The sequence below is a fragment of the Rhinolophus sinicus genome, chromosome 14, assembly GCF_057876585.1.
Source record: "Rhinolophus sinicus isolate RSI-liver-muscle chromosome 14, RSI-T2T, whole genome shotgun sequence".
NCBI classification, from domain to species: domain Eukaryota; kingdom Metazoa; phylum Chordata; class Mammalia; order Chiroptera; family Rhinolophidae; genus Rhinolophus; species Rhinolophus sinicus.
Genome location: NC_142514.1, coordinates 87,613,255 through 87,901,612, shown reverse-complemented (window position 1 = coordinate 87,901,612; position 288,358 = coordinate 87,613,255). Strand labels below are relative to the sequence as shown.

The 288,358-nt window shown below is 42.0% G+C and overlaps 2 protein-coding genes, 1 long non-coding RNA gene and 1 pseudogene across 3 annotated transcripts; 1 reads left to right on the top strand and 3 right to left on the bottom strand.

Moving 5' to 3' along the window:
- Positions 1-78,921: 78,921 nt before the first annotated feature.
- On the top strand, positions 78,922-227,427 carry BMP6 (bone morphogenetic protein 6). The gene is made up of 7 exons (XM_019745410.3): positions 78,922-80,427; positions 198,292-198,484; positions 210,244-210,392; positions 211,059-211,256; positions 224,619-224,695; positions 225,669-225,779; positions 225,876-227,427. Exons 1-7 carry the CDS (start codon positions 79,797-79,799, stop codon positions 226,023-226,025), a joined length of 1,509 nt encoding a protein of 502 aa, XP_019600969.2. The 5' UTR covers positions 78,922-79,796; the 3' UTR covers positions 226,026-227,427.
- Positions 127,872-128,437, bottom strand: LOC109454621 (EP300-interacting inhibitor of differentiation 1-like; annotated as a pseudogene).
- TXNDC5 (thioredoxin domain containing 5) lies at positions 227,229-253,813 on the bottom strand. Its single transcript, XM_074335258.2, has 10 exons — positions 253,481-253,813; positions 249,639-249,788; positions 245,019-245,124; positions 240,922-241,018; positions 238,347-238,462; positions 235,592-235,678; positions 234,826-234,969; positions 231,848-231,930; positions 230,219-230,348; positions 227,229-228,959 (listed from the first exon to the last, which is right to left on the bottom strand). The coding sequence occupies exons 1-10, from the start codon at positions 253,738-253,740 to the stop codon at positions 228,837-228,839; spliced, it is 1,296 nt and encodes a 431-aa protein (XP_074191359.2). The 5' UTR covers positions 253,741-253,813; the 3' UTR covers positions 227,229-228,836.
- A 4,988-nt stretch (positions 253,814-258,801) lies between these two features.
- LOC148755755 (uncharacterized) lies at positions 258,802-287,162 on the bottom strand. The gene is made up of 3 exons (XR_016018684.1): positions 285,426-287,162; positions 269,352-276,532; positions 258,802-261,756 (listed from the first exon to the last, which is right to left on the bottom strand). It is a non-coding gene; the product is annotated as an uncharacterized LOC148755755 (long non-coding RNA).
- Between the last annotated feature and the right edge of the window lie 1,196 nt (positions 287,163-288,358).

The following is a 288,358-nucleotide window of genomic DNA, read 5'->3' as shown; positions in this document are numbered from 1 at the left end:
ATTCGTAATTGCCATATATATCCATCCATCCACTTATCCATCCATCCATCCAGTGAACCAATTTTTAGAAGATATCTAAAGTGTTCTAGGCAGAGAGTTAGGTGGTGTCTTATTCTTGTCTTATTCTTGCTAGAGCTGAGCCTGGCACAGAGAAAGTAATCAGTATTTGTTAAGTGCATGAGTAGAAGATAAATTCCTTGCTTTCATGGAACTTATAGTTTAGAGGATACACAAAAAGTAGACAATTTAGTTGTAGAGATATATTGTGTGATGGGGCTTACCTAACTCTGATTTGGAGTTTAAGAAAGGTTTTGATAGTGGGAGAATGTACAGAAGTCAAAGAGAGCATGATCTTTTTAAGAAACTGAGAAAAAATGTATGATGACTGACACATGGTGGGGGTGGGGGAGTGAAGAGAGGCAAAAGGAGAGGGAGAGAGAGATTGTGTGTGTGTCTCTGTGTGTGTGTGTGTGTGTGAATATGAAGGGCAATTTGAAGACATGAAGCTAGAGACATAAATACAAACACTTGAGATCATTCTTTAATATTTGAACCTGTGTATGCCAAAATGATGAATGTGGAAGGACTACTGTATGTACTGTTGTATTTTGGGAGAAAAGGGTCTGTCAGTGGGATGTCTTTTAATTTTTAAGTTATGTGGCTGATATGACATACGTACAGTGCATACCAGAGGAAAAAGGGCCTTCAGATGCAAACATCACTCTTGTTTTGTTAGATCCTGTCCTGGTAAACTCTTGGTTTTGGGGTCAATAGAGTCTGAAACTCAAGTTTTGTATTGTCCGTAGCATGTGCTAACACTTACGGGATGCTCCCTGTAGGCCTTGCTTTTGCACATTATCCTCATGCAGCTGTGCTTTCTGGATGAGACCCACAGAGAGCTGATTTATGCCAAATGCTCGCTCCTGACTCTCGGAGTCTCGCCTTACGTCTTGCTTGCCAAGGGAACAGGCAGAGACAGCTTTCACTTCCATGGGCTTCTTTTTCTGCATCTCTAAAATTAACCTAAAAAACTCATTAAAAAAATCCAAAATAAAATAAATGAAAACTGGCACATAGTAAGTGTTAAAAATTGATTGAATGAATATATATAAATTAAAATAATCTACGATCCTATATCTTGGGGAAAAATCATTGTTATCATTTTGAGGAGTAATCAGAAGCAGGTTGATTTTTATGTCCCATGGCCCCTAGTGGCTGACCGGTTCTGGCCCTGGCCCTGGCCCTAGATGAACACTCAGACAGGATCCACGGATTTTCTGTTCATCTTCACTGGTACTGAGCTAGACTTGCTGTGTTTCGGACTTGGCAGATGTTTAAAGCTGAACATTTCTCTAGAGGGTTCTCTTATGGGTTCTTAGGAGAGCCCCCATGAACTTGAATCTCTCATCTTTTTTTCCCTTTTATTTATTTATGTATTTATTTATTTTATTGGGGAATATTGGGGAACAGTGTGTTTCTCTGAGGTGCATCAGATCCAAGTTGTTGTCCTTCAATCTAGTTGTGGAGGGCACAGTTCAGCTCCAAGTCCAGTCGCCATTTTCGATCTTTAGTTGGAGGGGGTGCAGCCCACCATCCCATGCGGGAATTGAACTGGCAACCTTGTTGTTGACAGCCCACGCTCTAACCAGCTGAGCCATCCAGCCGCCCCTCTGGAAGCTCAGTGGCAGCTCACTGTCTTCAATGTAGTTGTAAAGGGTGCAGCTCACTGGCCCACATGGGAATGGAACTGGCAACCCCATTGCTAAGAGCTTGCGCTCAAACCAACTGAACCATCTGGCCGCCCTCATTTTCCTTTTCTTCGCATAGGTGAATACATCTCCATAATAGCTGGTCCCCTGTGACCCTTTCACAGTCCGTTGGCATCGGTATGTATCCCTCTGGATTCTTTCTATTAAGGGTCACCTTGCCCTCTACGGGAACCCTTTTAAAGGGAGACCTAAGATGACCCCTCCTTGGTTTTATCTCATGACCCATCCTTTGCCCATCACACATCATTACCATGACTTATTCAGGTTGCACAGGCCAAACCCAGTGAAGCAGCCCCTTCTTGCCTAAAACTAACCAATCCCTGCCCTCTTTAGACTTATTAGGCATGAGTCAGACACCAGTCCTCTGGGTCTCTGGGTACTCCAAACTACAGGAGACACACATTTTATTTTCTAAGTGGTCCCACAAAAGCCCTTTTTCCTAGGCTTGAGGTGAGGAAAAAACACTTCCACCCTACCCCAATGGGGGAGGGGTGGACACATAGCACACTGAGTACTCCCTACATACATCCCTTTTCGTCAACACCCACTCCTCCCTTCTATCCCTGTGGTTTAGGGACCCAGGAGTCATGAATCAATTTTGAAAAATTTGTGTTGCTGTCTTTGGATTAGGATTTGTGTTGTTTTCATGCTTCATGCTAAACTTGCATGAAGAACAGGATGAGAAATTTAACATCCTGTTACAATTTCTCTGAACCTTGGTCCCTCATCTGTAAAATGGGGTATATACAGATATGTAGATATCAGCCATATGGCTGCTGTGAGGACTAAAGGGGATATCTAAATAAAGTCCTAACTGAATCTGGCATGGAGTAGACGCTCAGCCAGTGCTTCTTCTTTTCCACTTGAGCCCATGCTCTTGAAGGTGTATTTGAAGTTGGTGGTCATAACTTGCCTGGCAAAGTTATTTTTTATGTCAGCTTTTGGAGGAGGAATAAGATCCCCTGATTATAAAACCCTGACAGTCCCAGAGGTCAGTTTCTCCGCTAGAGCAACACATAGCTCAGTCCACACAAGGAAGCAAAGGGCAATTCCTCTAAGTATGGGCCTCTCAGTACTCCACCCAGAGGAACTAGCATTGATGCTACCTACAGACGACTCTGGAGGGTCACAGAGCCCTGAGGACCATGGAGTTTATCTGAAGGGTGAATGAGAGTCATTGCACAACAAATCTCTCCCTTCTGGGGCTTCTTTGTCCCTCTGCAGCCTGGTCCCTACATTGCATCCCTTGGTGTGAAGGAAAAAGGGGAAGGGGGAAGGATTGTTTCCTGAAGGGAAGGGAAGTGATGCTGAGTGAGGCTGAGAAACTGGCTCTTCGTCTCCCATTGAACTTCATCTTGTAAAACTGAGTCTCAGAAACAGCCAAGATTTCACCTGGTGGAGGGAGGAAAAATATCTTGGAGGAGCTGGAGAATCACCAGTTTCCATTTTTGAGTCTTTTGGATGTAGTACCAGGGTCCCTTGACTGGGCCAGAGTGGCGGGTTAGGCAACACTGCCCTCTAGAGGTCCTCTTGATCATATTCCCCCAGCCACAGAATTTTGGGGTATCATCTTAGGCATCACAATATATTACACTTATAACAGACGGTCAACTACATCCCTTGATGTGTAATGATTTGGGCGTTCAAAGGAAATAAATTGAACCTTATTCACAGATAAGCTTCAGGCATATACTGACCTGTACTTTCATAATGACCTGAAAGGCCAAGTTCAAATTCAGAATTCTTAGACTTCTTGTGCTTCCACTTCTGAACATCACAGTGCGGGAGAGCTAGCGTGTGGCCTGTCTTCTGCCTGTCTTCTGTTTGCACATGCGGCTCCACCTGTCCCTACAAGAAGATTCAAAGGCTCGTATGTGGACACCCTGGACCCCACTTCCAAGCTATGTATACAGCAACCCCCACGGCAACAGTTGGCCCATGGCCACTCCCAGGTGTAGGCTGCATGTACCGGACGTGCAGCCTGCCCTTGGGACAACAGACCCCAGAGAAGAGGGTGTGCTGACTCTAGACGTGATCTTGGGGCCATTTGGGTGGGATTCCAGGATCCCGAGTACCTGAAACTTGGAAGACCGTGGTCTCTGAGTGAGCATGTTCTCCTGGTCCTATGGACTCCTCACCCTATGAGACTGAGCATATCTAAGATGCCATAGCAGAGCCCTCTAAAACATGGGGCTCAGGACAGGGATCCTCTTACTTGAGTCGTGCTTGACTGGGGAGTCCTTAAAGGAAGCCATATGTCTAGAAGGACATCTTGGCCACTGAAGAAAAAAAAATCAACAATGAGTGAGAAAGAAGGCTAGAAGAGTTGGCAGATTGAGTAGCACTATTCAGTTGACCAAGGTACAGTGGTTCCAAGTATGGGGTGAAGCTATGCTTGATCAGTTCTCAATCGAGTGGCTGCCCCTCCAGCAGCCCTCATCCCACCCTCTTATACATGCTGGGAAGAAGAGGGCATTCACATGAAGAAACCACCATATCCAACTTAGGAGCTCAACAACTCTGATATGGGAAGTGCCTCTGAAAGAGTTGGCTACGAGGATAAGGAATCATTTCCCACAGGTCCGAGGAGGAGATTCTCAGAGGTTGGAGATGTGGAAGACTTGCGGGCAGTAGGTGGTGAGGGGTTTCCAAGATTAGTGGTAGTTGGAGCAGGAGAGGCAACATGAAGAAAGCAGACAAAAAACAGTCAGTGGGGGGATGGAGAGGCAGTGGACCCTGAAACAGAGGTTCTTGCCCTGATTATAGGTAAATTCTCTTGGAACCACCAGACAGAAAAGCCTAGTGAACAATCTGGTTACATGTATAAGTCCTATGGGGATTTTGGAAACTATTGCAGAAGGGGATACTGGGAAAAGACAGGTCTTGTGAGTCAAGGCAATGAGAATCAATCAAGTGAGGAATCAGAGCGCCTAGATATGGCATTAATGGAACATGATTAATTTGAACGCATAAGTCTGTAGGGCCTGGGCTATCTGGTTCCAGGCGCTTTTTGGAAAAATGAAAAAAAAACCCAAAACCCCAGCAATCTAAAGAATTAACTTGTTTCATAAACAGGAGTCTGTGCATTGTATACTTGTAGTATGTTCTTAATTAAAGTCTATTAAATAATTGTGTGCACAAAAAAAAAACACAACTTCCTACATCCTAGAGGTACACCCATCTTCAGCACGAGGCAACTGAAATAGACTTTGCCATCTCATCCTCAGTTATAATCCTTTTCCAGTTCCTAATTCTCAGGAAGACAGATGTTTCCAATTTAGCCTTGAAAAGTACACAGTAATAAAATAATCTCCAAATTAGCATGTTGGTAGAACCCAGTGTTTACCATACATTTTGAAAAGAAGGCTCTGCCTTTGCATGTTTGAATTTCCATCAGGAAGATGGGGTTGCCAAGCAGGCATTATCATGTTATCTTTTGAACTTTTATGTTCAGATTCTGATTTAGACATAACATTCTTTCTTTGAAGTGCTCTGCAGAAGCTGACCAAGTATTTATGTGTTCCTCAAACATACAGTTCCTTCTTCTTTTCTTCTTTTTTTGTTTTGGTGGTCAAAAAGTCTGCCTTTCTGATGAGACCTCATTACATCTTATTTTAATGTTTGGGAAGCTTTGTCAAAGACACTAGAGACCTGTTCAACCAGAGAAGCCTATCGGGGAGTGAAAGATTCCAGGAGAGACCCATGATATATTTAAGTCAGAGAAAATTCAGATGAGCAGTGCAGAATGACAGAAACAGCACAGGGATAAGAACGTGGCTGACCATTTAGTGTGTTCCACTGAGGTCCACAGAAGGAGAATGTGACTTCTAAAACCTGGGATCTGGTGAAGGCCAACCACCCCAGCTTCTCAGGAGCAAGATGTCAGTCCAATTTTCATTCAAGTAATGGTAACTTTGATCTAGGATTCACTTCTGCCTCAATCTTTATCCAGATTCCAGGTCTGTGCTTGTTCAGACGGAGGGCATTGTGATGGCTGCCATTTCTTTGGCACTTCTCCTATGGAGAGATAGAAACGACTTCTCATCTCTTTGAATCTGGTCTGGCCTATGACTGTTCCAACTACCAAGTATGGTAAAGGGGTGCTATGGCAGTTCCAGGCCTAGGCTTTGAGAGGATTGCAGCTTCCAGTCTGGTCTTTTAGAGTTGCCAGATAGGAAGACCAACTGCTCTGCTGGAAAGACCACATGGAAGGGCCCTGGACTCCATGGAGAGGGAGAGGGGTCCAGCTGAGCCCAGTCTTTTAAACGTTTCTATTGAAACACCAGACATGTGAGTGAAGCCTTCTCAGACCCTCCAGACTGAGACCAGCCACCAGCTAAACAACATTCAGTGACCCCAGTCAGCATCACAAGGGGCAGAAGAATCGCCCAACTGAATCTGCCCAAATTCCTGACCCGCAAAATTGTAGTTTTAAATCATTAGATTTTGGATAGTTGATTTATGCAGCAACAAATAACTGGAATAGGCATAACTGCCTCTCAGAAAACAGGCAGAGAATTCAGAAATTGTCATGGTGCACTTTGGTGGAGTCTGTTTAGAGGGATTGCATTGTCAGAAAATAAACCAGAAAGAGGGTTTCCTCTAAACATTTCCCCCCTCTCCAGAGGCCCAAATTCAACTAGTACCCAGGTTACGTGTTATCACGTCTGTCTTAGACCCCCTGCAAATAGACTTTCAATGGACAGACTCTCTCAGTCCATCAAACTACACATCTGAATCTTGTGATCACGCAGCTTGGATTCAAGCCAGAACTTGCTGTCAAAACAGTATCTCACTTGTACCCGAGGTCAGCATCTCTGATCTTTCAAATGCTCCTGGATTAAATGACTCCTTCCCCATTACTATGCTGACAAAAGAGTGATGGGTGAGGTTGGTCTCCCACCAAATATAACCCTAATCTACATCACAATCGTCTTTAAAAAGGGAATTTTCACCATGAGAATTCTCACAAATACAGCGATAGTTGGGGGAAGAAAAGAACACAGTGGAATGCTGCTTTGTAGATAAGAATAAAAAAATATATTTTAAGTTATAAAATTTACTAGCTGCTCAAGACTCAGTATATATCAAACAGACAATAAAATAAACAAAGTCAGCATTATTTACTCAGCATGAATAACTCTTGGCTCTAGAACTACGGATGTGTCATGGAGTTTAAGCTGCTTTTTGCTGAATTGTGTTTGTCAGGTGGTCCTCTGAATATAATGGCTTATTATGAAACCGCATGAAAAAATCTGAAGGGCTGGCATTATTTCTGAGGCAATATCTCTTACTACAGAAAATGGCGTTAAATTGATTAATATAATGAACTCTATTTACAGACTTTAACAACTTTTATTCCACTGATAGGAAACATAGTGTGAAACTGGATTTCCTCTCACTTTTTTTTAAGTGCATGTTTTGAGACTTTTTCTGTGCTGAATGGTGACATTTTGACTTGAAAGATTTCTGGATAGAAAGCAAAAAGCTCAACCAGTGTAATTTCCCTAGAAAAGATCTCAAATCACATTTGTTATGCTCCTTCATTCAGTAGGAATGTCCTGGATGTGTACTGAATTGACATTTTTGGTTTCTGTTAGGGAAGTGTGTGCCTTTCAGTAGACTCATGAGTTCTCCATGAGGATTTTATATTTTGGGTTTTAATTCTTATGACATTATAAGAAAATTAACATTAGCATATTCTGACTCATCTGAATGGCTGTACTATAACCAAGTACTGCCACATACTTTCAGTGCCTCTGTTTGTTTGAATTTAATTTATAAACTCATTTTTAATTTATAGTTGCATAAGAACTATACCCAGCACTTCAGTCCTAGCTTTATTTTTGCATGTATATTTCCTTATTAAGTTCATTTCTTTGTGTAGGCGCTGATCTAAAAACTACACATGTATTATTGCCTTTGCTCTCCACAGCAACTCAATGAAGAAGGTAGACGTATTATCACCGTATTGTATATGAGGAGTGAGTACAGAGAGGTAAAGCTTCAGTCCCAGAAAACTCAACTCAGAATTTCTTAGATGGTAACAGAGATTTGTCAGCTTACAACATTGAAAAGTCCAGAGGTAGCGTGAGCTTCAGGTATAGTCTGGCCGGTGCTTTGTAGGTACTTTGGCTCATCCCCTGCTGCATGTCAGCTGTATTTTCTGGTTGGCTTCAGTCAGGATCACAAGATGGCTGGTTTTATCTGCTCGAACCACGTTTCTTCATTTACATCTAAGGAGAAAGAGTCACTCCCACGCTGCTACTGGTTTTGCTTTGATTGGGTTGCGTCAAACCAGTCTCAGTGGCCAGGAGTATGTTTCACACTGGTGAGTTAGGCTTGAGGTAATCACCATGTCAGTGGGCTTGGGATTACCGTGATTGGCTCCATAGACCCACCAAAGTCTGCCCATGGAGTTGAGGGAGACTTATTCCCACTCAAAGGACGTGGCTGCCATGCAGTGGATCTGCTGAAATGGAGTGGAGGGTAGAAGTAATCACAATTTTCACCCTATTTAGTAAGTTGCTCAAGGTGATGTAGTTAACAAGTGGTAGCTAAGATTCTGACCCAGCAAACTGACTCCAGAGACAGTTGTCTTAACCCATATAATACAAATCTAAATATCTTTATAATGAAAATTATTTGAGTGAACACCAAGTCTATTCAATACTCAATTTTAAGAAAGACTATGTGAGAGACTATTTTAAAAGGAGAAAAAGAAAAGATAAATAATTCTGTATCAGTTATCAATGCTGTGTAAGAAATCACCCCCAAACGTAGTGGCTCTCATTTTGTAGTTTGTAGGGATCAGGATTTCAGGAAGGGCTTGGCTGGGTGGTTCTGGCTCCAGTCTTTCATGTGGTTGTGGTCAGACAGTGGCTGGAGCTGGGACAGTTGGGGCTGGCCATACATTTCTTGCTTCATGTAGTCTCAGAGACTTGTCATGTGGCCTCTCTCCATAGGCCACTTAGCGCTTCCTTCAAGGTAACTCAGACCTCTAGAACCAAATGTCCCAAAAGAACCAGGGGGAAGCTTTGTCACCTTTTTCCATCTGGTCTCTGAAGTCACACAGCATCCCTTTTACCAGTTATGAGCCTATCCAAATTTAAGGGTTGGAAACAGACTTCCCATCAATGTGGGAGGGTTGTTAGTCAATTGCAAGTAAATGGTGTGGGTTGTGAGGTATTGTGGCCATCTTTGGAAAATATAATCTGCCACAATTTCTATACTTCTGTTTTTGATGGGTTCTTGAGATTTTAAAACAGAATTAACACGTAATGAGTAGCCTACAGAGTTGCTTAGAGACACCCATAGCTGTTGCTTTCAAATTTCAAATGAACTTCTTTAAAACATGGTTTCAGAGGAAAGTGGTGATTCCTTCCCCACCACAGCTGTGTTATGCAGGAGTTTATTCTGCGTACCATTTTTTCAATGGCAAGAACTTTGTTTCTCATGTTTGTGAGTTAGAAGAGGATAAAATTGGGAGGTTGGGAATAGAAAAGAGAGATCAAGAAGAGTGGTTTTTCCACTAAAATTTCGGCTAAAGGAAGGAAGATGAGGAAAAGCTAATCTGGGACTTGGACCGTATTCTCCTATCTGTGGAAGGGAAGAAGCTGAGACATTAATCAGAGTTGCTGAGAGCACCTACTTTGCCTTGAAGTGATGCTGGATAAGTCAGGCTGTGTACCCTGGGCGGGGGGAAAGGGTGGGGAGAAACACCTACTCACCCACGTGGCGGAAGAGCAGGGCTCCACAAAGCTCCCCAAACATCCAAGTTGCTCCATGTCTCTACAATCACAGCAAGAATGAAAAATTCCATGTCATAACACTAGTTACAAAAAAAAAAAAAAAAAAAAAAATGTTATGCTCATTATCTATAAAAAAGAAAAGCAAGCATTTCAGTAAAATCAGAAGAAGGAAGATTGGGAAGGTTTTCTGACTATTAGGGCATGATAAATAAAACTTAATAATAGAAAACCATTACTGCAGATTTAATATGCATAAAATATCATTGGCAAATTAAAAATAGAATTACTGATCGTATGACGCTATCCCATTTCTAGGTATTTATCCAAAAGAATTAAAATCAGGATCTGGAGGAGATTACTTGCACTCCGATGTTCATTGCAGAATTTTTCACAATAGCCAAGGTTGTGGCCAACCTCAATGTCCATCGAGGCATGAATGGGTAAACAAAATGTGATGTACACATACAATGGAATATTATTCATCCTTAAAAAGGAAGGAAATTCTGACAAATGCATGTGCTACAACGTGTATGAACCTTAAGGATGTGATGCTAAGTGAAATACTTGTAAGCCAGTCACAAAAGGACAAATATCATATGATCTCACTTACATGAGGTACCTAGAGCAGTCAAATCCATAGAGGCAGAAAGTAGAATGGTGGTCTCTAGGGGCGAGGGGAGGGGGAATGGGGAGTTGCTGTTCATTGGGTAGAGTTTCAGGTTTGCAAAATGAAAGACTTCTAGAAATACGCTGTACACCATTATGTCTATAGTTAACAATACTGTACTGTACACTTAAAAATTGTTAAGAGAGTAGATCTCATGTATGTACTTTTTGCTACTATAAAAATATTATTGGTGGGGCCGGCCCGGTGGCTCAGGCGGTTAGAGCTCCATGCTCCTAACTCCGAAGGCTGCCGGTTGGATTCCCACATGGGCCAGTGGGATCTCAACCACAAGGTTGCCAGTTCAATTCCTTGAGTCCCACAAGGGATGCTGGGCAGCACCCCCTGCAAGTAAGATTGAACACGGCACTTTGAGCTCAGCTGCCACTGAGCTCCCGAATGGCTCAGTTGGTTGGAGCGCATCCTCTCAACCACTAGGTTGCCGGTTTGACTCCCGCAAGGGATGGTGGGCTGTGCCCCCTGCAACTAGCAACGGCAACTGGACCTGGAGCTGAGCTGCGCCCTCCACAACTAAGACTGAAAGGACAACAACTTGAAGCTGAATGGCACCCTCCACAACTAAGATTGAAAGAACAACAACTTGACTTGGAAAAAAAAGGTCTGGAAGTACACACTGTTCCCCAATAAAGTCCTGTTCCCCTTCCCCAATTAAAAAAAAAAATCTTAAAAAAATATTATTGTTAATTTATTTCATAGTTTGTCTTTATGCTTACATTTTTATGTATATAAAATGTTACCAAAGAGACATGGAATTTGTATGTTTACTTACAATTTCTCCCTTCCCTCCTTATTTTTGCCTTAGCATTTCTCCAAATTAAACTTCACCCTGAAGCTCTTAGAAATCTAGCTCTTATGGCTGGGGGTGGGGCACTATACTGATGCTAGATTCTTAGGGAAACTGTATGTGATTATCATTTTTTAAAATCAAAATTTCATTAATTAGTGCCTCTGAGTCTATAATGTGAGCAATTTTCTAAAAGTGCTTTACTGTAGGAAACATGCAACGAAGTGGGAGCTCTTAATTAATTGCTTTCCTGTTGGTTACCCCTTTATTGCTTGTATTTTCAACCAATTTTCAGAAATAATTTTTGCACTTCAAAATGAGTACACAAGGTCAGGAAAGTGACTAAAAAATATAAGCTTGCAAGAGTAGACTATCCAAACCATGTTAATTATTTCTGGTCTTAAAAAAATATTTTCAATTAAAGTGATTTATTCATTTTTTACTGTTTCATGCTTTAAAAGAAATCAACCTTCCACTTCTCCGCAATAGAACAAAAACATGCTTTGGGAATAGAAGGTACTATTTTGACAGTTTCTGAGTAAGCCAGTGACCAGGAGCTTTCTGAACCAGGAGGTTATGGCTCCAGTTTTAAAGGTTTCCCCCTTCTTTTGAAAAGGATTTTATCTATAGTTATGTTTCATATTTGAAAATATATAGCTGTTCAAACTATTCTCTAGGTTAAGAATTATTAAGAAGAAGCCACTGAGGATGGCTAAAATGAGTCTCAGAGTTCTATAAAAATCTTAATAGGTTACCACCTTCCGACCCTCAGGGGCAATCCAGTCCTATCTCTTTCCTTTTTCAGATGAAGAAGGGGGGCACATACTCTGGTGTCCTACCTGACAGTGTGATAGAAGGCTGGAAATCTGGCCTGGAAACTGGAAAACTGGGGACACGAGCTTGCAGTACCTGTGACCTTGGCCTCAGTGTTACTCTGCTCAGGCTGCCGTAACAAAGTACTATAGACTGAATAGTTTAAACAACAGAAACTTATTTCCATAATTCTGGAGGCTGGAAGTCCAACGTGCCAGCTAATTTGGTTCCTGATGAGAAATCTCTTCCTGATTTACAGAAGGCTGCCTTCTTGGTATGTCCCCATGTGGGAGAGAGAGAGAGAGAGAGAGAGAGAGAGAGAGAGAGAGGGAGGGAGGGAGGGAGGGAGGGAGGGAGGGAGGGAGGGAGGGAGGGAGGGAGGGAAGGAGAGAGCTGTTCATCATGAGCGTCCCACCCTCATGACCTCGTTTAACCCTAATTACCTCCCAAAGGCCCTATCTCCAATTACCTTCTCCTTAACATTGCAGGTTAGGGCTTCAACATATGAATTTTGGGGAGACACAATTCAGTCCATATCAGCCTCCCTTAGTTACCTTCTTTTTGAAATAGATTCTGAGCTCTGATTTTCTGCGACATGTTCAGGAAGAGAATTACTTCTCAGTATCTTGGTTTTAATATCTGAAAAGTGATTCTTTCCAGCAACTTCTCAGAAATGCCAAAGTTTATTTAGATAATAATTGCATGTTCTAAAATACCAAATCTACTCTGACGCCTTAATTGTAAAAGTTAATTTGAGGTATATTTTAATGATTGTGACCATTTTTTGAGAAATTATTATATAAGCACATTTTCATTAGGATTAAAAATTCCTTTTAACTTGTAGGGTCCACTTGGTGTAGTAGAATGAGTTCTATTCTAGATGTCTCAAACCTTGGGTTCTAGCTCTGGCTCTGAAACTTGCAAATCTAAACTATCAATTTTCCCACCTTTAAAACATCCCCTCCCTCCAAAATATTTGGGAAAGACAGATGGATGTCTCCCATTTGCTCCAAAGGTGTTCATATGACTTCTCAGAGCTTTGTTCCTGCCATTTTTTTTTTAACTTTTATTGGGGGATATTGGGGAACATTGTGTTTTCCCATGACCCATCAGCTGCAAGTCAAGTCGTTGTTTTTCAATCTAGTTGTGGAGGGCGCAGCTCACTGGCCACGTGGCAATCTAACCGGCGACATTGGTGTTATGAGCACTGAGCTCTAACCAATTGAGCCACCCGGCCACCCCTGTTCCTGCCTTTTTGAATTTAGACTTCATTTACTTCACTTTTGGTCTCAGTCTGGAATCCGTTGACTTAATTGTGCCTGAGTGTTGGTGTGTGTTCTGTGTATGCATGGGCGTACACATTTGGTATAAGGAGATTGATTGAGCAGGAGCTTTATTCTCAAGTGATAATCATCCAACACCAACCAGCTTAGAAACAGAGGAATGTGTTGACTCATATATCAAACAGTAGGAAGAACAGGGATGACCAGAACTAGCGCTCTCTTTCACTTCTTTTTTTCTTTTTCTTTGTTTTGCAAGCCATCATTCTTTAAAACTCTTTTTCTCCATAGGGCTAGAATTATTGCTGCTGGTAACACTGGGCATATACCTTCCTGACATTTCACTCTGACAGGAAAGGGTTTCTTCCAGCTTCAGCTGAACAAAACTGGGTGAGAGTTCTGATTGGCCTGGCATGCATCCTGGGCCAGCTGGAAGAGCCTAGCTGGGGGACCAAGAGCTTCCCTTGGACTCACGTGGCATGGAGGTGACACTGAGCAGCTCACATGTGGACCACATGTTAGAGTAAAGCAATTTCCCCAAAGAAGAAAGGGGGGCAAAGACATCAGTACGGGAATTGTGAGCTGGGCAGCCACCTAATTTCTCAATCTGTTTTTACTACCATGAAACGGGCCTCACACCCCTCTTTGTAGCTCTGTGGCGCTTCTCTTTATAGCTTACTACACGTAGTTATATGGGTGAATCAGATTTTGCTGAAGGACTGGGGAAAAACCTAAGGGAATGACAACATATGGTGAAAAGAATTGCAAACCATATGCTGACATTGGCAATGGTCTAAGGAGCAGCATGCAAGGTGGTAATTCATGTCTCACAGGGAACAGTGTTCTGATAAACCCAGTTCCTGCCCTCAGGCCTTCATCTCTCTGTGCCATGTCCCTACTTCCTCTAAGCTCCACCTTGACTCTGCACCTGCCATTTGGGAAACCCTATCGCAGGGATTGTTATGCCCAGGAGACATCATTCTCCTCCTAGCAGTGCTTTCCCAAAGTCTTAGCAAGTCAGTCTAGAAAGATCAGCCCAGGGGGGACAGATGTGGTGGCTTTTGTCACTTTAGGTCCCCCTGAATTGTTCAGGCAATGGACTTTGGTACCACTGTATCAAAATATCTTGGGTGAGACTCTTCCATGAGACCATCCTGACAGACTTACCATGGTTGTTCTTTATGCCCTGCCACCAGTGTGAGTTTTAGAGATGCATAATTATTTTCCTGATTGTCTAGCAAAAAGAGATTAATACTGTCCTCATAATTCCATAACTGCAAGGCCTACATACTCACAATGAAGTTCTGTTCACCTTGGATTTCAAATTGTTTCCCTATGGGTCTGTTGGGGATAATAAACGGGCCCATTACTCAGCTGTACCGAGTGTCTGCTCCCTTGGCTACTACAAACAACTTGCCAACACTTGGAGTTTCCTGCTCAGAGGGGCTTGATTAGCTTCTTTGATAAGGATCATGCTTCCTAATCTCTGTCTGGGGAAGAGAGGTTGTTTTTTTTTCTCACTCCATTATGCCAGTTATTTTATTTTGGATATCTACAGCAAGCGTGAAAATTTCTTTGAAGTTTATGGTTTACCTTAAAATTAATGTAAATTTTGTATTCTACTCATTACATTTCTGTTTATTATATAAGCAATGTGTTAAAGCACTTTCTATTGAGAAAAATATATTTTCTGAAAAGATGTGTCATATTCATCCTGTTATCCTGTTATTTTCTAGCTTTGAGTAATTCTTGGCAATGAGTTTGAGAGGCCCAGTAATACGGAATCACAGTATAGCCTTACTGCCCCCCTCTCCTCCAACCTCCAATCTTCTACAGCAACTTTGAGGATCCAAAGCCTTTGTGAAACTGAATTTTAGGGAATCTAACCTCACCCAGATCTTAAAGGGTGATGAATGGAAAAGGACTTTCCAGACAAGCTTAGGACAGTCAGAATGCCCTTTGGCATATGCGACACTAATACCTTCTTTCAACAACTTCCTGACTTGGGACTTCACCTTCATATACTCACTGGCCTCTTAGGAATCACTGATTCAGACACTTCTCAGCTGCATGTAGCACCACCAACTCCTGGTCAACCCTTAAAGTCAGGAGGTGGAGATCTTGGGTTGGGTGTGTATGTGAGTCAGGATATTCATACTCCTCTGGACTGGTAGATGTGTTTTCCTGCCCAGTATCCATTCACTCTACTCTGATAACCACACCCCAATAGCTCTGTGGGAACCACCCCGTAATCCATTTTCATTCCACCTATTTCCGGTGGTTTTGGCTTCTTCAAGGTGCAGAACATATGACTCAGCTATGGCCAATGAGGGTGTCTCTGTTCCCTGGCCAGGAACCCAGTATGACTCAATGAAGGAGAAGAAAATGAAATCCTATTGGGCTTAAAGCCTGAAAGATATACAGTCTAGATCTTCTGTAGACATCTTGTGATCAGGAAGGGAGAGACTGTCTGAAAATAAGGCCAAAACACAGGATAGGCTTTGGCTAGTAGCCCATGTGATGAAGAAAAACTGGGTCCTGGTGACATTGTATGGCATTTAACAAAGTTATGCTTGAAGCCAATAATACCCCTGAACTTTTCAGTTATCTTAGCTAATAAATTACTTTTTTTTTTTTTTTTTTTTTTTTTTGGCTTAAGCTTCTTTGGGTTGGATTTTTGATCTTTTGAAACTGAATGAATTCTAACTGTATGCTCCATGTAAGCAGGGATCTTGCTGGCCTAATTTACCACTGTGTTCATAGAACTGAGAAAAATGGTTGGCACATAATAGGTACTCAAGAAATATTTGTTGACTAAATGAGTGATAGCTAAATTAGCACCAGGAGTAAAAATTAGCAAGCAGCAGATCCTGGAATAGGAAATTGGCTGAATCAATGTTGAGTGGAAGCCACAAGAAATCCTCTGTCCCTGGTTGTAAAGTTGGCAATACTTATTAAATGGTAGTGAAAATGTTGGTCTAATTTTCACCTGGTATGTGTTGGAACTCACACAGTAGACTACCAAGGGTAACACTAGGTGACTTGGTAGGAAGAATTCCAGGTGTTGGGGTGTGCTTTTTGTGGCCTTCCGTGAGGGCTTACAAGAAAAATGCAAGTTTAGGCCAAATTCAATTTGTCATTACTTAATTTTGAAGACAACCCACAGTCCTAAATTCATGTCACAAAGAAGTGAGTTGGTAGAGTGTAGCTTGTAAGTAAGGCATTACCTCATAAGACCATCTCAAATGTGACTACGAAGGATAATGGACAAGAAGATCTTCCAAGAGGGAGAAACCTTGAGCCGTGGAAGGAAATGGACAAGGAAGCGCCTCCCACAGCCATCCACATTAGCTAAGCAAGGATCCAAGTCCAATGCCAGGAAGTAAGCTTTGTTGTTTTTGTCCAGCAGGACATGATATGTGCTTTGGATTGGTGAGCACTCTGTTATTTCCAATTCTTGCCTTCCCCAAATGGTGGGTTTATGGTACATATCTTGTTCTCTTCCCACCATTGTATACTGAGTATCAGGGGTTATTAAAATTATCATTTAGTTATATACTATCATATTATGAGGCATGACATTTTTCCTTGACTGACCAGATTGCCTATCATCCAGAGATCCTAGGCTTGGTGGTGGGTTAGATTTGGATTATTTTATTTTGGAAAAGGGCAAAATACCTTTGGAGAAGATATTTTAAGTAGGTGAAGCAACTTGAAGGGTGTGGGAATAAGGATGTGTGTGTGTGTGTGTGTGTGTGTGTGTGTGTGTGTACGTATGTACGCAGGTACACAGCCAAAAGGGGTAGACTGTAATTTACCAGTGGGATATGAGATATTTCTAAAAATCAAAAACCTTTAAGCAATGATGACCCAAAATACGATGGATTCAGAAGTCAATGAGCATGGACTCTGAATGCCCTCTTCTGAAGGAGCTGAGAAAAGCCAGGACAGCTGATGCTCGCTGTTGATGAGGCGAGTCCAATCCTTGCTATATTTGAATTCCAAATCTAATCTGTGCTAGTATAGGCTGGAAACCAAGTCAGGAGGTGTCATATCAGAATGCAAGGAGATAATCTGGGGGTGGGGCGAGGGGGTCCTACCCTTCCAGTTAATGTGACAATCAAAACTCTCAAAAACTTCACTTGGTTGAGGAGCACTAAAGGAATAAGGACTTACTTTCAGGAGAATATCTAGGAGTTACATGGCAAATCTATGCTGACCTTCATGAAGAATCCTGAAGATTCTTCAGCAGGTAAACAAACAACAGGTAAATAATACCCTCATTCTCCACTAGAAGTAGCTCATTCTACATAATGTGATTTGGATTCTTATTGGTCAAACTCTTGATCCAGACCCAGAATAGCTTCATAAACTTCACCTAAGGGACAAGAGGTGCCTAAATCTTACTTCAAGGTTTGGCTTTGGCTCTAGAGTTTATCCTAAGCTACTCTGCTTCTAGCATTTGGAAATAGATACCTGGGTTGAAAATTGGTCTTTTCCCAGGACTAGGTCTGATGTAGTTTGTGCTGGGGTCTGTGCACCCTCTTTGCCTGGGCCAATTTCAGGGGGTGGGGCACTATTATCCATAATTTACTATTTGATTCTCTGTAGGCACCCTAATATGCGGCTGCTGTTGACCAGATAGGCTGTGTTACATGGAGGAAAAAAAGATTTGGGCTTTGTTAGGATAAAATAAATTTCCAAATTAATGAAAACCTAAGGAATCAAATGCTTCTTACATGTGATTATCAAAGTGAAGCATTGTTTTAGAAAGTTGTTGACACAGGTCTTGGAACTGTGAGTTCATAGACATAGTGCTGTCATGGTGGAAGAAAATTCTAGTTTAGGTTATTTTTAGAGAAAATTGTGGTTTTTTTGTTTCTCCTAACATAGAAAGGACCATGTTTTCAATGTCTTTTTGGCTATATCATGTTAATGAGGATAGTACAAATATGTGGCCCTAACTGTGGTTAGATCACTCCTCATACAAGAGGGCAGGCAGTCCTCACATGCATAGTTCCTTTCTAAAAGATTTAACACTTATTTATTGTTTATGTAATAGGTCTAACATACTGTTCAGTGCTGAAGGAATAAAAAAAAGTATGTTACATAAGATACATTTATTCCTTTTCCACCAGGAGATCCACTGAGTGAAAAGGGGCAGTTATCAGAACACCTTCTGTGGCTGTTGGCCAGATCACAGCGGCTTTATCTCCAAGCCATAATACCACACCTTCCACGTTCATTCGTATTGTCTACCTGTGGTCCTTTGAGGGGATGGGGTGGAATACTTTCTCCAATTTGTGATCTTGAAAATGATTAACCATTTTCAACTCAGAGTTCCTAGTAACTTCAATCCTACTTCAAATCAGCAAGCGTTTCTTTCATGGTATTGCAGCTATAGGAGATACAAGGCCTACTTTGTGAGTTTCTACCCTTCCAGGGTCACAGGCTACACCGGTGATTCTTGGTGCTGGCAACCTATCAGAATAATCTGGCAAATTAAAAAAATATGTAGATGCCTAGGCCCCATTCTGGGACTAGGACCCAGACATCATTTATTTTATTTTTTATATAAACAGTTCTTTAGATGGTTCTGGTAGGCGTCTAGGGCACTGATCTAGACCGAGCAAAACAATAACAACATCTTGATAAATATAACAAGTAAGATGTAAAGAAAGGTGGGAAGAGATTAATATCAAATGGGAATATTAAAGAGCTCTTTTTGGAGAATGCAAGTTTGGAGCTGGGCCAGATTACTTAAAGTTTTGAATTTTTATGTCTGCCTTTCATAATTCCTCCCCCCACCCCATTTTCCTGTTCTTTTAATAGGTGATTAGCTGTCCCTCTCAAAGCCGTGGGTATATGTCTACAGCAGCCCATTTCTAATGTAATATTTCTAAGCATCTGGGGCTAAGAAATTTAATTTCTAAGTTTGTTGGAATTGAATGAAAATTAAGAATAAATAGGTTACACTTTCCACTAAAAGAACTAGGACTCCTTGGAGAAATGGCTGACTCTAGGTCTGGAGCAGGAAATGTATACAGTAAACCTAGGTCATCTTATTATGCCAGAAAGCAGGGAAGCTATCAAGGACTAATGGGGTTCATGTCATAAGGACACAAATCCATCTTGAGGATGCTCCCATAGGCCAAAGAGGGAGCAATTTAAGTATCAGGAAAGATAACAGCTGCAATGGATTAAAACACATGAAATATATAAATAGCCAAGGGTTCATAACGATACTAACACCCCAAAACAATAAAAGCAGGAAAACCCCCAACCCTAGTCATGAGTTAGAATTACTAGGGAGCTTTGAAAAGTCAAAATTAAAAGGAAGCATCAAGTACTTGTCCTCCCTTTCTTGTATTTATACTTTCAGGGTAAACAAAGAGTTGTTGGGAAAAAGTTCTCTTTTCGCAGATTTCCAGTTAATCAATGAAGAAGAAATTTTAAAAAATCACATTTTGCAACCCCCAGAGAGTCCAGGCAATGGTCATCAATGGATCTATCTAGCAATCATCTATCTATCTTTCTTTCTTTCTTTCTTTCTTTCTTTCTTTCTTTCTTTCTTTCTTTCTTTCTTTCTTTCTTTCTTTCTTTCTTTCTATCTATCATCTATCATCTCTATCTCAGCTACCTTTTGCTGCATGACAAACCACCATCATGGGGGTCTCCTGGGGTCACTCAGGTGGCTACATTCTATGGGAGCTCGGCCAGGGCTGGAATGTCCGAGGTGGCCCAACTCACACCTGGGGCCTTGGTGCTGGCTGTCACCAGGGAGCCTTTGTTCTCCTCCAGGTGGCCTCTCATCATTCATATATGTCCCAAGCTTCCTCACATGGTGGTTGCTTCCATAAAGGTGGAGACATACCTGTCAAAGTTGGCAGGTCTTTTAAGGACTAAACTGGCAAAAGACACAGCATCACATCTGCCAGTCTGTTGGTTGAAGCAAATCACAAAGTCAGTCCAGATTCAAAGGGAGAAGAAATAGACTCCAGCTCTAATGGGAGGCATGGTCATCCTTGGGAACAATGTACCACTATGTGTCCCTGGCCACAACAATTCATCCTTTCTACATGCAAAATACACCTCACTTTCCCCTCAATATTTCCAATTTGGCATCAGCTTAAAGTCTGGATCTTGTTTTCTTAATCAGGTCCTGAGGTATGTGGCTTCTATTTATCTGAGACCTATGAGCAAAGAAGACAAGTTATCTCCCTGCTACTCACCCAACATCCAATGGAGAGACCGCATGCAGTAGGCAATCCCGGTCAAAAGAGGGACAAATGGAAAGCACGTAGCCATCCCTCTTCCACAGCAGTTCTGAGTCCAGATGCGTGTCACCAGTTCCCACAATTCTGGGGCCAAAGGTGGGAGCAATTTTTGGTAGTGATCTCTGGCAACCATATATCACAGATACTAAAGTATTAGGTGAAGAGTTTGTAGAGAACTTCGTGCTGGAGAGATGAGGCTGACATTGTGTGAATCTAATGACCAGTTTTGGCAGTACTCAAAGGGGAGCAGCCAGAATCATGAGCCTCGTGATGCAGTATGATAAGAAGCACATAACATCACTTAGCAAATATTCCTGTCCAAAAATTGATCCATCTAGACCTGACAACTAGTGTACTGGAAACACGAGAACTAGAGGAACAAGTTAAATGGCACAAGGAAGCAATGAGCCAGATCCAGAATGTATGACATTCTGAAGGATAAATGACCTCATTTCCTCAGCAACTCAATGGCATAAAAAATAAACACAGAAGGGCTATTAAAGAATCAAAGGGAATTAAGAAGCAAAGCAATCAAATGCAATGTGTGGATCTTATTTGCATCTTGATTCAAACAAAACTGCAAAATCACACCTTTGAGACAATCAGCAAAATGTAATTATAGTTGACATATTAGATGATATTAAGGAAATATTTAAGTTAATTTTTTTAGGTGTGATAATGGCATGGTGGTTATATAAAAAAATGGAAAGTTCCTTTCAGTTGGAGATGCATTCTAAGCTGCTTATGGGTAAAATGTAATGTTTGGGGTTCACTTTAAAATATTCTGGACAAAATAAATGGGGCAGGGTGGGGGTGTAGAGGGGGAAACAAATGAAAAAAATTGGTAATGTTGGTAATTAAAGGTGGGGAATGAGTAAATGGAGGTTCTTTCCACTTCAGTGCATGTTTGAACATTTGCATAATAAAAGTTAACAAATAATTTCGAATGAAGGAACTTGATTAGGGACTTTCCTAAATAAATAAATGAAGTGCCAGCCCTTGGGGGCAGCAGCGTCTTTGGTAGTCGCAGCAGTGACTCAACAGCCTGACTTTGGCTCACTTTCTAATTCTCAGCTGGATGAGGGTAGGAGGAGACTGTGGTTAAGGCAAATGGACAAGCTGTGAGTTTATTTGATAGCTAGGCTCCACTCCTGACTCCTGGAACTTTTTATTGAAAATCAAATAATCATTTGGCTTACATTGGACAAATCAATCAACCAATCCATCATTTATGGGGCTCCCTTACTTTTAAAAAGTTAATATTTATTGTTTTAAAGTAACACATGTACATAGTTTTAAGAAGTCAAATAGTTGTACTCAATTTACAACAAAAAAGTGCAAGCAGCTCTTTGCTCCCCTCTTCCCTACTTGGATTTCCTCTTGCCAGAGCTGCAACTTCCAACACTTTTAGTTCTTTCTCCTGTTATTTATTTCCATATGTCAGAATAATCTGTTTATCCCTTTTCTCTCTTTCATTTTCCAATTTTAGATATAACCCTCTGACCTCCTACTGAAGAAAGTGAGGATTTAGCTCTTACATCAGCCTCCACACAAACAAACTTGCCTCTTTTCCTATTTTTCCAGTAGCTTCATTTTTTTTGGTTAAATCAATATTCAGTGTTTACACTTTGAGAACCAGGTAAATATTGTTCAAGCCCAGCCAAGTAGTGAACTCAGATTCTATTTTCTGTCTTGTGAAATGTTTTAGTTTCTCAGATGTTAATAATTGTCTCATCTGGTCATTTATTCATTTGCTTAGTTCCCTAGGTACCTATGGCTCCAACCCCCTACTGGAGTTGTGAAAGTCCAGCAGGTTCTAAATACACTCAAGCACATTGGGAGCTTGATTCCATTTTTTTTTCTTCTTTCTTTCTTGGAGGCGTCCTTCATGGATATCTCTCCTGCTCCTGAATGAACTGTCACTTTGCAGGCCCATTTCACAGATGTCATCTGAAGATTCCTTTCCCCTCTTTCCTTTGCTGGATCCCTTGCTTCCGAGATCCCAGGTCTCTTTCCAGGTTTGATCCCATATTTTGGTGGAGCACACCTTTCTGTAATTTCTTGAGGAAGAACATGTAGTGAGGGAATAATAAATATGTAACGATTCCATACAGGAGAAAAATGAAGAGCCAGGTGTATCTTATCACAGGTTGGTTTACCTGTGAAGCAGATTCCGAGAAGCAGATTAATGTGCCAGAGGCTTATTAGGGACACTCTTGGGATCAGTACTCTAGAAGGGAAAGAATCAGGATTGGACAGAGGGAGAAGCTGAGCTGCGATGCCGTCTCAGTGAGGCCTTAGCTGCTGCTGCTAGTTGTTCTGAGCCTTCAGAGTGGTTCCCAGTTGGGGTGAGGATGCCAGGCCTTTATATACCCATAATCAGGAGATGGATTTTGGCCGCTCTGGGAAGTGGGCCTGGGCACGAGTGAGGCACCCCTCTTCAGCCAAGTTAATCCCTGTGGGGCTGAGGGGGGACCTAGGCAGCACATCACAGCGTCCACCACAGTCCACCCCTGTGCCACTTGAATCCACTTCCTGGTATAGAGGCTGGAAGCAGTTCCTCCAGGATTCCAATGGGCTTCTTTTCCAGGGAAACTGAGAAGAGGGAGGGTAGTGGGATAAACTATAGCTCTTGCCATTGAAGTTGGTCTGATGTTCATCACCATTCTCCTCCACTATCTACTCTACATTCCTTTCACTCTCAGCTCGCACCTTTGCTGGTCTCAGTGACTTAGTTGGAGCCATGACCCAAACCCTCATCCTTCCAGTCACCATGCCTTCTGTAGGCCATGGCTGCTGCATTTGTCCCTTTACTGTTGAATAAGGCAAGGGAGGGCCAAGATGCCATAGTAGATCACCCAAAGGCCAAATATATTACTGTATTTTGCCATATAATGAACTTTTTTGCCCGGATTTGTGAGGAAAAATATAATGATGTGCATTGTACATGGGTAGTACTAATTCCATATCTATATAAATGTTTTTAATACTTTTATTTATGCTTATGAGTTAAAAGTGTAACAATAAAATAAATAAATGCTAAAATTCCTTTATAATACAAAAAACAAGTACCTAAACATAAACAAATAAAAATTTGAATTAAAAAATTAAAATGCCTAAAGACTCCACCAAGAAACGATTAGAGCTGATAGATGAATTTAGTAAAGTAGCAGGATACAAAATTAATTTTCAGAAATCAATTGCATTTGTATATACCAATAATAAAACATTAGAAGGAGAAATTAAAAAAGCAATCCCATTTACAATTGCTCCAAAGACTATAAAATACCTGGGAATAAATTTAACCAAAGAAGTAAAAGATCTGTACTCAGAAAATTATAAGACACTGAAGAAAGAAATGAAAGAAGATACAAATAGATGGAAACACATGCCATGTTCATGGATAGGAAGAATTAATATAGTTAAAATGTCCATACTGCCTAAAGCAATATACATATTTAACGCAATTCCTATCAAACTACCAACGATGTTTTTCACAGAAATGGAACATATAATCCTAAAATTTATATGGGACCATAAAAGACCCCAGATTGCCTCAGCAATCTTGAGAAATAAGAACAAAGTGGGAGGTATAACAATACCTGACATCAAATTATACTACAAGGCTACAGTAATCAAAACAGCATGGTACTGGCATAAAAACAGACACATAGATCAATGGAAGAGAATAGAGAGTCCAGAAATAAATCCATGCCTATACGGCCATTTAATCTATGACAATGGAAGCAAGAATGTACGGTGGGGTAAAGACAATCTATTCAATAAATGGTGCTGGGAAACCTGAACAGACACATGTAAAAAAAAAATGAAGCTGGACCACCTCCTTACACCATATACAAAAATAAATTCAAAATGGCTTAAAGACTTAAATGTAAGATCTGAAACCATAAAATTCCTAGAAGAAAATATAGGAAGAAACTTCACAGACATTACCAGGAGTAAGATTTTTACTGATATATCCCCTTGTGCAAGGGAAGTAAGAGAAAAAATAAACATGTGGGATTACATCAAACTAAAAAGATTTTTCACAGCAAAGGAAACCATCAATAAAACAAAAAGGGATCCTACTGAATGGGAAAAGATATTTGCCAATGATATATCTGATAAGGGGTTAATATCACAAATTTATAAAAAACTCACTTAACTCAACTCCAAAAAAATGAACAACCCAATTAAAAAATGGGCAGAGGACATGAAGAGACATTTTTCTAAAAATGACATACAGATGGCAAACAGACATATGAAGAAATGCTCAACCTCACTAACCATCAGAGAAATGCAAATAAAAACCACAATGAGATACCACCTCACCCGTCAAAATGGCTATCATCAATAAATCAACAAACAACAAGTGCTGGCGCAGATGTGGAGAAAAGGGAACGCTTGTGCACTGTTGGTGGGATTGCAGATTGGTGCAGCCACTATGGAAAACAGTATGGAGGTATCTCAAAAACCTGAAAATGGAACTACCTTATGATCCACCAATTCCATTGCTTGGTATCTATCCGGAGAAATCCAAAACTCCAATTCAAAAATCTTTATGCACTCCTATGTTTATTGCAGCACTATACACAATAGCCAAGACATGGAAACAACCGAAATGCCCATCGGTAGATGACTGGATTAAGAAACTGTGGTACATTTATACAATGGAGTATTACGCAGCCATAAAGAAGAAAGAAATCTTACCATTTGCAACAACATGGATGGACCTAGAGAACATTATGTTAAGTGAAATAAGTCAGACAGAGAAAGACAAATACCATATGATCTCACTTATATGTGGAATCTAAAGAAAAGAATAAGTGAATGAACTAATCAGAAACAGTTTTGGAGACATAGAGGAAAAACAGGGTTGCTAGATGGGCGGGGGGGTGGGGATAAGGGGGAAGGTGAGGGAATTAGAAAACAGTCGGTAACTACAAGATGGCCACGGGGTTTTGAAAATTAATTTGGGGAACGTAATCAATAATGTCGTAAAGCTTTTGTAGGGTATCCGATGGACACGTCTCCCATTTGGGAGACCACCTCAGGGATGATGTAGATGCCTGATCACTGCACTGTACACCTGAAGCTGAACAATAATGAATGCCAACTATAATTTTATATATATATATATGTGTATATGTATATATATGTATGTATATACTTACAAGAAGTGGAGTACAGCATTAGGAATAGAGACAGTGGTAATGTAATGGCTCTGTGCGATGTCAGAGGGATAGTGGATGGGGGGAGAGGGGTTCACACAGTGTGAGGGACATAAATGATAAACGTCTAAGTATTACTTTGTCTTGTGCAACTGAAACTAATAAAAAAAATAAAAAATAAAAAACAAAACAAAAACAAAACAAAACAAAATGAAAAGAAGCTTAAACTAGAAAAAAATAATTAAAATGGAAGACTTTTTTCCCTGAAAGTTTGGACCAAAAACGTGGCTGCGCATTATACACGGCAAAACACAGTACTTCCTGATCCTCCTGTAGAACAGCAGCTGAACCTCCTCTTGACAGTTAGGTTCGATTTCTTCTGCCAAGATGGTGACTCCTCTTTGTGCTTGCTGGTCTTTTGGCAGAAGAAGTCTGAAGTGCCCAATTCGCAGTCATAGCTTGAAGTTTAATGGGACTCCTGCTGTGTCTCCTGGCAGAAGGGTTCCCTCTTTGAGATTCTCTAAACTTGCAGAGCCCAGAGGTGCAGAAATATGAAGAACCGATTCCCCAAGCGGGTTCCTGGAAGTGACGGTAAGCAGGGCCACTCCTGCTTCTGCCGTTTGATTCCTGGGTCATGTATTCTTCCAAATAAGAATACAGTGCCATAGGAAGGTCATTTATTTAAAGTACACACTGCCTCCTAGAGGATGCCTCTCATCCTCATTAGATATTACATCCCAGCTGGCACTTCGCTTTTGCTTTCCATCATTCACTCCGACCCGCAGCCTCTGGGTTGGGCAGTTTGTAATATGGCCAGTGGCTCCACAGCCATGTACTCAGGCTCACGTCTCCTTTGCTATTCAGTGGACCTCCTTTTCTGATATGATGCGATGTGGACTCCTGCACTGCACTGTGAGCTCCTGGAGAGTGGTGCTGGCTGAGGGCTTATGAGCAGAAAAGGCAATTTCATATTCATAATGTGTGTGTATTCTTGTCAAAATGAATCACTGTCCCTTCTTGGATTGAAGGGATCCAAGAAGGGATCACTACCAAGTGGCTGGTTGGTTTTCTCGAGGGACAGTGACACACTAGGCCCTCAGCATCTGTCTCTGCTGCTGTCAGTTTTGACATTCAGTAGTGGCAGTAGTTAGAGCTCCCTTGATACGTGTGTGGATGAAAAAGGGGCCACATGCTAAACCTGACAAGCTCAGGTGAGGCCAGTGTGGCAGGCCTTGCAAATTCAGAGACAGAAATTAACCACATACAGTGGTCTGAACATAAAAATTCCCAACTAAAAGCGGGTCATGGTCGGTAGTCACATCCTAGGCCTGTAGCTTCCTTGACAAAGGTCAATCTTTACCGTAAGTGAGACTGTCTATTGTGTTTTTGCATCTAAGATAATGTACCCTTGGAATGTCAGAGTAATCTCTTTCCAGACCCCTCAGGGCACAATCCACTGCACCAGAGCACCAGACTACAGAACCCCTCATTGTTATCTTGTTCCCCGAATACCATCTCTATGAGCTATAAAATGTTAATTAGCCTGTGCCCATCAATGTCCAAGAAGTATGTGTCTCCATTTTACTTTTTATCCAATCCCAGAGATTCCCCTGCTTTGCTTTCTCCCATGCCCTTAATCTACTACCACCAATGGATTTCATGTAACCTTCCTTATATCTCCTCCTTTTTATTCTAATATATAAAATAAGCTGCGAAAACTGCCATTTTCTGGAGCATTTTCTTAATCCCTTTGGATTTTGCTTCCCGGCAATTGTCAACTTGGCTCAAATAAACTCATTACACTTCAGTAGAGGTTTGGATGTTTCTTACGTTGACATGTGGAGGCCTATACTTTTGCACACATGCTTAGCCTCCATCCTTGCAACTTTTGATTCTCTGTTCATGTGCCTGTTTTCATGAGCACTATTTGGCTGGTGATAGAGTCTGGCTGATGTCTACGGCTGGACCATTTCTATATGGTTGTTCAGTGCCTCTACCATGGGAGATGCTCTCTGGTGGCACTAACACGTGATGCAAATATCCTCGCTTCTGCTCACTCTCGTATATCTATCCACATGCCTTGTCCCCAGGCCTCCTTGTCTCTGAGCTTTCAATCTTTCTCCATCTACTCATGAGTCCATGTATATTCTAACCTCCAGTCACTTCTCTTTCCACATAAAGTGGATGACCTGGTGCACCACTGGAGGCTCTGCCATTGGGAGGTTTCTCCTTACTACCCTCTTTCAAGGCCACCCTGAGTGGCAGCTGAGTACAGCTGCCACCCACTTTTGGTTGAACCCACAAACGGAGCTGACCCATCCATGATCAAACTCAGGCGTTTTTTACTCCTGTCAGTTGGTCATAAGGAACCCCCTACATAGCCATAGATATGAGTGGAGGGAGAGGGGCTGGCACAGTACCCTCAGTTACCTTCTTATGCAGCTTGCTTGGGCCTTCCTGTCCTGCTCTTTCTCAGTCTTTGGTGAAACACTTCCATTTTGTGATAGGTTATTGCTGGACCTGCCTGACCTTATAACTTGGTATATCTGACAGAACCAGCTTATGACAAGCAGTGGTGTCTGTGATCAAGTGGTCTGTCTTTATTAGGGCCGTGTAGTATATCAGGAGCTTTTTAATTTATTTTTTTCATTTTTGGAAAGGTATTACAGTCTGTTGCAGATACCATGGCCTTGGTCTAGAATGGGGTTGGCAAACTACGGTCTGTGAGAAAAATCTAGCTCACTGCCTGTTTTTGAGCTAAGAATTGTGTTTACATTTTTCATTTTTTATTTCACCCATTTTTAAATGGGTGAAAAATAATATTTTGTGACGTGAAAATCGTATAAAATTCAATTTCAGTGTTCATAAATAAAGGTTTATTGAAACATAGTCATGCTTATTCATTTATGTGTTATCTATGGCTGTTTTTGTGCTGAATGGCCAAGCTGAGTAGTTCCAACAGAGAGTATCTGGCCCGTTAATCCTAAAATATTTACTATCTGACACTTCATAGAAAAAGTTTGCTGACCCAACCCTGCTCTAGAACCCTAAGATCTGTGTTATAATGTATGCCATAAACTCTACATGGCATCTTTTTCTACCTCTAATACCTCTCATGTCCTAGGGACTGTTAGGTTGTACGGCCAAGGGGCAGGGCCTCTTGTTCTGCAGCCTGAACCCACTGCAGCATCCTTTCCTGCTCTGGAACTCCCTCACAATGGGCAGCTCTTCAGATCACAGCATATAGGCCAGAACAGTATTCCCAGCTGTGGAACATGCTGCTTCTAGAACCTAAAAAGGCCTACAAAACTTTGTAATTCCTCCTTCATGGTGAGAGGTACAAGATGCAAGGTGCCAGGTGCAATAATTTCTCCTTCATTTTGGAGCAGGTGTCCTGGCGTGCTCTAGACCATGGGATATTTAATAGGTTTTGCCAATGTAAAATAGGCTCCTAATCTTTGTAGGGTTATTGCCACCCTCTGGAGTGCATGTATCTTATCAGGGCCTGCAATATACTGGCGACTTCTTGCTTATCTAGCTCAGTGAAGATGATGTCATTGATACAGTGGGCCAGTGTGATGTTCTGCAGGATGTCCAGCTGGTCCTGGTCTTCTCAGACTGTATTGTGACAGAGGGTGGGAGAATCACATAGCCTTGAGCCAAGGCCTATGTGTAATATGGTTGTCTCTTTCCAGTGAATGTCTGTTTCTAAGCTTGGTTGTTTTTTGGTAGGAATAGAAGAGAATGCATTTGCCAGATCAATGGCTACATACCATGTGCTTGAAGCCATGCTAATCTGCACGAGGAAAGACACCACATCAGGCACAATGGGTGTAATTGGGCTCCTCCTCAGTCCGGTCTGCCACCATCCACAGTCATCCTCCAGCATCTGGATACATCCTCCAGCATCTGGATACATCCTCCAGCATCTGGATACATCCTCCAGCATCTGGATGCAGATATGATGAGGCTCTCCACCCTTTCACCCTTTGGGTCTTTCAGGCTGGCAATAATCTCAGCCATTCTCCGTGAGATATAATATAGGCTTGGCTGGGGAGGGACAGTTTCAGAAGCTTCTACTTAGTCTTTCCTACTGGAAGAGGTCTTACCCCACAGGCAAAGAAATCAACGGAAGAGACTACCAAGTACATCTATGGCAATTATACATTTAGAGACTGGGGAAATGACCACTGGGTGGGTCTATGGAACCACCGGATCCACAGCGAGCTATATGTGTCCACTCTAATAAAGGCATAATGCCACTTTGGGTCATTGGGCATCAATGTCAGCTTGGACAATGTAACAAAGAGTCTTGAAACGTTTGACGTTTGAGCATTTCCCTTTCTTTAGTGTCCAGCTACCTAAGTTAATGCCTGTAGGTCAGGGAAGACTGGGAGACTCATTACCATGTACATTTTCTGAGGTATTTCAGGGTTGTTTTTCCTGGGGCCCAGGATCTCCTTTAATCAGTGGGTTCTGAGTCTAAAAACTGCCTTTGGTCTAGAAACAAAGAAAGTGATGATGACTACTGGGGCAACCACCTCAGCCTCTAGCTCACCCATCCTTGATTTGCTTTGATTATACAGATTAAGTTGTGCCCGTGTGGCAGCCCATCTATTTTGCCTTGAGGGGCACTGTGTTCTATTAATTCTTTCCCAACTCCCTATGGGTCAGACCCCCTGGCTGCCCCTTTGACCCAGACACTCACTGTGATAATTGTCTCCACCTGGCTTCTGACTGCAATATGCCACCTATATTGGCACCTGGCCTCTATAATTTGGTGCGATTTCCTATCCCCTTTCTTGTCAGTGAGCCCAGTTCTGTGGCAGTATGTCCTGCAGAACCACCACTGAACCTCTGAGTGCCACTGGAGCCCCTCTCACCAGCACCTTCCTTAGTGCCTTGGGAAACAAGGCACCCTCGGGCTTCCCCTGTTATATTGTCTGCTCCAGCATGCCCGATTCTCTGAGCTTTTCATTTTCTTCATCCACCATCTGCCATGGCAGTTCTGGCATTTATACCTCACTTACTGAGAACCATTGTTTTTTCCACACTTCCAGGATGTGTTTGCACCATCTCCTGAGGCCTTGCCAAGGTGTTAGATCCTGTATTCCAGGAAGATGCTCCCAAACCAACAAACCCTCACCCAACCCTCCCTACGGCTCCCTTGATAAAGCACCCTGAGGACCAATGCTGTGACTTAACCCTGGTTGTTGGCCTGGTGGAAAGAAGCTGGGGGTGGGACAGGTTGAGCAGGGAAGGGGAGGAAAGCATCCTGTGCAAGAAGCCTTTGCATTGTTTTCAAGCAAGGAGGACTTCTAGCCCTTAAAGAGAAGGGCAGGTCACTTCTGCAGGCTCAGAGGGTTTAGGGAAATCTGGGAATTCAAGACTTCTGGATGCATCAACCTAGATGTCCTCATTTCATGGGTCAGGGTCTTGTTGTTTCTCAAAAAGGATCCTGACCTTGGTAGAGATGACCTACCTTGGTTGGCTTAAACTTCTTTTGAGCTGAACTAGTTTCAGGACTTAAATCTTACTTTTAGATTTAAACTCTTGAGCTTGTTCTCAGCCTCCTCTGCCCTCTCACTGCAGGAGATGAGGATCTCTGCATGCTACCGAGGAGGCCCTCTGGCTTTCACGCTTAACTGTTTTTAACAGCTTTAGTCTGATACGATTCACAAACCATAGAATCCACCTATTTAAAGTGTACAATTTAAATTTTTTTCAGTATATTCATTGAGTTGTGCAACGATCACTACATTCTAATTTAGCAATATTTTTTCTCCTATAAAGGAAATCCCCTATTAGCAGTCACTCCCAATTTTCCTCTTTCTCTAGCCCCTGGCAACCACCAAGCTACTTTCTACCCTGTAAATTTGCCTATTCTGGACATTTTACATACATCGAATCATACAATATGTGGTCCTTTGTAACTGGCTTCTTTAATTTAGCATGATTCTTTCAAGGTTCATCCATGTTGTAGCATGAATCAATACTTCATTTATTTTTATTGCCAAGTGACATTCCATTGTACAGCTGTACTAGATTTTTGTTTATCGCTTCATCAGTTGATGGACATTTGTTTCCACTTTTTGGCTATAAGTAAATAATGCTGCTATGAACATTTATGTACACGTGTTTGTGAGGACATATGTTCATTTCTCTTTGGTAAATACCAACGAGTGGAATTGCTGAATCAGATGGTCACTCCATGTTTAGAATTTTAAAGAACTGCCAAAATGCTTTCCAAAGCAACTGCCCTATTTTACATTCCCACCAGCAAGCATGAGGGCTCCAATCTCTCCATATCTTTGCCAACACTTGTTACTGTCTTTTTAATTATGGCCATCCTCATAAGTGTGAAGTGGTATCTCATTGTGGTTTTGATTTATATTTTCCTGCTAACTATCAATGTTGAACATATTTTTATGTGCTTATTTGCCATGTATATATCCACTTTGGAGAAATTTAATCCTTTGCCTACTTTTAAATTTGGGCTATTTGTCTTTTTATTGTTGAGTTGTAAAAGTTCTTTATGTATTCTAGATACGAGTCCCTTAACACATACATGATCAGTAAATATTTTTTCCCATTCCGTGTGCTGTCTTTTCATTTTATTGATGGTATCACTTGTATCATAAAAGTTTTTAATTTTAATGTAGCAAATTTATGTTTTTTCTCTTTTCACTCGTACTTTTGGTGTCATACCTAAGAAACTACTGCTTAAGTCAAGTTTACAAAGATATATTTTTGTTTTCTTTTACGAATTTTATAGTTTTAGGTCTGTGATTCATTTTGAATTAATTTTTATGTATTATGAGGGGTAGGAGTTCAACTTCATTCTTTTGCATGTAGATTTCCAGTTGTCCCAGCACCAATTGTTGGAAAAAAACACATTCTTTTCCTATTTAATTACCTTGTTCACACTTAGCTTTTAATTGCTGATTGTAATCATTCTCAACTTTTCATTTTTTCCCTCCAGGGCTCACTTAAGCTTGGCAATAACCATCCAATTCTGTTGTCCTTATATGGTGTACCATCGAAGTTCACCTCTGGTGAAAGTTTTAACAGTTCAGCTTCTACCTGCTCATTCCACATAATGGTTACACAGGTGTCCCTCATATAAGAACATGAGCATGTCCCTGCACTGTCTGATGTCATTCATGGTATTCTTGCCCATTGCTTACTAGCTCCATCCACATGGCCTTTTTCTTCAATCTCCTGCCTCAGGGCCTTAACATGTGCTGTTTTCTCTGTCTAGATGTTCTCACTCTTTTCCTGTCACACCTATTCAAACATTCTTTTCCTATTTTAGTCTCAGCTCAGATGTTGCCTCTCCAGGGGGACCCACCCTAACTGCCCCAACCTAGATTAGATCTTTTTAGCTATTTTCTCATGGAATACTGCTCTTTGTCTTCATATTTTTACACAGGACACTTTTTCATATTTATTTGAGTGTGCACTTGTCAGTCTTCTCCACTGAACTCTAAGCCCCTGAGGACAGGAACCATAGTTTGTTTTGTTTTGTTTTTACCGTATCTGTTTGCTTCATTCCCAGCACTTAGCACAATGCCTGGCACAGAGTAGGTGCTCAGTACACTTTTTTTTTTTTAATGAACGAATGAATGTGCCAACAGCAGAAAACAGAGAAAGAAAATACCAGTGCAGCATCGTGAAACGTGGCACTGGACGAGATGGGCACTTTTTATGCTACCCCTGGCAGCTTTTCTCAGTATTTCGACCATTGTCATTTGGGGCCAGGTCATCCTTCATTGTGGGGCTGTCCTGAGCATTTAGGATGTTTAGCAGCATCTCTAGCCTCTATCCACTCGATGCCAGAAGCATGTCACACCCTCCCAACCCCAGTTGTAACAATCAACAATGTCTCCAGACATTGCCAAATTTTGAGGGCAGAGTTGCCCCTGGTTGAGCACCACTGTTTTAAGGAACCTGAGGTTGGGGAACAGGGGTGGGTGTTCACTTTTATCACCATATGCTTTTGTAATGTGTAAAATTTTCACAGAAAGCAGTATTGCTTCTATTAAAAATGAGGGGAAAACGTTGGGGGTGATGACCACATCAAATGCTATGGAGATAAAGATGGTCATTGGGAAAGCATTTAGAAGTGGCTTCCAGACGCTATTGGTGATTTGTGGGCACGTTCAGTGGTGTGGCAAGAAGATGAAGCCAGGTGATGGAGGGGTACAAAGGGCCCAGGGAGAGAGTGGTGGAGGCCCAGCATTTGGCAATAAAAGGATTGAGGAAAATAGAAATAGATTAGGGGCTGTGGTGGTAAAAGCTTCTCAAATGCTATCATTTTTCCTAATTTTAAAATCCTAAAAAATGACTTTTCTCAATTTAAGATATTTTTGAAAACACATGAAGTTTGGTGACAATTCCAGAATACTTTGACTTTGCAAATCCTAGTAGAGAGTCCTATTAATTTGCTATGGCGGCTGTTCTTTCTGGAACAAAATATCAAACTAGGTGGCTTAAACAACAGAAACGTATTGTCTCTGGAGCTAGAAGTCCAAGATCAAGGTGTTGGCAGGACTCGTTCTTTCTGAGGGTTGTGAATATAACTGCAGAACCAGCTCCAAGTGGTCCTACCCTGTTTAACAAGATACTGAGTTGCTCTTCAAAGACAACGAACCAAAACCACAAGTCATGATGCAGCTGAAGCATGAGCAGAGGAGAGAACGTTGACCTTCAGCTGCACCCGGACTAAAGTCTTATCCCTCCCGCCACCGCCCCCCACCCCGCACCCTCCCACATCCCCCACCACCAGGGAACCAAAAGAAAAGGATCTTGAACACCAGAACCCTTTCAGAAGCAAAGGGTCTGTTTTCCAAGAAGATCCGGTGCTGACGCTTCTTATCATGAATGGCCAAGCTCCAAGGTCCCCCACGAGTGCTTCCAGACACCTATTTCCCCAAAACCCATAAAACTCCCCACCTCGAACCCTGGATCTGGGAGTTGGGGTTTTTCCAGTGCAAGCTGCCCATTCTCCATTGTGTAGTGCCATATAATAAATGCCACTTTGCTCAGATACATGAGGGAGAAAGATCTGTCCCAGGCCTCTCTCCTTGGCTGGCAGATGCCCATCTTCTCCCTGTGCATATCTGTGTCTTAATCTCTTTTTATAAGGACACCTGCCAATTATAATAGGGTCCGCCCTGATGACCTCATTTTAACTCAATGACCTCTTTTAGTTAAATACAGCCCCATCCTGAGGTACTAGGGGTTAGGACTTAAAACAAATGACTTTTTGGAGCGGGGGGCAGAGGGACACAATTCGGGCCATAACACTAGTGACCATCTCAGATGGGTTGGAGGGCCAGGGTTGCCTACAACCAATTTTCTCCATCTGCACTACAAAAGCAGTCAGGTGGCCACTGCTGACCACTGTCCTCAGTACTCCCCCTCCCTCCTTAATCCTTTATGTCATCCCCTTAGTGACACAGACATTATACTCCTGGGTCCTAAACGTGAATTGACCGCTCCTCATTTATCCTGGGTGTACCCAACGTATTTGAATCATCTCAAGGCCACTCCTCTTTCTTTCCTTGCTCATTGGTCACTTGAACTTAGAGAGGTTAGGGAAACTGAGGGTTCAAAGCCACAGTGTATATAATAGTGTTTGGGGCTTGGGACATAGACAGGGAACCTCCCTAAAGTGTCCCCACCTTCACAGTCCTTTGGGTGAACTAAGGCATGCCTAGGAATAGCTGTGCTCCTAGAGAGACATCCTGTTTACTCTGAGGCATTTCTGAGAGAGTGTGTCAGCTCATGTTCTGTGGCAATTTGCTAATGACACGGTATCGCTATTAAATATGTATATAGAAAGGTAAAAATAGGTTGAATATTTTCTAAATAGCTCTGGCTCAAAGTGAAATGGTGCAAGAGTTGTTGGTTCTTTTTAAGGCAAAATAAAGCTGCTCTTCATCCTTCCCAAACCCCCTTATACTTCATCCCAGGACAAACAAGAAATCCCCCAACTGAAGAAAATGAAAACGCTGTTCTTGACTGGATCGCTTCAGAAATATGCTGGGATCTGAGAGTTCCAACTTTTCCGGGACTTATTCTTACAGAGTCTAACCCTTGTGGTTTTTTGGTAGGAGGTAATTTCTATGCTGGTTATGATTTGAAGGAGCTGGCCCACAGCTCAACCTTGTTTAAATTGGAACAAGATGTCACCAGTGGTCTTGCTCTCATAGTAGGCACTTGAAAATAGATTCTTGTCAGACAGACGGGCCCAGACCATTCTGTGGGACGCTTGTTCATTTCCATGACTAGAATGACACCACCACTCTGTCATTGCACTTCAAGTGCCTTGTGCCGTGTAGGAAGTGTGAGTTGTTACGGGTTTTTTTTTTTTCAAGCAATGAAGGCAATGGCAAAAGAAGTTTTCATAAAAACAAGTGACAAATTTCACTCAAGTTACTGACACATAAAAGGAAAAAATTAGTTTGTGCTTTGAGCTAACCAGAAACAAATGGGACTGGTTCTCCAAAGGAAAAGTTGGAGTTTAGTTATGATACATCCCCTCCCAGACATCTAGGAAATTATACATACTGTACCCTCTGTTTATAAGAATATGAATAACATGATTGTGTGCACAGGGTCAATTGCAGTTCAGATGAGAATTTACTGCTGTTAAGTAGCAACTGCATACAGGCAGAAAGAGCTGCTGTTAACCCCTTATTCACGCGATCCAAATGCCTGTCTTTCCAGAAACCCTTAGATTGATAGCTCCTTGAAGCCAGGAACTATATCTTTGGTATCTTTAGATATCTCCCCACACCCAGTGTGGGACATGGTGTTGGCACACAGTAGGTATTCAAGCGAATGACTGAATCCCGTTTGATCAAGGAGAAGCAGTATCTGTTTTTTTTTTTATGGTGAGAAATGGGTGTGGTTTTATTTTAGCTGCATTGTTCTGAGTCCCCCGGGTGCTGAGCACCTGAGCACTACAAGAACCATGAACTCGCTCTAAGACCAGTCACTTCCTTCCACTTCTCTCAATTGGTTAGTGCTATTTGCAAGGGTGCACAGTATCTCTACAACAGCAGCTGCTGTAGCCAGGCCCCGTGGCTCCATTCCATTCACCTTCCCACCCACCCACCCACCCAAGAATGGGCACTGTGGTCAGTTTGGAGAGGAGGAAAGTGTGGCCCAGGACGGTTAAGCAGTTGGCCTGAGGTCATGCACTGAATGACATGACTAGGATTCACACTTGGACTAGGCAGAGTTCAAAGGCCACGCCCCATGCTGCCCTTCGTGAGCTTCCCAAAGGGCTCATGCTTTGTTTCTAAAGCCCAGCCATCTGAAGTACCATAGAGTCCCAGAGCCTAGGAATAGAAATCAGGCCAGCCTGAGGGGTGTTGGGGATTTCCGGAAAATCCCAGCCTATGATCCACTCCCTTACTTCACTGGAGGCTTCTATTTTGAACATGATTATCTAGGGCAGGCTTCAGCAGTGGAACCACTAAGAACACCAGCCTTAGGAAAAGACGTGGGTGGAAGAAAGAAGCTAAAGGGGAGGGGATGTCCAAGAGGGCTAGAGCAGCCCCAGGATGTGGAAGACAGGAATGGGGGAGGGAGGGGATGGTGTTCTACACCTCAGCTCTCGCTGCCAGGCCTCCGTGGGAGGAGGGCGGGGTCCCTCAAGGGAAGACTGTTTATAAGCACCTCAGGCCTTTTACAGCACCAGCTGATGGCGCCACTTCCTTCTCTTCCAGGTTAATGCCTGTCTGAGTCACTGTGCCATTCCAGCCACCTGCAGCCCCCAAAGTGGGGCTGGGAGGGAGTCAGACAAATCCAGCTGTGATTTGGACCCTCTGAGGGCAGATTACTTAACAGCCTTGTATCCTCCTTGGGGGTAAAAATACCGGCCTTATACAACTCCTGTGAGGATCAAAATGAGTCCAAACATGAGGTATTTAGAAGAATTGCCTGTTACCTAAGCAATATTCATTGACTGTTAGGTCCTGTTCTAAACTCACCCATCCTCAGTCCCCCAGTCAGGGGGGTGCTCCACATTGTGACCCTTTCGGGTCAGCTGGAGGTGGGGTACATTTGTGTTCAGACTTGAGCCCTTCTTCTCCTGTGTTGCTAAGTATGACCCTGGTTTGAGGAGGGGTACTGATAAGTGAATGAAAGCATGGATGTCACCTGGTCTGTTCCATGTTTACTGAAGACCAGTGATGTGCCAGACACCGTGCTTGGGGTAGAAAAATGAACAGCACGCGGCCCCTGACCTCAGGGACTTGCCATTCTATCTGAAGAGGTAGACACACTGAATAAGTTAAGCATTGTGCGCTAATTGCTATGACAATAGTATGTGTAGAGTGCTGAGAAAGCATACAGACTCTCAGACCCTTCTGGGCATGATCTGGGAGCTGAATATAGTTTCCTGAAGAAAATGTTGCCTTAGTTGAGTCTCAAAAAATGAGTAGAAGTGAGCCAGTGCAGTGACCTAGCACTTGTCAATTTGATTAAGTTGGAACTACATTCCCCAGAATTCCCTTACCTATATGGTTCTGGACTAATGATTGACCGCAAAAGACATTTATATGAGGCCTGGAAGGTAGAAGAGAAGCAGCAGCCATGCTTATGTCCAGAATGGCAATGCATGGCCAGCTGTAGTTCACACTTATGGTTGCAGATCTGTTGCCTTACCTTGTTAGGATGGGACAGCAACTGGGCCTGCAGGGACTTCTGTTCCCACCGGACTCCTCCTTCAACTTCTCTGACTGCTGGGCCAGGTGTGTGTTTAGCTCTGTGATGAAAGATGCCAGCTTTCTCTCCAGTATCACTGAAGTTAGAGGTGTGAGGGACCAACCCAGGCTCCCTCATCCTTCTGGGCTCCCAGCTTATCCATGTGCGTTCTCATTTGCCCTTGCTCTCCCCACTTCACGTCCATCTTTCCTTCCCGACTGCCTGCCCTGACTTCAGGCTCAGCACCAGATGCAGAAACAACAGTCATGCATAGACCGTTTAACCAGCTCCCACTGCTGTGTAGGACCAAATCCCTGTAACAACCCGCTTGTTCCATATCACTGCCACGGTTCTACTTCTCTGGTCAGAACTTGACAGGCAGATCAGTTAAAGATGTCAGGGAAAAAATCGTCCATGCAGGAGAAAAAGAATGAGCATAGTCATGAAATGGTGGGGTATATGCAGAGAACCACAGGCAGCTTCGTATTTCCAGAAATGAAAAGAGATACAGGGAGAAGAAAGGAAGAAAGGAAGGAAATGGCTAGACCATGGAGGGAATTAATGCCGTGCTAGAAGTTTGGTCAGTACAAGAAACAGCTGACTGAAGGAAGCTTCGAAATGCGTAATAAAGCTGCTGTGGGCAGTCTACATAATCTATTATGTTATTTGTTCTTTGAATAATGTTCCACGTGACAAATCTTTAGATTATACTACTTGCTTTAAGAAATGTTGTCTTCTATTATCAGATAATGAGAATTAAGTAATGTTTTCCACTGGGATAGGTTAAGTTATGGCGTCTAATAAATAAAGTACAGATTTTAGTGGCTTAACACCACAAAGGATTATTTATTATTTTTCCCACAAAGGATTTTTCTGATCATGTCATTCTGGTCAGATGGTTTTCCTTGGTGGCTCTTTATCAAGCAGTGTCTTGGGGCTCCAGGGTCCTTTCATCTTGTACATTGCAATCTTAAGTGTGTGGTCCACGAGACTGCCAAGAGAAGGGAAGAGATTATGGACGATCCTGCTGGTGGGGGCAAGGTGAGTCTTTGGCTGAGTCTGAGAGTGGCTTATATAACTTCCGACAGCTCTTCTAGTGTAGTACCTGGTCACGCTTCCCTGACTGCTCGGGGACTGGGAAATGTGGGCCAGGAGAAGGAGAATCAGAGGGGATCTGGTAAATGCATAGCATTGTATCTGCCGCCCTTATCAGCTTGGGAGCTTTTATTTATGGCTCCGTCCCAGTAACAGAGTAACTGTGTTAGCACATGGTTGGGATTTACAGGCCTCCTTTTCCATTACACAGTTTAGATTTCTCTTTTTTGTTCCCATACTTTTATATATTCTAAGATAAAAAAATTAAGTCCAACTTTCACATCACAGCTGAATGCTGTTATTCTAACATTTAAAATGACTCCTCTATTTCCACCCAGACAGGGCAACCCTTGCTTGATAAACAGCCTTTATATGGAAATAAGCATAGCAGAAGGGACTCTCTCTAGAACACTTTTCCTTTGTTCATTGGGTGCCAGGGTCTGAGTTAGAGAATATCAGCTAATACAAATGTAGAGTGATTGTTTTTTATGGTTACAGAAATGCAGAGAAGAAAACGAGTTACTGGAGGCCAAGAACATAATCACTCTTCCCGTTTCTGTTCATCTGGGGTCCCCACAGTCATAACTAATTTCTGGGGAAGCAGCATAAGCAAGATACCACTGGTGTTGTGATTGTATTTCCCCACAGACACAATGTTACCAACAATGATTAGGTGTGTCTGAAAGAGAACCACCCGTCCTACACACTTTTCAGGCATATGATAGATTAAGTAGGTGAAATCGAACCATTTATTACATTGGTTACTGCAATTACTATATTATAAATTCCAGGCAAAGGACTTAAACTTTTGAAAAGAGACCCATTCTTTCCAATTTTCAAGTGGTTCCAATTGTAAAATTTTCATGTCATAATGTCTTAAAGGTCAAAATAAAGTTTTGAAAACTGTAAGATACTGCACAAAAGGTGATAATGTTTTAATTTCCTCTTAGAGAACCTCAGATTGAACCTTGGCCAGGCAATGGTACCCAGATATTTGGTCACACCAGTCTAGATGTTGCTGTGAAGGTATTTTTTAGATGAGATGAACATTTAAACCAGTAGATGTTGAATAAAGCAGATTACTCTCCTAATGTGGAGGGGCCTCATCCAATCAATTGAAGGCCTTAAGAGAAAAAGACTGATTCACTGAGGAGGAAGAAATTCTGTCTTGAAATTTGAGCTGCAATGTTAACTCTTCCCTGAGTCTCCAGCCTGCTGACCTGCCCTACAAATGTCAGAATTGCATGAGCCAATTCCTTATTTCTCTCTCTCTCTCTTTCTCTCTCTGTATATGTAGGTATACACATATCCTATCGGTTCTGTTCTTTAGAGAAACTTAACTAATACAAACGCATTTTCTGAGCAAAGGAAAACAGACAATTTTTCCTAATTTTCATCTAAATTGTTTAGACTCTACACACCTACAAAATGTTCTTTGAGAGATACCAACCCAGCTGATTAGGGAATCTGATATTTCTTATTGGCTTATCTTTGGCTGTCTTCAGGCTTCTCCTGTTTTCTATAAATCTTTTATGATGTGTCCCATTTCTGCATTCTGGGCTTGAGGGCAGAGCAGCCAAAACACTCTTAGGTAGGAGAACCCATAATCCAGCAATAAATCCAGGACTCTTCACTCTTCAGTCTCTGGAAAGGATTGTTCATACTTTCTGCAAACTCTTATTTCAACTATGATAAGGAGTTAAATTCATGTTAAGTACACATTAGATACATTCCCAGAAACAAAGGAAATTGGCACTAACTACTATTAAATAGCATGTAGGACACAAGCCAATGGAAGAAATGAAAATTTAAAATATGACTGAGACTGTCTCTGACCTGCCCCTCTCCGCCCAGGCTTGGCTGGAGTTCTGACACTCTGTGATGTTCCATGTTTGGAAAATGGTTGGGTATTTGAACAAGAAGGGTCACAAAAAGAATAAAATGTCAGCTTTATGAAGGTGATTTGTATTGTGGGAGATCTTGCCTCCTAAATAATGCACATAGAAGGACCTCAGTCCTGTAGAGAAGTAACAATGCTGCTCTTGTAGTCATCCTTAGGGCACGTCAGAAAGCTTTCATGTCTGTTGAAGGAATTAAAATGAAACAAAGTAAGAAGCCGTGAAGAATTACACACAGCAGAGGTTAATTTACGGATATCTAATCCAGGATACGTTTTAGGAAGCATCTCATTCTTTTCCTTAGAAGACAGTGAATTTGAAAAGATTCAAAAGGAAGGAAGGGGAAAGGAGGGGCCAGTTAGGAGTTCAAATCATTCTAATCCTTCTCATGTACTCTCTTTTTCTTTCCTTCTTTGGAAGCTGAGGAGGTGGTATGGATCTCCGAGATTAAAATGACCCATCATAAACCTCATAATGTCAGAAATTTGAATCTTATTTATCATTCACATTGAAAACTAAAGTGATAGCATTTGCAGCTGTAGCGAGAACTGATATTTGAGGAGTTAAAAGTAAAAGCAGATAGCAATACAGGTATGGATTTAAAGCTAAGACTTCTATTTCAGAAGGCACAGATGAGAACAACTGCGGGAGCAGAAATGAAATTTGCACGCACAGAGGAAACATGGTTAGTTAAAAATACCCAGTATTACTGAACTAGGAGTAAAGAGCTATCTGGTTTCATGCAGCCCTACCGTGTGGGACCTTGGTGGAATGACAGTCTACTTTCTGCTTTTCTAGTGACAATAACAACTATTTTAATTTACATACTTGTAAGGTGATGGTCTTTACCCCTGAACATTTAGTACAGTGCCTGGGACACAGCAGGCTCTCTCTATATGGCTAAGAAATCAATTTCCTCAAGAGATATTCTAAAATTAACATATCAATACTGTGCCATAATATTCCGTAGGATTGTCCAAATTAAATCCTGGAGAACTTGTTCTCAATTTTGGGTTTTCGTTTCTGATTGTGTGTCCTCAGGTAAGTCAATAGTCGTTCCAGGCCTCAGTTTCCTCATCTGTAGGTTCAACTAGATGGTCCTTAAATTCTCTCTGGCATTAAAATCCTATGATTCTATGAAACTAGCTTCACATAAACCTTATTTTATAATTCTATCCAGTTCAACCATAAATATTCAAATATTTATTAAGTACAGTCATCCCTCAGTATCCATGCAGGATTGGTTCCAGGACCCCTCGTTGATACCCAAATCCGCGCATGCGCAAGTCCCTTATTTAAAATGGTGTAGCATTTGCATATAACTTACACATATCCTCCGGTATACTTTAAATTTCTCTAGACAACTTTTAATACCTAATACAATGTAAGTGATATGTAAATAGTTGTATTGTTTAGGGAATAATTACAAGAAGGAAAAGTGTGTATGTGTTCAGTATAGACACAACCTTCGTAGGCCTCACTATACAGTACACGTCAGCAACAACGTAACTTTTTAAAAAACACCATTTTCCATCTCCGGTTGGTTGAATCTCTGGATGTGGACAGGGAGGCTGACTGTACCAGTATGAGCAAGACACTACCTTAGCTACATGAGGTATGTGACTATGAAGGCCTGCCCTTGACAGCAGAGCAAACTCAGACAGGGTAGAAGGTGTGGCGTGAAGTAAGTACCAGAAAGTTCCAGAACCCCTTGAGGGAAGCCTTGTACCCTTCATATTGGGATGGTGATGTGCTTAGAAGTGGGGGAGGAGCTGTGTGCTGAAAGAAGAGAAGTAGAGTGGAGGCCCAAAGGGAAGTGACTTCACATATCGCCAGAGATGGAGGAGAGCTTCGTGGAGGAGCAAAACTCAGCACGTGTTCGGGAAAGAGCAAGTATTCCTCTTGAGCAGGATTAAAGGTGTGTACAGACGAACAAGGAAGGTGAGATGGTAAATGTTGGCAATTTGCAGAGGGCCTTGAATGCAGAACCCAGAGACTTAATTGACTCTAAATATTTCTGTGGAAGGACACGAGAGGATGTCATGTGACAGATGAATCAAAACAGAGAGCAGAGGTGGGGGCATATTCATTTAGTAAGTAAGATCTTGGGGATAGATGGCAATAGGATATCTTGCTTACTCTTGCCCAGGTTCAGCAAGGAGAGCTTGTTGCAAAAATGGCCTATGGTGAAGGAATGTGGTTGTGGTGCTAAGATTTAGTGCTTCTGAAGGTGCTTGCTAGTTTTGTTAGAGTCTCCCCTGGAAGTAGCTTTCTAAGCCTGCTACTGACACCCTCCATGGTGGGGAATTTAGCTTTCCTCCTGGTTCATCTCCCATCGCCAGTTTTTTTGGCTGTTCAGCGGTGGCTGGGTACATGTCTGGATGAGGTGGCTTTGAAGGGCACGCCTATCGGTGATCCCTTTCTTCTCTACAAGGATAAACCACATATAAGGATACACCACATATAAGGCCATGCTGAAAATGGGAGAACCAGGAGTCCCTCTGGCTTTAATTGTTGACTTAGTTACTTTTCAATTTTTTGGCTAGCATAGATGGCAAAACAAATGAGGTTGAAATGTTTATTCTTAGTTATTCATCATAATCATAATAATTAAATGATCATTGTTGTACCAGGAGGATCATGTTTCAAGGCATTTCATCTCGTTTTCTTTACTTCTTTTTAACCTGCCTATTCTGTTTGTTCAAGCAACTCCCAGCATCTTGTATGCCTCTTTGAAGTGGCAGCCCCAGAAATTTCACACAAAAAGGGTGTAGGACAACAATCCTGGATAAAGGGGCTGGGGGACTTGCTTCGTGTCTCACGGGGTATTTATTATATTTGGGAGTGGCCCTGCTAGGAAACTGAGGGAGGTGATGGAAGGCTGCAGTCGGCCAGCTCACTCCGGCAGGCCTCCCTCCCTCTCAAGTTCATCTGCTAACTCACCCCCTCCTGTTTTCTAATTTTGTTTCAGGCTATTGAGCCACTGAATGACCTTTTCTCGTTTTGCTGCTTTCTTCCTGGGGATTTTTGTTCTCTTGCCTGTCTTTAGCGAAATCTCTGTGTATGTGTTTGAGTTTTTACCAGGTTTCTCTTGGAATTTATTTCATACCTTTTTTTCCTATTGTATTTTCATTTACACGATCTGGCCTTTTTGCAGATTAAACAATGGATCATTCGTTCTTGAGTTTTAGATGGCTGGCTATCTTGACACACATGTAAGAACAGATGTTTTCATGCAAGTATAACTGTCAAAGTTAATTCAACTTTGTTTGCAACCACTATTTTAATGAAATTTGGATTTTTTCAGCTCTCACTCTTTCCTGCTTGTGGCATTTTACTTATTTAGAAATATAATATTCACTACAGAGTAGAATTATATGTTATTCCCTTGTGGTTGATATCTTAGCCTCTGAAGCTGACTTTCTAAGTTTTCAGCATGTTCGAATGTGATGCTTCCACAGTGGGCAGGAAAACTCAGTTCGTGGTAGTTATATTCTTCCAAACAGTTGCCCTAGAAGTGATGTACCCAAGGTTTTCAGTAAGGTTATCTTGCTTTATCTGGTGAACAACTAAAACTCACACATACACACACACTGCAATGCAAACCTTATGCTCAACAAAGAAAAAAGTACAGTGCACGAAAGGAAGGAAAACAAAGAAAAAAGGCAGAGCAAAAACCTTCTCAAAGTAGTACATTTGTTTAAAGTTGCTAAATTATGCATTTTGGACCCTAAAAATGTTTGTGAAAAGTGGTCTGAAATTATTAGAGTGTAATAATCCTTTCCAGCCCAAAACATGTTTTGAGATTTTGTGATGTGGCGCATGACTCTGAGCTAGCCCAAGAAGGAAGTGCATTTGGGAGCCCTGACGATAGGCTGCGAGACAACCGTGTGACCGAGAACTGGTTTGTCCCTGCATGTTTAAAGAGTGGGGATGGTGGAAGCAAGTGGGTGACAGAGCTAACAAGAAGGGAACATTGGTCTGAGAGAGAACATGCCATTTCATCCTTCCCAGGTTCTGTATGTGACCGTGGGCAGTGTCGGTTGCTGGAGCTGAGGCCGTCAGGGACCAATGAGTTGGGCAGGCTGCTAGGTGTTCTGCATGGATGTCAATGTCACTCAGCAAGCTAGCAGCTCAGGATAGAGAGCAGAACCACAAACCAGAGAAAGACTGACTCTTCTCATTGCCCTCTATAACCAAATGTCAATCCATCATCCATTCGACACTCATTCAAAATTCAATGTGCTTTAAGTACCAATCATATGCTAGACACTGCTACTGGAGTTCCAAAAAATACACCAGACAGGATTCCAGAGCACAGGAGCTTGTGCCTGAATGTAGCAGGTGTCTCAAGCAGAGCTTGCAAACTCCCAGGGTTCTGGGGGACAAGCTGGCCATGTAAGTGATGAAGCCAGTAGGCAGAATAAATAGGGAATGTTTGGCAACTGTGATAACTACAGGATTCATAGCTCACCTGATGGAGGCAACCATGATTCTGTGTTAGCAAACCTTCTGATCTTTTTTAAAGTGAAAAATATAGACTTGTGGGAGTGACATTTCCCAACCCTAAATTTTAGCAAGCAATTAAAAAATTAAAAACATAGTGTGGGCCAATGATTTGTGGCCTCTGATCTAAATACTTAGAGCTGCAGGCAGCCTTGGGTTCCTGTTCTGGTTTTCCCCCTCATTTGCTGGTGATTTTAGACAAATCACCTAACTTCTCTGGACCCCAGTGAGCTCATCTATAAAATGGAGCAGAATGCTGTAGAGGATGAGACCTGGAGTTTTTCCCAGTTCTACGATCCCATGATTTCAATGTCTAAATAGACTTCTAATGAATTTTCATCTGCAAAGAAGGGTGGGAAGCATGGGGACCATGTGTTTTATGCTCCTTCTTCTGAAATGTGTAGTGTCAACAAAGCACTGCCACTCTGGGGGAATTCATTTTGGTGACCAATATTGTTTAACTGAACTCAAAGAAGGAGCCAGATTTAGAAGCTACCATAGTCAACTTTTGTTTCTCTTGTTCTCTCCTTGTGGTCAACAAGGGATGTAGGATGGTATAATGGAGTTGTTCAGACAGACACATTCTGGAATCTCAGATCTGTTACTTATCTCCCCCAAGTCCCGGATGTCACCAGCTGTAGAGCTAGAAAAGCGAATGAATGCCCTCCCATAAGAACTTGTATGCTTTCCTGTGCCGAGATGAAGCATATCATCCACTGTATGTATGTCTATTTGTTTTCTGTTTTGCCTTGAGTGCTAGAAAGTTTACCAGAAAGTAAAATACCTGGACCAAATTAGCTTAATTCTCTAAAGAATTGCTTAAATTAATTATAATTTAATGTCATGTCAGATTTTCAAAAATATGTGCTGTCTTCAGAATTGCAATTAAAGCTTTTTTCAAAATGGTTGCTCAGTATTTCTTTTTTTAAATTCTTTTTTATTTCTTATTTTTTTTTAGTTTTAACCATTTTCGTGTTCCAACTTGTCTTTTTTTAAATTAAAGTTTATTGGGGTGGCAATTGTTAGTAAGGTTACATAAATTTCAGGTGTACAATTCCGTATTATATCCTCTATAAATCACATTGTGTGTTCACCACCCAGAGTCAGTTCTCTTTCCATTACCATATATTTGATCCCCTTTACCCTCATCTCCCCCCCTTACCCTCTGGTAACCACTAAACTATCGTCTGTGTCTATGAGTTTTTGTTTCTCATTTGCTTGTGTTGTTCTTTTGCTGTTTTTGGTTTATATACCACATATCAGTGAAATCATATGGTTCTCTACTTTTTCTGTCTGACTTATTTCACTTAGCATTATAATCTCAAGATCCATCCATGTTGTCATAAATGGTCCTATTTCGTCTTTTCTTACTGCTGAATAGTATTCCATTGAGTATATATACCACAACTTCTTTATCCATTCATCTATTGAACGACACTTTGGTTGTTTCCGTGTCTTCGCCACCGTAAATAAAGCTGCAGTGAACATTGGAGCACACTTGTCTTTATGAACAAATGTTTTCAGATATTTTGGGTAGATACCCAGGAGAGGGATTGCTGGGTCATATGGTAATTCTATTCGTAATTTTTTTGAGGGAGTATTTCTTATATGGCAGATAAACTAAAACTTCCTGTGAATAGACTGGAGGGTTTACTGTTGGTTGTTATTCGGCTCCCTACTGAGCTTTTGCTTTGCTGAGTAAGGTATGTATGAAGGTGAAGGGCACCAGGCTGAATTGCTTGGATCAGATGAAGAGGATTTTTAGAGCCTGCGGGTGAGGAGTAGGGGAATGGGAGAGAGGGTGGGAAAGAAAAGCTAGCCGAAGAGGGACTGGAGAAGAGGCCTTGGGACAGACAAGGACAGAGATAGCTAACACCAAATTAGATGAGGTTCTGCCAAGTTCTGTGAGACATGAGCCTTTCCTTCATCTCCTCGCAACACATTCAGGAATATCAACACCACTTGCCACTGATTTTTTATTTCTTTTTTTTTTTCCCCAACGATTTTTGCTTTTTGTTTTTTTGATGTGATGAAATGATGAGCCAATTTCAAGTTGTGCAGGGTAAGATAGGCCACCTAAATGGTTCAGCCACCCATTGGTTACACTGATAAAAGTTTCCCCAAAATATTTTCTCTCCAAATATTATTGTCAGGAAACAGCATGTATTGCCAAATAAAAGGATATGTTTCCTTCTGCCTAACGAGAATTACGTGATTCATTGAATGTTTTATTTATTTGTTTAGCTTTGGCTAAACAAGGTTAAAGTGAGATTTAGTGCTTAATTGTATATCACCAATTCCTAACACATTTCTTTCTCTATAATTTCTGATCTCTCCTTCCAATGTTTATTTTAACTGTATATCTTATATGTTTTAAAGACATCTCAAATTTGTGTGTTTTGAGACACTCCAAATCATTTGTGGAAGCCAAGGAGGGTCTAAACCAGTGTTGTTCAATAGAACTTTCTGCAACAATGGAAAAGTTCTGTATCTGTGCTGAACACCAGTCGTAGCCTCTAGCCACACGCGGCTCTTGAACAATGCAATGTGGCTAGTGCAGCTGAGGAACTGAATTTTTAATTTGATTTAATTTTTAATTAACTTAAACTTAAGTTTAAACGCCACCTATGGCTAGTAGTTGCCATATTAGACAGTGTGGGCCTAACCATTTCTATATAAACAAATGCTTCTGAACTTCTGAAAAGGGGTCCTTTTCAAGTTTAAATGTTCTTTTTTTACAATATCAATTTACTTAGACATTGTTTTGTATAATAAAGGATGCTTATTGCATTGCATTTGTATAATACGGAATTATAAGGAAGTTTGAACCCCATTTATTCATTAAAAATAACAAGATTCACCGAGTACTTTGCGTTTACTGGAGCTTTGGTACTTCCATTATCAGTTATATCCAAACTTTTACTAAATGACTGAAAATGTGACTTCCTAAACATCAGCACTAGCTGATAACTATTATTTTAAAGAGGAAGTTTGTGGAAAACAACTTAAAAAAATAAATTTCAGTTCTACTTTTAGACGTGGGTAATTACTTACCCAAGTGTTCCCTTTATAGCTATTTGTTTAAATGTTCCTACATATTTTATGCGCTTTCCTGTATCTATGTTAATTTTCACAACAAAAATACCAAAAAAAAAAAAAAATGAAGGTTAGACTTTTTCATGTTTAAAAACTTAATATGATGAAACTAAAAGTGTACATTTCCAAGACTGATTAAGCAAAAATCATGGAGAATCTAGAAGTAAACCCAAGAACAAGTGGGGATTTAGTATACAATAAATGTGGCATTTCAAGTCAGTGGAGAGGAACTATGAATTGCTTCACACATGGTGATGAATTTATTCTTATCTATGTTGGATAACACTACATATTTGAATTTACATTTACTGGTATCAAACTATTGCCATTTGAATTTACATTTTTTAAAAAACCCAAGGGGTTTTTTAAAAATAAATGGTGTTGGGTATACTGTTTAGCTATTCAAGATCAAATTATATCATTAAATTTATATTTACATTCCAAATATTTAAGTTAAGAGCAAAACTTGATACCACATTTCCCCAAGAAGTTTCTATTATGTTCAGTTTTAATTAAAGCTGAAAAAAGTAAAAATTTCAAAAGATAGTAAAGCTGGAGTGTGGCATGAAATAAAAGTGACTAAAGAAGTTAAATTTAAAAAGTCACTTTTGGAAAGAAGTTTGTTAGTCCTAAGACATTTTCCATCTTTATCTGCAAATTTTAATTTTTCTTACTTAATTTTAATCTCAGTAGGTTGAGATAGTTTCCTTAATAGTCACCCCAAAATTAATTCCAGATAGATTAGTGTTTACACAGAAGAAAGTGAAGTAAAAGATAATAGAAAACATTGGTGAAATTTTTTTGATAATCTTTTAAGGGGGAAGGGCTTTCTAATCATAATACTAAACACAGGAACTAAAAAGGAAAATAATCAGGAATTTGATTATAAACTTAAGAAAATCTCTTTGTAGCAGAAAACTTCATAAGCAAAGAAAAAACACAAATAAACTTATTTAGAACATAATGACAATTGACAGTCTTATTTCCATAAAATATAAAGAGCTCTTTCAGATTACTAATAGAAAAATGGGCAGTGTCCAAACAGGCCATTCACAGAAAGAAATACAAATGGCCAATGAATATAAGGTACTCAAAATCAATTATTAAGGAGCTTCAGAAAAGAACGTATGTTAAGAAAGTTCATTATTTTTAAGGAAGTTGAATACTTTCAATTGGCCTGCAGAATTATATTAATGTATACTATCTCTTCCTTAATTTTAAACTCATTATGTGTACCTTTTACAGAATATTTGGCAAATGTTTTCTTTGAAAACAATCTCTTCACCAGTTAGGATGGCTTTTTTAAAAAAGACAATATTAAGTGCTGGTGAGGATGCAGAGTAACTGGAATTCTCATTCATTGCTGGTGGGCATGTAAATGGTACAGCCACTTTGGAAAAAAATTTGGCAGTTTCTTATAAAACATATACTTACCATATAATCCAGCGCTCCTACTCCTAGGTATTAAGCCAAGAGAATTGGAAACTTTCCTTTACATAAAAACTTGTACATAAATGCCAAAAACTGGAAACAACCCAAATAGCCTTCAACTGGTTAATGGATAAACAAACCGTGGCACATCCAAATACTGGAATACTATTCAGAATGAAATAAAAGGGAACAAATTACTGGTTCACATAAGAACATGGATGAATCTCAAACGCCTTATGTTAAGTGAAAAAAGCCAGACTCAAAAGACTACATTTTGTATGATTCCATTTATATGACATTCTGGAAAATGCAAAATTATGGTACCAGACCAGTGCTTGCCAGGCGCTGAATGTACAGGGTGGGGTTGACTACAAAGAGACAGCTCGAGGAAAGCTTTGGGGGTGAGGGAACTGTTCTGTATTTTCACGATGGTGGTCTGACTCATTAAAGTGTACTCTAAAAACAGTGAATTTGACTGTATGTAAATTGAAAAAGTGAATAAAAAGCTAATGTGTTTCTAAATTAAATATTGGATTGAAAACAAACTATATGATTGTTTTGACTTAGACTTGGTTATTTGTCTCTTGTTTTGGAAATAAACTTCTTTTAGATTGATATCTAACGTACATATAAAAGTGCACAGATTATAAATGTCACAACTTTCATATGCTGAGCTAATCACCACCCAGATCAAGAGATAGAACATCACCAGAGGCCCCTTTTCTATCCCCTTCTTCCTTCCCAGAAGGAACCAATATTCTGACTTTTAACACCACAGATTAGTTTTGCCTGTTTTTGAATTTCATATAAATAAAATCATACAGTATTGAATATTGCACTCCTCTTAAGAGGCATAGTTATATTTTAAGCTAGTTTTCTATACAATTATGTATAGATAAGCCAAGTAACAATGAAAAGATTGGACTGGTAATCACTATGATTTCTTCTAGGTCTCAACTTGGGAGTCGGTGAATCAACAAAATTATAAAATATTTTTTTGTTTGAAATGCATTTTTGGCTAACCAAACTAACCATCTTTTTTTTTTTTTCCCCCAAGCTAATCTAAAGGCAATGATTTGGGAAATCATACTGTACTGTTTCTTTATGATCTCCAGAATTATATTTTTCTCCAGTATTATTTTCCCTGGTATGGGTAGACATCAGTCTTAAAATTGGCCTGATATACTGATCCTGTCATATGATACATCCTCGGTACTTGACCAAATGATGATCTATGAATTTTTCCTGCTTTGTTCTTTTGAGATCATGCTTGACTTTTGCTCAACTATATTTAAAGCTGTGGAGAGAAGCGACTTCTTGAAAAATATTGTTCTGAAGTCTGCTCTAAACTTAAATATTTGGGAAAGTAAATCCATATGGCAGGTCTGGTCCCAGCTTGATTCCTGCATGATTGGGTCCAAGATCCTTTATGAATTTGTGTGAATGCGTGTGCGTGTGTGTGTGTGTGTGTGTGTGTCCTTTGTTGTGGAAGTCAATTATGCTGGTTTTTGTTTTTGTTATTCTTTCCAGTGAGAGAAGCTGGAGTATCAGTTCTGAGTTTCTGGGTTGGGGCAGGTTTTATTTTCTTAGCAGTAACCAAGCCACAAAAGGGAAAACCAGAACAATCTCTGACAATTAAAAAAATGTCTTGAAAAATGACATCAATAACAAATACTAACTTTTTAAGAGTTCAATGCATTCTCCAACTAACCCAAAGCCTAAATTAAATAGTATAGCCTTAGATCCTTTTCACCAAGCCTGACGGACCAACTGCTCTCCCCATTGTTGGAGTCAACCACAACCACACAGCTCAAGTGAAGGGTGTCCCCCGGCTGGGTGTGACCAGCAAGGCCACCAAACTATGGATACCTTGGCTATAGTAACTAAAAATGCTCCAAAAACTGGCCTTTGTGAATAGGGCTCAGCCGCAGACTCTTCAATTACATCCCCTCCTTTCCTCTCTCTGCCTCTTCTTAGAATTCTAACCTTGGGTTTCTTGTCTCATGGTGAGAGTTTTAACGCAAATAAAATGAGTTTGAGAACATGACACAATTCACTCATGTAATTATAAACGACTTCCATAGGACTAAATAAAAGTTGGCACTAAGGGACTATAATTAAAATCAAAAAATGTTAGAAGTCTAATTTTTTTTCATTCTGCAAATGAGTTACTTGGCTCAAGAAGGTACACGATCGGCCTAAGTTCCATTGGTAATTAGTGGCAGAGGAGGGCTAGTATCTTGGAAACCTCTGACTTTTCAATCAAGCACTCTTTTTCTGTTTTTCTTTTTTTCTCCCAGAATATACTAAGGTAGGGTGAGACTATTGCAGTGGAAGCATGTACATTGGAGTAGTGTCTCAGGAATTTTAGTTAAGATATTTAGTTAAAGGGATTTATTAGACCATGTAAATGGATAGTCTGAGAGAGGGTGGACTTTAGGAATGGCTTGATTTGGCAGCTTAATGATGTCTTCTAAGACAAGGCTTCTTTTCCAGCTTTCTATTCCGTGGTGTCATCTTTTTGTGTTACAATATGGCTATTCAACACCTCCCTGGTCTGTATGCTTCTGTATCAGGATCCAAGAAGTGAGTGAGGGGTTTATTCTAGAAGCTCCCAGGAGACGGCATGAAACTCTCCTCACATGTCATTGGCCTTAATGGCTGATGGGTCCTTTTCTGAACCTGCAACTGTGGTTAGGGGTCAGGTTCTGCCAATTACGTCTCAGTCATATATATTGTTCTGAAATCACATTCTCCTAAAGCATGTGCTGGCACTGGCACTGAGGAAATGTGGATAACACAGTGAAAATCAAGGTAGTTGCTAAGAAAGGGAAAATATGTGTAAGGAGGTAACTCCAGTGTCTACTATAGTTACAAATATCAGAAATCAACCTGAGCTAGCTTAAATAAAGGGCGGGGATTAATTACACGGATACAGGTATGTCTCATGGAACTCAAGGACAGGGAAGCAAAAGGGAAGTCAAGAACCTGAGAGCCATCAGACACCAATATGGTCACGTCCTCTGCTTTCTCCACCCCACCCCACCCCCACCTCATCACAGGGTTTTGTTGTTTCTCTATAGACCATCAGGCCTCGGGCTTCAGTGCAGGTGGCAGGAGGTGACTATCTCTCAACTCCTGGATATTCACATTGCTCCACCTTCAGCACATAGACACAGACTGACTGCAGTCTCTGTGTGGAAATCCTCATTCCTGGGAGAATCTGCTCATGGCAAGGTAAGCTCAGACATCTGCCCAGACAAGGCTGCTGCGACCTACCTGTGTGGCGTGGGATGAGATCGCGTATCTGGTGGGCAGCAGTTCTTAGGGAAGCCGAGCAAAAGGAGCATCTTGGAAGGAAGGCCCCAGGAGAAGGATAATGTTTGTTTTCCAAAGAGCTCCTGGTCCTGGGGAAGAGTAGATGGTGAAACGCCTATGTGAGGGAGATATCCTTTGCCAGGGAGTCACTTCTACTCCTCCAGAATTCTCAGGTCTAGAGTGCGGAAGAAGAGGTGTTGGGAGGGAAAGAAGCAGATACCATGGGTAAGAAAGGAAAATTCTGGCTTCTAAATAGTCTCAGAAATTTGAGAAAATTCTACTTTGCAGCCATAAAAACCGGAAGGAGATATATTGGTAAATCACAGGTAACCTTTTCTGGTGTTTGAAACTAAAAATTGGCCATGTTAATGAGAGCTGGTCCACAACGATCTCTTTCAAGCCCGAATCTCCATACTAATGACCTACCAGAGCTGGGTCCCCAAGATAGTATGTTCCCAAGGTTCTCAGACTTAGGTGTCTTGCTCTCTGTTTACTTTTGGCAGCCCCACCCTTTCCTCTGGGAGGTGAGTCACCTGTGAGGGTGGCAATGTCTGAAGTGTGAGAGCAAAGTCAGACATGACTCTGTTGGGGGCTTAAAATTGTCAGTTGTAGTGAGGGGTCATTTTGAACTTACCTTTGAGGAAGACATCTATCAGAGAGCTTTTGTCTGTTTTACTGTTTTACAACTTCCTCCTAAACCTAGTACAGGCAGGAGGGAAAGGGAAGTAAATAGAGCAGTTGGTGCCTTTTATGTTATCTCATTTAATACAGATTTGAGAAGTGAGAAATTTCAAGAGGGTTTCACCCCAAGTGATTCCAAACTTCCCACAGGAAAGAGATCATTTTGAGGGACCTTGGGCTAGTAATGAGTACATAGGGGAAGGGAGCAGAAGTTGAAGGGTTAAGAACATGAATAAACTCCAAGGTAGCTCTCATTAAGGAAGCAATGCTAAAACCCACAGGAGTCTGACAGCAGAGGAGGGAAAAATGGGAGACCTGAAAGAAAAGGAAAGAGGATAAGATAAGTGACTGCCATTGTTAAACCTAAACTGAATTTTTTGGTTTGGATACTTATTAACAATAACAAGAGCTGGGCAGTAACTTTTTTTCTTTTCTTTTTTTACAGCATCCTGGACTTTCTAAAGCTCCTTTTTCACAGTCATGATATCATTTCATCCCCCAAAGCCACATTCCAAAGTAGGCATTCTACCCATTTTGTGGATGAATAAGGTGAGGCTCGGTAAGGTAAGCACCTCGCTGAAAGTCTCCTACCTGGTAAGTTTTGGAGCTGGGATACAGATTCAGATCTTCTAATGAATTATGCTGTCTTCATACTTTCTCACTCTATCACAATTAGGAAAGCACTTCAGCCTTTATTATCTCACTTGATTTTCACAATGATGTAGTCACACAGATCGATTCATTTCTGTTACGCAGATGAAGAGATTCAGGTTAAATGACAATAATATTTAACATGTACTAGTTCCTTACATGGGTCAGGCTCTGCATTAAGTTCCCTGCACTATTATCTCTTTGATTCTTACTACAGTCCCAGGCTTCTCCATTGTAAAGCTCGAGAAACCGAGGCTTGGAGAGGCTGGGATGTTTGCCCAAAGCTGCACAGCTGTGAAGTGTTGCAGCCTAAGTTCCCGCACAGGCGGTCTAACCCCGGAGCCTGCATTCTTCGGCAGTCCGCCAAGTGACGTCCGCACAGGATCACTGCTGGGCCTCTAATCCAGGCTGACCAGTCTTCCTACCGCAGCCGGTACAGCTCTGCTTATCTTGTCAGCCAAGCCCTAACTCCAGCTCATTAAATTTACTTATTTAACAAACATCTATCCGGTCCCTATCAAATGCTAGGCACTCTGCTAAGTGATAAGGAAGAAAACGTGCACAAAATGTGTTTGTGCGTTCAAAGAGCTCACATACTAATGGGGAGATGAGACAGCAATATTCCCAGTAAGTGCTGTGACAGGAGTGTCCTGCGTGCCTGGACCACCTGCACACTGAGCATCCATGTGTTTCCGTGCGGCTGAGTTGTTACAGTCAGGGCCTGCCCAGCCTGTGGGCACAGTGGGCTCAGTGCCGAGGACCCACACTACCTTCGGGGGTCCATGAAGATATTTTAATTTCTTATAAAGTCAGAAGGAAGAAATTAACTTTCAGGTCTAAGAATTTGTCTTAATATATAATACTGATATATTTGTCTTATACTGATACAGTATATATACATGCAATATATGATACATATAATAATTGTATATTTTATATGTAATAGAGGAATGGGCCAGGATGGCAAAAATGCCTAGGGCCCATAAGAGTCATAGTTTGTCCCTGATTATGCTATTTTACTGGAAGGCAAATCCTTGCCTGGGTCTTCGACCTAATTCCACCATGTGCTATGTGACATGTGACATTGTGCTCCTTCCGTCCACCTTCCATTCATTACAGCATTCCATTCATTACCTATTGAGGGCCTGCTATTTTTATGTGTCCACATCATTTTCACAGCTGCATTGGGCTATTCTGCAAGGACTGACTTGTGTGAGGTGGCGGGCAGGAGGACCTTGCCTAGGCATTATAATCCTACCCTCTTCATTCTTGAAAATATGTTTTACAGTCTTAAAAAAGTTTTCCCCTTGAGGGAACTTTGCCCCCACTTCTTGTTGTCGATGCAGGAGGTCTTGTGGCTGTGAACCTGGGTAGGCTTCAGCTAGCTGGCGGTAGGCGAGGAAGAGAAAGCAAGGCACAGGAAACAGGTTTCTAAGTTGTGGACCTACCTGGGTAATGGAACCCGCAAGGGGTTGGTCGTGGAGGTTCCTGCAGAAATCCATTGAGAAGGTAGGGCTTAGAAGGGCATGGCAACAGAACCGCTCTCTAGCTTCAGGAACTCTGAAGGCTCTTTCACATCAAGCAAACTCAGACACAAAAATGCCTGTGCAAGGATAGCTGCAGCTAATGCTCTAACATCCTGACAAGCAGTCACTACTCTGGGCTCTTCAATTTGCCCCTTGTCTTTGCATTTTCCTTTGCGTTTGGAGAAGCCCAAGGACTGAGGCCACTTGGGTTCACTGGCCTGTTGGGGCCATTGGATCTGTCTTGCCCGAGCACCTCCCCCTTGGTTGGAAACAGGTGAGTTGGGATTGGCCAAAACTGACATGACTAATGGCAAAGGGTACCAGGGTTTGGGTCCACCTTCCATGACCACGAATAGAAGAATCATTGTCTGTCCTTGCTAGAAAACTAACATATGCCACATTTATTCTTTATATGTGTTGCTGGGGATATTCCTAGCAATAATTAATAATTAAGGCAATAATTCATTTTGGGGTCTCCAGGAGTTTTGTTTTGTTGTTACCCATTAGCTCGTGTGACAAATACAAACTGAAGTCTATGAAGTCGTCCACTACTTACTCACTCCCACACCTTAATGGCTCCCTGCTCATCTCAAAAGAAAGACTGAAATGTTTGTCAGGGGCAAGTGGTTCCTGTGTGGTCTTGGTTCTGCTCAGTCACCATCCTCACCCCCGTATGCCCACCCCTTCTGGGGCTCTGCTGGCTGTTTAGGGGTACCACAGGCTCCCCTGCACTGAGCGTTTGCATTAGGAAACAACAGTCCCCCAACTGGATGGCTCTCTGCTTACTCTTCACTCCCAGGGAACTGTCTCACCCTTTAGGTTTCTGCTCACCCTTTGGGTCTGTTGTCTACTTAGAGATGCCTCTCTTGACTTCCCGGATCAGGTTTAGCTCTCTTGACACTGTGCTCTGTCAAATGTGATGTTCTTATCGCAATTGTTTTGCCAAACTTATTTTGTGATTCTTTGACTCATGTCAGTTTTTCGTTCTCGATTCCCTCTCACGAGGGCTGATACTGCTCACTATTGTATCTTGATGCCTAGAGTATGATAGGTGTTTGATAAGTACATGTTGAATAAATGACAAAAATGAAAAAAAGGAAGAATAAGGCAAAACAGTCTTGCTGAGAGATTAGAAAACAAAACAAAGCATTACTTAACACACAAGTCATTTCTTTGAAGTAAAATTGGCTTATCACTATGATACCTAAATTATTCATGTCACACACAGTTGGGATTTTTTTAGAGTCCCATAATTAAGCCTCACATACAAAATGATAGATGGCTATTATGTATTTTTTCCTTCTCTGTATTTTTCTTAATGGAAGCAAATGGAACTTTCCAAATATCACTGTATGATTGGAAAAAGTGAAGCAGTCTGTAGTGCCATTTTGGGGAGAGGAGGGAGAAGAAGGGGAAAAGATTCTGAAAAGGGTTTATGTTTTCTAATCAAAGTCAGATGTAGTAGAACTGATTTTATGTTGCTTAAGTAATATGCCTTGTTTTCTCCACCAGTGGTCTTGTCTAGCATAGAATGTTCAGAGAAATTCCCTTGAAGATAAGTGTGTCCTTTTAATTCTGAATATTTTATACCTTAGCCGTCTGCTCTCTCGAGCTTTCAGCATGGTAGAAACAACACTTTGGGCAGACCTGAGGCAACTTTGAATAAGAACCTGCTTGAGAAAGATTTCCCTTACAAGCTAAATGTTACATTTCCACTCAACAGAAAGGTACTGCTGTGTGGCCATAAAAAGCTGGCCCAAACCCTGTAACCTTTGCAGCTAGCCATGTTATTTTTGGTTCATGCCAACATGGATCACAGCTGTGACTCAACAGAGCCACTGAAGCAAGAATTCAAAGAGTTTAAAGAACAGCAAACTCAGAAATGACTTTTTTTTTCTTATGGTGTCATTACGCAACATTTCTTGTAGTTTACCTTTTCAAATTTACCAACTCCATACAGATGAGCTCAGTTGTTTGGCAAATGAAATCCTGAGTTGCGTCAGCACACTTCCCCAAATCCCACTGCAGGCTAAGGATGATGAAGCTTTCCTTTCTGGGGTGTTTGTTTTACGTAAGTAGTGACTTACTTTTTAGAGGTAAAAAAAAAAAAAAAAAATCTCTGTTGATATATTTCTCCTTCAAATAAACCAAAAATAGGATTGGGGTTTGGTTTAAGCATTAATAGTTCCCTGTTTGAAGATGACGGAAAGCCCATATCAGTTGGTTCTGTTTTTTGTTTTTGCTTTTTACTTAATCTATATGAATTAAATGAAACTGTGAGCTTAGAGGTCACCAACTAGAAAACAGGCATGAATTCCAGTAGATAAGATATGAGTATATTTATCAACATCCTTTAAACTTTGGGTTTTATTAATTATCACTTAAACTTGAAGAACAGTCCAGTTCTCCCATTTGAAGCTGCATAGGAAAGGGGGATCTAGAAGAAATGATGAAACTTATCCCTTAAGTATTATTTTTTAAGCTTTGTGGGTGACTTGAGAATTCTAAGAACTAAAGGGTCAAGGTGTTATTTTTTGTAATTATTTGCTAGATTAGATCATTAATCAAATGTTTCATAGAACCGAGGGAAAAGGCAACAACACATCCAGTTGATTTTTTTCTTTGGGAAAATAAATCTAGATTTCGTTGTATAGTTGGGCTCATTGCTTAGGCTTGCCACTTAGAAAATGTTGTTCATAGAAAATGCTTCCACTGAGACCAGACTCAGCTCTTCATTTGGCTACTTAAATGTAAGCTGAAAATGTGGAAACACAATTTTAGAGCTTTCCTTCCAATAGCAAGGTGTTAGCCTAAAAGAAATTATATTACTATGATACCCTTTAGATGTGGTAGGGAGCCACCTCTATAATCCCCTTGGGTGCTGTCTTCAATCATTGATGGAGCAGGGAAAGCAGGAGATGCTTTACCAAGTGAGCGTCTCATCTGAGACTAGTCCGGGACTGGTTCAGTACATGGCAGCAGCGATTCCTCTTTAATTTAAACTGATGGAGCTTCTGCTTTCTTTGGCCTGGTTCGCTTGTTTTTAACAGGTTCTTACATATACTTGAAAGCTAGGAACATTAAAGTGATCTAGAAAATAGTTCTTATTTTTAACAGAGATTAATAGAATTTTTTGAACGAGGAGATTTAACAGAGGCTAATAGAATTTTTGAACTAGGAGAGACTGCAAAAATCATGTAGGTTTCCCATTTTATTTACAGATGTCGAAAGTAGCACAGAGAGGTTAAGGGGCTAACGTTACACGCTAATATGTGGCAAAACTATGATTCACAGCCAGGTCCAGTGTGACCTAGAACCACACCACCTGCTGTAGAGAACAAACTTGGCCAAAGAACACACTGCTCCCAAGAACTTGGATTCATAAATCTTAAAACAAATTATTTAGATCACAAACGTCATGAGAGAAAACATTGAGAATATTAATACAAATGGAAGTTGTGACTTTTTAAAGACAAATAAAGCGTCTCCTGTACCCTTATGCGTATAATGATTTTTAGATTATTTTTTAAGTTGTTGAAATTCAGTTTGGCAAAGCGATTAACTTTGAAAGACAAGTTAGTAAACTAAAGTTTTATATACTGACTTTCTGTAAACAAATGAACACTGAAATGTTATCTATAGAAATGAAGATTCATTTGTTCCTGGCACACATTAGGAGTTCAACAAATATTTGCTGAATGATTGAAGAAGAATTGCAGTGCAGTGGAGGTTAGCGTACGACTATAGACACACTAGTAAGGTGTATAAAACAGTGTTGAGCAAAACAAGCCAGAAACAAATCAGCATACTGTATGATTTCATTTATATGAAGTCAAAAACAGGCAAAGCTACTTCAACTGTTAGAAGCCAAGATTGTGGTTATCCTAGGTTCGGGTAGTTGGTGGAAGGGGTGTGAAGGGCTGATTGTGTTGTTTCTTGATCTGGGTGCTGGTTATAACAAGGGCTCAGTTTGTAAAAACTCAGCAAATTGTGTATTACAACATATGCACTTTTCTGAATATATATTATACTTGAATAAAAACTTTAAAAAATATGTATAACATTTTATCTTATGAATAGAACAAGTTAATAAATGCTAAGTGCTCGGAAGAAATCCCAACAGCATGAGTTAAAACATAACAAAACAAAACAAAAAAGCAAACAGAAGTTGGAATGAGGGTTTTATTTTTCATAATGCTGTAAAATTTGCAACTCTTACACTGTCACAGGATAAATAGAACGTTGACTTTGGTTTCGAAATTTATGCAGCTGCCTCCATAGAGTTTTGACAGTTTTATCACATATTTGGCAGTTACAAACACATGTTTTAGACAGCAGGATGATACATGCAGATGTTGGTAGGGCTTATATATCCATGGTCTTGTGAAATTGAAAAAAATTTCAGCAAAAAGAAACCATTATGCTGGTCTATTGAATTTCTTTGTCAGCTTTATGAAAGCACTTTTAGCACAATTGACTAAATATATAGTGTTGAAGGATAATCTTTTTAAATTAGTTTTGAAAAGTCACATCTAAATAAATACCCATTTTAGAAAGAATATGTTAGACATATTAATTCCAAGTGCCCCCTCTTTGGTTGAAGCAAGGCTATCCTGTGAGGCACTTAAGGGAAAAGACGCAGGGATCATGGGTAAAAGGATGTGCATGACTTTTTCACATGTAACTATCTTGTGGTTGTTATTTGTTGAACTAAAAGTTCATTTACTTAGGATTTTTACCAGTTTGATGTATAAGCTCTTCTCCAAGAGAGGATGATGTGTATTTCTGTAGCCATCTTTTAGAATTTAAGAAGTGTACGATTTCAAGACTCCCGCAAGGACACAGGCCCTCCTGCTTCTCCCAAACGCCATGTACTTTGAAGCTGGTATCCTGTTACTTTAGGTATAAGAAAGGCATTCTTTTGTTTAAGATCTTTGTTCATTCAACTTCACATGGCCATGTTTCTTGCTTTTACCAACTAAGTTAAACTGTAGGTGAATGAATGCACATCGTAACATGTTGGTCTCAAAAAACTAATGCAATTAATACATCATTTTTGTGTGTGTGTGTGTGAATAAAGACTTTCCATGATTTTTCCTTAACAGAATGTGTGGTTTGTAGTTCTAGGTGAATTGAAAAAATAGATGAAACTAGAACCAGGTGACAGCTACATAGTTTTGCAATACTTAAGCAATTAATGGGGCTATTTTTTTGGTAAGGGAAACTTAATAAGGAAATAAGCCTTCTCTAAAGAATGAAACATAGCAGCAGCATCATATTAATGTTTATTTGGCACTTTACAGTTTACAAAGCACTTTTCCTATTGTTTCCCTTATTCAATCCTCACAACAATTCTACTAGTACTAGTTAGGAATGACTCTTACTCTTGTTTTACAAATGAGAAAACTGTGACTCAGAGATCAGAGCCAGGGCTGTATCCCTGTGTCCTTAGCTGGGTTATAGACTTTCCATGACACCATCCCATCTTGTGACCAGAAATGGAGGGATTTTTAAAAAAATTTTTGTTTGCAGATGATATGATATAATATAATTGATATACTGAGGGAATTATTACTTTCAAATTGGACAAAGCTATTCCAAAATAATAATTCATTTTATTCAACAGATATTTGTTGAGTGTCTCCTGAGAGCCAAAACAATGCTGGGTTCTGGGAGGAAAATACACATGGGCCTTATTTTCTTGGAGGTGATAGTGTGTGTCAACAAGACACACATGAAATATTCATGCATAAATAGATAAGTAGTTTAAAAATATGATAAATATTACAAAGAAAATCTAGAGAGTGCTATGAGAGATTATTACAAGAGAAATAAATCTAGACTGGGTAGGCTTCTTTGAGGAAGTGACATTTAAGTATTAAATAAGGATTGAGCTAGGTGAAGAGTTGGGGTTGGGAAGAAAAGGGACAGAGAGAACAAAATGTGCCAAGACCCTGAGGACTTGGAAATAAAAGGAGTCCAGGTGTGACGGGAGGGCAGTAAGCATTGAAGAGAGGGGCATGATACTGATGCTGGAGAGGTTGGCAGGACTTTTGGAAGCCATTGGAAAATTTGAGCAGGGATACAGTTTACATTTAAGATCATCATTACTGATGCAAGGAGAATAGATTGGAGGGAAGGTAGGACAGAGCCAGGGGAGGACAGTTTTATAAAAACTGAGAGATGAAAGTAGTTTAAGAACAAGGTACAGGTCAAGTTGATTGCTGCGAGAAGTTTCTAAAGTAGCTCTTGGACTTGATAACATGGAAGCCAATAGTGACCCATCATGGAAGCAAGCTTGGGGTGGGTTGAAGTGAGACTGCACTTCATAGGAACCTAGCTATCAAGGGAAGAGGAACGATGAAGAAGGGGCTGGAGGGGGTGTGTGTTGGGCGAAGATTGAAGGGAAGGTCTTGAAAGTGGAACATACTAAAGCATTTAATGGGCACAATAAGGAAAGTCATCTATCATCGGGGGGAAAATTGATGGTGATGATGGTGTGTGTGCGAGAGAGAAAATGTCAGACAGACACACACTGTTGGCTAATCAAATGAGCAAAGTCCTTGGGAAGTCACAAGGCCATGTGACTAGAGTGCATAGGAGTATATTGTACTATTTTACACTGTTCCTGGGAGAGGAAGAGATACGTCCTTTGTTGTGACGAGAAGGGAAGGAAGAGTTTGGTTTATAGATTTGGTGTGGGAAGATGAAGACATTTCATTCTTATAGATTCTCCTGCCCCCTTTATGAGGCATGAAGCAAGGTCATAGTGAAGGACAAAGGAAAGTTAGAATTGGAGCAGATTGAGGAGGTATGAACTTGGCATTGAGTGGAAATGGAAAGGAAGCTACCTGGGCAGTATCCTTGGGAAACTGGTATGATCTTGAAACCAGTCCATACTGGGGTGTTGTTTTTTTTTTTTTTCCCAGCAGTGTTTGGGGCTCATTTAGGTTTGGGAGAATATTGGAAGAGTTATTGGTTGATTCAGATTATTAACAATTTATAGTTAGGTATACTTTCAAAGATGCTTATGACTTCTATCAAAATACTAGGTGTGAATATAATGGTGTAAGAGCAATTGACTGAATTCACAGGTCTTCAGTGGCACTGGCATAGTACTCTTGGCTTGCGTATTTCTTCTGTTGGGAGTATAAACAGAGATTTAGGCAAATAATTGAAATTTAGAAGTTGGAAATTTAGTTTCTGGCTCCTAAATTCTACTGGAGTATTACATACTTCATAAGGCTGGTAAATAAAGTTTAGTAAGTCCCATCATTAGTTTGCATCTCTAAAAGTATGCTTCTCTAGAACTCTAGGTTATCTCAGCATACACAATTTCAGTAAGCCCTCAAAGTGACTCTCTTGTCCCTTCTCTGAATTAAGGCTAAACCACTAGCAAGCCCTGTTACCCCCACACACCATCCTTTCTTGGCCCTGCATCCTTTCTCCCGATTTTATTTTCTCTCTATTATTTTTTTTCATGGTGGACCTTCTTCTCTTTCTGCTCTCTCCGCTTCTTCCCTTTCCATGAACTCTTCAGCCGTCAATACACCAGCTTCCAACCCTCTGCTATTCACCTCCCAAGATCTCAAATAACATGCTGGTGGTTATGTTCAGTGGCAACTCTTTAAATACCATCTTCCTTGACCTCTCCTGTAGCATTTTCACTGTAGAATCTCCTCCTTAGTGAGTTCTATGGCACTATTCTCTCCTAGTTTTCCTGAGTCCTCTTGTCACTCTGTACTTAACCCCCTCACACTGGTGGCTCCAACTTCCAAATCCAAGTCTCCAGCCAGGCTGGTACTGAGGGACATTCCTGTGCATCCAACTAGGCGGCTCCTTGTGGATGGCCTGTAAAGGCCTCACACTCAGTATGTCCAAAGTGGAACTCATCATCTTCTGCTGAACTCTCTGTCTTTGCAAATATCATTGCTATGTGTCAGGGTCCTCCGGTCAGAAACCAATGGACCATTGTAAATGTCTCCTTCTCCCTCCTTCTGATTAATCTGATTAATCGCAAAAACCAGTCTGACCTGTATCTAAATACCTTTTGCCTCTGTTTACTTCACATATCACAGTTGCCATCACTCTAATTCAAGCCCTTTTGCCCCCTCTTCCTGAGGAATGGCAACACCCTTCTTTCCTTTCCTCCTGTTTCTAGATGCATCTGCACATCTAGAATCTCCCTACCACACTGCCAGCAGAGCCATCTTTCTAATATTCAAATTGAGTCTTGTCACTCTTTTGCAAAAAATTCTTCAATGTCTGTGTATTACGTATAATATATCATTTTACTCTTTAGAGGGGCACACTGGTCTCTTCATAATTGGGTCTCTTTTTGTTTCTTTACCCTCAGCCTTTGACTCAGGTCTCAGAGCCCTTGCAAATCAAGCATATGGATCTACTTATCAGTAACTGTGATCTTTTGTGCCTCTTGGCCTCTTGTTCTCTTTTTCTAGAATATCCTTCAATGATTCTTTTCCACATAAAGTGAGGCATTTACTATTTTCCTGGCTCAGAAATTGGGGGCCCAAAATGGAGGGCAGAGAAGCTGTGAGTACCAGCAACTGCCCACATGTAGGGCCAGACACTCCATCGGTGACTATTAAAAGAGTCCGCAGAAACTTCCCTACCACCCTCAGCCATGACGACTATCCCACATTCCCAGAAGAGGGGAATCAGTGGAGTCAGGAGTCCGGGCCTGGTGGGGAAATGCATGGCTTTGTCATATCCTCACCATGGAGGCGGGTGTCTGTTTCCCACCAAGCCAAGCAAACATGTGGAGTAGCAAGAGAATCACTTATAGAGATGAGTGAAACACAAGAAAGGAAGGATGGTGTCTCACCTCTTGGCTTGATGCTCGTGAAACTGGAAACCTGTTTCCACTCTGATGCTGCTATAGGAGCAGAGGAAAGTATGGTGAAGGGATTTGAGGGGGAGCTTGGCATGTGTCCCCTGGAGTTTAGGAGCATACATATCCATAGAAACAAGTGCCTCCTCTGCCTGCAATTTCTAAAGTGAGAGGCTTCCTAACCCTTGCCAGCAGGGTAAATAAAGGCCATAGTTTAATATGCTTTGGTTGAAGAAGATGGATGTTGGTGGGCTTCATTGTAGTTCTCTCTGGCCTTCAGGGGACATGGGAAGGATTTTAGTGGCTTACATGGCTCAGTATAAAAGAGCACAAAAGTTAGGCGAGAGGCAGAAAGGAGGCCTCTAGGCCAGCAAGGGAATGCCCAACCTGAGGAGATGGTTGAGGGCACAGACCACTGTTGGAGCCAAAGACACTCCTGGTACCTGTTTCTGAAGGGATTCTCAGTGATGGAGAAGGCAAGGGTGAACCTGAACACAACCCCCAAAACCATACATCCTGGGTAAAGAGAAGCCACCATATCCACAGAGGGCACTGGCCTCCGATGAACTAGAGTGGATCCAAGATGCTCCCATCACCACCACCAGTAGAGAATCAGTTGCTTAGGATAACCTCTGTTTTCTTGCTTGTTTCTACAAGCCCTCATCTGTGGAGGAGTTAGCCCAAGGAGACAGAGTGGGAAGAGGTGTCTCAGAACCAGACCACACCTTTCTATCCAATTCAAGGTGCTGGCATAAGGGACCTTCAAGGGAGAAGAATAGCTTTAAATTGTGTACACACACACACACACACACACACACACACACACACACACACAGTTTTAGTAGTCAGGGAAATATATTTGGAAATAAAAACAGTACTTCCAGTGCTTCAGTGTTCCTATAGGTCAGCTTATCCCAGGTTTTCTTAAATACTGAACATGTTTACATCATAAAATTGACAACACTAGCAGGGGCACATGAGATACTTTGCAAACTTGGACTAATGTATTGTCTCATTGATGAATTAATCCCTTTAAGAAAACCATTCCAAATATATTCATATCCATTTAAACATTAGAGATATTCAAGGAAAAAGAACACAATATCAAAAAAGTTGAAATTTTAAAGAAGATAGCTAAAATAAATCAATGGTCATCGAATTAAGATGTACATCAAGGTAGTAAAAATTAAGAAACGTTCATATCCATCAGTAAGCAGACTGAAGCCACGCATGAAGCAATCACAACCAACAATTCCCAGCATTCTCCGCTTGGGCACACCATTTTTTAAAGGCAGATTATCAACAATAAAGAAACACAACTTTGTAATGCAGTCACAGAGTTTTCTTGTAGTTTATTATACTTGAAATGAATTCTAGGGAAAATTAAGAGAGCATATGCTTATTTTATTTTGGCATACTGTGAAGAAAATACTAAGGAGCTGTAGTGTTCTGTGGAATACCCTGTGTGAAATGTTACTCGTCTAAGGTTTAGAGCACTGGTTATTCAAGCTGTGGACCAAACAATTGGTTAGGGGTGGTGCTTCAAAATCTTAGACATTTTAGTGATGTCATTGGAGTGTTAAACTGCATGGTCTTTTAAATTGAAAGTAAGTGACAAAGTTATGAATCTTCCCCAGCTGTGTTAAGGAATGGGGAATGGGAATATGAGAGAGTACAGTGAAACATGTTAGATTAGAGAAAAATACAAAATGTTTTATATTTTGACCCCACTGAAGTGAGACTTCTTAGTAAACTGGTTATTTAACACCATCCATCCTAACCATAGTTCTCTAGGTAACTTGATTTCTTACTGTTCAAGGTTTCTTTTTCTGGCTTTCTTCTCTATCTTTGATTTCTATTGCTGTGGAACAAATCACCCCCAAATTTAGCAGCTGTAAACAACAAACATTTATTATTTTATGGTTTCCATGGGTCAGGAATCTGGGGATAGGTTACCTGAGCATCTCAGACTTACGGCCTCTCGTAAGTTTGTAATCAAACTGTCAGCTTGAGCTGTAGTTTTATCTGAAGGCTCAGGTGAAGGAGGACCCCTTCCAGGCTCACTCATGTAGTTGTGGGCAGGATTCAAATGCTTCTGGGCTGTTGGGCTGAGGGCCTCAGTTCCATGCTGACAGTTGTCCAGAAGCCTCCCTCTGTTCCTTGGCAGGTGGGCTTCTCCACAGGGCAGCTCACAACAAGGCAGCTGGTTTCCTTCATAACAAGTGAGTGAGTGAGTGTCCGAGAGGGAAGCAACATTCTTGTCATAACTAATCTCAGAAGGGACATCCTCTCACTTCTGCCATTTTCTAATCATTAGAAGTTAAGTGCAGTCACACTCAAGGGGAGGAGATTAGACAAGTTCATGAATAGCACGAGGTGAGGATCATTGGTGGCCATCGTAGTGGCTTCCTACCAAATCATCTCTCCGCACAGCCCACCCTACTCTCTATGATCTGCCCTGTACAGCTCCCATTTGCATCTGATGACCTGTCTGCCTACTCTTTAAGAAAGTAGTTGACAAATTGTCTTTTATCTTCTTGCAGCTAAGTCTCACACCTTCATCTCCAGCCATTTCTTCTTCTTTCCTCTTGTTTTCAATGATGAATTGCCTTCCTGCCATCCCTAATCACAACTGAAAATGTCTCTAGGCTCCTTGTCCTCCTAGAGCTGTCATCTCATTATCTGTTCCCTTGTACAAAGACTTTTGAACAAGGTGTTTTAATAGTTTCTCCACATCCCAATCCCAATTAATGAATCATGCTTCTGCCCCTATCACTTCACTGAAATGATTTTTGTCAAAGTCACCAATGATTTCTATGTTGCTTCATCCTGGGAGCATTTCTCTGTCCTGGACTACATTCAGCACAGTTGACCATTCCCTCCTTCTTTCTTGATCTCCACGACACCACACATTCATAATGACGTATATTTTCCAATCAGTCTGGTCACAACTTTTCAGTCTCCTTTGTTACTTCTCTTCTATCCACACTTTAAATGTTGGTGTTTCCCAGAGCTCAGTTCTGTGTCTTCCTTCTCTTCCTCTTTCCATAACTGACCTCATCCATTTCCGGCATTTTAAATATCACTTATATGTAGATGAACCCAAGGTTAATTTATTCAGCTAATGCTTTCTCTGAACTGTAAGAACGGTTTCTCTGTTTTCTTGGTAACTCCATTTGGAATTCTCAGAGGGACCTCAAATTTAACATTTATAATTGAACTTCTGTTTTCCAACTCTCCTGTCCCTAACTTATTTCTCTCCAGACTTCTCCACCGTAATAAATGGAGACACTAGCCACTTGCTGCAAGTATAAATCCTTGATTCCTCTTCTTCCTCAGTGCCCCATTTTAATCTATTACCAAGTCCTGTAATTTCGCTATCTCCAAATATATGTCCAATCCATCCACTTCTCCACTGTCTCTACCCTACTCTGAGCCACTGTCTTCTGTCACCTGGCTTACTATAATTGTCCCCTACAGGCCTTCCTGCTCTTACGCGCTGCAAAGCAGCCAATTAAGTAGTTTAAAATACTGTATCAGACTGTCTCCCTTGGTTAAAATGTTTTGATGCTGTCCTTGGAAAGATCTAAATTTCTCAGGATCCTATATGACATGTCTCTTGCTTATCTTTTAAAACTCAGATCATTGAATTCACCCTGTACTTACTATGGGTCGGCTGCATTGGCTTTCGTCATTTCCTAAGCACACTGAGTTGTTTATTTCCATGCCTTCGTGCATGCTGTTCCTTCAGCCTAAAATGCTTGTCTTTACTTTTCCTCCATTGTTGTTTTGTGCATTTGTCAAAACTCGTAATTATAGATTTATTCCTTTATTTATTGCCTACCTTGTTAGACTCTAAGCTCCATAGGGACAAACAAAGACCATGTCTGCTTCGTTCACTTGTATACCCAACACCAAGCACTTTGTAAGTACTTAGTAAATATTTGAGCAAATGAAAAATCTCACAGTCATGCTCCAAATCTCACCTCAAAGACTGCCTCCTAACAACGTTCCCAGCCCCTGGAGTCTTTCCAGATTCCTTCAGGCTGCCCCTGGGATTTCTTCCCCTATATATAAATTTGACATACTGTCACTGTAGCATTTGCCATGATGTATTGAAAGTTCTTTGCATGTCCATCTCCACATAGACTGAAAGCTCCTTGAGGGTGGGAACCTTGTCTTTTCATCACTAAAACCCAGTGCCCTCTCTACAGTGCCTGCTCTCCACCCTGTGCTTGACACATGTTTGCCAAATGCTGTGCTGAGGGTCCTTGACAACAACCTACTCTTGCTCATGGGTGAGAAGAAGGAAGCTCTTTTCCGGGCTCAGGGACAAAAGCCAGGCTCTCAGCCGCTCTGCCAGCTGACCCCCCTGGAACCTGCAGTATTGACGGTCTGAGCTTCTCCGGAAGTGCCCCTCGGAGGCCTTGAGATTTTGCTGAGTGAAACATACTTAGAGTAGAAAAGCAAAGAACATAGCAGTCTTTTTTAAAAACATCACCTTTATTGAAATATAATTGCTATGCAAAAAGCTGCACAGACTTAATGTATACAATTCAATGAGTTCAGCCATGCATTCACCCATGGAACCATCACCACAATCAAGGAAATAGACATAGCCATCACCTCCCAAAGTGTCCTTATGTTCCCCCTCCTTTTTTTGTAAGAACTTAACATGAGCTGTCCCCTTTCAACACGATTTAACTGCACAATGTAGTATTGTTGACCATAGGCTCTTCATTGCACAGATCTCCAGACCTTGTGTAACTAGAACACAGCAATCTTGAAAAGAATGTTTCTTGAGTTCCTCCACCGAAAGGTAAGAGAACATGACATAGAGCAAAGGTAATTATGATAAAATGCTTAACACAAAACACACACTTTCCTAAAATTGGAAGTGATCATAGCATCATTTTATTAATTTAATACAAGTAGCATTTTTATTTCCCTTTAGCTCATTTCTAATGACAGGGACAGGTCCCTTTCTTTCGTTAGCAAAGTGACAGGAGCCCCGTTCTACTGATGTCATCTGGAAGAGCTTTCTTTTACTGATTCTGGGGAGTCTGAATTTGAAACAGGTGTATGTGTGCATTCGAAAGAATCTGTTCCAGATGCCAGAAGATTCAGTTCTGGTGAAAGAAGTGAAGGAAAGTTATGAGAACAAGTGTCCTATTCACATGCTAGGAAAATAAATGTTTTACTAATCCTTGAATAATATTTTACTCTGAGGTGTATTGGCAAATTTCAGTTTTATTTCTTTATGAAAGTCTCATTTTTAGGAATGTGATTTATATACATTTAAGTAGTTGAGGTGACTGTTAAATTAGTTTCTGTTATCCCATGCTAACATGTATGTAGGAAGAGAATAATATAGTTTTAATGCTCTGACATTTTGGTTATGTTTAGTGAATAATTTAATATTTATTATCACTGGCTCCAATTTAGTTTAACTATTACAAATGCACATAATTTTCTATGCTTTGTGGTCTCTTCACGGTAGAGAAAGTATGTGATCAGAAAGGCATTCTATGTGTTCTCTTTCCCCATCTAAGTCCTTAAGCAATAAAATTCTATCGTTAAACAAATGTTTATTTAGTACCTTCCTATGTGCCAGGCACTGTGCCATGTGCTGGGGTGTAGTGGGGCTTATAGTCTAGATTTTTGGCTAGGTGAAATGAGGGATAGTAGATTCTCACCTGCACAAATCAGACTGCATATCTGGAGAGTGACTTACAAGAGAGCTACTTGTTGCCTGTTCTGCCCACTTTCCCAGTTCACTTGTTCCTAGAGTAAATTCACTAGTCTCCATATGGAATTTGGGAAACAATGCCATATAAAACCCCAAGTAGCAGTTTATACTAATTTCTGAAATATACCATATGAATGTTATTGGAGTAGATTTGGCTTCCCCAGGTAAAAGGAGAGATCAGTGTATCTTTGATCTTAGCCAAAAGTCCCAGAAGCGATCGCATGTACTCATCAGCAGGGAGGAGTGACCACACTTGTTGCAGTCATTAGAGAAAGCCGTCTGGAACTAACAATTTACATTAGATAATCAACATGTGGGTGTTTCAAGTGGGCTCCAAGAAAGCCTCCTCTTCCCCAAAGGCTTCTGCTGTTCCACCAAGGGACATCTGGTGGCCTGGACTGGGGAAGACCCTTCCGTCCTGTCAGATAGCACCAGCAGGGATGAAGGGCACCCCTCATCACCAGATGAACCAAAATAACACCACAACGTCTCCAAAAATTAAGTTGCCATTGGAACCATGGGCCACAAAAGTAGACCAGGACCTGCATGCTAAAACTAAGCAGGGTGACCACCTGATAAAATAAAAGATTTAAATAGGCCCCAGAGACTCCTCATATAATAGATATAATGCCCAGGATACAAGAAAGAAGAAAAAAAAATCACGTGTCACACCAAACTTGAATGAGAAAAGACAGTCAACTGAGATGTAATACCAAGATCAATCAGGTATTGAATTTTCCCACATTATCCAAATCGTCAAGGATTTACAAAGCAGCTGTCGTAAATATGCTTCAACAATCAATTACAAATTCTCTGGAAACAAATGAAGAAGTAGAAAATCTCAGAAAATAAACACAAGTTATGGAAAAAAGTAAAAGAATCAAATGGAAGTTTTAGAACAGAAAGAATACAATTACATAAATAAAAATCTTTCTGGATGGGCTCTCGCAGAGTAGAAATGACAAATGATAGATTCTGTGAACTTCAGGATACCTCAATAGAATTCATCCAATCTGAAAAACAGAGAGAAAATAGACTGAAAAAAAAAAAATCAGAACCATCAGCTATTATAAATCTAACTGTAATAAAAGTATTACTTCCTACAGTAGGGGAGGTAGCCAAGCTTTAATTATTATATTCTAAGATTGAAGCTATAGGAGTATTTAAAAAAAATAAACCTTTTATTTTAGCATAATTTAAAATCTACGGAAAAGTTGCAAAGATAGTACAGAAAGTTCCTGTATATCCTATACCCAGTGTCTCCAATTGTTAACATCATACATTATTATGGTACATTTGTCACAACTAATGAACCAATATTGATGCATTTACTAAACTCCATGCTTTATTCAGATTCCATTAGCTTTTGCCTAATGTCCTTTTTTTCTGCTCCAATATTCCATCCAGGATACCATATTTACAGAAGTCCTTTTAAAATTAAGTCTTAATGGCCAAACTTCATATCTTGGAAGAGATTTTATGTTCAGAGATGGAGCTATTATATTATTACATAGGGAATCTTGTTGGAAGGCTATCAGGGGACTTGTCTTGGAGCTGTTCTTGGGTAGCAAGTACTCTGCTGATTTTGAGCAGCTTTTATAGTACGGATGCTGGTGGAGATTATGGGTTGGCTAACACCCCTCAGGCTACCCCTTCTCAGTGTTTTAATCCATAATCACTAGGACATGTTTTCCTCAATCCACAGCAAATCCACACTGCTACACCAGGCCTTGTGCAACCTGGAAACCATGCTTTATTGGCCCTGTACAGGGAGAGAAGTTGTTGGCATGACTTGTTTTTATGTGCAATTAGTACATTCTCTTGGCATAGGGTCTGCCTTCGAAATGTGTCCAGAATCTAACCACTTTTCTCTTTCTGCTGCTTCCGTCTGAGCCTATCAGTCATCGTCATCTCTAACCTGAACATTAACAAGAGTTTCTTAACTGGTTTCCCTGCTTCTGCCCTGGCAGCTCTATAGTCTGTTCTCAACACAGTGGCCTGAGAGATTCTTTTAAAATTTAAGTCAGCCCACGTCGCTCTGCTCAACACCATCCAATGATCCTCCCATCTCATGCTTTTTGTTGTTGGTAATGGCAGTCCTTTACTTGTTTTTAAATCAAATTTTTATTGCACTGTAACGTACATGCACAAAAGTGTATGAATCATATGTGGACCGCTCACTGACCACTCCTGTATAACCACCCTCCAGGTAATAAAATAGGAACTGTTGGGAAACCCCCTTGGTTACATCCAATTGTGACTCCTACTCTTCTTTACACAAGTAACCACTAACCTGACTTCTAGATTCGTCTGGTTTTGCATTTTATATCAATGGAGTGACAGATTGTGTTCTTTCGTGTCTGGTGCCTTTTCCACATTATGTTTGTGAGTTTTATCCATGCTGTTGTGCCATGTTATGCTTTTTAAAAGCTGAAGTCCTTAGGACACCCAGGGCCTTATGCCACGTAGGCTCCCAATTCCCACTCTCTGTGGCATTCTGATATAATTTCCTGCTATTAGCCTCTCTCATGTCCTCCGCTGTAGTCTCACTGGCCTGCTTGCTCTTCCTCTAACTCACCAGGCATGGCCCTGCCTCAGTGCCTTTGCACTAACTGTTTTCCACTGCCTAGAAATCTCATTCCCCAGATATCCTCATGACCAGTTCTCTTTAGTCTGTCAGGTATGCGCTCAAGTGTTGCCTTCCTTGTGAGCCTTACCAGACCAGCCCCACACTCCCTATCCCCTTTTCCTCATTTGATTTTTCTCCACAGCACTTATCACCACACTATGTACATATTACTTTCCTGTTGTTGCAAAACACAATACCATGCTTTTAGTGGCTTAAACAACACAAACATGATCTCACAGTTATGTGGGTTGGAAGTCCAGTAGGCTTGGCTGTTTTCTCTGCTTTGGTTCTCCCCCAGGCTGAAATCAAGCTGTCAGCTGTCTGGGGAGTCTCTTATCTGGAGTTTTTGAGTGCGAATCTGCTTCCAGGCTCATTCAGGTTGTTGACAGAATTCAGAGTTAAGACTGAGGTCACTGTTTTCTTTTTGGCTGTTGGCTGAGGTTTGCTGTCAGCTTCTAGCGACCACCTGCATTGCCTGGCTTGTGGCCCCTTCACCTTCAAAGCCAGCAAAGGCAGGTTGAGTCCTTCACAGGCCGCCACATCTCATCTGCCTTCCTCTTCTGCTTTTAAGGACCCATGTGATTACACTGGGCCCACTCGGATAATCCAAGATAATCTTCCTATTTTAAGGTCACCTGTTTAGCAAACAACTCCATCAGCAAAAGTCCTTTTTGCAATGTAATGTAACATATTCACAGGTGTAACACGGGGCAGAGGGCAAAAATCATGGGGAACAATATTCTGTCTACCACAATATATTTTGTTACTTATTTTGTTTATTGTCAGTCTTCTCCTTCTAGAATCTATGAGAGCTGGAATCTGTGACTTTCTGGTATCCCAAAACCTAGAACACTGCCTGGCACATAGTAGGCATTCAAATATTTGTTGAATGAATGAATGAATGCATACTGGGCAATGAGTATCAACATCTGACTTCCCTTTGATAAACATCCCAGACTTCCTCTTCCTCTTTAAAAGGTGGTCTTGACTTTTATTTTAACCCGATTTTATCCATTCGGTGGAGTTTCCCCCACCCTCACTGGTTACAGCTCTGTTAGTTAAGGGATTGGCAGCATGGTAACGTTATATGGCACCTCCTAGTGGGTACACAAGAGACACATCCAGGACATGGGATACAGAGGGGGGCCCCAGATTGGAGCAACACTCAGAGGCTAGCACAGGCTATGAAGCTTCAGGCACTGCCCAGTGCAGCTAAGCATCCAGTGAGTTCTTGGAATAAAACTTTTCAGGGATAGTAGAGCTAGTCATGGAAATGGGTTAAGCATTGTTTTGCTTAGTAAAAATAATAATAATAATGATAATAATAATAAGATTTAGTCTGCACATGTCAATTATCCCATGAAAATTTTAGAAACTAATCATCTGGATGTTTCTAAAGACTCCATTGCTTAATATTCTGTAGACAGCTCAGTCCTAGGATGATAAAGATCTGAGTTTGTGCAAAAAGTTTGAAGCACACACAAGTAACAGATTTGCCATTTGGGTTACAGTGTGGAAAAAAATCTCTGGAAACAGATTTATGTATTAGTTTTTCACTTTGCCACCAGATGTCCTTCATGAGTAGGAAAATATGATGGCTTGAATGATATTTTGAAGTGTGAATGCCCAGCATTTTTGAACAGTTGACAGTGAAAGGAAAGTGTGAGTGAATGTAAATGTTACCACAGGCTTTTGGATGAGACACATATTTTGAAGGCTGCCTTACAGGTGTAGCTTTCAGAAGCAATATTTGTTTAACTCTCAGATTTTCATTTCTCATACTCTACAAACATTTACTTAACATATTTCCTTTTCACTCGACTCCAAATTGATATTTTAAAAATTTTAGTAAATTATATTTAGAAATTAATATTAAGAAATACTCAACCCCTTACATTAATATTAAAGATAAAAATGCAGTAATTTTAAGTGGAGTTTCCCAAGGATTCAAGATGACCAGACCTTAGGCTTTTCAACACAAGAGCAGCATAGCTTATTAACAGTTATATGTTAAATTAATTCTAAAAGCAGTTGCCTACATCTTCAAGAAAGTCAATTGAAATGGGCCAAGGTATGTTTTTAGTATAAAATCAAAGACTGCAATTGCAGTTTATTGCTAATAGTGTAATTCAAAGGAAAGTATAGAGCATAGAATATTTAACATACCAATTAATAAACAGCATCTTTAAAAAATAGAAATTACTTGGTCATGTGTGTTATAAATGTATAATAGAAATCCTCATGATACAAAAGGAATAAGGATAACTGCTGCTGCAATGAACTTGTTGTGCGAATTACCCTGTGCACCAATGAACGCTTGAGTACGGGATTCTCACCCCATCCTAGTATCACCAAAGGCATGGGACAAACCTGTGCTTTATGCTGAGGGTTTCTCACTCCTTCATTCAGAAGGCAGGAGTGGGACAGGCAACCTATTTCCAGAAAACTGAGGGCCATCTGTGTGAAATGTCAGCCAAGCAACCAGATGTTTGATATGGATTGGCTCCCACATCCGGCTTCTTGACCGAATTCCTCCTCTTTCTACCCAGATGTTTTGGAGACACGTACAGAGAACTTTATGAAGCTTGTCCAGTGACCAGAGGAAGGGGCGGCAATATTTTGGTGTCCTGCAGGGGGCGAAGTTACCTCTGATTTTTCTCCAGTCTGTTCACACGTTCCAGCAAACTCCAAAGCCAGACCTACTCCTGTCCCTTTCTGCCATCCCTCCTGAATCACATCTGGACTTTGCCCAGCTCCCTGTCCTAAGACTTCTGGAGAGTGTGTGTGTGTGTGTGTGTGGGGGGGCAATGGGGTTGGGTCAGAGAAGCAGGGAGTGGGTGAGGTAGAGGGTAGGGGTTCCTCATCTACTTGGAGTTCCTATTGGCTTGGAAAAACAGTGGTTCCAATTTTCAGGTTATTAACATTTTAGAACGGTTTGCCCCTACTGGAACCAAAGGCTTTTCTGAGTGTTTTCTGATAGTCATGTGTACATGCTAGGACTGGTGGGGCTATGAGAAGAGCACATCCTCTTTTGTGGCCCTCTCTTGAATGTTACTGTCCTATGGTCATCGTTATAACTCACTTCACATATTTTTTCCCCTGGCTCTTAAGAGAGTTGTGTGCTCTTGTTTTCATCATCTGGAGGTAACTTCAGTGTCCCCCTTTTCTAGCACTACACAATAGAAACAGAGAGGCCATCTTGGTGGAGATGGGGAGCCGAAGGCAGACCTGAATCAGGGTTGCTGCTCAGGTGTTTAATTGATAATTAATCACTAAGTATCATTTTGTACCCATGTCATACAAGTCCATCTACCTCTTACCAAGTATCTAAGAAAAGAGAAAGATGGGGTGTGGTGTACGTGTGTGTGTGTGTGTGTGTGTGTGTGTGTGTGTCCACTGGATATGCATTTATAAGAGGTACATATATAATACAATAGATGGGTCCCAACCTGCTTTTGTGTTTTAAATGGCATAGCCCGACCTAGGTACCCTTGTCTAAGCTCAAGGTTTTTACAGTTTCCTAGTGCTTTTCCCACTGCTCTTAATAGGTTGCAACTGCTTTTACTCCGCTTGTGTCTCACTAGAAGTCTTAAGAAGATGTTATTGGTTTGAGAAAGGAGCACCTTGGCAGGAAGCTTACATGTACTTGCTGAGATTTCAGATCTTCTAATCAGTGTTCTTGGCTGCTGTGATTTTATGCACTGCAAAAACTTTATGCTTGTAACGAGTCCCATACAGAGAAAGATGTGATGGAGGCTCTTGAATTCTAAGGATCCTGGCATCCTAGACCAAATAGTGACGTCTTTTCATTTCAGGTGAATAGAATCCCTGCAGAGGGTGAAAGACTGGCCTCCAGTTTTGCTGAAATTATCTTGCTTGAGATCAATGGCTTTGGGACATTTATAGAATCAAAAACTGTCCTATGTGACCACTGTGTCTGGGCCAAGATGGAACTAGTAAGAAAGAGTGATTCAGTAGATGATGGGATGCTGGGAACCCCCTCACCCAATCAAAACATATTCTTTGAAATAAGATGAAAATGCATATAAGCTTTGGATCAGCAGAAACCCCATGATCTTATCAGTCCACAAATCCCATTCTCTGGCTCTCAAATGACCTGGACTATATGAACTAAGGCTGTCAGGTTCAGGAAACTACAGTTTTGTTTTCTAATCCACACACTTTACCCAGGGAAAAGGTCCTAAAATTTTAAGTGATTTTGCCCAGGATCCATAGATTACTGGGCATTCTTGGATGGTGTAAGCCAAATATATTTGCATCCTGAAAGGCAGACGGTGGCGGTGGTGGTGTTTGGTAAAGGGGGCAGTGCCTTGGAGAAGTGTTCCTGCCATGAAAGTGGAAGATACATTTTACCTGCTTCATCTTGTCTAATGCTCACAACAATCTGTTTCAGGGCCCTGTCTGCTATCCTGAATGGGAACATGCTAAGCCCCTACCCTAACTGGAATTAGCTTTACTGCTTGCCTCAAGTTTCATTTATCTTGCATCATGTATCTTGCATCTATTGTTTCAATACATTATATATACAATGATAACAAACAAACTGGAGAAGCATTGAAACATTTCCAAGAAGGTAGGGGATGGCTTTTCTATTATATTACCTGATTACACCCTCTTTCTTTAGGGCACAAACTTAAGAAGCAAACCAAAGCCCAAATGAAGAGATGCGTGAAAATATTTGGCCCCCACACTCAGGACGACGGGTCTGACTTATATTTGGCCCCCTCTGCGGGCCAAATGTGAGCAGCTTCTGGGAGGGTGTGTCCCAACTTGCAGCAGCTGCCTTTGAAAGCCACGTGTCCGCTAAATGCCTATATTACATCAATAAGAGAAACGAAGGAAGGAATGGGAAAATTATCACTTTTCTGTTCTTCCTCAATCCAGGCAGCCTTGATTTAACTGGATTTTGCTTTCATCTAGTTAAAGCGTCAGTCGAAGAGTTTCATGTGTTCGGTTGACATTGGGTTGTTGATTAGATCATTCTTACAAGTGATGACTTCTTTGCCTTTGCTACCTCGCAGCAACTTGGGTGCCTCCAAGAATTCTCTGTGTACTTGAAACCGACGCGCCGCCCAGGCGACGCCTCCAGGGAGAGGGAGGGTGAAAGAAGGGGGCGGGCCTATTTAAATATAGGAGAGACCGGCCTCTCCATTGGCTGCCGGCCTGTCCGTTACCCGGGAGGGCGGGAAGTCCCAGGGGCTGGAGTGCGGTACCTGAGCGAGAGGCGCACCAGAAAGCCCACGTTGGCTGCTGCGGGTAGCGCAGCGCTGGGAGGCGGGAGACTGCGAATTCTGGCGCCGACGCCGCTGCCACTGCTCCGCGCACCGGTCCCTTTCTTTCTCATCCCTTCTGCGAGCGGGGTTCGCAGGGCAGCCGAAAGAGCACTGAACGTAAAGGAAGATCCTTGCCGCCTCCGCTTGGGGAGTCGAGCAGCGCGCGGCGATTTTGAGGGGGAGCGACGGTGCCCGAGGGCCGAGGGGCGCGGAGTTCGTGAGCGAAGGGAATTAAGCTTCGCGGAGAAGACTGGCATCTCGGGACTTCTTGTCGCCACAGCCTGAACCCTACCGCGGGGTAAACTTCCCAGCGCCGGTGCGAGCCTCGGAGAGGCGTGCGTAGGGATGCTGCCTGGCGTCCCCCGCAGCTGGTGAGCGGCCCGGCTCTTCAGCCGCCCCGGGTCCCACTCAGCCACCTGGGAGGGCGCGGGGCAGCGCACGTGCGTGAGCAGCAAGGCCGCAGAGCGACCGTGCGGTGACCTGACCAGGAGCGAGGGCGCAAGCTGCAGCGCAGCCCAGACTCCGGCGCACCTGGCCTGGACCTTGCGCTTCTAGAGATCTGCGCGGGAGTGTGGGGCTCTCCGTCCTCTCCTCCAAGTCGTTTTCCGGCTGATCGGCCCCTTCTCCTCCCCTGCAGCCTGGGCAGTTGGGGGCGCCCCAGTGGACCATGAGAGATAAGGACTGAGGTCCAGGAAGGGGAAGCGAGCCCCCCGAGAGGTGGCGGGGGCTGTTCACGCCAAGGGCCACAGCGGCCGCGCTCCGGCCTCGCTCCGCTGCTCCACGCCTCGCGGGGTCCACGGGGCCAGCCCGGACGGGCGGGGATGCCGGGGCTGGGGCGGAGGGCGCAGTGGCTGTGCTGGTGGTGGGGGCTGCTGTGTAGCTGCTGCGGGCCCCCGCCGCTGCGTCCGCCCCTGCCGGCCGCCGCCGCCGCTGGCGGGGGGGCGCTACTGGGGGACGGCGGGAGCCCGGGCCACGCGGAGCAGCCGCCGCCGTCCTCCTCCTCCGGCTTCCTCTACCGCCGGCTCAAGACGCACGAGAAGCGGGAGATGCAGAAGGAGATCCTCTCCGTGCTGGGGCTCCCGCACCGGCCCCGGCCCTTGCACGGCCTCCAACAGCCGCAGCCCCCTGCGCTCCCGCACCAGCAACCTCGCGGGGAGCCTCCTCCCGGGCGGCTGAAGTCCGCACCCCTCTTCATGCTGGATCTGTACAACGCCCTGTCCAACGACGACGACGTGGACCCGGCGTTGGACGAGGAGAGGAGGCAGTCCGGGCCCCGTGGAGGGGCCACCGCGTCCCAGTTTCGGCAGCCGCCCCCCGGAGCTGCGAACCCCCTCAACCGCAAGAGCCTCCTTGCCCCCGGATCTGGCAGCAGCGGAGCGTCCCCACTGACCAGCGCTCAGGACAGCGCCTTCCTCAACGACGCGGACATGGTCATGAGCTTTGTGAACCTGGGTAAGAATTTGGGGTAGCGTAACGACCAGAACATTACCCCCATTCCAGTTTCCCGGGCCAGGTACGGTGCAGGGTGAGAGGGTGGAGCCCTTGGAGCGCGAGCCCTGGCTGGCAAGGCGGGGACTCATGGATAGGCGGGCTGCGCTCCCGCCACCTGCGCGGCCGTGGGCAGCACGTGCGGTATTCGGTGCCGCGGGCCCGGCTGCGAGCTGCGGCAGCGGAGGCGGCGGACCGGCAGAGACCTCAGGGTCCGAAATGCAGCGCCCGGCAGGCGCGTCTTTGCGCCCGGCGCATGTTCAGCGCTTTCCTCAAGAGTGCCCCGCTCCGGCCGAGTTAACTCGACTGTGGCAGAAAAGTCCGGCTTGAGTGTAGCCAGCTGGGAAGGAGAAGGCTCCACCACACTTTCTCCTCCTAATTGTTTTCTTTTGCACCCTTAACGCGCTGAATGTCAGTTTTCCCACCGGGACTTTTAGGGAATCCGACAGTAGCTGAGAAATTTGGAAACTTGACGTGACTGTGTTAAGTGGTATCCATGGAACTGGGGGAGGAGGGTTGCAGAGGAAGGTGCCTAAAGGACCGCGGAAGGCGCGCTAGTCCCGGCCTGGCGGGGCTCGCGCGGGTTTGGGGCTGGAACCCGAACCCAACTGGAGTAATCAGTCCCGCACTCGGGCTCACATGCCTTTTGCTAGTTTCCCCAAAGGCTGAACTTCTGATCAGTGCCGCCCAAGGTTTATGGGCAGAGAAAGGGTGCGGGTTAGGGGCCGGGGTTGGGCGCTGAGCTGGTCTGAACCTGTTGCTAGGCAACAGAATGGAAATTCAAGGGCGGCTAAATCGGGCTCCGCCACAAATGTTCTGTGGCAAACCCCGACGCAGTCACATAGTCTTCCCCCCCCCCAACCCCGCCCCGAGTTTTCTCATCTGTAAATGAGAACAGTGTGAGGAAGGCCTTTTTTTGTTGTGGTGGTGGTGGTGCCGCGGATTAGTTCTACTCTTCATTCATAAACTGACTCAGCGTACACAAAGGGATGTTGGGGACCTGTTCTTGGCCGGGAGCAATGGGGGTGAAGTAGCCACGCCCGGAGTGGGTGCAGCAGCGTTGTGGGGTGCGTCTCCGCAGACTAACTTACCCGTGGGACGCGTGGGTCTGCCCAGGCCCTAAAGTAGGTTGGCAGACACTTGCCAAAGTAGCACGCATGTCGCCAAGCCACGTCAAAGACCTCCGTCCGTCCGTTCAGGACACTATTTACTTGAATGACTCCCATGTGAAATATTTTGGCGCGTTCTTTACAAGTATATCTATGGGAGGATTCCTAACTCCGCTGAGTTTTGGGGGAAGAAAGGAGGAGTGGGGCGAATGGGGGCGGATGTGGAGTAGAACGATTGGCATCCAAGTGGCGCAGAAATCCTCCTGGGAAATTCATGAAACCGAATCTCACAGGGAGTGGAGGCTCAAGGCCTGCCAATCTTGCTACTTGCAGTGCCAGGGTTTCTGATTGGACAAGAATTTTCACAATTTATTGGAACCAAATCCAACGTTGAGCTACTTCCAGGAAGCATTCTAAGGAAATTCTCCTGCCAGTCAATAAAGTTGGGGAGGAGGGTGCAGAGGACCAGCGCTATTCCTTATTCTGACATCTCTGCTGCTTCTGGCTTAGTAAATTCCACCTCTTGCCCTCTCCCTCACCACCCCCACCCAAGTTCCCTGACAGCTGTGGCGAAATGTTTTATTACCTCTTGGGGGTAGTTTCACCTTAGGGGTAGTTTCACCTCTGGCTCCTTCACAGAGAATCACATTAAAGTCTCTGGGAAAAGAGTTCCTGGGGCTTGGACCAAGATTCTCCCCCTTGGCTGCCCACTAGCATCACGACAGAACACTTAAAGGACTAAGGGACGCTGGGACTTCTCCCCAGAGCAGTTAAGTCAGAATCTTTGAGGGTGGTCTCTCACTCCTTTTTTTTAAGTGCCTTAGGTTTTTCTAATGTACCACCAAAGGTTAAGATGCACTGGCACAGGACATCCTGATGTTTGAAGAAAATCAAAAAATCATCCTGGTAAGAGATTAAGAGCAATGCTTCTTTGTCGTGGCTCCCAACATTGTGCACATTAGAATTACCTGGGGCTTGTAAAAATCCAGATGTCCAGGTGGTACCCGTAGTAATTAAATCTGAATGTGTAGGGTGGAAGCCAGGTATCGGTATTTTTAAAGATCCCCAGGTGAGTCCAGTGTTGGAGAACCCCTGCCTGAGATGGTATTTGAAATGGTCAGAGTTGATTTGAGGCAAGTTTGTCAAGTATGGTGACATTTGCTGTGTTTAATGACCTCCAAATTCTCAGTCCTTACTTCTCTGACCTTTCCTGGTCTACAGGTACACACTGCTTCTGAGTCACACTGCTTGAAGCTGGTTGTCAACTAATCCTGCTAAAGTGATGGTTTAACATAGTATCTCCCTAGGGATATTTTCTCTTTTCATAAGGGATTGTTAAAGATCAACAAACCAACCAATCAACCAACAAACACCACTGAACCATTTCAAGAGAATTCAACAATACTAGTCTTAATGTCAGGCCTGGGACAGCCTGAGGAGGAACTGAAAGAGATTCCTGATTAGGAAACTGTGCCTCAAGCCCCTCCTATCAAACCACTGGACTTTCTGACTACAGGTTACAGCTATTAATCTGTAGGTCCAGTCCTGGATTCCACGTGGGTACTTTGGAGGAGAAAACCCTTTCCAGATAAGTAGAATCAAGTCACAAAGCCATGCTACCTGCCAGTCAAATAATTCTCTTAATCCATTTAGCAGTAGGAGAGGAGGATTTCATAATAAGGCTAAAATGGCTCTGAGCAGGACAGTTCATTTGAAGAAAGTAATTGCTTAGCAATGTGGATTCTCTAAATAAGAATGCTGGGAGAATTCCACAGATTTCCTAATCCATGTGAATGGCATGTTAGCTGTTGCATTACATGACTCAACTATTAAAGAACCTACAGAAAGATACATGTTGTAGTATTGTGTTATAAAGTACTCTTACATCCACTGAGTTAGATTAAGTTATAAGCAAAGTATAAGGGAAAGTGTTCCATAGTTGTAAACATCATTTTTCCTTGGGACTGGGGAATAATTTACTCACGAAATACATTTAGAAACCCTGAGCCTTGTCAGCCAGAGTGGCTATCAGGAAGTATGAATCAACAGGATAAATTTCTCTCGCAGATCCCAAATGCTGGTCATTGGACCAGCTCACTGTTGTTTTTGCTGACTGTTTTAAACTCCCTCTGGGTGAATAGGCTGGGGGTGTGTTACCTCCTAAGTGCTAACTGGCTGGTGTGCAGAATGCCCCAGGGAAGTTGCTGTACTTATGAACCTGCATTCAATCAGGGCCATAGATGCCATTTTCTATTTGTTTTCTAATGCTAAAAATGTCTTGGCAGCCTAATAAGCAAGCCTGCCAATTTGGTGACCTTGGAGAAGTATCCCGAAATATCCTTCAGGTCTTAGCTTAAAATTCACCTTCTTAGAGAAGCCTTCTCTAACCACTGGACGGAAATCAGCGCTTGCCCCCACCCCCACCCACTTCTTTACCATCACACCACCCTGTTTATTTCCTTAGTTGCACTTATCACAAGTATATTTTTTTCTTTGTCAATGTGCTTACTCATTTATTTGTCACCCCTCTGGGATCTCAACCTCAAAAGGCAACCAGGCTGATCTACTGTTGTAACCTGAGTCCCTAACATAATTCTGAGCACATAGAAGGTGCTCAATAAAAATTGAATTAATGAAATTATAGACATATCCCTCATTTAAAGTTTATGTTTCACTGATCTGGTGATCTTTGAGAAATGGTATACCTGTAAGTAAGGAAGTGAGGATATTTAGGACATGGAGGGATCGTGGTATTTGATGTATATCATAATGCTTTGTTAACAAACCTCTTTTGTATCAGTTACCCATACGCTTATTAATTTGTAATATGCATCACATTTGAGACGAGTTCAAAGGTTTCTTTAAATCTCTGCATTTCAGACTTCATTTAAATATTTTGAATTAATGATGTGTTGATCTCCAGGTGCTAGAATAAAAATGAAGCAAACCCAAATTATATTTAGAAAAGGGAATCAGTATGTATTAGTACAAGATATAAGAAACTTGTACTAAAAATACTGGCAATCTTATGACAAAATTACTCTCGGGAATCATAAATTAGAAGGAAAATGGAATTATTTTCTACTTGTATTTGCAACCAGGTACACTGTACTTTTTCTCGTAAACACAGGATCACTTATACTATTTTTCATTTAAGCTGACTGTACTTGTGTAGATTTTTGTTAGCAGAAAACAAATCCATGCTGGCAATCTACTCACAGCAAAAATAGTTTGGAGAGTGGTTCAAAGAAGCAATAGATTTTCTCCTAAAGAGATTCAAAATAGTAAATGTGAAATTCAGTGGTATTTCAACAAAAAGTTGTACAAAGTGTTCTTAAACTCAGATCAAAGGGCAAGCAGATATCATTGTTTAGACCTCAGATGGTGTTTCCTCTGGTTGTCCTTCTAAGAATGGGTATAAATCCTTTTTTAAATATGCTGAATCATGCTTAGTTCCTCTACTTAAGCGCTTACCTCTGATTAGCATGGAGGAAGGATTCCCAGTGATATAACAAACTGAGTAAGTGAAAAAAAAAACCTCAATGTTCAGCACTTTTTTCAGCATGAAATAATTATGTTTCATCACCGTGTCTTCACAGCTACTTTAAATATTGGCTTTCAAATTAATATTTTACTTGAATATGGGGGGAGTGGGTAGGTGGGTGAATACTGGATATCAAAGGTAGCACAGCAAACTCTTAAAGATAACAGCTCTGTTATCTTTGCCTCCCCCTCATCTGTTTAAGAGCTGAGTTAGAAAAGGAAATTGAAGAGGGTAAAATTTCTTGGATAATTAACCAGCTTTCTGTAACTTTTTCACAAGTCAATCCCACTCTCTGCTTCCCATCCTGTATTTAATGTGTATTTTTTTCTTAATATAAAGCCATTACAGTTTTCTTTTAATTTTTCTATTTTGTTGCTTATTGTGTTCCCTCCACCCCATCCTCTTGTCTGCATTTTAGTCATCTTACCTTTGCTGCTTCCAGCAGTGGGAAGGAAAGTAGGCAATATTTTAAATCAGATAATTGTGTTTCTGACTAGAAGCTTCCATAAGTATCAGAGTAAAAGGAGTAGAAATCAATGTAAAAACTCCCTAAGACAGAAACAGTTTGCAGAGTTCCCATGCATATAAACAGCTACCGTGTTTCCCCGAAAATAAGACCTAGCAGGACCATCAGCTCTAATGCATCTTTTGGAGCAAAAATTAATGTAAGACCCAGTTTTATTTTTATTACTATAATGTAAGACCGGATCTAATATAATAATATATAATAATATAATATAATATAATATAATATAATATAATATAATATAATATGTAATATAATACCGGGTCTTATATTAATTTTTGCTCCAAAAGACGCATTAGAGCTAATTGTCCGGCTCGGTCTTATTTTCCGGGAAACATGATATTACACATTAACTCTTTATCTCACCCTCCCTGAGACCATTCATTGTTCAACCCAGCCACGAGCTGGGCAACATGGGGCTGGTATGGGGGACAGCTAGTGTCCTTTCGTCTTTTGTGTTCCCCACAAAGATCTAGTGCTTTCTGTTGTACTTCTTTCTCTGTTTTCATCATGACAGCGAAGTTGCTTTTATTCAAACACATTTCTCCTCTCATAATCCCCTCCCCTCTTCAACACCCTGGCTCCCATCTCTCTACTTTCGCCCTCTGGAAACTTGTGAGCCAGAAAATGCCCCCTTCTCAATATATGGAAGTGATGACAATTCTATCAAGGAACAGGAAAACTATTCTTGGTTTAATGAAAGTTAGAGTTAGAAAAGAACCAGGGCCATCAACCTCCGAAGTTTCTGATAATGCCAGAAATTCTCAGAACCTCAGAATTATACCTGCTAATCTTCCAGCACAAGCATTAGACATAAATTATATTGTAGTTCACTGAAGTTGGTTGGATTATTTGGTTCAGTTACTAATGTATTGAAAATATTGTTCTCCACCTTTTTCCCCCACTGTAAATATATAGTATTTCAGCTCCTATATGGATAAAGTAGACTCTGGAGCTGGCTACGCTCACAGCTACCTTTCATAACATTGTTTTTCTGGGGAAACATGCCCAGCACAGGCAACCCATTTTTATATAGGGTGTTCTCTATCATCAATAGAAAGTTTGGGATTATTGGTAAAATTTGTATTATCCATAGATCATAGAATTTAGAGCTTTGAAGATTCTTGCATATCATCTAGTCTCATGTTTGCAGTTAAATGTGTTAGATTTATCCAGGATCATTTCCCCTTCGCTGTTGTTGCATCTTAAGGTTGAGGGACCACCAACAGAACCACAGAGATCCTAAAGCACAGGCAATAGGGCTCTAGGGTTGCGGGTCAGGCCTGAGTGGACAATTAAGGGGAAGTTATAAAAGCATGCAAGAGCACAGCCTCGGGCCAGGGGTGGGTTTGCCCAAATCTGGAATTCTTTGTTTTCTCCTCGTGGACAGCATTCTCTCCTAGAACTCTGCTTTTAGAAAAGAAAAAGCTATGCACATCTATAAATATCCACTTGTTTAGTATGTGGAAGGACTGTTGACCCCAAAGAATTGTTTTCTGCTCCGAAAGTGAGTTGAAAACCACGTTGCTCTGAGCCACATTGTTTCTCTGATGCCTGCAGGCACCAATCCTCTTCCTGCCCTTCCCACATCTATTATTAAAGAGATTGGGTCCATAATAGAGATGATATCTAAATTACATCAGGTAATTCCTTGATAGGTCCCTATGGTCTTGTTATCTTTAACCCTGTCCCAGAGGACTGGGGCGAAGACTCCCCTTCAAACATTTTTGCAGAATGAGGTTCTGGCTCTCAGTGGGAGAGCCTTCCGGACTTCCAGGTTCCTGGACATACGCCCTTGATGACGAATCCTGCTACACAGGTTGGGATTGTCCTAGGCTTGAAACATCCTTGCTCCACGGGGCTGATTTTCTGCTGGGATTGTTTTCTCATCATCAGAGAGCGCTGCTGGGGGGAGGAGTGGAGTAGAAGCTTCACAGCGGGCAGCAAACAGCGCCCCCGCTGGAGCCCCCGCTGGGGCCTCGCCACCCTGAACTTGGATATCAGCCGGGCTCCTAATTAGGACTCTCCTGCCACTTACCCTTTTCACCTTGTCCAGAATGTGACTTCCACCTTAAACATCTGCGTTTGTTGATCGTTGTTCCTGTGTTTATAGTCTTGTTGGCTTCCTGTACATGACACGGGCTGGCAAAAAGTTCTGGTTCGTGTATCAGCAGAGCCGAGTGTCAACTCACCGCATGGTTGGTGTGAGCGGCTTCCTGTGCTGTGAGGGTCAGGCCGGGAGGGTTTTTAATGGGCCCGGCTTGATCTCTGAGAGCAGTTATTTTCTCTCCCCTCTTTTAAATCTGTGAATTACATTTAAAAATTCTAAAGACAGAGCATTGTAAACTGAAAAATTAAGCACTAAAAGGTTCACTTGACTGTTCTTTTCCAGATGTGATTTGAACATCCATATCACAATAAGTTAACAACAGAGAAACTGGACATTTTTTTTGGTAACAGACTTTATTTTTTTAGAGAAGTTTTAGGTCTACAGCAAAATTGAATGGAAGGTACAGAGATTTCAACATCCTTGAGCTGACTGGTACATTTGTTACTATTGATGAACCTACTTTAATACATTGTTATCACCCCAAATCCATAGTTTACGTTACATTCGCTCTTGGTGTGGGACATTCTATAGGTTTGGACAAATGTATAATGACATGTACCCATCATTACAGTATACAGAGTAGTTTCACTGTCCTAAAAATCCTCTGTGGAAAAGCTGTATATTTCACCAGAAAACCAAATCACTAAAAATCTTAAAAATCAAAATATACAATTTGGGAGACTAGAAATAAAATGCCTTTGTCGAGTAACATTTTGTTTCTGGTGTTTTACCACATTGGTGCATAAATAAGTAATTTTGATTGACTATGTGGGCCTTAGTTTCTACCTGTGTGTTGACACCAAGTCCGTTAGAAATTTTTCTCTCTCTGTTTCTCTGTCTCTCCCTCTCTCTCCCTCTGTCCCTCTTGTCTAGGAGTTTAAAAATCTTTTTTCTTCCACATACTTTCAGTGAGGTGTCTGTCACCATAGTACCTAGACAATCCCTCAGGCAGAGATATGAGCTATTAAATTTCTTCCTGCCTTGTGCCCTGTTTGATCCATGCTCCGCAGGATTTGGGGGAGTAAAAGAAAGAAGCCTGAAGAATGAACAAGAATTATAGGAATTCTGTGCTTGTAAATTATTGAAATTTGGGGGGTTGTTAAGGGAGGGCTTAAATAGTTTTCCTTACTTTATGAAAATGTATATTAAAACTTAGTGTGACTTTGGATTGAGAAACTTATAAAAATATCTTTTACGGGCCCTAGAGGCAGGATCAGGGGACTTTCAAAGGTTTTATTAGGAGAGACTGTTTAGAGGAGATTAAAACTAAATTAATAGAGACTCCATAAATCCAATGGTCTTTGTAAGTGATATGTAGATTAAGCTCATTTACTTTGAACTGTTTTCTCTGAGAAAAGGCTACACAGATTAATGGTAAATAAATGAGAAAATACTGTAATATAAATTAGCAACATACGAGATCTGATAATTAAGTTCAAAAACTTGTTACAACAATATTGCTAACATTTTTTGATATCAGAGGGATTATTCATTATGAATTTGTACCAACTGGACAAACAGTTAACCAAGTTTACTGTTTGGAAATGCTGAAAAGGCTGCGTGAAAAAGTTAGATGACCTGAACTTTTCGCCAACAATTCACGGCTCTTGCATCACGACAATGCACCAACTCACAAGGCACTGTCTGTGAGGGAGTTTTTAGCCAGTAAACAAATAACTGTATTGGAACACCCTCCCTACTCACCTGATCTGATCCCCAATGAGTTCTTTCTTTACCGGAAGATAAAGGAAATATTGAAAGGATGACATTTTGATGACATTCAGGACATCAAAGGTAATACGATGACAGCTCTGATGGCCTTTCCAGAAAAAGAGTTCCAAAATTGCTTTGAAGGGTGAACTAGGCACTGGCATTGGTGCATAGCTTCCCAAGGGGAGTGCTTCAAAGATGACTGTAGTGATATTCAGCAATGAGGGATGTAGCACTTTTTCTAGGATGAGTTCGCGAACTTAATTGTCAGACCTCGTAACTCTAAAGAGTGCTGTTGAACAAATAGCAATTCATTTGAGATGTTTTGGGAACTTGTGAGCACTTCTTTACACATATTGTACAGGTGAGACATTTCATGAATTCTCCCCAGTTCTCCTCACGTCAACTCTCCATTTTCTTACTGAATTCTAGTTAAATCACCCACTTCTTATCCTCGCTCTTCCCACCCCTGCTCCCAGAGATGAAACCTCTCAAAAAGAGGGAAGAGCTTGGGGCCATGGCAGTGTCAGTGGGCTTGAGAAATTCAGCTTTGTTCCATCACATCTGACTTAGTATGTGCTGTGGTTTGGCTACCTCTCTGCTAGGACAGATGTTTACCTGAGCCAGAAATTAAATGATGCCAAAGGGTAGTGCTAAGACTTCTGGTGAATAATACTGAAGAGGACACAGGTGCCTTCAGCTGAAGATATTTGGAGTGTTGTGTTTCTCCCAGGGGGCCATGGCACAGGCCTTTGCATTTTTATGGGGGTCTATTTAGAGCAAAATCCTTTAACACCAGCTTTGGGAATGAGTCCCACAAATCTGGCACCTTGGCTATTTCATCTCCTTATCTGAGGTTGTTTGACCCTATTGTTACACACGCATGCATGTGTAGTCTCCAGTGGAAGTTAGTTTCCGTCTTTCTGTCTTGCTTTTCCCTCCTTTCTTCTCTTTTTTTCCCTTCCCTTTAATGAATTTGGCAACTCCATTGCATTTATGTCAATTATGTCTGTTCTTTTCCCGCAGTGTTAGTGACTTCAGTTACCCTTAACCTAGCAGAGTGGGCTGGATTCATTTCCATGGACCCCAGTCGTTTCTTCCCTCAAAATGACTCATTGCCCATTCACTACCGTGGGTACGTAGCTGGTGCTAGGAAGTGCTAAGGCCTGTTCCATACAGAGTTGAGGAAAGAGCCCTTGACTAAGATTCAGGAAGCTTGAATCTACCCTCTAGTCTTAGTATTATCCCTTTTTATAATATCTTGTTCAAACCACTTAACCAAATGTCTCTTCTTGTCTGTAAAATGTGAGTATTGGGCTAAGTGACCATTTTCCAAATAGTGTTTCGTGAAACAGTAATTTTCCAATATGTTCTGTAAAAGAACATCATAGAAGCACTTTATGTCATATTCCTCTATTTGAGATTTACAAGTCTATTAGCATATGAAAGCCCTGACAAGCCCAGTGGTGCCAAGTCTATTATGTAGTTTTTTGAACTTCCTTTTGCCCAGTAACCCCTTTTTTCTGAAACACCCTGTGTCAGACCCGGACCTCTCTGCCCCCAGATCCACTCCCGACCCTTCCCCTGGTCTTCTGTGTAGGGTAGGGGCAGGACCCTAGCAGCTAGAAATGCAGGCCCCAGCTCTCTCTGGAAGGGCCGCCTTCTTCCATCTTCTGGCTCCAGGTTCTCCCCTCCTTCCTGGGGCTGGAATTGCTAGTCCGTGTGTTGTCTCACTGTGACCGGCTTGGCTGCTTAGCTCTCCCTCTGCGCTGCCACCAGCTAGCTCCCCGCATTGAATTCCCTCCGCTGTGAACACTTGCAGGGGTTCTGTTTCTCTGGTGGGACCCCGATTGTTACGGCCTCTTAATTCCCTGGAATAAAGTAGGGAAACCCCAGACTGGATGGTACTCAGAAATCAATTCTAGGAGCGTTCCCTGTTGTGTATGTCTGAGTGATTATTTTTTTCAACAGCTTTTTTTTTTTTTGAGGTATAATTGACATACAATAAGCTGCTTATTTAAAGTGTGCAATAAGATAAACATTGATAGATATGTGTACCTGTGAAACCATCACCACAGTCAAGTTAGTGAACATATCTAGACCTATTCTTTTAAACAGTTGCCTAAGTCAGGGAATGAAATAATCGGTCCTAACACACAGGAGCTGCAGTGAGAATTCCCATCTTTCACTGATGCCATTGCTCTTCGTGCTTTTATAGGCTTTGAACAGCCTTAAGAATATGCTGAAGATGTTTGTGAATGGTTTTCTTGGATCAGAGAACTGTGGGTTCAAGCCGGCTCTTAGCAGTCGTGACTGGCCTGTGTCCTATACCTTACTTCCATATTTATTTTAAGAAATAATAAAAATGGGCAGATATCTTTTCTAATTTTGAGATCAAGCATCTAGAGCACTTTGGGGTTGTTAAAGATCCTATTGGCATCTTGCTTCTAAATACTCCAGTTTAAAATATTTGATCCTCCTGGAAAAATCAGAGATGCTTCCCGTGTTTCTGTTTTAAATTCTGTCAATTTAGGTAGGACACAAACTCAAGAAATTTATGAAAGTAGACTCCAACTTACCCTCCACTTTACCTGCTATGCTTATCCTTCTCCAAATGTTCTGTAAGCTTAAAGAGAAATTGCATTTTTTTTTGCAAGAAAACATAAGTATTGTATATCTGTCTGTATGGCCCTTTGCCTTAAAGAATGACTGATGTCATGTATTCTGTTATCAGCAAGGCAAAAGCTGAGATTTTTATAGTTGTAAATTTACATTAACCATTAGTAGATAGTAAGATAGGGGAGAATTTGGAGAAAATTATTATTTAGCATAGCGTTAAGATTCTGAATAACACCCAATCACGTAATACAACAGTTTTATGAAATTATTTACCCCCTGCCCCCGCATTCAGGGAAGCTGCTCTTTCCTTCCCACCCACTTTCTCCTCTCCCCTTGCAGTCTGATTTCCGTCCCCATCACACTGCTGAAATTCTTCTATGAGAGGCAACGCATGACTCAGTCTGGAGTCTTCAGCCTTCTTTCTGCGAGCCTTTATCACGTTGACACCTCTTTTCCCATGCTGTATAGTCCTTCTCAGAAATTCTCTCCTTGGCTTCTGTAACGCTGCTTGTTTACTTTTAGTTCTTTTTCTATCCCACAGACCGCTGCTGTGTTTTGGGACATTTCCTGAAGGAAGCAAAAGGTTTGGAAGGGTTGCCATGTGGCACTAGACCTACCTGTGGGGCTGAGATAGCTGTGGTTTGGGGTGGAGGGAGCACTTCCAGCCTCAGGAGTGAGGAGATAGTATGCGGCCAAAGGGCATGATGACGGGCAGGTGCCAGGCTTCCAGGTGAACCACTGTGGAGGCTGAGTGGCCTGGTGGGAGAGAGAACCACGGTGATGGGGAACCCAGCAGCTGGTGTATTCAAAAGGCCACATGTCAGCTACAGAGAGGTCTCCATTCTGAACCACTCCTTCTGTGTTTGCCCTCTCTTTTACTAACCCATGTATTCTAAGTGTGTCCTGCGCCAGAATCATATGTTGAGTGCAGTGCTTCCAAACTGGCTTGAACCACTTATGCAAGAACCACTTTGGTGTTGTTGTTTTTTTAATTTTAATTTCTGTGGACCTATACTTTTGTAAAATTCACTAAAAATGAATTACTAGAAAAGTGAAATGAGAAAAACCCCAAACGAGAAACCCAAAAATAGAACTGAGAATATGGAAGTGGGCAATGGCACCATGTAAATGGGAGAAATCGTGGGGAAAAGCCAGAAGAAGGCAATCATGCAGCAGAGTTAGTTGGCTGAAAGATATGTATGCAGAGATGAGTGGAGGAGCTGCAATTGAAAGGGAGTAGAAGTCAGATGGCTGTATTCAGTAGACCATAAGGATCCAATGAAGGTGACGGGAGGGATAACAGATCACATCTGTGCTACAGGAAAACTGAGCTGGGGATGATGCAAGGATAGACTGGCATTGGAGGAGACCAGCAGAGAAGTCAAGCCCAAGATCTTAAAGCCCCCATCTAGGGAACTTAGGGAGAGAGTGGAGAGAAAAGATTGGCAGATGGGAGTGAGACAGTTTAGAAGCAGAAACAGTAAGTCTGGAAATTGATTGGATGTAGGGAGTGAGGGCAGAGGCTGAGCCTGAGTAACGACGTAGCTGGTTCCCAGACGTTAGTCACCACTCTCATCTCCACGTGAGTTTGTTAAAACGTAGATCCTCACACCAGATCCCCTGAGTCGGGGAGGGTCCAATAAGCTGCATGTGAGTAAATAGGCCAGGTCTGTGTTGATCCCACAAACTCTTTGTGACTGGCCTGCAGGGAGGTAAGTACGGAAATGGAGACTACCTACACACTTTGACAGCAGTTTCACTGACCATTTTACATTAATGGATTCGAATAATTAAAATTGAGTGTTGATTTCATGTGTGTTTTGGGTTTTTCCCATTTCACTTTTCTAGTAATTCATTTTTAGTGAATTTTACAAAAGTATAGGTCCACAGAAATTAAAATTGAAAAAAAACACACCAAAGTGGTTCTTGCATAAGTGGTTCAAGCCAGTTTGGAAGCACTGCACTCAACATCTGATTCTGGCACAGGACACACTTAGAATACGTGGGTTAGTAAAAGAGAGGGCAAACACAGGAGGAGGGGGTTCCATATTCTCAGTTCTATCTGTTCTTTAAACCCCAGCTCAAGTGCCGTCTTATTAAGGAAGACTTTCTGAAATTTGTGACTTTCCCTAGTGCTGAACCCCACAGAGTGGCATTCTAATTTCAGATGTGTGTTAGCAGACAAGCTCGGTGTGGCTTAGAGGAAAGAGTTGGGAGCCTTGAGTCCACTCAGTTGGCTCTGCCACCCAACACCTGTGTGGAATTGGGCACATCAACACCAACTTGTCTTGATTCTTTATCATATAATGCTTTATTTATCTTGATGCTTCCTCTCCCCACCAAGTGCATAGCATGGTATGCTACTTAGCTGATGCTCAGTTTCTCTAAAATAAGAAAATAAAGTTGGTGTGTGCTGTCTTTCTTTCTTTCATCACTAATAACATTAAACATTTCAGTGAGAGAATTATAAGCTGTGAAACTGTGCAGATAGGAGAAATGCTTACTAATTTCCATTCGCAGCAGTAGTTATAAAAAGATGTTGCCTTCTTCTTTCAGGGTTCATGTTCTGTGACTCTCTAGATGGTTTAGGAAAAAAGGCCTCGGGAAGAAGACATATTATTTTCCCTCTACCTGATGTCACGACTTTAAGAAATATTACTAGGAGTCAGAAAGAAGTGCCATTGAGTCTAAATTTAAATGTCCTGGTCATGCCTAGCAAGCTCGCATGCGAGGAGGTACGATTCCTCCTACAGGTATCGTCGCAAAATACTTATCTTGTCAGCTTCTGCTTCAGGCCGGCTGGCTTGGCTTACATGGTGAAGGTGTTAGACATTCTGTTTATATAAGGGCTGAGGGGGTGACATAATGTCTATTGAAGCAAAGTCACTTAGTTCCCCACTAGGCAACAGGGAGCATTTAAAAACCGAAAACAGATCAAAGCCATGGGCAGGGTTGAGATACCCCTACCCAGGAGCAGAGCGGTCTGGCCAGGGAGGGGGTGGTCTCTTGGTTAGTTGCCCGGAACAGACGTGCATTATTGCCTCACTGTATTTCCAGACCATTGGTGAAATGAATCAGGCAGAATTAAACTCTGAACAGCCAATCCAGAGAGACTCCTTAAGTAGGCACAAGTGTGTCCAAATAGGTTGGAAAAAATGTCAACTGAGAGTAAGCACATACAAGATGTGATGTTTCTCTTTTTATAGACTGTTATAAAAAGTTGTTTAAAATTAAACAACTCTTCAGTACTTAAATTATGTATAATGAGACAGGTAGGTCCTGGAACAGAGAGCTTTTCTCAGCCCCTTATCCCGCTTAAATTTTGCTCTCTCTACCAGAGTATGCAAGACATAAACACTTTCATTTCCAGGATATAAGCCTTAGCATGCAGGGAAGGGAGAGAGATGGAGTTGATACAGGCCACAGAAGTAGCAAATCTAGTTCTCTCTCACATTTTATTTCATGAATTTCAAGGCTGTAGCCAAGGGAAATATGAAAATAATTTGAGACTCGTATTTGTAAATCCCATCAAGTGATAATTTTTTGTATTTTATACTTTTTGAATATATGTAGATACAGATGAAGGTATATTACAGTATACACTCCCTTTATGACCCAAATCCCAAATAAGTAATTTATTGTTATTTCTTTCAGCTTTATTCAGGTGTAATTGACAAATAGAAATTGTATATATGTAATATGTACATCATTACGATTTGATGTATTGTGAAATATCCACATTCAAGCTAATTACCATATCTATCACCTCACATAGTTATTTTCTTCCTTCCTTCCTTCCTTCCTTCCTTCCTTCCTTCCTTCCTTCCTTCCTTCCTTCCTTTCTTTTTCTTTTTCCTTTCTTTTCTGTGTTGAGGACACTGAAGATCTACCCTGTTAGCAAATTTCAAGTATACAATACAGTATTGTTAATTATATTTACCTTGCTGTGTATTAGATCTCCAGAACTCATTCATCTTGCAGACTGAAACCTTGTACCTTTTGACCAACATTTTCCCATTTCTCCCTTCCCCACTCCCCAGCCCTTGCAACCACCACGCTACTTGTTGCTTTTTCGAATTTGACTACTTTAGTTTCTACGTATAAGTGACATCATACAGTATTTGTCTTTCTGTGTCTGGCTTATCTCATTTAGCATAACGCCCATCAGTTTCATCCATGTTGTCGTTAATGGCAGGATTTCTTTCTTTGTTAAGACTGAATAATAATAATATTCCATTATGTGTGTATGTACACGCACACACACACCACATTTTCTTTATCCATTCATCCATCAATGGTAAACAATTAGGTTATTTCCACGTCTTGGGTAATTTACTCTTTTATTTTTATTTTTTGGCTACATTTATGAACAACTAATAGTGTATACTGTTGCATTATTCAGGACTCATAAGGTTAAGGTGTCTTGGCTATTGTAATATCTATCCCTTCCTTGGTATTATCTTGTTTCCATTTATCTGGATCTTGTTAGAATCACAATTTATCTTGTGTCTGTAGGATGGCATCTAACCACAGCCCTTCTACTCCCCTCTCAGTGTTGGATGACACTCTTTTCTGAAGCAAATGGGTCATCCTTTGTTTTCAGGGCAGTAAAAATGCTTGCTCATTCACATGCCCTTGATCTCTCTCCGTCTATCTCATTGGGAATTATATTTTCGTGGTCCTTCTGGTGCTTGGGGCCTGGCTCATAGGAAGCTGAGCTCAGAATTGAAACATCTGAAGTGCCACCTTGCATCACTAAAACCACAGAGACAACTGGGATAGCCCTATTAACACTACAAAAATAAAATATGTCACCAGAACATTTCACTGGAATGAGGAATTTATTTCCATGAGTCCCTAAGGTCAACTACGGTACATGCTTTTTCCTACTGGGCAGCAAACATGTTTTACCAAACTCTTACCTAAGTGCTTTTTGTTTACAATTCCACAATGAATTCTTGGCTGCCTCCATGTTGATTCCTGCAAATATTGTGATTGACGTCCACACCTTTCTGAGGAAGCAAATTCCAAGGTGCAGTTCATCTTTTAATTTTTGCCAATGTTTATTGTGAAAATTTTCAACATAAAGAAAGATGAAAATATTTTTTTACAGTGAATATCTGTATACCTTCCACAGCATGCAAAAAAGATCTGTTTATAAAAGGATTACATGTAGCATATGAAGATAAAAGTATGTAAGTTCTATTGTCACATCATTTTACATTCTAGAAGATAAGGTGGCAGCGTGCCTTTCACCAAATGAAATCCTAGACACTGGGTAATGCACCCTGAAAAAAAGGTTCCTTAAACTCAGGAGTGTCTTCCAGTTAGAAATGGCGGATTTCATGTGGTTGTCCAGTGTTTATGGAGCCTTTTTTAAGGCACCAGGCTTAGTGCTGACTACAGTAGGGAGGGGAGAGATGTAGTTACTGACTCCAGAGAAGACAGATGCATGGACACCTGACCTTGACCCTGAACGGTGTATGGTATTGTTTATGATAGAGGTCAAAACAGGATATTATGGGAGCACCACAGAGGATGTGATGAATTTATGAGGGCCACGGCATTCAGGCTGAGTGTAGACAGGAGAGCTGGATGTCTGCTGTTGGACTGGAAGGCACAGGCCGTCCTGACTGAGGGACGCAGGAGGTAAACAGCGGTGGGGTTTGAGGCATAGGGAGAGGTCAGGAGTGCTAGGTGCATGGGTGAGTGGGTCCTGGGGGGTGGTATGGGACTCAGGCAGGGAGGAGGTTGGGAAGACAGGCTAAGACCAGATTGGGAAGGATACTGAACCGATTCTAAGGAATTTGGACTTTATTTTATAGGCTGGGAGGAACTATTCACAACTTTTCATTAAGACTATGGAATGACTGACGTGTGCTAGGAAGACATTTTGGTAGCAGTGCAGAGGAGGCCAGGAACAGAGGCTGGACGTGGGGAGACCAGCTAGGACATTTTTGCTGTTATCTAGGTAAAACCCCCATTTAATCTGTATCTGAGCATTTGAGGGTCTCTTTGAAATTTTAAAAGTATTTTGCATTTTTCCTTTCCTCCAATTAAGTTTAGAATGTTTAATAAAGAGGGGAAATTAGGTGACAAATTCATGAATAGCACCTAAGAGATTTTAACTTGTGGAAAAAGTGCTACTTCCAGTAACTAAAATCTGAAAGGTTGTGATTTAAATAGACATTTAAATAGACTCAACCTGGCCTTCCTGGAACTCTCTCCCTCATTTCTCCTTACGATTAAAAACAGCCATTTGTGTGCTTACACTTGTGGTCAAGGTGCAGAGAACGTTCTTGTCTCTGAAATTAATTGGCTCAGGAGGAGCCTGCGGCAAGTGACCTAAGCCTCATTCACAGGCGACTCAACCCAACTGAAATGACCAGATTGAGATTCCGCTTGGCCAACCCACACCTGTAACAGGTAGTGTGAGAGAGAGGTGTCATCTCCTGGGGCTGGAATTAGCCAGTGCCGATTCAAGCTGTTGGCATACTGTTCTCCTTTCTACCTCCCCAACTATTATATAAGGACCCACTCCTAAGAAAGTTTTGTTTACAATGTGCGGGTCAAAAAACGTCATTACCTTGGGCCACATAAACCAGGACAACCATGTGTATGAGAGAGAGATGGTTTACACATGTAGACATTCAGTGTCGGCATCTGCAGAAGGCGGGATTCTGGCTCCCACAGTATTTGCCCCCTGCAACCCTGTGAGTATGTTACCTTACATGGCAAAAGGGAATTAAGGTTGCTAGATGGCTGGCCTTAAAATAGGGAGATGAATCTGGATGATTATTCACATGCGTCCTTAGAAACAGAAGAGGAAGGCAGAAGAGCCGGAGAGATTCATTCAATGGAAGAAGAGGCAGAGAGAGCCAAAGGGTGGCAGGGACTTAACCGGCTGTTGCTGTCTTTGAAGATGAAGGAAGGAGCCTCAAGCCAACGACGACAGTGGGCTCTAGAAACTGGGAACAGACCTCAGCCGACAGCCAGCAAGGAAATAGGGACACCGGTTCCACAACCGCAAGGAACTGAATTCTGCCAACAACGCCAATGAGCAGAGAAACAGATTGTCCCCAGAGCCTCCAGAAAGGAAAGCAGTTCTTTCCACACCTTGATTTGAGCCCAGTGAGACCCCTGGTGGACTTCTGACCTACAGAACTGTGAGATAACAAATTTGTGCCGTTCTAAGCCGCTAAATGAGTGATAATTTGTTAAGGCAGCAGTAAAAAATGAATATAATGTTATTTGTACAGGGCTTTGATACTACTCTTGCTCCCTTGGACTCCTCTGAATTAGAGCGATCTGAATAGTGGCATTCTGGCAGGGTTAGAGCCACAGGTGCTGGAGGCAGATGGCCTGGGTTTGAAGAGGGGCTTTACCCCTTACTTGTGTGGCGTTAGGTCATGTGTCCTCTCTGTGCCCCAGTTCTGTCACCTGTAAAAATAGGAAATATGAGTTGCATTTAGTTAGCGTGGTTGTGAGGGTTGAGGCACCACATGTAACGAGCTTAGCACGGTACCTGGTACATCTTAAGTCCTCAGTAGTTACAAACTATTGTTGGACTTGTTTGCAGTAAGGAGCCATTTTAAAAACCCTCCATGTTCTTTGCCTGTCGTACTATTTAATGTGTCATCTTATGCTGGGGATAGGAAACCATCAAAAAAGAAAACTGAAAAACTCATGCAGTGCCTATTTATTAAGTTATTTTGGAACACACTTATATATTGCATACGCTCTGGAACTTGAGGAGATAATGTTTATGAGAGACTTTTATAAAGCTGAAGCACTATGTCAACTTAAGGATAAAGTAGGATGTTTGGGGGCCACACCAGTTGTGGGAACCACAAATAATACCCTGTGAATAAGTTCAGTGTCTACGGCCAGCTTTGACTGGGTAGAGACGTTTGTCATTATTAAGCCTTCTCAAGCTGAACGATCCAAGGTTCATTGTCAATGTCCAAATAATCATCGTACTGAGAAGCATTCCAATTCCATAGGCTTATAATTTTGGAATTCCATAGTCCCATAATTTCCATAGTCCTATAATTTTCATGCATCCTGTGATGGCCTAGTTTCTAGGATTGCAAGTGTACTGTTGTGTTATGATGACGTTCTATTCCTGGAATCAGTAGGGGATAAACCTGTCAAAAAAATTTTGGAAGTTCCTATATCATTTAGCCAAACCAGGTATCCTAGTAAAATAGAAACATTTTTCAGTACTGCCATTTTGAGCTCTCACATCAATGCCACTGGTTTTCTGTCCTCCAGGATAAGTGCTTAGAACTTTCTTGTAGATATTCATTGTCTACTATGTGTTTCCTCTACAAAGCAACCTCCAATGGGGAGGTGTGGGCATCGGTATTCCATGTTATTGATAATGCTTGTCAGAACATGAAACTGCTTAACTCAAATTTCCAGTATCAGAGAGACTCAGGACTTTTTTCTAACCAACTTTTGTTTTATGTTATGAATATTGAAAATATTGTAAACAATCAGGTTTCCATTTTCATTTGTCACTAGGAAACTCAGAATTCTTTCTATTTATTGTATGGTATTTGTTTTTTTATATTAACCTCGTTATTTTCTGGCCCTGTTTTCCTTTCATTCCTAATTCCACATCTGCTTACTGTTTATTCTGTAGCACTGTTATTTCTTTAAATTGTCTCAGATCTATTTCAGAATGGGGCAGGGGAGAAATATATTACCACTCAAGATCAACAATAAATTGTCAAGGAAACCGTTGCCTCTTGTTATGGGAGCCAGTAGGTACCACCCCCTCCTCGATGGCCATGCCTTTGCGACTCTTTTCTAAAGAGATGGCCTATACCCTATATTATGTCACCATGCATGTAGGGCTGGAATCTTTTGCCAAGTAGTTATATGTCATACACAATTCCCAGTGTAGATGGGACGATGTGACATTTCCTGGTTTATTAACTCTCAAGGCAAGTTTGACTTGACATTAAACTTAGAGTGTGGTCTGTGGATAACGGGCATCAGAATCATTTGAGGAGCTTGTTTAAAATTCATAATGCCTCGCTTCCTTTCCAGAGGTTTTCATTCAATATGTCTGGTATGGGACCAAAGAATCTACATTGTAAGAAGCATCCTAAATGGTTTTTAATCAAGTGGTCCATGGACCAGACTTTGAGAAGCCCTGCGTTAAAGGGTGGCTAGGATTTAAAGAGGCAATGGGTTGTACATTCTAGGTGATAGAACTAGTGGAAGCAAAGGCACAAATTATGATAATCGCAAAAATGGGTGCCAGACAGGAAGGCTAAAGGATGGATACCATGTACGTTGAGGGTGCTTTTCCTACTGTCAGTTCCATTTGTATTTCCATCCATTTAATCATTGGACTGCCTATTTTGTGCCAACTGCTTTGCCAAGTGCCAAGGATACCAAAATATATAGATCATATTCTTTTAGCAGCAGATTTTTAGAAGGATGAGGCTGGAGTATATATACACAGGACTTTTGGAGTGTCGCAGGCACTGTGATAGAAATATATTTGGGGTATATCAACTAGGGAATGATAAGGGCTGGACGAGGAAGCAGAGGGATTCTGAAACTGAAAGTTGAGCAGATGTTTTCTTCTTTTGAGTTTCTGAAGTTGTACAATGCAGTGATTTAGCCTGAGATTTCCCACAGTGACTTTTACAATAACTCATTATTTTTATTGGATGGCTTGCTTATAGCCTACCTGTCTTTTTGATGCTTAATTAAATGACCTATATAAATATAGGGACCTCTACTAGGTGTAGCTTGAGATTTTTCCAGCTGGTTTTGGAATTTGAAATTAAAAAAAAAAATCAAAACTTCTTTGAATTTTAAATTCTCTATTCTTTAAAAACAAAGTGAACATTCTGTATTTGAAAGAGAGACTTAATAAATGCTAGGATTTTTTTTTTTTAATAACTTGGCTACTATTTATTTCTTTTTAAGCCTGGTTTCCATGGTTTCAAACACTTTGAGGTTAAATGTCAGGTAACCTCCTTACTCAGCTACACTTCTGCCCTAGTTCTGTGATGTCTGAGCTCTAAATCTCGTCACCTTGAGTGTCTACTTGAACTGTGTTAGCTATGATGGTGGATGGATCCATCTCAGGATGCTGCTTAAGTCACTCTTAATCTAGAGCTAGAGCGAAAATTCTTAACCTACTTGTCCTTGGCTAGAACCCAAAGCTCTGAATGTTGTTGGATTCCTCTGTACTCAGCCACATTAAGCTCAGCGCCTTTGATGTAGCTGAATGGCAGACTGGACCAAGTGGTATTGCCTCCCGCTGATATGTAGGTGAAAGCCAACACCATAAAAATGAACGTTTTACTGAGAGTGCTCGCTCTCCTACCTGCAAGCCCAGCCAGTCACACTGCCAAATTGGTCAAAGAAAGAATTGGCCTGAGAATTGCAAAGTGTGTTCCTCTGGCAGAGGAATGGAGCCCAGATCAATCTCATGAGGCTCCCTAACTAAAATGTAGTAGATACGTCAAACACTTTAGTTGGAAACTTAAAAAACAACAACAACAACAAAAAAAACCCCTCTTAATTTGCGATATTATTAAAGCAATTTAGCTAAGAAATGAAAAAAACAATGATGAATCTTTGACGTTTTAAGTCTTACCTTATTTCTCCATTAGCCCACCTTCCTTGGTCTCTAGAAAACAATACTTACTGTTGTTACTGTTGGTACTGTACAAGAACCCAATGGTGCAGCAGATACTTCAAAGTATATAATTGCGTCAACACATGCATTCTCTGCCTAAGAGTAAGATTGCAGAAAGATCTGGCAATCTAGATTACACAGAGATGTCATTAAATTATACATACAGATCTCTGCGGAACAATCACAGCATGTTAAGAGCTGTAATGGTCGCAGAATTAGACATGGCTTCTGTCCAGCAGAGTCACTTCTGTGGGCCAATTACAGACAAACTGGCCACCTGAAGATACCCAGAGCTCTCCTTTTCAAGGTGCATGTGCTTTTTTTGTTTTTTAGATTTTCTTAGCTGTAAGGTAAGATATTTTTCTTTGTGAGTCAAATGAGACTATATTTCAAGAAATCTAATGTGGACCTCTGTGCAATTGATAGCATAAAATGATGCGGAATCTCAGAAGTGATTTAAGAAACCAACTCTTTGAGTGATACATACATCCCCTACCCCACAGTTCTAAGGTGGTAGACACCTAAAAGTTGCTTAGACCCTCCTAGTTACAGGAAACTCACTACTTCACAAAGATACTTCACTTAGATTTTGTACTGTGACGGTTGATACCGTTCTGCTCAGTAAAATAATTTTCTACCCCCTTAAAACTTCTTGGTCCTTTCCTGTTCTTCTAGAGCACGGGTTGGAAAACGTTTTCTTAAAGGGCCAGAGAGTAAATGTTTTTGGCTTTGCAGGCACGGTCTTTGTCACAACTACTCAGTCTGCTGCACTTGTGCAGAAGCAGTCCTTCAACAAATGGGAGTCGCTGTATTTAAATTAAACATCATTTACAAAACTAGGGGGCTGGCTAGTGGGCTGTAGTTTTCTGGCTTCTGTTCTAGAGCTATATAATCTAGGTCCTGAATATGAATTACTCAAACTTTTAATTCCAGGCTGGTTGCCCAGCGTATATAGGGGCCTTTACTCTCCACCTCTCCTGCTTGATTACTTAATTAGGAAAGTCTATCTAAAGTCATTCCATAAATCTGACAAAAGTCTTTAAGTCCTAATAGAAATGAATTTGTAACTGGAATTATCTGCTGTTCTAAATGTGAATAATATGAAATCCAAGATAGTTTTTCCTCTATTGTTAAAGGGTGAAATTTTTATACTATATAATTTTTCATGCCAGGAAGCAATAACTTCAAGAAAGTGCTTTTATTGCTCTGCCATTGAGCTTTTGTGGCTGGAAGCTGCCATTTGGAGATGAGGACGATACAAGTGAACAAAAATCTTTACCTCCAAAGTGCAGAATCTTTTTCCGTTTCTGAATACAACCATCCTTTCAGAGTTATGGGCTGTGATTTAGTTGGAGGCACAGAATAGACGCATGAAGCATTGCTCACATGGTTTTCCCCCTTCCCTCTTGCCCTTTGTAATTTTCTCCTTACTGATTAGCCTCTTCTCTAGTGCCATGGTAGGGCCAGAGTATTATGTGCCGGGAATAATGAACACCTACACCTAGCTCAGGGGATCAAGAATGGGGTCAGCCAGGAGTTGTAGTCTGTCGCACTGCAGAAGCAGGTACTATTAAGCACAGATTCAGCCTCATTTTTAAGATTTCACATTATTATGGTAAGAGCACTGCTGTTGTTAAAAAAAAAAAAAAATACTGGTCTGAGTCCAAAGTAATTTTAGGCATTAAAAAAAGTTTCAGAACATTTTAAATAATGGTTATTAAAGCCAGTCCTGATCTCAGTCAAACACCTGCTACTTAATTGATCAAATGGTCACTGGTAAGCCTTGTCTCTTCCATATTAAGTAACTTTGCCTCAATCACCCATTGACCTTTTTCCAGAATTTTCTCCAGAGTGGAGGCGAAGATACAAAAGGAAGTGAAAAATCAGATTTGGTGGGAGAAATCGTTTCTGGTTAAAATGAGTCTTATGTATTGTTGGGGGGAGAAGGTTCTCATTCCCTGCTACTGAAAGTATGGTTTGTCACACCAGGGAGCTGGTTACAAATCCATCTTCTCAGGCCTAACCCTTTATCTTTTAATACAGAATCTCATTTTTAAAAGACCCCTAGGTGATTTATAGCAAATTAAAATTCTGATCTAGTTCACAGGTTTCCTTCTTCACAGAGGTAGCTTAGCAGGGCTATCTTTGTTTCAGCTATGCTCGTGTTTACAATGAGCTTGAGTTTCTTTTTGGGAGAGCAGGTTGGGGAGAGAAGTCATGCTGCCAATAGTATTGAGACTTTGCCAGGATATCTACAAAATAAAAATATTCTGAATGCCAAAATTATAAGTAAGTACTGTCATCACTCTGGTATATGGAACTTTCTTCTTTTCTAAATAAGCATTAAATGGTATAGATTTTCCAACCTTTTACTTTTAACATATCTGTGTATATATGTAAAGTGGATTTCTTGTAAATACCATGTGTCCCCGAAAATAAGACCTAGCCAGACCATCAGCTCTAATGCGTATTTTGGAGCAAAAATTAATATAAAACTGGGTCTTATTTTAGTATAATATAAGACCGGGTTTTTATAATATAATGTAATGTAATGTAATAAAATATAATATATAATGTAATACTGGGTCTTATATTAATTTTTGCACCAAAGGACGCATTAGAGCTGATTGTCCGGCTAGGTCTTATTTTCGGGGAAACACGGTAGCATATATTTAGATCTTGTTTGTTTTTTAAAATGATCTGGCAATCTCTTCCATTTAATTGGAGTGTTTAGATCATTTATATTTAGTGTGATTGTTGACATTGCTGAGTTTAAATCTACTATATTTCTACTTGTATTATTTGTCCCATCTGTTCCTTTTTTCTTTCCCTTCTTTTTAATTGTGTAATTTTTATGATTTTATTTTATCTCCATTATCGGTTTATACCTTTATTTTTTTAAGTACTTGCTGTAGGTTTTACAGTATACATATTGAATTCATCACAGTCTACTTTAAATAATGTTTTACCACTTCACATATTATGTAAGAATTTTATGAAGTATACTTCAATTTTCCTTTTCTGTCCTTTGTACTATTGTTGTCATACGCTTTACTTTTTAATATATTACAAACCCCTTAATGCTATGTTGCTATTTTTTGTTTGTTTGGAGCAGTCAATTATGTTTTAAAGAAATTGAAAAATGAGAAAAGCCTTTTATATTTATATACATATTTACCATTTCTTGTGTTGTTTATCCTTTTGTGTCAATCTAAATTTCCATTTAGAATTATTTTTATTCTGCTTGAAGAACTTTTTCTAAAACTTTTCCTATAATACAGGTTTATTGATGATAAATTATCTGAGCTTTTATTTGTCTGAAAAAGTCTCTGTCTCCATTTTTGAAAGATTTTCACTTTAAATTTTTAATTCTTTCAAATTATAATTCTAGGTTGACAGCATATTTTTTCTTTCTCCACTTTAAAGATAGCATTCTATTGACTTCTACCCTGAATGGTCTGATGAGAAGTCTGCTGTCATTTTAATCTTTGTTCCTGTGTACATAATGTATCTTCTTTTATCTGGCTGATTTTTAAAATTTTCACTTTGTCACGGTTTTTCAGCAATTTTATTATCATGTGCCATGGGGTTATTTTATGTTTCTTTTATTTGGAGTTCTTTGAGTTTCTTGGATCTGTGAGTTTACAGTTTTCTTCAAATTCAGAAAAAATTTGGCTATTATTTTTTCAAATCACTTTTAAGTCTTCCTCTTTTCTTCCCCTCCTTCTGGGACTCAAGTTACAAAAATGCCAGACTCCTTTATATTATCCCACAGTTCACCAAATCCTGTTCATTTATTTTCAGTCTTTTTCCCTCTCTGTGCTATTGCATTTGGCATAGTTTCTATTGCTATGCCTTTAACTTCACAATATTTTCTTGTTCAGTATGTAACCTTCTGTTAATCTCATCTAGTGTACTTTTTATCTGATTTCTAGAAGTTTTATTTGCATTTTTTATAGCTTTCATTTATTTTCTCCTCATGCTGATGTTTTTCTTTGGCTCCTTCAGCATATTTTTTTTTAGGATTATGATAGCTATTTAATGTCCTTGCCTACTAACTCTATTCTATCTTTCATTTCTGTGTCTGCTTCCATTGATTGATTTTTCAATTGGTTGTGAGTTGTATTTTCCTGTGTCTTTGTATGCCCACCAATTTTTGATTTGGTGCTGTGTGCTGGATTTTGTTATATTCCTGCAAGGAAATTTAGATTTTACTCTGATATGCACTTAAGTAACTTGCAGATCTGTTTGAGGATCTTTTTAAGCTTTGTTATAGTGTATCCAGATCTGCCTTGAATTTAGGAATAATTTATCCCACTATTGAGGCACGTTTTTTTACCCAATACTCCATATATTATGAAGTCTCTATACTCTGGTTCTTGGGCACACAACCCTTCCCAACCTTGTGTGAGCTCTGGTCGTTGTGTGTGTGTGTGTGATCTCAGTGAAGGCTCTAGGAGATAGTCTGCTCTATATTCTTAGCAGTGATCTGGGGCAATTGTAGGGCTCGCATTATTTGTTTCATAACTTTTATCCAGTTTTCTATTTGTTTTATGGTGGGAGGATAATTCCATAGCAGTTAATCCTTCAGGGACAGAAGGGAAAGTCCCATTGTGTGGTATGACGAAGTAAAATTAAAGACTATACTAGTTATATTGTTTCATTTGCAAAATACATAGTATGGCGTATTGATATCCTAGGGCTTCCATAACAAAGTAGCACAAACTGGGTGGCTTTAAACAGCAGAAATTTATTCTCTCACAGTTCAGGAGGCTAAAAGTCTGAGATCAAGGTATCAGCAGGGTTGTGTTCTCTCTGAAGTTTCTAGGAGAGAATCTGTTCCATGCTGTTCTCTTAGTTTCTGGTGTTACTGGCAGTCCTTGGCGTTCCTTGACTTGTAGAAGCACTCCAATCTCTGCCTCTGTCATCACATAGCATTCTCTCTATGTCTGTTTTTGTGTCTCTTCACATCTTATAAGGACATTAATCATATTGGATTAAGGGCCCACCCTACTCCAGTATGACCTCATCTCAGCTAATTATATCAGCAAGGACTCTATTTTCAAATAAAGTCACATTCTGAGGTCTGGGAAATAGATGAATTTGGGGGGTGGATATTATCCAACCCAATATATATGGCAAGTGTGCACCTCCAAATTTCCTTTGATCCCTTGAAGCTCTGCAGTGTTTCTAATTCTTTCATTCTCCCTCAGAGAAAAAGGAACTTACAGCAGTTCTCACTCTTGATAAGGAATTCTTTTTGCTGATACAAGAGTAGTTTCAGAGATGCTCCTGCTTCATTTCCAGGCCTTTCCCCTTATGTCTCCCACCCCACCCAGCAATCCATTGGTGTTCTTTTATAGTTATACAAGGTACCTAAAGCTCCATCTTCAAAGATATTCTTGCACTCCCTCCCTTTGAAAGCTCACTGCATTGCAGAACAGAGAGGAAATCCCATTTAGCATTTCTCTTCGTTCTCTCCTTAGCCCTCAGTCATAACTGCTGGTTACCACCCGGTACCCTGCTCAAGTGGCCACCCTGCTAAAATGGCTACTGTCTGAAAGTTCATATATTTTAGAATCCTGCCTCAGATTATCTTCATAAGTTCCCTTTGTGACACATTTCCCCTAGAAGTGGCTCCTTTTCTAGATCAAAGTTCTGGAGATGAGAAACAGAATCATGGCAAATTATTCTTTCTGGTCAGAGAAGAACGCTCATGCATGGGGAAAACACAAACCAAATATATCACGTTTTCCACAAACACTTCACATATTGCTTTACAGAGTTATAGCTCAGCTTCTTTTTGGAAAAATGGTAAACTGTAGAGGTGCCAGCTTCTTTTTGAATTCATAATGAGATTGTGAATGCAAGTTGAATAGCCACCACACTTAGATAAACGATATGCCTGCTATCCAGACAGGGAGCTGAGTAAAGAAACAAAGATTCTCACTCAAAGCTAGAAATCACTGGCAGAATCAGCAATAGTGAATTTGGGCTAAATGTTCACCACCGGACATTATTTAAAGACTAAGACATTTATCTGGGTTTCTATGAGGTCCTTGTAGGGTCTTACTAGATTTGTATTTTGGAAAATGGCCATACCTACAACTATGGTTTGCAACCAAGCCTGTTTAAAACAAGCGGAACAAAAAAAGCTCTGTCTTCTCTACAGTGCCTTGTGAGCGTTGTGTGTCAGTTTTGACTTGTTTTGAATAGCTGTGGTGGTAGTCATGAACAGGTGAAGCATTAGAGAGATTGTTCCCCGAAGGCCAGTTGCCAAACCTGACACATTAGAAAAATACAGCCTTTAGGTCAGGCTGTGCCTACCAGTTTTGCTTTGACCTAACCACAAACCCCCTCACCCTCTCTCCAGCTACGTTCTGCGTGCTCGCGTGCACAACAGGAAGTGGAGCCAATGTTCCCTTCTCTGCTTGCTCACCTTGTACACAAGTGCATCTGTGGTTTTGGGGGGGAGGCCATGTGGCGATGGTGCAGCAGTGGCTCTTGTAAGACCAACACGAGTGACCTGTTCACCCATCTGTGTTTCCCCTAGACCAGCACTCTAAGAATAGGTCTTGTATTCCTGTGTATCTTCAAGCAGAGCCTGGCACATGCTAGCCATAGAATGAACTTCTGAATGGTTAAATAGTACAAGGAAGCCTTCCCTTTTGCAGAATATCATTCTCACTGCTGATTTTGGGCCTTGGGAGCTATTCCTTAAAGTTATATGTTCTTTAAGTCCTTCATGACCACGGAAGTGTTCTCAACACTAGTAATAGCGTCAGTCTTACCGGGACACTTAACAGCGCTCCTAGGAAGGTCATATATTGCCACAGAATAATTCCATCAGATGTGAGTTTTGCCAGATGTTTCCTTGGGCAGCTCAAGGTAGAGGGGACATGTCAGAGCATGGGTGAAAAAAAATGCAAGCAATATGCAGTTAGAACTCGCTTTTTTTCTGAGGCCCTCAGCCACCACTGAGCATGCTGAAATCCGAAGCACTTTGTTTCTAGTCTTGGTTCTGTCACTAACTAGCTGGTGACTTAGGAGTCACTTAATGTTTCTGGATCTCAGTTGCCTTGTCAGTAACACACATGCTTGTCAAGGCCTTTCTAACACTAAACTCTTGCCTTGAACTTGCTTTGAATTTTAAACAAAGGATTCGTTATATGGGATTAACCAAATCAGATTTCACAAGTTTGAGTGAAGTAAAAGAACAAAGAAGTAAATTTTAAACACCTTCTAATTCCATTCTTAGTTTTAAGAAACCAGAATTCCAGAATTTTTTGAGCCGGTATGATAAACTGAGACTAGTGAAGGAGAAACAGAAAATGCAGAATTATAATTTATTTGGCCCTTTTCCTGAGTATCTTTGTCAGTTTACCAGTGGATTAAAGAAAGTGAATCAGAGTGTTAGTGAGGAGCACTGTTTTCCCACCCTGACTTGGCCACTGGGTGGCTTTGGGCAAGTCACTTAACTCTCCTGGACCATAGTGTTTTTACGTGTAAAAACAGGCCCGGTGAATAAAATGGAAAAATCAAAGTAAAGGTCTTGAATGAATCAAATAATTCTCTGTGAAATCAGCATTATCTTACGGGGCCTCCCAAGTGAGTTTTCTTTGCCTAGTGCTGTAATGAATGGGTGGAAAGTCTCCAGTTAATTTTCTAAAATAATATAAGCCTATATATGTATTCTTTCTCCCTAGATCAGCAATGCCAGCAGATGTGAGCGCAAGTGGCACGTTTTGTTTGCGGTCGATTTGGCCCTTGTCTTATAGTGAATATTAAAGTTACAATGCAAAACGGTATTCAAGAGTCAAACTTTTTCCTCTCACTTTATGCTTTTCTCTGTAACATTTCTGAAGGACCATCTTTGGATTACTTATACACACAGCTGTTTTATGAGACTACGTTGGAGCTTATGAGTCAGATTACTGTTACCAAAATGTTTGTGAAATCACTTCTTAAGTCATATATTTGCATCATGTACAACCTGTTTGACAATCAAAACATTATGCCCTTCAGCACTTGGCTGGTCATTATAGTAAGTTTTCCAGTAGAGTGTTCCAACATAATATAATTGGGCAGTAGACAGAAGGAGCACAGTATATTATTTTAACATAGAATTCCAAGTGCATTTCTCTTTTTGTAAGATTGAGAAGGACATCTGATATTCTGTAATAGACTCAGTGTGATCAGTTAGTAGCATAGAAAATTCCAGTTCAGCTGAGGGATAACCAAGCCTAGCCATGGTTGCTGTTTAGTGCAGGCAGCAGGGATGGAAGCATGGATGGGGCCAGAAAACAAGACTCAGCCATCGCCACTGAAGTGGTGAGCCAGGAGCATAGTCTGTATGTCCTCCCTCAGCTCTCACCATCTTGGGTGCCCACTGACATGGGTGTCTTAGCCAACCTCCAAGACCCATCTCAAACTGTAGTCTCTTCACTGACCGCTTCTGAGTAGACTTAACTCCCTTACCTTGAAGTCTTCACAGCATTTATTTGCACTTCCTGATGGCTCAGTTGTCATTTGTTAACTCTTTACTGCCACTATATGTCTGTAACCTCCTTAAAGACAACGACGTGTCTCACTCACCTTGGATTTGTTATAGGAAAGAGGTTTTGTCTTCATTAAGATGTGAGGAGCCATGTGTTAATGAAATGTTATGTGTTATTTTTCAAAGGACATGTCCTGGCCTGGCCAGTGACTTCCTGGGTTGACATTTCATTCAGACTATCAGATTTGCTTTAATTATGAGTTATCTTTCTCAGTGTTACTGGGTACCTACTCTTGCTAAGACACTGTGTGGGGACTCAAACCCTTATGCAGAAGTTCTTACCCTCTTGGAGTTCACAATGTATCAGGGGAGATAAGAGAAATACGTAAGAAAAAGGTATGACATAAGTATGTTCTATATGCTAATTAGTAGAACTTAATAAATACTATAGAAATGTAAAGTTAATCTTAACCCATGGTTTACCAAACATTCTTTCTAGCTGTGAACATTATAGTATCTATAACAAAACTTATATTCTGACTTAATAGAAGGATACCACTCGGTATGCACGTCTGAGTGTGTGTCCACACATTGTAAATGTTTTTCCAATGGACCTACCAGAACACTGCCTGTGCATTCATGTTCTCACATTTCTCTTTTAGGGGGGTAGATGGCAGAGGGAATCCTGATAGTTGGCTTGGCGTGTAAGCTGTCTGGCGACACAAATGTGCCACCAGCTGAAGTCTGTTTTGCAATTATGGTATCCTGGGAGTCTAGAAGAGAGGCCTTTTAACAACTGTGAGATGTAGCCACAGCCCATAGAATGTGGCCGTGATTTCCGTTTGACCTCTACACTGCTGTGCGTGTTTGCACCCCACACTCTGCTTTGCAGGTACTCCTGTGGATACCAGAAGTCTTGAATAAAATAGGTTAGCCTTTAGAAACCTGTGTTTTGAAATCCAAAGCATACATCTCATCTCAGAAGTGAATTTAGAACTTGGAAAAAGTTCGCCAATGTTTTCAGCCTCTACTCTCTGCAGCCAACCCCAGGGGAGGAGTAATGTAAAAGAGATCTCAAAGCAATGAAAGCACAAGACACCCCTTTTCTTTGAAACAAGAGGGCTGTTAAGTATTCATTTCAAAAAAAGAACAATGTTAATTACGTTCTGTAATTTCACAGAGAATAATGATCCTCTTCTAGATGATTTTATTTTAGGAAGTAGAGGGAACACTCTTGTGGGAATAAAAAAAACACACCAAAAACAAAAAGTATTTTTCTGAACAGGAAAAGATTCAAGAAAACATCTGCATTTTCTTTTATGTCCCAGACTTTACCCTCATCCCTTTAAAACACTACTTAAAAAAGAGGCTAGTGGGTTTCATCCAAAAAGCTATTTGCTACAGGGGACCATTTGCCAGATATGAAAGTGTGGTTTGCGGTTTTTGACAGCCAAGTTGGCTCTCTCACACTTGGGCAGAACCTCTGATGGATGCACAGGGCTACTTACTGGGCCATCCATCCTCTTGTGTCTGAAAAGTGGGGACCCCATCCCTCTGTTGTAAAGAAGTGGCAGGTTCAGATGGACGTGCAGGTGCAGCCTCTTGGCCTTGCTTAAAGGAAAAATCTGTCTGTCTATAGAATGTGGAGCCGATAATACAAGGTTCCTGTGCTTGGCGACTGTCTCTCTACCCACCCTTTTGGCTCACACTGATGGCAAATTATAATTGGACGACAAGGTTGAATATATTGTGTAGTCTGGAGGAGGGGATGCCAAAAGAAAAACTCTGCTGGATCAAGCGTGTGTATCCTGCGTTCATTTCTAGTCCTGTAAACAAACACAGCTGTTGAGTGAAGGATCTGTCCTCAGAAATGGTGAAAAAAAAACAGTGGTGCCCTGCCAGAGAGACCACAGCAGGGGAGAGAAGTTATGTGACAGGGCTTTGGAGGAGCAGGCAGCCCTTTGCAGGGCTGGGACCCGAGATCTGCTGTGTATTCCAGGATAAGCTGGGTGTGATGGGAGGCGATTCTGTATTTTCAGCTGAGGCAGTTCAAGTATTTAGAATGATTGGTGTGGGACGGCTTTGGGGGGAAAGGAGTCTGAAATTTCATCTGCTTTCCTCAAATTAAACCTCTGTTTAATATACAAGCCCTTAGCTTTCCTTTTCTGGGAGTGAGGGAAGGGAACTTTTATCTCTCTCCACTTATTCTTGTTTTAAAATAATCTGCAACTTAAGACAAAGGCATTAGAAATTCATGGACCCAGCAGCCTGTATTTATAGCGCTTCCAACTAACAATAAGTCTTGGACCACAGTCCTGTTTCTCTCCTCTTTACTGCAAAATGTGGATTCATAGTTCCGCAAAACGTAGATTTATAGTATATGTGCAGCGTACAGAGAACCTGCTGTTATGATGGGACAGTCCTTTGCAAGTCAGTTGTCTGTTCCAAGACGTTATGTGGAGGTCAGATTTCTGCCTCCTGGTGAACTCTGGGCCTGGTACCCCCACATTCTCGTTGCTGGAACTAGAGTCCTCAGCAGTATCCACACAGTAGGGAGGTCCAGGGGAGACCAGTACAGTGAAACCAACAAGGGATTTATTTTGTGCATGGAGATCTTGTCACCTTGGCAATTGACAGCTTGAGGGGTTGTCGTCATGCCTTCATTCACTTAATAGACATTTATTAAATACTTACTGTGTGCAGGAAATTAGTTGACTTTAAGGCCCGGTCTTCTGTCAGTAGTGGGAGACTTGTGATAAGTTTGAATTTTGTCTCATTCCCAGGAGTCTTCCTCTCCTCTCCCTATTTGCAATGTCATTTTCAATGAGTCACTGTCCTCGGCTCTTGGTTTTAAAGAGATCAGAGATTAAACTTTTAAAACGTTTGACTTGAATAACTTGAGTCCCCTCCAGAATGCAAATCCAGTCTTATTCCTTAACAGTTCCCTAGAATTGTTAAGACTGATCACTGGTTGTTTCGTGACTGGTTTTGCGGAGACCGACACTGAGTGCACACTGCAGGGGTCAGCTGGACCACTCAAAAGGGAAATGCTGTGAGCTCCGAGGACAGGGAGTGGCTCTTTCACCTGGTGCTCCATCTTCATGATGAAGGTTTGATCAAATACACTCATACAATGCTCTGTTTTACACAATGGGATGTAGCTCATTCCTTTTCATTATAAAACTTTGTTCTTCTAACAAATGGTGGCATATTAAGTGTTCCTGGAATGGACATGTCTTAAGACTTTAGAACCTTGAATTTCCTGGTGATTGGTTTAAACATCTCCCTCCAACTTTGTTAAGTTGATTGGCTGGCACAGGGGTGTCTGGAGTTGTGGATTTATTTTTCAGAAAGCCCAAGCTGGTTTCCCAGAGAGGGGAAACCCCAATTCATTCAACCAGACTTGTTGTTCTACCTGCTTCTCAGGATTGTAGGAAGGACAGGGGAAAATTGCATCAACTGTCACCATTACAGGTTCAGAGAGAAAGAATCCTCCTCCCCTCCCAAAAAACAAACAGCTTGGTTGGTCAACCTTTGCTTGGTTCAGTTAGGTTAACTCTGTCCTATGATTCCACCTAACCTTAACAAGAAACGGCACCAAAGCACATGGTAACCAAAGTACCTTCTTCACCTCATCTGTATCAGTACCTCCCGAGTTAGGGACCCTGATCCATGTTCTCCCATTAACTCACTAACCTGACACCCTTTCAGTGCATGCTGATAGATGCCAAGTGTGTTTCCTGTTGCTGCGGTAACAAATTACCACCAAGGCTGGTGGCTTACAACAACATACACTTATTTTCTTACAGTTCTGAGGATCAGCGGTCTGACATGGGTCTCACTGGGTTAACTTCAAGGTGTTCACCAGGCTGCATTTCTTCAGGAGACTCTAGGGGAAAATACGTTTCCTGGTCTTTTCCAGCTTTTAGAGGCTACTGCATTCCTTGGCTCATGGCCCCTTTCTCCATGTTCAAATCCAGCAGTGTAGCATCTTCCAATTTCTCTCTACCTCTCAGCCCTCTTCATCACCTCTCCCTTTCTGACTCTCCAGCCTCTCTTGTAAGAGCCCTTGTGGTTACATTGAGCCTAACTGGATAAGTCAGGATTATCTCCCCATCTCAAAATCTTTAACTTAATCACACCTGCAAAATCCCTTTGGCCATATAAGGTAACATACTCCCTGGTTCCAGGGAGTAGGACGTGGTCACCATTGGGGGGAGATATTCTGCCCACCACAGTAAGTTTGATGTCTTGACAACAACTTAACAATTTTTAAGTGGGAGATTCTTTCTGCATTTAGTGTACGCTTCCAGTTGGTCTTCTAGCAGAAGGAAGGAAGATCCTGTGCAGAGTTTTGAGGGTTGTACCTCATCTGCAGACTTTTGGAGTAGATTTGTAATGTACCTCTAATGATGAGCTAAATAAAATGGATTATTAGAAACTATTAATTAGAAGGTATGGGATGGTGGACTACTTCCTGTGCTTAAATGTGGACTTGCTGTCTTTAGAATAACGTATACAATTGAATAAAATTAATATATATTTTGAAGGCATGTCCTGTATGCAGGAGACTTTGCAGAATGACATGTGTTTTAGAGACCATCCCTAGCCTACTGATGAACTTACAGCCCCACTTTGAAGACTTTTTTTTTTTTTTTTTTAAGTCAAACAAGAGCAAAAAAAGAATTAAATACCTCAGGCAATTAGAAATGCCCCAGTAAAGACCAAACCAAAGGGTGTATAAATAGCATAATATTTTGAAGATGTTTTTATGCTTATTGTGCTTATTATAGAAGGCAGTCAACTTCCAACTAAGTCATTCACTTCTATTTGGGGAGCTTCTGGGTTGGTTTCTTTTTGGCACAGAACAGTTATTCCCAAACTGCCTGATCACCAGGGTGTCGTGGTCCGTTTGCAAAGTGTAGAGTTCTGAATCCTGCCTTGAGGATATGATTCAGTAGGTTGGGGGGCGCTGTTTTTCTCCCAGCTACCAAGCTGTAGTTTTTATTTGTTATCGTAGGTGAAAATTTAATACTGGTGGTATATTCAAGCCAGAGATAATCCTTTCAGGTACCAGCTGGCAAATCTTTTGCGCCTGACAATGGTAGTTATTTTAATTTCCTGATCTCATAATTCCAACATGCCTGCCATATCTGAATCTGGTTCTGATCCTTGCTCTGTCTCTGTAAACTGTGTTTTGTTTTTGGTTTTTGTCTTTTAGTATGCCTTGTAATTTTGTTGTTGAGAGACAGACATGGTGCACTGTGTGAAAGGAACTTCAGTAAATAAGCCCTTAGTCATGTGGTGGTGAGATATGAGGGAAGGGGAGCATTCTAGATCCTATGATTCGGGCTTAGGCTTCAGTGAGCCTGTGCCCCTGGGGGAACTTCATCAGTGCTTCTCAGTTTTCCCCCACTTAGGTGGGACAGGATGGCTAGAGGAGGCTGGAGTTGGGTATTTGCTTCCCCTCACAGGTTCGTTAGGCTCTAGTGAAATAATTTCTCATGAGTACAGGCCTTGCTAAGAAGGACAAAATACTCTGGTATACTTCAAAATGGCTACTTTTCCCCCCTCCTGTCGGATGCACGAGGGAATTTTTCACTGTGAGAACCTGGTTGAATTTCTGAAGAAAGTAAAACTCACAAAAGTATGGGGCCTTCCTGGAGTTTTTAATTCTCAGACTTGTCCACACTGAGGCTCCAGCAATTCATCACTTACAGTTCAGGCTTTCCTTCCCTTGGACTATTTTCCAGAGAGGTTTCTGCTCTGGTCACTTACAATTCTCTGTTTCTGCCTATCTGCCTCTCCAATTTGTGGGGAGTTGGCTTTCCCTGTGACCTCACTTCTCTGATGAATCTAAGAAGAGTTGTTGATTTTCAATTTGTTTTGGTTTTTACTTGTTGTTAGGATGGTCTGGTGACTTCCAAGATCCTCACATGCCAAACCGGAAACCAGAAGTGAAAATTTCTTGTTTCTCTTGCATTTGGTACCCTACCATAGTCAGAACTGGGTCCTCTGGGCTTTTCCAGACATCCTGACCTCAGCTCCTTTTGCACCTGCTTCTCCAGGCTGTCTTCTGGTCTTGACTACCAGCTTCTGAACCTATATCTCCAGCCCCTGTGAGGCCTCACCTTGGCTTCCTTGCCACATGTGCTCACCAATTCCATTTTTTTCCTCCTGTTCTTGCTGATCGCTGTGGCTCCTCTGAGAAGTAGTCACCCCACACTCTGGCATCACCTTATCACACCTCTCCATCCTGCTCAGGGGCCTACTAGTTTTCTCTTTCATATTCTAACAACCCTCTAGGATTGGCTACCTTTTCTTCTCATCATTTTTGTGGGGCAAAGGAATATTTCTTTCTTCCTTGAGTTCCCATAATGTTTTATTTGTGCCTTTCTTGTCCTCATTACAGCTCACTATGACCTGTCGTGTGTTGTGGTGATTTGTGTTCTTTTTCTACCACATTGTAAACCGTGAACACCAGAGGGCCTATTCATTGCTGTCCCCCCACAACACCAGCACAGTAGGTGGTCAATAAATATGATGGAAGCATTATTATACTGACTAGATAAAGCGGTTGTAAAGGAGTTGTAAAGGGGCACTTTCCCCCCAAACCAAACTGATTTAGTAAGTACATAATGTGTTAGTACAGTGATGCAGATAGGAAAAACAAAATGAGCAAACAAGGTACTCAAATGTCACAGGTAATTTCTGAACTAGAAGAGAGACCAGTGGCAGGTAAAGGGAACTGAGCTAGCTGTCGGAAAGGACAAAGCAAACTCTGCTGACCAGCTCATTGCAGCCCAGATTTGCCCAAATGACAAGCAACTTACTTAAGCAAGCAGTTCCCAAACTTTGTTCTGCATTTGAATCACCTAGAGAGCTTGTATAAACCTGATGCCCAGGTTGTATCCAATCCTAATTCAATCATGGTGTCTGGGGATGGGAGCTGGGCATCAGACTCTTAAAGATACCCCAGCTGATTCCAATGTGCAGAAGACTTTGAGAGCCACAGCTGTGCAGAGTAGGGGTCAAATTCAGCACAGGTGTATGTGATCTTCACATCCTGGTTAACACGACCTCTGCAGAGTTTTTGTTTTTCTGCATTTTTCTGGTCTTTGAATTTAAAACCTGAAAGACTTATCTGGTAGGATCACAAACAAGTCAAGCATGGGAAAATACTTAAGGTAGTTGCCTGCCATCCATAGAGTTTGGGAATGTCAGGGGAAAAAACATATTTGGAAAAGTATTCTTATAATTTGTAAATTGTAATTTATAATTACAATTATTTTTTTAAAGTTACTGATATGTGGGATATAAAACTGAAAGCAACAAAGGAACAAACAAATAAAGAAACAAAAACTCATAGACACAGACAATAGTTTAATGGTTACCAGAGGGTAAGGGGGGAGAGGGGTGGTAGAAGAGGGTAAAGGGATCAAATATATGGTGATGGAAGGAGAACTGACTCTGGGTGGTGAACACACAATGGGATTTATAGATGATGTATTACAGAATAGTACACTTGAAACCTATGTAATTTTACTAATCATTATCACCCCAGTACATTTTAATTAAAAAAAAAGTCAAACAAAAATGCAATGTAAAGAGGTCGATTTTTTTGGATTTTTGAGGTAGATCCTCATAGCGTCTGCAAACAAAGATAAATTTATATTTTTCTTCCAATGTTCCATCTTTTTCTCATCTTTCATTATCTAAGATCTCTGGGAGGTTCTAAAAATAATTTTATTATTATAAAGTATATAATAATAGCAACAATCGGTATCCTTCAGAGTAGTGACTTATGTAAACAGATTTTTTAATGTTGAATCGTTCTTGCATCCTGGAATAAACCCTTATTATATATAATTATTTTAATAGACTACTATTTTCAGATCTTCAGATACAGTCAAATGAGATTGCTATGCATTTTCATTTTTTTTCTATCCTTGTCTACTTATAAGTGGGTGTCATGCAGGAGACCCTGCTCGCTGCGCCATTTGTCGTGCGAGGCGGCCTGTGGGGCCTCTAGTCCCGCTCCCCACATAAGAACGCAGGATATAGCTAGGCCAAAAAGGAACACCCATGGAGCCATAGATAGGGGAGTCATACCACTATAGTCTCCCTGGAGGCACTATAGTCTCACTGGAGGCTGGATCCACATAACCTGCAACCTGCTGTCCACTTCTCTGCCTGCCAACCAACCGACTGACCAACCAACGCAGCCACGGCAGTTATATCAGTGGCTAATTGGCTAACTGGTTACAGCTGACAGTCAACTAGCCACAGCTGACGGCCATCTACTACCCAAGCCAGCACCTTTCCACGTGAGGCTGAGAGCTCATTGGAACTCTGGGACTCTGTCCCCACAGTGGGTATATAGTCACTTATATTGTGTACTTAAGGAATGAACTTGAAAGTCTTTTGCCTTGTTTGGAAAAATGCTTGGAACAGTTTAAATAATACGGTATGAAACTTAAAAAAAAATAAGCCACATCCTGTTTTTAAGCAGTTGAACATATTTTCAAGTGAATTGATATCTAAGTGCTTATTCAGTGATGGGTGTATAGCTTACATCATTGTTAAATTGGTTCAAATAATAGTGGGGGAAAAAAGAACTCTTAAGGAAGGACAGGAACGACATGTAACAGTTGGTTCTCCTTTCTCTGATCCTCTGGCCTGCGGAGTAAAGTTCAGGTGTCTGCAGAAAGGGGAGTTTTTTTCACGTTTTGTCTGTTGGCTAAATCCTGGACACAGATTGGGGCTGGATCCAAACTCCACAGGGAGGGATTCTGGATTCATGGATATAAATATGTATACTTAGAGTCGTTATTCTCAACCTTCCTTGTTGATTTTATGATATCGCCCACATCCTTTTCTAAGAGTGCACCCTGTTTTCAAACCTCCCTGACTGTATACACTACCTTGTTCTTGTAAGGGGTGCCTTGTAAGCATGCAGGTTTCTGGTCCCATCCCAGATTTACTAACTCAGAAATCCTAGGGAAGGGACCTGGGGAATCTATACAGTTGAAAGTTGTCCCAGGTGATCTCTATTATTAGGAAAGTTTGGGGAACAACCTATGTGGAAATAGATTAAAATTCATTACAGCAATGGGTCTCAACATTGACTACACATTAGAATCAACCAGGGGGCTTTAAAAGTTCTTATAATTATCATTAACAAGACAAATAATAACAAACGTTGGAGAGGCTGTGGAGAAAAAGGAACCCTCATACACTGTTAGTGGGAATGCAGACTGGTGCAGCCGTTATGGAAGGCAGTGTGGAGGTTCCTCAAAAAATTTAAAAAAGAATTACCACATGACCCAGCAATCACTCTCCTGGGTATCTAACCAAAAAATCTGAAAACATTGATCCATAAAGATATATGTGCTCCGATGTTCATTGCAGCTTTATTTACAGTGGCCAAGACATGGAAACAACCAAAGTGCCATTCAATGGATGATTAGATAAAGAAGTTGTGGTATATATACACAGTGGAATACTATTCTGCCTTAAGAAAAGATGAAAAAGTGCCATTTGCAACAACGTGAATGGATCTTGAGATTATTATGCTAAGCAAAATAAGCCAAACAGAAAAAATCGAGAACCATATGATATCACTGATATATGGGATGTAAAACTAAAAACAACAAAGGAACAAGACAAACAAATTAAGAAACAAAAACCCATAGACACAGACAATATTTTAGTTGTTACCAGAGGGTAAGGGGGTGGGGGGGTGGTAGATGAGGGTAGTAGGGGATCAAATATATGGTGATGGAAGGAGAACTGACTCTGGGTGGTGAACACACAATGTGATATATAGATGATGTAATACCGAATTGTACACCTGAAACTTTTGTGACTTTAGTAACAATTGTCAACCCAATAAACTTTAATTTAAAAAAAAGTTCTTATAATCAGGCTTCACTCGTCAAGGGAGCCCATCTCTGGGGATGGGGCCTAGGCATCTGTATTTTTTAAATGTTCAACACTAGCACTGAGAGTCATTGACCTTCAGCTTCTGGGGAACTGAGTGGAATTCTTTGAGATCATTGCAGATTCCTTGACTTGTTGGGGAATCAAGACTGGGTATAACAGAGTACCGTGTTTTCCCAAAAATAAGACCAGGTCTTATATTAATTTTTGCTCCAAAAGATGCATTAGGGCTTATGTTCAGGGGATGTCATCCTGAAAAATCATGCTAGGGCTTATTTTCCGGTTAGGTCTTATTTTCGGGGAAACACGGTAGATTCTGTGTATTTGCATAACAGAAATAAGACTGATACCTTCTTTCTGCTCTGATTTTCTTTCCCTCCTCCTATCTCATTGATTTATAATTCTTTTTAAAATCATACTGGTCAGTCAAGTGAAACCTCTGCAGAGAAACAGATGAGCACCCGATGTTCAATAAATGCTCATGACTGTTGGTAGAATCTAGATGTCATCTGGGCTCATCCAGCTCCTTAAGCTCTCAGCCTGATGGCATTGAGTCTCTACTCTATGTCCTCCTCAAGCATCCTGCTGCCTTGGTGTTTGTGTGGTTCTGTTGGCCACAGCCTCTGGGTGTCTGCTTCTGTGCCTAGAGGTTTTGTTCTGCACTGAGTTGAGCCAGATTTGAAATCAACCGTCCCTCATAATAGTGCCATACATGCATAGATAGGTAGTTGTTATCATTATCCCCACTTTTCAGATGAGGAAGCTGAGGCAGAGAGATTATGTAACATTTTCTGGGATCCTGCAATAAGTAAGTGGGGGAGCCAGACATGGAGCCCAGGCATCTAGCTCCAGAGTCTGTTTTGATGCTTTCTATAGTCATACCACTTGGCCTCTCAGTGGTAGGTATTACTGAAGACTTTGGATGGGGGGCTGAAAGGGGTGTCACAGGGAGAGGTGGCTTCGCAGACTGCATGGCGCAAACCTGCAACTGCACATCAGTCACTCCTTTTATTAGAAGTCACTTGGTCTGCATCTCCGGCAGTGCCATTAGTCACCTCCCTTCCTTCCCTCTCAGGGTCACCCCTGGGAACTCCACATTCTTCTTCATCTGCTTTACAGAACACTCCTGCTCTCACCTTGTGTAACTGTCCAGGTCCTAAGCCCACAGAGAGGCCTCCAGTTAATGGAGACACCCTCCATTTTATTGTCATTCATTGCAAAGATATGTTTCCGTGTGTCATTTTCCTCACTCTTTCATGTGCAGAATCACTCCTGCTGGGGATTCTTTTCCTTGGGAAATTTAGATCCTGTCCCATAGTTGTAAAGGCCCACAACCCATTCTGTCAATAATGAATTTATTGATTTGTGATGAGATTATAACTACTGAGGGCTAGACAAATATATCAAAGAGCAAATCATTCTCACCCTGTAGACGGGCTGTAACAAGCCAGATTCCAAACATGATGCCAGTTCATTGATTTACAGTGAGAATGGTAACTGCCAGTGAGACCAAGTACTTGTGTCCTCCTGCCAGTATGTTCTGTCCTGGAGGGCTAATGCCACAGTCAAATTGTAACCCGATCTCATGAGGGGTCTCAGCTCCCGCTCCCCACATAAGAACGCAGGATATGGTGAGGCCAAAAGGAACACCCATGGAGCCATAGATAGGGGAGTCATACCACTAAATTCTCTCTGGCGACTGGGTTGGAGACACAGGAAGCAGGAGCCACACTATCCGCAATCCACTGTCTGCTTCTCTCTGCCAACCAACCTCACTTATTAGCTGCAATCCACCGTGCTAACTGCAATCGCACTTTCTAGCTCAGCCACCATCTTCTTGCTAGGCCCCCATTTGCTGCTAGTGTAGCCACAGCAGTTATATTAGTGGCCAATGGCTCACTGGTTACAGCTGACAGCCAACTAGCCACAGCTGATGGCCATCCAGTCACAGTTGATGGCCCTTTACTACCCGAGTGAGCACCTTTCCACGTGAGGGCGAGAGCCTGGAAACTGCACTCCTGGCTCTGTCCCTACACCAGGACTTGGTTAGGCAAAACCAGCACTAGAATGCAGTGAATCAGACTGCTAACATCAGGATTCTGCTCCGAATCCCGAGGCTAAGGCTCCCCTACCTCTGGACAGCACTTGGGTACAACCTGTCTGTCTTAATGTGTGGACCTTTCTTTTGTGAGGTGTAGTGACAGCACCTCTCCCCATGCTTCCCGCTCATTAACAGCACGTTCTTACATTTTTTCTTTAGAACATTTGTTCTGATTACTCTCATGCCTCGCAAGCTTGGGAGTCAATCTTTCTCTTTATGGTGGCTTAATTGGGTTCTTTATGGGGTGATTTTAAAATTTCATTTTCCAAGGACAGTTTGCTCTCGTTTTCAGATTCTTGGAGGGGATTCCTCACTATAACCCTTGTATGCTGTTCACAGTCAGGAAAATGACATAAGAAAGACACTCAGAAGAGCCAAGATTCTCTATTTTCATGGAATGCTGCACACCTAATGTCTGGTACTGCTTCTGTAGTTGCCACTTACACATGTTCTCAGGTGGTGCACAGAAAACCCAGGGGAACCTCCCTCTGCCCTTCATCTCCTTTTACACACATGTTTGCAGCCTGATAGACCTAGTTTTACTGTTGTTTATGGCATTTTTGGCAAAGCCAGATGAGTTCCCTTATTCCAAAGGGAATTAGGGAAGGAACGGGAGAACAGAGAACATCTGCTGTTAATCGTGTTCATTCATCACAATGCATTTTCCTAGTGAATGTGGTTGGGCAGAATGTGGTTACTTTAGGGAGTAACAGAAAAGCAGAGGTCACTGTGGAGAGTATCCTGTAGACAAGAGCAGGAACTGGGAAAGGATAGGTAAGCCAAACTTTGCCACAGGCCTGCACTATGCATAAACATTGGCTCCTAATGAATATGTAAATTACCCAAATGAATTCAGAATGTGTACCCTCATTCTATTTCTATTAATATGTATGTGCATTTGTAGACTTTCAAAAGAGCATCATCCTAAAGCCACAGGTTTTAAAAGGAATAGGGATCAAGAGAAATGTGAACAATGGGCATACTTAAGCATAGGACTTACAATTTTTAAATATTAGGTAATTCTAAGCTGAGTCTTCCAGTTTCATTAATCCATGTGCAGGTGACGTTTTCTGAGGCTGCTGAGTAGATCATTTGGAATTTCCATGTATTTGCTTTCCTACGTTTGGTCTTCATACTCAGGCTAGATTTAATGGGACATATTCTCTCCCTCCATTTCTCCTTCTCCTGGGAGAGACCCTTTCTTGAGCTTACTTAGAATTTTTGGGTAATGGCATCTTCACCAGTTTGCAGTGATTTCTTGGGAGCAGATGGAAGGGCCAGCAGCCCTGAATGTCTTTGACCATCACCTCTGTTATTTCCAGAGGGGCCTACGTCATTCCAGCCTTGCTGGCTCAGGAAGGGCTAGTCGTGGGCCAAATTTGAGGCGTGGATGGCAATTAGTGGTGGAACCTGGATTTCGCTGAAGGGTCTTACAGGCTAGAATAAGGTTCCCTAAAGGAATTGTATTTTAATGAAGAGCTACACATGGTGCACAGGGCACTCCAGGATTTGGGTGGCTCCTTGAGGTCTGCGGCAGAGATAATTCTCAACTTGCTAGCTTCCATTCCGACTCTTTCCTTTCCACCCAAGAGAGCATATCAAAATGCAAGGAGGTGAGTGAGATTGGGGACAGCCCTGAATAGATCTCATTTATAAAAAATGTCACTTTTTTGCAGACTTTGGTATTCTATTACATGTGGTTATGACTCAATGTGGTTGAAAACCACCAGGCTCAAAAGCGGCCCCAGGACAGAGCTTCAGACCCGGATGTCGCTCAGCAGGCAGTCAGAGGAAGTCCAGAGAGGTGGGCAGTTGATGTCAGGTGTGCACTGGTCATCCTGAAGCACATGGGGGCAAGAGGGTGGGGAAAAGCCATGGGCAGCAAACAAAACCCCATGAAAGAATGAAGGATGATTTTGAGTGCTTACGATGGACCTGGCCAACCAGGCACTTTAGGATAAAGTCTTGTCTCATTTCATCGTTTACCGCCTCTGAGTGGTACTACACTCATCATTTTACACATTGGAAAACTCAGGCTCAGTGAGTTGCAGTACCTTGTTTAGGTTCACTCAGCTGTCAGTGACAGAGCCTGGATTTAAACCCATTTCTTTTGTTCTTTCTATCACATCAGAGCTGCCTGCTTACTTGGGGGCAGGTAGCAGGAATCCAGCTAATGTAAATGGGGTCAGGGAAGAACAGTGGTTCCAGGAATTCTGGAAGCGGGGAGTACAGCAGGAATCGAGTCTCAAAAGCAACACAGAAGCATCTCAGTGTCCAGAAGGGAGTGGGCATGGAGAGAAGGCCTAATGAGGGCATCTGCCGACAGTGGACGTCAGCTTCTCCTGGGCAGAAAGTGGCTTAGGCTGGTGTGGATCGGCACCCCTGGATTCGGTCCCCAGCTGACTCCAGCAAGGCTGCCTTGTGCATATTGTTTTTTTTTTTTTTTTTGGGGGGGGGGTCACTATGCTGTATATTACATCCCCAAGACTTACTTATAACTGGAAGTTTGTATCTTTTGACCCCTGTCACCCATTCCCCATGCCCCCACACTCCCACCTGCCTCTGGCAATCACCAATATGTTCTCTGTGTCTGTGAATTTAGTTTTTAGGTTTTTTTTTTTTTTTAGATTCTACATATAAGTGAGATCACACGCTCCTTGTCTTTCTCTTTCTGACTTATTTCACTTAGCATAATACCCTCAAGGTCCATCGATATTGTTGCAAATGGCAGGCTTTCCTTTTTTTGTGGCTGAATAATACCCCATTTGTGTGTGTGTATGTGTGTGTGTGTGTGTGTGTGTACATAAAACATCACATTTTCTATAGCCATTTGTCCATTGATGGATACTTAGGTTGTTTTCATATCTAGGCTATTGTAAATAATGCTGCAGTGAACATGGGGTACAGATATCTTTTCAAGATAGTGTTTTTTTTCTTTCAAACTTATATCCAGGGCCGGCCCGGTGGCTCAGGTGGTTGGAGCGCTGTGCTCCTAACACTGAGGTCGCCGGTTCGATTCCCACATGGGCCAGTGAGCTGCACCCTCTACAGCTAAGATTGTGAATAATGGCTCTCCCTGGAGCTGGTCTGCCGTGAGCAGCCCAAGGTCGGCGTGAGCTGCCATGGGCTGCTGCAGGCTGCTGTGTGCTGCCGTGTGCTGCCGTGGGCTACTGTGTACTGGTGTACTGTCATGAGTGGCTGGTGGCCAGCTTGAGCGACGGGCAGCCATCATGAGCGGCTGGCAGCCAGCAAGAGCTGCCGGGAGCGGCTGTGAGCGGCCGACTGCCGACTGGCGACCGACTGCCTTGAGCCGGGGAAGCACAAGGCTCATAATACCAGCATGGGCCAGGGAGCTGTGTCCTGCACAACTAGACTGAGAAACAACGGCTTGAACCAGAGTGGGGGGGGCGGAAGAAGGGAGAAAAAAATATATGTACATATATATATATCCAGAAGTAGAATTACTGGGTCATATGGTCGTTCCGTTTTTGTTTGTTTGTTTTTACACAGAACAAGAAATTTTATTATCTTAAATGTTGGTGCATAACCAATAAGCTTAATTAGAGGAGGAGACAGATGGAAACTTCAGGTGGAATTCTGGACAGGTATAAAATCTTTAAAGGTTGATGGCATAAATGTTCATGAAGTCTTGTTTTAGATGTAGAGCTTTCCTTTTACTTGACAATTTTCACTAAACAGTTCTTACGTTATGAAGTTCAACCAGTCTTGCCTATAAAGTTAAATGAAAACCAGAGAATGAGTAAAACAGAAATTTCTCTAGTATATAAAGGTGTTAAAAAGTTTTTCTTTGTACTTTCACATACATTTTAATGTCTAAATCTGAAAATTTAGACATTAAAGACTTTTTATTTTTGACTTTTAAAAATGGTCAAGACAATAATTTTCTTGAATTATAGATCACAGTAGCTTTAAAAATGATGAAGATACATGTACAAACAACATTTCAGATGGTCTTGGAAACATTTTAAGATACAGCACGTGTGACACATATTTCTTTTTGGGTTTGCTTATCCTTCTGGGATACTAAGAAGACTTAATTTATCGGACACTGAAAAGTTAGCTTTTGATAGATCACAAAGTGGAATCTTCGAAGTTTTCTTAATGTCTTTTAGTCCAAATAACTCAAAGACATCTCATTTGCTAAGTTGGATATGTTACTTTTTCTTATGTAATTAGTATCAGTGGGCTCTTGTACTGGCAGTTTGTCTTGGTCATGATTTATTCTTGCAAAACCATCTTGTACAGTGAAATAAGAAAATAATTTCCCCCAATGCAAAGAAAATAATCTGGATCAATAACAAAGTCAAAGCCATACGTGCCTCAGGACATTCTTGGAAACAGGTTTGGGCAGACCTGAGATCCTTTTTCTTTGTTTTCTTTTTTCTTTTTTACACTGTGCAGTCACTGCCCTATTCCATTCTGCAAAACAAAACCAAAAAAAAAAATTTTTTTTGAACATCAAGTTTTTCATTGGCACAGAACTATTTGGAATAAACCCAAGAGACAGTGGAATGTTGGGTCTCTCCTCAAGTAGTTTCCTCCCCTGGTAACTGCATTTAACTACTCTCTGTCAATAATCTCATCACAGCCGAGTTCTTTGGTCAGGCGGTTGATAACCATAAGTGAAAATAGCTCTTTGATAAAAGCCAACTGATCAAACGGGGTCTTCTCGTAATACATCTGAAAACCACCCTCCAGGACTACTTCTCTTGCTGTGGATGTTCTCAGAAACATCTTGTTGGCTTCTTCAAGGCCTGTGGATACTCTGGCCTGCACCACTCAGTTGCTCCTTTTCCGGATGCAATAGTTGTAGTCGTCCTTCCAGGCATCAAATTCCTCGCCCTTGTCCTCACTCTGGAAGTCAGGGCCTGCGATCTGGCCTGGCTGCCCCCCAGGGCTGGGCCCATTAGCAAGGCCTTGTTCCCCTTCTGGCTCTGCCATTGGCTGGGCCACCTCCTGCTCCATTGGGCCTTCTTCCTGGAGCTGTGGTGGGGCACGGTTGCAGGAGGGGTTTAGGGATGGCTCCCGGCTCCCTGCCTACCTCCATCTGTGGTAGGTCACTCTCGCCAGGCATCACATCCATCTGCAGGTTGTTACTCTTCATACAGCTTGGACAGCTCATTCATTTCCAATGTTGTACAAGCAGCTCAACCTCTTGCAAGGCATTTTTCTGGTTGTTCTGTTTTTAATTTTGAGAACTCTCCATAGTGGTTTCCATAGCGGCTGCACCAATTTGCAATCTCACCAACAGTGCATAAGGGTTCCCTTTTTCCCACATCTTTGCCAGTACTTGTTATTTCTTGTCTTTAAAAAACAATAGTCACTCTAAAAGTTGGGAGGTGATATCTCCGTGGGGTTTTGACTTGCCTTTCCCTGATGACCAGAAGGGGGATGATTCAGAGTGAGGAGGAGCGTCCAGCTCCCCGCCTGCTAAGGTATCTGCTCCCTAGAAGGAGAGCTTCCTCTGGCTGGCAGGTAGATGTAAGATGTATAGTTTGTGGGTGGGGCCAGCATCTGCTGCACCCTCCTGGTGTGCCTTGCTGTACCTCAGAAGCTGGGATGCTAAATGTACCATTTCCCAGACCCAGTGCCAGCCAGGGCGAGTTCAAGGTATGACTTACGTTCCCCCAGTCAGATATACCAGAGAGGACTGAAGTGGAACCAATTGAGAGGGTGGGAGTCAGGTGCCTGAGGCCCCTCTTTCCTCTAGGGCCAGCAGGTCCTGCAGCAGCTTCCTGTGTCTCTGGTGGTGTCCGACATGGTGTGTGGTCCTGGGGCCAGCATGGGGAAGTGGCTTTCCGACTGACCACTGATAGCACTTCTGGCAGGCCAGTTCTGGAGTGTTCTAGGCCTCAATTTTGGAGGCCCAGCCCAGAACCTGTGCCTCCAGCTTTTACACCAAATTGCCTGAATTAAGATCCTTTCTGCTTCAAATGGCTCAGTTGGTTTTTGTTATCTGCAACTGAACCTTTACTGCCTGGGTGAGTCACTGCATAGTGGCACACAAGTACTCACCCTGCTCAGATGGCAAAGCAAGCCAGGCCTTGTGCTCATGGGAGTATTTCTACCTTCTCTCTTCCTTTTCTCCCCTCCTTTCTTCCTGCCTTTGTCCATCCTTTTTAAAAAAAATACTATTCTTTTTTAACTTTTTAACTTTGAAGTAAGTTTAGACTTACAGAAAATCTGTGAAGTCATGTCTGTTAAATGGTTTGAATGAATTGGAGGAAAGATTTTATAGCAACATACATGTTTGCAACTGCAAAACCTGAAACAGGGGCAGCTGGATGGCTCAGTTGGTTAGAGCGCAAGCTCTGAACAACAGGGTTGCCAGTTTGATACCCACATGCGCCAGTGAGCTGCACCCTCCACAACTAAATTGAAGAAAATGAGCTGCCGCTGAGCTGCTGGAGGAGTGGCCGGATGGCTCAGTTGGTTTGAGCCTGAGCTCTCAGCAACAAGGTTGCCGGTTCAGTTCCCTCAAGGGATGGTGGGCTGTGTCCCCTGCAACTAAATATTGAAAACAACAACTGGACTTGGAGTTGAGCTTCACCCTCCACAACTAGGGGACAACGGCTTGGAGTTAATGGGCCCTGGAGAAATACACTGTCCCTCAATATAATTTATAAAAAAACAAAACAAAACAAAAAACCCGAAACATATGAGGTGTGATAAAAAAAATATGGCAAATGTTTAAATAAAAAAATGTATTACAATAAAAGACACATTGCCATTAATCCCCTTCAAAATACTCCCCCTTGTTTCGAACACACTTATCCCATTGTTCTTGCCACTTTCTGAAGCAGTTCTAGAAGTCCTCTTTTGTGAGTGTCTTTAGTTGTGCTGTCGTAGCTGCCTCAATGTCCTGCATTGATTGAAAATGTTTTCTTTTCATAGTCATTTTGACTTTGGGGAAGGGCCAGAAGTCACATGGTACCAGATCCAGTGAATAAGGTGGATGAGGACACACCATAATGTTTTTATTTGACAGAAATTGCTGTACCAGAAGCGATGTGTGACATGGAGCATTGTCTTAATGGAGGATGAAGTGAAGACACTCATGAAAGAGGACTTCCAGAGCTGTCTCAGAAAGTGGCAAGAACCATGGGATAAGTGTATTCAAAGTGAGGGGGAGTATTTTGAGGGGAATTAATGGCAGTGTGTCTTTTACTGTAACAAATTTTCTTTTTAACTTCAACATTCACATTTTTCGATCACACCTCATATATCTTCCTTTCCATCCCTTCCCACCAAAAGAAAAGTGGTTCTGAAGTACTGAGGCAAGAAATAAAATCCACTTATGGAACCCTGGGCTGGTGTCTTGCTCAGTGTATGTATATGCTGCCTGATGAGCATATAGTAGGAGGAGCAGGAATGTGCCCTTGGTTTACACTCCTGCTACCTCGCCTCTCCCACATCCCATGAGTGAAAAACTGTTTTTAGTAACAACGTATCTTTGTAATAACTGTATATGCAGACTGGGATGAGTTAGCTGCTGATGTTATCATTTAGCAATATCGGATCTGATGTCCTGATAGAGATGAGTAATTGAAACAGGACATGAGGAATCAGTAACCTTGTGCGTGTGGTCGAGTGAGTTGCACATGGGTTCTGCTGTTCTGTTCCGGATCCTCTGACAACTTAAAAGAATGTAAGTAGATGTTTCCAAGAATTTCTGAAAACAATTTCAAAACATTTGTGTTAAAAGCTTCAGTGACAAGCCTAATGCTTGAGCGAGGCCCCAGCAGAGTGGTGTTATAGGAAACACTGGACTTCAAACCAGAAGGTCTGGGTTTAAATCCTAGCTCTGAAATCTTAAACTTTGGTTGAGTTGTTTAGAAACTCTTGGCCTTGTTTTCTTATCTGTAGAATGCTAGGGGTTGAATGGACCGTTCTGGAGTTCTTTCTGGCTTTAAATGTCTCAATCTGTAATGTATTACTGGCCCCCATAGTTGCCACCATGTTTCCCTGAAAATAAGACCTAGCCAGACCATCAGCTCTAATGCGTTTTTTGGAGCAAAAATTAATATAAGACCTGGTCTTCTTTTACTATAATATAAGACCCAGTCATATGTAATATAATATAACATAACATAACATAGCATAGCATAGCATAGCATAGCATAGCATAGCATAGCATAGCATAGCATAGCATAAGATAATATAATATAAGACCGGGTCTTTAAAATATAATATAATATGATAAATATGATATAATATGATATAATACCAGGTCTTATATTAATTTTTGCTCCGAAAGACACATTAGAGCTGATGGTCCGGCTAGGCCTTATTTTTGGGGAAACACTAGTGTTGGTAGCCTGATTTATTCTTGGGCAGTTGAGGGGCAGATCCATTGCACACAATAGGTGTGATGTCCCCCTGTGCCTGCTGAGCTCAGATTTGGAGTCTGATGTCTCTCCCAGCCCTGCTCTGAGGACAAGAAGAGTCCTGACTTATTTCAGTTCAAGCTGTAGCTTACAAGTGTTGAAATTTGGCCCAAATCCACTGTTGCCCTCACAGTATACTGTACAGTGTATGCTTCATGCATTCCCTGGAGCCCAGGAGGCTATTCATTCCTTATTTTTGTCATGAACCAAGAGTTTGGGATCCATGGAGAGAAATGGGCTCTATACTGAGTTCTCACCATAATTGCCAGAAGCCTGTCAGATTTAAGTTCATACTATGGGGAAGTTCTAATATTTCAAGTGCTGCTTTGCACTTTAATTCATTCATTTACCTATTCTACCGGTATTTATTGGGTGCTTTTTATGTGCGAGGGGATACTGGATGGACAAAGCTTTTGGTTCCTAGGCCAGAGGACAAGATAAAGGATAAATATCAGCCCTGACCAGTAGGCACATACTAATAGTGTGTGGGTCAAGGATAAAGTATCTTGGATAGTATAGGTGAATTTAGAATCAACTGAAAATCAAGGGCAACTGGAAGGTACTGCAGTGAGGAGCAGTTCCTCCCCTGTCACTGCCTTGGTAACAGAGAGAGTACCAGGGATAATTCTAAGATAGGAAGTTCATAACACTTTTCTCAGTAAGAGTTGAGCCACCTACTTCCCTGTGGTATGGCCACCTGATTGAATCACAACTTAGTTACCTAGAGTCTGCATTACTAGGGCAGCAGGTGGGGAGAAAGGCATGTATGGGACCTGAACAGTTATTCTAATTTGCCATTTTCTAAAAGGTGTGCTGAACTATTGTGGTAGTGTTAAGAGACATTATGTTTTCTTAAAAAAAAAGAAAAAAAGGATTCCAAGCAGTTTAAAAGATTTATTTACTACAATATTTATTTACTACAATATTTAAAGCCTTTTCACATTAAGCTGCATTGTGAAATTCTAAGAAATGTATCTTTTTCTCATCATGGAGTTTCCTCCCACCCCATTAATACTAACTCTAGGGCAATCTAAATCAGAAGGACCAGGAGCAAAGTATGTCCCATAAGTAAGTGCCAGTTACTTTTAGAATTTGAGTGGGGGAGAAGAGCAGTAAAAAGCACTGAATGCATTTTGATTCCAATGATAATACTTTGGAGGTGGTGGAGATTTAGAGCTTGTATTAATCGTGGTTCTCCAAAGAAATAGAACCGATAGGGTGTGTGTGTATAAATTATTATAAGGAATCGACTCATGTGATTATGGAGGTTGGCAAGTCCAAAATCTGCAGAAACAATGTCCCAATTCATATTTAAAGGCTAGAAACTGCTGCAGAACAACCAATATCCCCGCTTATCAGGCAGAAAGAGCTGATGTTTCAGTATGAAGACATCAGGCAGAAGATTTCTCCCTTACTTGGGGGGAAAGTCAGACTTTCGTTCTATTCAAGCCTTCAACTGGTTGGATGAGGCCCGCCCACATTAGGGAGTGCAATCTGCTTTCCTCAGTCTTCCGATCCAAATATGAATCTCATCCAAATACACTCTGAATAGCCAGAATAATGTTTGACTGAATATCTGGGCACCCCGTGGTCCAGTCAAGTTGACACATCAAGTCAGCCACCACAGAGCTTATCTGGTTCAAAGAGGTAGTGACTGGCCTAGGGTCCCACAGCTGCCTTGTGTTAGGACCTGGCATAGAGCCCAGGTCTTCCAACTTCTTGTCTCGGGTTCTTTCCACCAGCTGCTTTATTGGAGAATATATCCTTGGAGGAGTCCTAAGATATAAGGGATTAATATAACATGTCTTCCTGGACCCTCAGTTTTCCTCAGTGATAAACACTTTAAGACAGTATTTCTGTATGAAAACACACATGGGTATGTTGTGGAACATATTGGCAATTCACATGAATGTTTAAAATAAGGCATGAACTGTTAAAGAAACGGTGGACCTTTAGCTAAGCTGGAGGTATCTGGGTCGTAAAACTTATCTCTCCTCTGCTCCAATGATGACCTTGGTGGGAAATTTTGAGAATCACAGGGCTGCTGAAGCAGCCTCCGTGGCTGTGGAGACCCAGTTTGGATTCTGGAAAGGTCTGGAGCACCCACAGCCACCACCAAGAGTCTATAATTTTTTTTTCCCACATTTTTTACATTCTCTTGAAAAATCATGCAAATTTTTCTCTCTGTCCATAACACACCTTGTTTATTTTTAATGCAAAATAATGTTTTAAATGATCTCTTAATGAGTAAAATGGACTCTCCAGGAAGGAGATGTATCCTTAGCCTATGAAACTGACTACCCAGTTGGCAGAGACTCAAGGGACCTGGGACTTCTGTCCTCCAGTGGGAGGAATGTGGCAAGGTCAGCTCTCTGATTGTGTCACCTTCCTACTACTTTGCTTCCTAAATCAAAGATGACTTTCTTTGCTTCACCTTTCAGGTCAGGTTAGGTTTTTGTCATTATTGGAGATGAATTTGCTAATGTTCTTCATCAATTCCAATAACTTAGCTCAGTATTTATAATCTCTCCTCCATGATTCTAAAACTAAACATTTGGGGTAGTAAAGGAGGCATCGTTCTACATCACCTCATGAGAAGAAATTATTTTTGGTAACTTACTTTCCACCCATTCTCCTCACATTAGGATGAAATAGCACTTCAAATATAAGACTTCCTATATTTTCTTTAATTAAAAAGTATTAATTAAAACATTAGACAATGCCCCTAATTTGTTACATAACCAAGGGAGGGACTAAAAGGTAAGTTTTATAATGCTTGGAACTGAACTGTTTTACTTTTGAGGGAAGGCTACCCAAGTTGATTAAGCAAAATTCAGAGCTGATATAAGGAATTTAGTTATTGAAATGGTTGCCTGAGTTATACATGAAAGCACTGACAGAACTTCTCATACTGCCTTCCCCGTTGGTTCACTTTGGCCTAAGAGCTCTAACTAGCTGGAGCTGGAAGATTTAAAAGTGACTATTTTAGAGACTTTGATATAATACAAGATATATTAGCAGAGAAAATGACATGAAGCTAGGTTCTCTGTCATATATAGATACATACTGGGGGTCCCAAAAAATGTATACAAGTGGACACTTTGGTCCACGTTGCTCAAGCAGTAGTTCGCCATAATCAGAAGTGTCTGGATGCTGATGGTAACCACTCTGAGCACCTCTTGTAATTGCAGAAGTCAAATGTGACTTGTATTCATCATTTGTTATTGGTATATGTTGAGTATTACAATTTTAATACAGTTTTCCTTTCTTAAAATGTGTATACTTTTTTTGGCACCCTCTGTATATCTTGCTTTCTTGGGTCCCCAGGAAACAGGATGGTGCCCAAGGAATCTCTCCGTTTTATTTAGACAGTGAGTCCCCTGACCATTTCCAGTCTTTCAGGAGGAAAAACCTCACAGTCAGTGTCAAACATATATTCACTAGGGTTGTTTCTTCAGAGTGATCTGCTCCCAAAATTTGTTCTTATGTTTCATTCTCCAACTTTACTATTGGTTATTGTCAAATTAAAAGTGTATTAAGTACAATATATTGAGATGATGTATTTTTATTGACATGGGAAGCCCCTTAGGACTGTACCCTAGTTTACCTTATGGTAGTAGGAGTGAAGAAAAGGGGAGAAGATATTACAACTAAGAGACATATAGTAGGGTGAGACTCAAGTTCTCAGGGCTATAATCTGGTCATGACTCGAATATCTAGTTCCAAACTTTTTCTTAGCGGGTCAAGCACCCACATTACCACAATATGAGGAGGTCATAATCAGAAACTGCTGGAAAGCTAGGTGGGAGTGGATCTAAGCTTTCTGACAGCCTCACCTGAGGTTTCCAGCAGGGAAGTGCAGCATTTGCTATGTACCTGATAGAGGAAGGAGATCTTCCCCCTGAGAAGGTTGTCCTCTGACCTGGCCTGTGTCTTCCGGGTCAGGGTACCTGGTGAGGTGAGGAGGACGGACGTTGGCTGACTTGGCCAGATGAGCCCTGGGTGCTGGCAGGTAGCCCCGAGTGCACTTCAGCCATCAGACCATTAACATCTATCCTGTGTGTACACTGCACAAATGTGTACATGCACATGCATGTATACACACACACGCTTCAGACAGGCAGCTATCAAGTTGAGAAAGTGGACTGGATACATTTTCACACATTGCATTTTAAAAAATTATACAAGTAATACATGAATACTTGCTTTATAAGACCATGTTCTTTAAAACATTCTAAAGCTCCCCCAGAGTGACTTTGTGTTAAATGAAACGTCCCCTCTCTCACTCTAGTACATGTAATGGAAAATGGGAGATACACAGCGTAAATTGAGCTCCCTTGAGGCCAGTTGCATGGGTAGGAAGTGCCTTGTTTCTTAGCAGACTTCTGGCCTTTGCAGGTTTGGGAAGGGAGGTGGGAGAGAGAAGCTGGGAAGAGAGGGAGGGAACTTAGGCCACTATTCAAATAAAACAAAACAAACACAGACACCTAATGAAGACCTGTATCTTTTCTGGCATCATTTCTTTTTTAATAAACAGCTGAAAGTACAGCATAAAACCCTAGTAAACACATCAGAGCTACCAAATTAGTACTCTATGCAAACACACCTTTATATTTAGAGCTGGAACTACTCCGGGAGTGACCTCCTCAGAGGTGGCTTGCTTGGGCCCCCGCCCGAGGCACGGCTGTATGCCTTAGTGTTTTCTTTGGCTCACAGAACATTAAATAGTGATGGCTTTGCCGTTCTGTTTTCCTTCCTTTCCCAAAATGAGTGCTAATCACTTTTATATAAGGAGCATTACCTGTCAGTTCAGAAGTCTGGTTGCACACATACTCCTGTTCAGAGATGCATCTCCTCAGAGTGAGCAAGTGTGCCATTTGGAAATTATTTTAAATAACTGTTTACTGATGGTCGGCCGGCTTTCAGAGCACAATATGAGACTTTGTGGGGAGAAGGGTGCTACAGAAGATGTGACATGTCTTTTAGGCATCCTCATTTGAAAGCAGTGGAATACACAGATGATAAATACACATTATAGGGAAATAAATGTGTGTGTGTGTGTGTGTGTGTGTGTCTGTGTGTGTGTGTGTGTGTCTGTGTAACCTCAAAACACAAACATTATTAATAGCTAACATATATTGAGTACTGGCTATGCACCAAACAGTGTATTCTATTCGTTAAGTGTGTTACCTGATTTCATTTCCACAACAACCCTCTGGTAATTGATGTTGTCCCCATTTTAGAGATAAGTAGGCTAAGGTTTGCAAGCTGAGCGCCTTGCTCAAGGTCACACAGGCAGCGACAGCAGAGTCCACGTGTGTCTGACTCTGATCCCATCCCTTGACCCCTGGAGGATTCTGCGTCTCTATAAATGCGCCAACACGGCGCTGTGTCCTAGACGCCTTCCTGTGGTTGTACATTTACAAGTTTCCCAAAATGAGGGACAGGAAAAACTTGAAAGAAGAGAAATCAGAACTGATGTTCCAGTCTTAGTCACGTCAGACCTAGGAAAGAGTTTGAGATGATCTTATCTTAGCCCATTACCCTTTTACTGGAGTCTGGTTCTACAAAGTGATTCCCAAATTCACTGAACGAGACAGTGGCAGAGTTTGTCTTGAGTCTGGGATGCCAGACTCTTCTCCTTTATTCCATTTTGGCCTTGCTCCTGCCCACTCAAGGGGGGCTTTATTCTTTTATTATCTCTGTCGTCCATTTGGGATTTAGTCATCATGCCTTGCTGATTGTCTTTTTATCTATTGGTGTGTTATTTCTCCAATAAGATTATAAACATTGAGGGCAGGTACTGTCCCACTTTTTGTTTTTCCCGAAGTACATAGTCCAGTGCTTCAAACCATGTAGGTATTCAAATATTTGTGATTTTAAGGTAACATTAGGCACACCACACAACTGTGCTTCTTGGGGAGTAGCATTTCCTGACTTGGGTGCTACTGGGGGCATTATCGAGGCAGCTCTGGATCCCCGTGAGTCTCCCTAGGAGCTGAGCACCAGGACACAATGCTGTGCCAGGACCCACGTGACAACCCAGCAGGTGTTTGTGATGGGCACCCATGTAACCAGGCACTGCATTCAAGTGTGATGTCCCAAGTGCCTACTGACCAGGGTGCCCTCTGGGCGATGCTCAGGTCATTATCTCCGCTCCTCCCCTGGGTGGATTTACTCTCCGATGAGCTTTCAGTTTGCAAATAGTGTACTTATTAAAATGATAATAAAGGTGTCATTGCTCCTGCATAGAGCTGTATATGTTCCAAAGTGTTCTCAGGTGCACTGTTTCACCTCATCTGCAAGGTGTTCTCATGAGGCCATTATTCCTATTTTAGAAATGGAGACACCAACGCGGGGAGGATACTTAAATAGCAAAGAGGTGCCATCTGGGGTCAAGGCGGGATGGATGAGAACAGCCTTTTACTGGTACGTCCTTGGTGCTCCCTGGGTCTTTTCGTGGTGTCTGGTGAGAGTGGGCGTGTAAGGTCTTTCCTCCCTGAAACCACAGGCTGCCTTTGGGAAACGAATTTGCAGCTCTGGTTCACCTCATTCTCCCTCCCTCCATAGACTGTGCGTGGTTGCATTGAGTAGAATGTAGATAGTGCACACACCCAGTAATTTATTTCTGTGCTGCTTCTACTTAACTGGAGTGCCAGTGTGTCATGGCTAATTCTGGAAAAGCAAGATGCTCTCGCCCTTGTGTTGTGTTTCTGTGACCAATTTAACTCTGCATCTCCTGATGTGTACTGCTGGTACCAGACTGTCTACTCACCACAATAGCATTCTTAATTCTTTTTAAAAAATGAGAAAGACACTTCAAACTCTTAGTTTTCCTTAATCCTTGAATTAATCCAAATCCATCTTTTATGTTCCAAAACAGCTCGTACTTAGTAAGGGATCAATATATATTTGTGAAATGTGAGTGAGACAATTATATTTTTAACCTGTATCTCTTAGCAACTTTCTAATCCAAACAGCATAATGCATTGTGTGATAACACAGCTTTTATTTGCCCTGACACTATCACTAAAGATACTTCCACTACTTCTAGCCTCTTCTAATTGAAAGCTTAGTATTCAGTAATCAAGAGACTATTTGCATTCTATTTAATCCTTACCAAATGTCTATGAAGTAAGTATTCTCGTTACTCTTATTATCACTTTACAGATGAGGAAACTGAGGCACAGAAAGGTTAAGTATTGTGCTGAACTTCATGCACTGGCCAATAAGTGGTAAAACTCATATGCCATCTCTGGCAGCTTCCAGGCATGCTCCTTGGTGATGCAGACCAAGACAGTGGGAGCTGGTTTGCTGTTACTCCATACAGATTCAGATTCAACAAGCATACAGTGAATATTTGCTGTGAGAGGCAGTGTGGTGCAGCGGTAAGAACATGGCCTTGTATTTGATAGGCCTGGCTCCAAATATTGGTTCTGTCACCCTCTGCCTTAGCATGTTATTTAACTGAATCGCTCATTCATTTATTTGTTCATTTAATAACAGTCTATTGAGTACCTATCAAGTGCTAGGAACTATGCATGGGATACAATTAAATGAAAAACAGACATGAGTATCAATCAAGTAATTACAGTGCTGATATAATGATAAACTGAGGCAAGTGCTCTGAAGGAGCAATGCTGTTAACCAAGTCTGGGAGGTCTGGGAAGATATCTTGGAATAAATGGTGCTTGGTCAAAGCCTGCATTGGCAGGGAGTACGGAACTTTTGAAGAACTTAAAGGTGGGGTGGTATGTGCAAGGTCTTGCAGGGTATATTTGGGATTTTAACCTTTATCTCAAGAGCAATACAATAAAACCATTAACAGGTTTTTAGAGACTGGTAATGGGGACTAACTTGATCAAATACGCATTTGAAAACAAAATCACTGTGGTTGGTATAGAGAACAGACAGAATGGAGAGGGTGCAGTGACTGGGGAGCTCATTTAGGAAGCTATCTTAGTAGCTAGGTTAAGAAATTGTGAGTTGAATGGTGGAAGAAATGAAGAGAAGTGGATGGATTTGAGAGAGATTTAGGAGGTAAATGGGCAGGACCTGGTGATGAATGGGACACAGAGGAGTGAGTGACAGGTATAGAGGATGATGCACAGGTTTCTGGCTTGCAGATCTGGGTAGAGAGTGTGTCACTCATTGAGATAGGGAACTCTGGAAGCTGGAGGGGAGTAGATTTTAATTTTGGTCATGATCATGTTGAGTTTGAGGTGTCTTTGAGGCATCAGGGGACTTGTTGAGTAGACATTGGTTCATGGAGTTCTGGAGTCTGAAGAAGTGTTGTGTGGTAGATAGAACTTGATGCTGTCGGTGTGTGCAAAGTAACTGGAGCAATGGGCATAGATGAACTTGGCCAGGGAAAGAGGATAGAGTAAGTGAGAAAAAGGCCCAGGATGGAGCCTTCAAAAGAAACTGAGAAGGAACAGCCCAGGGAGGCAGGAGAAAAACCAGGAGCATTGAGGAGAGGATATGTCAAGACGGAGGGAGTGATTAACAGTTTCAAATACTGCTGAGAGATCAGTAATAGGAGTAGTATGAGAACAGAAAATTGTCCATTGATTTTTGCAACATGGAGGTCTTTGATTACTGAAATTCTTTTGATGCAGAGATCCAGCAAAAGTCAAATTGGGATGGGTGAGGGTAAGAATAAGAGGTAAGGAAATGAAGATGTAGGACCTAGACAACCTTCATGAAATCTGGCTGTGAAGGGAAAGAGAGAGAAAAGATACACACTGGAGATGATAGAAGGACAAAGGGGAATTTGTGTGGTTACAGTAGGAAGAGATTTGAGCATGGTTAACTTATCCTTGGAATGAGTTAGTTGAAGGCAATGGTTAACTGTATGAGAGAGAATAGATGATTGAGAATGTAGAATGTAGATATCATTCCCAGAAGATTATTATGAAAATTAACTGAGATAACACATGAAATTCTCTGAACAGTTGATGTTTCCATTCTCTTTGATGTATATTTTTATTGGATTCTTTCTAATATTCCATCTTTCTGGTCTGAAAAGTCTTAATTATTTTTATTCCTTGTTACCACTTATTTCTTTTGCATAGAAAAATGATTTCTTTCGATTTTCATTCTCGCTCATCTTTTTTCTTAAGTTCAATATTTTTTTGTTATATGGCCAGTTGATATAAACATTATTTAGCAATTTGGGGGAATCATTTTATACATCATATAAAAATTTAAGATGCCTTGATTTCTAACCTTTATACTGCTTAATACACATAGAATCCTACAATGTTTCCTTCTTCCTAGTTTCCTTTTGTGATTGTTGACATTTTGTTTTTGCATTTAATCATTAAATTTATGACTCATCTTCTTGCACCTCCCCATGGTTATCTAAATTTATTTATTTATTTTGTGAAATATAAAAGTTAGTAATCTTTAGTGCCAGTCTCTTTTAAAATGGCCATCTTCAAGGTGGCCATCTTGATGGTCTGTGTATATTTATTTGAGTGTATGTTCAAATCATGTGATAGTAAAATATTCAGAATGTTATCACTAGTGTTATTGCAAAATAAAGCTTTTCTCTGCTAGGATAAATTTTTTGAAATTTATGCCTCAACTCCAATATATTTTTCCAGAGTTCCTTTATTTTTTAAAATTAACACATTTGGTGAAATTCAATTTTTCTTACAAAATCCTTTGAACTTTAGAAGATAGTATTTGATACGACCATGGGGGACGATCAAACACAAAAGAGAAGGAAGTGTAGTGTAGTAAGTTGATCTTGGAAGAAGAGTGTTAAGAACTCATCTTACTTCTCAGTAGGATGCTAACCCTGAGCTTATAGGAGCAACTGAGGGAAGGAGGGACCAGTTGCCCCCAGAGTGATTGGCTGCCTCTTACCTTAGATTTCCAGTCACACAGCCGCTTTCTCCTTCCTGTGGCTCCAGAGTGTGCTGAGGAAGTGAAGAAGGATTTTTGTATTTATTACAGTCTGAGGTGGACTTTTCAGTCCAGGAAGGGGAAGTCCCTAGAACCATCTGCCACCTACTTAACTATTAGGGATGACTAATACTTCAGTGGCCAACCAAGAAGAGTAATCATGGAGATGAGGAAGTATAGATGAATTCTAGAGAAAACAGATTTCCCCCCAGACACCTGTCCTAGGCAGCTAGAGGAGGGCTGCCAACATTTAAGAATGGGATGGTATACCAGATAGCTTTTTGCGATGATCCACTTTTGGTATTTATAAAAACAGTGCTTGTCTCCTACTCACCAGTGCTATAGAGGGAAAGAAGATAACAGGTTTACTGAGCTTGGCACTCTTTAAGTAACTGATGTTAAAAAAAAAAAAAATCAAGAAATAAATGTGCTAGTTAATAAATATATACTTGAAAGAGTGATGGTTAATTTGCTGGTTTCTCTTCATTTCTTGTTATGTGTCATGACTTTGCTTGTTATTAGCTTTCTCAGGAAGTGAGAAAAGGGTTCTTTGGTGTTTGAAATTCAGAATTGTCAGACACTTAGTAAAACTGGTGGTTTATTATGGTTTTCCATCAAGATTGCCTTTTTGAGTGGTGCGATAAGCTGGAAAAAGGGCCTTTTTTGCTGACACAATATGGAGCATCGTTGTTTCATTTTATCTTAAACTATTTCATCTTAAGCTATTAGAGGAATAATGGAGGCATGCAACATGGTGCTCTTCCTAAATTCATACTATGTCTGATGCTGGGAGCAGCATGAGGAGTAGCCTAGGATTTTGTTGTGTCTTGCAGACCTCTCTTGCCTCAATAAAGTCTGTTTATGGAGAGGGAGGACGTGGCTGAAAAAATACTTGTACATAAAACAGCTGTTAAGCGAATCTCCACACACTGAGATCAAGAGAACGTGAAGAAATATGTCCTTCCATGGACCCTTTTGCCAACTTGGAGCCTCCTCCAGAAAATAAATACAGCCACGCTACAAGTTTCTGGTAACTTAGTTACTGAAAAATAAATTGAGCTATTTAGACCCTTGAACCTTGATTTTAAAAAAAGATTTCTGAATTCTATTGCAGTGATGCACATGAAGCCAGAGAAACTGTGCCGAAAGTTCTTTGCCCTTGTATTAACTAATATACCCCAAAGAGTCCTGAACACTCATGAAGCAGAAGCCGAGGCTTCCCAGTAGAGGGAGAGCAGGTCCACGTGCGTTTGTTTCTTTAAACTCTGTAAGTTAAGTTTTCTTAACTTCCTTAAGTTTCCTAAGTTTCCTCTGAATGTTCCCTTCTTTGTGGCTTGGTGTGGTAGAGGCCAGTTGTGCTCAGAGGCTGCCAGGAAAACTGGACTTCCCCCAAGATAGCACCTCTGGCACACCTTTTCTTCCCGACTAGGAACACTTCAAAGCAATGATTGCCTTTGGAGTCCACTATGTCGTTGGAGTGTTGTTTCTGAAAAATGAGGTCCCTTTAAAATTTCATGCTCATACTTAAGACAATTCTGGTCGTGTGCTACAGATGTTTTACAGTTTATTTCCAAACAGCTGCTTTCCCCTTCTTTAGTCTGTTTTTCCTTTTTTTTTTTTAAAATAAAATCCCTCTGGAAACCTTTCAGCTCACATCCCTGGCAATGCTGCCTTAGAGAAAGCCCTCACATTCCATCCCATGCCATGCTCCCAACCAGCACCTGTTACAATAGGCAGGTCATCGATTTAGCAGGTTGCTGTTCTGTGAGTTAGAGGTAATTTTGTATATGTGTATTAAAACTCTGTATATTTAATCAGCCTCGAAAAGACAGCCCTCAAGGACAAGCTAGCCCTACCTACCCTTTTCTGAGATGACCCAGAAAGCAGAAATAAAAGCAGTGGTTTATAATTTATAATGTTTAATCAGTGCTTCAGGTAGAAAAGCTCCATGCAGTTGACCAAGTTCAAGGGTCAAAGAGAAGGATGTCCTTGAGGGAGTACCAATTTGACAGTCTGTCCCACTTCATCAGCAGCCAGCTGTTTATCACGCCTGTTCTTTCCAGGTAGGAAGAACAGGAGTTGCTAAGATTCACAGACCATCCCCAAATCTTGGTCATCGTTTTCACATCCTCGTCCCATGATCCTTTTCCCTAGAGCAGCCGTATGGAACGAGGCTGCCTACTTTGAGTTCAGTCTGCTTTCGTTTCCTTTTCACTAATCCTCAGATAAAGATACTGGGTAGAAGGAAAAGTCCAATGGAAGTGGGCAGCACTGGGGAGGAGAGAGAAGTAAGGAGTTTGGGAGATCAGTCCCTGAATAGCTAAGTGTGGATCAGCTCTTAGAAAAAGGAAAAAGTGTTTATTTGTCCTTTTGCCAGTTGTACATATGCAGATACACCATCTGTGCCGAAAAAATGTGCATGGTTTCTCTGAAAGAGCCGAAGTGAGTCACTGTCTGAAATGGAGTTCTACCTCTAAAACAGTTATCAAGTGTTTAGAGATGAGGTGCTGCAGCGCCAAGAGAGTGAAAACAATCCATAAAGGCGTGTTTGGCCAGCTCTCAAAAATCTTAGACACTTGCAACACAGTCCTTGGCTCGAACGCTGGATTTTTCCCATTCATGCACTTTTTTGACAGATGAATTGTTGCAGGCTGCGAAAGAGCTCTAGAAGAAATCTGTTAGCCTCCTCACTCAGAGCAGGGATCTATTTGCTTACAACCATGTTAGCAAACCAAGGGGCCGTTTGCTTTGTGCGGTGCACCACTGGCCGCTTTTTCTCAGCCAGGGCTGCTCCGTCTGAAAGGGTCAAGGCCACGCTTGGCTCTGGCATATTTGTGTGTTAGTTTGGAATGAAGACTCTCAATTTAGTAAATATTAGACACTGGTAGAACTTTGCTGGAATTCGTATTTCTCAACTCCTATGGAATGTTTATTGCTTTCATTATAGTAATAACAAGATTTCTTACACAGAATCCTATAAATCACTTGGTCTTGGCATTTCCCTCTAGTGTTCTCCTTCCTTTTTACTGATTGGCAAGCTCACATGTATATTTAGCATAATTTGTCCACCTTTTGGATTGCTGACTGGGGTCTACTGATTTTTTTAAAATCAAAAGTCATTTTGATAAAATTATATCAGGCTGCGATGCCTGTTTCAAGTATAGCTTCACACCATATGTGATAAATGTGACTTGTTGGAAATAATGGAGACTGATGACTAACGTTTAGTTACAAGAATGGTTCAGCCCCTTGTTTTGGGGCAGTCGTTGGGCGAGTCTGGAATATATTTCTTGAATCAATGGGAGAAGATAAGAGTCCTTGGCAGCATTTTGACAGAGCTCAATCAATGGAATTTAGACCTCTAAGTATTCTTGAGCAGAGGCCCGGTAGGTGAGGGTGCTAGAGAAAGAACAGGCATCATTTACATGAAGTACGGAAAGAACTGGGGTCATACATCAGTCTTCCCAGCTAGACGCCACATATACTCTGAATAACTTGAATTTAAGAGAAGAAACACAAGTGTATACTAGTGTATACTGGTACAAAATGGATAAACTATTAGTCACGTGCCCCCAAACTGTCTTCCATGTATATGCTAAACAACTACTGACCCCTTCATGCATTTTTAAGCCAATAGTTAAGATTTTTTATAAATCTGAATAGTTTTAAATGTACAATCGTCTTGTAATGCTGTATATGTGCTTAAAATATATTTTCATCAAAATGTTGAAGTTGTGGATTTTCATATTTGGAAAATGTCCACCATTATGTGTAAAACAAATGGTGGCAGAGCCAGTCCTCATTATAAAACAAATCAAGCAAATCAGAAGTGGTCACTGCGTTTTCTCATTTTAAATAAATGTGTTAACCAGCATCTCTAAACAACCATCTGACTTCTAAACTCAAACTTTGTCACCTGGTAGAAATAAGCCCCCCCCCCCCCCCCCCCGCCATTATATCGTATCTCTATTTGTTTTTTTTAATTAAAGTTTTTTTGGGTGACAATCTCTATTTGTTTTAAAGAGAAGTTTTCTGTGTTTTGCTCTCCAGGGCTCTCCCTCAGGAATGCATTCTCAAATTACTTCTTGTATTTGGCACCCAGAGGGTTTTATATCCCCCTGACAATGTGCTTTGAGATTCTGGAGGATAGAGAAGTAAGGGGAGGTAGGAAAGGAGAGCCAGCATAATCTCAGGCTAATCAGTTTTAGGAAAGAATTCATATGGAAACTGAGGTTCTACAGATGTAATCTACTTTTAAAAACCATCCATGCTCATGTCCCCTCCAGAAAATCTTTGTCACTCCCCATGGGTTTGTGGACCTCAGTTGGGAGATTACTGATTGTGAGCGTGTAACTCTCAGCAGGCCTATTGTAGAAGCAAAAATCAAAAAGAGCTTCTCCAAAGAAACTGTGAAAAATTAAATTAACTGAAGAGTTGATGGAAGTTTAAAAATAGGTAGAAAAATGCAAGGAAGAATGTGCCCCATGAGATTGCAGTTCACATGGATTCTTGAATTGAAAATGTGTAGATAATGTTAGAGCGGGAGACAGACAGACAGGCCGGCAAATGCTCCAGGAGTCTCATGGTGACCGTGTAACTTGCTCCGAAGAGGCCAGTTCCACAGTGTCCTGACAGCTTCCTTTCTGGAAGTGTTCTGGGCTGGTAATCATTTCCCAGCTTGTAAGATTTCTTTGGAGACTCTCCCTAACTGGCCTTTCAAAATGACACGTCTATCTTTTCAAGATTAAGAAGGTTCTCTGTGATCTCTTATGACCCTGGCCAATCTACAGTGTGCCTTGCTGGACCTGGAGACCCCTGCTTTTCACACCCTCTGACCGCTCCAAGAGTGGGGGCTGCTGGGCTGGCCCTTGTCCTGAATCCTGAAACACTGGCCCAAGTTCCTTGCTTTCTCACAGTCGCCAGTGCTGGTCAGTATTGCTCAGTGTTTGTCCAGTTTTCACTTGGGGCCATTCCCTCTGTCAGTTCTCCTGAGAGATACCCTGGGTTCCAGAAGCCTCTTGTATTTTACCAATCGCCACAGCCAGCTTTCTGAACCTGTGACACTTGTTTTGATGTTGGCTCAAGAACGTGCACACACACAGCTGTTTTTACTGGGTGTGTGTGCATTTGTATGTTTATTCAAGTTTGTTTTCAAGTATTTTCTTCACATGGTCCCTTCCTCCGGCCCCTCTGACTTTGTGAGAATTTTTGTAGCATCTGGCAGAGAGTGGAAGTCGACAGTGCTGGTAGAGTGTGTCATTGTTCATCGTGGTCCTTGAGGTCCTCGTAGTAAAAACAAGACAGAATAAAAGAGAAACTACCAAGTTTGTCTCTCAATGCGTGTAAGATGTCACTGCCTTTCCAAATACTTCTTCCTGTAGGTTTTCCCACCACCACACTTTTAAGCTTGTCTAAAAAAGCATCCTTTCCTTTTCTCTTCTTGTCACATGGAAGAGCTCTAGCTCCTGTCCTGCCAGTTCCAGCTCTTCCTGCCTCCTCAAACCCACTATCTTCCTTCCTCTTCACAGGTTCAAATTCACCCTTTCTGCAGGCTCCTCCCATGAGCACTTCAACAGACTTGTATCAGTCTGTCTTTCACAGGAAACTCCCTTGACCTTCTCCTCCTTAAGCACATACTCTGTCTCCCTCCTCCCCTGCCCAGACAAAATTCCTGAAAGTGTTGTCAACACTCATACTTCCCTTCATACCTCCCCTTCTGCTGCCTGGCTTCCCCCACCCAAGGGTGGAGGGGGAGTGCTGATTTGCATGAGAGGGTGGCAACGTTTTTATTTTCTCTATTAAAATTTTGTGATTTATACAATATCCCAGCACAAATAGAATCACACCTTGTTCCACAGGTTTCTTTAACTGATTTCACCTACTTCGGACAGTTCTGAGGTAGACACATGATCTGCCCTGTGTATTTACATTTACTCCCACCACGTCAGTGACTACTTGATGAGGTCCCTTTTGCTACATCTCCTCTCCTTGGGGAAGCATCATCTTCCCCTGGCTTCTGTGCTGCCCGACTCGTAGTTTCCCTCTGTAATTTCTGGCTCCCTGCCTCTCTCTCATATTTACAAGCACTAAAATGGTGTCAGGCTCTGCCCTTGGCCCTCTGTGCCTCTCCTCGCACCTGTGGCAATCTCACCTCCTCCCAGGGCTTCAATTTGTCTGTTGAGGCTGTATTTTTACCTCAGAATGAGCTAACTAACTAACTAACTAACTAACTATCCCCACCCCTCTTTCTCTCTCTCTCTTTTCAGACTTTCCTGTCTAGCTGCTCTCTGAAAATCACTACTTGAAAGTTCCAGGAGCCCCTGAAATTCAATACTTAGAAAACTTACTCTATCATGTCTCCCAAGCCTGCCACTCTTTGTGTTCCCTGTCCAGTGAATGGCATTACCATATGCTCAGCTTCCTAAGCCAGCAAAAAGGGCATTATCTCAGATGTTTTCTTTTCCCTTGTCCCCTGCCTACCGATTTCAGTGGCCACATCATATCAATTCTACCTCCTTAATATATTTCCCATCTGTAGCTGTCTACTTATTTTTATCTTTCATCTCTTAGACGTCAATACGCTGGAGGACTTCCCGGATCTCACAAGAACAAGTTAGGATCTTGTATCAGTCAGGGAAGCAGAACCAGTGGGATGGATGGATGGACGGATGGATATATGGATGAATGGATGGAAGGATGGATATATGGATAGATGAATAGAAATTTATTTTAAGAAATTGCATCATGCAATTGTAAGGCTGACAATTCCACATCTGTAGAGCAGGTCAGAAGGCTGTAAACTCAGACAAAAGTTGAGGCTATATATAGTCTTGAGGCAGAATTTCTTCTTTCCTGAGAAAACCTATTTTTACTCTTAAGGCTTCAACTGACTGGATAAGCCCCACCCATATCATCAAGTGTAATGTCCTTTACTTAAAATCAAGCTGATTGTAGGTATTGACCTCATCTGCAAAATACCTTCACAGCAACACCTTGATTAGTGTTTGATTAAATAACTGGGTCCTATAGCTTACCTGAGTTGACGCATAAAACTAACCATCACAGTTCTCCTTCTGGGTGGTTGTTCCCGTAGCACACGTCTCCTGACATATATCCCATGTTGTTAAAATGGTCTGTGTACTCCTCTGCTGGACTGTGGGCAGGCATTGTATGGACAACATAAATTTGCATAAAATAAGAATACATAGATACATACTCATATACACACATTCATACATAAATATGTAGGAGTGAATGGAGGAATGAATGTTTGTTTTCTCAGTCTCTTTGTTTTCATGGATGGTCTACGGGAAGCAACATCCCAACAATGCAGTACCAATAACAAATGACATTTGATGGCAGTGGATAATTGCCAGGAAATGAACAGCATTTCAATATGCTATACTGTCAACATTTCAAGGTTTATCAGAGCCTAGGCCTGGTAGCCAATAAAACTGCAAAAGAGCAAAATGAAGAACAGATCAGTCACTTTGCAGCTAAATATTTTCATACTCAAGAGACTCATAACAATAACTACTAATTTTTATCTACCATATATCCTGTGCTCAAAAATGGTTACATGATTTTTCATTATGTGGCAAATATACATTTCCGATCACATGCTTTGGGGTTTCAAAAAGTATAAATTCTTTATTTTTCTATTAATTAGTTTGTCTTCCATTCCCCACTTATGCCCAATGGCAGAAACTTGGTAGAATTAATGCCAGGAAAACTCAATCAATTCGAAGTTTTCTCGGTTAAATCTTAGTAGTGCTTCTCTGTGGGGTTGCATCTCATTTGTCGGGTGTTCACAGAGGTAAAGGGAGGACATCTTGTCTTAGTCGCCATCTTTCCAGGAATATCCCCTGGGAGGTAGGTTTTCTCATCTTGTCCTCAGCACCGTCCTCGTTCCACCTTGATGTCTGCTGATAGGTTTGTGGTTCCACTTGAACCCAGCCATTTAGCCCAGACCAGCATTTGCTGCTCTCACACTGTGAGGCCTTTTCAGAGCTGCCAGGTACATCTCAGCTAATTCCATTCTAAAGCACATGGGAGGAAATAGTACCATTCTCTTACTCCCTCTGGGATCTCCAGGAAATCCTCTGTGACTCTCCCAGTCACCCATGCAGCCACTGTTGGTCGCTCTCTCTGCCCCTGGTGCTGTGAGGAGTCCATGGGGGTTGTAGCCCAGGGCTCCAGATGGATCTCCAGACCCATGGGAAAGTTCTAGCATTCTCATCCCTGAGCTCTGCCTAAGGGTGAGGCTTGTCCTCAGTGGCCTATGTCAGTGTCTCTCCTTTTACTCTTCTTTCTTACTCTTTAACTGTCCCATGACCTGGAGATTTCCTTTCAGGTGTCTGGGAAAGAGTGGAGGAGATACACATGGTTCAGCACATATGCTGTCAAAACTACTGTTAATGGAAGGATCTTGACTTTTGAAACTGAAAAACCAAATGTTGGGCTGTTTGTTCTGTTGTTCTGCTGTAATGATTTCTCAGTGAAATAACAGGTTGGTTTATGTCAACCAAAATCTAGTATCCCAAATGGGAAAGGGTGGGAGAATGGGAAGCGGCATGGGAAAATAATTTATTAGTTGAACTCGCACCATAAATTCTGCTACATTTACATACATCCAAGATCTAGTTTCCTCACTCCAGAGTACAGAAGAGGAAATGAGATGCAGAGTTGAGGAGCTGTCACCTGCCCAAGGTCATTAGTGATAGGGTAAGGGATTGGACAAAGGGTGGTCCCACTTTACTATACCTACTGTTTCTAAGAAGAGACCATGGAGGAACCATCATTTTCTAGGGGACACCTGACACGGTGTGAAAGGAACTATTTGTCGTAAACTCTTCCTACTCCTGGAGAAAAGTTTCTAGACCTCACAATGCCAGTACTGTCCACGGAAACAGAGTCCTTTTCAGGAAGCAATTATATTTTCTCAGTGTTTATTAAATTGAAAAATAATGTAACAGCTTCCCAGCTAAAGAAAAAGAAGCATATTGAACATCTCTCTTCTAGACACTGGAGGGTTTGTGGATACAATGGGAATGAGAACCTTTCATAGGGAAAAACATAGAGGCAGGAAAATTTCATTTATACAGTCTGGGATTTTGAAAGAGGTTTGCACAAGGGGCAGCAGAAGCCCCAAGGAAGGGCCTGGCCCAGTCTGAAGTGGTTGGTACAGGTTTCCCAAGAATGGAGTCAAGTCTTAAGGATGGAGGAGTTGACCCAGGAAGGTATCTGGAGGATGTGATATTGGTGATAGTGGTGATGGTGGTGGGGTTTCCAGGCTGAGAAGACCGAGGAAGAGGTTGTGGGGTTGTGAAACAGTCCTGTTAGTTCAGAGACTCCAACAGAGAGTGATGTGGCTGGACAGGGTGGCAGGTTCTCAGCCACAAGGAGCCAGTTTGTCATGAAGCCACTTAGATTCAACCCTGTAGGTGATAACATGCCATTGAAGGAATTTAATCAGGAGTGGTGTGACCAGACTTGTGCTTTTAGGTGCACTGCTGGTAGGCAGTGAGAGGGTGGATGGGAGAGAACTTGGAGATGGGAAGTTATGAAATTGTCCAGCAGAGAGTTGAGGGCCTGGGCTGAGGTAGTAGCAGTGCAGATGGAGAGCAGGAGACAAATTCAAAGGACTGGGGAAGTCAGACTGGTGGGACTTAGCACTAACTGGAAAGGGAAAGGGATGGTGGGAAGTGAGGTATTGAAGATACTGAAGATGACTCCGGACACCCGTGTTGGGTGTGTGGGAGGAGAGTGATGCCTCTAAATGAGAAAATAAGGAGTGTATTAGTCAGGGTTCTCCAAGGAAACTGAACATATATCTCCATTGGTTCAGTTTATATTCTACACACACACACGCACACACACCTGGAGTTTGTATATTTACACAAATTCATATATGTTTATATATCAAAATTATATATAATAAATTTATATATAAATGAAAGGAGATTTATTATGCAGAATTGGCTCATGCAATTATAGAGGTTGAGAGAGCCCATGATCTGCAAGCTGGAGACTCAGAAAGGCTGGTGGTATACGTAATTCATCGTAAGTTCTCCTGAGAACCAGGAGAGCCAATGATATAAATCCCAGCTGAAGCAATGAGACAAGAAAAAAGGGGTGAATTTCCCCTTCCTCTGCTTTTTGTTCTATTCAGGCCTTCAACAGATTGGATGATGGCCACTCACATTGGGAAGGACCATCTGCTTTACTGAGTCCGTCATTCAAATGCTAATCTCATCCAGAAAGCCCATCACAGACACACACAGAAGCAATGTTTACTCTGGGCACACCATAGCCAATTGAGTCAACACATACAATTAACCATCAGGACGAGGAGCAGTAGGTTTGGGGGAGTTCAGTTTGAAATAAGTTGAGTTTGGAGTACCCTTGGGAAATATCAAATAGGCAGTTGGAATCAAATGTGTAATTTCTAAGAAAGGTCAAGAGCAGAGGTGTTGGATTTGGAGTAATACAACATGGAGTAATACTTACCACCATAGAATGGACGTGCTTGACCAGGGAGAGTATCTAGGGTGAAGATAAAGTGGTTCCTGGGATAGACTAGGATGCAGGTAGAAGAACCCTGGGTTCTGTGAAGGACACTAAACAGAATCAGAAATGCATGGGATCCCAAAAGCAAAGGCGGCAAGCAGTCAGGAAGGAGGATGGTGGGATCCATAGCGTCCCAGTCTGCAGAGGTCTTTAAAGAAAAAGACACAAGGGTGCCACCTGGGTTACTATTGGGGAGCTCACTGGTGCCTGCAGGGATGGAAGTTTGGGCAGAATTACTGAGGATGAAGCCACACTGCAGCCACCAGGGCTGTGAAGGCCTCGGTTCTGTTGCAGGAAAGTTCTTCTGTGCCTAGTGGAAAAATAATGTTATTTTCACCTGGTTCCCCACATTGTTGCATTAAGGTATGTTAAACAACATTTCTACCTTCCTCATATGTAGGAATATGATGCCAGAATAGCTTAGCTAATTTTTCCTGAATTCTTAGTAATATCATGGACAGTCTGTTTAGAGAAAAGAAAAAAAAAATCTGTGTGTGTCAAATGTCTTAAATTTTATGGGGCCTAAAATGATAGTGAAGAAGTTGCTATTTTGCCAGAAAAATGACTGCTTACAAAATAATATTTTCTCTTTACTGCTTTACTCTTAGTATAATCAGCACATAATGGAATTTTAGTTTCATTTAATACGATATTTACTCCATAAGCAAATTAATAGCAGATTTTTTTAATATAAAAAGGGTGCTGGATTCACAATTTAATCAAATTTTGAGATTTTATAAATTAGTGAAATAATTCAATAAAATCTTTTTCTCAATTTATAGCTCTCCAACTCTTTCGGATAATTGGTCCTGTTTTCCAGATAATAGCACAGTCAGGTCATAAACAGAACTCCAAGTAATTTTTTTGTCTTGTGAGTTGGGCTTATTTTTTATTATTTATCAGTTTAAATTATAAAATTCTGGACCTATGTATCTTCTTCAAATAATACTTTATTAAAAACTACTGATTCATAATAAGCTTCAATGTAGACTAACGAATCCAATAATGTGGACAATTTGGTAAAGCAATAGGAAACTTTGCAGTAACTACAACAAATATACATCATCATACTCTTTGTGGAGATGACACACTGGAAATTGCAGGTGGTGCTTATTTTTAAATGTATGCTCTATTTAATGTGTCCCTAAGTTCTCAGTCTCCAAAATAAATCTAGCACAGGCAGCACCCCCTCTTTCATCCATCGTACAAAACATGGGCTGTTACAAATCTCATGCAATGAAGTGTATAGTTGCTTCAACTTTCTCTTGGCATATAAAGCTAAGGGACTAATATTCTAAGAGGTGATGTATTTTAATCCTAATAAGCACCTAAGAATTCATTGAGTGAAAAGTTAAGGTTAGTAATCGACCTTGGCAAATTGATGCTTATAAATTATTTCAATGTGAAATTGTGTTTTAGGTGAGAAACAAGAGTGGGTGTTGAGAGGGAGTAATAAACCATCAAACTTCAAATGGCGACATGTCATCACACCACTGTTCTCATTGGACATTATTCACTAGTGCACCTTTGATTTATTTTTCTCACTGGGTCTGTAAATCTCTTTCTTGGAGTACAAACTGCATGAGTAGTAAGTTCCATGTGCCAAGAGATTGTTTGGTTCATCTCTTAGACTTCAACTTTATTAATAACAGCAACAAAAAAGTGGATTGACGCAAGCTTTAGCAAACCCCAAAGTGAAAAAAAAAGTTTTTTAGTCTCCACTTTTTTGTTCTTTGTGTATTTCTTTTTGACTAAATGAACTTCTCTGTGATAATTTGTTTCATTGTGATGCTTTGGGAAATGTGAAAACTAATAATTAAAAAGATCAGATGTCAGTTGATCCATCTTTCTCCCGGGACAGGGTGGCTTCTGCCTGCCATTATATTGTGGAACTTGTGCTTCTCTATCATCCTTTCCTTTAAGCTCAACGTGCCTCTAGAAACTCTCTAGTAGTCTAATTTCGGTGTTTTAATTAGTTGACTCTTTGGTTGAGTGAAGTATTAAGGAGACCAAGTCTTGGATTTAATAATGACAGAAATCACCCTATATGTACATAAATGTACAGGGTACATTTATCTCTGTAGAGTCGATTAGCTTTCTTATATTTAAGACCACAAGCTATACCTTTTAGAGCAAGTCTGCCAAGTCCTTGCCATGAGTCATTAGGTGAACTGGTGGTACGACCAGGTGGCTGAGGACTCTGGGCTCAGCAGGAACCACAGAGGTTGTCTTGGTCTGTTTGGGCTGTTGTAACAGAATACCATTGGCTGGGTGGCTCATAAACAACAGAAATGTATGTCTTGCAGTTCTGGAGGCTGGGAAGTCCAAGATCAAGTCACCGGCATATTTGATGTCTGGTGAGAGTCTGCTTCCCGGTTCATAGACAGCCATCATTTTGCTGAGCCCTCACATAGCAGGAGGGGTGAGGGATCTCTCTAGAGTCTCTTTTTATAAATTAGGACACTGATCCTATTCAAGAGGGCCCCTTCCTCCCAAAGGCCCACCTTCTCATCCTATCACAGGGGGTTTAGGATTTCAGGAATATGAATTTAGGGGACACAAACATTCAGTCTATAGCAGACATGATCTAAGTCAATTTCTACACCTTACAGAGGAAGCTCTGAGGAGGCCCAAGGAAATCAACTCCCTGTTCACACAGCCTCTTAGAACTGGGCCTGGATGACCACCTTCCAGTCCAGTTTGCTCCTGGCACCGTGTGTCAGATATCTCAGCACATGTCCCATATTATTGTGGGAAGCAAGCAAAAACACCCCAGTTTAGTGTTTGTCTTCCACGCGTTCCATGTTCTCATGTTCTTAACAGTGTATGTTTTCCTACTCCCAAAGACAGTGACATTTGGTCAGTCCCATTCATCTTGAGGGTGAGGACTCAGATATTCCTTCCACACCCAGGCAGTGAGAGCGGCTGCGTGCCTCCCACTGGGCTAAGGGTGGGGGTGCAAGGACAAATCCTACACCTGCTACTACAAAATATTGCTAAATTATCCTTGGCCCCCACACCACATGTGGCCTAAGGAGGATGACATATAAACTGATTTTCTTAGATTCAAACGTTAGAATAACTAGCCTTAGCTCAGGAACCAGAGAAACCCCTGCTAGGATTAGAGGTGGCTTTATTTCACAGATTCCACGGCTAGATGCCAGAGTGATATAGGGAAACGAGGAACGTGGTCACCAATGGGCTTTCTGGCAGGCCGAGGGAGATTGGATCATCTCATTACATCATTTTTAATTATTACCTCTTGACCTCACTCACTCACTTTCTCTTAACACATCATGTACTGATTTTAATTGGTCAGTAGCCTAAGAGTAACAAGCTTACCCGAACTTTCCAATATAGAGCATGAAAACTTCGGCTACTGTGAATTCCAAGGTTTTGGATGGTGAAATCTGGCAAGGACTCCAAAGGAGGCAGAGAGGAGAGAACAGCTTATTCAACAGAATAACCTCATTTTAAAGCCTGAGTGCCAAGCTAATTTGTTAAAATTACTACACTCAGTTCTCAATTATCCATTTCAAAGATTATTTACCTTGTGGATTTTCAATGGTCACCAAGTCTCAGCCAATCAAAGCAGGGGGTGAGGGTCAGATGCTACATCAGTAATGATATATAAAGAGAATTCAGAAAACTGCCGATAACATGGATTAGTTCAGGGGAAGGCCTGCTGAAATTATTGAAGAGATTAAAGTTATGATTATTTTCCCTAACGAAAGGCTATTTGATTCTAGCTGAATGTCATTGTGCAAGTTATTTAACTTTTCTGGCCTCAGATTTTCCCTGTAAATAAGGAGGATAGACCAAGATGAATGTTAAGTTCTCCTCCAGTGCCAACACCCATAAGCATAGGCCCATTACTTTAAAATACCCGTGGTATCTGGTAATGAGCTAGTCAATCATTCTGAGCAATCAGCTTACATTAGTTGTGATTTATAGTTGACAATGGCACTAGCCAAAACCTACCTTTCCTGGCTTGTATTATAGTAATAGTGTTTGTGAAAAACGAAACATTATCTACAGGGGTCAAAAACATATAATCTACAGGGCTCAAAGCATATAATCTTGGAATCTTTAAAACTTGATTTTAATTCCAACACCCATTAACAGTTGAGCTTGTTTTCTTACATAGGTGTCATTTCCATTTGTTTAAGGAACTGACCGCTTATTGGTAAGTGCAAATGGTGAAAGGTCAGGTACCAGCAAATAAGTAGACATTCCAAGTTAAGGAAGTCTTGAATTGATGAGGTTCTAGTGCATGATGCTTTTTGAGTTTTTCTGTTGTTTACATTATCTTCATCAGTATCTCTTATCCTATTCCAAACAGATGAGTGTTAATGCAGTAAAGGGAGGTGTGTGTGTGTGTGTGTGTGTGTGTGTGTGTGTGTGTTACCATATGATTTCCTCCCTTTCCACATGACCACCTCCAAACATGTCACATTGACTGCTATCCTTTATCTCAGATAAAGGCTATAAGATGGGATAATCCTTATCTTTCCTACCTCATAGTAAGTAGTACAGACAAATGAGATAATAAATATGAACATTCTTTTAAGCCCTAAGGAGAGAGATTTTAAATACAGACTTAAAAATATTATCTCTTAGAGTCAAATAATCCCAGTGGAAAACTTTGTAGGTAATAATGCCCATAAAACATTACATTTGATCTCACATATTGGCCTTTGCCTCCAGAGCCCAAATGTCTCACAAAACCTTTAACATTTATATCTTGAAAAAGTTCTGCCTCTGCCCTTCCCCCTTGCTACACCCCCCCACCCCCCAGTTCTGGAAAGCCAGCTCTAACCATATCTGGATGGTGGGATCTCTTAGTTCTCTTCATACTAAGTTCTAGGGCTCTGATGGTAGCTCACCCTACTAACAAAAAAAGTTTTATTTTATTTTAGGGCTTGGGGGTAAATTTATATGTTTATTCATTCTGTGGTTTCTTTATTGTTCCATTTTATTTCAATGTTTATCAGCATAGTGGAAGTATTTATTGAAATGATTTTATTTTACAAACAAGTTATCAAATTGATTCAGTGAAACTTTATTAGTTTAAAAAATTATATTCAATCCACATTTTCTAGTGCCAGTAATTCTTTACCTGAAGTGGTCAGGTTAGGTGTCCAGGATTTGACCGTAAAATAAAACAAATCAAAGGTGGGCCACAAATCCTTGACCTTGGCCTTGACTCCGATCATTTGAAATGGTCAATCCCAACCATGGTTATTTCAGTTTCAGGAACAAGGGTCAGCTTGCCGCAGGTTGCAGGTTAGCTGTACATAAGCTTTTCAGAATTGAGATTGTTCTCATTTGGCTACTTAATTTGGAAGAGGACATGTGTCTCTGTTCTGGAATGTAGTAATGAAGGCAAAGATGATGAAGCAACATATTTCTAAATTTTTATGATCCCTCCCGTGCAAATAAATAGTATTCCTTCATTCTGGTGGCTTAGCATTAACTTTTTAATAGACCGCTTATCAACTTAAACTGTATCCTCTGAAAAACTTCCTTGCAGAATTTTCAGACTGCTTTGTTTATTGTTATCTTGAAATCCAGTCCTCTTAGTTTTGGCATTACCTGATACCATTGGACTTAAACCAGCTCTTCATCGTTGAGCAGTGACGCACTGAGAAACTCAATAGAGAAGCACCTGTAGTGACTGACACCCAGGCCAGACTCTGCCAGGTTGGATCTGAATACATCCTGAAGAGTAAACCCAGGTGAACAGGAAATCATTTCCTTCTGGTCAACACTGAGCTCTGAGAGGCACAGGAATCAAATGCTCAGGCCCAGGACAATGGGATGCTGCCAAGTCATGCTTCGCTCACAGGCTTGGCATCCCCTGTGATCTCAGGTGGTTTCATAAAAGAGCTCAGGGACTGAAGAGGTCTGTCCAGATAATAGAGCAGTGGCGAAGGAAATGTTTTCCCTCCACATTTCCCTCCCAGTTGGGAGATGTGTGCCAAACTGGGTGGGCGGAGAGCTCCAGTGGCTTGCAGAGTGCAGCGTGACTACAGATGCCTTCTGTATCTCCACGAGATTTGTGGAGAACTTAGGCATGGGCATGCCTTCCATGAGTTAGTGGGCTCTGGAGCCACAGCAGACATAGCCGACGGTGGTCCTGGTTGGCAGAAGCAGCAACCTGACCGATATCTAGCAAGACGTGAAGCAGGTGGTTCTATAGTAGAATTGATGAGTAAGAGCAGCTTGATCTATGTCAGGGAGATGTATGTACTGCCCAGAAATCTGTAGAAGGCCCTTTCTGTCAGGAGATATGAAGTGCCCTCAACCAGACAGGAATCCTGTGGGTAAATTCCCAGTCAGCTTCCTGAAAACAGAGAGCCTGCCAACAGGCCACTTAGATGGTGGAATGCCCAAGAGATCTTCAGCTTGAGTGAGAACTTTATGTGAGCCAGTTCATTTACTACCTAACTTACCTTATCTCTTATCATCATCAGTTATTAAAGAAAAAGCTCCATTGTTTACAGATACTTTGGATTTAAAGAAAATTGTGAAGCTCAGTGGGAAGAGTGTCTTATTGGAAGTCTTCATTCACTCAATCAATAAATATTAACTGAGTATGTCTATGTTCTTGCCACTAGCTATATACAGGGGTGAATAAAACAGATATGTCCCTGTCCTCCTGCAGTCTATTGATTCATATGACAAAACATCGTTCAGAAAACGAAGGATAGCCCTGATAGTTAATCTTTTCTGAACCCTTGTTTCCAGGGGTGGTAATATTCCCCAAGCAAGGGGCTTTTCATATGGTGCTCAGAATGAATGGAATAGGCACCATGTTCAGCGTGGCACTGGATTTGTGGCATGGCTGAGTTAGAAAAACACTGTTTGATGAACTTGAGTTAGACACCCCCATCAAGGAGGGGGGACCTGGCAGTCACTTGAGCAAAAAAGAAGGTGCAGCCATCGATAACATATGCTTCTCCTGAGCAGATTGCTAAAAGGAGAGGGAGGTGGCAATGGCCTTGAATGGACTGAGATTTTTCTTTCAGATTATCATCTGATAATGAAGCATCATTGTGGTTTCTTCTTCCCGGGTAGACAGTCTTAGGCAATGTCCTCTTTCCAGATTTTGAGACTGAGTAGACCTGGGACCCATCTGGCATTGTGGCTTAGAGCATATATACTGTAGGGGAGGAGAGGGCTAGGCATTCACATATTCAATCAACAGATACACATTGAGTGCCTGATTCATGCTAGACACTGCTAGGTGCTCGGGTGCAACAGAAGATGAGAAAGACATAGCCCCTACACTGATAACCCTTTTATTCTAAGGAAGGAAACAAACTAAAATCAAGTGAACAGAATATAAATGAAATCACCTTAAGCTATGATGGGTCCTAGGAAAGAGGCATATAAAGGGTTGAATAGGAAAAGAACAGACTTTAGATGGGGTTAACCGTGGCAGGTCCCTCCATCTGAGGAGGTGCGTAGAGAAGTAAAGGATGGGAATTTGCCTTGTGAGGAGCCAAGGAAGAGCATCATAGGCAGAGGGAGCAGCAGGTACAAATGCCTCAAGGTGGGCGACCATGGCTGGCTCGAGTGTGGTTGGAGGGTGAGGTGGGTTAGGCTGTGGAGAGAGGCAGTGGCCAGATCATTCGGGGTTTTGGATTTCTTGAAAAAGCGCTTGGATTTTTTTCTAACTAGAATCCACTGAAGCATTTGAATATAGTTGTGATGTAATCCTAGATACCACTATAAGATTAATGGTGTCTTTCAGCTTGTCTTCCTTTTCTTCCCTTCATGCAAATTAAGCCCCGCCCGAACATCAACCTCTATTCTCTTCACTCTCCTACCTCAAACCTTTGTCCATGCCATTATCTCCATCTCCAAAAAACTGACCACCCTTCAAGATTCAGTTCACATGGCGTCCCCTTAACGATGCCTTTTTTTCAGTTCTCCCAGCCCAGATGTGATCTCCCTTCTCCACTAGCCCTTTGTAACTTATGAATACCACTATATTTCATTGATTTCAAGATGCATATTTTCTCCACATTTAACTTCTGAAGTTACATTGTGCCTAGCAGTTGATAGTGTGTCATAGTTTAGTTGGCAGTGCTTTTAACTTTCTTAGCAGTTGTATAATGAACACTGCATCTTACAATCAGTGGCATCTTAGATGGGATGAAATTTGGTAATCAGCCTACCAAGAAATGTTGTAATCAATATAGTTACATTTCCCTTCCTGAAATGGGGGCTCTGAGCTGAGGGACCACATGGTACCCTTTTTTGTATCCCAAGGTAAGCACACTTTCTCACATGTAAAGTTGATGCTCCAAAATAAATCTAAAATTATAAATGAGAGAAAAATGTGCAGGAAACAATAAAGAATTTACTTCAGTTAGATCTGAGGGAGTAAATGAGAGCATTATAAGAGATGGAAGTGTCTAGAATGGGGTAGGTGCCCAGTTTAGTAGAGAGTCCAAATAGCAACCTAAAGCATTGGCATCTCCTCTGTAGGGTTATCTCAGGCTATAAGTTCAATGCAAAGTCATTGTTATGGACTGACTGCTTGTGTCCTCACAAAATTCGTGTATTGAAACCTTATACTCTAATGTGATGGTTTTAGGGGGTGGGATCTTTGGGAGGTAATTAGGATTAGATGAGGTCATGTTGGTGGAACCCTCATGAATGGGATCAGTCCCTTAAAAAAGTTGCTAATGAGCTTGTTTCCTCATTCCACTATTTGAGGACACAGCAAAAAGATGGTCTTATATGAACCAGGAAGCAGGCTCTCACCAGATACCAAATCTGTTGGTGTTTTGGCCTTGGAATTTTGGCCTCCAAAATTGTGAGAAATAAATTTCTGTTGTTCATAAGCCACTGAATCTATGGTATTTTTGTTATAGCAGCCCAAACTAAAATAGCCACTATGGTAGACAATTAAAGAAGAGTAGTTTAAGAAGTAAAAAACTAAAGAAGGGGGGTTATTATTAACTTTCTTTTGGTTTTTAACCCTCACTTCTGATCATTTTGTTTATGATTCTCCCACTTAAAGCTGTGCGGATTTTTAAAAAACCTGCCTCCTTTTGCTACTAGTCATCTTTGCATGTAAACTGGTTTTCAACACTTCTTTTTTCTTTTGCTTTTGTCTTTATTACTCAGTGGAAGTCCTAGTCTTAGACATAGTGAATGTCAGGGCAGAATTTTCAGACAGCTATCGTAGCCAGTTACCCTAGTCCTTTATTTAAATTATTAATTTCATATTCAATCTGAACTTCAGTGGGGATAAATATTTTAGAATCCAAAGATACATGGGCAATACTGGAAGTCTCCTTCTCTTTCTGTATTATTGGAAAATTCATTCATCCAGCAAACATCTAGTGTTTTCTGCATGCCAGTTACTCTGCTGGGTTCAGAAAATACACAAAAAAGTGTGCCCCTTTCCTTCATACAGCTTCTATTGTAAACACAAAGAGAGTTGGGTAGTAGGTTATTTATACACTGTCAGGGAGAGAAAGAGCATTCTTAGGACTATTAGTTTTTTTTTCAAACAGTGGTACCATAATTGATATCCCTTATTTTCTGTTGGCAGTTGATCACTCTATTTATGAGACTTTTTGCCAGTGATTTTTTTTAACCATTACAATGCAGGAACATAAATTATAGATGCTCTCAAAATGGATGAAAGTGTTGATTAATTAAATCAGATATTTTAAATTTAAAAATATTTTAAAACAAAATTTACACACTTGCAAAGGCACATTTGACCTCTGTATTATCTGCTTATAATGTTTTAAAAATATTTCCCAAATGCAAATCCTTATGATCTAGGAACACCTCAGGATTTAGCTCAAAATAACCAGATTGTGGTACAACAATCCATTTAATTACTTAGGACTGTTATTAGACATGCATGGGCAACCATCTGTACTGCATTGGTTTAAATTAGATGATTTCATGATTGGACTAGGTGACTTAAAAAATATTTTCCATCTTTTTCTATGACTGATTTTTAGTGTATAAAAAACAGCCATTTCCCAGAAATACTGTCCCCGTCTCCACCATCCTACTGCTTGTAAACTTACTTCCGTGTCGTACCAGAGTGATAAAATCGTTCATAGAAAGCAAATTATTATTAATTTCGAAGCACTTGTATTGTTCAAAACATAATGGTATTTACATAATACTGTCATCAATCTGCTGTAAACGTTCTTTGCCCATTTCAATTTTTTGTCCTTAGTCTAGAGAGTCGTTAGACCTAGTAGACAAAGAGCAGCACAGAGACTCAGGACTCCCACCTAAGCCTTTCCCATGTAAAAGAGCTTTGTTGGTCATCTCATCTGTCATCCTTCCAGTGGAGCCAGAATAATCCCCGAGCTCACTGCCAATACCTTACACGATGTGGAGTTCATAAATGTTATCTTTTGGATTACAAAGCTATGCACTGACACACAGGTATGTGAAGTGATCTGTATCTATTCAACACATACAACATTATTATCTTGGTTGCAGTCATCTTAGAAAGTAGAATGAATTTGTGTCTTTTTAATTCGATACACTGAGATGTGACTATTCTTCGTGGTTCTCTTTCAGGTTCATTTAAAGAACTAAGTCTGTCCTGCTGTCTTATTTTAATGGTTTAGGAATTTAATGGATGGAATTTTAATTGTATAGATGCATCAGATGCTCTGGAAGGAAACCAGATCTATCCCCGTTAAGAGTTTTGTAGAGGTTTCAAGTAACAGGAATGAATGTGAATCAATGAGCACATATTTCATTATGATTGGAGAAAACAGTGTCAATAATTGGTTCAAGAGCTCCTCCATTTTAGAAGAGCACTTGCAGGACCATGTAAGGCAGAGTAAAACCCCTCAAAGAATATTTTGAGGGTCAGTAGAGATCATAAAATACTCTAGCACAGAAGTCACAAGGCCATTGAAATCTTATACGATGTGAAAAATGTCCCAATGAAGCTTCCCACACTAATTGAGGTCATCATGGAAGGTACATTTGAGTCTGTTTGTCTCCAGTTGGAATGACACATGACTACAGTGACATTTAGACTCATCACTGTTGAAGTGGGAAGTTTCTGCTTGGAAGGAATACAGTCTTCCACACAGGATTGCTGCATTCTGAGATGTGGGGTCAGCGGTGTGGTTGAATGCTTCTTAGATTAAAATCGAGCATTTTCTACAAAGCCTGCTTAACGCACCATGTTAACCACTTGCTGCCAGCCTTCCAGAGGCCCCAGGAACATGAGCCAAGGGCTGCTCTCTGGATTTCCAGCACCCTGATGACGTCGCCATCTGCCCGTCACACGAGGGAGCGGGCTCTTCGGACAAGGGGACACATACATTGGTATTCAACCCAGCCGATGAAACTCATTTCCATTGTAGTGCTCACTCCTAACTTAGCGTGGATGGGCAGCCCGGAAGTTACATTTCCTATGTCCCATTTCTAGAATTGCTAACTAGATGCTTTCCTTGTGTACAAACATCTTTACAATCCTTTACAGTCTCATTGTGAACATTTATGTAGCTTTTCTCATGTGTAAATGCTAATTTCTTTCCTTCCTCTACCCAGATTTTTAACTTGCAGATAAATGTATGGCTTTAGTGGTTATACAAATGCATTCCATTGGCTCTTGATATTTTTCTCTGATTCTAAGGAACACATATTTCTACTGGTGCTGACAAGTAAAAGTGATTTAAATAAAGGGAGTATATCAAAGTAGTCTACAGAAAATTTTCAGTATAGCCTTTCCTTAGTTATCTCTTTCTAACTTTGGGTTAGACAACTCTAAATATTTTACATCCTAATGAAATTAATATTTTCCACTTAATACCCCATCTTGTTAAACTGTGCTTGGATTACTTTAAAAAGAAAATTGTAGCTTAGAATTAACGTTTCATGTTTTATCAATGGGCTGATTAACCTAGTGTGGCTCGACAGGTAGAAAAGGAAAAACTTCACCTATCACAGGAAGGGGATCGATTGGGTCAGCATTCTCCTCTTCGGTTTAAATCATACCATTGAATTAAAAGTTGCCCCTAGATGTAATACGTTCTTGACAAGAGGATTTCCCCATCTCTCTGCCATCCCATTTCAATATTTAACAACTCTCTAAGCATCTGATCTCAACATCTCTTGCTTCAGTTGGCTAATTCTCCACTTACTCTTACAAATAGAAACCAGCGTTCATATATATAAAATGCTCTTTATGATTCTAGTTGGGGGAGAGAATAATACCCCACAAGAAACCTTTACATCTCCTATTCCATCTTCACCCTTTTCATACACACCTAGCAGTGGTTCTCAAAGTGTGGGCTACAAATCAGCAGGTCAGCATCTTCTGGGAATTTGTTAGATGTGCACATTTTGGACCCCACCCCGGACCAACTAAACCAGAAACTCTAGGGGTGGGACCCAGCAGTTTGTGTTTTAACCGATCCTCAGGTGATTCTGATGTGTGCTAAGACTGCTATGTAGGAAGTTGGGGAGAGGCAGTCACAAAAGGGAAAGGAACACTCAAACCACCCTAAGAAGAGCAGACTGCCTTCTTCCTCCATCACCCTCCAAGTGCATCTTGAAGACAACCATGGAATGCAGCTGTGCTGTGCCCACGTATCTGTGAATGATCGCAGTTCTTTTTTCTGTTACTTACCTAAAGTCTTTCCATGCTAAATAGAAGAAAGTCAGTATGCATTTAAAGGATTGTCAGTTGTGCTTTTGATTGGTAGAACACAAACTTCTGTAAAATCTGAACATTTACTTATAGATAGGGAAGCATTTCTGAAACAGATCTATTAACCATGCACATTTCATTGATGAGAAACTGCTCAGTGCCTCTGGAGGGTCGGGGTGGAGGAGCAGGCATTGCAAACCAATTGCCTTATGAAAACCAATTGCCTGGAATTTCTGTGCTGCAATTAACTGAATTGTCCACTTTAAACTTTGCGTTCTTCTTGGGGCTTGGAAGGTCTAAAGAAGATTCAGATGGTCCCTGAAAATCCTTCCGTCTTCCTTTCCAAGAGGTGCCAAACTTGTCAGATTGTATTTACCTTGAAAGAGAAGACCAGACAGATGTTTGGTTACTGTGACCAGAAGCTTCCATTAGCACTTCTGAGCCTTGAGACTCCTGAGATCTTGTGATCATAAGGAATATTTAGAGCTTTTTTTTTTTTTTTTTTTCCCAATACAGGGCTTTGGAAAGGGCCCTGCTTCTTCTAATGGATGTATAGCACAGAAATATATTCTTTTTAATGTCTATGTTGATAAAGATTTAAAAATGATGGCTTAAACGTCCTTTAAAAACTTTTCACTTCAGTATACTTAGGTGGAACTCTGATCGCTTTTTGCAACCTCTAATAAACTCACTGGAATGAGTGGGAAATGGATATCATATGTTTCCGGAACCTTCCTTGGGCCCATGGCCAGCAAAGAGCTGTTGTTCAAGGGGTTAATGGTGTCCAAACCTTATTTATGTGTGTGATTAGGGGTGTGCAAGATGTGCCTCTTGCACTCAATCCAGGTTTGTGAAAGATTAGCTGTTCTAAACAGAAATGGAAGAACAGCCCAGAAGAATTGGAAAAAGAATGTGTAGCATGAGCAGCGGGATTTTTTTTTTTTTCTTCCTGTGTGTGGCTATACAGAGGTGGAAGGGGATGAAATGCAGTTTAAAAATTAAATGCAGATTAACTGCTCTCCTCCTCTGAGAAATGCCAGAAAACATTTAATCCAGGAGATACTCCCGACCACTAACCACATTCCACCACCACCATTCAGTGGAAATCTTCTCTGTAAAACAGACTGACGTGGTTATTATTGCAAATGCTATTTGTTGTTTTCTAGGGTTTACAGCCCCCTGGGTGGACTTTGTGTCTGGATTTATATTGTACTCAGTAAGTCTTCTGGGGGAATAAAACATTATCAAAGATAGAAAAACTGAGTCTGATCATGAAAATTGATTATATTACTTCTCTAAAATCTTTTATACTGTGAGATCACTTATTAGTGTATTTGTTCACTGAGAAAATATGTGTTGGCTACTTACTATGTGTAAAGCTAGGAAACGTAGCCCAAAGTTTTCAAGTCATTAAAAAATATATATATATATATACACACACACACACACACACACACACACACACACATATACATATATATACATATATATTTAAATATATAAAATATGTATGTTTGTTTGGCTCAATGAAGAATAAGAATTAAGCATTTTCTCCATGCCAAGTAGTTCATCTTATCCATAAAAAGCAAAATGATACCACTCAAGTTGTGTGACCCCCAAAGTTTAAAAAAACAGCTACATAGCATCATGGGATTCTTAAAGCTCTAAGGCGTATTCAAGAAAATCAAGTTCAATATCCTAAATTTGCAGATAAGCATCTTGAGGCCCGATAAGCTTCTCTCAAGCTGCTGTCCCAAGGCTACAGAGGCAGTGGCGGAATAGCTAAGCACAGGCGCCATGTGGCTTCCAATCTCCACATGCACCAAACTCTTGCCTTGGTTCCAGCCGTTGGAAGTGGATTCAATGACTAAAACAATAAGTAAAGGAAATTGAAAGTCCCTTTTCTTGAGTAGCTCACAGTATTTGTATATGTCTTATGTCTTTCTTCTTTGAACGCTGTAGACTGGAAGCTTTTGAAGTGTGAGCATTAACCAGAGGATCAGTTAGGAAGATTATTTTCTGAACTATTCATTAAATTTATTAGTTGCACTCATATTTGAGTCAAAGTGTTTATAAAATGTTAAAATACATTTATTCTTGAGAGAAGGGAAATCTCAAAGTATATGAGAGATGCAGCTCTCGTCTTGCCTTTTGCTACCTGGGCCAGCGCTTGATTCTTGGGGACAAGGTTTGAGATGAAACGTCCTTCCTGTGTGTCCCCCATGGGGACAGCAATGTATGGAGTCTGCTGGAACTGGAATTCTAACCCAGCCACAGCCATACTTTGAAACCCAGGGCCTGAAATGTGTCCCTCCACTTTAATGTATCGTTTCCCCTGATTACAAAATGCCATGTCAGGAGCCTGAAAAGTGCACCATTACCTCAGTGCAGCTCACACTTGGTGACTAAAGAGTCACATTTAGAAACTTATGAGGCTCCTGCTAAATGGAGTCAAAAGTCAGTATGTAAATATGACTGCTATCTTCTTGAAAAGGCACCCACCTGTCATCGTATCACAGGCTCTTGTCACCTTCCCAGGCCAACATCCTCCGTTACTATAACAATGATTCCTTAGTGAACAGATCTGCCCCCATATCCACCCCACCCATGCCTGTCTCCAGAAATCCAAAACATCCTGTCATGCGGGAGACCCTGCTCGCTGCGCCATTTGTCGTGCACAGAGGCCTGCTCGTCGTGCCATTTTTCAGGCGGGGCGGCCTGTGGGGTCTCTGCTCCCGCTCCCCACACAGGAATGCAGGATATGGTGAGGCCGAAAAGGAACACCCACGGAGCCATAGGTAGGGGAGTCATACCACTATGGTCTCACTGGAGGCTGGGCCCACCGGACGCACGACCTGCCGTCAGCCTTTCCGCAACCGACCCACCGACAACCCTCCTCCACTCTCCTTGACTCTGTTCCTCTACTCTCTTCTGCTCTCCTCGGCTCTCCTCTGTAGCCGCAGCAGTTATACCAGCGGCCAATCTGCTAACCGGCCACAGCCAACGGCCAATCAGCCACAGCCGTCGGCCATCCACCACCCAAGCCAGCACCCCTCCACGTGAGGCCGAGAGCCTGTAAACTACTTTCTGGGGCTCTGTCCCCATACTGTGCGTACCGTAGCAGTGAGCCACTGCATTAGAGAATGGTTGCCCTGGTTGTTGGCCAATCTATGGCAGTTTTGTAACCTTTGTCGCAGGGATGGATGCACTGTCACGAAGGCTAGCTTTCCCATCTCGCCTGGGGAGCAGAGAATGCTGTCTGCTCCCTCATCCCATAAACGTAATAGCCAAGCCGAGACTGGCTCTCCAGGGCGCTGTCTGTACCGCCTCCCCAGCTCCTGCAACTCAGTGGGAGTGTATGGGGTGTAGGTCGTGAACTCAGTCACAGCTGGGTTGCCGGCAGCAAAGCCCCCGGGGCCCAAAGGTTGCTCACGTTTTACCCTTTGCTTCAAGATTGGCTGGGCTTGGGGGTTGGGAGCTACATTGTCTCCACTTGTTTCCTCCGCCTCTGCCTCAGAGTCTCCACTGTGGGGCTCCTGTTCCAACAGGCGGACCCGGGCTTCCAGCGCTTCCAACCAGGACACCTGGTCTGGCACCCGGGCCACGTCATTAAGCCCATTTTCCGTGTTGAGACTCAAGGCCGTGAGGAACATCCAGCCCACGCGGCTGGCCGCAGCCTTCTCCTCCTCTGGCAACCGCTCAGCCAGAGCCTGCAGGGCCCTCTCCACACTGGCTGGAGAGCCATCCATGTCCTCCCACCTTTCCTTGGGGGTCCAACTACTAAGAACAGTGGCCACAGAACACCATGTACTGTGTGGGGGCCACACGTCCTCCTGCCCAGAGTCAGACTCCATTCCTACCTGGTCGCAATCTTGCTCACCATGCCAGGTGTCTGAGTGGGTGGTGGCCTCTGTGTATAATGTCCACAATCCTCAGAGCCTACAGCAGAAGCAGATCAAGAAAAGGAGGACAACGCCCTCCATGGCCAAGAGGGTGATGTGCCAGCTGGAGGCTCGAGTCTCCCAGGCAGACCGTGCCTCCCGCTCCCAGCGTAGCTCCTCGCAGGCCTCCCGAAGCTGAACTTTTGTACGCATAAACTGCTCGACCATCCTTTGCTGAGTTTCGACCGGTACCATACCCTGCTCACTGCGCCATTTGTCGTGCGAGAGAACCTGCTTGCTGCGCCATTTTTCAGGCGGGGCGGCCTGCAGGGTCTCTGCTCCCGCTCCCCACACAAGAACGCAGGATATGGTGAGGCCGAAAAGGAACACCCACGGAGCCATAGGTAGGGGAGTCATACCACTATGGTCTCACTGGAGGCTGGGCCCACTGGACGCGCGACCTGCCGTCCGCCTTTCTGCCAACCAACCGACGACTCTCCTCCACTCACCTCGACTCTGTTCCTCTCCTCTCTTCCACTCTCCTCGGCTCTTTGGCAATCCTCGGCTCTCCTCGGCAGTCCTCGGCTCTCCTCTGTAGCCGCAGCAGTTATACCAGCGGCCAATCTGCTAACCGGCCACAGCCGACGGCCAATCAGCCACAGCTGACGGCCATCCACCACCCGAGCCAGCACCCCTCCACGTGAGGCCGAGAGGCTGTAAACTACTTTCTGGGGCTCTGTCCCCACAATCCTCTCCTGGGTGCTCAGCATTCCTGGCTCCTCCATAGGCATGAACTGGGGATCCTGAGGGTTGGGTTCCAGGAGCAAGAGTCAGTGGGCTATAGAGACTCACAAGGGCCAAGATTCAGGATGTCTGGCTGGTCATGGAGTGGGAAACGCTTGCTTGAGGAATAAAATGACAGGAGGAAGAAATCAATGGTGGACGAGGAAATGGGAAAGAATATTTGGGAGGGAGGTCTGATTTGTAGGCATAACTGTTGTCTGGTAACTAGTTGCCATGGGGGTGGGCCCCCTGTTAAGGCAAATGTATATCCCCTAGGGAGAAACTTTTTCAGCTGGCAGTTTCTGACCCACTCTAACTGAAACAACTTGGTTAAGGAGACTTTGTTTATAAAGCACTCTGTGTTCTGAAACAGGGTCTAAGTTCAGGGTAGTATTCTTTTCTGCTGTTCCATTTGACTGTAACAGGAGGAGTTTTGCACAAGTAACACAGGGTATAATTTGACCTAATTGATTCCAGGCCTCATCATTGTCTCTCTAACATCTTTTCCCCCCTTTATTAAATTCACATGGGTTCTCTTTTCCCTTGGTTAAACTTTTCCAGTTAAACTCTTGCAGAGCTAAGAACTCTTCGTACAGATAACTTCTGTAATGGCAGCACCTCATTTTCTCTTTGGGCAGTAAAAGCCCCTGGTGATGAAAATATTTATGTTTTTGTTTTTAAACTGGGATTCTTAACTAAGTGAAAAATGTATGTATGAAAATCACTGCTCTGCAAATGGTTATAAGAGAGCAGGGTAGTGGCTCTACTTTGAGCTTTGTGTCAACATGGGCAGGTGTTCAAATGGAGAAAACAGGGTGCGGGGAGCGAACCTAAGTCTGCGATTCCAAATTCAACATTGATTTAGTTGTTTCGGGTGAGGGTTGAGTTAGATCAAGGCTTGGTACACTTTATATACTTTGATAGAGTTGTTATAATTGGATTGAGAAAATGGAAGGACTTTAGGGAAAGGAAATAATAAGTGAATCTGTTTGCTTGTTCTCAGGACTGATAGTGAATTCATTCCAGATAACAAATATCCATTTTGAACTTTCAATCTTAGAAAACATGTCCTTTTAGTTGCTTAAAGAACACTATCCAGTCCAGATTTTTGAACAATGGCCTGAACCTCAGATGCATTTTAAAATTGAGTAGTGTTTAGGCAACAGAGAACTTAAAACTTAACAAAATTTAAGCCATTACAAATTGGAAGAAAATAAAGGTGATTATTTAAGTGGTCTACAGATGGAGAAATGCATTCTAGCTATAAAGTAGTAGGAGACTGTAGTAGGAGAATGTAGATATGTGTACATTTATATCTATATCTATCATATATATCTATATATGGAAATATATACCTATATATTAAACATAAAAATTTTAAACGCACATGTCAAAATGTAAACCAAAATTAAACAAAATATAAAATACATTCATGATATTAACCCTGTGGCATAATTGTTGCAAATATAACAAAAAGTTATTGTACAACAAACCCATACACATCATGAAGAAAAAAAACACCACTAAAATTGAATTTAAACTACGTAAAGACAAGTCAGAAGGTAAAAAAAAAAAATATGTGAAAGACGGGAAAAACATCGAGAAAGAATTATAAATGTCTGTGGTGTATTTTCAACAACTTCTCTTTCACGACATGATGTGGCATCCCATTGGTGAGGACCCACATGAGAGTTTTCTTTCAGGTCTAGGCTTTTTCAGAGCCACTTTTCTCTGTGAATGGTGTAACTGGCATGGGTTTTAAGGAAATCATTATATTGAATAATATATCTTGAAATGCCTACAGATATTCCATAGTGTCTCTGTGATTTATCTTTGGATTTCCTTGATTCTGAACACCTGTGTTGTAAACCGTGGCGCAGTATAAGTAGCCAGCTAGAGAATGGACTCCTCATTCCTGCTGCCCCTCTGTTGCTTCCTTTTCTCTGCTCCACCCAGGGATTCAGAGTGAAAACCGAGCTGTTCTTGTTTGGTGGCACCACCTGCTGGCCAGTTTGGGGGAATCCAGCTATTCCGATTCTCCTGGCAAGTAGCTGGTAGCCTCTAGGTGCCAGGACCAGCACAACTAAATCAGTCCTCTCACAGACTTTCTGAGCTGTGTGTTATTATTTCCATTTACAGATGGGTAAACGAAGAGATTAAGTAACTTGCCTAAAATCACAAATGGATGACATGAGAGAGCTAAGATTTGAATCCAGGTCAGCCAGTGTATTAATTGTTTACTGCTACATACCAAATTACCACAAGCTTAAAGGCTTAAAATAACATCCATTTGTTAGATCACTGTTCTGTAGATGAGAAGCGCGGGGGGGGGGGGGAAGGAAAGTGGGGGGGGGGGCGGGAAGGGGGAGCTTGGCTGGGTCGTCTGCTAAGGGTCTCACAAGACCGAAATCAAGATATCCGCCAAACTGGCCTCTTATCTGAAAGCTTGGGAGAAGAATCCACCTTAAGCTTATTCAGGATTTTGCAAGAATTCAGTTCCTTGTGGTTGTAGGACTGACGTTCCCATTTTCTTGCTGGCTGTCAGTCTGGGCTGCCCGCAGATTCTAGAAACTTTCCATATTCCTCAACAGGCGTTCCCTCCATCTTCAGAGCCAGCAGTGACACACGATGCCTGGAATCTCTTGGATTTCCTTTTTCTGGCCCCAGCCAGAGAAAACTCTGCTTTTAAAGGGCTCCTGGGATTAGATTAGGCCCACATGGATAATCTCCCCCTTGATGAACTCAAGGTCAATTGATTAGTAGCCTTAATTACATCTGCAGAGTCCTCTTTACCAGTAATATAACATAATCGGGGCGGGATAGCTCATCCTAGGGATTAGGGCAAGAAGTCTGAGGGATCATTTTAAGAATTTGCCTACCACAGCCAAACGTCAAAAACTCTTAACTTTCCTTCACTCTTAAGGTGGTATTTATTGTATTCCCCATTTCTGTCTTTCTGTTGTTCACTAGCTTCTGCCGTTCTTTAGTTTTATTTCATGATTTTGTATTCTTTTGTGTCATGTCCTCTTAAGCTTATCCTTATCACCATCTCTGAATTCTTCAGTAGCAGCTGCAGGGAGTCTCTCTCTTCACCGTTCTCTGCCTCTCACTGCATCTCACTGTTTCTTCAGGCCATGGGAGAAGTATAGTGGTCTGAGGGTCAGGAGGCCCAATCTGTCCCTAAAACACGACGGACGTGCTTGATCCTTCAGTGCCTTGGTTTCTCAGCTGGCAATAACTACTAAATATCTATTAACATGTTTGCAGTATATAATAAGCTTATCTAAATGTTTTTTAAAAACATTCAAATTATGTGATGCCAAGTTCCTAAGTCCCCTGTTGCAAGACTGTTCTTCCCCTTTTGGGGTCCTGTCTCTCATGATAAACTCTAGGACTCCTGGGATTTATTCAAGGGCTCAGCCTTGGTTTCCCTCACCAAGAAATTTACTCAGATGCTTCCTGGAAGCAGACCTCCACCAAGTGCTATGGCACCGAAACACTGATGAGTTAATGAATGTGGAGATATTTCTGGATGTTTGGCAGCTATCTGTATGTGTGCGGAATAGCAGAATGGTTAAGAACACGTACTTTGCAATAAAAATATCTTGGCTGGAATCCTGGCTCTGACACCAATAAGCTTTATGAATTGGGGCAAATTTCTCATCACTAAATTTGGATAATATTGGGAGTTGCAAAAATAATGAATTGTTTGTAAAGAGCCTAGTACTGCTTGGCACATAATGTGTTCAATTATTAGTCGCTATTATTACTTTTGTTGCTAAGAATTAATGGTGGCAATAGCAATGCCATAGTCTTGGTTAAAAATACATTGTGATGAAAACACTTTAGAGGTTAAAGTGATCATAGAAAGATCATATAGTTGAATCATAAATTAATATTAAAATTTTAAAAATAGTTATCCACTATAATAAGGGCTTTAAGAATGGAGAAAAATAGCTTACTTCATTCCTATTATAATTAACAATGAACACTTAACAGCAGAGATGTGCTTAGTATTAACAGTTTCCTTTGTCTCCAGTTGCTGGACTTCCTAATACAAACCATTTGTTCAAAAATAGAACAAGAGGAAATAGAACATAGTAGCTTGGATATAGTAGTTCTGGCCTGAAACCAAGTACTTGGCAGGGGCATTTTACTTACCATTTGTGTATCGATATGGCTTAAGCTGTGCTTGCTGGCAAAATGGTTACAGTGTGATTTTGTGACACTTCAGGATGGGGTTGTACTTTTATGTTAGAATGTCTCCCATTAAGGACATCCTGCCCTCTAGGTTGCAAAGCCGTCAATTAGTAGGATGGAAAATTGCTAGAGGCTTGTGCTGTATGTTCCCCTTACAAACATATTGAGAAAGGAAGAGGAAAGAGGTGGAAAAGAGAGAAATGCCGTGTTTCCCCAAAAATAAGACCTAGCCAGACAATCAGCTCTAATGCATCTTTTGGAGCAAAAGTTATTATAAGACCCAGTATTATTATATTATACCCAGTCTTATAGTAAAATAAAACCCAGTATCATATTATATTATATTATATTATATTATATTATATTATATTATATTATATTATATTATATTATATTAAAAGACCCGGTCTTATAGTAAAATAAGACTGGGTCTTATATTAATTTTTGCTCCAAAAGACGCAAAATTATTTTCCGGCTAGGTATTATTTTCAGGGAAACATGGTAAGCAGAAGAGATGGGGGGTAGAGAAAAGCATTTATGTTTGTGTAACCCCTGGGTTCTTTTTACCTTTAATCCTCTCAACTATCCAGAGAATAGATGTTCTCCCTATTTTAAAGGTAAGTAAGCAAGTCAAATAGCTCTTAAAGCTCACACTATTTGACAAGTAATACAGCGTAATTCGAACCCAGATCTGTCTGACCACAAAACCCATGCATTTTCTTTCCACTGGTATGACTTCAGATTCTGGCCCAAAGTAAAATTCATAATTAGGAAAGTGTTAACACATTCAGCCTTGGTACTTCTGAAGGGGGAAATAAAGTTAAAACACAATTTGAGAGACTCCCTCCCAGGGGAACATCTCTCAGTTGAAGTTCCATTCATGATTATATTTTCTGTTCATGCTGACTTTTATTTTAGACTAAACTGTGAGGACTGGCTCAACTTGAATAAAGTGCATTAGCACATCAGAATATAGTTCGTTTGGGTGGTGGTTATGTTTGGTTTTTACTTTTTTGCCATTAGTGTCGGGTTTCCCTATAGGGGTTATATACCATGTTTCCTGAAAATAAGACCTAGCCGGACAATCAGCTCTAATGTATCTTTTGGAGCAAAAATTAATATAAGACCAGGTCTTATATTATATATTATATTAGACCTGGTCTTATACTAAAATAAGACCGGGTCTTACATTAATTTTCGCTCCAAAAGGCGCATTAGAGCTGATTGTCCAGCTAGGTCTTATTTTGGGGGAAACACAGTATTAGGTTAAAAAAAATCCACTATGACATTGAGGGAAAGTACTATAGAATGCTATATAAGCAAAAAATTATTGTTCCACTATGTCTAACACCACTCATTAGCTGATAGTCCTTTTTATTACGATAATAATTCAGTTACTAAGATCAGGTCCTTCAGTTAACCAGGGTTGTCTATTATTCTGAACTGTACTTAGAGAACAAAGAGACAAACTCCAAAACAAAGGGAGCCAAGATTTAGGCCCCCATAGCCCCATCACCATTTTCACTCTGGAGAAACCAACTTTTCACTAAAGGGGGTCAAATATATGGTGATAGAAGGAGAACTGACTCTGGGTGGTGAACACACAATGCAATATATAGATGATGTATTATAGAAATGTACACTTGAAACCTATATAATTTTACTAACCAATGTCACCCCAATAACTTTAATTTTTTAAAAAAAGGAGAAAGAAGAAGAAGAAAAGGACTTTTAGGTAGGTCCTTGGCCAAGCAGGGATTGCCTCTAATTTGAAAACGATGCCTTGCCTTTGAACTTTAAAATTTGCCAAGTGCCTTTATATGTGTTAATGAGCTCTTTTGATTCCTACTTTTTGTTTTGTTTTGTTTATGGTGAGGGCGATAGACTTATGCTGTCATCATTAGGTCTTCCGGTCTTCAAGGTTCTTTCAACTACAAGACACCGTTTTCTTCTGACCCTCCTTTCTCAGTGGACACTGATGGTGACATTCAGCAGGAGCCTCAATCATTAAGGAACGATGCATTATATACTTATTAAGGCAGAAAACTGCCTCATGTTTTAAAGCTGAATGAAAAGTGTTTTTTAAAATTGTATTGAACCTTCAGCTGGCTAGAACGTTGCATTATCCCAAACACCTCCTGTAGCGATAGAAATGTGGTACTGGAATGATGGGCCTGGGGAATCATGTGTACAGCCACCTCACATTGCCAAGTGAGGAAATGGAGGTCTAAAATGTCAGCCCGTTTCCTTAGCATTACTCGGCCAGCTCGTCCCCATCTGTTCTGGGTAATCATGTTTTTGGGTCCAACAGGTGAATATATTGAGATCATGTCTCCATGCCCACACATTGTTTTTCTTTTTTCTTTTCAGCACATTTATAATTGGACTGTTTCCTTGAAAAAAATTTTTTGAAGCGTAAAATAGACCAAATCCATGTCTTAGACTGTTTTGGTTCTGCTGATTTTTCTCAGAATTTCCAAAATACAAAGAATTGCGGTAGATCAAAAATAAGCAAATACAAATTAGAGCCAGGGAAGCTTTCAGATTTCCTAATCTCACTGCCACAGAAGTTTAAAAAAGCGTTCCTAAAAGTTTCTTTTGTATGTGAGACCAGAGTGGCAACATCGTGTTCCCTTTATACTTTTGAGACATTGTATATTCGGCTGAAGGGAATTTGGGAGAAAAAAACAGAACAGACTTTGGAATCTTTAATACTCCCTGCAGAATCATGTTGTTTAACTCACTACCACCACTTGTGGGACGTTTCACCACTTCTAACTGTGATTTGGGGAGGGTTTTTGCCAGCAGCTGTAGGCAGTAAGTAACATCTTTATGTACGTTGCGCACTGTCAATGTACACAAGAGCAAGTTCCTTACTCTTGCCTGGTGCTTTAAGAGGTTTCTTTTCATGTAGACAAACACTGTCTCTAATTAAACACTAATCACAACCAGACCCCAAAGGGAAGTGCTTCTCGCTGTCTTGCTCACAGTCACCCAGCTCTGGCTCTGGCTCTCTCCTCACATGAGGATGCCTCATCCAGGGTTTGGGGTCCTGGAGCCCTGGGATGCAGCTGTGCACGATCTGCAGGACCATGTCACCTACAACTGTCAGGGTCCACCTGGGCCAGCGGTCATTTGTAGATGTGTTAATAACATTGAAAGAAGGAAAAGGCCATCACGATCTGGGGAAAGGAGTTCCTTTTAATGAGCTGATAATTACATTTTATAAAAACATAAACATGTAAACTTGACAAGATGTTCTTCTCAGATTTCAGAGAGGGATATCTCATGTTCAACCAGATGAAAGACATGAGAACATGAGTAAGGAAAGGGAGAGCTATCATTCACAATGACAAGGTGAATTGTGAGAATTGGCGGGAGAAGAAAATGAGGGAAAGACTAGCTGGAACCAGGCACATATGCAGGTGTGTGTGTGATTCTGTGTGTGTGCATGCGTGTGTACATGTGTGATCTCTAATCTGGGCATCTTCTAGAGTTTGAAGTTTAATTGAAGTAGATATCCTATGGCAGTGGGGTGACCAACTCGTCCTAGTTTGCCTGGGATTGTCCAATTTCAGCACTGAAAGGCTCGTGTCCTGGGAAATTGATCGGTCTTATGCAAACTAGCATGGATGGTCACCGTACGTCTTAATTAAAGATTCATCCTTAAGACCCAGCTGGTGAAAATGATCCGGATGAAATTCAAACCTGCTATAACTGTACCCGCATTTTGTTGTCTCATTGAGCACAGCTAGCTGGCTGGAGTTCATCTAGGTCAATGTATGTGCTAATGTTTTAAGGATTGCATGCCTAACAGACAGTATTATCTACATCAGATCTAGACATCTAGCAGTTCTTTAAACTTGAATTTGGCAAACTTAAATAGATAGGCAGAATGAGAAGTGAAAAAGGTAAAGCAGGTGAGAAAAAGGAAGGAAGAGGACTGGACAAGGGGTGTCGGTCCCCAGGTCCTGCTGAGAAGGTCTCAGCAACGTTACCAAAATGAGCCCAACCGTGAGAACAAAACAAGACTCTGTTCTGGAAATCCTTTCTAGTTGTGTTTAATTTTTTTTCCAGTTACAATAGTCATCCAAAACTCAGCATGTAAATGAAGATGGTCTTTCAATCCTAAATGTTGTTTTTCCATCTCCCAGCTGGAGTTGAGGTAATACTGTGATTTGCAACCAGAAACAGAAGCTGTTTTTTTTTTTTTTTTCAGTAGCAGAGTCACCATTAATTGGACTACAGAGAGTAATCTCTTTATCAGATGGAAAGAAGCATTCCAACTATGTTTCTAGTTAACTGAAAGTATTTAACAGCTTCTTCAAGAAATAAAGTTAAGAGTTGGTGAAATTGGTCCACTTAAAGAGTTGTGGTCCACTTAAGTGATGTACTTCAAAATTTTTTATTTTAAATTATGTAATGGATTTTATTATAAATAGAATATATTTATAATGAATAATTTATAAAATAGTAATAACCAAAGATAAGGAAATAGAAAGTATCCGTATTCCTTTTATCATCTCAGCTAACTAGAATTTTGTTATATATCCTTTCAGTCTTTATTAGTTTGGTGCAAAAGTAATTGCAGTTTAAAAGGTTAAAAATAATTGCAAAAACCACAATTACTTTTGCACCAACCTAATAAACGTGTATGTATGTACGTTTTACTGTATATGTGTGCATACAAACGGTATCATCCCATACATAGTTTTATAAATAGATACTTTTTAAAGGTTTATTCTTTTCTAATTTTTAAAACTTGAGATATAATTGACATACCATTATATTAGTTTCAGATGTACAACATGATGATTTTATATGTGTGTATATTGTGAAATCATCACCACCATAAGTCTAGTTAACATCCATCACCACACATAGTTACAAAAATGTTTTTCTTGTGATGAGAACTTTAAGATCTATTCTCTTAGCAACATCCAAACATACAAGTTTGTTCTTCTTTGTTAAGATTGCTTTGAGTGTTGCAGTGTTTACTGATACAGGACCAAAGCTCTCACCTCTAGATGATAAATTCAAACCCACGTGGAGTTGCAGTGGGTTTGGAAGCTCAGAAGCTCTCAGAAACGTGTTCCTTTTGGGTCCCAGGACTTGCTGACGACTGTATGCTTTGGCTCTTTTTGCCTCTTGTGATGTGGCCCCTTCTCTGTTCCCCACCCAAAGAAGCTGTGTCTACTGGTAGGAGTTTTCCAACTCTGTGGTTGCTTTGTGGCCTGCTCACTGTAAGCATCTTGAATACCTGCATTCTTGTAGGGCATCGGGTGGAGGACAGGTGGCCAGAACCTGACCCATGTGCGTGTTCCCTGAGGCATGTAAGATAGCCCAAGAGGGAAGCCAGATCCCATTGCTCGAGTCATTAAATTGCTCATTCTTCACCTTTAATTTTCCCCAGGACCTTTGTCCCATTGAACGTAATTCTGCCTGTTGTGGGCTGTTTCTCCAGGTGGTCCTTTCTGCCAGGGTAACCTCAACCTTCCTGAGCTGAACGGGACGCCTAGGCATTCAGGAACTCATCGCCTTGCTCCTGCGTCCACGTCCGGCTGTTGGAGCCATGATCTGGGAAGTTTGGGGCCCTGTGCTCTGACCCCCATCCCCTCCTGAGGCTTGGCTTCTAGTCTGAGTCGGAGACCTCAAGGTTGGATCGAGGGTTCTTGCACTGTGCCCATCAAGACTGCTAAGCCTTGGGTCAGCTCTTCTCCATCTGTGTTCTCAGAACCTCCCCCGTAGCTACCTGGTGGCACTGTGGTGTAATGATTGGGGGTCAAGTCTCAGTTCTACCCTGATCAATCACGTGACCATGGACAGGTTACTTTCCTCTTTGAGAGTCCTTTCCCCAAATGTGCAGTGGTTGTAGTAATGGTGACTACCTAATGTGGGTATTAGGGAGATTAAATAAGACAGTACATGTACGTCGCTTTGCAAGCTATCTGGCACACAGTCAATATTCAATATATTCTTATTTAAGCAGGACATTCTCTACATCCTAAGAATATTCTACACTTGGTACATTAAAAAGGGATCTGTGAAGGGACTTTGGCTGTTTGGAATCTGAGGAGGAAGAGTTGCTGGAATGAGATTTAACCTAACATAGGGCTTAAGGTTATGGACTTCAACTCTCCACACTCCCTCCACCTGTGCAAGCGGGACTGACTGCATGTTGTTCTGACTGTGGAAAGGACTATAAGGGGACCCTGGATATGATGGGGGTGAGGGCAGTCTGCTGAAACAGGTGGTGCTTTCTTTCCTCTGTCTGCTTTGTGCAGTGCTCACTAGGTGTGTTCCATCGGATCCTGGAAGCTCTCCTTCTCGCCCCGCACCTGAAGCCCAGGTCCTGCAGCCTCACATGCTCCCGGTGCTACACGCTGACCTATTTTTGTGGGATTTATTTTCATCCTGGGAGCATGTGTGGAAACACCGTCCATCCCTCCCTCAGGCCCACGCCATTCTGAGGTCCCAGTTCTCCCCTCCCTCTTCTTCCACTGCTGTCAACCCCTACGTTCTTTCTCACACCTTTTAGATCCTCCCTCCTAATTGTTACCAGTCCTTAGGGAGCAGCTGGACAAAACGAAGCAAAACGGGACAAATTGTCAAGAATGGTGTCATTGTCAAAAGTGAGGCCAGAGCAACTCGTTCCCCAGGCCGCTGAGTCCTGGAAACCGTCGCGGGCCCTCAGCCCTACGTCCGTCGTCGGTGGGGATTGGTGCTGGGTGTGTTCGTTCCAGCGAATAGGCTTCCTCCTTTTTACTGGCCTTGATTCGATTTAAGGTTTCTCAATGCGGGACTTGCATATCACAGCAGGCCTGCCCAGCGTTCTCTAGGACACTTAGTACCCTAACTCTTTCTATCTTTCATGCTCCCTGATTTTCTTTTTTCACAGAAAAAGTGTTAGGTTGAGGGATTGCAGTTGCCACCAGGACCTGCCACTAACTATGTTTTCCTGAGTACCTGTGCAGCTCGCTTGCAGGAGGCGATGCTGGCTGAATTGTTGACACCGCTTTGTTCCAGGGCAGTTCGGCAAAATGAAAGGCGTAATACCATTCCCTTACAGAGGATTGCACTGTACACTTTCCAAAATGCTCGCAAATATATTATCTCATTTAAGCACTGAACAGCTCTATGAGGCAGAGGAATTATTATTACCTCCTGTTTGCCAATGAAGAAAATAAAATTGAGAAGGTTACTCATTCATTCAAAGGAATTACCATCAGCCGTGTGCCATGCACAGCTCTAGGCATATGGGATATAAAAATGCACAACATAAACTTCTTGCACTGATGGAACATGCATTCTCGTGAAGGAGGAAGGCAATACATTAATAAATTCAGTATAAAGTCAGGTGGTGACGAATGCAGAGGAGATCAATAAAACGTGTTTTGAGGGGACAGAAAATAACCGGATGTGCTGTTAGCTAGGTGGTCAGGGAAGTCCTCTCCAAGGAGATGGCGTTTGAGCAGGCAGACATGAGCAGTGAGAGGGAATGCTCTGTGGCTATCGGGGTCAGAGTATCCCGCTGAGCAAGCAGCAAGTGCAAGGTGTCCATGGCAGGAGGGTGCTGTGGATCTACAGAATTGCCCTAATGAGAAACTTCTTCAGTGGCATGAAGTGAGGGCAGAGAGCAAGCCAGGGCTCTGTGTCCCACCCTGAGGGTTTTGAGTCACATTCTGAAAAGGTTTTTGCTCTGAGAGATAGGGTATGAGAGAGTTATACTGGGGATGGCATCATTTCTGATTTATATTTGATAAGAGTGACTGTGGCCACTGTGTAGAAAGCAGGCTGGAAAAGCAAAGTGGAATAAAAAAGACTTGGTAGGCGGCTACTGCAGGAGTTCACATAAGAGGTGGTAGCTGTGGAGGTGGTGAGCGATGGATTCTGCTCGGTATTGAGGGCAGAGCAGGCAGGATTGGCTGGTGTCTTAGAGGTGGGTGTGAGAGAAGGAGAGGACTCAAGAAGGACCCTAAGCTCAGAGGAAGAATTCAAGAAGTGACATAATACTGATGCTGTTGTCAGCTGAAGGCAGGTCCAGGCCTCCTGATGGGCTGGTCTCCTGGCACCTTTTCTAGAACACTTTGAACAAGAGTCAGTGAGCAATTTCCTTGTGGCCCTTGTGGGTCTTCTAAGAAGTGATACAAGATTCCCTTTCTCCCTCTACCACTTTTGACCATAGACATATATTGATCTTTTGTGAGTGATAAACAGTAGCGGGAAGAAAATAGTAAGTTATTGTTGTGTAATCTTTTAATTTATTTCAAGGGTATGGAGGGGTGAGGACAGCCTTAACTGAATATCCAATTAAATAGCAAGATAGCATTTAGTGTATTGGTAATATCTTTCAAAGCCCATTAATGACCTTTACAATTATTTAATGTGCAAATGTGAACTATATAGAAATGACCTGATAATCCCAAAGGTTTATCAGCATGCCTTGTAGATAACAGATGTTTAGTAAATATTTGTTGAACTTAGTGATTTTTTTTTTCCAGCTGAGTATTGAATGTTGGCTTCATCTGAAACACGTATATTTTAATTCTCTTTCCACTATCAGTGATTAGAGTCACACCTCCCTTGAAGGTAGGATTCATGTTGTTATTTCCAGTACCTGGCCAATGAAGACACTGAGATGGGAGAAGATGAAAATTGGAGGTGCTTCCCTAGGTGACACCATTAGCTCCTCCTCGATGGAAATGGGACATGTGGGGGAGTCTTGCGGCTGAATCCTAGGCATTTGGTCTTGGGATCACACTCTCACTGCGTACTTTACCCAATCACCTTCCAGGTTCTTCAGCTAGCCTTTGTTGACATCATCAGGTCATGATAAAATCTGGCCATATCTGGTGACTTTTAAAATTTGAGGGGTATTAAGAGACAGTGTTTTCCCAAGCACCGCTTCTCCCAGCCACGTGTGTATCACAGATTCCGTGTCCCACAGTCCAATGGCAGCCTGTCCAAGAGAACGTTCTCCAGTCTTCTCATGCTTCCTCAGCAGCATTTTGTTTGAGGCAGGGTCACAAAAAAGAAAGTCATTCCCGACTCATATACTCGCAGCGCTCTCATTCCGTAGTGACAGTTCGTATTTCTCTTTCCGTCTTGACTCAACCTGATCACCCTCACAAGGTTCTCCAGCCGGGAGCAGGACTGAGGGGGACTCAGAGATGGAATGGACTCCGGGTCTCCTGTGTGTTGAGACCACGTCACAGTGGCTGCGGATCCTTCTGGAGGCTTGGGGCCGGTTGGTAGTAGCTGTGCTGTATTAGTATCTATTTTCAAGCCTGTCTGGGTGGGCTTCCTTGGTTCAAAAGGGATATGGCAACAGTTTCTTTTTCTCTTATGTGCAGGTCACTTCCAGCCCAGTCAAATCCTTTCTGTTGTAGCTTTCATGTTTACTTTCTCTGGTTCTTCTTACTCTCCTGTGTGGTACACACCTGTGATACATTTATCTCCCAGGTGACTTTCTAATCTTCAGGATGCGGCAGAGTTCAGGACGTGTGATCCCACACCTGGAGAGGCCTATGGAAATGCCTTTTGTCAGGTTGGGTTTGTACCACCTGAGGGTTGGTTATTTCATTCATGCTTTATTTTGCACTGGGCACCTTACTGCCAATTTCTGGGCATTTGAAGGCTATAAAAAGTGAAAGATTAAAATTCAGACCATTATTTGCAACTGATTACTAACTACTTTGGTGGAGGATTTGTGGGAAAGGCACTAATGGTCAAAGGTAGTTTGAATAATTACTCGGGACTTTTGTTCATTACCACTTTTCTTTTGATTTGGTTTGTCTGATTGTTGCCAATACCAGACAGGAAGAGGAAAGTCAAGGGAAAGCCTGATGTGGGTGAACCAAGATGTGGCACATGGTTGTACCAAATGTGCACGGGCCACACAGCCACCTGTGTGACAGTATCGTGGGTGTTAGGGCAATTGCCTGTTAACTGGGAGCTAGATGAGTGTCTCCACAGCTGCATGGTCCATTCCTTTGTCAGTTAGTACCGTGCTTCCTGATTTATGTGGGGTATTCCTTGGGACCCCCAGGCAGTCCCCTTTCCACTTTTTTCCTCTCACCTGTCTTTTTTGTGTGTGTGTCCTGTGAAACATGGCTTTCGTTAATTTCAGTACCCTAATGAGGCGGGAATATTTGTCTAAATAAATCACAGCCCTGTGTCAATCTGAAAAACCAAGGGCAAATGCCCTTGGTGATTTCCCATCAACTTTCCAGCTCCCTCGTTTCTTTCCCAAGCCCATTTTTGCCAAGACTGTTTGCTGGTCTCATCTGTGATTTGAGATCCTGAAAGAACCAAGACCTTGTGACTTGGCGAGCAGAGCCACCCGCCATGTGGACTCACCCACCATGTGGACCTGCTGGGCTTAAGGGAAAACAAAACGTTAAGTGAGCAGTTTAGCTTGGACTTAATCTGGAGGCAAATCAGTAACTTTACACTGAGATACTCTCTCCCTTGTGTTCTCAGGAAAATGAAGTGAATCACCGGAGCAAAGAATGTGCTCTTTGGTGCTACACCAATAATAAAGTCTAATGTTTTGAATTAGAAGAGGGAGAGAGAGAGAGTAACTGAGAAATCTTTGGCTGGTCACTTTGTTGTTCCTTTGCCTCCCCCTTCCTTCCCTCAGATATATGCTTGGATAAAAATTCTCTTCTCTAGCCTAGTTTTTCCTAAACTCAGTCTTTCAGTGAAATGACAAGGCCGTGTTAGACGTGGAAATTATTGCAGAGCAACAAATCCAAGTTTATTATTTCACTGAAGGCTGGAGATGAGGAGCTGTGAGAGCATAAGCTTCCAACTCAACCCAAATGTGTTTTTCTTGCCCCATTTGTCAATTAGTAAATCAGAACCAAATGAAAAATACAAATAAGTGCATACCACAAATCTGTCACACTTGAGTGTTTCCCAGCTTTTTTCTGTCTTTCTCACTTTATACTATCCCTCATCCTCATCATCTAGGAGTAAGCACCCAAAACACCTGGATAGTTGAGAGTCAATATTAGTCTTATGAATAAAACTGCTTAAGAAATTACATCGTTCAGGGAAGATTATTCAGTTAACTCAGAAGTTAGGTGATTTATTTATTTGTTTGTTTTTAAGAATGGGAAGATGGGAGTGATAAGGCCATATGTTTATCATTCTTTTAAGCTTCTTGTTAGGTATTTGGTATTTACTGTTTTGTTTTGTCAACTCGTACATTCAAATGGTGAGTGTTGTTGTTGATTTTGTTGTTGTTTAGTGTAGGAAGCCTTGTCTATAAACACTTTGAATCAGATGGGGCTAAACATGCTGGTATAATTATTGCTCAAAAGAGATGATGAGGGCTTGTTGCCCTAGAAAAGGAAAGATATTCTCTGAGAACAGTCCTAGGAGAAGCATTTTGTTGTGTTTTTGTAAGGATGTTGGGATCCAAGTTTTGCCTATTAAAGGAAAGGAATGGCCCTTTTCTGTGTTTGTGTGTTCACGGCGCACGGCTGTGCTGTGGAGGTGGTCTCGCACCCCATGGTGGTGTTTTTCCATTCTCTTGTTTAGAACCCCTGGGCATAAGCTCGTGTCCCAGCCGCTGCTCAGCAGCCATGATCACATCTTGGTTTAGAACTGCAGGTCTTAGTTTGACCAAGAAAGTTTCAAGTGTCTGTCCCTTGCTGCTGCCAGGCCAGGCTGGCTAGTGCTTGAAAAATGTGGCTCCATCATTTACTCATTCAGCAAGCAAGTACTGACCACCAGCTTATCTGCCAGATACTGTTTTAGGCACTTGGGACGACAAATAAGAGAACAAGACAAAATTTCCTGCCCTGGTGGTGTGTGTTTGAGGGGAGTTCCAGCCCTCAGCAGTAACGTGCCTGCATTTGCTTTTTCTGTGGCCGCTGGTATATTGTTGAGGTGAAGAGGGAGGGCCATGTGCACATGCCCCTAAGTAGAGATGTGTGCTGGCCCCGCCTGCCCAGTGGTCAGGGCACCCTGCACCAATCACGTGGAGGAGAGGTTGGAAGGGATCATGAGAAAGGACTCTCTTCACGTCCCCGTGTTTGGCACACTCAATGCTGTGTGGCGAATAATAGCAGGTCATCTGATGCAGTGTAACTTGATAGGAATATGAAACCCCGGTAACCCTGGGAACCAAAGCAGGGAATTGGCCTGTCAGTTAATTTCAACTTTTAAAACTTGAACATTTCAGTAAACGAAATAGCTCCATTGTCATGGTCAAAAGTCCACTGTGGAGAAAGACAGGATTTAGTGTTTATTTAAGCTGCCACCCAAAGAGAGAAACTGTTGCCCAACATAGTTCAATTCTCAATTATTTAAGGACTGAATTTTCATTTTGTGACGCTTTCATGCTCTCGCTCTCACTGTGTGTCTCTGCAAAAGTGTTGATGGAAGCAGTACAATTTACTGGCCATGGAAGTGTGTATATGAAGAAAATCCTGATGGTACTGAGCTTGACAAGTAGTGCTCTTAATAAAAGAACGTATCGTCCAGTCCTTGGTGGCCCAGCTGGGTGTTTACAGGGCGTTTTGGTGCCCAGGCTCTGGGCTGCATCTCACACTAGCCTGTGGGTATATGTTCCTACCCCCCCATATAGAGGGTGATCACCAAGTCGGTAAACACAGGCACAAAAATCCGCATAAACGGGTTATTGATATCACATTCTGATACATGATACAATAATATTTCCTTTGTTTCCAGATTTTATGGCCACTCTGTAGATGCTTCAAGAGACTGAAAACAAGTAACTTGACCAGGCTAAAAAGACATATTGCTGCATCATGATCTCACATCTTCAGCCTGTTGGTCCCATGTTCTTTCCTGCATACTAGACTCCTGACTTTCAAAAGAGGAAATAATAGCCATTTGATTAGGGTTCCTACCCTTTCAACTTTCCCAGGACTTCTGTCGGGAAGCTATCTTTCTCATGAGTGCTCGATTTTTATTCTCTCTTGTCACCCTTCCACTATGCTGACCTCTGAGGTATTCTTTTCTTCTTTTGACTATTAGTCTACAACATTTACTTCTCCTTGGTAGTTTAATCCAGTTCCCCTGGATTAACCGTGTTTGTAATCGGACTCAGCAAACATTTATTGCAAACCTGCTACATGCCAGAGACTGTCCTAGGTATAGTCACTCAACACTCATTCATTCTCCAGCCTCTTTCTACTCAGATGTCTTGCATAGCCTGGCCCCGAGGAGGGTGCTTAGCTAATTGCCCTGGTGTTTGGGACAGGCTGTGATTAAGCTCTGATGCATAATTATTAACCCCTCCAACATTAACTCTGGGGAATCAGTGGCTGAGAAGGAGAGATGAAGAAGAGGAACAAAAGAGAATGAAAGAAATATACACACAATGAACTGAAACAGGCACTGACATACATGTACACACGTTTGCAGAAGCACTATTCACAATAGCCAAAAAGTGGAAACAGTCTAAATGTCCATCAGTGGATGAATGGATAAACAAAATGGGGGATATACATACAATGGAATAACGTACAGCCATAAAAAGAAATGAAGTACTGAGACGTGCTAATGCTATTGATGAGCCTTGAAAACATGCTAAGTGAAAGAAACAAGTTACAAAGGATTGTCTGATTCCATGTATATGAAATATCTGCGATATGAGATCCATAGAGATAGAACATGGGTTGGTGGTTTCCAGAACCTAGGTGGAGGGGGGCACGGGGAACTCCTGCTTAATGAGTATGGGGTTTTCTTTCGGGGTGGTGGAAGTATTTTGGAACCAGGTAGAGGTGGTGGTTGTACACTATTGTGAATGTACTAACTGCCAATAAATCATTCACTTTAAATTGGTTAATTTTGATATGTAAATTTCACTTCACCCTGAAAAAAAAAAAAAAGAGTCAGAGATCTGCTTCTCTGAATGCAGGATAGGAGTTAAAAATCCTTTCCATCTTTCTTGTGCGTGACAACCTTGTGATATGGCTTGAGTATAATTGAAGTAATTTGAATGGATTAATTTCTCTGCTTTGCTTTTAAAAATTTAACCTGCTTGGAGTTTGCATCCTGAGCTCCGAGTGCAAAGCTATGTGCAAATTGGTATTCTGATCCTGTGGGGTGGCTGCTTCAATAAATGAACCCAGAGAGATGTATTGAGTCAGTCCCCCCGTTAGCTGTTTGTGTCCTGGAGAATGCCCCTAGGGCTTGAGGAAACATCACTGAGGCTGCAGTCAGAAGCCTGACCCATTCTAGTTCCTTCTGCTCATTGGGAATCCTGTGGTGCCCCGGAGAGAGCAGGGAGCAGATCTCAGTGCTGGCTCATGCTCTCATTCCGCAAACATTCTTGAGCTCTCTGTTGTGGGGTATGAAGGTGAACCTGACATGGACCCGGCCATTGAGGGCCTTATGGTCTGGTAGATGCAGTAGATTTATGAACAACTGATCATCTTAGTATAGGGATTGCCATGGGACACTATGGGAACCTAGAGTTGAGGGTCCCCAAACCAACTGGCGGTGGGTAGGGTGGAGGAAGACAGTTAAGGAAGGCTTCCTGAGGTTCAGTCTTAGAAGAATATTTAAAATCTTGCTGCATTACCCATTAAGTATTTCAAGTAATGGTTAGAGTTCTAGCAAAAGAGGAATACTTAAAACTGAGTGGAAACATATTTTAAAGAGTTTCAGTTTGATATTTTTCACCAAAGCATTAATAATTATGGGGGAAATAAGAACTTTGATGTACTCTCCTTGTTTTATGGCTTCAAAAAATTGTTTTTACTTCGAATTACATAGGAGCACCAAAGCATTTTCCAAATTTGGGGCCTGGAAAAGTCTTCATCCTGAAGGTGAGGGAGGGAAACATCTTTTAAAGGGCAAGGAGATTATATAAGTAAGGGAAAGGCATGAGGTCCTGGGGAGTGTGGCTGGAAAAACAGAACAATTTAATATCTCCCAAGAGCATCGTTCAAAGAGCGGAGAGGTGAGGCCTGAGGCTGGAAGGCGATCAGGGGAATAGACTGAAGGCTCTGAGCAGGCAAGTTACAAGGTCAGAGTTGGGACTGTGGGACTAGCTGCAAGGTGGAGACAGATGGATGAGGGTCAGACTAGAGGTCTGCACAAGGGCAGTGGTTGTGGAGGGAGCAGAATAGGTGGGTTAGAGAAACTTCCAGAACAGTGCTATCCAATAGAACTTTCTGTGATGATGGGCGTTTACAATATTGTATCCATGTAGTACCCACCCGCCACATGTGGCCACTGAACACTTTAAATGTGGCTAGTGTGACTGAGGAACTAAATTTTTAATATAAATCAATTTACATTTAAAAGTTGCACATGCTAGTGGCTGTTGTGTTGGATAGTGTCGTTCTAGAGGGTAAAATCAATGGGAGTTGGTTGACTAATTGTCCAGTTTGGAGCAACCAGATGGACAGAGGTAAACCTACAGGGGCGGGTTAGTGAAGGGGGAGATAGTGAGTTGCATTTTGTACAGGTTGGCTTTAAGTGCATAAGGGGCATCTGGATGAAGACGTGTACCCAGCAATAACATAAACACTTCCCTTAAAGGAGAGCAAAGAGCTGGAGATGGAATTGTGAAAGAGAGAGGCATAGAGATAATAGTTGAAATCATAAAAGTGAGTGGCATAGGGAAGCCCCTTAACTGCCTTTGGCCTCAGATTCCTATTGATATGATGGTGATAATATTTCCTCTGCCTGTCTTCTGCGACTATTTGGAGAAACAGATGAGATAATGTGTATGAAATTGTTTGTAAACTCTTCAAACATTCGGCGGGTTTTATAATATCTTTAGGAGTGAGAGGAATGTGTCCCAAATGTTATTTTCCAAACACACAAGATAAAATAAAGACTTCAAATTCTGGAAGAATTGCAGACTAGATCATCTGTAAGGCCCCCTGCTAACATATGACTAGATCCAGGATAAACAAGAGCAAATATGTCTACAGCGGGAATGTCAGGGACTCAGGGACATCTTTGAGGACTCCCCTGAGGGTGTTACTGTGAGCAAACAAACATAAAAGCCAGGTTTCTGTGAGTGCAAATACCAGCACTACTGCAGACCACGAGACCAGCTTGGGGTCCAGGGCAAGGTGGGAGAGCTGTCCCCAAGGTCCCCAAATTAAGCCAGGGCCCTCACAGGGAAGTGAGGGTAGCGTTCCTCACAAACAGCTAGGTATATTGCAGGGAAGCCCCAGCATACGAAGGACGATTGCATTATAAAAGCAACGCGAGAAGCAAGGTCATCTGAAAAGAAATGATTAGTCTGCCATGACGAATACAGACTTATATTTCTTGTCTCAGTCACACTGAGGGTATTCTGCCCGTGATTGCTATGCAGGTGAAATCAGAGTGTGAGAGAGTCTTTCTTTTTCTCTTTGGGCTCTCCCATCTATGTGTTTTGACTGAAAATATTAAACTTTTTCTTAATTGTGAAAAAATACATGTTGTAGATACTAATTATTACTAAATGTGGTCTGACTGCTTCTTTATAGCAGTCCTTACAAGTAGGCAAAATGTGGTTATTTGATATTAATGGAAGTCTATCAAGGCTGCAGTTATTCAGTGTAAGTCATTCCTCGTGACACATGTTTATTGATTTAAGTGCCTGAGTGTATTCTCTCATGTTAGCTGCAGTCTATGACTTATTTCCATTGTAAGATGTGGATAGTTATAGCTGTTGAGCTTCTTCCCACCCTAAAGCGATGTTAACATCTGCATTTGGGTGTGAACATGGTTCTAAAATAAGTTCTTAAAAAAAAATGACTTGGTGACCGTTACTATTAACAATGATATGTAGACACTTATTGTTGGTCCTAAAGCTCTTTATGATATATGAGTATGTACTGGGTCTAGTCTTAAAAACCCATTTGGAATAAAAGGGTAGGCCAAGGGAGTTATTTTGTGGTGACAGAACAGTTCTGTACCTGGATTGTGGTAGTGCTTATAGGAATCTATAGATGTCATAAAATGTCATAGGAGTATATACATACATCCCCAAAGGACATGTAAAAATTGGTAAAATCGGTGTTGGGTCTGTAGTCTGGTTAAGGTATAATGCCAATGTCAATTTCCTGGTTTTGCTATTGTTCTGCAGTTATGTAAGATGTTACATGGGCTCTCTCTACTATTTTTTTAATCAATTTCACTATTTGGGGACCTACTTGTAGGTCTATAATTATTTAAAATAAAAAGTTTAGGAAAAAAATCACTTGGAACATGGCAGCCAGGAAAATAGATTCTTCTTGATATTTGTGATTCTCAAAGAACATTAACACAAACATTTAGAAATATTTGGTGAATCCTGGAGGACAAAGTCTGTCATCTCACTGTGGTTAAAAAGTGAGTTGGAGAGTTCAATTCGGTATCTCTATGACTACTGAAGGTTGTATGCTTGCAACAGAAAAGTCGAAAGGCTGTTGTTGTTACAACCCTTGGAAGACTAGCCAGAACTGTCCTTGTTGCTTAAAATTAAATAAACTTGTGCCATGGCATGAAAACTTGTTTACAGTAGTCAATGGAATGGCAATTTAAAAAAAAAAAGAGTTTCAAGTTTTTCAAGTTTGTTGTGTAACTGCAAGTAGAAACATGAAGCATTTGGAAAATGTAGAATTTGAATTAACTATTGAGTGAGTCCAGTGGGAAAAAATGCATATGTGACTACTCTTAAGTGTATTAAATAGAAAGATTATTCTATTCTTTTCCTCCCTCTCTCCCCTTTCTCTTTTCTCTCTTATATTTGCAGTTGAAATAGATGGTGTCTTTATTTTTCTCTAGACAACTTTAAGTGAAATAATACAGACTTAGTGGGATGATGTTCAGAAAATACCTCTATTAAAATATCTTTATTATAAAATTAAGCAGTAGAAAGGGAAAAAATAAAATAACTTGCAGTAATATAAATCAAGAAAAAGGGAATCTATAAATAAACAATATTAGAATTAAAAAACATAGAGCAGAGATTAAATAATAGGAGAATACTCTGAAAAACTATGGTGATAAATTTGAAAATTTAACCCAAATTGACAAACGTCTAGAAAATACATACTGACTTAAAAAGAAATAGCTTAAATATTTCTATATGTTTAACAGAACATGAATGAATAATTAAAAATTTTCCCCAAAGGAAAACACCAGGATCAAATGATTTTACAGATAAATTTGCCAAACTTCCAAAAAAGAGATCGTTTCTTGAAAAGAAAGAGACAAGAAACAGAGGTAACATTCTCCAACTTATTCCAAGAGCAAGTATAACTTAAGACCAAATAACACTGTATGAGATGAGACCATCACTAGTGTCACTTAAAACACAAATGCAAAAATTTCAAAACATAAATTTGAAAGGTAGCAGAACAAATATTGTGACACCTTAAGGCCAATGTTATGGACTGTGTTTGTGTCCTCCCATAATTCATATTGTTGGAAATTTACTCCCCAGTGACATGGTATTAGGAGGTGGAGCCTTTGGGAGGTAATTAGGTCCAGATGAGGTCATGAGGGTGGAGCTCCCATGGTGGGATTAGCATCTTTCTAGGAAGAGAAGGAGACTAGAATTTACGAGCTCAGGGCATGCACCAAGGAAGGCTATGTGAGGACAAAACAAGGAAGTGGGCCCTCACCAAGAACTTGACCGTGGTAATACGCTGATCCCAGAGGACTTCCAACCTTCAAAAGTGTGAGAAAAAAATGTTGTTTAAACCACCCAGTCTGTAGTATTTTTGTTATAGCACCTGAACTCACTGAGACAGTCAAGGAAGCACTTGCTTATTAGGTCTAACAATTGGTAATGTGTCTTCCTTTCCTATTACTTAATCTTAGCGGTACTGAACTGCACTCCAATATGAGACTGAAAAAAGGCATCTCGCCCTCTTCCTGATTTTAAAGGAAGTGGTTCAAATGTATCATCGTTAAGAATATCGTTAGCTGTAGGTGTTTTTTATATAAACTCATTATCAGGTTAGTGGAGTTCTTTCTATTCCTAGTTTGCTAGTAGTTTAGAAGAGACTTAAGAGACAGAGCAACCAAATGTAATGAATGAACACTGTTTGGCTCTTGATTCCAATAAACCAAATGGAGGAAGACAGTTTTTTGAGGTATTTGAGGAAATTTGTTTATTGATTGAGTGTTAGAGGACAATGGATAATTATTTTAACTTAGGTGTGATCATGCATTGTGATCATGTGAGAAAATTTCCATCTTTTGTTAGTATTTTATTGTGGTAAAATTTGCATAATAAAATTTACCACTTTAGCGATTTGTAAGTGCAGAAGTTCTGTCGCATTAAGGACATTCACAGTGTTGTGAAACCATCACCACTACCTATCTCCAGAACTTTTTCATCTTCCCAAAGTGAAACTCTGTACCCATTAAACAAGCACTCCCCATTTCCTCTCCCAACCCCTGGCAACCGCCATTTTACATGCTGTCTCTATGGCCTTTTTCACTTAGCATAATGTTCTCAAGGTTTATCCATGTTGTAGCATGTGTCAGAGTTTCATTCCTTGTTAAGGCTGAATAATATTCCGTTGTATGTATACATCACATTTTGTTTATCCATTCATCTGCCAATGGATACTTGAGTTGCTTCCACCTTTGGCTATTGTGAATAATGTTGCTACGAACATGGGGGTGAAAATATCTGTTTGAGTCCCTGCTTTCACGTCTTTTGGGTAAACACCCAGAAGTAGAATTGCTGAATCATATGGTAATTCTGTTTAATTTTTTGAGGAATCGCCATAGTTTTCCACAGTGGCTGCACCATTTTACATTTCCACCAGCAATGCACAAGGGTTCTACTTTCTCTACATCCTTACCAACACAGGTTGAGAAAATGCCCATGTTTTTAATAGATCTATATGAGTTAGAGCTGAAGGTGAAGAGTTACTAGTCACCCATCGCCTGCAGAGCAGCCATGTCCCACCCATAGAATTTCAGTTCCCCACCAGCTGAGAGGTAGTGCAGCTAGGAGCCCAGGCTGCCGTCAATTTTAACTGTGACCTGTGTTTTCCACATGTAAAACTTCTATCATGTCTGAAAGGAAGACTTTAAGGGAAAAATGAAAAACTGAACACTATGATTTAATGATAGAAACATATATAGTAAAACTTCATTTTTAAAAGGCAAGTGACTGCTAGACACTGTTGATGATACTAGGTGCCACTTGGGCAGAGGTGGGGACGGCATCAGGGAGGAATACCACGGTATCGCTCATATTCTGGTATTTAAGTTGGGTGCTGGTTTCCTTGGTGCTTTATTATTCTGCTTTGTTACCTCTATAAATTATATGTATCCTTTTGTTTGTATAATATTACATAATTTACATTTTAAATCTGAAACCAGTAACTTTTATTCATTAGGGCTGTGGCCCTATATGTTGGCCAAAGGTCTGGTGCTGGTCTGAAGCAAAAAGAGAGTAGCGTGAGTTTTATAAAGCTAAATTTATTCAATTTCAAGGATTGTATATATTCTTCAAGTATGTCATTTTTTTCAGTGTTAGAAGGACCTTTAGCAATGAAATCATAGAGTTAAAAGAATGCAGTTTGTTGTCTTGTTTGTTTTATTGCTCTTACAAAAGGCAAACAGAAAAAAGTAGATGACCTTGTGTAAGGTCATTACCATTAAAAAAAATATTTTCACTAGTCCTTGAAGTGGAAAATTCTAGGAATTATTGTCTTGGAGAACACAGCACTGTATCCAGTAGCCAATCACCACGGCTGATGATACTCAATATGGCGATTTCACTTACTGCCCCTTTCACAGAATGAATCTCTCTAATTTAAAAAGTTAATTTAGTGGAAATGTTAATCAGCCCTATCTAAAAACTCATGAGTAAATTTGAATTTCTCAGCAATGACATACTCTAACCCCAGAGGAGGGGCATTCTCAAATATCAGCTCGTGATAATTACAACTAACATTTATTAAGCACTTACTCTACCATTGACTACCGTGTTTCCCCAAAAATAAGACCTAACTGGAAAATAAGCCCTGGAATGATTTTTTTAGGCTGGCATCCCCTGAACATAAGCCCTAATGCATCTTTTGGAACAGACCTTAATATAAGACCCGGTCTTATTTTCGGGGAAACATGGTACTTTGTATAGATTGTCTTACTTAATCTACAGAAATGCTCTCATTCCCTTTTATCTGATAACTGGAACTTTGATATCTTACTTAGCATCACGTATGTTAAGAAGAAGAGAGCTGGTGTCAAAACCCAGTTAAGCAGTTAGATACCACTTAATTGTATATCACACATGACACCACCACTGAAAAAGCCAAATGCTAGGGCTACAAAATAGGTACTGAGCACTGAATTTAGAACTCAGCCTCTCTCATATTTCTTAAACTCTCTTATATTTAAAGTGTTCAGAATCATAATGCTTCAAGGGGGAATGCTAAGCTCATTGGAAACATTATTATTTTACCATTGTGGTCTTCAAATTCACGTGTAGTCAGTGACCAAATTGTGTTTATTTCTTGTATCCCTGTGAGACATTAGCAAAATGCATTGTGCAAATTCAATTGGGGGCAAAAGATTGGGAAAGAAAGGAGTTCCAAGCAAATTCCAGCGACCGGTGGCTGAGGTATCATGAGGAGAGTGAGGAAGGTGGTACAGCTTCCAGCTAAGAGACATAAGGAGAGGTTCAGAAGACAGTAAAGGGTTTGGATGAAAGAACTTAAAAGCAGGTGGACAGCAGTCAGAGACTTGTGGGGCTTAGGAGACTATGAATCTCCCCAGAGAAGGCTAAAGGAATAGCAGAAGAAAGTTCAGAGTGCTTCAAGATAATGTTGTCTTGGTAGAGGAGAAATGAGAAAATGCACATATAAGACAATGAGTTCTAATTCACATTCTAATAAAATGAAGGCTTTAAACAATGCTTCTGTTTTCTCATTTTTAGATTCTTTATCTCTCCACATCTGCCTGTGAGCATTTGCCAGGATTCTTCCTTAGTCATACATACTGCCTTCCAGCATTTCAAAACCCTTATCCTTAAGAATTGCATGCAATTTCTCTCCTTCCTATCAAGGCCAGACTTCCCTTTTCTCTTCATTTACCTCTCTTACCCTCTCCTGTCCTCCCTTATCTTCTTGTGTCAGTTGCCTATTACTGTATAACAAATCACCCAAAACATGGTGGCTTAAAAACAACAGTGTGTTATTACCTTTGAGTCTTGTGAAATGACTAGGTTCAACTTGGTGGTTCTCTCTTGAAGTCCTCATGTAATTAATACGTCTGGTACCTCAGCTGAGGCAGTTGGGGACTGACTAGACTCTTCCCTTCCTTCTTCCCTCTTTCCCTCCCTCTGTCTCTCTATGTACCACATCGTTTCTCTATATGGTTAGCTTGAGCTTCCTCACAGCATGGAGGTTTCAGAGTAGGTGGACTTCTTACATTGTAGCCATCTTTCCCCCCAACAAACATTCCAAGAAATCTAAGTAGAAGGAAGTTTAAAACTTATGACCTAGCCTCAAAAGTCACTCAGCACCAGCCCAGAGCCGCCCCAGAGGAGGGAGACCACCCAAGGGTGTGAATACCGGGAGGTATGGTTTATTGGGGGTGATGTAGCTCTCCAAAGACTAGCTACCACATTTCTCATGTATTGAAATTTCTGTCCCTTTCTCTGCTCCTTAAAACTGAAATATCTTAAGTTACTATCTTATATCTTGCTTCACATCTGTATTTTTTCTTTCTAATTAATTATATTTATATTTATATTAAGAGCAATTGAAAAACTTTTTGAATACTTAAGCATTCTCTGAAATGAATCTTAAGAATATATTTTCATTTAGTGATATTAAAATTTAAGCACACAAAAGGCCCTACAGAAAAGCTATGTGACTATTTTGTAGAAAGTCTCTGGGAAATCAGATTTGACTCACTTTTTAACTACTGATGATAACATATCAAACGTAAAAGGCAGATCAGTTTTAGGGAAAAGTGATACAGCATCATGTGTGGGTGGCCTTGGGTGAACTCCCCAACAATATTGCTTTTCATGCTTAGCCTCTAATTAGAAAACCTGCTCTCTTGTTGGTTTACTTTCTGGTTAGACCTTTTTTTGCTTATATTCTAGCTCTTACATAAGTCAAAGTTTGTTCTTTTTTAACCCATAAAATGGAAAATAAAATAAAGAGCGATAACGAATTGAAAAGATTTGTTGCATAGTCACATGGCAGTTTCAGAAATTCTTTATTTAAAACCTCATATCTATAGATGGCTTAACTTTCCTTAGTTTCTGCAAATGCCACTGAGGTCTTAGCTTCTTGTAAAGAGTTATTGGCTTTTTTTATTTATTTTTATTTTTTATTTTTAAAAGGAGCTAAATCTCCAAAGCTTTTCTCTGGTGATTATGGAGAACAACACTTGTGGGAGAAAGTGGGCAGTTGGAGGTGGCAAATAATTTGATTTTTTTTTTCTACCCACAAGCCCTGGGAAAACTGTGCCATAAAGGATTAATTTGCTCATGGGATTTCACTGTGGTTGCCATTAAGAAAAAAACTAACAGGAACAGCAGGGCAGAAGTGTTTCTGAACTCTGGGGGAAAGAGTCGAGGATTTATGGTGGGAAGCAGAGCACTCCTTTTTCTCTTGTACAATGATTATAAGTTAAGCATCTGAGACTGGTACTCATTTCTCTCACACAGAACTTATGTAGACGTCTGAAACCTGACTCTGAAAATTGATCATTGGTAGCTGTAGTTTTTCAGAATTTGTCTTCATGCAGGGAAAATATTTCATTTAAAAACCCCAGGTTTCAGACTCAATCCTTTCCCAATTAAAAAAAAAATTAGAAAATAGCAAGTTTCGTTGGTGATTTACTTCCACATCGCTGTTCTTCCATTTGGGTTCTAAGCACAAATCAAATGGGGACTCCAGCAGCTCCACAGCGCAGCGGGTCCCTCCCCTCAGAGTCCTTCAGCCCCCAGGCTCCACTAGCAGAGGGGTGGCAGCACACTTTAGTGAGAGCAACATTTTCTATGAAGCTTTACCCTAAACTTGTCAACAAAAAGTTGCACTGAACAGCAGGCAAAATTGGGAGTTTCAGGCCGAGGCCAAATGCCCCGCTCACGCCCTTCCCCACCAGCACTTCCAAAGGTTGGCTCAGGGCTACCCTTGGCCATGGCAGCTGCTGATGAACCCACCTGAGGCGGGGCAACGCAGTAGGAAGGGCAGGGGACTGGGAGGGCTTACTGGGGGCCAGGATCACCACATGCATTCTTATTGTTTTCTTAAACACAACTTCCCTGTGAAGTCACTCTATTCCTGTTTTTTTTTTGTTTGTTTTTTTTTTGTTTTTTTTTTGCAGATGAGGAAACCTGAAGCCAAGAGTTTAAATAACTTGATTTCATGTAACGTAGTAAACTAAGTATTTAAATGAAATAAAATCCAAGTTTTATTTAATCTTGGGGAAAATGAAGGATTTTAATCCCAGCCTGTCTGACAGCCTAGCCAGTGTTCTTCCCACCATCCTACCCTTCTAATAAGCCATTGGTAACCGGTAATCCACTTATGAATTAAAATGGGGAGACTTTCTTTTGAGGTGAGCCTGTGGCACTTAGTCAAGTAACAATAGTTGTCACTCTCTCTTGTTTAATCTTATAGTGGAGTACGACAAGGAGTTCTCCCCTCGCCAGCGACACCACAAAGAGTTCAAGTTCAACTTATCCCAGATTCCTGAGGGTGAGGCGGTGACGGCTGCAGAATTCCGAATCTACAAGGACTGTGTTGTGGGGAGTTTTAAAAACCAAACTTTTCTTATCAGCATTTATCAAGTCTTACAGGAGCATCAGCACAGGTATGAGGGCTCAAGGAACCCCAAAGGGTGGGGCTGGCCCCCATTTCTCACCCTGTCACCACATAACCCCAAGTATGTCTGTGGAAGGTGATTCGGAGTTCAGGGCCGCACCTGAGGGGTGTGTTCTGAATTGTAGTGTTTGCCAGCAGCAAGAGTTTTTGCTGTTAAGTTGAAGATTTTTCAAATAGTTTTCTTTTCCTAAGCAAGCCAGTGGACGGTATTTACTAAGCATCCTTTACGATCAGAGAATATATGACTTATTAGGGACAAAATGTTTCCCACAATTGTTTGGTCCCTACTTTGAATGATGAGTGAAGGCAGCTAAAATAAATTCACACATGAAAATTATGTAAGGATGCTTACATATGATATGATTTCAGGTGAATACAAGGCTATGTATTTGTACATATAATATACGTATGTTATACATATTATATATGATATATCTTTGAGTGAGTGTGTATGTATATGTATGTGTGTTGAATGTATTTTTTATTATTTGGATACAAGGGAACAATAGGCTTTTTTATATGTCTGTATTATTCTTATTTCCTGAAATGAGGCCAGATCGTTTTAGAAAAGAACTGCAATGAAGTGCATTCGTGGGACTTTCTAGCAATAAAGAAAAACTTCCGTGGAGTGATTTTTGGAGGAAGGGCTGAAGGATGAAGTATTACAGCAGTTCGTTCAAACCTGTAGCACACAGGAAACAAGCCAATAACCTTGAATTTTGCTTACTATTGAGGGTCACTTTAGTAATTAGGGGAGAATGGAGCGCCTGATGGTAGTAGGTTAGCATTGTTGCATAGTTCTCAGGGTGCTGAGGTGGAAACTCAGCAGGTGATATGACAGCCTGGCAATTAGATGGTAGATATGAAGATAAAATTAAAGAAAGAGAATGCAGAGCGGGAGGGAATCCCGCATTTAGAGACTCTATAAGGGATTTGCCAGCTTTGATTTTATGAACCAAGTGCAAATTCTTGCTTTTGGTCTTGGAAGTCTGTTGACTTCCCAAGAATGTCCAAAGATTTCCGAATGACTTTCCTTTATCCTGAAGTTACGGATCTGTGTGTGGGTCTGTCACAAATATGCACACTAAAATAATAACAAACGTTAACTTGACCCATAAAAGGTTTATTTTAGTTTTGCGAGCACTACCGACATTTGGCCCTTATGCCAATTCAAATCTGTAATGAGGAAAATAAGGAAGAAGGAAGGACTCTTGTCGGGCTTTGCGGACACATCACGGTATTGAACATACACACTGAGGTTTGTGTGTGACTTCTTAGCTGGAATAGTTACGTAGTGAGTAAAATAGAGTCATCGTGGTACCTTTATAACAGACCAAAATGTTGGAATGAACGGGAAGTTTTCTGATGTCTCGTTTTCACTCCTCAATGAAAGTATATATTCAATGACTTAACTGTTAAGGGCCTCTTTTGAAAAGCACATTATTTGTTGCTAAATTTTCATCTTTCAGTACTTCAGAGAGACTTGGTATTCGGTGAGACCTTGGAACTGCTTAGCCACTGAGTTTTCAATCTGCCTAATTATTTGTCCCATTATATTTCTCTGGTGGATATAACCTCCTGGCACCATTTTGGCTCAGAGCTTTGTTCAGAATACATGGTTTTCTCTGTCCTGTGGAGGTGGGGGTGGGGGGAAGCTTTATAGTGAAAACACTGGATTGGGGGTTTTGTGAGTATACATTTAAAAAACAAGTTCTTCTTTTTTTTTAAGAGAGAGCTAGCAGACCATCTGTAAGGTTTATGTTGAACTTCAGCCAAAAATGAACAGCTGCCTTGAGCTTAAGATGGTGCTGTCATACTTCCTCAAGGCCAGCAGTGAGTTTGGAAAACAAAATCTCAAACGGTCCCAACCTTTGATGACTGTCAAAGCAGAGTTGTAATTTCTCTGCCCTCTAGGATGGGAGTATGTGGCAATTAGATGGGTTTAAGTTTTGTGCATAGGAAAGGGGAACTCCTGGGAGAATTGGGAGAATTTCATGCTTTGAATGGTCCCAGGTTAGCCAGGAGGGGCTTTTCTTATCGGTGGGCCAGGAGCCCAGGCCTCCTGGTGTCTCCTAATGTCCTCCCAAAGGCCTCCAGATTTAACTGCAGGACTTCTGGGGAAGGTCTGATCTCCCCATCTGTACTATCTTGGGGTGTCTTGGCTGAAAACGATTCTCCAGACTGGTGAAGAAACTTATTTGTCTAATCTGTGTTTAAGTGAAATTTGTAGTATTTAATGGATTAACTTTATTTAACAAATGTTTGTGTTGCAAAATACTTGGCCTCCTTGAAAAACAAACAAATAAAAAAGTGCAGGTTGTTTAATGCTGTCATATACTCAGCTGAGGCAGAAGAAGTTATGTGTGGGGCCTTCTCATATGAAGGGCAGCTGGGAAGCCCGACCTATAGAGGGTCAAAAACAGATTCTTGGGAGATAGGCCGTTGCTGTGAACTCTACAGAAACACATTCCTCGGACTGATAGGAAATCACTGGACCAGGTAAGTTAAAAAAAAGAAAAGTCACTACTTGAATAGATGGTGCTTTGAGTACAGAGAAACATTTGATACTTTATTCAAAACCTGAGAATAAACCCTGAGATAGAATCTTAAGTCCTGAAAAGATCTGGAGCAGCTCGTAGAACAGCCACCCAGCAGTGTGCACAGTTAAATCAGAATAGCACAGCATGCCTTCTGCACTTTATTTTTAAAATGTGCTCTACGCTATGGTGTGGTGTTTATATTTTAAGATGAATTTAGTGTTAACATCTGGTGTTATAAATCATTATGTTTTTATGATGACACTGGTAAAAATTGGCACTTATAGAGTACTTAGGGTTTGGAAAAGACCTTCTCATATATTCCCTCATTAGGATTTAGCCATGGCCCCATCAGATAAGCAAGGAGGCATATTACCTGTTAGAGAATGAAACATGGCACATATGCATGTTGCCAACTCCAAATTATGCCTACACTATTGTCTGTTAAGCTTCCCAAAAGTCACCCCAATGACATGGCTACAGTCCCGAGATAAAGGTGAAATGCCAAAAAGAGGTAAGCAGTCTCCTTCTGGCATGCCTCATATCACCATCTCCTTACACTGGTTGGGGACATCCCAAGGATGCTTCTGTTTGGATGGCAAGTGAGACAGCTCTGTGGGGGTGAAATGTATCTGTTAGAATTCAGGCCATGGTGCGTAGACTTTCAAGGCCTCCCTATGGAAAACCTTTGCAAACCTTTGTTGATCTATTGCTTAAACATTAATCTATTGGCAGCTTTTCTAGAGCAGAGGTATGAAGGGGAGGAAAGACTAGAATACATTCATACAGAAGTTTTGTGCTTACTCACAGTATTATTCATTTGTCCATTTACTTCACTGTTTTCTTCTGCAGCTCAAACACACTAAGTTGTCTTCATACTTGGACGGTAAAGGCTGCTCGGAATAACTTTTGACCTTTCATATTCATGTATCGTAGCATAATGGTAGCATGTTACTTTTCATGACACGTACTCATGATCTTTATACTTCTATAGTACCTTTACATTAACTGCAATTTTGAGGCTTTTAAAGGATATCACATCCATTTACATTTCTTATTTGGTTAAAGACATACTTTGACTGGTCTTACTTGGTTTTGTATACTTAGAAGTCAAAGAACATCTCCTGAAAGCCAGCCAGAAATTTTAACAGAGGGACATACTCAGTGTCTGGAAGACGGTCCCGTTTGGTACATGAATTAACCACACTTGCCTCTGCTAGTTTTGAAATTCTATGTTCTACTCTGTATGTTTTGGTGATTGCATGGCCTGGCAGCGATCGCCTATCTTCTATATATATGATGACTTTTCTTCTGTGTGTTCTATCATGGTGAAGTCCTTTGGAAGACATTTAAAGTAAGAAATAATTACCAAATTTAAAATTCAGTTCTACCTAATATAAGCACTATTGCAACTTATTCCTCTGTTTACAAACAGGAAAAGTTTTTTTTTTTCATTTGTGTGTTTTTTAAAGTTTGGTTCATATGTTTCATCCTAACTTCAGAATCCTTAGAATGTGAAGAAATGCACCTCTGAATGAAGGAAACAGGGCAATGCTGCTGCAGAGTTGGTTTTCAAAACAGAAAGATTTCCTAGGGATAGCCCAGAAGCCATGCCATTGGGGCCTCGGGGGAAAATCCCAGATGGAATTATTGCTTAAACTCAATTTTTGACAAAATTCACTAATTCTGACCTATTTTACAGATAGAATATAATTGTCCCAGGACAGAAAATAACTGTCAAATGGCAAATACACATTTTTCTAGAATTTTTAGTTTGATATGCTACTTGAACCACTCACAGAGATAGGGATGGTTTGGACATGTTTGAGTCCTGGTAGGGATACCCAGGAAGCTGTGGGCTATGGAAGTGTTTAGCTCAGCAGAATGAACTAAAGTATAGTAGTAGACAGTTAAGATCATATGTGAGCTACTGAAGTTGATTAAATATCCCAGCTGTGTAAGAATAGAAAAACCTAATTAACCCAGTGCCATTTATTGAAAATATTTTCCATTTTCAGTTTACTCCAATGGCATCTTTGTCCTAAATCAGGTGATCACATATGTGTGGATCTGTTTCTGGGATCTTTATTCAGTTCCATTGGTTAATTTTTCTGTTTTTCCACCAATAGTGTATTCTTAATTCTCTTAGTTTTATAAGAAGGCTTGGTGTCTGGTGTGTAAGTTCTCCAATTTTATTTTTCAAGATTTTCTTGGCTCTTTATGGATCTTTGCATTTCCATATAAATTGTAAAGTAGGCATTTCAATTTCCACAAAAGAAAATTGCTGGCCTTCTGATTGGAATGTCATTAAACCTAGAAATCAATTTGGGAATAATTGACTCTTAACAATATTGAGTTTTCCAACCCAAGAATATAGTATTTATTTAGGCTTTCTTTATCTCAATAATATTTTGTAGTTTTTTGTGTCTTGAGTATTTTTATTAGAATTATTCCAGATCTTGAAGTTTTTTATGATATTGTAAATGGTTTTATTAGCTTTTACAAATTTCAGTGTCTAATTGTTTTGTGCTCACATATAGAAATACAATTGATTTTTGTACATTGAAATTTTCTCTAGCAACCTTGCAAATTCTAATATTTTTTCTGTGCAGTAGTTTTAAAATTCTATAAATATAACCATGCCATCTATATATATCAGTTTTATTTCTTCCTTTTTAATTCTTATATTTTTTGTTTCTTTTCATCTTGTTTTGTTGTGCTAGCTGGACATTCAATACAATGTTGAATTCCATTCAGATTTCTAACTTCAGTTTAGAAATCCCTGTCAGATTTCTAAAATAAGGGGGGAAAGATTTAATAATTTACCATTAAAGGTCATGTTTGCTATAAATATTCTTGTAGATACTCTTTATTAGATTAAAAAAATTCTCTTCTATTCCTAGTTTGCTACAAGATTTTTGTTTTTTAATTAGAAATTGGTGTGGAATTTTATCAAATTTTTTTCCTGAAATTTTGAGGATGATTATATGATTTTTCTTTTTTATAGTGTTAATGTGATGTACTAAATGGTTGTAAAAGGTTAAACCAACCTCACATCCCTGAAACAAACCCAACCTGTGATTTATTATCCTCTTTGTATAAGGCTAGACTCAAAGATCATGTCTGATAACTCGTATTACCTAGATCACCTATGGATCTATTTCCATTATCTATTTGTTCCCTTGATTTTTCTCTCTGGGTTTTATTTCCTGGAATGACTGATAATTTTAAAAATTAAATTCAGGACATTATTTTTGAAAAACTCTTCTAGACACTCTTATCTTCTTCCAGACTGGATTTCATTTTCTTCTAGAAAGCAGACAACATGCAGGCAGATTACCTTGTTCTTTATCTTCCAGTGAGGCTGGGTTTCAGGATGTGTTAACGCCCATCTGTTTCTGGTTTTCCCTTTCTCCCAAAGTTGAGCCCTTTAGGGGTCTCAGCTGAAGGTTTAGGATGTTTACCAGAGCCCATCTTCCTGGACTCTGAACTCCAATTTGTAACTCCCCAGCATTGTGAGACTGCCAAAAAGTCTGCTTTGCTTTTTATCCTCTAAGCAATTTCTTTCTGCTTGTTTTCTCAGCTTCTTACTCCATGCGTACAGGGTTTAATATTTGGCAAAATACTGGAGTTCAAGGCAGCCAGGACTTGAAGAGCCAAGGTCCTAGAGGAAGTGAACCCAAGCTTCTATGAGATCACTTGTATGAGCTCACTTCTATGCAGCCCCTTTCCTCTGGGACCTTAGCCCTTCAAGTCCTAGCTGCCTTAAACTCCAGTGAGCCCCAGCCAGTGATATTGCTCTGAGCTCTAGGCTGCTGCCCCTTTCTTCCTGGCATCTATACCTCATTCAAGGAATTAACAAATGCCTTGAGATGCAAAGGAAACAGCAAATACAGGGCTCACCACAATGCGTTTCCCTTCATTCTGAGATCTTTTTTTTTTTAAATTAAAGTTTATTGGGGTGACAATTGTTCGTAAAGTTACATAGATTTCAGGTGTACAATTCTGTATTACATCATCTATAAATCCCATTGTGTGTTCACCACCCAGAGTCAGTTCTTTCTGAGATCTTGACTCATCAAGTGTTGCCTGTGTTGGATGCTCTAAGATATCTTCAAGCAGGTTTGTTATTTTTAACTTGGTCTTAGTGGGATTGTTAGTTTGATACATCATAGCCAGAAGCATACATCCAGAAGCTTTGTATTTTTATTTGGAAATCTTTATAATGAATCCCCACAATTGTCGGTATTTAATTCATTAACCAAATGGTATACTTCTGGAGATAAGACCTAAATCCAATAGTTGATCCAGTTCCAGGACCTCAGAGGACAGTTTCCTTGGCAAAGCATTTTTTTAATAGACTAATTGCTCTATGAATTCTGTTGGATTTTCGGTGCCGCCTGCTGAAGTGAACTTTTATTATCACTGAGATAAAAGTGAGATATCTGAGGCTATTTTCTTTTTTGAAGAGAAGGGCAAATTTGAGAAAGCCAGAATAGGAGGACACTATTATAGTCTGGTAGAAGAAAATCAAAGCCTCTTATCACCGTGCACAGCCACACCTGTTTCTCTTTCTGTATCTGGCTTTCACAGGTATGATCCTCAGGGACTCCTGAAATCTTACTGCTGACCTGATAATCTCTGGCACACTCAGTGTGTGCCTCAGCCAAGCATTGAACTTTTCAGTATTTGATCCTTTGCCCCTGAAAAGGGGGTAATACAACTTACCCACAGCTCAGGTTATGTAACTAGTTCTGTTTATCTTTTTAGTTAAGTGCATATTCTTTATACTTAGAATTATCTACCTGAAACTGTAAAAAGTAAAGGCTCAAGAAGATACCCAACCTTGTTTCTCAGCCTATTTATGTTCTGTTCTTTGCAAAGGCACAGCGTAGAAAAGAATATTACAGAAGGGAATTAAAATTACCATAAAGAATCGCATACACTCAAAAGAATGCTCAATTTGGGGGAGAGGAGAAGTCAGGGTGTGCTGGGCAGAGGAAACTGTTCTCTGGGAACTGCTTATCTACTTGGTAAACATGAAAGAGAAAGGGAAATAGGTTTTTATTTCTGGAAACCATGTCTTCTGTGTTATTCATTCCCAGAAACTGATTGCTGTGATGCATTCATCTCCTTACCAGGATGTCCAACTTTGTGGGAGGCAGGATATGGTAGTGGTTAAGATTATTTTGTGAAACATCTTTTTTTTTAAAATCACAAATTAGCAATATTTTTGGTTTTATTTCCCCGTATTGGACAAGGATATGGAAACGTAGGATTGGTGATGGGAACTAAAACATATAAGATTTGCACACAACATGTATAAAAGGTGGCAGAACTTCTTGTTTAATCTGTACTTGATCTTTAGGGCACATTGGAGTATATCCCAGTGTATGGGAACATTATTTTGCTTCTGCGGCCAAAGAGGACAGCTTGTTAGGTAGCCATAAATTTGTAGTAAGTGATCTTCCACCTTCCCCTCTCTTCCTGTCTTGGACACGTAGGAGCAAGCCTTTAATAATACTGCTACTTTGGCGGTGGTCTTACCTGTGATTCCAATTATTAGTCTAGGTTGATAACTCCCTGAGGGTAAGGCCAGTCCATAAGATAATCAAACATTTACTTGTGGAGCAGCCTACATTTGCTTTGCACTGTTTAGGAAGAGGAGCAAGAATTCTTGAGAGCAGATGGCTTTGCACCTGAAGTCTAAGAAGCCGATGAAGGCTCATGATGATAACAATGTGAGGAAACTCATGCCCTCGAGTTGGGATAACATGGAGAATAACATTATTTTATCCTTGAAGATGGAACGCGTATTCATCATGAAACATGGGTCTATGAGTTAGTTGAGAACAAAATAGGCAATAAATTCATTCAAAATTTTCTCTCTCTTGCTTCAGGATTTTTTTTCATTATATGCTCAGTTGAGTGTCAGTGATCTCAGTAGGAGGGTCCAAATAATCCAGTCATGGTGGCCATTTTGGCCAGAACCTAGGATTTTTTATCTGGTGGAGACACATAGTTTAGACGGGAACAACAGATCTCAACCATGCTGCAGTGAGATTTAGAAGAGAATTGTTGTTTTTCAGTGAGATCAGATGCATCTTGTTTGAAGCTATGCTTTTACAAAGACGATAGACTAAGGAGGCCATGTGTTACTGAAGAAAAGTAAATAGATGTGGGTCAGACCAGAGCCGTTTTAGAGACTTACCATAAAGGGCGAACCGATGAAGTAGATCCTTAAAGCTGTAATTCTTAAAGGTCCTCACCTGGCTGTGTGACTGAGTGTCAGTGGTGGTCTCAGTCTAGACAGAGAGCATTCTGCTTAGGATGAGGAAGAGGGCAAGACTGGGCCGTCCATCTTGGATCCCTTCCTGCATGAACCTTTCACCCCTTCCTCTCCTGACCCTGATGTGAGAATCCGCTTGTGATTTCTGATCCTGTGCCGCCCTGACTATCTCAATGTGTTTTCTGTATCCACCTGATGTTGGCATTTATGTACAGTAGATTTTGATCCCTTGTCTTACTCTGAGGCCTTGCTCAGCATTTTCAACCTGTGCCCTGGACTTTTCTTGACTTTGTTTCTTAGAAATGTGGTAGCTAAGAGCCTGGGCTCTGATTTTAAGTTCTGGTCACCCCACTTAATACCAGTGACCATAATACACTTATACTCTCTAGGCTCCGTGACATCAACTATAGAAAAGACACAATAATAGCACTTGCCTCTCCAGGGAATAAAGGAGAGGCTCTTGGAGCATGCCTGCATATTGAAAGCACACAGTAAATATTTGTTTTTCTCTCTCCATTTAGTCCATTATTTTAAGTCCATACCCTACCTCATCTTCCTTCCAAGGGACCTGAGCATCCTGGATTTAAACGTCTAAATTTGAGACTGGCTCACTGACGTCTTTCTAGGCTCAGCTGTTAGACCATGTTTGTGTATTGCACAGGTCTCTTAAGCAGTGAGGACCAGAATTATCCTTATGTTAGAGTCAGGGAAGTGTTGCAGAGAAACAACATGAATTCCTGGGGGCCCAGCCTGACTTAGGAGCAGAGTCAAGATAGAAAGGCAGGCTCCTCATGTCCACTAATCCCCACTAACCCTAGAGATTTCATTTCTTTCACATGGAGCGTATTCTAGTTCTTTCTACCAGCTGTGCTCCACTCATATCTTAGACTGTATTTTTCTGCACCCTTGTTACAAGACCTTAAAACTGATGTGTATCATGGAAGCTCTGTAATAGTGAAAAGGGACCCTGGGCAGGAGCGCCATGCACCGATCCTCTTGGCCTCAGGGACAGTATTACGCCTTGGGATTCTCACTGTGTCTTCGTTCTAGAGGGCGCTCCCCTGACATGACTACTCGTATGTCTTGTGCTTCCTTCAGGACCAGGGCTACTTTTCCCACAGTACCGTGCGTGGTGTCAGTGTTGTTTCTGGATAAGGGTCTTCGCCGACCTTCCAGAACAGAATTTATGTCTTCTTGCATCTTAACTTCAAAGCCTTGGACTTGCAGTCCCCTCTTGCTGTTTTCCATGAACACCCCCGTCTTCCTGCTCACAGTTACCTCAGTAACGGGGCGGGGAGGTGATTTGTCAACAGGGGGTGTGACACATACGTGTGGGAGAGCGCTTTAAAGATGGCAGGCCTGTATGTGCCCCCCGCAGGCTCTGTTCAGCAGCTGAGTAAACGACTTTTAGCTGTACCTACTGTTTCAAGCTTGGAAAAGATGACAATAGAGTTTCCTTCTAACTCTAAGCCATGTCAACAGGAAAAATTGTTTCCCCTCTGAGACATCTCAAATTCTTAACTCAGATGTTTCACTGGTTTCACAGATATTTGATAGAATAGAGATAAATTGTATTCATTTGTCACAGGTTGTCTTTCATAATAATCTCAAAAGGCAGTATGTCATTATAGAAAACTGAATCCTCTTACTTTCTTTTCACTAGCTCATTATTTCACTTTCTAGCTTTTGATCTTGACCACACAACCGCAACCTCACTTCTGAGCCTCAGTTTCTCCAGCTGTAAAATGGGGATAAAGATGTACTGAGTTTTCAGGATTGTTATGAGGACCAAGTAAAGCAAGGTATAGGAAAGAGCTTTATAACTGATGTAAATGTACTTTATTAGTATTGAGATGCTAGTCTTCAATTTAGTATTTAATTCCAGTAATTTTTCTATTCTGTAAGATATTTCAGCAAAATATTTCCAGCACTGGGGTATTTGAATCTTTCCATGGCCAAATATCCCCCTTCCCTATCATAGGAATTTCAGGCCATTTCATGCCGGTGAACCTGGGACGTCAGCTCAGATTTAGAATGTCCTTGTAACATGAAGGTGACACCCCCTAGCACTGGTCTGCCCTGATGTGTGGGTGAGCATGAAGAGACCCTCGCTCACAGCCCCTAGGGTTATGTTAATTGAAAACTGTAAAAAAATATAAAAATATTCCCTGTGGAGCCCAGTGGAAGGAATGGACTCAATGAGTTTGCCTCAGAGAACCCCAGCCCTGGCTCACAGCTGCACTGGGATCAACTTTAAAATCATTCACCATACACCCACGGGTACACAGTCCAGACGAGAAAGGACTTGACACTCACCATAGACCATTCAACCTTCATTAAAAGAAAAGAACTGATGATTACTCAGAAATATGATGTGGCTTCTTATTTCTCCTTATTCCACAGGAACTAACAATGCGAAGGTTGTCAGGTTCTAATTTAAAAAATGAGCAGAGCAAAACTTTGTAATTCCTTCTGTTGATCCTGATTTTAATATATTCTCAATCCTTTCCCTCTTTGCCCCCACTTTCTCTCTTTTTAGAAGTCATTAGCCACAAAGTAAGCAACAATATGACATCTGTCTATCTATCATCTATCTTTATCTATCTATCTATCATTTACACTAATGCCAAAAGATTTGATCTAAACATCACAGCAAGGCTTCTGGTGAAGCTGAGGGTTCCTCCTACGTTTGTGAGAAAGTTGATTTCTCTGAAGTGCCCTGGCATGTATTAATTTCTCTCCAGATTGTATCCCACATGGTATCACACCATCCTGGCCTGTGGCAAGTCAGTGTACACAGCACTTTATGGTGGATCTGATCTGATTTTGACATCTTTGATTGTAACACCAAGGGCTGGACAGAGTGAGAAGGAGCCGAGGGGACAGCGTGCTATTCATGGTGCCATCTTTCCTTTCTTTCAGAGACTCTGACCTGTTTTTATTGGACACCCGCATAGTGTGGGCCTCAGAAGAAGGCTGGCTGGAGTTTGACATCACAGCCACGAGCAATCTGTGGGTCGTGACCCCACAGCACAACATGGGGCTTCAGCTGAGCGTGGTGACTCGGGATGGTAAGTTTGCCAAAGTCAGGCAAACAATCATTGTCATTCATTTGCTTACAACAGTGTGGGAGAACTAGGTTTTACAGGCGATCCTCAGCTCCAGGCTGACTTCATAACTGCTGTTTGAAACGCACACCTTTTCCTGAAGGGACTAGGAGACAGTTAGCTGGTCAAGGTTACAAGAGTAACAATGGGAGGACAGGTCACAGAGGCAGAAGCTGGTGGGGGATGCTGAGATAAAGAGAAAGATGGGAGCATAGTCTAAATTCTGACTGTTGAGTACATTTGCAAGGGAACCCTCCAGCACCTCTCCTCCTGCAGCATCAGGGCTCAGCAGCTTGATATCCCCTCACGAGCCCCCACACTGGGTACACTCTGTGCAGTTGCCTCGCTGGTTGGGATGAATATGATCAGAAAGAAAGAATGAATATGAAAGAAAAAGACTAGCAGAAATGGCAGAGCCTGAGAGCCAGCCCTCCTTGTTTAGATTCACAGACCTTTGGAAGGAGTGTTTGACTTTTGACCATCCAAAGAGAGCCATCAGAGACCTGAGAGGGCATGATGCTTTCCCCTCATGCTCAGCTTAATGAGGCCAGGTGGGATGAGTTATGTACGGTGGCTGCAGGAATAGGTTTCCGTGGAGTAACGGGAGGTGTGCTTTGGGTTACATTCCAGGACTCAGCATTAACCCCCGAGCCGCAGGCCTGGTGGGCAGAGATGGCCCTTATGACAAGCAGCCATTCATGGTGGCCTTCTTCAAAGTGAGTGAGGTCCACGTACGCACCACGAGGTCGGCCACTGGTCGGCGCCGCCAGCAGAGTCGCAATCGCTCTACCCAGTCCCAGGACGTGTCCCGGGTCTCCAGTGCTTCAGGTAGGTTTGGGTGAAGCCCGTTTTTCCAGGAAGCCTTGTTGGCGCTCAGGCCTCAGTGAGAACAAAGGGAGTGCAGATGGTTTCAGATGGTGCACAGCCTCTGCCCGGCAAATGCACAGGTCTGCAGGTGCCTCATAGTCACTGATTATCAGATGGGTTCCTGGGGCCATCAGCAGGGAAGAGTGGTACGCAAAGATGGGGTCTGCAGGCTGCAGACATCCTGAGTGTCTGGTTTTCCAGAGAAGTATCCTGCTGTTTGGTAAGATTTCTCCAACTCTTTTTTTCATTCACGTAAAAATCCTGAGAGCACCTTGATTTTCTTCTGGTTGTATTATGCCTCGGAGGTTGGGATGTACAAACTTCATACATTTGTATCATGGACTTGTATTTGTCAGTGCTCTTGGCTAGAAGTGATGGAAAGTCAACTCAAACAACCCTCTATGACAGATTTTATTGGTTTTTTAACTCGGAAGTTCAGGGATTCTAGCTTTAGGCGTAGTTGCCTCCGTAGGCTCGGATGATATTAAGAATCCCTCTCTTTTTCTATTTGCCTTGGTTGGTGGCATTCTCAGACAGACTACCTCTATATGGTGATAAGGAAGGTAACCAACAGTTCCAGGATTTTATCACTCTTGGCAACCGCAACTTCAGAAAGACTGTCTCTTTCATGGTAGCTTCAGTAGAAAGCCAGACTGGGGCCCTGTGCTCACCTCTGGAGCTACCATTTCCCCCCCAAAAAAGCCTCAGTAAAGATCATCAGCCAGACGGATGCCTTCAGTACATTATGACAGTGTTCCAGAAGTAGATGACATGACGGTATTTGAATAAATGTAGATTGTTGTACATGAAAAAATAAGACATCCCCTGAAAATATGCCCTAATGCGTCTTTTGGAGCAAAAATTCATATAAGACCTGGTCTTATTTTCCGGGAAATATGGTACAAGACCCAACCTTACTTTCAGGGAAACACGGTAGGCAATAGGGTCAGCACCATCCTGCCCTGAACAGGCATGTTCAAAGAATGAGAGAGAGGAAACAGGTCCCACTGCTTGCGTGTCCATCCAGTGGTTCAGAACTTTTCCCTCCTGTGCTGCACCTTTTGAGGAAGTGGCATGGGAGGTCACTCGTGAAAAGAGGTGTTCTGGCTCACATAGAGAGTAAGTATTGAATTCAAACCCAGGTGTAGTTCTGGGTTTTCTTTGACTGTTTAAATAGCCTGGGAATCTAGCATGAAGTTCAAGACTTATTGTGGAATTTTCAGTCACTCTGTGACTTTGGACAATCCTCATCTATTTCAACTTCAGTTTACTCGTCTGCTCAGTGGGGACGATGAGTACGTAGTAAATTTGTTGGTATTAAGCGTTGAGCATGTGATCTGGCTCATAATAGTGCTCAAAAATGAGTTGCATCCAGTTGTTGGAAGTAGGTTGTCAGGGTATGTTAGAATCCTTGGAAAGCATATAAATTTCTTCTGGAAGATGCATTAATTCTGCCAAGTGACTGTTTAAAAATGACATCTTTAGGCCAAAACATGGCCTGAAAGAGTTCATACTGCTTCCCAAAGTCCCCAGTTTTTCTTTGGGAGGAAGGGTTTTGAGTTTAGGTTCTAACCTAATAAACCATTTCTTTTACCAGTAACTTGGATGTGAAACCTGAGGATCCATGACCCAGCGTGACGTGACATTTTGCTTTTTGTCACCCTGACGTTTCTTGGAAGCATTAAACAGCATGGGTGCGCCTGGGTTTACCACTAGAAATAGTCAGGGTTGGCTTTGTTTTGTTTCTAAAAAAAAAAAAAAAAAAAAAGAAAAGAAAAAAGAAGAAAGAGGAGGAGGAGGAGGAAGAGGAGAAGGAGGAGGAGGAGAAGGAGAAGAAGAAATGAGTGCTTTCCTTTATTTGCTTCGGAGGAAACCTGCTGAATAGAGTTAATAATCTCACTCAGCGTTTTCCTCAGGGCACGATATGGGGGAGGTCTGCCAGTGGTAGGCTTCAATTCATTAACGAATTGTGGTCAGTTTGGTACTGGGACCTCAGACATGAAGGCAGCTCTTGAAATGTTGATTGCTTTTAAAATTAAAATTTCACTTGATTTATTCAACATTCCCTCCCCTCCCCAACACACACATGGAGTTATTCTAAATTGAGAAAACATGTTGTCTCTGATTTTGGTTTTAGCAGTATCACCCAATTATTCTTTTCTAAGTTCCTTTCAACTTTTTTTTTTCAATTTGGTGAATAAATTAATTGTGAATATGAAAGTTGATCTAATTTGTAATTAGACACAAGTATATTTGCTTTCTCTTGGTCTTCCCACCGCCCCCCACCCCCAACCTCCCCCCCTCCAGTACTTTCAAATTTGCTTTGTTTTTTTCAGCAGTACTAAGACAAAAGTGTTCATTACAAATACCTCTGGCCTCACTTATGTAAATGCCCAGGCCCCCAAGAAAGTATTACTAGAAAGGATCCTCCTTGCCTCTCACTATCTTCAAAGACCCTCTCAAGCTGGTCTGAGAAATTGCTTATATGAGTCCCATTGAAGTGCTGTGTTACATAGTTGGCTCTTTCTTCCTTATTTATCCTTGCCGCTAGTGGGAGTGGACATGCAAGGGAGGATTGCTCTTAGATAGAAGATTTCCAGAAAGATGGCTTTCTACCCCAAGAAATGGGCCGTCTGGTTTGTGCTTTCTCTCCAGGCCGCTGTGGGGCCAGATGTTTCTGTGCCTTTGTGACCCAGGCAGATGCTGCAGAGACAAAAAGTTGTGGTCTCTGGTGTGACTCCAGCAGGCCTTTCCCATTGTAAATCTTTTGGAAGGTTGAAGGAAGAAATTACTTTGCCTCTGCTGCCCCCCTTCTTCCATAGCGTGTTCCCAGGGAATTAAAATTTCTCCACTGAAACAACCACCACCAGGAGAAACCCACTAGAGACTGTCCTGCATCTGGGTGAAGAAGTTAACATGATCCATGAAATTGCCTGTCATCAGGGTGAAACATGGCAGGGAAGTATGTGACTGTTTTTGGAACAGAGCTACAGATGCCTGAGACGGCAGGACCAGTCCACAGCAAGGGAAAGGCCCAGCGCCCTGTTCACACCCTCCCCACCGCCCACCCCAATCTGCTCTAACATGTGTCCTTGGCCTTTAAGCTGGACTTTCCAAGCACATGTACCAAACAGTGGTTTTGGATTGAAGTTTCCCTGGATGGTTTTCACTTGCCCTTGCTTCTTTGCAGTTGTCTGCTCCAAATGAATGATGGGTGTTAGCTGTGTTGTACTTCTCCAGTGGGCTAGGATATCATCTGGACAGTGTCACTGATCATTTTGACACATGCTTTACTAGTCCTGGTCCACGCCGTGCTGTGCAGCCCACTGGGATTCCAGTGAACCTGGCAATTCTTTTTCAGCCTCCATGTCTACCAACCTACTGGTCTTGGGACACCCTGCCTTGCACTTTTAACTCTCATTTGGTAGTCTCTTTCTCCCATTCACCCTCTTTTATAGTATCTTTCTCTTGGGATTCATTATTTTGTCTTTTGGGAGATTATGACACCATCTGGACAGTCCATTACAAGGGCTGTGAACAAATGGCCTTGAGGGATGTTTCCATGTGGTCATTCTCGCACCGATCTAGCTCAGGTCCCAGGATCTTTCTAAGACATCTTCGGAGACAGGGTAGTTAATGTGATTTCAAGTCAGCTGGTGAGTCTGACATTTTCTGCCATGTCAACCAGCTGGCTGTCAATACTGTGACTTAGAATTGCTGTTTCTTTTGGCAGATGCTAGTTTGGAGACATTTTCTGCCACTTTTAACAATTCGTGTAAAATTGGGTTAGATGCCCGTTAGGCCTTTCATCCTTGATGTTTATGTTGCCACCACCCAGCTCTGCCAACCATCTATAAACCAGCAACTTCTCAAGACCCTGTCTTGTCCTTTGGAATGAGCTCTTCAAATGCTATTAGGTTGGTACAAAAGTAATTGTGGTCTAAAAGGTTAAAATAATTGCAAAAACCACAATTGCGTTTGCACCAACCTAATACCTTAGCATTTCTTAGTCGGTTTTCTTTCCAACCCACCTAAACATGTATCTTCAAGGACCCAGGGTGGTGGGGGATGTGGCTCTGTTCCTTCAGATCACGCGTATACTGTTTACCTTCTTGTTGATAGTTCACATCAACAGGACCAGTCAGGACCAGTCAGGACGCTTCCAGATAAGAAAAGTAACCAGACTTCATTACCTGCAAAACAGCAGTTTGGGGACTTTATTATGTCTATGGAATCTTTTGCTACAGATTTCAGGGAACTCCAGTCCGCAGACTAGGGGGTCTTATTTTTACAGATCACTGTGTATTTGGCCGTTTAGTTCCCGGCAGGTTCCCCACTAGTTCACCATTTGCTTCCATGGGTTGGCGTGCCAAAGCTGAGGGGAGCGACCCACCATGGACATCCAAGCTTGGGAAGAACGGACTGTTGGTAGTTCTTCAAAGGAGCTGGGAATTTTAATTTGTCATTTTGATCTTAAATTAAAATTTTATGGCCTGCAGCTTGGCTTTCAGATGTCTCAGTGAAGAAACAGAGGCTTATTCAGGGCTTTCTATGTGAAACCAAACAATTCTCCACAGCTATTGAGGACAGGTATAGTATTAGTGATCCGAAGGTTAGAATCATTTCAAATGCCCTATTTATAATACTTGACTCTCGTTTGCTGTTAGTGCCTTTCAGATAAAAGTTACCAAGGAGTGAAGCAGACTGGAAAGTTACCTTCTGCCCCATCTCTAGGTTCACCCTTATGACTGTGCTAATGGCAGCGATGCTAAAAAGCAATAACAACAAGGCATAAACAGGTGCTGCAAGATGCCTGAGCGATGCCAGCTACCCAACTCCTGACAAGTCCTGGGGCTAGGAGACTCGGTGAAGGAGGTGACAGGGGGACAGAGATGTTGGAGCACAGGAGGTCTTAACGCTCATTCTTCAAGGGAAGCCTTTGTCTATTTTCAAGGTACAGAGCTCCGTATTCTTTTATAATCAAGACAAAGCCTGAGAAAAGGCCAAAGTCCCACACAGATTAAATGGAGCCTTGTGAGGTCTTGAACTCCTGGGGTGACAGAAGAATACGATAGAATATCTGTTGCCTCTCGTGCTAACCATCCATGTTATAAACAAAATCTAGACTCTGAAAACTAAGCTGTTGCCCCCACCCCCAGCACTTTATCAGATTACTGTCACCAGAAATCAAGATCCCGTGTGGTCCCCTTGCATCCTGTAGTGTCAGTGGCACAGGAGCTGGGCTTCTTCCAGCGTGTTCTCAATGACGGTGTTGATTCTGTGGGGTATGTGGGAGCCAGAAACTTGTTTTAGATCAGACGGGATGATAAGTCCTGGAGATACGGAGAGAGCTGGGCAGACCACTGAAGACAGAGGTGCCATTTTAACAGCCGCTTGTTATCCCCCCCCCTCGTCGTTCTAGGAGAGAAGGGAAGTAGGAGGAGTGAATTGTTCGCTCTAAAAAACAAGTTTGCTATGGGAAGACTCTGTAGCCTGAGCTCACAAACAACCAGGAAATACAGCGTAGAACATGCCACTCTGTTCCCAGCTCCTGCCGCGCCAGCATTTTCCTGGCTGAGTGTGTGCCCTGCTGAGCAGGGACACCAGCCTGCAGCTGGCACAGCCTGTGGGCTCAGCCCACCAGGCCCAAGTAGCCCCTCTGCCGAAGCCCCAGCCGGGGGCACCATCTGCCTACTTCTCTCCCTCCTTCCCTCTCACCTGGTTTTGGACGATTGCCCTGACTTTGTCTCTTTTCTGCCTTTTTCCTTCTCCATGTCTTCACTGTTGTTTTGCTCTCCTCCTCCTCTATTGGGGTTGGAAAGGAAAGTGGGCTGGGCCTGGGCTGCTATGACTCATGTGCAGCCCCCTCCCTGAGGCTCCCAGGTTAGCTGTGTGGCCCCAACTCAGGCCTGATGGTTGGTGCCCCTCAAGCTGGCCAAGCAGAACTCCTTGCAAGTCAGGGTCATTGCCGTGCCCTTCCCTTCCCTCCCCACCCAGGCCTCATTCCCCTGAGAAGCTCTGCAAGGGAGGCCTGCCTTTCCCTGCACATAGCAATTCGGCTTCAGAAATAAACCATGAGCAGCTACCTTGCGCTTTACTGTGTATGTGGCTTTTCAGGAGGACAGGATACAAGGAATGCTGGGTGGAATTAACCCAGATATCCTCCAGATGGCTGTGGGATATGACCCGTGTTTGGGGAGAAAGAAATGTGCAGTGTACATGGTCGCTGCCTGGGGACGGGGATGCCGTGATGAGGTGGCAGGCCAGCTAGCTGCTGTCCTCTGTGCACTAAATAAATGCCCCCTGCAGGGCCCTGTTAGCCTCGGGCCAAGTGGGGCTCATGGGGTGGTTCCCACTGTCATGTGGGCCCACCCAGACCCTTTCTCCCCTTAGTTTTCTTCTGTAGGTGGAACACCCATCATAGGGAAGAGCAGAACATAAGGTCAGGGAGTAGAGGCTGTCACCAATGAAAGTGAGTGTTAGGGTCATGGCCCAGTGGTCAAGAAGAAAGACCTCCCAGCCAGAACTGAGACGACGGTAGGAGTTCAGCCCTAGCCTGCGGGGAACATACAAATGAAACAGAGGGACAGGGGGTCTGAGAAGTACAAGGACGAAGATGGGGTCAGTAAAGAGTTCTGTGTTGTGGGAGCCGCAGCCTTGGCCCCTGTTGGTCCGCCCAGACGTGCCTGGTGCCCCCATCCGCACCCTCCAAGTAGGACTCTCAGATGTGGGAATTAAGTTACGTCTGAGCAAGGACAAGAGGCCTGGTCATCATCTCCTCCTGCCGTCAGCTGGACTCCAGGAAAATGCACCTCCATACAGCTCATTTCACGCTGGCTCCTAACACCTCGCAGGTGTACCCGGCCCCTAGAGAACCCAAATCACAAATAATAAAGACACATCTGGGACTTGGGAGAGTGATGCCACAGCCACCGGTGAAGCTGACACTTCATTCCATCAGAAATGATTGACTGGACCCCTGTTGTCACCAGCCACGAGAAAATGGAAGGTACTGGTCACCAGTTTGGCCATTGGCAGTGGACATGATACTTTTGTGTGTCTCTGTACCATGGGTTAATCACTCAGAAAGCCTGGATGAGATGCGAACCTCCCTTGGCAAAGTACCAGAAGGATAAAGACTTATTATGGAACACACTTTGGGCACCACAGCCTGGACCTCTCTCCAACTCTGTTCCCCTATCCCCACTTTCCGAGACGGATGGTGCCTTCCTCTGCTCGGCAGTCTCTGTACCTTCCCCTCCGCAGCGCATGGAGCTTCTGCTGAAGGATCTTCACTTAGGGACAACCAGGCAGGTCTGTCTTGGATCTTTAAAGTTCCTCCGCTTCCCCCAGGCTGGAGACTCTGACGCTTCCTGTGTGATGGTCCCCACTTGCCCCACACAGAAAGATGAAGCCAATTTAAATTTCCATTTAAAATCCCTGTTTTAATGTTTGTAATGTTTATTTGGGGAAGAGAGGAAGGAATGGTGCTTTTAAAACCAATCATGTCTGAATGTCTCTCTACTGAAGCAGTCTATAAAAGTGGGGGATGGGAAGCAGTGTTGCCAAGAGCAATTAATATGCTTCTGATAACTTGAAAGTTATCAGAAGAATGTTTCTCTCCTGTTTAAGAGAACACTAGGGAGATAGCTTCTTCTGGCTATGGAAGAATTTAGTCCTGGGGGGTTTTATGACTCTTATATTTTGTCCCCTGATCACTGAACAGTGTTTTGCCCAAACCCACCTGCTTGTATGTGGGCCCTGCTTGTCCAGTTTCCTCTGGATGACCACCTTGGGCCTAGTCTGGCTGGATCAGAATCCCAGTGGGGTTACTGGCACCTGCCCTGCTCTCCACTCTTAGGCCAAACAATCATATGGAATGATTAGACAGCCAGATTTCACTTTTTATGTTCAACATCAAAAAAGCCAGATCCCTTGAAAATTTCTCTCAAGACAAGACTGGCTTTCCCCATAGCGTTAAGGGGAAGTGCAGACAGCGCTGGTGTCTGAAGACAGACGTGTGTGAAGGGGGTGATGCTATTAACTGTGTGTGATCGTCTCATCTAAAGGGCAGTATCTCAGGGCTAGTCACCTGGACAGCAGACCTCCCATTCCTGGTCATTCAGACTCATGGGTCTGGGATGCGGCCCAAACACCCCGATGGTTATAATGCAGGTCCAGAGAGCCCATGAGTGAAACCAAGGACTGCTGCCCACAGGATGGTTTGCCTGCTTCTGGTCTGCTGCTCTGCTTTGTTTGTTTGTTGCATCTCTTCAGCTCTGTGGCTTCTTTTCTCTGCCCTGCCCTTGACTGGTGAACCCATCTGGATAAAGCTGTGTTGCCTTCCTTTCTCCCACCAGAGTGGTTATGTGCCTGTTGGATTTTAGCTGTATAAATTTTCACTGGCTCTATCCAGACCATTCATCTAAACAAATATTGGGCGGGAGGTGGGGGGAATGTTTTTCTGCAATCTGTCAATCTCTAAAAAACAAAACAAAACAATGCATGGCAGTGTAATTCCACTGCAGAACCCAGGGTACCAGCTCTCTGAGCAGCAGACATAAGTATTTTGAGGGGCACTGACCTTCACAAATATTTACACATTCTTTGCCAGCACTTAGCATGGAGTTATAAGGAAACTTAAGTGTGGCCTAAAAATGTCCGTAGGAAGAAAAACAAGAGAGCCGAATACCTCCCTTTCCTCTCTCTGGTCCCGATCTTTACTGAACGACAAAAATGCCAGTGTCTAGCTCTACAAGAAATAGTTGTTCTTGCAGAGAAAGTTTTCTTTGTTAAGCATTGAGAGAGTCAAATGAGCAGGAAGTTTGAAGCAGACGAGGACTGTTGGTGAAGGTAGAAGTGAAGTCCCTCGCTCTGTCCACTTGGTTCCCTCCAGCAGAAGAAACTGAAAGTCTAAGTATGTAAGGTGTCCCTGTCTGTGTTCTGAAACCAACTGGGTGTCCTACAGTGCAGTTTGGTCCTGACACTAATCACCTGGATTTAGCACAGACCCCACAAGTTCAAGGGCACAGTCCTTAACAAGACTGTTCTCACTTCAGATGCCAGCTGCAAGTGGGGTCCCCAACCCACCTGCAGTTATGTGCGACTTGGCTACCAATTCAGGGGTTCCCATGACCCCTCTCAGGTTTGATAATGCACTAGAACAGCTCACAGAACTCAGGAAGGCACTATACTTAGGATCACAGTTGTATTATAAAGGATGCAGGTGAGGAGCAGCCACCTGGAAAAGATGTATAGGGCAAAGTCTGGTGGGGGAGGCAGGGTGGACACAGAGCTTCCATGTCCTCTCCTCGTGGAATCTGGGCAGTTTGCACACCAATGCATTTGCCAACCCAAACGTTTCACTCAGCCTCAGTGTCCACCGTTCTCATACGGGTCTCGTTACTACTGTTACTACTACTACTATTCGTGATTGATTAAATCATAGGCCATGTGATTGGACTCAATCTCAAGTCTCCCTCCATGGAGGTCAGGCTGGCCCCAAATTCCAAGTGTCTAATCACATGCTTGGTCTTTCTGGTGACCAGCCCCCATCTGGAAGCTTTCTAGGGACCCACTGTAAGTTGGAATTCTCATTTAGGGAATTCCATGGCTTTTGTAGCTCTGTGCCAAGGACCAGGACAAAGACCAGACGTATTTGTCATTATATCACACTGCCATGTCCACCAACCTGGCAAGGAAAGCTGTCCTAGAAATCTCTGCCTTTCACATAGCCAACAACTCCAAGTTTGATTTTGGGGAGCTCTTGGTCCCCAGCACAGAGAAGGAATTTTGGAGGAAGTTTACTTTGGGGGACACAGGCCAAATGAGGTTGGGCAGGGAAAATTCCAGACTGAGACTATAAGTAGGGGGATCATATAACTTATCTAACCCAGGACTCCTTCAAGAGTGCAAGGGGACCAGGGCCTTGGAGTTTTCAGAAGGTGACCCTTGCATGCAGCTGGCAGGAGAGGAAAGAACAAGTGCAGGGCTGCAGGGAGTTCTGGAAGGCCAGGCCTAAGAGCAGCACACCTCCCGTCTCCCCACATTCATGGGCATAACTCAAGCATGTGGCCACACCTAACTGCAGTGGGAAATGTCAGATAGCTCAGTGCCCAGATACGGGTTTTTAATAAACACATAGCAGCCCCCATCAGACTGTTCCTAGAGTGTGCCAAGGAGATTACTTCCCCAGGGCCTTTGCATTTTTCATTCCTACTGTATGGATTATTCTTCCCCCAGACAGACTCACGCCTTGCTCCCAAAGTTCCTTCAGTCTATGCTTAGAAGATACTTTAACAGAGAAATGGTCTTACCAACTGTATATGAGATAGTGACCCACTCTACCTGTGCTTCCTGTCTTCTAACTGAATAATAATTTAGCTACTCAGGGCTCTTGACTGCATGGAGTAGAAGCAGACTAATTACTTAAAGTGAAAAATAATTTAAGGGTATCAGGCAAATGACCCAACCAACAAGTTTGGAGAACTAAACTCAGAATCAAGACCTAGCTCAGACCTGGTCATGGGCACAATGTAGTTTCAATGTTACCACTGGGGCCATCACCCTGAACATTTGCTACCATTCCACCCATTCTTAGTTCCCCCCTTGAGTCACTGTCTCAAGGGTGGGGGTATCAGATTGGCTTTAATGAAGTCATGAGCCTGTATTCTAGCAGCCAGGGGACAAAGACAGTACCTATCTGTTGTGGGAAATGGGACCTTGATTCCTTCCTATTCTTCCAAATGAGAAGTATTCCTGGAAAACAATAAATGTCTGCTACAGCTGGGTATAGAATTCTATGTTGATGGCAAAAGTTTTTGGTATTTTTTATGTTTTGTGTTTTTCTTGTTAAGAAGTTTGTTATCAATTTTCTTTGTTTTATTTGGAGGTAATTTTTTTTTCATCTCAGGGTTGCTTTTAAGAATTTTCTCTATATGTTTGATAATACTACAGTTTCACCAGCTGTGGCTACAAATACTAGAGTTTCTCACCAGATATGGCTAGATAGGAATTTATTTACTCTGCTTAGGACTCATTGTGCCTTTTCAATATAAAGATTTTCTTCAGTTCTAGAAAATGTGCATTTATGTCTTCAACTATTACTGCTCCCCCCATTAGTCTCTTCAGAGATTCCTATTAGAAATAACATTGGACTTTTCATCCTATCTTCCATATATCTTTACAGATAGTCATAGTTTCTGGCCATTTTACTCTGGGTTATATTTTGGGAAGTTTCTTCAAATCTATTGTTCAGTTAATTCTCTTTTCAGTTCTATCTAATTTGATATTTAACCCATCCATTTTGTTGTTATTTTCAATGATTATGGTTTTTATAAAGTTTTATTTGGTCTTTTTCAAATTTACCTGTTCATTTTTATGTTCTTTTCCCATAGTGTTCTTACTTTAGGGTTTATATTCCTTATTTTCTCTCTCCCATTATTTTAGACATTCCTTTTTATAACCTCACTTGGAAACTATTCTTGCCTGCAGTCCCTGGGGTCCTATATTTTCTTTGTCTTGCACTCAGACTCTCTTCTCAGGATACTTTATTTCTTTGTGTGGTTGATACTTTTTGTTGAGGGGCTATTTTCAGCAGGAGGTTTTGTTTTGTTTTGTGGTGTTGGTGGGTGCTTGTTTGCTTTTACTGAGAGCACCTGTGGTGCCCTGCATTGTGAAAATTTCCCTCCAGTGAGGTTTTACATTCATTTCTTCCAGGTACTTGAAGTTATAGCAAGGGTGGTTCTGAAAGGTGAGGAAGGCATGTGGGGAGAATGAATAAACTTAAAATTGGCAACCAGTTCAAAAAGGTAGCCTGTCTCTCCTCCCAGGATAGGTCACTGGGCTGAGTTGATACTTTTAGTCTCTTTCTCTTACAAAATCACTAGTTAACTTCTCCAATGGCTAGAAATTGGCTCACCCATATCTGCGTGTTCAGTCCTGCTTCAGGTCCAGGAGGTTCCGGAGTGCAAGTAACAGAAAACCCAACTCTAAGAGGCTTTAAGCAATCAGGTAACTTATTGGCTCATGTGATTAAAAAGGATACAAATGGGCTTAGACTCTCATATCCATCAAAGTCCATTTTACATTAAGACACTTTCTCCAAAGTCTTCTCCGTACCTTTCATCTCTTCCCTCTCTTGAACTCTCAAACACCACCACCAGATCAGCTCTTTAGAATCCCAGCTCTGAATATGTCACCCTCTGGCCAAAAACCTCCAAAGCCTTATTTAATACCTCTGGTAGAAAGTCCAAATAATTTTGGTTGGTATTCTAAGCCATTTCTCCAACTTTTTCTCAGCTGACTCCTCTTTACATGTCATTCCAAAAGAACTGCTCTCTTTTCCTCTTGCTCCCACTCTATACTCCCAGTGAGATTTCCCTATGGCCCTGCCCATAGCATTCATATTCTGTGTTGTACTTGAGTTAGTTGTATACATGTCTCACACCACCCCTTTGATTCCCTAAGTTCCTAGAGGATGAAAGCCTTGGGTAACCTACCGGTATTTTCCTATTTCCCATGGTGCCTAGCAGAGGGCATGTCACCCAAGAGGTGCTCCAAATGGTCTAAATGAATCAGGGTACTGCCGTTCCTTTTGCCAGTGATTAGGTTCAGCAAGGCTAGTGGCTCCTGAATGGCCCAGAGCAGGTACATACACTTCAGCAGATTCTCACGGGGCACTACTAGCTTAGGAGTCTTTGCTTGAGTGCAGGTCAAAGGGCTCAACCCTGGCAGCCAGGCTGGAGGACCGTGCAGGAGAGAACGGCCCCTCCTGCAGTGTCTCCATCTCTCCCCAACTCCTGGGCCTCCTGGTTAGGCCCTGCTCCATTGCACTTCCTTCAGGATGCTTTCCTGGCCCAGCAGCTGCCTTCAAAGCCCCTGTGCAGCTTCAAGACCATTCCTGTTTTATACAGAGCGACCCTTGCCTGGTACAGTCGTCTTTTACTGTGAATGTGACGTCTTCCAAGTCAGGCGCCTGGGATGTTTTGGGCATCTTGGCACACCCCCGCCACAGGCCTTGCACACAACAGGGGCTTAGAACAAACATCTGTTGCTTAAAGGAGTCCATTCAAGTCAATAAGTATGTGTCATTTGCCTGGGTGCCCAGCACTAACCCCTAAGTGGACGTCAGAGTATGTGAAACACCCAAGCAATCAGGAACCTGACGGAGTTGTTTGGTGACCACATTTGTGTCTAGTAGGGGCCTTGTTCACTGCTATCCTGAGCCTAGTATAGTGCCTGGCTGATGGCATACTCTCCACTGAGTTCCTACATGAGGGAATGAATGAGTTAATGGGTGCCTCTTTTGATCTCCTCCAACAGATTACAACAGCAGTGAACTAAAAACAGCCTGTAGGAAACATGAGCTTTATGTGAGTTTCCAAGACCTGGGATGGCAGGTGAGTTCTCGGGACAACAAGGGGGACAAAGTTCTTTTCTCAGTAGTCTCTTGCCTCTTCTCTTTATTTTTATTTTTTTGATTTGTTTTAATTTTATGAGTTTATTTGAGCCAAACCGGAGACATATGCTGGGGAGTAAGATCTCAAATGCTCAGGAGAGTAGCAGTTTTGCAGCTTCTTTTCAGTCTCTTCTCATCTTAATGGCAACAGCCAACGTCAAAAGCCTTTAGGATTGAGATGGTTCCTTCCATGGAGGTACTTAGGAGCCCTTTCAAGTGCCCAGGCTCTTTGGAGTGAGGTGGGAGAAGGCCTGCCTTCTTGGGCACACAGTGCCCACTAGCACCTTTCCAGGGATTCCAGGGTTCCCCAGCTCTGTGTACCTCAAAATCAATAGCCGCCTTCCCCGGGACTCTTCCCTCATTCTTTCAAAGTCCGCAAGGCATATATTTGTATTTGGGCATTTAAACACATTTTAATTGTTTTGAGAAAGGGTTGGAAAAACGGATCACTAGTTAACTTCTCCAACGGCTATAAATTGGCTCACCCAAACTATCTAGAAGAGCACAAATGTTTTGCCCCACCTGAGAGCCACCACTAGTTTATAAGAAGCAAATTATAAGTGACAAGTGATAGAAGATAGAGTTTTCATATGCACGTGGCAGTATGGTGACAGGGAAGACACTGGGCTCCTCGAGAGGCTCCGTTTGGTCCACGTACATAAAACCAGTGCTCCCAGACCAGCAGCGGGTAGCACCTGCACGCCATGTGGGCCTGTGGACGGCACGAGGGCTCAGGAGCCAGACCAACTAGGTTCACACCCTAGCTTTGCCACTTGCACATGAACTTGACCTTCCTGCACCTGTCTCCTTACCTGTCCATGTGCATAATCCTTCTCACAGGATTACTGAGAGCGCAGATGATGTGAAGTGTGTATTCATCACCTTTTCACTGCTTCTTTTTGCTTTAAATTAAGGACTGGATCATCGCACCCAAGGGCTATGCTGCCAATTACTGTGACGGAGAATGCTCCTTCCCACTCAATGCACACATGAATGCGACAAACCACGCGATCGTACAGACGTTGGTGAGCTCTGAGATTTCTGTCACTTTATAGGCAGGAATAAGCTACGGGCAGGTATAGCTTCTAATGGAAGCTTTTCCTCCTTCTGTCTTGGAACAGGTTCACCTTATGAATCCTGAGTATGTCCCCAAACCATGCTGTGCACCAACAAAACTAAACGCCATCTCGGTTCTTTACTTTGATGACAACTCCAATGTCATCTTGAAAAAATACAGGAATATGGTTGTAAGAGCTTGTGGATGCCACTAACTCAAGTTGCTGGGGACACGAAAACTGCCTTGGATTCCTCGATTCCATCTGCCTTAATACACACAGAAGCACAGTGAAACTGAGATGATGCTCTAAAGCCATCTCATGCTGGTCGGTGCCTTATTGCCCAAGGAAGACGTTAAAGGACCTCGTTAATGATTTGCCCATGTGGTAAATAACGTGAGTAGTTGTTGGTCTGTAGGAAGCTGTTTGAATGTCTATTGTATGAAGTCCAGTAACTGCAGAAACGTAACTTTGAAGGGTTTCCCCCTTCCCCTCCACAAAAGCCTACCAAAATTAGTTTTCGCTTTAGATCAAGCTGTGTGTGGTGTTAGTTAAGTAAACAGGGAAAATAGTCTTAAAGGAGTAAAAGTATTCTTGGCTAAAGTATCAGCCGGTTTAGTAGTTTCTCAAAGGTAGATTTTACAGATAACAGAAATTGGGTGAAAATACCTCTATTCATAGATTTCATTCCCAGGAAGGTCAGTTTCATATAGGAGCAACAGCCTGGGCCGTAAGCAGGGCTATGTGGAAGTGCCTTCTGTCTCAGTAATCGGTTACGCGTATGTGCTGGCGTCTTGTTGGTGTGAACATACATTTCAGTTAAAAGAAACCGTGTGACTTCTGCACCTCCGTCCTCCCCCACTTGCTGTTTTCTTTGCTAGGACCAAAAGTAGACCGCCCATACTGGGAGGTGAGGCTGCAAGGGGCGAGAAGCATTTTTAATAGCCATCATTGTAACCATGTAACATGTGAAAGCAAGTCTGCGCCTCTTCTTTTTTGGAATGGCTCTCTGAAAAGCACATTAACTTCAAGAGCGCTGGCTCTAATTGCATCTAGTTCAGTAAAACAGTTCTTCCCCGTTTACTATATAGCATATCATGTCGCAGGGTGAGAACCAACCAAGGAAACAAAATGAGGAAGGGGCTCCCAGCCTTTAGGAAGGGGTTTGGATGGCCATGCTGTTTATAAACTGAAATCAGTTTTCTCTTGTAGAAAGTGAGACTCAGATTAAGTCTTAGAATATTTTTAAAATGTCTTTCTCACAATCATGTACTAGGAAACCAATTTCATACTAAACTGATTAAATAATGCATTTATGATCTATAACTATTTGCACTTACAGCTTTCTTGTAAATATAAACTATAATTTATTGTCTATTTTATATCTGTTTTGCTGTAACATTTAAGGAAAGACCAGACTTTTTTTTTAAAAAAAAGAGTTTATTTAGAAAGTATCATAGTGTAAACAAATTGTACCACTTGGATTTCCTTTCAAGACAAGACTCATGATGCAAAGCTGAAGCCACTCATGAGGATTGTGCTTCTCCAGAAACTTGGGATTTTTAAAAGAACATCTGTGAACCATACGTGATTAATAAAGATTTCCTTTAAGGCAGAGGCTGGTCGAGATCCTGCTGTTGTCATCTGTGGCAGGCAGCAGAAGTGGTCTTGTTTCTAAGGTCCTTACCACCAAGTGACTAGATTCCCCGAGCACAGGGGGAGGAATGAGGAGCGCTGGATACCGAGGGGTTACTATGAGAAGGAACTCGATGACAAAGCACATACATAAGACAGGTGCCTGCCTTTAGGAAGCCAGTCCTGCGGTTGCTTCTTTCCAAGGGAGATGGTAAAAAGGTTTGGTAATCAGGATGGCATGGATTCTAACGCCACTAGCACTGATGGTGGCATGGCCTACTGCAGCCCTGATCCAGCCCTGCTACTTCATTCTTTGGTCTTTAGGTCGATCAAGTTAATCCCACTCTTCATACAGCAGAGGGCCAACCTTCACGAAGACCGATGATGTACCGTGAGCCTCTAAAAGGAGTATCTGGGAGCAGAACATGGAACTGCTTCCAGTCAGGGCCCCGAAGTGGGGCTGCAGGGTTCTGCTGGCCCCTCATACCCACCAGGGAAAGCTCACCTAGGCCTCCTGCCCCCAGGGGTAAATACAACCAGAATCTGTCTATGAGTCAATACAATAGTTAGGACAAGTCTTGTAGAAATTTCCATGCCCACATTTTCCGTGGGAGACATCAAATCTTAAACATGGACTTAAACCTGGATTTTAAATCTTAAAAATCTTCACATGTACCCTGACTTCATGTTATCATAACTACTGAAATCTTTCATCCATGAGAAACAAACAGAAGTATCCCTTAACAGTAATAACTGATTTGACAAGTAACACACACATAGGATTGTGGCATCAGTGTTCTCTCACTCAGGCACGTGTCAGAAGTCCCACTGCTTTCTATGGCAAACCTCCCGATGAGAGGAGTATTAACAGGAACAGAAAATGCAGGGGTGGCCATGACGGTATCTTCCAGAGGTATGGGGTTTAAACTGCTCCAAGCTCCAGACCAACCACGTTATTAACAAGTCAATTGTGACCTTCGGGTCAGAGGAACATCGTTACTGCCACAGGCCACCTTTCCAGTACTCATGGGCAGTTCAAAAACTATGCTTTGGATGATGCTTTCACCAAAATCACTCAGGAGCCAAAAATAGTCCAGCAATTTGATTTTCCTCAACTCTATTTTAGTCTCAAAGGAAACCATTTAGATTTCATCAAGAGAAGGTTAAAGGGGATGATAGATTGCCACTGAAAATATTTAGTTTGCAGAGGGGTCATGTTTACTTAAAGAAACTTAGTGAAGAATCTGTAGAGTGTGCTGGCTTAAGACACACATACCAAGAAGGTACCACAAGTTCAGTACATCCAGCTTCTTGAACACTCGGCCACACCCGCGGGACTTGGTTCCTGCACGTGGGGCCCAGGCGGCCGGCAGGAGGCCTCCACCTGCGTCTTCACAGCTCGTCCTTTGCCTGGCGCAGAACGAAGTGGTGCAGTGATTCAAGGTCTCTGCCTCCACTGTGCTCACTGACTTTCTTCCCTCCGCGGAAAAGCAACAGCGTGGGATAGCCTCGTACCTTTAAAGAAAAAAATTCAAAATTTGAAAACCAGTGGTCTGAATCACACACACATTGCTCCTTAAATAAAACCAGAAAAACTCCTACAGTTCCAGCCAGGAAAGTCTATGGTTAAAATTTTAAAATGCAAAGAGCATTTAAAAAGTGCCCCGTAGTTCAGAAAGCAGAGCCTTGAGGCTATTCACCTTTCAACGCAACACTCCGTTCAAGATTAGGGTCCAAGGGATGCCCTACCCAGAAGCAGAGCTTCTCATCGTTCCTGTACAGACGGCCCCGTGGGGCTCTGGTGACGGTGCATATTCCAGCTCAGCAGGTCAGTATGGGGCCTGAGACTCTGCATTTCTCACAAGCTCCCTGGTGATGCCCACTGAGTAGTAGCGAGATCCTCACGGAGATAACTTTTCCAGCTACAACTCACCTCTTTTCTCTTTTGAGAAATTTTAAGGCACACACACAAAAAAATGATAAGTAAAAAATATCTGTGCTACATATACTCTCAATCTGATGAGGTAATAAACTTCAGAAGCCTCAAAAGTGTTTTAAGAAAATAACACAAAAGAAATATATAAATTATACATCTTATAGGTTATCCGATGGTGCTAACAGCACGGAAAGAAGGCAAGAGTTAAGTGAACAATCCGAGCATAAGATTGGCTGGTTGGGGGGGCCCCTCAGGAGGAAGTTGATGTTCCAATGTTTCCTTTATTCAGCCATCATACTTTAGAACGCTGGCTTCTGTCTGAAAAGGAAGCCACGAGGTGTCTATGATGAAGGCCACAGCCAGCTACCTGTTCTGTCAATGAGAACGTCCGTGCAGGTAGCACCCCATTCTCCATCTGGGACTCTCAGTTACTGCCCAGCCTTGTACCAAGATGGCAAGGCCTAAAAACCCCCACTGAAATGTGTATACTGATAGAAGAACAAAGACTTTTTTTGAGAGCATCTCTTTCGCTTTTCAAATGAAAAACAAAACAAAAAAACACACCACCTCAAAAGGACACAAAACAAAAAACACAACACCTCAAAGGGACACAAAACAAAAAACACAACATCTCAAAAGGACACAAAACAAAAAACACAACATCTCAAAAGGACACAAAACAAAAAACACAACACCTCAAAAGGACACAAAACGTGCTTTGTCGAGGGCTGAGGGCAGTGTGAGTTAGCCTGGTTGCGTCCACAACGCCAAATTACAGTTTCACTGCGGATCTGCTCCCAACACTTAGAGTCCCCATGTTTTCATCCCATGTACCCACCGAGTACTTGCTGCAAATATTCCGTTCAGCAGTACAGTCCACTTCAGCGATCTTGACCTCTGCCAAACCAGGGAATTCCTTTTTAGAGAGTTCTTCCCATGTGGGAGCCAGATTCTTACAATGACCACACCTAGAAACAGAACAATGACAGTTTTGTTGAACTCTTGGGCCGCGCTCACTCACCTACATTTCGCTGCCAAGTCTTGTTTTTCTGTAGGAGTCAACAATTGCCTAGAAATTTCTAAAACATCAAATTCTCCCACTGGGGGCACTAACTTTTCCTGCTTCTCTTCCTCGCCCATCCCAAATAAGGAAGTCAAAGTCAGTCTGAAGTCCCTCTAGATAACCTGAGAGAAACAAGCTGGGTCTGAAACCAGGTTTGGATTTTGAAACCATTTCCACGATATGGTAAATTGGGATAACTAACTGGTTTATGAATGCACCATGAACAGGAAACAGATCGACTGAACATTAAAAAAAAATCACTTGAATGCCAGAAACATTTTAGATCTGCTTGCTCAAGGTCTCAACATTTCAAAACAATTTCTCAGCCCCCCTGAAGCTCCAGTGATTTGGTGTGAACAAGAAGCCGTGACTATGTTTCACTCAAACCATCCCCTCCACCCGGCACTGTGTCCCTTTTCTGACTCTCCCCACTACATGAACGGCTCCCCTTCAGTAAAAAGGGGTCTTCTGTCTTCAAACTTGGTCTATACAGTGTTAGGATTTTATAAAAATAGAAAATAGTTCTGAAGGCATTATTTACTAGTGTTTCTGTTCTTTAAGAATTGGAACTGCAGAACTCATACAACTCATGTGCTCATTAACTTTTTATCTCTGCTATTATGGTTTCTCAGGAATATCTGAAATGCAACAAATTAAAGAGCAAAAATGACATGTGGTAACCTTCCTTGTTCACATTTAGAAACAGAATCTATCACTGTCCTCAGCACTCTGCTTTCCCAAATGGATTGTTTCATTTGTGGAGACAAAGTGGTCTTCAATTTTCCATCTGAGGAAACAGAGGTTCCAAGGAATTAAAGCACACCCAGAGTTACAGGAGTTCACGGGAAGTCTCGGACCTCTCGTCTTCCTGCCACTTCAGGTTGCCTTGTCTCAAACCATGTGCATCCAATCCGTCTCTGCTCTGGGCCCTGAAGACCACATGGCAGGAGGTGCAGGTAACTGGGTAATACACGGAAGGGCTCTAACAAAGCAGAGCTCGGCTGGATTTCTCTGTAACATCTATGAGACTAGGGAGCAAAGCTCCATCATGATGCTCATGGTTTGTTTCACCAAAAAGGCAATCTATTCAGAAAAGTACACAGATATCACAAAACTTAAGTTTTGCACGGCCATCATAATTCTCCTCCACAGTCTTCTCCAAAGCAGATTGAACTTTAAAACAAATTAACCTCATTCTCTATAACTGTTTATTAATGCCACCAAACTTGACCATATCTAAATGTGAGCATAATGCTAACATTTCCTTATTTCCTACAACATAACCTATGTGTCAGTGTAGTATCTGCCCAACCTTGAGCCTGCAGGCTTGGCTAATGAGCTGAGAAATATGATGGGACTAAAGTACACTGGGACAAAGTAATTTCTAATTAAAGAGCCACTTACCAGGGAGCATAAAACTTGATGAAAGTTATTCCTTCTGCAATGGTGTCATCGAAGTCACTTTCCGTGAGTGCCAACACAGTGCCCTTCAGGGGAGGGAAAAGCCACAATTCAAACACATCACTTAGAGCAGAGTGGGTGGGGCCATGCTTTGGGACTGCAGAAATATGAATCAATAATGTTTTAAATGCTGTTGCGCATGCCCCCAGGTCACATAAAGTACCTACACAACTTGCACTTCACAAGCTACACAACAGGGCACAGCAGTGGCCTCTGAAGGGCAGACAGTCATCACAGGCCCCATGAGTGCTGGGCCCAGGAGATACTGTGAGGAGGTGGCAGGATGCAGTCCTGTGTTCTGCCCCGGAGGGGGGGGGCTCAGGCACAGCTGACCTTCAGGGCTCTGAAGTGTGGACCACAGCTGTGGGCGGAAGCGCTTAAATCTACTCCCAGGCCCGGTGCCTCCAAACACCCACCACGGGCCCTCCTGACGTCTGTACGTATGGGGCTCCTCTCACTGACTACCAGTCTCACCTATGGACTCACAAAAATTACCTTCTCTGTCATAGAAGGACCTTACAAGATGTTACAAAAGCAGAGGGAATGATGTGTATGTTCTATACAACAGGCTTCTTTCCATTTTTAAATTCAAAGTACATGTAAACACCGCTCATCTCAGCTCTGGCTGGAGAATGCAGGGGAAAGGTGCCACAGGCAGTCTGCTCTAAAGTGATTCTATCTTGATAGTTCTTTACAGAATTATGTCTATGTGCTTCTCCAAAAATGCATCTGCGATTCTCATGAGAGCAAGCATCGGGATGATTTATCATGTGGCTGAGCACAGCAGGGCTGCCCCACCTGAGTCTGGCATCAGGTGACGTATGTCAGTGCGTGGGAGGCAGTGTGCCGAGGGGCCATTGTAGAACACTGCCATCTTTCTTTATGTCCAGAAATATGACGCCACACTCACTGAAAGACCCGCTTCATGGTGGAAAACCTTATTATAAATAGAAACCGTTCTGCGTTTGATGGAAACATCCATAGCATGTAATTATACTCAATTTGGGATGACCTTCATAACCACCATGACACACACTCCTCTAACACATGTGGTCGTAACAACTACACAACCATTTGTTTACTTCTTAAACCAAAACTTCAACTTTAACACCCAGGCAGTCCCCAACCTGTGCGAGTCCCACTAAGGGATGGGCTGTGGGGGGAGGAGACCCCTTACTCCCCCACCCTGGTGGATGGGGTAGGTGGCTTGGCTGGTTCTTCCAATTCTAAACAACTAAGCCCAGGAGTGATGGCTGCCGCAGTCATGACCTCTTCCGTAAATGCTGCGGGTGGGAGAGTGACTGGGAGGCATTCAGCCACACCTGGCTCTCTGCCCTCACCCCGAGGAACAGGGGCAGCCCGCCCTGGTACCCCCAATGTCCCAGTGTCCCAGGTGAGAACCTGGCATGCTATGAAGTGTAGCGTGAACTGAAGCAGCAATGTAAGTATTCTGCTTTGGAAATACGCTGACAAACAGGCCTTATGGTTCTTAGAAAGGAAATCCAAGCACTGTTTTCCTGGGAAAACATTATTTTGACTCCACTTTAACACAAATCTCATTTTCACCCCTGGCTTCAGCGTCATCTTCCACCTCAAGCTGCAGACACATAAACCTACTCATCCAGTGTGGACACCCTGCTTTCGCTGCAAACTGCTAGTTAACTGTCCATCGGACATCTCCACCTAAATCCTAAATATCCACCACAGATGAAAATCCACATCTTGCAAACTGAACTCATCACCTCCCACCTCCCTGGCCCTAATCTCGTGTTCGGTGCCGTCCTCCACCAGATATGCCCCAAATCTGAGCCACCTCAGTGCCCACCCTCCGAACTGGTCTCATAGAGTTGGGCTTCTTTGCTGGCTTTCTCCTTCTCTCCATTCCCACGGTCACAGCCTTAGTTTGGGTGTCTCAACATCTTTTACGACCTAATACACCCGTTTTCCATCTGTTTCATACATGCTGCTGCCACTCATCTTTCTAAAATTCAAATCTGCCTGAAACCCTCCACTGGCGACCGACAAAGTCCTCTACAACCCAGCTCTCCCCCTCTCTGGCATCCTGCACTGCACCCCATGCCCTCCCGCCGACGGCTGGCCCTGCCCCGGACAAGCCTGGCTGGTTCGCACCGAAAAGCAGCGGCTCATGCTCTTTCTCTATGGGGCAAGCCTTCCCCACCGTGTCGCCCCAGCAAATACCACCTCATCTTCCAGCTCCTCAGTGACACTTCCTGCCTATCTGCCCCCACCTCTCTAAGCAACAGTGACCAGCCCTGCACTCTTTATCACAGCCCCTGCGACATCTGCATGCAGGTATTCTCATCTGTCTCCCCTACTGGACCCAGCACTCTACACAGGCAGGAAAACGGTCTCATTTTTGTTTCCTGGTGGCCTAGGACAGTGCCTGAAACATAACAAGGGCTTGATAATCGCAGAACAAATGAACCTATAATAAAACCTTACACTACTGAATGAATGAAGACGACACCTCAGTACGCCAGAGACTGCCTAAGCCAATTAAATATCCCACAGCCATCTGCCTTTCAGTTCCAATGTGCACATCCTGCCTGCTACAGATCTTTCTGGGGTCTTTACCACAGGTTAAAGTAAAAAGATTGCAGCACGTTACGGAAAGGAACGGAAATGGGGGCCCAAGAGGCAGCAGACAAGATTTCATAGCACATACCCTCAAGTATAGGTGTTGACTGAATCAAAGGGAAGAACTTCCAGAGATTTTGACACCAAATACTCTTGAGGATTTGTCTCACATCCTATTTCCCTATTTCGGGGAAGCTTTTGCTTACATCTACCCCTTCCAAGCATGTACAGGTAGTTGAAGGAAATGTTTTGTGCTGAAAAGTCAGCTGTAGCCAAATGTTGGAGGAGAATGCGTTCCACGGGCGGCTGCAGCAGGCACCCACCTGGTCACCTTCGGGCTCGGCAGCCAGCATGGGGACTTCCGAGGGCTGGGCCGGCTCCGGGGTGCTGTCCTCCACACTCTGCAGCTGCGACTCCACATACTCTCTCAGCGAGTCCAGATCCCGCTTTCCCTTGTACTGGTCAGTCTGTCCAGAGAGAGGCCACACAGAAAGGCTGCTGAGTTAGGACGCTTAAGTTTTCTGAATCACTCACACCTCCTCCCGTGAGGAGGAGACATCACTTATCAGATGTCTCCGCGTGGTTGTGAGAGCTGTGCAACGTGTGCATGCTCAGATTTAAACGGGAAGGCAGAGATTCCAAACCAAACGTTTTGGCTCTGGTGAGAGAACTTCACAGCTCCTTCCTTCTGCAGAGCTACAAGTCACAAAAGCCTGGGTGCTGACTCAGCTATTCTGAGAAGCTGAACACCGGCCAGGGCTGGAAGGGAGGGAGTGAGAACCATACCAAGAGTAAGCATTAACCTCTCTCAGAGGTTGTGATCAGAGCAGTTACCCCAGGACAGTAGATTTGGGTTGTTCTAGTGACAACTTGAGCCAAATGAAAGGTTTCAATTTGACAATTTTTCTCAACTACCCAAGTCTCATCAATTAAGAGAAAGATATTTTTGTTCCATTATAGGTATTCCTTTAAACCAGTGCCCAAACAATCCATACTGGCAATTTGTCACAGCTATTAAGCCACTTGACAACTCAGCACACTGCGGTTCAGAGAAACATTTTGTCTCAATACTAAAACCTAAACACATACCTTTTTACCATCTCGGAACCAGAGGAGAGTAGGATAGCCACGGACCTGGTTTCCTGAACAGAGTTCATAGTGCTGTGTACAGTCAACCTATGAAGAAAGATCACATTCCCCGTTTCATTGTGAGCCTTCCAGATAGAAAGGGACTATTGGACACACGGTAGTTTTTTTAAAAAAGAGAATTTCTGAAGCCCCTGATAGTATCTCTGCCAGCAGGTTGCAGTTTCTGCAGACTTTTCCTAAAAAAGCTACTATCCCCAAATACACCTGAGCTGAGGGAGCAGGTTGGCTAGATTTACTTCAGAGACATTTCTTTCCGCTCATGTAACATGCCCATTTTTAAGCAGCAACAATGTACTGTTTCCCCGAAAATTAGACCTAGCTGGACCATCAGCTCTAATGTGTCTTTTGGAGCAAAAATTAATATAAGACTGGGTCTTATATAATATAATATAATATAATATAATATAATATAATATAATATAATACCAGGTCTTATATTAATTTTTGCTCCAAAAGAGACATTAGAGCTGATGGTCCAGCTAGGTCTTATTTTCGGGGAATCAGGGTAGGTGGAGAAGGCAAGGGTGGCCTGACATCCGGAGAGGGCAGGCCTGGCTGTGGGTGACAGACAATCACTCCAGTCACGATGCCCGCTTAGAAATGTATTCTCATGTTCAAGCTTATGGAGTTTTAAAATCAAGGAGGAGCAAGCAGTCAATTTTAAATAGGAGGACTTGGTATATGATAAAGAGAAAACTGAAAAGATGTCAAATTAAGATTATAGTATGGTCTTAATTCTATAAATTCAATTTACCAACTATCACAGTTCTTCAGATTTTTTATTTCTTTCAAATCTTTATAAGACTCTGCTTATTCAACATGTTCATGAAACATTTTATCCTAAGTCACTTCTTCCTGTTTGAGTTTTTCAATTAGTATTAAAATCAGCTATGTGCGACTAAGATATTTTTCACTATGTCAACAAAATAGGATGAAATGTTATTCTAACAGATAAGCCTGAAGTCAGAGAACAGTTCAAGTGTTAAACTGAAGCATAGGAAGCCTCAAACTAATTCGGGGTTGGGGGGGCATTTTTAGGATCCAGTCTAACCCAGCCACAGAGATGTCCAGAGATGAAGGGCCACAGTGCACTTACTTAGACTGTGTCCACCCGTCCCTGGTTCTCCTAGAAGCCTCTATTGACATAAATTAAAAATAAAATAGGGGCGGCCTGATGGCTCAGTTGGTTAGAGCAGGAGCTCTGAACAACAGGGTTGCCAGTTCAATTCCCACATGGGATGGTGGGCTGCGCCCCCTGCAACTAAAGATTGAAAACGGCAACTGGACTTGGAGCTGAGCTGAGCCCTCCACAACTAGATTGAAGACAATGAGCCTCTGCTGAGCTTCTGGAGGGGCAGCCAATGGCTCAGCTGGTTAGAGGGCGAGCTCTTAACAACAAGGTTGCCGGTTCAATTCCCACATGGGATGGTGGGATGTGCCTCCTGCAACTAAAGACTGAAAATGGTGACTGGACTTGGAGCTGAGCTCCGCCCTCCACAACTAGAATGAAGGACAACGACTGGGAGTTGATGGGCCCTGGAGAAACACACTGTTCCCCAATATTCCCCAATAAAATTTATAAAATATAAAAAAATCACTAAAGAGGTGAAAGCATTAAAAAAATAAATAAAATAATCACCCATCAAAGTTTAAAAAATAAAGTAAGGAAGACGAGACAAGATTATTTTGTGATGACTTCCATGAGCTATTCAATAAATAAAAAAATCTTAACAACCATAACACACATATACTAGAACACAGCACTGAAAGTGTTTAGCAGACAACAGTGAAAAATCCATTTAACAACCATTACAATGTACTAGCCATTTGCTCCATGCGAAGCACCGAGCTAAGCATTTTATCCTCTGACCACCAGTTAGGTCTTGTCTCAGTTTCACAAAGGGGGAGAATAAGGTGTGGAGAAGTGGCCCTGGGTTGGCCAGCCAGGTCTATCTGACTCTCCAATTTATGCTTTTGACTATCTCACTGTGCTGGGCAGATCGTCTTATTAGCTAGAGTTCCTGGACACATGGCATTACTCTGTATACAAATCTGCCCCCTGGCAAAGTAGAAAATTAGATAGTTATTAAAGGACACCCAGGGAGGGGTATCTGGTGGGTTCCAGAGGATGGATGAGATTAAGTGTTTGATGGCCCAGAAGCTGCTCTGGATATTTCCAGAAAATCCAGTTACAATGGAGTTGTCAGACATTACTTCCAGCTTCTCTACATAAAGTGGGGAAAGCTGGAAAGAATTCCAGGCAGCAGGGCAAGCGGGAGCTCACCACGGGAGGGTCTTCTGTATGCCTGTGTGAGCACGGAGCCGGGTCCCTCAGGAAAGAGCTCCTGGGTGAGATCAAATGTGGACAGTCTCCAAGCATGTCCAGTGAACGTTCTCTAAGGCTCTGCCTCCTATCTTTGCAGAAAGGGCTCTGGGGCTGCCAATGCAGAATTGGCCATCGCTTCAAAATAAACAAAGGAGCCAAAGCTATAATTTATCTCGAGGCTGTGGAAAAGCCAGCACACTCAAAACCAGGCTGCCATCTGTGAAGGTGAAATGAATTATCAAGTGGCACACTAAATGGAAATAATAAATCAAGTTTGCGACTTTGCGCACAGAATGAATAATGGGCTACACTGCTAATTAATCCAGCCAAAGGCAGTCTATTTCCAGTTTAATAAGGGCTTTCGCTTACCTTGCCAATCTTGACAGTTCCGGAATGTTCAAGGCCCAGAGCCAGCTGCTCCCAGGTCGGAGCCAGAGCTTTGCAGTGACCACACCATGGAGCGAAGAACTTGATAAAGTGGTCGCCTTCCGTGGGAAACCAAGGCAGACAAGAGGGAAACGGAGGCTAATTGGCATCACACCTAACTACTAGAGAGTGAATGGAAGCATCGATTTTTGTCCTCTTGCAACGCTGTTTTCAGTATGAACCCTTTAACTGGTCAGTGACTCTCCATCAGAAATGTCTATATCCATGAGTTCATAACTACCCCCAAAACAAAAACTAATATGTCATCTTTGGAGGACAACAGGGAACCAACTCATTATTTGGAAAACTGGCAACACAGGGAAAGAATCAGGCATTTAATCCTGTCTTTCCTATAGGAACTGCACTACTGAATAACCAAGTGATAAAAGAGGGCAAGTTACTCTTGCTAAAAAAAATGCTTGAATTAGAATAGCAGCATTTGGCATCCTGAATGAATTAGCGGATCTAGGCAGTGACTGCTGTGGCTGCTGGCATCACAAGGAGACTTCAACAGCTATGAAGTCTTGCCTAAACCCCCCAAAAACATCCAACAAAAACCGATAATGTCTCTCAAACCAAGTTCAGTTCACAGCGAAGAGAAAAACCAGGGACATGTGAAACCACATCATGGGGATATACCCAGCGAAGTCCACACTGCAAAACTACAGGTCAAACAACCTACATGGTCAGCAAACAGAATGTGAGGGAGGAAAAGAGATGCTGGGGGTACATGTAAATAAAACAGACACAAGAGAGAGAGATTTAAAAAAGACCAAACTAAACTACAGTGTGTAGGAACTCATACTTGAGTGGTGAAACCATAAAAAAAAGCAAGGAGTGGTTTTCAGAAAGTCGGACAGCGCCCCCTTCGGAGGCTGTGGCTGGGATGGGGTGAGGGGATGCTGGCAGTTTTTTCCTTGAACTGGACAATGGTTACATGGTGACCGCTTTATAACAATTCACTGAGCCCTGCGTTTGCTTTCCGTATCTGTGTTTTATTTCACAATAAAATAAAAGGTTTGAAAAAGTGAACAGTACTCCTTTGGCTAGGAGGAAAAAACCCAAACCTTCAAACATCATTATTTGGACATTAAAGATTTTTTTCTAGGCTGTTCTACCTTGACGAGCCTGGGGCCTCAAAGATGTCAGCCTGAGACCAAACTGAAAACGGGCTGTGGCCAGGGCGAGAACTAGCCAATGGACACCGAAATGGGACTTGGGCTGGGGCAGAACGCTGCCAAGCCAGTGCTCACAGCAGGCACCTCAGCACCATAGCAATGACGCGTTTCAAGGAAATGTCAGAAAACTTGCTTCAAAACATTAGCCACTGAGCTGCAAAGCTGACACCACGTCTCTCCAGACAGCTCTGTGGCTAACCTTGTGTGGTGAGGCGGAGAAGGGACGTCCAGGAGCCCATCAGAGTATCCAGGGGACGCTCTAAGGGCAGGAGGCCGTTTTGAGGCAGCATCTCCAGAAGACGGCCCTTCAGAGATGACTGGCTTAGGGAGGGACCAGGCTGGGCCTGTGGGGAATGGTCTATAACAAGGTGATTTCGGTAGCACATCCTGCAGGGAGCCCAAGCCAGTCTCAAATTAAAGTGACTCCCCTGCAGGAGAAAACCCCTTGAAGTCCCACTGTCACAGCACTGGTACAAATTAAATAACCACCTTTAATGAAAATGGTTGAAGGCATCACAATTTTAGACCTTAAGTGTGGTAGGGGAAGCCTCATTTAGACATTGAGTGGGGTGGGGTCATGGCTCCCAGCATGAAGTTACAAGGCCAGATACAACATTAAGCCCTTTTTCACAACATTTCCAACCCAGTCTTATGGGAGGATTTCTCGCCATGGCAGCATCTGAGAATGGGCGGTCAGCAAGGAAGCTGAATTTGCTTTCAAGTTATTCACTGCTGAGCCAACACTTCTGAAATGTGTGAAGAAAGGAGGACTTATTATTAATAACATCAGAAACGGTACATAAATCATTTGGATATTTTGGAGACCATTTTCAAAAGATGAGATATGGTCTAAAAAAATATTTTAAGTGTAACGAACACATACTGTGGTTCACATGTCATAATAGTCCCATTAAATTCTAGTTTAAACAGATAAGAGAAACTTTTGTTTCTGCCTCAGGTCAACAACATATGATTAACATTAATATAAATAAACACTTTCTTATCCAAGGGTGCACAGCACAGCTACACAGTATGCACTCTGTACAAAGTAAGTGTGCCCATTCATGACTTGTGAGCTCCAAATTCTCACACCTAAGGTTTAACTTAGCATTAAAACCGGCATTTCTATAGGGACAGAGACAAAACGAGGAATAATTTCTGAAAGGAGGAGCATTAAACGGTGATGTTAATGGGTCTTGAAGAGAGAAACCCTCGATAATCAGTGCCACAGACGCTATTATCTACGAGCCCTCGGGTGGCCAGAAGGACAAACCCAACCAACCCAGGAGTCACGAACGGTGTGGTTCTAAGAGGTGTGCACGCCGCTGTGATCGCCATACCTTGTGCGACGTGCAGCTCAAAGTTGCTCGCTGAGAGTTCATACAGCCCCTGCTTCTGCTCAGGGGCTCTGGGCGGTTCCACTTCTGGCTCTGGTGTCTAAAAGGAAGAAACAAAAGAACAGGCACTGGGTTTGTCTGTGCAGACAGAGTGAAACCTGTCAAGGAGGTGACCTGTGTCTATCTAGAACCTTCTCCAGAAGCTGTGTGGAGTGCTGGTGTGCTGAGGAAGGCCAGGGCAGGAATCGACTCTGTCAGGTCTTCTGGATGCTTCCTAAGCAGCCATTTGCCAGCCTCCCCCTCAGCAAATACTCCAGGACTGACATTTGAGGCAAGCAGGTGAAAGCCATCCCCAGCTCACTGTCCTTTGCTGCCCCAGAACTCAACCAAACAGAGCAAACTGAAGGGTAGGTGTACCCCATACTAGCACTCTGTCCCGTTCTGAGATTTCACACAGAATTCGAACTGAAATTCCTAATGGCTTGGCTCTCTGTACCTAAGGGCACAGAGGGAGCAAAATGTACACAACTTAGAACGAGAAACCACCAGAGAGAACAGGGGGGCCTGGCATCCTTTATTTCCACGAATGGTAAAAAGAAACAAAATCCACAAACTGTGAAGGAAGGTAAAACTCGTTAGGACTGATAATAGAGAAAAGAAGGTGATGAGAAGGTAAATTCAGATGAATGAAAGGCAACAAACAGGGCAGACATGAGCTGTCCTTTTAAGGACGAACATAAGTCACATGACTAAGTTTGGGACAGAAACACACAATGACGGGGTGACAAGTGGCCGAGCAGACACCCATGTGGATAACTCTATAGTTACCACTACTTCCTACACAATTCTAAATTTCTCAATTTCTGAGGCCGGTACAGCTGGGGTGAAGAAAAGATCACTGAATTCCCATTTTGCTACACACACACGGGTATTACTCAACGGCTGTCTGGCAGTTCATTTTTCTATTAAAAAGCATATCCAAGTTAAGTCATTAAAAGCTTTAAAAGTGCTGACGGCTCAAGCTGTATAGTTGTAATCATAAAGCACCATACGCTTTTCCTTTCTGTTGCTGGCTTGTCAAAACTTCCAAAGTGCAAAGCACCCCACAGAAGGATGCCCACGAGAATGTCGGCTGAGTGAGTGGTCAATGAGTTCCAGTGAGGTGAAACAAAACACTGTATGTGTTATAAGACATTCAAAGAGCTTTCAGTATCAGAATGTTCATTTATGGCACCTAGGGGACTCTCACTTCCTGTGCTCTGCGGCAGACACCACAGCGGCCCCCACCATCACAGGAACACCATAGTATATCACAGAAATGGGTTCACTCTAGATTCTTAAGAAAGCAACCTGCCTGTACTGCTCAAGAGCCATAAAAGTGGTCACGTTTCTTCTTCTTTTTTTTTGCCTTGCAATTTTAAGTCTGGGAATATATTTTAAAAACGTCACTCAAAAGTAGTAAAAATGTCCCTTACAAAGATAAACGTGTTCCTTATAGCACTTCTGATGACAGAATAATTATAAACAATTAAATATCCACTGACAGAGAAAAGCTGAATTATAGCAAATCCACATGACGGTATAAAAGATCAATATAAAGACAATATAACTGTATAAAAAGATCATTAATAAATCGAACTATGTTTGTATGATTATAACTGTTTAAGAAAAAATACAAACATAGAAATATAGCAAACATAGACATATAAAAATTGAGGTAGAATGTAAGAAATGGCAGATTTTCTTTTCTTTGTGTTTCTTTAATATTGTCATAACACTAGGGGGAAAAATCTAAATTCATTCTGTCTAAATATAAATATGTATATATCCAGTTATTTGGGTATAAATACAGATGAAGAAGTTTTTTAAAAAGTTTTTGCTTATAGTAAACAGCAAAGTTCAAATTAAAAAGGATTCTCAGTTCACAATACAAAGTTTGAATATCTGAACTTTTCTACAGTAAGGCACATGGTCATTGTTTCTAGCAATTATCCGAGACCTTTTGCTCTAAGACACCAAGGTACAGCTGGTGGGTAACTGGCTCTCTGGTGGTGAAGGGTGGGGTCCATGTGGCCATGGCCCTCCACACAGAGGGACAGGACACCGCCCCTCAGGAAGCCTGCGCTGAGCCTGGGCCTGGCCTCACAGTCCTTCCCAGCCTGCACTTCGGGCTGTCACTTCCCTAAAGGGAAGCTGGCCCATGAAATGAAGTTGCTTGGCCATCCTGATACTGGCTGCTGGTTTCTTGAATAAAGTGATCACAGAAGACTGGCTCTTTTGGTGGAAAGTTTATTTGAGAAGTTTTTTTGAGACTATTAACTCCTCTTTAAAGTCAGCTTCCTCCCATCAGAGAACATTTTCACAAAGGAAACAATCTGAAATTTAAGTGTGTATGAAAGTCACACCTGCTCCTCCAGCTCTCTTGCCATGACAGAGATGCAAATTTACTGAGAGGTTTGTGCTTTTCCGTTATCTAAAATTAGATAAGTCTTGTCAATGCTTATTCAACACCATATTCCAACATTCTTCACCATGCCCTTACAGACTTTAAAATGTGAAGTATAGGAGCACTCAGGAAGCAGCCGGATTTCTGATCAGCTGTGACATCTCGAGGGAGAGTTGTCACACAGACACCCTGGAAAATGACACCAATAGCAGGGGAGCCCCCAAAAGACTGCTGCAACTGCACATGAGCACAAAGAACCTTCAAATCCGGGAACACCTACCCGATACAAGAAAGTAGTCTTAGTGTTTAAATTGAAATTGCATTCAGACTTCAGATGCTCTTAATATTTCATCAAACACAGAGCATGGGAACACTGACCATCTTCACTCGCTCACCAGGACGACACCACAGACCTTCAAAGTGCAACCGAGGCTCTGTGGCCTGAGCACTCAGCGTTAATCCGAAAGCACCACACGGACAGACACTTAATGAATGGTTTACGATCGTAACGGTTTATAAGAAAATATTCCCAATGTCAAATAGGGAGGGAGAGGACTATAAATTTTTAGTAAGTAACATTATACACAGCTACGTCTTTAAAAAATATCTCAGAAATCACAGTTTCCACCATTTCCTGATATTATCCTTAGTGCAGGGAGGAACGTTAAGACACTAAAATTTTAAGGGTATTAAGTTATGTTATCAGCAAAGCCAGTTAGGTTCTTAGGGACTGAGGGCTGAGAAGAAAAGGAGATTCACACGATGGGTATAGTGAGCGGGAACAAGAGCGAGCTGGTAGCTGTGAGAGGTGGGGAGGAAGGGCTTCAGCTGGCCAGACTGCATACTCTGGCCTAGGCCTGGCCCTGACCCCAGGTGGCTGAGAGTCAATGTCTGATGCTAAGGAATGATTGTTAATTGTATTACGTGTCAGAGAGGCACAGAGGTTATGTTTAAAAGTACCATGTGCTTATCTGTGAGATGTATACTCCAATATTTACAGATGACACTGCATAAGGACTGACGCTGCAGCCAAACAAGGGACAGGGAGGCAGGTAAGACAAACCAAGGTTGGCAAACGGGGATAATTGTTGAAGCTGGGGGATGGGCACATGGCACCATCCACATCGTACTCCTTCTCATCACTCATACTTCATTCATTAGACTCTTCTTTCTACTTTTGTGTATGTTTGAATATTTCCGTAATAAAAAGTTCATCCTTTCCCACTTACATAAGGTACTCAGAGTAGCTAAATTTATAGACAGAGAAAGTAGAATGGTGGTTGCAGGGGGCGGGGGGGCGTCGGGGGAAGAAGGAGCGGGGAGTTAGTGTTTAATGGGACAGAGTTTCAGCTTTAGAGATGAAAAGAGTTCTGGACATGGATGGTGGTGATGGATGCATGACATCATGAATGTATTTAATGCCACCGAATTGTACACTTAAAAATGGTGAAGATGGTAAATTTTATGTGTCATTTTACCACAATAAAAAAGCTGAGAAGAAAAAAAAGTTAATCTTTACTTACGTTATCAATGAGTTTTAAAAAAGTGAAAAGCAGTCTTAAAATGGTAGCCTTAATTTTTCACCTTAACTGGCCTCTTTATTACCCAAAAATGTAGGAAGAAAGAGAGGGAGGGCAGCTTTCTGTGCACTCACGGCAGGTTCCTCGTTCAGCGTCTGTAGCATCCAGTTTTCCAGGGCCTGGAAGTCCCGGGGACCTTGGTACTTCACAGCTTCTTGGCCAGGCTTGAAAAACTTCAAGCTGAAAGGGTAACAAAGGATTAGACAGAGCATATTTTTAAAGCCCTTCTAACGGCTCTGAGTAAAGAGCACTGTCTTATCAGGGAGCAAACTCATTTAGTGAAGCAATCAGAAAATGAGTTATCAGTGGGCTCCAGCTAGGCACCTATCTGCAGTTCTCTAATAAAACTCGAGAAAGAAAGAAAAATAATATTCTAGGAGATAACATATTCACTTAATCCTAAACTTAAAAATTTCATATTTTATTCAAGAAAAATAAAGCTGAGGTGAACACATCAAGCCTAACGCTGTGACTTAAACCCCAAGCTCCAAGCGTTTAGTTGTGTAGAACTCTGAAGCTTTTCCCTGCTAGCATCCTTCCCAGGCTTCAGTAGTTTTTATGTTCTTGTTTTTAATTGGAACTCTAGTAAAAACAACATTGTTTTGCAATAAATGTATTTTCAGTCTACCATGTCAGCTATTGGACTCTTACAAAGCGTGAGTATCTAGGTAGTATGAGAATTCAAGTCTTCAATTCTAATAACGACCTTGACATTGGTTAATACAGTCTATTCACTTCCCCACCGAGAAGGAATCTTCTTTTTTCTACATGTATTAGCCTCTGAAGATATCTACAGATAGAATACAGAGCATTCCTTTAAAGGTGAGCAAATGACATAGCCAGAGGCTGAAAGTAATGCTTCCAGATCCTGTATCATTCCACTGATGATTGAAAAACATGCTCGTGATAAAACTTGACAGAAGGTATCAAGGATGGATGGGGGAAATGCGGCTACTGACAGAAGGAAAAAAAACACAGACAAGCGTTTCTTTGGCAAGCCTACTTATCCAAAACACCTCTAATACTTCTATTGCATGTTCCTGGAGTTTCTTAATAGAGGCCCAATATGCAGTGTCAGAGTGTAAAAGTCAAGCTATGCAGAAATCAGAACTGGGGGTTTGAAAAGCTAACTCCCGTAATGCCTTAAAATGGAGTTTCATGGCTATAGGAGAAAACCAGCACATTAGCTGGAGCAGGCACTTAAATTAAAATGGGCTTACTGGCCTCACCCAGAAGCTAAGATCCTGTGATGGGCTTAGCTGCTGTCCTTATGTGCCTCCAACAGAGAATATACGCGGATGTCACACTTCCTCAGTAGCTTGTACTTTTATAACCGCAACAAAAAGCCAAACTCTGACTGGATTTGGCCACTATAACTGTGACTTCATGAAGTTTAACATTTTAAGCAACTCCAAAGTGTGATCTCACAGTTATGAATGCCCGCACCTACCCCTGGACCTTGCAAAGCTCTGGAAATGTGTGCTTTGCTCAGAGAACTAGAAGGTGCTTTAGTATACTTTTCTACTTCCCTTCGCTCTCTCAAGCGTCTCCCTCCCCCAAAGAGCTTCAGGATGGAAAACAGGCGGATCCTCAAAATATCAGAAAAGACCAGGCATTGTCAAACTCATTCCCCATTCCTTTGCTAGCTTTAAAAATCAGTAAAATCTAACATGGGACATTTTTTTTTCTAATTTGGTGTGCTTTGAGCAAAACAAAAATAAGTTTTAAAAATCTCTTCTCATTGGCTTGAAAATCTTTCTATCTGCCCAAGTCTACGATTCTTCCTTAAGTTCATGGAACCTAGGGATAGAATCAGAGCTTCCTTCACAGACTTTTCCGTCTGACTTCAATTCTCACTATAGATGGAGGTGAAGGTGAGGAAGGCCAAAGTACAGCTCCAAACGTTCCTGCTATTACCAAACCTCCACATTGGCGGGCATTTGGGTTTTCTAAGTGATCTATTTCTTTCTCAAGGAGACTGCAGGGGAGAAAACCCCCACTTATGGGTCACTCTGGAATACAGTGTGATGAAAGTTCTACTACAATAGATAAGCTGATGTTATGGGTTGAGCTGTGTCCTCAAAACAGCTCTACTGAAGTCCTAACCCACAGTACCCACGACTGTGACCTTGCTTAGCAGCAGGATCTTTATAGAGATAAGCAAGTTAAAATGAGGTTCACAGTGTGGACCCTCAGTCAATATGACTGGTGTCCTTAGAGAAAGGGGAAATTCAGACACAGGGACAGACACGCACACAGCGGCAGGGCCCTGTGAAGACCTACAAATCAAGGAACACCAAAGCCTGTCAGCAGACCACAGAAAGCTGGGAAGAGGCAAAGAAGGAGGCCTCGCTGGTTTCAGAGGGAGCACGGCCTCCTGGTGCCTTGATTTCGGGCTTCTGGACACTGTAACTGTAAGAATAAATCTCTGTTCTTTTCAGCCAGCCGGTTTGTGGCACTTTGTTACGGCAGCCCTAGGAAAGCTCCTTCAGCCCTGCCCCTGCTCACGCATTCCCAGATGATAAAGATCATTTTCTGGCTCAATGGGAAGACCTCAAAACATTTTCCTGCGCAGTCAACCATCTCTAGGGGCATGGGAACCCCAGTGCTCTCCCTCCCCACTCCTCTCCTCCAGGTAAAGGCGCCTGGGGAAGAATGACATAAAAGGGGACATACTGACATACACCCTGTGCTCAGGCATTTTACATTCATTATCTGATTCAGGCCTTGCAACGTCTCTGTAAGACGGGTACTGTTTTAGAGTGAATAAAAGCTCACACAGGGAACTATGAAAGCCCTAACGTGACTATTTCCTGCAGCACATTCTGCTTCCTGAATTCTGTGAAAACAACCTCTTGCTGGGCATGTGCAGGGCCGTCATGGTCATGGAGGCTCCTCTCCACACCACATTCAGTGTGGTTGTTTTTACAACATAAAACCAGTGTATGGTTTTCTTGGGAGACCGTATCTTCTAAATAAAAATCAGGACACATGATCCAACATGGATCTTTTCACATCTGTGAGTAGCATCTATGGAGTTGCAGCCAGATAGCTCATCTGGTCAGGTCCAGGTAGAACCCTCGACTCCCCTCTCTGTTGCCCCAACAGCTGCCTTCTCAGCCCTACTACAGCGTCTATTGTTTCACCTTCTCTGTGGCGTGGTTGGTGTTGTATGCAGCCACATGGCCACAGGTGGCCAGCTGTTCCAGAGTAAACACCACAGCCAACCACCCAACCATCTTTGTTGCCCCTGTGCCTTGAAGTAACAGGCTCTCAACAGGTAAGCATCCATCTCCTGCCCTGCTCCCACTCACTGGCCGCTGCTTTGGGATAGTCTCCATCCAAGCAGAGTTCACTTTGAAGACAATGCTACGAAGCACAGGACGGCAATGCCTTTTAGGCAGGTACATAGAGTGGGAAATATTATCTCTATTGACCTGATAATACTGACCCGATGTAGACTTCAATTACGGCACTTAGATTGGCAAGCATTCACCAAAGACCAAGAGTTCCAGAGTCCTTTATGGAAATACCAAATTTCCAAATGTTAGGGGAAACCTAACGTTTACTGGGTATGCTCAAATCAGTGTTTGCACCGTTCTTTCATATAACAATGTTATGGGAGGTGGGGTAGCGATCAGCATCCTACCTTAGACTTAGAGCTTAAATAGTGTGGCCAGAGCTACACGGTAAGTAGATGTTAGAGCTGGGGTGCACATCCTGGCTTCCAGGTTCCAGCCCAGAGTTCCTTCCACTTTTCCATGCTGACTCCCAGGCTTGAAGATAAGCTCAGGTTTTGTATAGAATTTACTTAGTTCATCAATCTGACAAATATCTCAGGCATTGCAGTGACTAACCCCTCCCCCATCCTTCTGGAAACAGCATCTTCCCTTTTTAGGAGAAGGGCTCTTCACTCCAGCACTTGCCATGTGGTCTGAATGGGGCTGCTGTCTTCCTACAAGACCCTGCGTCTCTGACCACAAGGACTATTCCTGGAATGACCATCCATCCAAGCTGGGCCAGCTGGTGGGGGGCCCAATCTACCACGGCAACAGAGAGACTCAGAGCCAGGAAGTGAAGTCCTCTTAGGGGAGACTCAGTAAAAACAGGCCCCGAAACCACTGGAGCTGAGTCTCAGAGCTTTTCCCACAGCCTACTAATGAGTCCTCTCTTTTGTTTGTTAAGCCAGTTTCAATTTCTTAGAAGCAAAACTCTTTTAACTGTCAAGGGAGTAAGTAGTAGCACTTGTCAGAACTGCTGTACTCCATTTTGTTACCTTTCTGTCCAACAGAAACAGCCGCGTGCTAGTCACCTGGAAATTATTCGAGGAAGGATGCTTCGGAGTAACAGTGACCAAAAATTATTTGTACTAAAATTGATGACAAAGTGTGTGCTCGCTGTGCACACGTGACAGGATCCCATGAAGACCACCATTTTTGTCCTGCAAACACATGCTCGTATAAACAGGAAAACCCCATACTGATTAATTAAAGCGTTTCTCTATACAAGGTAGAAAAAGACATCTAACAGTGTTCAATGTAACCTTCCCCTAACACCTGCGACTGCCACTTACATTTAGCATCTCCTCACTCCTCACACTACACAGAAGTCACCAAAAGTGTAACTTGGACTTTGTCTGGAAAAACTCGTGGGAGACCTGGAGGGTAAGGGAGACATGTGTCCTTCCCGCTTACGTGGGATATCCTCGCACCCCCTGGGCAGAGCACACGCCGGCGTCGGCCGTGCAGTCCACTTTAGCCACGTAGACCTTGGCATCTTCCATGCTGTTGTACTTGTCTCCCAGGTTGTTCCAAGTAGGCTGCAGCCGCTGGCAGTGCCCACACCTGTAACAAGGTGAGAGGAACAACGATAGTGAGTGCCCGACCCACCTCCTCAGCCATTTCCATAGCGCAGTAGGGCTCTCTGATTCTTTCTTTACACCACAGCACAGATGGATTAGCTCACAATTACTACAGAACCTCACTGCCCTGCTTACAACCTCCAGAAAGCCCCTGCATTGTTCTCAGCATGAAATCCAAACTTATTAGCAAGCAAGCTATTGTGCCAGGTCCTCCCTGATCTGGCCCCTGGTGACCTCTCACTTGACCTCTATGCCCCAGCTGCCCTCCTTCCCTTGCAGTCTTCCTGTGAGCCACACTGCAATATTTGGTTTTCTGAAAGGGCCACAGCTTGGCTTGCCCTGGGAATCAGTACATACTCTCTCTGATGCTTCTTCCCTAAGCCCAAATGGCTAATTCCTATTTGTCCTTCAGGTTTAGTTTGGGTGTCACTTCCTCCAAGGAGTCAGCCCTGACTCCCCAAGCTGTTTGGTGCCCATTCTCTTTTCTTCTGAAAAGCAATCCGGCTCCCCCTCTACTGCAGCAGCTTAGCACTTCTTGCTATAACTGTCCCTTTATTATTTAGTCAGGTCTCTTGTAATATACATATAAACAAGTATCTGCATATGCAAGCCAACCTCAAAATTAAATTAATTCTGCATTTTCTCCATTGAGAAGCTTAAAAAAAGTTTGTGGCCACTCAAACTTCTAAATTTGAGATAACCAAATGTATACTTATAATAGCCATTGTATGAATTTAACTACACACAGATATTTTTAAATCACCTATTATTAAAAATAGTGTGTTAAATCAGAATTACTGCTTCTTGCTACTCCTTACATCTCACATTTCTTGACAGCGTCAGTATGATTCCCATCAACTAAATCTACTTTCTGATTCATATAGCTGATCATTATCTTTAACGATCAGCTGTCTGCAGGGCCATATTTGAATTCTGTATGAGCCAACCCTGGAAACTTGATCTCAAGCTTCAAATACAGTCACATATTATGGGACAGGGGTTTTGTTTCTGTTGTGTTTTTTCCCCATTCACCTGCTGGGTGTGTATCCATGATGTGTACAATGTAACTACTTCCTGTATTACTTTTTAAAGTGACCTTTAACACGCTTGCTTATAAGAACACCCCACACTTATGTGAGCTCATCTTCAAAATAATTTCTCAATGAAATCTCGTTGCCTCTTTTCTTTCCTGACAGAGGACATCAATAATAAGCATCTAAAGGTAGCACTGAAAAAGTCTGCCTCAAGCGAATATGTCTTCCCTAAGCAATGCTTTCTTGGCCAGCTAAGAGAATCCCTGCTTCCTAAAAGACTCAGTCAAATGTAGTATGATTCCGTCTTTTCTGGAAGATAACTCTGAGCGAACACCAGGGTTATATTTCAGTCCATATGGCACAAGGGCCAAGAAGACAGCACTGTCCTTTTCACAACTGTGTCCCCAATATCTAGCACATGCTTGGCATGTATTGAGTGTTTGGCAATTTCTCAGTGATGGATCCATAGGTTCCATGTTGTCGGCACTTCTGCTTTGGGAACCTTATGGTTACAGCACAAACCTCTGAGAGAGCAGCCGCATTCAGAAGGCAGCCTGTGGCCATGAGGAGCTCTTGCTCTATTGAGCAAATACCTGGTCCCCCCAAGGAGGCGGCCCTAACCTTGACCTCACTGTCACCACCAAGTTCAGTGGAACCTGCAAACTGTCCATGGAGATGTTGGCACAAAATCTACAGCAGTAGGACAACCCCCAAAATACATAGATCAATGTTTTAGTTACATGATAGCCCTGCATCCAAATCACATGTGGGGCTTCCAAAATTCCCAAGAGACCGGAAAAAGATGGGGGAGGGGGCAGCCCACAGCACATTCTGAGCTCCATTCTGCTGTTAAAGTCTAACTTTTAAATGCCATCAGAGAAACCCACACGTCTCTACTTAAATATTTTGTAGTAGACTATTCAGAAGCAAACAAATAAAAACTTTAAAAGTTACTTTTCCTGGGAGCATCCACCTACAAGTCCATAAGTCACATACAATGAAAAAGGAATTAACTTAATGCCAAGGGCTCAAGTATGCCAGTCTTCTCCCTCACTCAAGCTAGGACCAGCTGGTGAGTAGTACGGAGACTCCAAAATTAAAACTCCACTGGTGCTGCATGGACTTACTACATTTACATGTCAGTCGTTCTTTAAAAAAGAAAAAGAAAAAAGAAAATCCACAAATTTATTCCACTGGAATAGGCTCCAATTAAAGAGTGTATTTAATCACTATTGAATAGTTACTCTGAGAATACTCCTTCCCAGGGTAACTATTAATATTAAATAATTATTTTATGCTACAAAGTATTTTCTATACCACTGGTAGTTCTAAAAATTCAAGTTAGTTGGTTGTTGGGAACTGGAAACACAATGTATCCCATACATTGTTATTACATGATAGCCGTGACCCAGAAGAGGCTCAAAAAGTTGATGTAACTCCAAAGGAACTGAAATACAGTAATAGTCTGAATATGGGGAGAAAGAAAAAACGTTACTCCAACGTCCACCAGCGTGTTTTCTGAATAGGCCGTTTTCTTAGGCAGCTTCTCTCTATTCCTTCCTACATGCCTTTCCCCACATCTCAATGAGCCTCTCCCCGGCACTAGGGAAGGACGCCAAATTTTGCAATAAGCCTGCAAACTGCCTGGTGCCCTAACACTGGCTTTCTACTGTCCCATGAGAACTTCCCTTCATTGGGGCATCTAGGCCTGGAAGGAAAGCACTACCTGTGCTAGAGTGAATGGCAGGAAGTCCTTCACTAGGACAACTCTCAGGGTAGGGGTCTCTGGGGTTGGACCGGAGGCCCATACCAAAGCCCCTACCCCAGAACCATGGCAGGAGGTACGTAGTGATTTCTGCACCTCACTTTCCAGATGAGCAAGTCTCAACTGATTGGAGGGCAGGAAGTGCCGGAGGTCAGCCTTGAGGTGAGGGCCTGTGGGATCCTGCCACTGACAGCACAGCTCACCATCCACTCCAAGCTGCGGAGAGGTCTCCATTATTCGCACTTCTCTAGTTTCTCGAGGTAGCACAGGTACCTTCTTCTGCCTGGGTCATCCTTAACTCAGGAACACACAAAGTGAGATATCACACCTTCGTGAGTTCCTATTTTTCAATTAAACCCTCATGCTGAGGATTTGCCCTGCGGGGAGTGAACGGAATCCTACGTCTAAGTGTCCGCGGCTGGGGCCCGGGTTGCCAGCGGCCGCCACACGTGGCCCACCGGGTCCCGGCCGCTCCCGCAGTCCGCTGCCTCCAGCTGGCGCAGTAAGTTTGAGGAGAGGGACAGGGGATCTAGAATCCCAGCAGCCCAAAAGGGCAACGACCCCTGATCCCCTCCCCCAGTCCTGGGATCCGGAGGAGGGAGCACGGGGGGGGGAGGGGCGGCCTACTCCCGGCTCTCTCCTGGGGACCGCCCCCTCCTGCACCGCCCCGGCCGTCTCCCGCCACGTCAGCCGCCAGAGCCCCAGCCCGCCGCCCCCACCTCGGGCCCGGAGCCCGCGCCGCTCCAGCCTCCGGCCCGGCAGTCCCCGGCCCAGCGCGGTTCCCCGGCCCAGGGCCGCTCCCGGCGCTCCGAATGCGGAGATGGGGGGCCCGACCTGTGCCGGCCGGGGCCCCGAGGAGGCGGCGCGGCCAGTTACCAGGGCGCGAAGAACATGATGAAGTGAGCGGCGCTCTGGATCCCGTGCGTGAACATCTCGGCGGTGTACAGGTGCTTGGCGTGCGGATCCTCACCGTCCCCGCCGTCGGCCGCAGGGGGCCCCTCCGTCGCCCCCGGCTCCTGAGCCAGGGCGCCCCAGCGCCCGCCGCCGCCATGGCCCAGCAGCAGCAGCAGTAGCAGCGCGGCCGGGTCCAGCGGCCGGCGCGCCGCTGGGAGGAGGCGTCCGGGGCGCGCGGGCATCGCAGCGGGGCTGGCGCGCTCTCGCCGCGGCGGCCGGACCTCTCCGCTGCGCCGGCCCGCTGCCGCCCGCCCCCTGCCCCTCGCCCTGCGCCCCGCCCTGCACAAGCCGCGCCCCTTCCTCGCCCCGCCCCGCCCGGCGCGCGCCCGCTCCCGGCGGAGGCTGAGAGCGCGCGCTCCCGGAGCGCCGGGCGGGGCGGGGAAGGAGGGAGTGGGTCCCGGCCCTGGAGAGCCTTGCGTGCCAGTCCTCCAGCACTCACCGGGGCGGTTCAGGTTAATCCCACAGGGCCCGTGCGCCTCCCCAAACCCTGGCAGTGCCCGCTCAGCTCAGAGCAAGGGTGAATATTAGAGGGTCGGAAAGGCCAGGCAGGAAAGCCACAGAAGGGAATGTTAGCCTTAGTTAATCTTAACATACACAGAGACCCCGGCCTTTCTGGCAAAAGGAAGAAAAGAGCTGCTGTCAGCAGAACGTAGGAAATTGAGCAAAAGTGGGTGGGGCTTGCACCTGAATGAGTCAAACTCTTGGCCAGACCTCAACTGTGATTCTGGGCCTGAGCTCAGAGGTGTGTGAAACACGCAGTTCCAAATGAAACCCTTGCCAGTTATCCTTGCCCTGCCTTAACTTGGGAGTAAGAGAAAAGGTCAAAGCTGCCTCTTTTAGACAAGTTCTTGCGAGGGCTCCTTGCAAGGCTGGCTGGTGTGTCCTACTGTGCCGTAAGTCAAGTTGCATTAGAGTTATAAAGATGAGTGACAACATCCCTACTCTGGCTGAACTTGCCCCTTGTGGAAGGGCTGAAAGGTATCCCCTGGGCTTAGGCACCTCACAATTCACACCTGCACACAGGTCTTATTGCATATGGTGACTGAAGGTTCAGCCCCTGCCCTGGGGATCTGAAGCTAAATGAGGGACAATCCCTGGCTGCTTCCTGGGATCTTGACTGGTCCTTGATTATCCTCAATCTGGGAAACCGAAGGCAGTGAATCCTAGCTTGGCAACGGGAAGCGCCCAGCGATTCACCTGTCATTACAGGGCTCCAGCCTTAGGTTCAGCCACCACTGAACCTTTAACCATGGTTTGCCAAATGCCCAAACCACCAATTTCCATTCAAAACCTATTCTCCCAAACACTTATGCTTGAAACATGGGAATCATTCCCCACTCGCTTCCTCATTTCCCTTATCTCCTATCATGCAAACCAAGCACATTTCTTGGAACTATCATTTCTTTCCACCATTCTCAGTATTCATACCCTGATCAGACCTTAATCCTGGCCTATTGCAGTAGCTTTCTAAGTATCTCTTTTGTTCAATGGCTGGAAAATTAATGTTCCTAAAGCTTGCTTCTGACCATGATAGTCTGCTGCTCGACATCCTCCCCTCCCCCAACCTCAGAGTGAAACACAGATTCCTTAGTGTGCCACTCAAGGCCCTCTGTGATGTGGTTCCATGTGCTTTGTGACCTTGTGAAGCTCACTGACCACTAGAAGTCCCCCCAAAACCTCATACCTCCCAACCCCTCCCACTGTGGTATTGGGAAATTCCAACAAAGGATTAGCATACACACTTATTGCATCAACGTCTTTCCTTATCTTTGTACAAACATAGAAACATAGGAGGCCTCTTAAGTATTAATTATTCTTTCACACCTTGAGGCCCTTAGAGCCAGGAAGTAAAGCAGCGGCTTTCTTGCTCCCCACTGTTCCTTCCAGATCATTTCTCCCCCTTCCTCTGGCAAAACCACAGCTCTTATTTAATTGGTAGTTAGGTATGGCATCCACTGCTCTTCCAGTTCCTGTCATCCACTCACTTCCATCATCTAACTTCTTCCAAGTCCTGCCCCCTCCCAACCTCATTCACTGAAGACTTTGCTTCCTGGCCACCCCTTACCTGTCTTCATTCCTAGTGTTTTCAGCATCCAGGTGGTTGATCATCCATCTGTCATTCAGTGACTCCCTCCCAAAGGGAAACCCTACAACTTGGCATCACCAGAATCTGCATTGTTTTCAAAATGTGAATTAAAGGCATCCCCTTTTGTCCAAAACCTCATGTACTTACAGTTCACTTGCCTCAGTATCACCTCATCATGACCCTGAGCTCCCGATGCCATCACTCAGTCTTCTCACAATCCACCAGACTGCTGCTATGTTTTCCCTTGCCTCCCGACCAAATTACATCCCATGGGCTCTTATCCTTATACTTACTGCCTTGCCATGCTCTCCCACGGTGATGCTGAAAGGCCTGAAAGGTAGTTTGTTTCCCCACTGAATGCAATCCCCTCTCTACCGTTCTTCAGCCACCATCCCTTCTGTCAACTGGACCTCATACTTCTCTCAGAAAATTGAAGCCAGAAAGCATGAACTCCCTCATCTTTTCACCACCAAATTTTGACATCCCTGCATGAGCCCCTGCCCCTTCTTCCTCTGGTTACAAGGGGGTAGAAAGTATCAAAGCATCCCCCCTCCTGGCACAGGCCAGTCCTCCACAGGTGCTCTAGAGCCCATCGATGGCTGGCTGAATAATGCCTTCCGGGTCCTAATCCCTGGAACCTCTGAGTGTTACCTTACAGGACAAAGCAGACTTTGCAGCTGTGATTAAATTAAAGATCTCGATGTTGGGAGATTGTGCTGGAATATCTGGGTAGGCCCTAAATGTAATCATAAGTGGCCTTAGAAGAGACGGCAGAGGGAAATTTGACTGTCGATGAGTAGACAATGTGACCAGACCAAGGAATCATGTGACAACACTCCATTGCTTGCTTTGAAGATGGAGGAACGGGCAATGAACCAAGGACTGCAACTCTTAGAAGCTGGGAAAGCAAGGAACCAGATTGTCCCCTAGAGCTTCCAGAAGGAACTCTGGCCCTACTGACAATTTCATTTTAGTCCAGTGAAACTGAATTTGAACTTCTGACCTCCAGAACTGTAAGAGAATAAGCGTGTGTTGTTTCAGGCCCCCAACTTTGTGGTAGTTTGTTAGAGGGGGCATGGACATGGATACACCATCCCAGCTCACCTGCTCAAGGAGTTTGCTCCTTCAGCTGTGGTCACTGTCTCTCTACATTAATCATTAGCCGCTCCCTCTCTGTTGGATCATTGCTGTCCACGTACAAGCATACTTTAGTATGTCCTAACTTAGAAAAAACTTGTAAAGCCCCGTAACCTCATGACCCTCCAGCTACTATCCCCATACTTCAGTTCCCCTTCATAGCAAAATCTTTCAAGAATTATCTGCATTCGACTTTCCATTAATTCTTTAGCCCATGCCACACTGGCTTCCCTAGACACCATAATGAAGATGTCCACATGGGTAAGTCAGAGGAACGCATTGCTCCCCTCCTTCCATTGGGCTCCCTGGCAGTCGGCACTGGCCAGCGATGGACCTGCATTTGGATCAACACTGGCCTCAGCTTCTCTGATTTGCCTCCTACTTTCTCCTCACTCCTCAACCCAAACTCTAGATGCTAGTTTCTCAGAGCTTAGTCTCCAACTGACTTTTCCTCTCTATACTCACTCCCTAGCTGATCTCTTTCATAGCCATGGCTTTAGACAGTGTCTATATGCAAATGACTCCAAAATTTATATTGCCAGCTGAGACCTTTCTCCGAGCTCTCTTACCTACTTGGTATCAGCCCTTCTTTATCTTAACAGATATAGCTAAAGCCAAACTTGTGATTCCCCGTAGCAATCTGCCTGTCCTTCAGTTTCCCCACCTCTGTAAATGGCACTGCCCTGCTGTTTGGACAAACCAGAAACCCAGGCTACATCCTCCTTTCCCCTCTTTCCTTATTGTTATGTCTCAGTCCCCACCTCACATCAGCAAGCTCAAGCATTTCCATTTCTGAAATCCAGCTCCAACCTACTTATTCTTTTCCACTACTGCCATATCCCTTCTCACCTTGTCGCCCAAAATTGTCTCCTGGTTATGTTACCAGACTTGAGTCCCTCCAATCTGTTCTTCATACCGCAGCTAGAATTGAATCATCAACTTCTTTCACTTAACTTCCTTCAGTGCCTTCCTTTTCACAGAATACAATTCCAACTCTTTGCCTTGGCTTTCAAGGGTCTTCAAGGGTGATGCAGTCTCATTCCATGCCACTATGCCTCCACTCCCCTAGGTTTTAGCCATTTGGGGTGATTCCTAGTACCCGCCAAGTGTTTCCCTCATTCGCACCTGTACAGAGCCCCACGCTTGTTCCCTCTCCAGTCTTCCCCTGTGACTGGCCTTGTTTTGCCCGCGGGTCTACGGCCCCCACATCACCTCCTCAGGGACACCTTCCCCAAGCACCTCTCTGCAACAGCCTCCCTCTGCCTACTGCGTGTTCTCCATCATGGCATGGTTTAGTTACTGGATGGCCCTTTCCACAGTTTGATGCCATTTTGTTGCAGGTTTACATGTTACGTTAGCTAATTGGCCTTCTCCATCAGTAAGCCCCCACAAAAGCCAGATATACCTATCATGTTCACCACTCTTTCCCTGGAGCCCAAGTACCTGGCACATAATAAGTGCTCAATAAATGTTGGGTGAAGGAGCCCATCTCTACCCAAATCTCTTTCCCAGATTCTACTAAGACTAAGTGACTTAGTCTTTGCCAAACATACTTTAAGCTGTTCCCTTTGCCGGGAATGCTTTTCCCCTCTTCTGGGACAATCACAGTCTTGTGTTTCCTGGGTGACCCATCAACACCCCAGCCCCAAAGCCACTCAGCATCACCAGCTGGTGGTGCTCACCTTTCCTCTGAACCCCAGCCCTCACAAGTGATGTACTTGCAGCTTTCTATGGCAGCAGCTATGAGTGCCTCTGCTTAGATTCCCACCTCTGGGCAGCCTGACTTGCAGCTCAACAAAGCCTGAAGACAGCAATACATAATTTTTACAACAATGAAGTAAATACAGCTTTCTCAGGAAAGACTTTTCTGACCCTCAGCAGAGGTTATCCCCCTGACCGCTCTATGCTGTTGTACCTGTCCTTTCTCGCCATACCTGAACAGAACAGTAATTACTGTATTTTGCCATGTATAATGTGCTCCCATGTATAATGTACATCCAAACTTTCAGGGGAAACAATCTTTTAATTTCTTAATTCAAATTTTTATTTGTTTACATTTAGGTACTTGTTTTTTGTATAATGAAGGAATTGTAGCATCTATTTTTTAATATACTATGGTACAAGAAATTTTATGTAACAAATAATTACAAAACACAAGAACAGATACAAGGTACAAGAAATTTTATGCACTGGAAACAAATTTACGATATTTACACATCATAGAAGGCCAAGAACTCTTCCTCGTTGCAAGTTCATCGTAAGTTCAACCAAACTGATTATCATATTCCAGGGAATTATTTTGCATATGGATGTTGTTATTGATTTCTAGAGTTACACTTTTAACTCATAAGCATAAATAAAAGAATTTAAAACATTTATGTAGATATGGAATTAGTACTACCCATGTATAATGTGCATCCTTATTTTTCCCTCACAAATTTGGGCAAGCAAGTGCACATTATACACGGCAAAATATAGTATTTGTGTAAATTTCTGTTTTGTGTCAAGCTTCCCCTTTAGACTCCACAGGGTGAGGGGTCTGAATGTGATGTCTGCTATGGGCACTGCATATATGTTTGTTGAATGAAGGAATGAATGAAAAGTCACATTTGTTTACCCTCAGATACCGGCTTTCCTGAGAAAAAAGCCTGATCATCACAGCCTGGTCCCAAGCAAATAAGGCAACAGGCATGGAGATCAGCATAACGACTACTACCAAACAGTGTTGCTGCACTGCCCCCTCATTGTAAACCTGTCACCTTCAAAGAACTGTACCCTCATCCCTGACAGCATCCGGAGAGGTGTGTGGCAAAGCCTCTTGTTTGTAAAGTTGTCCTCATCCCAGGGAACCAACGATAACTGAAACAGGAGGAATTGCTACTGACCGAGAAAAACTACAGCTTTTGTTTTCCACCTCCTGAAGATACAATGAACCCCCAATGTGTTGTCACTTTGGCAAGAGGACCCCACAGAACATTGTTAATACAGAAACCGAAATGCCACCATTTGAACCACTTTAACAGGTGCATCCTGAGTTATTATGGGGCTAAAAATGCTACTTTTAGGCAGGTATTGAAAATATTTACATCCTGTTGTTCTGTTGGTCAGAATATTCTGGAAAGTGTGTCTAAAGAAGAGAAACCATATTTTTCTCAATGAGGTTTTGTAACTGTTCAAATGTGATGGTTGAGAAAGAGGGCAAAACTAGAGGACTGCTTTCATCAGGGAAAGCCTAAAGAAAAAGACTGAAGCAATTTCCCATCTTGGAGTCACCCAGGACAGTAGAACTATTTCCAGTATTTTAAAATAGTTAATGGAAATTTGCTATTTCCTCATTACCCACAGAACCTCCTTGGGCAACACGGCCCACCTCCTCCTAAACAATTAATAAGCACAGGAAGGCACATGACAACGTACAAGATTCAGTTGGGGGAAACAAATCTTCAAAATCCATGTGGGCTCCATGCCAGGGAAAAAATTAGAGTTCCTCTGTTGAATGAATTGTGGCCACTAAGATGAAAGAACTGTGCTGTTTCTCAAAGTCCATGAATATCTGGCCCTAGCATTCTAGTGTGGCTCATTTAGTCCTTGGCCACATTGGCTCTCCTGCTCCTTGTCACCCCGTCCTTCTCCAGGTGCCTCGTTTGCTGGATGCTGGTATAGCAGCTCTTCTTCTGTCCTCTCACAGACCCCCTGGGAATGGAGCCAGGATGCTGATGCAGAAGCTTGCCCATCAACACCCAAGTCTGAGAACAGGAGAGCAGTCTCCTCCCCGGAGTATGATGGCCACTCACTAAGCAGTTCCACTCTTCTCTTGGCTGTGCTAACTGGTGCTGGTGGCCTTGGCCATGGTTTGTGTTGATCCTATGAGCGTGGGGACATACTTCACTCATGGTGCTGAGAGGCCACCTCATAATGACTGCCTGAATCCCAGAACACTTGCAAATTCGGAATCCAGGAAAATGGTTTCCCTGACTGAGTGGCTGTCAACTCCAACTGCATGCTATATTCAGCTGGGGCTTGAAGACAGTACTGCTGCCCTGGCCTGGATCCCAGAGTTGAGAAGCGCTGGGATTAGATGGTGCACAGTCAGGAGCTCTGCTCCTGATAACCTGGAGAGGGGTATTAGTGGGCCCATAGAGCACACAAATGGAGCAAACTACCAAAGGAATGCTGGTGTCCCTGGGAGTTAGCAGGTGTTTTCTTAAAAAAAGACCCTTAAGACTCAAACACGCTTGCAGAACACTGGGTTTAAACTGAGACAAAACAGCCAGGAACAATGCCCCAAATTATACCACCACAATACTGCGCAGATGGAGGCACCACTGCTACCACCTTTGGGCGCAAACTTGGCCCATCTCACCTATGCTACAGGACACTGGATGTGATCTCAACAATCTCTGCCCTGCCACCACCCTTGCAAGAGTGGATTTTACAGGACACCTGCCTCTTCAAAAACTAGCTTCCAATGAAAATCTCACTGCATTAAGACTGAATGGTCTGCACCCTAGTTCTAACTTGGGGTATGAGGTGGGAAGCCCCACAAATAGGCAGACCGAACTGGCACCATGCACGTGTGGCAGCCTAAAAGAACGGTCCGATACAGTGGGAATGGGGGGAGAAAGAAAAAGATACCTTTATTTACCAAAGGATGTCTCATGGATTTTACTAGGTGAGGTACCCTAGGAATCTCTAAAAGCATCATATGTGGTATTTTCCAAACTTTTCTGATTATGGACTCCTTTTTGCTTGAGGTATATCTTGTGTCATTCATGCTTTGAAGACCTCTCTGTGAAAGCCTTCATTAAGGTTAGCGACTATTTCACGTGGAGAGAGGAATGTCTGGTTTCACCTTCTACAGCGGCAGCAGCTCCTCCTCTAGTGCGCGTACTTCGCTGCAAAGACATTCACTCAAATGCGTGTCAGTGTCCAGTTCGTGTCAGGCACATTGCTAGGTGTGGGGATTCCGCAGTGACTGAAATAGACAAAAGAAACAAACAGAACCCCAGTGTCATGCCAGGTGTCATGCGGGGTCTCTGGTCCCGCTCCCCACATAAGAACACAGGATATGGTGAGGCCAAAAGGAACACCCATGGAGCCATAGATGGGGGAGTCACACCACTATAGTCTCACTGGTGGCCGTGTTGGAGACACAGGAAGCAGGAGCCACACGATCTGCAACCTGCTGTCTGCTTCTCTGCAATCCGTAATCCACACTCCACCACGCCACGCCAATATACCACCTTCTTGCTAGCCCCCATTTGCTGCTAGCGTAGCCACGGCAGTTATATCAGTGGCTAATGGCTAACCTGTAACAACCGATGGCCAACTAGTCACAGCTGATGACCATCTACTACCTGAGCCAGCACCTTTCTACGTGAGGCCAAGAGCCTGGACACTGCTCTCTGGGGCTCTGTCCCCACACCCTGCTATAATGGAACTTCAATGCTAGCTGAATAAAGAGCCAATAAACAGGATACAGATGATGTATTTTAATTAATGTAGTATTAGTCAGTGGTAAATGCTAAGGAGAAAACAACGCAGGGAAGGGGATATTTAGTGTCAGGGTTTAGATGGGACTGAAATTGTAGGAAGGGCTTATTGGGAGGTACTTTTTGAGTAAAGATGGAAGGGAAGTGAGGGAGCAATACATAATATTTGGAGGAAGAGGATCCCAACTGAAGGGACAGCAACTGCAAAGGACTCAGAGCAATGGGTGAGGGAGAGAGTGAGAATTAGAAAATGTGGTCAAAGAGGTAATGGGCACAGAGGGAGGCCAGTTCAAGGTGAGAACATTGGTTTTTGTGAATGAGAAGGGAAATTAATGGAGGGTTTTCAACAGGAACATGACACACTCTGACTTCCATTTCTGCAGCATTGCTCTGAAAGCTGTATTGAGGAACACAGAGGGGCAGGGGAACAACTCCACAGACCAGTTAGCGAGCTATTACCATACCCCAGCTGGAGAAGCTGGTGACTCTCATCAGGTTGGAGGCAGTAGGGTGATGAGAAGTCGTCAGATTCCAGATCTGTTTTGGTGTAAATGCCAACAGGCTTTGCTGGTTGTGCAGATGAGGGTGGTGAGAGCAAGACAGGAGTTAAGGATGGCTTTGAGGTTTTTTAGCGAGAGCAACGGATTGAGATGTCATTAACTTTGATGGGAAACAGGTTTTGGGAGGAAATAGTCTTGTAATGCTGAACATATTAACTTGGAGATGGCTGCAGATACAGAGAGTAGGCAGTTGGATATTTGAGTTCTGGGCAGAGATTTGGTCCAGATATGAATTTGAGGGTCATTAGCATGTAGACAGGATGAGATCACTGTGGGAGTGAGTGTAGAGAAGAGAAGAGGTTTGAGGGCTGAGCCTCACTATTTAGAATACCTGCAGATGAGAAGGAGCAGGAAAAAGAGACTGAGGAGCAGTCAGGAAGGGAGGAGGACAACCTGGTAACTGTTGCCCCGAAGGCCAAGAGTAGCCATGCTTCAAAGAGGAGGGAGTGAGCAACTCTTTCAAATCTGCTGATATGTCTTGGTTTGGCCTGGACCATCCCAGTTTACACCTATGGACTTAGTTTAATCGTTACTAGCACCCCATTCACTCTCAAATGTGTCCTAGTGTGGACAATACATTGACAAGTCATCCTAGTGATAGGTCAGGTGTGATGAGCATTAACACTTCCCTCTGGATTTAACAATGTATAGGTCACTGGTGACCTTAGTCATGGTAGTTTGGGTGGAGAGGTGGCAGCAAAAATCTGATTAAAGTGGCTTCAAGAAAGGCAGGAAGAGAGGAATTGGAAACAATGAGTATAAACAACATGTTCAAGAACTCTCTCATAAAGGAATGCAACAGTAATGAGAGGGGAGAGTGTGGCGAAGAGGGTTTTGTTTTTTTAATATTAAAAAAATCAGCACATTTCTAGGCTGATGAGGCTGAACCAGAGAAAAAGGAAACGTAGATGTAGCAGGAGAGAGAAAAGAGAATTTCTGGGGCGATGTCCCTGAGTGAGTGTAGGGGGATGTCGCTAGGTGCATAGGAGGAGGGGATGGAGCACAGGCAGTTGTCTGTAATAAGAGAAGGGCGGGCACAGTGGGTAAGCATAGATCCAGAGAAGGGGGTAGACGTGGTTGGTGGTGGGAGGTTGCAGTGCTTTTCTTTTGGTTGCTTCCATTTTTTCATGGTAATGGAAAGCAATCATGAGCTAAGAACGAAGCTCATGATATTGCTTCCCTAAGAATGAAGATGGGGGAAGAAATACTGGAGGTTTGGGGAGGGAAGAAAAGGTCTGAAATAGTGGTTTAGCAAAGAAGGAGAGCGTGAATGCATCGGGGCAGTTTGGTATGATTGCCTGGTGGCTTTGAGGGCCCACTTGAAGTCACTGTGACATACTTGGATTTTCTCCTGGTATGTTCCACTGTGTGATGCAGCCACAAAATAGACAAAGAATTAGATTTAGCCAGGGTTGTGATTTAGCCAAGTGAAATAGCAAAGGCAGAGAGAGGCAACAGAGTGAGCATGTACTTATATGTAGGTGGGAAATGATTGTAGTTGACCCAGAAATTTAAGCAGGGTAAATTAATAAAATGATTATCTAAATTAATAAAATGATTATCTTAAGAAGTTGTAAGACCACTCAGCCTTATATACATACAATACACAAGTTCATCACAGTTTGATATGTTAATAATTTCCAGTGAGTCATCTGTCAATTACTTTTTTGAGAAGTAGTGCTCTATGGCTTCCCCTCTAGTTCTAATAACTTGTTTAGCTCAGGCCTTCACCACTTCCTGCCAGGATTATCTCCACAGCATCTTGGCTATTACTCCTGGCTCCATGTGTTCCCATTTAGATAACCTGCAATTATTGTGGGCAAAATCATATTGAGACAACAGGTGTATCACGTCACTGTCTTGCCCCCAGATAAAACTAGCTCTATATTTCCTATCCCATCACAAATCCTCTACCTGGCTTTTGTCACTCCCTCTACATTTGCAAACTTGTCTCTTACATTGTTTAATTCTGCTTGACACGCCTGTTTCCTTATTGCCCTTGCCAGATGTTATATCCATTTCCAACTCTTTTCCTCCTTTGCTTATGCCATGCTTTCCTGCTTTTCAAAACTCAACCTGCTATACATATTAAACTGTGAGGAGATGAGCAAAATTGGAGTGAATCTGCCTAAGACTAAAGCTGGACCAGGACAACAGAGAACCCCCCATTCTCTCTTCCCACCACCAGGCTAGCAAGCACCAAATAACAAGCAAGCACAGTTTACTTCTGGGGAGGAGGCAAGAGCATGGATAGAGACCTCCTTCTCTTTGGCACACAAGGAAGACTGAAAGATGTGGGTGGAGAAGGAACATTGAGGAAAATCCTCTGGAATCCCAGCCTCCAACCTAAACACAAGGTAATGTTGGAAGAACAGAAGCCAGTGGTGTAGTGAAGGTAACCATAACAACAACAAAACTCCAATCCACCCGAACCTCTGAGTAGATCTACCTCCAACACTAATGGCCTAACAGACGAGGCATGTTCATCTACAGGTATAAATACTATTTACCTCGGTGTTGATTGTTCTATACATGATTTTAAACATTCAATAAAAAATTACAAGACACACAAAACAAGATAAAAACAACCAAAGTCAAAAGACAAATCAATCAAAAGAACCAGATTCAGATTTAACACATATATTGGAAGCTATTAGCAAGGATTTTAAAATACCTATAGTTTGGGTATAAAAACTAAATAGAGATCCGAGATGGCAGAGAATATAAACCCTGTGCTTGCCTCTTCCTCTGAACAAATTAAAATTACAACTAAATTTAGAACAACCAACCTGGAGAACTATTTGAAGTCTAGCTGAACAGAAGTTTTATAACTAAAGATAAAAAGAAGCTACGTCCAGACTGGTAGCAGGGACATATATGCACAATGGACTGGCTCCAAACCTCTGTGTCGCAGTTGAGAATCAGGAGTGATATCTCAGCCATGGAGGTTCCCTCTGGAGGAGCAAGGGACCCCAGCCCCATATTGGGCTCCCTGGCCTGGAGTACTGGTGCTGTGAAGAGGAGCCCCCACAGTATCAGCTGTGAAAAACAGTTGGGATTCTGACTATCAGGGTGAGATAGAAGGCTGTTAGGAAACCCAGATGTCCTCTTACAGGGCCTGTGCACAGACTCACTCAAAGGCACTCACCCTGGCCTCCAGTGGAGAAACAGTGACACGGGGGATGTCAGAGACATATGGGGAGAGATTGCGTTGTGTGTCTTTAGAGCAAGGACCAGAGGGACAGTTGCCATTTTCCCTATGTAGGGTCTATCTCCAACACAGCTGGCAGGTGGACACCATCTTTCCTGTGTTAAGCCCTCCGTCCATGCCCATGGCCAAATCTGAATCTGCATTGGCCTGGTGAACTGCTCACTCCACCCTGGTTACTCCCTGAGACTCTTCCCCCACCCAACTCAACCAATGCCCAAGGCACTTTCTCCATAAGCAGCTAGTCCCACCCGTATTGATTCTTTCTTGTAAAATTCTTGGGGGTCCAAGAGCCCCAGGCGGGTGGCGACTGGCCTTGGTGTGCTCTGAAACTTTTGTTGAGTAGCTCCAGGATCAGCACTGGCATGAAACCAGAATCTACATTAACCTGGTGACCACAACTCACTCCACTTTGGTGACTTCCTGAGACACTGCCTCACCCAACTTGTGTACCACACGATGCTGTATCAGTGGCTGAACCTTATGGAAGCTGGCAGGTGGCAGCAGGCCTTCGGGTGTCCTGGCTTTTTGCAATGCTACCCCAGGCCCAGAACTGGTGGCAGCCATCCTCAGTTTGCAGCATGGCCTCTCCCATATGTCTCCAGGTTTAGCAAAGGCAGTGACTAACCATGGATCTCTTTGTAGCTCCTACCAGGTAGTCTCCAGCTGTTCACAGGCAGTGGGTGACCTGGGCCTGTACAGGAGCCCCTTGCAGGAGGCTCTAGAACAAACAAACTTGGAGGTTGGCTTCAGGCCACAGCAAAGCACCACACAAAGCCCCACAAATGGCACACCCAAAGAGTGGTCTGAACAGGCACCAGAGACCACTGGGTGAATCTCGCTCAGTGGGGTAAGACCCCTTGCACAGAAGCCCCTAAGCTGTGAACGTGGTCAAACCCCACAGCCAGTCAGCCTGAGGGTCAATCCCACCCACCGATGTGCCAATAGCAATCAAGGCTCAATTATAATAGGAGGGCACACACAACCCACACAAGGGACACTCCTGGAGCACCCAGCACAGGTGACCAGGGAGAATATGCCACTGGGCCCCACAGGGCACCTACTACATAAGGACACCTGACCAAGACTGGAAATATAGCAGATCTACCTAATACATAGAAACAAACACAGAGAGGCAGGCAAAATGATGAAACAAAGAAAAACAGCCTAAATGAAAGAACAGGAGAAAACTCCAGAAAAAGAACTAAACAAAATGGAGGCAAGCAACCTACCAGACACAGAGTTCAAAACAATGGTTATAAGGATGCTCAAGGGACTTAGTGAGAACTTCAACAAAGAGAGAGCAAGTATAAAAAAGGACATCAAAACCATAAAAAAAGAACCAGTCAGAAGTGGAGAATACAATAACTGAGATGAAGAATGCACTAGAAGGAATCACCAGCAGACTAGAAGCAGAGGACTGAATCAACAGTTTGGAAGACAAAGTAAACACCCAACTGGAACAGCAAAAAGAAAAAAAGAATCTCCCCCCCAAAATGAGGATAGTTTAAGAGACCTCTGGGACAACATCAAGTGTAAAATCATTCTCATCATAGGAGTACCAGAAGGAGAAGAGAGAAAGCAAAGGATTGAGAACCTATTTGAAGAAATAATGACTGAAAATTTTTGTAACCTGGAGAAGGAAGTAGACATGCAAGCTCAGGAAGAGCAGAGTCCCAAACAAGATGAACCCAAACAGACCCACACAAAGACACATTATAATTAAAATGGTAAAGGTTAAAGATAAAGAGAGAATCCTAAAAACAGAAAGAGAACAGCAACTAGTTATTTATAAGGGAGCTCCCATAAGATTGTCAGCCGATTTCTCAACAGCAACTTTGCAGGCAGAAGGGATTGGCACAAAATATTCAAAGTGATGAAAGCAAGGACCTACAACCAAGAGTACTCTACCCACCAAGGCTATCATTTAAAATCAAAGGACAGATAAAGAGCTTAGACAGGAAAGAGCTAAAGGAGTTCATCACCACCAAACTAGTAATACAAGGAATCTTAAAGGGACTTCTTTAAGACAAAAAAAAAAGAAAGAAAGAAAAGATAAAAAGTATGAATAATAAAATGGCAATAACTACATATCTCTGAACAATTACTTTCAATGTAAATGGATTAAATGCTCCAATTGAAAGACACAGGGTGGCTGAATGGATAAGAAAACAAAACTCTTACACATGCTGCCCACAAGAGACTCACTTCAGATTGAAAGACACACACAGACTGAAAATAAAGAGATGAAGAAAGATATTTCATGAAAATGGAAATGAAAAAAAAAAAAAAGGGGGTAGCAATACTTATACCAGACAAAATAAACTTTAAAACAAAGGCTATAAGAAAATACAATGAAGGACCCACGTCTGAGTATTTATCCAAAGAAGCCCAAAACTCTACTTTGAGGAGACACCTGCATCCATATGTTCATTGAAGCATTGTTTACATTGGCCACGATGTGGAGGCAGCCTGGGTGTTTGTCAATAGAAGAATAGATAAAGAGGAGTTGGTACATATATACAATGAAATATTGCTCAGCCAGGGAAGGGAATGGGTTCTGTGGCAACATGGATGGACCTGGAGGGTATTGTGCTGAGTAGAGTATATCTGACAGAGAAAGATAGATGTAATGTGATTTCACTTATATGTGGAATCTAAAGAACAAAATAGACAAGCAAACAAAACAAGAACAAACTCATAGATACAGAGAACATTTTGATGGTTGCCAGATGGAAGGGAAGTTAGGGGTGGTTGAAAAAGGTGATGGGATTCAGAAGTACAAATTTGTTGTTACCTAGTAGTCATGAGGATGTAGGGTATAGCATAAGGAATATAGTCAATAATATTGTACTAACTATTTATGGTGTCAGATGGCATCTAGATTTATCAAGATGATAGATGGAAGGGGGGTTGAGGTCAGGGTGAAAAAGATGAAGGGATTAAGAAATATAAATTGGTAGTTACAAAAGTAACTAAGGGATTTAAAGTAAAGCATAGAGAATATAGACAATAAACGGCAATTACTGTGTATAGTGCTATGTGGGTACTAGTCAGGAGGATCACTTCTTAAGTGATACAAATGTCTAACCACTATGCTGTACACCTGAAATTAATATAAATTAATATTGAATGTCAACTGTAATTGAAAAATTTAAAAAGGGGGGGGAGATCAAAGGTGAAGGGGAATAAGAGGTCCAAATTTCCATGTATAAACAAAAAAGTCACGGGGATGTAATGTACAGCACAGGGAATATAGTCAATAATATTGTGAAAGTGTAGTACAGTGTCAGGTGGTTGCTGGACTTACCGTGGTGATCACTTCTTTAGGTGTATAAATGTTGAATAACTATGGTGTATACCTGAAACTAATATAATATTGTATGTTAGCTATATTTTAATAAAAATCCTAAAAAAAAAGAAAATAACTATAATTTGTATATTAGATGCTCAAGCAGGAAAAATGTACAACATGCATAAAGAGATGGGGAACTTCAGCAGAGAGATGGGAACTATAAGAGAAAGTCAAATGGAAATACCAGGGAGAAGAAAACCATGTTAACGTAGAAAAAAAATGCCTTCAATAGGCTCTTCAGTAGCTATGAAAGAGCTGAGAAAACAATCAATAGTCTTGAAGATAGGTTAATGGAAATTACCCAAACAGAAAAACAATGAGAAAAAAATAGAGAAAGAAATAAAACAACAGATCATTCAAAAACTGTGAAATAATAATGGGTAATTAGCATCCCAGAAGGAGAAAAGAGAGATAACTATGTACAAAGAAAATTTCTAAAACGAAGCTTTCAAAATTAATGAAATACATCAAATCACAGATCCAAGAAGCTCAGAAAACCCCAAGCATGAAAATGCCAACCAAACAAACAACAACAAACACATCTAGACACATCATGTTTAATGGGTAGGTTTAATAACTCTATGCATAGTATGTTTCCATTTGTAAAAAAGTGAATTGATTTTTTTCTCTGGAAAAATAATCATCAGAACATTTATAATAATTATTTTTGTATAAAAGGAGCTCAGGAGAGTTTTGTTTCCGCTTTGTACTTCTATTTTCTTTGAATTGAAGATAAGCAAAAAAACTATTTTCATTGACAAAAATCTGCCTACTTCTTTGAGTTGGGAAGTTTATTCCATTTACATTGATTTTCACAAAGAATGTGTTCTGATCCATTTTGTTCAGTTTTTATTTTGTTTTTCTTTTCTTTAACATTATGTGAATTTTTTCCATCTCAAATCGTTTGTTATATAACTATTTACAGTTTGGGCGGCATTTGTCTTTAAAAGTTTCAAGAACTTATATAAACGTATACATATTTGTCTACCAATTCCAAGAATAAAACATCCCAAAATTAAGGATTCTATTTAATGTATCTGAACCTAATGACACAGTTGGTTTATTTTATTTCCTGCCACCTACTCCTTCTTCTGTATTTATGTTAGAGTTTAGACATTTATTTTCAAGTTATTGTTTTATGTTATATAAATGAATATGCTGACTTTTAATATACTTTTATTCAGATTTTATTCTACGGTACTTCATTTAAATGTTCATTGCAGTCCTCAAGTGTTACTCCACTGTTTGGAGGCATCTATATTTTGATTAATTACTTGATTTACTAGAGCAGTATTTCTCAAACTTTAATGTGCATATAAATACATGCAGATCTTGCTAAAATGCAGTTACTGATGCAGCAGTTCTGAAGAAGGGCCTGAGGTGAGATTCTGCATTCTCCACAAGGTACCAGCTGACATGCTGCTGCTGGACTGTGGACCACACTTTGAGTAGCAAGGGGTTGCTTCTCTGAGAATTCACCCCGCCTTACCCCCTGCCCGGTCCCACCCCCCTATGAAGAGAATGTGGATTGTATATGTACGAATCCTTGAATCTCTGAAAATGTTTTTCTGTTCTTCACAGGTGAAAGACAGCCTGGCTACATAAGGAACTTTGGGCCACAAAGCCTCGCCTCCAAACTCTACAGACAATGATGGCATCATTGATTTTAGCATCTATATTATTTAAAAAAAACAATCCTGAGACCAGTTTTTAATCTCCTCCCCTTTTCTTTTCTTTTGTATATAACCTTCTTTCAGGGTATTAATAGAGTTCTTCATTTTTACATAAATTTCAGAACTTTCACCAGGGTATGTTAAATGTTTGAAACTCTTTATTTTGCCTAGTACCCAGTGCTTATTTTAATTGGGAGATTTCAATCTTTGGGAAGTTTTTTATGTATTTGAATATTGCTTTTCTGGGGTCTTCTTCAGAAATACCAGCTATCCACACATTGGCTCTCCATTGTATGACTATGACATCCCACATACCCGTTTTTTCCTCTTTGCATTATTTTTTACATTTATATATATTATGTGCATATGTATTTTTTTTTCCTTTTCCTAGCCTGCTTCTGTATTACTGAAACAATTTTTGGTAATGTTGATTTTGCTCTTTTCTGCTTCTAATGAATTTTGAAACTCTGGTTCTGCTTCCATCTCAATGTCGTCTCATCTTACAGTTCATTTAATGTTATAGAGAGCATATTTTCTTGAATGTTATTGAGAATAAAGAGCAGATGTTGTTGGAAATTCATTGATTTTGCCACAAATACTTTAAAAAAATATACACAAGATTGCCACGGGGATACGAAAGTCAATTTGGGGAATGTAATCAATAATGTTGTAAAGATTTTGTAGAATATCCAATGGACACTTGTCTCACTAGGGAGACCACCTCAGGGATGATGTAGATACCTGATCACTGCACTGTACACCTGAAGCTGAAGCTGGACAATAATGAATGTCAACTATAATTTTATATATATAGTTACAAGAAGTGGAGTACAGCATTAGCATTAGGAATAGAGACAGTGGAAATGTAATGGCTGTATGCGATGTTAGAGGGGTAGTGGATGGGGGAGGAAGGTTATCACTGTGTGAGGGGTATAAATGATAAATGTCTAACTATTACATTGTTTTGTACACCTGAAACTAAATATATACATATATACATACATACATACATACATACATACATACATACATACATACCATACATATATATATACACATACATACACTTTCTCTGAATCTTACTGGTAGGATTTCACAATAAAGAATTTTTTTGTTTGTATTAGTTGGATTCTTTCTTAGTGATTGTTGATCATCCAGTGATTCAGTCTGAGGGTAGGTAGCAAAGAGAGCCACAGGCTATGCTGACTAGGGAATTTGGTCTCTGTAATTTCTCCTTGATCTAGCCACTCTGCTGGCACCAGGCTTCTGGCTCGGCCTCTGACCTGGCACATGAATATCTGCCTCTTCAGCCCAGCTTTCGTACACAGTTGTTATTGTGTCAAGAAAGATTGGCCACCATCCAGGGATGCTGCTCCCACCACCACCAGCAGCCTTTTGTTCAGGGAACTGGTCCCTTCTCTGGGGCCTCCAGCCCAATTTCACCAGGCTGCTTATCCCAAGTACACCCACCTTTACACTTTGGGAAACTTCCCCTCCAGAGATGAAACCACAGTTCTTCACTTATTACAGCAGCCTGGATCTCTGAGTCTTGTGCTGAAACTGTTAACGGGGGATGCCGACAGCCCACACATCGAGCCAGACTTCACAGGACACTTTCTAGTTAGCCTCAGAGCCCACTCTTTTCTCCTGAAGTCAGCAGACCCTCAAGCCCAGAGACTCCATGGGGGCCAAGACTTCACCTATTTACTTCCCCGGAGGCCATGCCTTCGGGGATGGGTTTATTTCTGCCATTTTGATGATTTGCTTTCTTAGCGTTCTGTGTAAATGGATGCTTTTCCCAATTTTATATGTCTTAGATTATTTATTTAGGAATTGGTTGGGGATTAGTGTTTAGAAATAAACTGCATGCAAAAGCCAAGCCTCTTTATCTGAAAGTCTCTGTCTTAGTCCATCCAGGCTACTGTGACAGAATACCATAGACCGAGTAGCTTAAACAACAAAAATTTATTTCTCACATTTCTGGATGCTAGGAACTCCAAGATCAAGGTGCTGGCACATCCAGTTTCTGGTGAGAGCTTGATTCCCGGTTCACAGATGGCAGTCTTCTCACTGTATCCTCACATGGCAGAAGGGGCTAGGAAGCTGTCTCGGGTCTCTTTGATAAGAGCACTAATCCCATTCATGAGGGCTCTACCCTCATGACACAATCGTCTTCCAAAGGCACATTCCTAACACAATCATATTGGGGGGTAGAATTTCAACAAATGAAATTTGGGAGGATATGAATATTTAGTCTGTAGCAGTTCCAGAACACTTTTTTGAATGAAATTATAATTATCATAGGTGTAGTGATTAAAGCAGGATTTTCTTCCTCTTCCTTTGCTTTTAAACAACGTGGCCTTTCTTACATAGTATATCTTAAACTTGAAAAATTAGAACTGGCATTCTCTTTTTGCATTGTAGATTAAATAGACTTTAAATTAAACATTGCCTTCATAATTAAAGAGAATCTAGTTATGAATTTGCTTTGACTTGAAAAGTGAAAGTTAATGCCCTGACCTTCCAATGACAGACTCTTGAGCCCCTATTTTATTTTATAAGCAGCTGATTTAGTAATATTGTAACACTTATTACATGTACACCAATTCAGAGTGGATTAGCAGCCATCTGTGAAAAAAAAACACACAACAAAACTCAGTGCTGCTATATTTGTGTCTAAAGAAATATCAGTTTAGTCCTCCTAATTTCCAAAGAATGATTCTTCACTTAATATATCTATTTTAATGAGCATATTGAAATTTCCTATGTTTGAGTCAAATTTTCTGGTATCTAAGGCAATAAAATTAATTTTAAATTTGTTTATAAACAGAGACTCTTATGGCAAACTTTGAGAAATGTTTTCTAAAAAGTACACATGTACATTTTCACCTACTCTCTTTTTAAATTTTTAGTAAATTATATCTCCATAGAAATAAATATGTCATTTTAAAGAATTTTAGTCCAATTTTAATTTCTTCTGGAGATGTTATTATAGTCTATTTTTTCCTCGTTTTGAAATCTATGTGTGTAAAGAAGATCAAAGTTTAAAACACTTTAATAACTGATTGCATTAAGGCAACAAAATCAGGCCTTCAGTCTTCATGTTTTCAAATAATGGAAGAACTGTGAAGGCATGTACTTTTTGACCAACATTAAAAATTAGGTCTTGAATGTCTAGTATTTAGTCAGTTATGCCTTCTTGCTCAGTGTTTTACTAAACATGGAAGACTCTACGGTCTCACACATGTGGGTCAGACAAAATATAAAATAAACTAAATGCATTTAATGATGGGCAAACCCCAGTGATGTAACTAACTTTTCTGCTCCATTAAAAATCTCTGCATTTTTCATAAACATAGTGGTGTTATTCCTGTTGTTCTAGCCAAGTCCCAACACACGCAGTGGCATCCTCCCTTTCCTATCAAAGGAAGAAACCCAGGGCATTCTTAGCTGTGTAGTGTTGCTACGTGCAGTTAGGCAGTGGTAACTGCTTACATCTGTGTCACTGAGGCTTAAGGAGTCTGGAATTTCTGAGTTATGTGGCTGTCTGTGCCAAAGACTTCCTGGCAAAGTGTTTTGTCTGCAAAACAGACACAATAATGAGGACCGCAAATAGATTTTAAGAAATGCCCTACACCCTGGAAACTTCTTCTGGAAGAAGTGAAGAAAGAAATCCAAAAAAAGGTTCCCACAGCAGACCTAAACTTTGCCTCTTGTGTAAGACAATAAGAACTGTTTTTTAAATGCAAAAATGGGCTAGGGATGGAATTTTCCACTAGAGAGCTAAAGCCAAGTCCGAAGGGTCCCATCTTTGAGGTTCTTGAGAGGTCCTTGCTAGTTACACCACTCCAATCCCATCCAATCAGGACAGCAAGCATGCCTGGGGTTAGCTGGTGGGAGATGCAGACTCAGAGGGTGCTGTTATCCATGAGCTGAATTGTGTCCCCCCAAAACTCGTATGTTGAAGTCCTAATCCCCAGTACCTCAGAATGTGACTATTTAAGTTAATAAGAACTTTAAAGTGGTAATTAAGTTAAAATGAGGTCATTGGGCTGGGCCCTAATCAAACAAGACTGGTGTCCTTACAAGAAGATGAGATTAGGACACAGACGCACATAGAGGAAAGACCATGTGAAGACACAGGGAGAAGGCGGCCGCCTGCAAGCCCAGGAGAGAGGCCTCAGAAGGAACCAATCCTGCCAGCACCTTGATCTAGGACTTCAAAAATCGGAACTGTCAGAATATACATTTCTGTTGTGTAAGCCCTCCAGCCTGTGGTAGCTCTAGCAAAGTAACACACAATCCAAGTCTTCCACTCACTTGGTGAGACGGAGCCTCAGAATATCCTTCCATTTGGGAAGGAGGTGTGCGTCCCAGAAATAGATGACTGCTGATGACAGAGCTCTGCCTTTCCTTACACAGCTCACTGAAGGAGGATCCCTGCTCTGCCATTATGCGGGACTTCCTTTTCTTAGTTTCCTCTCTGTACTTTTTAACATAGCAAAAGATGACCGGACCGATGAGCAAGACACCAAGTAAAGTTACTGAGAAAGCTCCAGGGGACACCATGCAGCCCCACACTGCTCACAACCCGTGCCATCTGTGACTGCAGGGGTGTGTGTCTGGGGTTCTCAGGAAGGGTACTTCTTACAGAAAGTATAGCTGAAGACGTTGCTAGGAAGCACGAGATAGGCATTTTCTGTGAGTTAGGCAGTTTTTGCCATTTGTGGAATAAAGGAAGTAACCTTCCTTTGGTTCACATTTCAATTCACGTCCAGTCATTTATACTCCTCTCCCATCCATCAACATAAACATCTTGTCCGCGGAAGTTTATTTCCAACCCCAGGAACGCTTTTCACTTTGCACTGCTGGGTGACAATATCCCATCGTTGTACATTTGCTCCATTTATGTGTTGATGCTTCTCCAGATTTAGGATCACTAGTTGAGAAAGGTACTCAACCTTTCAGATCTCAATAGCTGTATGGTAGATGTCTCCAGAATATGAAATAATCACATGGTCTCCTGTTTGGTTATCATCTGGTGACGTAAGTGGCTCCCCATCTTGTGGTCTAGGGGTGAATTAGCAGGGCAGATAGGCAGTTTCCCGCTGGGCTGTTCAGGAGCATGTTTCCCAAACTTGCAGTGGAACCCAGGCTTCCACGCATGAGGAAGGCCCATGTCAGGGCCTCCATGTAACGGTCCCAGTCACTGCGCCCAGGCCTGATCTCTCGGCGCCTTCTAAGCTCTTGAATCTTGCTCGTGACTCACTCACTGCTGTCACTCCTCTTACATTACATTTGTGATATTTAAAAAAGGCAAACTAATTAATATGTGCCTTGAGGATTTACAAAGCTCACAGTAAAATATGTTTTGTTTTCACAGCTGTGCTCACACGCTCAGATGATGCCATTTCAAGGGAGATAGCATGATGTCATGTTGGTGACAGCACAATTGTCATCCTGCTAAAAAAAAGAGTATTGTGATCTCAATGGAAAAGAAAAGTGAGGCTTTCATCTGTAAGCTCAGATCCCATTTACTGCAATAATCCCCACCTTTGAGCAGGGCTGGGAGTGGAAATTACTACAAGCTGCTGAATACAGATGACATCATCTTGCCACCCACAAATCTTATGAGTTTGACAGCCCGGAAGATGGCATACACTGGGAGGAATACAACGCCAAGTAAGTTGAAAAGTTTTGTGTGTTTGAGAGAAAATATTTTCATAAAAACTCTTCTCTTCTCCATTTTCTTTTTTGGTTTGGCAACCGCCACTACAATGAAATTATGACCATAACAACAAGCCATTACCTTTCCCCCAGAGCCATGATCAACAGCTCCCTCTGCGTGGAAATGTGTACATTTTAGAGCCCTTTCCCATTAGAGCTTCCACAGCTCGGGGCTCTGGAGGTTGAGATTTAAACGACTACATATGCTATTAGTCCTTCTGAAACTTTCCCTGTTATGGTGCTCGTCACTGACACTTTCTGGTCCGTCCACCAGAGCTCGTACGTGCCACAGAGGTGCTGAAGTGGTCATAGGTCAGAAAGACAGTGTTTCCTCCTTGCTCATCCTGAAGCTACTCTGATGTGTTTGATGGAAGAGATTAAATTCTCTTCCATTAAAGGACACACCTTCATTACACGACCTAGAGCTGCTTCTATCTGCAGCTCTAGTGTCACTGTCATTTTGGATATGCTATTATATTCATACTAGGGAACTACATATGCTGGTAATCATAAAAGTGGAAAGAAAAGGGGGCAATTTCAAAGGAACAAATGGCACCAAAACCATAAGGCACCCTTGATACAAATGAGGCTTTGGGGGGAAAAAACTCCCTGTCTCTCATTTACTCACTCTCAGGGCTTGGTCTTGTACATTGAGGATTTAGTGGGAAAGCTGGTTTAAATTATGTTTTGGTCATGTTTTAATCATCAGTTTCTTCACTATCCACTACTCGTTGGAGGGCTTTACAATCAATGTGTTTCAATACCAACAATCAAAAAAGTGAGGCTTTAACATTGCTCTTTCAGGACAACTGTAATTCCTCAAGTCCAGATCTGGGTGAGACAGCACTCTGCAACAGTGCCCCCTCTGGTTAGGAAGACTCTTGACTATACTTTTCATAATAATTTTAAAGGACCCGTTTGCTATTTCCCCGTGTTTACCCTTTCAGTGTGTCTCATAACCCTGGGGAACGTTTTGGGAAAGCTGATTCCATAGGGCCCTTTAGGTCTCACAGAAAGGGTGTCAACAGCACAAAGTATTACTTGGACAGAAAGAGGAATGAAAATATCAGGACTTTAGACAGTCTTCTTTCTCACCTTCCCCCAAATAGCCTCCCACAGGGGTCCTGGGCTCTCATCCATCTCTGTTCTCTGATTATAATCCTGTTACAGCATTGATTTCAATGTAATTTGTGTTAAATTTAAGTGAAAGTGCATTTCCCACTATAATGCTAGTTCCTTAGGTGCAGCAATCACCTCTTGTTAATCTTGATAGTCCCTTCAATGTACCGATTCAGTAAACATTTGTTGTATTGAATTATGCCCTCAAAAAAGTTACTAGATCTGAGGCACTTGGGGTTATACTGACAAAAATCTCTAGAAAGAGCCACTAGAGTATTTTTAAAAAATTTTTATTGGGGAACAGTGTGTTTTTCCAGGACCCATCAGCTCCATGTCAAGTCATTGTTTTCAACCTAGTTTTGGAGGGCACAGCTCACTGGCCTATGTGGGAATCGAACCTGCGACCTTGGTGTTAGGAGCACTGGGCTCTAACCACTGAGTCAACTGGCTGCCCTGAGTATTTGTTTTATTCATGAATTTAATATGCAAATTCAGTACACCATTCCTATATGAAACCTCTGGGGTCAAGATATATCAGAATTTTTCAGATTTTCAAAACTAAAAATGGTTCTTGCATTATGTTGCACATTATCGGTGTGTATATTGACAAAAACGTAAAGGGAATCAATCAGGACTAGCCTAACACTAGTTCAGGTTATAGTTTACCATCAAATAAATTTGGTGAACACTTATGTAAAACACTCTTTGTTTTCAGTGCTTTAAATTTTAGAACAATGAAGGATTCTGGACAATATTCAAAAAGAAAAATACTTCTTTTACACTATATTTCTATAACTAATAAAATACTCCTTTTAATAAACACTATAGTTTATTTCTGTACTCTTTCAGTTTTTAAAATGTTACAAGTAACCTATTAATGCAAGCTCATTACTTAAAATTCCAACAATAGAGATAAAGCCAAAGACCTCTTAAATGTCTTCCCTTCTCACGTCAGTTTTCTTTTCACAGGACTCCCCGGCCTTCTGGAAACCCCACAGGCCCACAGCAGAGCACAGAGCAGCACCGTGTCTTTAAAGTGCTCTGGCAAGCTGTCCTCACCTCCACCTTCTCCTTTGACCCTTCCTTACCACACCCTTAGAGGTATAGAAGGAAAATTATATCGTATCCCATGTGTAGAGATGAGAAACATCAGAGTTAATTTAAGAACATTAAGATTTTTGTTGCTTGTGATAGAGAGCCAACAAGTGGAAAAGATGAGAATGGAAACCAAATGTTCTGACCGTCAATGTTCTTTGTGTTTTCTGCCATCACCACAGTTTCCATCACTGTGTGGATTCCTAACACCGTGTCCGGGGCCAGGGGTCATGGGTGGGTAAATGTGCTTTTATCTAAAAGTGGGTCTCCTTGGAACAAGGTAGGCTGTCTCCCAGGTTGCTGAGGACCACCCCCCATCTCCCCACACAGATCCGGTTTAGCCTGGGAGCTTCACAAATTCCTGGGAATTGTGTGGCACATCACAACATAGACTTACCAATTGCAGTAATGTCCCCTCCTATCTCTACAGCAGCTCCTTAATTTGCCATTTCATTTGCTCTAAAATTACTACTGTTTTTTTATAAATGTGTGCAATTCACCATTTTTAGTCCTCTAAAATCACGTTTCCCATGATCATATTTGTATCATAACTTTCAACAAGGAGTACAAATAACTTCATGTACTGTCTATTTGTTTGTCTGTAAGAAGAAGGAATGGGTTTTCTTTTTCTCTGTCATGGACGGCTTCTATGGCTTAGTCTGTGCCTTCCCATTCTAGAAACACATCTGTTCAGCAACGGAGAAAGCCTTTCTCATTCAAAGGAGATTTCTAGAGAGATTCTGAATAAAAATTTTTAAGCATAACATCCTGGAGGCAAGTAGAGAAGGTTCTCAGGGACAAAGGGTTACCAATGAAAGACGAGAGTTTATTTTCCTAATCTGGTATCAAATGCAGTCTGTTAAATGGCTATTAGTGCTTATTAAATAGATCAACTATCAGTGGCTGCTCTAAATAGGCCACATTACTTGGCATCAGTTCTTAAGGAACTTGTCCTAACAACAGGAAAACAACGGAGAGTAGAGTTAGTCATAGTGCTCATAAGAAATTGTTTCACATTTTAGAATAAATGAAATGGTATAGAGCATTTGAATTAGATATTTGCCATAATCAAGAGTAATCACTTGCCATTGCTTTTTTTTTTTTCTCCCCAGAATATATAATCACTTTTCTATACAACGGGAGTAAATTTTTAAAAATCTTTAGTTACTCATTGAAATATGTTAACTTTTTCTTGGGGAAAAGGGGGACAGGTAGTTTAGTTTCTTCATTTGTAATTTTAGAGGAAGACCTTCTGTTTATCTAATTCAGTGCGTTTTAGAAAAAGTTGTTATAATTATGTTATTTGATCCACTACTATTAAAATGAAAATGGCAGATTTAATTGTTATTGAAAAAATATCTCCCCCTTTCAACTATAATTTAAAAATGAATTTAAAAAAATGTCTCCCCAAATGTCATTAGTCCTTTGCTTAAATCATATCTTCAAATAATTGAAATTAGCTAGGTGGAATGAGTTTTACTTTCTCTCATCTCTAATCATTCTTAGTACTAATCAGTGCAAATGAGGATTTCAATGGTGGAGGGTAGGAATAATGGAGGTCTAAAGAACTAAACGAAGGCCTGAGTCAGAGCAGTGACAGGGGCTTGAGAGAGAGGAGCCAGATTTGGGAAACTGTCAGTATCATCAACACAGTTTGTGACTAGGAGGGAGTGGGGCTGAGGGAGAGGGAGAAGTTAAGCAGCATTCTGAAGTTTCTAGATTGGAAACCACTTTGAGAGAACACGTGGCTTTACTCTGGGATGTGGGAAACAGAGAGAAGGAAAAAGGGCAAGAGGGTAGAGAAGCTGTCTGTGAGGCCTGAGCTGTGCGACTGAGAGAGGGAGGGAGGGCTGTCTGACTCGGGGAGTCACCAGTACTCCACAGCAGAGAACTCTGTGAACCCTCTCACCCAGTGAGCTCCGGGCTCACCCATCCAACCTCCTCACTACAGCTCATCGCTGCTTCTTTTTTCTCCAGGCTATGGACCCATTACCTTACTGGGGCCCTTCAGCCTCTTTGGCTTGATTTTACTGGTTGCATGCTTCCTCTAACCAAACTCCCACCATTGAGTCTTGCTCACTGCCAATCCTTCCAATTTAAATACAAACTGCGTTGCATCAGTCTTGCTAAAAACTGATCAAGGCTTCCCACTTTGCCAGGATAAAATCCCAATTTCTAATCTCCAACCTCGGCTTTAGTCATCTCTTATCACTCCCAGCCTCACACCCTTACTCCCGAGAAACTGAAGCGCTGGCAGATGCTCTCTCTCTCTCTCTCTCCAGTCTCTGCCCAGCCTGGGTGCTGTGTCTACAATCCCTCTTTTTGTATGGCTAGCTCCTTCGGTGAGACTCAGAGGTTGACTCCCTCCACACACATTCCTTGATTTTCTGCCCTTCCTAGTCAAGCAGAAACGTCTCTGTTCTCTCATGCTACCTCTCACACTTCTCAGAGAGTGTTCACCAATTGTTAGCTGTTGATTGTCTATCTCCCTCCCTACAAAGAGATGTCATAGTTTGTATTTTCTTCATTTCACAATTCTGGTACCCTTCATAGAGATTTGTGAATTAACGACAAAGGTGGCATTTCTCCCATTTCAAAGGAGAAAAGGGCTTTTGCATGGTGAAAACGCTCTTTCTAGTTTGCTTATCCTTTTCCTTGTGAGAAGCAGCACTGAGGGGCAGGCAGGACACCCACCCCACCTCCTGTGCCTGTGGAATGTCTCAGGGGAGAATGAGCAGCTTTCACACGAAAGTGCTACAAACGTTTAAGAGATACACTTAAGGGAGAGCCAGATTCCAGGAAACTGATCACCCCGCCTCCATTTTTAAGTTCTTATCTTTCAATTACCCAAATGTTTCTGGGAAGTCCTAGTTGTACTATAGCCAAGTATGGGCATCTTTTACGGAGTGACTCTGAAAGGAAAATCCATCAGAGAAGGAAGAACTGTCATGAAGAAGCATTTTGCAACACCACTGGGTATACTCAAAGGCATATAATTTCTCACAATCCAGCTACACAATGGGAACTTGTGGGGGAAATGAAAGAACTGAAGGAAAGGCAAGACACACACACACACACACACACACACACACACACACACACACACAGAGCCAAAATAATCAGAGGGCATCATTAAGAATTTGGAAATTCTATATTAAGCATTTCCATGTATCATGAAAACTGTTAGTAAGATGTTTCAAAGAATGAAAGCATCCATAAATAATGAAAGCCACTTTTTAAGTGTCATTTTATAGTTCAAAGCTAATAGCCCTTGAAAGGGCATAATGAAGACTTTTTTTAAAGTTATAATCATTTCTAACAGATAACAATTATTTGTAAGAAGGTGGCAAATAGTAAGTGTTTGTTACATGAGTAATAAATGTTCTTGTTGAATATGTAAGAGTCAGGTTTTTTTAAAAAGTTCCCAACTTTAAGAATAATTTTATATATGCATATATAGAGATATATGTGTGTATTACCCACTCATACGTGTATATACATACATGCTATAAATGACAAGTTTAAGACCATTGAATCCAGTAAAAGATATTGCTAAATACGAAATACAGTCGTTTAACCTACATTACATTTTGATAGGTTTCATATTAGATAAGTCACATCTCATTTTGTGGAATACAGCTCTTTTTTTGAAAGTTAGTGAGAAAATAAGTTTATGCTTATTTTATCATCATTAACTTTACTTATAAAATTGAAGGTATATTCCAACACACGATACAATGCAAGCAATAAAAATCATAGTGAAGGAGTAGGCAGATTAGAAAAAGTCATACTTTTAATGGAAAACTTACTTGAAAAGCAACATCAATATTTATAACTCAATGTATAATACTGAGGCTTAAAATATTATACTGGGAATTATATTCCCCTGGGCCTCACTAACTCTACAGAAACCACAAATGTGTCTTTCTTTAAATTAAATTCGTGATTTTATTTCTACCTCAAGGTGAAAAATTCATTTTTTAAAACCACACACTTGTCAAATGACATTTATTGAAGGTACCATTGATGGCACAAGAAGGTTTTTTTTAGCCTTATAAATGCTTTTACCTAAGAAACTACTCTGGACTGACTCTGCTTCTTTGAAATGTGTAGGTAGAGTATGAACTCAGGAAACCCATTATAAATGACTTGTAAGTAATATAATGTGGAACAAAATAGAACTCTCAACTAGCACCCACAGCAGACCAAAGTAAATATGTGACTATTTCCCCACCTTCTAAACTAACAAAGGAAATATGTTTGAATATTTCAAAATAGTGATATGCCCACTGGTATGCCGGTAATATTTAACTATTTTTTTAAAGTTTGATTTTGCAAAGAAGGAACTACTGTTACCAGTCCTTTACCAGTTAATTCCTTTTTGTAGAAACCACACACGAGTCTAATTGTTTATTGGGTGTGTGGGGTGGGGGGTGGGGTAAACACACATAATTAGGGTTTTGTTTTGTTTTTTAACTTCTATGCGAGAAAATGTTTTTTTAAAGTTTCCAATTACATTACACCATTTCCTCTAAGGGACAAAATGAAGTCACAGATACAGTACCAAATGATACAGAGAAAAAGTTTCAGCATAAAATTCAAACCAATGAGGGTACTGGAAAGCATGTGAGGTTGGGGAGAGGTTTGGGGTCAAATTTGCCTTGACCACTATTATTTTTTTTGTCTCCCTAGAAGGAATTGTCACAGTTCTCCAAAATTTAGCCAAGACTGGCATTTTCTTTGGTCTTAAATGATGAATAGACTCTCCTTTTGCGTTAAGGGTACATTAGAGTTGACCTCTTAACGTCCCCACTATTTGACATGCACATACCTGTGATCTTTGTATTTATCTTATCAATTGTTGCAGGACACTGACAAAGACATATAGAGACCCTAAGCAATCTCTTTGGTGGCAATGCTGAGAGCTTTTAGATCTCTGGGGACTTTTCCAGGGCTGATGGTAGATGCTGTACATCCCCAAATCTGCAGAGCCTAGAAGGGTGTAAGATCCTCAGACATAATCTCCAGGTTCAAATATGTCCACATTGCAGAGCTAGACTTACCCCTCCTTCTAATCTTTTTTGCTATTTCCTCAGCCACATGTCTTAGAACTTGGACGTTATAGTGATAGGAGGGGGCTATAAAACGAAGCTGCAGTGTAAGTTTTAATCTATAAAAACCTCATTTGGGCATTTAAACTTACACAAACTTACTTGAATTCATTTCTTTGAGCTGAAAAGCAATTGCATCGCTTCTCCCAGTGTTGTAAGTAGGTACCATGAGCCCAATAAAGTGTCCCAAGATTTTGTAAGTCAAACCTGCAGCTGCTGAAGGGACAGCCCAGGAGGAGTAACACAGTTTTCTCTGTGTCTTAGATGAATGATTGTTTACACTATGGAAAAATATCAGATCATCACTAAGTCCATAATGTTCTGGAAATATAGATATTGAATGCAAAAAGAATATTCTCTTGGCAATATATATTAAAAATTGTTCAGGCACTTATTTTCAGAACCATTTCTAAGAATTCATCCTAAGGAAATAATCTTGGAGGTTACAAAATATTTTCTTCCTTGTGGGTTTTGTTTGCTGTTATAAATAATACATGTTCATCACTAGTATTTATTACAACAGCAAAAAAGTTAAAATTTTTGATTAAATACATCTATGGTTAAAACACCATGCAGCCACTTAAAATGATGCCTTAGTAGAATATTTAGTGAAAAGGAAAGTATCACATAATACATTAAATTAAAAACTGCCACAAAACACCGAGCCCATTTATTCAATGAGGTCCTGCATGTGATAGGCTTAGCAGCATGTTAAGATTTTAATTATTGTTATATGCACAATAAATGCTATTATCTACATAATAAAAGACTGAAATACATATTCTGAAACATATATCTGAGTGGTATCTGGTATCTGTGTGATAGGATTATGGATAATCTTATTTTCTTCTTTCTGGTTTCTGTATTCTAAATTTTCTACAATGAATATGTAAGAATGAAAAACTAATGAAAATTACTGCTCCTCACAACTACATTCTTAAATAGGGTACTCGATTTAAATTCCTTTTTAAAAGTACCTGGAACTAATTTGTATAAACTCCATGTGCCACTTAATGATAGGGATACTTTTTTGAGAAATGCACCCTTTGGTGATTTCCTCATTGTGCGAACGCATCATAGAGGCACTTACACAAACCTCAATGGACAGCCCACTCCACACCCAGGCTTATGGTGTAGTCGGCTGCTCCTGGGCTGCAGGCCTGTACAGCATGTTACTGCACTGAATACTGCAGGCAAGTGTGACACAGTGTGTATTTGTGTATTCAAACATAACTAAACAGAAAATGTGCAGTAAGAATATGGAATAAAAGATAAAAAATGGCACACCCGTGCAGGGTACTTACCACGAATGGAGCCTGCAGGACTGGAAGTTGTTCTGGGTGAGTCAGTGAGTGAGTGGGGAGTGAATGTGAAGACTAGGACATAACTGCACACTGCTGTAGACCTTATAAACACTGCACACTTAGGCTGCACTACATAAAACAACATGAGATTAAATCAAGCACAAGAGAAAATGATGCAATCAAGACATGCAGTAAACACAGATGTGTAAGCTACTGCCAGCGTAACATGGCATACTAACAGCAAAATTTTCCTTTTATAAGTAGAAAGACTACACTCCAAAATAACGATAAAAAGTATAACATAGTAAATACATAAACCAGTAACACAGTCATTTATTATCATTATCACGTATCATGTACTGTACATAGTCGGATGTGCTACACTTTTATCGGACTGGCAGTGCGGTAAGTGTGTTTACACCAGCATCATAACAAACGTGTGTGTAATGCATTGCACGACGATGTGAGGATGGCTATGTCACAAGATGATAGGAATTTTTCAGTTTCATTATAATCTTATGGGACCACCATCTTATATGTGCTCCATCATTGGCTGAAATGTTATGCGCCGCGTGGCGATATGTATAATATACGTGTATAGATTATGTTTATCAGAAATAAAGTTTTAAAAAATTTACTCTTTATTTTGCAACATCAAGAGAAGTAGGTTTGATATTTTTGATAAGAAGAAAAAAATAAAAATCTTACGTGTAGAACTGTGTCAAAATGACTTTCATGTGATCTCATATTATTGTTTTCCTCCCAAAAAGTTTGTATATTCCAAATAACAAAACTGGGTATTAATTACATTGCAAGTTTTTTGATGGTAGGAATTATTTCTTACTGGCTCTTGTAGTCTTAGAACCTGACCCCAAACACATACTCTATATTGGTTAAATGAACAGGCTAACAAATGTTTAAATATGTTTTATACAGTCTCTATAATTCGCCGTTTATGCAACTATCAATATACTCTCATCCACATTAAGAAACATTTCTCTGTAGAAATAAACTGGAGCTTGGACAACCCAAGAGGATAGCATTTAGAAAGTGACTTTTATGTGCTGTTTACTATTATCTCCTTCTATGGAATCAAGAACATAATTGTGTAACAGAATTTTAAATGGTTTGGGTTTAGGTGAATGGCCAAAGGTAATGCTGTGGCTTTGGATTTGACTCTCTTCCCCTGAACCAAGGAAACTTACCTGAAAAGAATCAGGTGGCATCCATGGACCTTATTAGCATCATGCTATAACCAACCAAGCAAGTCTATCACGACCTCTCAGCTTGGTGTGTGCCAAGTCAATGAGACACACTGCAATTCATCTACAGTGGAAGGATAGGGTTACCTTTTGCTCTCCTTCATAAATAATAAAGATTTGGGGGCGGGGGCACATGTTCCTTCAATGAAAGTTTTCTTATAACCTGTCTATGCCATTCACTGCCACGTGGTTCTGGTTTCCAATACACTTCCATGTGTGCAGGCTACTTCCTGCTTCCAGGAGTATGAGGTCTGACAATTAAGTTTGCGAACTTGTTGCAACAATGTTGCTAACATTTTTTTGATATCAGAGGGATTATTCATTATGAATTTGTACCAACTGGACAAACAATTTATCAAGTTTACTATTGGGAAGTGCTGAAAAGGCTGCATCAAAAAGTTAGATGACCTGAACTTTTCGCCAACAATTCATGGCTCTTGCATCACAACAATGCACCAGCTCACACAGCACTGTCTGTGAGGGAGTTTTTAGCCAGTAAACAAATAACTGTATTGGAACACCCTCCCTACTCACCCTATCTGGCCCCCAATGACTTCTTTCTTTATCTGAAGACAAAGGAAATATTGAAAGGAAGACATTTTGATGACATTCAGGACATCAAGGGTAATACGACGACAGCTCTGATGGCCATTCCAGAAAAAGAGTTCCAAAATTGCTTTGAAGCATGGACTAGGCACTGGCATCGGTGCACAGCTTCCCAAGGGGAGTTCTTTGAAGGTGACTGTAGTGATATTCACCAATGAGGTATGCAGCACTTGTTTTAGGATGAGTTCGTGAACTTAATTGTCAGACTACATATATACCTGAGTTGAATCACCCAGGTACAATCCTGGTAAGGTTCAAAAGCTCCTCTCGGAGCAGGAAACTATTAACCGCTGAACTTCCGAAGCTAATTTAACAGACTAACCATAAAAGGGAAACTCTTGATATTAACAGTATCCATGTTGTTTTGTTATTGAAAAGTCTGGTAAATAATCCCAATTACAAAGAAGAAAAGTGGCACTTTAAAATAAATTCAGATGATTCAAAAGTTTAATTATTGCTTCTAGGAGTTAATTACTCAATGACATATTTCTTTTCCTAAATAAACATTGACTTTTTGACATCTGGTGTTGGATCTCTCACATTTATGGCTACAGCTCAGTTCCTGGGTAGAGTGGAGTTAGTTACACAGAATGAGTCATCAGGCCACACCTCAGTGTACTCACCACTAGGACACTAATAAAGGACTCACAATAATTTGACAGATTTCATCTCTGCAAGGAGCTCCGTAAGAGGAAAAATGGTTCTTAAACATAAGAATGGCAGGGAAAGTTGGAAAGTTTTCTTATATTAAATACCGATTTGGTTCTGTTACTCTGTGGGAATAACTTAGCATTAAGTTTATTAAGTCATAACATGAAGAATAAATTCATATGCTGGAGAGCCTAATTTACAACCCAAACTTCCACAGGTCTTATATCTTATTATAGTTCAATTTCCTTTCATATCTTATGGTCTTCCACTTTAGGGACTGAAATTCTTCAGAATTTCCTGTGATTTTTTTCCCTTCTAGTGTTAAGGAAAGGAAAATGATCTTTGGGGTTATATAACATACAATGTTGAATTCTAACATAAGCAGAGGTCTTAAGATATGAGGGCAGGTATAAA

Bases quoted from the DNA above. Each gene is read 5' to 3' on its own strand.
- BMP6 (XM_019745410.3), top strand. From the start codon at position 79,797: ATGCCGGGGCTGGGGCGGAGGGCGCAGTGGCTGTGCTGGTGGTGGGGG. The intron at 224,696-225,668 runs GTGAGTTCTCGG...CTTTAAATTAAG, and splicing joins TCCAAGACCTGGGATGGCAG to GACTGGATCATCGCACCCAA. The intron at 225,780-225,875 runs GTGAGCTCTGAG...GTCTTGGAACAG, and splicing joins ACGCGATCGTACAGACGTTG to GTTCACCTTATGAATCCTGA.
- TXNDC5 (XM_074335258.2), bottom strand. From the start codon at position 253,740: ATGCCCGCGCGCCCCGGACGCCTCCTCCCAGCGGCGCGCCGGCCGCTG. The intron at 245,125-249,638 runs GTAAGCGGGAAG...TTACCCTTTCAG, and splicing joins GGGGTGCGAGGATATCCCAC to CTTGAAGTTTTTCAAGCCTG. The intron at 234,970-235,591 runs GTATGTGTTTAG...CTCTCTGGACAG, and splicing joins GGTTCCGAGATGGTAAAAAG to ACTGACCAGTACAAGGGAAA.